General features: G+C 45.5%; 14 protein-coding genes, 1 long non-coding RNA gene and 2 other non-coding genes across 33 annotated transcripts; 10 read left to right on the top strand and 7 right to left on the bottom strand.

The window, feature by feature from the left end:
* The first annotated feature begins 2441 nt into the window (after nt 1-2441).
* On the top strand, nt 2442-11388 carry LOC119173963 (endothelin-converting enzyme 1). Its single transcript, XM_075894994.1, has 5 exons — nt 2442-4931; nt 6982-7094; nt 8757-9105; nt 10093-10477; nt 11275-11388. The coding sequence occupies exons 1-4, from the start codon at nt 2922-2924 to the stop codon at nt 10438-10440; spliced, it is 2820 nt and encodes a 939-aa protein (XP_075751109.1). The 5' UTR covers nt 2442-2921; the 3' UTR covers nt 10441-10477; nt 11275-11388.
* Nucleotides 7161-27227, bottom strand: LOC119173964 (uncharacterized). The gene is made up of 9 exons (XM_075894995.1): nt 26842-27227; nt 25879-26010; nt 18224-18395; nt 15796-15959; nt 14140-14740; nt 13403-13437; nt 11449-11559; nt 11209-11383; nt 7161-7291 (listed from the first exon to the last, which is right to left on the bottom strand). Coding segments are annotated over exons 1-9 (1620 nt in total). The 5' UTR covers nt 27071-27227; the 3' UTR covers nt 7161-7290.
* Nucleotides 27228-27383: 156 nt separating this feature from the next.
* Nucleotides 27384-44685, top strand: LOC119173965 (uncharacterized). Of its 3 annotated transcripts, XM_075894984.1 has the most exons (19): nt 27384-27535; nt 27624-27698; nt 29570-29812; nt 29954-30031; nt 30335-30392; nt 30471-30532; nt 30945-30995; nt 31128-31153; nt 31857-31896; nt 32777-32965; nt 33471-33536; nt 34172-34258; nt 34816-34881; nt 35257-35415; nt 36351-36779; nt 40316-40445; nt 41626-41801; nt 42828-42926; nt 43591-44685. In XM_075894984.1, exons 1-19 carry the CDS (start codon nt 27491-27493, stop codon nt 43711-43713), a joined length of 2202 nt encoding a protein of 733 aa, XP_075751099.1. In that variant the 5' UTR covers nt 27384-27490; the 3' UTR covers nt 43714-44685. The 3 variants fall into 3 exon arrangements, with proteins under 3 accessions (XP_075751099.1, XP_075751101.1, XP_075751100.1); XM_075894986.1 differs by lacking the exon at nt 36351-36779; XM_075894985.1 differs by lacking the exon at nt 27384-27535 and having other exon boundaries at nt 29513-29812.
* Nucleotides 44686-49297: 4612 nt separating this feature from the next.
* LOC119174887 (phosphatidylinositol-binding clathrin assembly protein lap) lies at nt 49298-73801 on the bottom strand. 9 transcript variants are annotated; one of them, XM_075894979.1, is made up of 20 exons: nt 73518-73801; nt 72222-72364; nt 72086-72161; nt 70538-70643; nt 70107-70146; nt 68927-68983; nt 68737-68848; nt 67575-67681; nt 66321-66362; nt 65993-66081; nt 63560-63722; nt 61424-61444; nt 61077-61335; nt 59827-59925; nt 57155-57862; nt 56779-56998; nt 56031-56166; nt 53937-54160; nt 53021-53036; nt 49298-50261 (listed from the first exon to the last, which is right to left on the bottom strand). In XM_075894979.1, exons 1-18 carry the CDS (start codon nt 73654-73656, stop codon nt 53945-53947), a joined length of 2733 nt encoding a protein of 910 aa, XP_075751094.1. In that variant the 5' UTR covers nt 73657-73801; the 3' UTR covers nt 49298-50261; nt 53021-53036; nt 53937-53944. The 9 variants fall into 9 exon arrangements, with proteins under 9 accessions (XP_075751094.1, XP_075751093.1, XP_075751096.1 ...); XM_075894978.1 differs by lacking the exon at nt 53021-53036; XM_075894981.1 differs by lacking the exon at nt 53021-53036 and having other exon boundaries at nt 49298-50431; nt 63560-63671.
* A 110-nt stretch (nt 73802-73911) lies between these two features.
* LOC142817687 (uncharacterized) lies at nt 73912-78200 on the top strand. The gene is made up of 2 exons (XR_012895307.1): nt 73912-74018; nt 78000-78200. It is a non-coding gene; the product is annotated as an uncharacterized LOC142817687 (long non-coding RNA).
* On the bottom strand, nt 75651-96675 carry ArgRS-m (arginyl-tRNA synthetase, mitochondrial). 3 transcript variants are annotated; one of them, XM_075894987.1, is made up of 17 exons: nt 96522-96675; nt 96380-96471; nt 96182-96287; nt 95525-95593; nt 94456-94675; nt 93667-93743; nt 91997-92081; nt 91852-91925; nt 91012-91118; nt 89185-89262; nt 86695-86755; nt 84854-85061; nt 84260-84443; nt 82332-82427; nt 79249-79323; nt 77736-77799; nt 75651-75773 (listed from the first exon to the last, which is right to left on the bottom strand). In XM_075894987.1, the coding sequence occupies exons 1-17, from the start codon at nt 96555-96557 to the stop codon at nt 75687-75689; spliced, it is 1719 nt and encodes a 572-aa protein (XP_075751102.1). In that variant the 5' UTR covers nt 96558-96675; the 3' UTR covers nt 75651-75686. The 3 variants fall into 3 exon arrangements, with proteins under 3 accessions (XP_075751102.1, XP_075751104.1, XP_075751103.1); XM_075894989.1 differs by having other exon boundaries at nt 94456-94663; XM_075894988.1 differs by having other exon boundaries at nt 96182-96281.
* Nucleotides 96676-97489: 814 nt separating this feature from the next.
* On the bottom strand, nt 97490-162678 carry LOC119174888 (transmembrane protein 39A-A). 2 transcript variants are annotated; one of them, XM_075894993.1, is made up of 5 exons: nt 162425-162678; nt 104291-104719; nt 103482-103644; nt 102406-102641; nt 97490-101304 (listed from the first exon to the last, which is right to left on the bottom strand). In XM_075894993.1, exons 1-5 carry the CDS (start codon nt 162652-162654, stop codon nt 100950-100952), a joined length of 1413 nt encoding a protein of 470 aa, XP_075751108.1. In that variant the 5' UTR covers nt 162655-162678; the 3' UTR covers nt 97490-100949. The 2 variants fall into 2 exon arrangements, with proteins under 2 accessions (XP_075751108.1, XP_037281909.2); XM_037426012.2 differs by lacking the exon at nt 162425-162678 and adding an exon at nt 105486-105862.
* LOC119173967 (kynureninase) lies at nt 109881-131865 on the top strand. 3 transcript variants are annotated; one of them, XM_075894990.1, is made up of 13 exons: nt 109881-110080; nt 116674-116861; nt 117576-117699; nt 118677-118759; nt 120264-120325; nt 120498-120569; nt 122699-122773; nt 123509-123655; nt 126553-126651; nt 128080-128212; nt 128970-129055; nt 130323-130562; nt 131637-131865. In XM_075894990.1, the coding sequence occupies exons 1-13, from the start codon at nt 110001-110003 to the stop codon at nt 131781-131783; spliced, it is 1536 nt and encodes a 511-aa protein (XP_075751105.1). In that variant the 5' UTR covers nt 109881-110000; the 3' UTR covers nt 131784-131865. The 3 variants fall into 3 exon arrangements, with proteins under 3 accessions (XP_075751105.1, XP_075751107.1, XP_075751106.1); XM_075894991.1 differs by lacking the exon at nt 109881-110080 and adding an exon at nt 113419-113554; XM_075894992.1 differs by lacking the exons at nt 116674-116861; nt 117576-117699 and having other exon boundaries at nt 109882-110080.
* Nucleotides 144032-144104, top strand: TRNAV-AAC (transfer RNA valine (anticodon AAC)). The gene has a single exon. It is a non-coding gene; the product is annotated as a tRNA-Val (tRNA).
* On the top strand, nt 145415-145487 carry TRNAV-AAC (transfer RNA valine (anticodon AAC)). Its single transcript has one exon. It is a non-coding gene; the product is annotated as a tRNA-Val (tRNA).
* Nucleotides 162679-162937: 259 nt separating the features above from the next.
* On the top strand, nt 162938-167034 carry LOC119174889 (tyrosyl-DNA phosphodiesterase 2). Its single transcript, XM_075894977.1, has 6 exons — nt 162938-163188; nt 163689-163783; nt 164088-164285; nt 164527-164737; nt 165010-165180; nt 166512-167034. The coding sequence occupies exons 1-6, from the start codon at nt 163051-163053 to the stop codon at nt 166794-166796; spliced, it is 1098 nt and encodes a 365-aa protein (XP_075751092.1). The 5' UTR covers nt 162938-163050; the 3' UTR covers nt 166797-167034.
* Nucleotides 167035-171511: 4477 nt separating this feature from the next.
* Nucleotides 171512-211905, bottom strand: pit (probable ATP-dependent RNA helicase pitchoune). 2 transcript variants are annotated; one of them, XM_075894998.1, is made up of 13 exons: nt 211728-211867; nt 211002-211055; nt 210356-210463; nt 201047-201097; nt 199140-199293; nt 198136-198436; nt 196214-196328; nt 194972-195111; nt 194369-194530; nt 193519-193671; nt 192447-192617; nt 173444-173621; nt 171512-171715 (listed from the first exon to the last, which is right to left on the bottom strand). In XM_075894998.1, the coding sequence occupies exons 3-13, from the start codon at nt 210417-210419 to the stop codon at nt 171564-171566; spliced, it is 1641 nt and encodes a 546-aa protein (XP_075751113.1). In that variant the 5' UTR covers nt 210420-210463; nt 211002-211055; nt 211728-211867; the 3' UTR covers nt 171512-171563. The 2 variants fall into 2 exon arrangements, with proteins under 2 accessions (XP_075751113.1, XP_037281911.2); XM_037426014.2 differs by lacking the exon at nt 211002-211055 and having other exon boundaries at nt 211728-211905.
* LOC142817688 (uncharacterized) lies at nt 189548-191299 on the top strand. The gene has a single exon (XM_075895000.1). The coding sequence runs from the start codon at nt 189691-189693 to the stop codon at nt 191278-191280; it is 1590 nt and encodes a 529-aa protein (XP_075751115.1). The 5' UTR covers nt 189548-189690; the 3' UTR covers nt 191281-191299.
* Nucleotides 211906-212012: 107 nt separating the features above from the next.
* Nucleotides 212013-214547, top strand: LOC119174891 (gamma-tubulin complex component 5). The gene has a single exon (XM_037426015.2). The coding sequence runs from the start codon at nt 212162-212164 to the stop codon at nt 214379-214381; it is 2220 nt and encodes a 739-aa protein (XP_037281912.2). The 5' UTR covers nt 212013-212161; the 3' UTR covers nt 214382-214547.
* A 2425-nt stretch (nt 214548-216972) lies between these two features.
* Nucleotides 216973-220127, bottom strand: RpS30 (ribosomal protein S30). The gene is made up of 4 exons (XM_037426017.2): nt 220029-220127; nt 219372-219454; nt 218593-218737; nt 216973-217211 (listed from the first exon to the last, which is right to left on the bottom strand). The coding sequence occupies exons 2-4, from the start codon at nt 219444-219446 to the stop codon at nt 217024-217026; spliced, it is 408 nt and encodes a 135-aa protein (XP_037281914.2). The 5' UTR covers nt 219447-219454; nt 220029-220127; the 3' UTR covers nt 216973-217023.
* Nucleotides 220128-220747: 620 nt separating this feature from the next.
* LOC119186525 (uncharacterized) lies at nt 220748-225876 on the top strand. The gene is made up of 5 exons (XM_075894976.1): nt 220748-220980; nt 221838-221985; nt 222242-222882; nt 223485-223560; nt 224761-225876. The coding sequence occupies exons 1-5, from the start codon at nt 220838-220840 to the stop codon at nt 225349-225351; spliced, it is 1599 nt and encodes a 532-aa protein (XP_075751091.1). The 5' UTR covers nt 220748-220837; the 3' UTR covers nt 225352-225876.
* A 379-nt stretch (nt 225877-226255) lies between these two features.
* On the bottom strand, nt 226256-231307 carry LOC119178186 (uncharacterized). Its single transcript, XM_037429375.2, has 4 exons — nt 231141-231307; nt 230546-230610; nt 229726-229836; nt 226256-228576 (listed from the first exon to the last, which is right to left on the bottom strand). Exons 3-4 carry the CDS (start codon nt 229815-229817, stop codon nt 227235-227237), a joined length of 1434 nt encoding a protein of 477 aa, XP_037285272.2. The 5' UTR covers nt 229818-229836; nt 230546-230610; nt 231141-231307; the 3' UTR covers nt 226256-227234.
* Between the last annotated feature and the right edge of the window lie 10741 nt (nt 231308-242048).

The raw sequence follows: 242048 nt of genomic DNA, 5'->3' as shown, positions 1-242048 counted from the left end.
TGAACGGGGCCTGTTCTGAAGCGCGGGCGGCGCGGGCCACGTCGGTGGCGGGGGCCAGGTGGCCGCGGACGACGAAGCGGCGACGAGCAGCAGCAGAGCCGCCTGCATGGACGGCGACGCACAACCCACTGGCCGGCCGTCGGCGCGCCGTTACGGTCCACGGCGCCCGCAGATGGATGGACGGCAACCGGAAACCAAAGCCGCTCCTCGGCAGCGCACCTTTTCACCGGCCGCCAGAGCGGACCGTTCTGGGGATGCGCGTTCATGGTTCGGCGATCCTGACTTGCATTCGCCGCGGCCTCGCGACGCGCCCGGTTCGGATTCTCCCGTTCTCTTTCCTCCCACCTGGGCGGGCGTAAAAATCAAGCCGCGCGTCGTTCCCCCCTCCCTCCGGCCGCTCCTACCCCATCGTATACACATTCGCCGTAAAGTCGGTGGCCCGTTGTAGGTGCATTTGGGCCTAATACCGCGCGCTGGAGCGCACGTCGAGGGGCTTTCAGACGCGCCTCGGTGTTAAGCACGTGGCACTTATTATAGTGCGAGGTTGCTTCTGACCTATCTTTATGGCGCCTTACAGAGTTTTGTAGTTTGGCTATTGGGCCGACGCTTTTACAGTCACCGCCTTGTCATGGAAGACGAACGCTTGCCGCGTGATTGCATTATCACCGCCCAGTTCGAGGAAACGCTTGCTCGAAAGCGCAGAGACTTGACTTTCCCGTGTAGAGCCTGACACGCAGTAATCCCACAGGCGGCTTTAAAAAGTCTGCGGTCGTGTAAGAAGGGCGTCAGGCAACGGCCGAAGAAGGGTGTGCGGCGCCCCTTCAAATCATACCGAGGTTCCTGAACTGCGACTTGTCTGTCTGGACTTCTGAGCCGCACAGGAGTACGAGGAGGGAGGAAAAAAACCTCTTAAAGCGCCGAACACTGATGACATCACGCTGTCCTCGTTTTCTGTTGCATTACGGTGGAATTCAGTGTTTGTTTTTTGTTCTCCATAATTGTACCTAAACGGTTCCACAACGAAGTCAAACCAGCCTTTCCATTTTACTGCGAATCGAGGGTCACCTTTGAAGCAACTAATCATGTCAAAAAACACAACTTGACCAAATTCGTTGCTGGGCAAGTTGGTTTTAAGGATAATACGCGCGGATTCAACACAGGACACAAGAGCTGGTGTCACCCGTCTTTATTGTGAGGTAAAGAAAAACAAATCCTCGGCTCACACCACTAACATATAGCAAGTACACCAATATTCCTTCGCTGCCGTTGGTTGAATCCGCGATGACTACTATTTCATATTAAGACGTCAACGAATGAGGCTTACGGATAACGCGCCGGCTGCTTCCAATGTAATTCGCCAATTCGCCGTTAAAATGACGCTTCAAGAAGGTTTTGCTCATATATATATATATATATATATATATATATATATATATATATATATATATATATATATATATATATATATATATATATATATAAATAAATAAATAAATAAATAAATAAATAAATAAATATATATATATATATATATATATATATATATATATATATATATATATATATATATATATATATATATATATATATATATATATATATATATATATATATATATATATATATATATATATATATATATATATAGTGGCTGTGCGCGGTACCCGTTTTGCCACCGTATATAACTTGTGTTCGTCGTATCTTCAGGGGCAAATGCGAGAATATATGTGCAATTTTATAAATACGTTTGTTGTAACATGCCTTAACAAGCTAATCAAGGCGCTTTCGACTGTAAAGGACGCGAAAGGAAACAAAGCGTGTCTGCAAATGTACACACAAATAATGTACTATATACAAGCACCCGGCAAAGCTCTGTGCAAGATGGACGTCGATGTGACGCAGAACACAACCTGCCGACAAAGCTTGCTCATGATTGCTTGCTCATGACGATTCGGATCGACAGCCTGAGTGTTTGTTTCAATAACAAAATACATGCAAATAAGTAAGACACATCTTCATTGATTATATATACTCTCAGAAGATGGCACATCACTATATAAAGATGCACTAAAGCTTTTTAGAAGTATTACCGTGAACGTATACACCAAAAGGAATAGGTCATTTGTTGAGCGTAACAATTAATCAGAACAGTAAGTTGGGCAAGGATGGTGTGCTTCTATCTTGAACGAATATTAGCGCGACAAAAACGAGGACGAGAATGGAATAGACAGACTACAGCGCTGTCTAATTGCAGAATATACAGACAGTCTACAGAATATACAGACTTTGTCTTTTGTATTGTCGTCCCCGTTTTTCCCGCGCTTATATTCGTTAAAGATGGAAACATAAGTATTCGTTATACTCTGCGCGCGTATCACTGCGCCGAGGTTGTTGTTGTTGTTCTCCTATTGTTAGTGGCGCATACCCACTGTGGGGGATCGGCCAAGAATCGAGTGGTTTCAACATTTACTGTTCATATTTGGAATGATGGAGGTTTAACAGAAAGATTACCGATAGCCTAGGAAAGTGTGGTGCTAAATGTAATGCATACAAATACTTACATAAACGAATGTATCAGCTACAAGGGCGGTGCCGAGGGCCACCCACCCCACTACGCCATAAAAAAATCTTGACACGGCAATCGCCGTGGAATCATCTCAAAACGTGCAATATTTTAGCCGACTCTTCACAGTGGGTGCATGCCACATTTCACTATGCAATTATCATCATCACCAGTGCGACGCAATTACTGTCCGTATAGGGCATACAACGCAGCGCGCCAGGCCCAACACGTCGAGGACTGCTAGTGCCCAGGTACGCCATGACTGAAAGCTGAGGGCTTGATTTGCGAAAGTGGAAAAGCACATGGCCTTACTCGCCGTAGACGAGGATGAAGTTGGCTGACGCCGCTAAGCGGGCAGATGCCATCTGCAGAGCCCAGACATGCCTCCGGCCGCAGTCCTCGCTCAAGCTTCGCCGGACGATCAACTTCCCTGGGCAAAAGTCAGCAGACATCTTCGTCGCAGAAGTCTCCCAAAGGTCGCGCGCATCGCTCCTTGCCACTGCCCGGAGGTCCGTCAAGCTCGAGCCCCGCTCCGGTCAAGCAGCCGCCGTGCCTGCGCCAATGCTGCGTCCCGAGCACGTCCAGGTGCCGCCGACCTCGCGATGACCCGCGGCAGGTCGACCGGTGGCCAGATGAGGCCACTCCTTCGGCGGCCACGGCAAATGGTGGAGGCATGTTCAGCGACAGCTCCCTCGTACGCAAAAGCGCCGGACCCAAGTTGGCCTCCACGTCGAAACGGCGCCAGTCCGAGCCCAGTCCCAGCAGACCGCCGCCGCCACCACCAGTACAGCAGCCCCGTCCCCAACGTCGCCAACAGCCCGCGGTACACCAACAGCCACCGCGGCATGTTCCGGCACCGCGACAAGCACCGCCTCCGCCGCCGACGGCTCAAACAATACAGCCTTCACCACATAGCCGGTCGGGCACCATATTCGGCTTCATCATCGCAGCTTTCGTGCTGCTCTGCAGCGGCGCCGTCAGCGTTTACTACGTGTGGTACAGCCACGGAGAGTTTGTCAGGCAGCGCACGACGGAACTCAACAGGTTCGACGCTCAAGGGCCGCGAACGGAGACGCCCGTGGAAGCGGAACCACCCTTTCTCGCAGGACTACCCGCGCGACCCAACGGCGAGCAGCCTCCGGCGTCCCAGCTGCACCCCGAGACGACCACCGCGACGTCGACGAAGCGCGAGATGTATTTCGGCACACCATTGGGTCGTCGGCGTGCTCTCAAGTTGCGCCCCGAAGATGACACGGCGTCGGAGTTGGCGAGCCGGCGCCATCGCTGTATGACGCGCTTCTGCCAGGAACGCACCGACGCGGTGCTCTCGGCACTCAACTGGACCATCGACCCGTGCACGGACTTTGAGGCGTTCACTTGTTCTAGATGGCAGGCGCCGGCGCCAGCCGAGGCCCTACTGGCCGAACAATTAGAACGCGAGCTGTACTTGTCGCTCTCGAGCAAACTGAAGCCGGAAGTGTGGCGCGTCGAAGGCCTGCTCGAAGAGTGCCTTCGCAGTCCTCTGCCGCAGGCGTCGCGGCTTCAGCTGAGATCTCTGTTGCGCGACATGGGTCTCTACGGCTGGCCCTTTCGCGCCGACGCCCACAGTCGTGGCGACGTGTGGAAGGCCGCTGCTCTGCTTTTCCGCCACCTGTCCCTGACGCCGTTGCTCGGACTCGCTGTGGCGCCGCACCCGCGCAACGCAACGCAGCCGCTCGTGACGCTAGACGAGCCGGACATGCTGACGGACCCAGCGCACGCGCTGGACACTGCTTTCAAACAATACACGCCGGGCCGCTACGTCGAGCTCGCCGAACGCGTCAGCGACTTCTCGTCGCGGCTGTCGCAGATCGTGACGGGACGGCGCGCGGCGCGCCTGAGCACGCTGCGGAGTCACGCGTCTTTCGCGCCTTTCCTGGCGCTCGCTCTGGGCGACTTGGTGAAGCTGCAGGAGCGCACACCGTTGCTGCTGCGTTGCGAGCGCTTCGTGCGAGCCCTGAAGGCGCTGCTGCACGCGACGCGCAACCGGGACCTGCTAAACTACCTGGGCTACCGGGCGCTCGTCTTCGTCTCGCCGTTGCTCGCCGAGGATTCGCGACCGCTGGCGTCGGCGCGAATGCTCCAGATCACGGGGCGTCGCCGCTACGCCTGGCCACGCTGGCGCCGCTGCGTGCGACTCGCCGAGCGCGCCGCGCCCGAGCTCATGGCGTACGCCCTGGCCCGAGCCATTCAGCTGGACCGAATAGCCGGCCTGCGGTTCGCCCGAGACCTGGCCGCGGCCGTGAACGAATCGCTGGGTGCCTTCGAATGGCTCGCGGAAGCTGACCGCCGCAACGCGCGGACTCTGCTCGGTGCACTGGATGTACAGGTATCGCATATACACCCGCCTAACGTTCTCTTTTAAGGTATACCAAGTTTCGGGAAACTTGGCGCGTGTGCTGCCGAATGTGCTGTGTATCTATCTTCCCTCTCTGCTTTATATCTTTCATCACCCCCATCTCCCTCCCATGCGCAGGGTAGCAAACCGGCTGCCTATAGACTGGTTAACCTCCCTGCCATTCTTTTCCTCCTATTTTTCTTCCTTCCTGGTAGGGTACAATGTTTTAGGAAATAGTGTTAAGCCAATGCAGCTGATAAACGAAAAGAATAGTTTGTGAACCGTGGCATCACGCTGACATTCATGTAAGATTCCGGCGCGAAATTCAAGAAATGAAACTATGACCTGCGTTTTCTATTCCAATAAAGGACCCGATCTCGTAATGAACGACAATAATGGGCCCAAATAATAGCGTATCGGTTCAAACTGTTTAATAGTGTCACTTTATTGTCGCTGTAAGTGACTAAACGCCGCAGCGATGTCACGCGCAGTATTTGGCCGCGACACGACCTTTGTCTAAGACATCACATGACGAAAATAGGACGAAGGTGCACGTGCCAAACAAGTTAGTTTATTACTCGCGAACACAATATCGTCATTGAAAAATCATGCCATCGAGTCGCCGAATAAGATGGCGAGTTCCACTTAAGCTGAAGTTCTCCGACTTCCCCAGTACCTCTGGTAATTGTTTTGCAAATGGCAACAGCAGCCATCCGAGACATCTGTAAACGGGACAAGGCTAATCATGTGCAGGTACCGCGTACACGCATATTTTAAATAAGATACGGAAGCAACCGAAAATTTGCTCTAAGAGGTCCTGCCATCAGTGACAACCAGTGAAAACGAAAGACAATTAAGCCAATGGGAGCGCGGGGACATTATTTTTTTATTTTTAACCGTATAATGTAATAATTGTGACATATATTCAATGGAAATAGTGGACGAAAAAGCGCACTATATTCGTCAGTAATTCCAAACCCTGTCTTTTATTCACGCCTTAGGTATATCATGCAAGGGTTTATTGGTCAGCTGCCAATCGTGCAAAGGTGGCGCACGCTGAATAGCACTCGCATGCATTAAACGACATAACATCCCCAAATAGGCGTGGACGAGGGAACACCATTTGTCGCAGCTCAAGAGCATCGGACGCATAAAGTCGAAAGTTGTCGGTTCAGATGCCACCGACGGAAAGAGTGCGTTTTTGATCGCTCTAATACCTTTCAACTCAGGTTACAATCATTACGACAAGGTTAAAAAAAACACGGTGTGTATATGATTCTTTTGGCTTATCTGTTGGTTTGATTGATTGTTTAAACAGAAAAAAAAAACTGGCCCCTCCAAAAATTCTCCTTTTTTTTGCACTTACTAGCAGAAAAAGACTACTCTGCAAGCGTGTCATGCGACTCAGAACACGACTAAGTCTTCATTTTTTCCCCCAAAACATGCTGACGTCCACCACACGAATGTCTGCACCGAGCCTTCGGTGATTGATTCATGGTGCAAGTTGAACTCCCCAGATGTTTCTCTCTTTGGTGCGAGTGCCTCACTGACGTATCTATATCTAATCTGAGTATCCCTTCAAGAACAATGTTTTTGGCCACTCTTTTTTTTCCGCGAGCCATACGCGCTTGGAATGCCCTGCACCCCACCGTCTTGACACAGCCGACAGTTGATGAATTTGTTAATCGAGCGAGTGAATGTGTGCTGTCTTTTATTTAGCCGTGATTTCCTGAATCGATGATGTCGCAAGTTTTAACTCTGTCTCAACAATTACGCTTTGTATTTGTTTTTTGCTTGCCCCAGCAATTCATCTGATGGTTATATTCATAAAGACTCTTTGCCTATCACTATATACGGCGAATTTTGCACTATATTTGAGATATTCGCTTCAAATTTCAAGTGCTTGCAACATGTATTTTTAGTCTGTGTATTGCTCGTTTTTACAACGCACAATGTGACACCACTCCTGTAATAATCCCATCACGGGATTGACAGTATTCTGAATAAAGCGTGCAGTGCCAGTCCGTTTTCGTTGGTGCAGGTCTTCTACCCGGCCTGGATGAGCAACACGACCTTACGCGAGGCCTACGACTCGATGTTTCCAGAGGTGACGCGAGGAAATGTGCTCCAGACCTACAGGGACTTCATGCGCAAGTACGGCTTTCGCAATTGAAGCTCACGGTGCAATATCGTGCCGCGATCAAACGAAACGCAGCGCTATTACGGCAACAAAAGTTTATTGCGACACGTACGCGCCGTATATGTAAATGGGCAGATATCAGCTTCGGCGTGCAGCGCCTCGAACGTCTCTTACCACCGAGATCCGTTGATCTTCGTAGGGTCTCGTTCTTCTGCAGAGAGAAAAAGAGAGAGAGATAGACATAATTAGACACGAGGAAATCCCAAATTCGTGTTGCAGAAAGCGCAAAAGATCAACTAGCAGAGGAAGGTGCCTTGACATTACTCGGCCTCGAAGACTGTCGGCAATGAATACCAACGTGCGGTGACAACATGTGGCGACTGTCAACTTTCTATGGGCAAAGAAGATGAAAAGCACCGCTACTTTCTGCAGCCCATAAGAAAGTAAGCCTCTATGTCCGGGGGAAAATAGAGTGAGGCACGCAGTTTCTCGCGCGAAGAAAGGTATCCAGTACAACGCCTCCCACATCGTATAGTTTCGATTTACCGACGCTGCCATCCTTGGCATGCTCACTTATCCCCCCCGCCTGGTTGATGCGTTTCTTACATGCGCCTGCACATGGAATTCGACGCCTAAAGTCATACGCGGCAGACAGAGAGCGGGCGATTTGGGACCTGGTCCGGCGTATACTGCGCGCCTATAGATGTCGCGACAACCGCCGCGGTGGTCTATAGTGGTTATAGTGCCCGACAACACTTCTAGTACGCTCTAGCTCGACTGCCGACTGAAAGGTAGCGGTACCGAATCCCGGTCGTGGCGGCCGCATTTCGATGGACGCTAGAGAACTGCGTGCTTAGATTGAAGTGCACGTTAAGGGACTCCCGGATGGTCGAAATTTCCGGAGCCTTCCACTATGGCATCCCTTATTACCGTGTCGGGGTTCGAGATGTCAAACACGCCAGTCGCAGCAAAAGATGTGAGGCAGACTTTTCTTATTCTTCTGGCGCACAACTTGGGACGAAATCTGGCAGTGAGGAACTGCTTAGAAGGAGAAAGAAGTAGTTCTATAAGATGGTGTGCAATTAAGCATGAATAAACCACTCCGCGTTTTAGGAGCGAAGCTCCTTAAGGCGTGGGCTGTGCGTCCCCTGTATGTAGCCACCTCTCGTTCAGTTCTAAGTATTACGCTAGCCACCGCCCGATCTAAAGGGTACAGCCATATCCATCCGTCCATCCGTCCGTCCGTCCGTCCGTCCGTCCGTCCATCCATCCATCCATCCATCCATCCATCCATCCATCCATCCATCCATCCATCCATCCATCCATCTGTCCGTCCGTCCGTCCGTCCAAAAGATGCAAGATGTTATAAACTAGACGGCGGTACGTGTAGTTGATTATGAAAGATGCGAGGTGTTATAAAATAGGAATGATGCCACATACGGCGCGTGTTATCGTTCGATATAGTGCGGCGACGTACGCTAGGGGGAGCGTTGCAATAAAATCGAGTGGGCAAAATGTACCGAGGATTCATGGTTTACCAGGTTTACCTCCGGAGCTTCGCCCACTCATCATCATTCACTTCGTGGATATGGCGGCATTTTTTTTCCTAAAGCGTGCTTCAGGTGTATCTAACGAGCAGGTCCGCACCACGCAAACGGCTGTTTCGCGCAACGCAGGTCGACGGAACGTCGGCTAGCGGCACAGCTGGGCGCCGGAGACGCCACCGACGGTTCCTCCGGAAAAAGCGGCGGCAACAGAGACGGAGCCGCTGCGCTGATAGACGCTCCGCTGAGCGCCCCGTGGCCCTGGTCGGCACTGGACGTGCGCGCAGGTCTGGACGCGGACGCGCTGAGGGTGTTCGTGCCGCCCGCCCTCGTCAACGGCAGCACGCACGGCGGAGATGCCTGGTTGGCGGCGCAGTTACCCGCGCAGGGTCCCAGGCTGGCACAGGCCCTACTGGAGGCCCTGCACGAACGGGCGCACCCTGCGGCGCGCTACCACTGGTCGCTCAACACCAGCGTCCAGGTCAGTAGATTGCACCAAGGCGAGTTGCAGGGTTCGTCCTTATGATCAAAAGCTAGTTTGTATCATCATGCATGGGTCGGGGAACTCGGACTCAGATCTCACTCGGACTCAGATCGAGGCGTGAGTCTGAGTGAGTAACATTTTCGTGAGCACGAGTACCAGTAAGTGCGGTTGAAGAAAACTTTCGTGAGTGCGAGTCCGAGTGAGTCCAAAGCTCAAAATATGTTTCATAAGTGAGTGCTCGACTGCACCTTAAATGTATGTTCGTGTGTGCCTTTGTATGTGAGCGTCTATATATGCAAAACTACAAATAATTGTGTACATGTTTTTTGCATGAATGCATACACATACAAAACTGATACCTTTCGAAGGAAATTGACCCCCCGACCCCCATCCGTCTTTCTGGATACGCCAGTGCAATATATAATGACATGTAGCTTGCCAAAAAAAATATATGAAACTGTATATTATAGATAATCAAATGAAATATAAATGATCAGTATCATTTTCATGTTATACTGTCATTGAGTTTTCTTTTTGTAATTGAATAATGCAATTCACTCTCGTTTACTATGCTATATTTAATGAAGACAGGAAATTCATTCTACAGATTCCTAGTCATCTGTGTTTATAACTATTGTATTATGCAAGTACTTCTGTTTTATTCGGGGCTACTTATCCGGGTTAATTTGATTGAAGCTACACGTTTTTTTCACATCTGTTATTCATCATATGATTTGTATACTGCTCACGTGACATTTAATTTGACATGAATTAAGAGTATTACGTATTGTCATTTGTGCCGCTGATGCTGAGTGCCAGCAGGAGCGGGAACCCTCTGTCAGGCGGCCCTTGTAGCCTTTTGCTCCTGCTCCTCGTTTCTGTAATGGAGGCAAAAATAAAACTTCCCGCTTCCGCTAGCAGTACGCCAAACCTCCCCGACAGAAATGACTTGACCGCTCATTTTCACAACGCGCGTCGTCTCAGGCGGCCCAGCTGGAGCGGTGCTTGCAGCCCGCCGGCGGCCTGGTGGCGCGACTGTCTCTGGAGCCCTCGCGCGCGCTGTTCACCCGCTACGTGTCCACGGTGCGCGCCCAGGGCATCCAGGACGCCGCCTTCCTGTCGCCGGGCAACGTCACCTCGGAGAGGCTGTTCTACGTGCTGTTCGCCATGGGCGGATGCGGAGACGCCACGGGCGACGCCAAGAAGGGACGCGTCAACGCGGCGCTGCGCGAGACGCCGCAGTTCGCGGCCGCCTGGGACTGCCGCGTGCGGAGCCCCATGGCACCCCGACAGCAGTGCCTGCCGCCCCGCGAGACGTCGTCTTCTCCGTGAACAGCAGCGCGACGTCGAAGAAGCACGCGAGCTGCAGGTTATACTGTGCATGACCCGTCGATACCACCATACATACCTTTCTTTCAACGCAATGGCCTTCGGATTGCTCGCCTTTCATTTTGTCGCCTGCCGACTGTTGGGACGTATACGACCAGGATACGCCAGTCTTTAGCAAGAGTCCCAAGGAAGAGTTTCATTTTTTTAGCAAGCGCTTTGCGTTCGACGCCGTTCATTCCAACACGGAAAAAAGATATATAAGCCTCCCTATACCGTCACCAACGTAGACAGGTTCATGTTTCATGCCGTTGTCATACATGCATCGGTTATAGACGTCAACTATGCCGCACGCAACGAAACTCGTATCAGAAACGTGTTGTGGACTTCGTCCCCGCGATACACTGATAGCCACATCTGGGGCGAGTCACTGCGTCGCTTCGGTCCCATTCCGTGCATGCAAGCGGCTTGAGCGGCAGCGTACGAGTCATTTATATGCAGTCGAGCGGTCACGACGCGAATCGCGAGTGATCCTGCTAAACAGACATGCGGATCCATCGTGAACTTACTTACAGCGCAACACCAGAAAAAATACAAGACAAGGAAGGAGCAAACGAGAAAGAAAAGACGGCGCTGGTGTTGCGCTGTAAGTAAGTTCACGATGGATCCTAACCAACTGGCCCAACTTACCGCCTTACTACAAGACATGCGGATGATAGATACAGAGCACGCGCTGCATTCAGAAAAAAACAACAAAAAAAACATCAGACATGCCATTGAGACAGCCTGGCCTCGAGCCACGCCGCTTGAGGAGCACCCACGCTGCTGCTGCTCTTGCAGGCGGCATCTTCGGGCCGGAAGCCGTGCAGTTGCCATATCCTGCGGGCAGCCTCGGTCTTTCCGGCGGCGACAAGCAGGAGGCTCAGGTTGTACGCTGCGTCGACGTTATCTGCCGAGAAAGAGAACTCGGATTACACATCGGGGCGCGCGTGCTGGCAACCACGGCCTCCTCACCGGGACAGATGGCCAGAGCTCGAGCCAGCTGCCGCCGCGACGTCTCCTCTTCGCGGGGAGCCCGGAGCACCGCGATGTTGACGAGCAACTGCGAACGCAACCAGTCGCCGCCTGCGGACGGGCCGCCTCACGGTTAATTGCGCTGGCCACACTGACACGCGCCAGTGAAAAACGGGAGCCACTTTTCTACACAACTGTGGAGACGAGCCCCTTCAGTGCCACCTTCGCTCACGTTGAGCGATCGTAAAGGAGTAAAAAAATAAAAAAATAAATTCTCAAACCATGCCACGTGTGCGCCTAATCTTTCAATGTGCTAACGCAAAGTGCAAAGTGTTGATGTGCTAGTACTTTTGAAGAATAAAACCATGACACAAACGAGAGATCAAACCTAAATGTTGTAGGCCCGTGTGCTCAGATCTGTGTGCACGTTAAAGAACCCCAGGTGGTCGAAATTTCCAGAGCCCTCCACTACGGCGTCTCTCATAATCATATGGTGGTTTTGGGACGTTAAACCCCACACATCAAGCCGAAACGGCACGCTGAAAGTAAAAGAGAGATACCGCGGTGTGCACGATAATATACATTTAGCAGATATGGCGCGGCGGTGATAACGGTCATGCGTGGTCGGCGGTTGCGAATTACGCGAATCCTTCACGCACATCCAGTGCCACGACCTCCCGTTGAATATTACCAACACCACGTTTTCCTGCCTGAGCCATTACAGTGAAACCGATATCTCAATTTTTACACACCCCTCGTGCATAATTTTAGATGGCACCCCTATTAACGCAGACAGTTATATAAAAGTACCCGCAACCATATGCGTAAGGACCCGGGGGGGGGGGGGGGGCAAGGGAAAAGGGGCTAGTCAACTACGAAGGAACGAGAGGGCAGTACAGTGAATCGGGGGAGGCGCAAAGACAGTCCCATGCATTCACATGAGAGAGAGGGGGCGCTGTGTGGCGAAGCTTTGCCCCCCCCTCCCCCGCTGTAGGGGAAACCTGCGCACGCTTATGCCCACCACGATGGTTCAGTGGTTATGCAGAGTGCTTGGCTACTGACCCTAAAGTCACAGCGGCCACGTTTCAGTGGAGGCGAAAAAGAACACCAGGTGGTCAAACGTTTCGGAGCTCTTTCACTACGGTGCCCCTCACAATCATATCTATAGTTTGGTGACGTAAAAACCCAAGTAAGCAAGCTTTTATAAAAGTAGAGAAAGCACTTGCACGCAATACACGCCGAGGTCAGAGATAAAAAAAAACAAGTAAACAAACTTGACTGGTTTCCAACGAAATGTCACTAGCCGCGGAGCACCCGTCAGAGCTTTAGTTCCATCCTTTCAAACTATACGCCATTTCATGTCGACGAAAGCATATATAAGGTCCGTTCGATTCACCTGCACCAGTCGGAATCAGTTCACGGCTGTGCACGCGAAGTTCAGAAATTGTGCAGCGCGAGTTCAGCGGTGCAGGCACAGCGCGACCCCCGAAACGAATGACGATGTGCCAACAAGGTGCAGGCCTTATTTCTGTTCGCTTAATTTACACCGTTCAGTGAACACTGAACGATGGCGAACCGCACATGTGGACAGTTCATGAGGCGCAAACATCTTGGCAAAACACACCGCGTTAGTAGAGGCGGGTACGGCGCCTACGTCTAAGTGCTGCGTCGTCTGCTCAGCTGCACGCGTGCCTGCACCAAGCCGGCACCGTCAGCGAAGGAGGTGCAGGAAAATTGTGAACCGGTGCTGCACCTCTTCTGCACCTTTCGAAACGAATGGCAGGGTTCAACGGTCGTCAATGCTGCACCGCTGAAACGAATGGCAAGGTGCAGCACCTCGTGAACTGGTTCACGTGGTGCAGGCGAATCGAACGGACCTATAGTGTGCTGTTCCTTTACCACAGGAGAGAACAATATGATTTTGGCGGCTCTGCAAAAAGGCACCTCCACTCACCTTCCTCGCCAGCAGCAGCAGCCAGGGCAAGGCCCCTGCGCAAAGGCAACGAGGGCACGGTGCTATCAAAACTTAGAGGAAGAAAAAAAAACGTCGTTGTGCACGCGAAAGCAATGCTATTTTGTTAATTTCTATCTAGCAACACATCGCACAATTCACACGTATTTTGCATGAATTCTAGCCTTTATCATTTTTTTCTTTTTTCTCTCGAACGCAATTGTGATGGATGTATTCACTTCGATAATTTGTCTTTCTCTGAAACCCCGTAGTCGAGAGACATGAAAGTACTTCCAGTCGGGGCGGCATGCACAGCGCGGCGCACCATGCAGCTATCGCTAATCAATGTCAGCATGGCATACCTCGATAGTATTACACGACATGCAGGAATCGCGCATGATATCCGTAGTAAAGGGGCAAAATAAAAAAAGAGAGAAAAGGGTGCACGATGTTCGCACGCAAGAACGAAAGGGTCGAGGCAGAAAGTTGGACTACGGCGAAAAGGAGACGCGGGGAAAAGAAGAAACACAGGGCTACACGCTAAACTTCACTAAACTTTATTACATACAATGCACGAGTATATATCGACACAGATTAGTGATTGCATGCGCGCTGGAGTCCCGTTAAACTAAGAGGCAGATTGCAATGCCTGCGCTATCGACTTGTTCTAAGAACGAAACTTTGCGCGCATGCGCACGGGGCGCGGTGAAAAACCGTAGATAACACGGTTATTCCCTCACCTTCGGAACTCCTGCAGCGCTGGCTCGACGTCTCCCAGCGCCGCCATCGCCGATCCCCTGCAGAAGGCGAGTCGGGGGTCATCCTCGTCCACACCGCCCGTCCCGACTGCCCCGCACGCTTGCAAACACGCTCGTGGCCGTCCCCCGCGCAGCAGACACAGCGCCCAGTCCACGCGCAGCGAGCGCCGCCCGCCATGGCAGCCGCGCTGTACCAGGCCGCCGTAGGCCCTGGCCGCTTCCGCGTTCATGTTAAGCCCATCCAAAGCCCGCGCCGCAGCCACAGCCAGTTGCGCGTCTCTGCCGGGCTCACCGCATCGGGATGCCAGGAGTTCCAGAGCGCGTCCCTGGGCCTCCCGCTGTCCCAGAGCGCCCAGACACGTCGCCAGGTTCCAGAGGGCCAGGCCCCGTTCTCCGTTCTGTTCGGAGCGCGCTGCATGGACGGACTCTTCTTCGAGTCGCAAGGCGCGCATGAACAGCTGCAGCGCGGAGCGCCAGCGCCCTCGCGACGCCAACCGGCAGCCGGCCAGCGTCCACAGCGGAGCGTCCCTCGGCCAGCGCTGCAGGGCAGTCCACAGTTGCCTCTCGTCGGTTACCGCCAACGCTGCGACGTTAGCCAGACGGCGGAAACATTGAATCTCACCCGGCAACGGAGCGTTTATATATTGCGGCGTGTTGACTGCATGATCTACCAATGATTCCAGACGTCATCTGCTCTTCAATGGCAACCATTTGAAACGATGACCGCAATTTGATAACGGCATTTACGCCAACCTCAAAAAATAACGTCCTCGCGCTTTATATATAGACGCATCGCAAAAACATCGCAAACGTATACTGCTTGCACTTTAGGCTTTGGAACGTAAGTTCCCGACAGAAACCAAATATGACACATCAATATTGATCATCCAGATCCGCGAATTTCGGTGTCATAAGAAGGCGCACGAAAAGATAGTAGAGAGATGAGAAAGGCTCTCACAACGGGAATTCCCACGAACGTCACCAGTGAGTGCACATGCAACCACAAAAACAAGTACCTAGAAACAAATACTTAAAAAAATAAGTACCTAAAAATATGCACCGCATGCAGTTAAATATATATTTTACCTCACTCAGTTACACCAAGAAAATTATGGTGACAGAGTAACGAGTCAACGGTATATAAACGCCGGCAAAAATTCCCATTTTTCGAACAAGGAATCTGTCTCTATTACACAGTTTGCACAACCCGACTCATATGAATATCCCCCAAACATAGGCTGCAGCACGCATGCAGAGAGTGAAGTAGTACGTATATACACAGCAGACAGGAATAAAGGTGCCGCTTCCGTTCCCGTACAGGTGCTATAGTTTGTGCTGGCCGTACGCTACGGAAACCAAAGCACACACTCGCTGAACAAGTTTGTAAAGCGTGTCATCTACATATGTGAAGAACGGTAGGTAATCCGTTTACATAGCCACGTGCTATATTTACAGGTTTTATCTAACGCACACGTGTACAGGGCTGTTAGAAGGTTGTCAGGCCGCAGTCCAACACATTCGAATGGCACCGTGCCTGGGCACTTCTGATAACTCGGGTACATCTGATACATGATCACAGACTATACCGCAGGCATGTAAATGGCTCACGCGCGAGATTTAAAGGGCGCTCAGGCTTACCTCTGAAGTAAGCTAGCCTCGGCCCCAGCATTGGGCAGCGCACCTGGTCAAGCAGCGCTGGGCAGCAGCTTCCCTTGAGCGTGTAGTCGGCCTGCGCCGCCAGCAGGTAGGCCAGCGAGCGCAAAGAGACGTGGTCACCAGCGCGCAGCCACCGGAGGCGACCGCTGCATGACCAAACGGTTGATGAGATTGATTGATTGATATGTGGGGTTTAACGTCCCAAAACCACCGTATGATTATGAGAGACGCCGTAGTGGAGGGCTCCGGAAATTTCGACCACCTGGGGTTGTTTTACGTGCACCCAAATCTGAGCACACGGGCCTACAATATTTCCGTCTTCATCAAAAATGCAGCCGGGATTCGATCCCGCGACCTGCGGGTTAGCAGCCGAGTACCTTAGCCACCAGACCACCGCGGCGGGGCACGGTTGATGAGAGGCGCCACTCGCACACAGGATTTCGGGACGTTAACCGACACGACTGCGAAATCAACCCTGTTCAAACCAAGGGAGCAGGCAGAATCTTTTTTTTTTTTTTGGTGGGGTGAGGGAGAAGGGAATACTTATTTGATCTGAAGTGGGGGCCGGGAGGTAATTGGTCATTTGACGCTCTGTATGCCATGACGAAGAAGAAAAAAATTCGGGGCCGGCACTGGCCCGGTGTGCCACCCCCTATAGCTAAGTCACTCATTCAAACCAAAACGCACCGTTTGCGTCTAAATCTAACAAAGTAGCGCAATTTCGTGGGGCTTCTGGAGCTCCACGGCAGTTTTGACAACAGTGGCTGCATGGTCCAAACACATAATGTTTGTTTGATAACAATGCGTTCGGCCGTAAGTTGCTGGTTCAGACCACGGAAGCGACAGTCGCCATCGTAACTTGGTTGTGCTACACAATAGAGAGTTATAGTATACCGGGGTTACCGGGTGTACCGTGATACCGGAATCGAAGTGCGCATGCGCAGATACCTACGTCACTCGTACAGCTTCCCGTACGCGCGGTATTTTTCAGATTTCACGTCACCGTGGTAGCGTTGGTGAACGTAGTGTACGTAAACATGGCGGTGCTCTCGGACGCCCTCTTCGAAGTGATTTTGGCGCAGTTGTTGAAAGATTCATTTTGTCCGCCGCAAACGACTGTTCAAAGTGGCTTCGCTTGCCTTCAGTCAGCTTCAATGACGGGATATTACGGATGAGTTGACGTTGTTTTTGAGATAGCTTCCCATTTCGAACGCGCTTAGGCCTAACTACAAGATCAATGTAAACAAATCGGCAACGTAGATGTTTTTGCGTTTGGTGCGTGGTTCATATTTATTTACTTTTATTATCACAAAAATAAACTTCTAACAATGCTTCGCGCGGTGGCATAGGCAAACATTCTCGTTTTCTTTTCATTTTTACTGTTTAGCTTATTAACCATCTAATAGGTGGCGCCACCATCTTAGCTGGGGCACGTAAACGCTATTCCGCTAAACTATAAGAAGCTGCCCATAACGAACGTTTGCTGCCCGGTAACGCCATTCCCTTAAACTACGCTATCGCGCTAACGCTAAACTATAACTGTCTAATATTTAAACTTCACGTGCGAAACGAAAAACGTCGTTGAATCAGGCTTCACCTCACATGAACTCTCAATGCGGGAAAGCGCACTTTAGCAAAACAAAATTGAACAGCCGAACGGACAACTATTCGGAGGAACCGAAAGGACGATATTCTACCGCCAACAATAGGCGTCATACGTTACTAATACATAACGAACATTACGGTCATATGTCACGTGAGCTTAGTATCGTGAGCATTTCAATATTTACTTTTTTCCCCTTTTGCTTTAGCGGACCTCAAGCTAGCGTTGTAACTTTTCACTCGAGGACGAGAACCTTGTCTGTTTCACTGGCATAAAAATTCATTCGTTCAAATGAATCATTTCTTCAATAGCTCATGAAACAACCATTTATTGAAATGAACACGTTGGCGTCGGACCCTAACGTAGTAGGGAAGCTGAGTAGGGCGGTGTATTGCGATTAATACGGGGGTGATTTTAATCATCTGGCACTTAATTGCGTGCGTCTGGAAGCGTTGTAGACGAACAATGTTGAACGTTGTACACATGCGTCTACCTATACTGTACTCAAACTTTTTTTCTTTGCATTGAAATGCATGTCAAATCGTTTACACGTGCACCTATCTCAACCTACATTTCGTGGGCTGCACCGGCTTTGTGCACTTATGCTATTCTCTGGTTGGCTACCCAGTGTAGGGTAGCCAACCGGATGTCTTTCTGGTTAACCTCCCTGCCTTCTCACTTTTGTTGCTTCCTCCCTGTTATGCTATTCTCTGCGACTGAATGTTTTCTTTTGTATAGTCTGCACGCCTTTAGAGTTTTTGTGCGTAAGCTGTGGCAGAACATTTGTAGCGAAAACCGCTCACGTACCCGGTCCAGTCGAGAGCCCGGTTTCCGGGACGGTGCAGCCAGCGCATCAGGGGTGCCAGCATCCGCTGACAGCCGCGCGGATCGCCTTCGGCCAGCAGCCGCTGCGCGAGCGAACAGCGAACGCGGCCCAGATCGGCTGCCAGCCATCCGGGACCCGACCGCATGCCAGCCACTGCGCATGACGATGGATATATTGTTACGCGACAACACAGCGGGAGTTCCGCAATATACGCCGTCATATCTAAACACAGTGGTGGCAGTGTTGAGCCACTGGCTGAGCAGAGGAGTAACTGACTAGTATAGTCGAACCAGACTATATCGAAGTCGGGCGAATCAAACTGTCCTTTATATCGAACTATATTCCACCACGGCATAGCTTTAAAGCGAATACACAAGACAACCAACGGCTACATCGAACAACAACAAAAAAAAAAAACACCGAAACACTTGATATATTGAACATCGAGGCAGCGGGAAACACCCCAAGAAGTTGGCTTTCTCTCACAAACTATTGCCTTTTCTTCTTCTTTTTTTTTTCTCACAAAAAGGCAACTTTCCCGCATGCGTTGGGGAGTCCGAGATCTGATTAGGAAGAAAATTGGTGGAACTACCACTTGCCATCACGTGCTTTGAGCCACCACGATCCCTCGTCGTTGAGCCACCGTTCCATCTAGCGGGATCACAGTTCCCATCTCACAACAACGGCATTTATCTAGTTCGTTAACGCGACAGATACCGTGCCACAGAAAAAAAAAAACCTGCTAGTCTCCGCAAAGCTGGCGATAATTATTACAGTCGAACGTGGTGCAACGACGTCGAATAGTGTGCACAGCTTCTCAAGAAGCCCTGCGCATTCCAGCGAAAGCGTCATCATATGATTATGAGGAAGCGAGGTGACGCAAACTTAAGCACCGAAATACGCACAGCGAATAAAATTGCAATAACCCTTCGACGGTCAAAGGCGTATATGCGTTCCAAACAGGCACAGCTGGGTCAAAGATGTACAGTGTCAATTTTCATGAAAGGAAACACGGTGACGCGTGGCCTGCGCGCTCCGGCGGCTGCTGGCAACGGATGGATGGATGGATGGATGGATGTGGCCGTACCCTTTAGATCGGGCGGCGGCTAACGCCACCTAGCCGTGATACTTAGTGAACTAACCATTACATTTATCTTTTTTTTCCTTTAAATAATGAAGTTGAGGATTCGTACTTCGCAGTGAAGGGTTTAATTTTCACTCGTGCCTTGACTTTAGCCACCAATCAGATAACCTCCTTCTAGTTAAGTCTACCCGCTTAAAGTCTATTTTGCCCTCGCTGTCCCTAAATCCCAGTGCTTTGAAAAACTCTGCGCCATCATCCTGAACTATAGGGTGAAGCCCTTTACAGAACATTATCAAGTGTTCGGCAGTTTCTTCTTCCTCTCCACACGCACTGCATACTGTGTCGACCCCTTCGTATTTGGCCCGATATGTCTTGGTTCGCAGTACTCCCGTCCTGGCCTCAAACAGTAGAGAACTACCCCGAGTATTATCATAGATCCTTTCCTTGGCAATTTCCTGCTTAAAAGTTCGATAGATCTCTAGTGCGGACTTCTTAATCATGCCCATTCTCCACATGTCAGTCTCCGTTTCCTTCACTTTTTTCTTAACCGATAGTTCCTTTTGGTTTGGCCACCTGCTGTTTTCTAAGTATTTACCAGTCAACTTCCTGGTTCGCTTCTTCCATTTTGTATTGACATTCTTCATGTACAAGTAGCTGAAAACCTTCCTAGCCCAACGCTCTTCCCCCATTTCTCTCAATCGCTTCTCAAATTTTATCTTGCTGCTAGCTTCCCTGCCCTCAAATGATGTCCATCCCATATCACCTTGTACTCCCTGATTTGGTGTATTCCCGTGAGATCCTAAAGCAAGCCTACCTATTCCACGTTGCTTAATTTCTAATCTTGCTTGAACTTCTGATCTCATGCACAATACCGCATTGCTGAACGTCAGCCCAGGAACCATGACCCCTTTCCATATTCCTCTCACAACATCATACCTATTGTAATTCCACAGTGCCCTATTTTTCATGACTGCTGCATTCCTGTTACCTTTAGTCGTCACGTATATTTCGTGTTCCCTCAGATACTCGGTCCCATTGCTTATCCATACGCCCAAATATTTGTATTTATCTGTTATCTCTAGCGTGACCTCCTGTATTCTAAGCTCACTACCTTCGTTGTCATTGAAAATCATGACTGCTGATTTTTCCCTACTGAATCTAAAATCTAACCTATCTCCCTCATTACCGCAGATGTCCACCAATCTCTGCAAATCTTCCTTGTTGTTGGCCATTAGCACTATATCATCTGCGTACATTAATGCTGGTAGTGCCTGATCAATAAGTTTTCCTTGTTTGACTAAAGAGAGGTTGAAGCCCAGTCCACTTCCCTCTAATTTTGCCTCTAATCCTTGTAGGTACATCATGAATAATAAAGGTGACAGGGGGCACCCCTGCCTAAGCCCCCGTTTTACCTCTGCAGGCTTGGATACCTGTTTTTCCCACTTTATAACTACCTTGTTACCTTTATAGACACCCTTTAAAAGATTAGTGACTACATGTTCCACGCCTAGTGTGTCCAGTATTCCCCACAATTCCTCTTGAACCACGCTATCATACGCTCCCTTGATATCCAAAAATGCTAGCCACAGGGGCCTGTGTTCTTTTTCTGCTATTTCGATGCACTGCGTCAGTGAGAACAGATTGTCTTCCAACCTCCTGTGTTTCCGAAACCCATTCTGCAGTTCCCCCAGCACCCCCTCATCCTCTATCCACGCCTGCAGTCTTTCCTTTATAACCACATTCTCTTCTCACGCCATCTCGCGGCGAGCAAAACAAGATGTCTGTGCTGATGTGGAACCGCTGGCAAGATTGCAACCCCCCCCCCCCTTCATGGCGATTACAGGCTCTCGCGTTATCGCCTTCAGGGGGGAGGGGGTTGCAATCTTGCCGCTGGTTTCATATCAGCAACGAATAGTTATTTTGCTCGCCGCGAGATGACGCGACAAGAGACTGTGGTTGCTCTCGCTCCCACTTGAATGCGCTGCCAGCAGCCGCCGAAGCGCGCAGGCCACGCGCTCCCGTGTTCCCTTTCATAAAATTAGACACTGCACAAGTACGTCATTGCATGCATGTTTAAAAGCCGCGCCTATGGCGATCATTCCTCTTGTTAGTATGCACTTCAACATTTCGAGAATACGTGATTTTTTTTTTCTTCATGCAGCGGTGTCTATCCGTTGTTTCTCCGTTTTCTTTCCACAGCGGCGCGCCGGTTTTCACTGGCGCATCCAAACGTGCGCGGTGCGGTTGGTTTCAATGTCGTTCTTTGAGCGGTTACCGCTTTTCGTGCCCGCAAGGCTGCATGAAGGCTGTCTGTTTTCTAATCCCTCAAAGGGTGACCGCTTATAACCCTCCCGCATACTGTTCGCCGGGGTAACGCAAACGATGCCGCCATAGTTGCCCTTCCTGTTTTGGTGACACGGAAACATTAAATCTGTCTCGTTGGAGATAAGACGAATGATTATTATAACTTTTTCACAAATTTTCCTTTTCGGACGGGAGCTCAACCATACGGCCTTCTTCCGCGCGCTCAGTCGAGCAGTTAGCTTACGTTATGGAATTTCGCGTCGGGTATTTTATAGAGACGTTGCAGCTCATCGATGCTACCATTGTGTGTGGAGCCAGCTTAAAAGACGGAAAAGTTTTTAGAGTTAGAGCAAGAACGTTTTTTTTTTACCGGAAAAGCACTTCATTTTTGTACGTTTGTAAGCGATGTTTATTATAACAGATAATGTTTATTTTTTAAAATATTACGAGCACTTTTTTTAAGTGTTTTGCTTGCTTTTACCCATGAATAAGGCATTGATATGTAATGACACAAATTATTTTTCTGTCAATTTATGATCACCCAAAACATTTCAGATAATCTTTTTCTTAGATTCATCTGAAGAAGCTAAATCAGCAATAAAATATACATTTTGGGACATATTTAACGAAAAAATAGATTGTCAAAGGGTTATGGATTGTACATCGAAATATCTTATTCCCGTTGTTTTCTTTCTTTTTTTTTCTAGGTTCGATATATGCGCGTTCGTCAGTAGACGTAAAAGGAACGATAACTCTGGAGCAGTAACTATTTGTGCCACTATGGCCAACCCATGTGTTTGTGCCACTATGGCCAACCACTGTTTTCATGTTACGGGATTCACCGCTAAAAAAATAATAAAGATAAGTATGATAAGTAGACACTTCTGTGGTGGTCAAAACAGCTTTCAGGCTCAGGTCTGTTGTACGAGGTAGCATGCATCTAGTGCAGTGGCATTAGTAACGCCTACTAGTTAATTACAGCACCATGCCTTTGGCAAATGTGCGGCACACCATGCCTTTGGAAAATGTGCGGCACACCATGCCATTGGCAAATGTGCGGCAGTGACGAAGGTGGAAATAATTTTCTGCAAGTGTTATAAGCCGCCTGTAGAGAAAATTAGAAGAACGTGAGCCTACGTCCAAACAATATCTGCCATTTTTAGGCTTTAGAAATCGCCAGTGGTTAAATCGTTACAATCACTGTAATGTCTACAAAAAAATATGAGCATAAAGGAAGGGGAGGGGGAAGAATGCATCGCCTAGCAGATTTCGGGGGGTTTTCTGACACCGAAGCACACATAGAACGATGTACTTCAATATATATGCAATCATATAATATATTGATACGATATACTGCGATATGATGCGCCGTGACATACTGTGATTATGCCTTGCAACTTTCTATCTACCAAACGAACAGTGAACCATTGGTCGGCATTGTCTGAGCAGGCCCTGAACGTCGACGCATTGCTGCAGGCAAAAATTGTAAAAGTGACCCTATAACACTTTTTCAGCATGGTCAAAAAACGCTGCCGATGGGTAGTCGAGGCTGCGGAGAACACACGAGTCAAACATTATAGCGCATCACAAGGCCTAAAATTTACAATCAATTTTCAAAGTGAACTATAGAAATCGCTTCTTCTTCTCTTTACAAATGATGATATATGTACCCAAATTACTGAGTCACGTACCCAATGGTCACGGCCGATCAACGTTTATAAAACTTGTTGCGGCCGATGACTGACCTGAGCATCATGAACATGACCTCCGAGATTGCGATAGCGCGCGCAATCTCGGAGGCCATGATTGTGGGTTGCATAGTTGCTAGGATCGCCACGGGATGCCGCCACTTGCCCGCGCATGCGCTCACACTGAAAGTAAGCCGCGCCTACGAAGAAGGATAGAAAAGAAAGTGCTCAAGGTCAGAGCGTGTTGGCTGACGAAGGGACGCATATTCGAGGCCCCTTGCCATTCCCCTTCCCTGCGTAGCTTTCAGCGCGCTCAATAACACGAAAAAAGAAAGAGAGCGTTTAAAGCGTGCGTTATATCCCTGCAAATTCGCTCGTACTTGACGGATTTTAAACATTTTTGCGGCACTCTTCTCCTGAGGCAGAAAGCTCTTGTAATAAAGTCATATTAGACGATTACTTGGGAAAGTGTTTCAAGGCCACCTAAGGGGGAATGCCTTTGATGACTCAGCGGACGAAAATGTGACCATCGGCGTCAACACGAGCAGTACCGAAGCTCACGTGACTACCTGGTTAAAGTGGCGTTTTGGTACACCTGATCAAATAACTGCAGCACTCGACCTGGAGCACACTTATGCAATCAAGGAAAAATTAGGGCTGCTACGCAATGCTGCTGTGCGAATACAGGAAATAGCGGAGCACTTCTCTCTTTCCGTACTTGTCCCCTCTCCAGGCAGAGTTATTGCATCCCCCCCCCCCACACACACACACACGCAAACCCTGGGAGCGAAGCAGAAAAGTACCAAGAGCTGTGCATGCTGGTGCATGATGCCAGCAATTTCTGTTTGTGAATAAAAGTGATTGTTTGCGCTTAAACGGATTCGCTGTTAAAAACAGATTGCGTGGGACGTGAGAAAATTTTGGAGATGAGCACATTTCTACTCTAGGGAAGGTTTGTGTAAGTGCTGCCCAGGGCCATAACTGGGGAGAGGGGGGGGGGAGTTTAGGGGTTCTGACATCCCCAAAATTTTTTTATGCTTTTACTTTTTGAATGATACTAAAGTATTTGCACGCCTTCACATCGACCACGAGTTGCCCAAGTTAGCCATCCTACACATTAACACCCCCCAAAAGATGTTATTGGGCATGGCCCTGGTGTTGCCCACATAACACTTTCCTGTTTAAGAGCTGGCATTTTTACACATGCACAAGGGGTGAGGTTCAGTGACGGATAGAATACATACATGTGCAAGTTAGAAATATAGGTTACTAGAAATCAGCGCTCGTGCGTATAGCTTTGTTTTATTCATGTCTGTTTTCTTTTTCCCCTGCACTGCAGTTTTGAAAAGATCTCGTGACCAAGCTAAAATCGTATTGTCGCAGTGAAACATAAACAAAAGATGGGAACACCTTGAGACAACGTAACAGCGTGTTCTAATCAGTTGAATAGAAAGAATGTTTTCCTCAAGCCTCGAATATCCGCAGGCCCACTACGTGATGTTCGTTAAATCCTCCCATCATCATCTTCATCGAACATATAGTATACACGCGTTAGTATGTAGAGATTAGCCGAAAGAATTAAGAATATGCAACAACATCACATGGCATCACAGACTGTCAAAATGTTTAGTGATGCCACGATGGAATCACATAAGTGCACCATGTACCAAATCACGGCCATTGGCTGAGTTACAAGGAATCTGATACTTCTTTTTTGATGACAATAAATGTTTTTTTTATGTATGATACAACAAAGGTTTATCCCTGAAAGAACAACCATCAACAAATAATGGAATGTCATTAACAAGCTCATTAGGTTCAGTCACAATTAAAAGTTGCTATACAGACTGATTGTGCAGGCAGTACCTCCTTTTCGTTGCGTCACTGGAAAGGACTCTCGAATAAGTGTGAATACACAGGAGTGGTCAAATTTCCCATGCTGTGCTGCTACAGGATTAGATGGTATAGCGGCTTGAAACTTTTGATTGCCCCTGTACATTTGTTAGGTGTGGCTCGAACGAGGAAGTTCAGACATATATCAAATTGGTTGCATGCCAATATTTATTAAGGCAAGTGTAACAGAGTTGGCTTAGATGTGCCAGGAACGTGCTGTACTTACTATTATAACAATTTATCACTTCAGGTGAAAACAAGCCTTAACACATTTCATACTGTATTTATTATCTTTGGCACAAATAGTCAGTATGAACGTCAAATTATAACTCAACTCTGCACTACTGTTCACAGTTGACAAGATTGCAAAACAACACATATAAACTTGGAATAGTGAATGATGAAAGTAGGTGCTGCTGAATGTGATCTCATTGCTCTACAAGTAGATGCTCTGTTATCCTTTTTTTTGCCTATGCTATTCTGCACTGTAGATGGGTTTTAAAATACATCACCCGCTCATTTGCCTAAGGAATTACTGTTCTCTACATAATTATGACAGGAAAGTTACTACAGGGACAGACATTTGTTGTACATTTCACAAATTTTTGTCCTCTAAACTGTCTGACATGATATGGACAATGTTACAACAGTCAGCACGGTGACTTGCCTTTTTCAAGCAGTACCCTGTGATGCGATAAAAGAACTGGTAGTCCCAGGCGAGTGCATTTTGAAGCATTGTGCAAAACAGCGCAGGCCAGGGATAGGTAGTTGCTCTCTGTAGGCAGCAGCATAGGGTCTCCTGAAGGACAAGAGTAAACAAAGTGATGACATAGAGCATACAGAAACCAATGTATTACAGTAGACTCCACAAGCAGAATGCTGAAGACACACATACTACAGTCGTCACACTATCAAATAATTATTAATATATGAGTGCAAAAGTGCTCCATGCAAGTTTGCTGATTGAATCGGAAGATGTAGCATGAACTGTAAGGCTCTTGTAAGTACAGGTTCCAGATTAACTATGGTTCAGATTCTTCAGTGCACATCCAAATCCTGGGGCATATCCATCTTTTATTTTGCCCTCCAACCAGGATATAGCCACAACCTTTGAGTTATTAAATACAATACAATGCTCCTGTTATTATAAGTAGATACTTACATTTCAAACACATTAATTGAAGGAAACACAATCAAAGTACAATAAAATGATTTGTTTGGGGGGGGGGGGCAATGCACACATTTTATAAAGCCCTCTGTGAGTTTTGATTATTTATTCCACGCCTAAAACGGCTATATTTTATGTTCTTTCAACGAAAACACCAGAAATACTTTACGGATAAAGTTAAAAAAAAAACATTGCGCTGCAGAAATACACTGCAGTGGTAAAGGTGCGGTAACGCGTACGTCAAAAATAAGCGCATTACCAAGATAAGCCATCTAGAGCCTAAAACGGTCTTGTAGTAGTAATTTGTTCCGCATAAATGTTGTTAGCAAGCCAGAATGTCACTGCAAACGTCGCCTGAGAGTAGTTGCAGCATGCAGTCGTGGAATGACGTGCTTGCCACGAAGTCAGAACTGCCCGGCCCGCTTCCTCATTTGCGCATTCAGTGAGAAAGAAAGTAATCACCTGTAAGTACATCCATCATGGCTTTGTACTCGTGCAACTCTTCCGCGGGATCGAGCTGTGCCTCTGGATTCTCTAGGGACTTCACTTCCGATTGGCACACGATGTTGTTGAGACGCCGCACCAAGCGTGCGAACGTCTCGTCCTCGCGATTACCGGACTCGTTCCCATCTGGATCTTCGTCTGGCCTTTTAGGGTCGAAAAGCTCACCAAATCCGAAGTGACCAGCCATTCTGTATTGGACAAGCTATTAAGCACTGCCATACACGCACGTAGACTGCGTCGACGCGAGGAATTCACGGGTAAACTACAGTGCACTGCAGAGTAAACAGAAACTCCAAATAACGCGCGTTGCGGCCTCGGTGGCTTTCGCGCGCTCCACGCAGCCCCGCATTCGCGCACTTTTTTCTGCGGTGGCACTACTGTGCGCTACATACGATTGCATGTTGCCAAGTTTGCTCCCTCTTTTGGAAATACAAATAAATTAACTGAGTTGATTGGCTGGTGTGACTACTGCAACTTGCTTTTCGTTTAATGAGGCCGTTGTTGGCCGAGTATTACGAATTGCGGCCAACGCTGGTTGCGACAGCTGCACCGCCCCGTGGTTCCCGTTTTCGTCTTCTGCTGGGTGGTTTATAGGTGCTTATAAGTGATGTTTAATATAAACAAACTGCTCACTAAGATTTCCGATGCGAAGGTAATTACACGCGTTCACTCGCCGCGTCTCAGTAATCTCTACCGCAATCGTCCCGGTGATGTGCATGTGCTTTTTTTTTTTCTTTCAGAATCAGAGTCCGACGAAACCGCCAAGCCCGTCGGAGACATCGGAATCTAATGGAGCTAACGAAGCAAGCGCCGAGGTAATTAATTGCGGTATCCGCCTCGCCATTAGTCTGGTCACACGGTCAACCGTCTCGATTCTGAGCTGTGTTGTTCCCATCGGCAGGATCGGTACACGCGCGGATCACGGCAGTTGCACGTCGGCATCTCAACAGGCCGCGCACGGAACATGTGCGTTCAAAATCAGTTTGTTATTACGGCCGAAGTCTGTGGAATGTTTCGGGGGCAGGGTTAGCCTCGTTTGCGCATGTCGGATCGGTTTTCCATGAATCGGAATGAGGCTCTGTCTCTGCGCGCTTAAAATGATCCCTGTTTCGATGCCACTAAATGGCTTCCTGTCGCTGATGCGCTCGTCATCGGCTCGTTACGATTATGACTTCCGATCGCGCCCGCTGCCTGAGGAGCCACAACCGCTGTTTGGTTTTTCTTGACGATGTATATTATTTACGATTAGACAACATAGGTATGTTTTCGATACACAGCTGTGTCTACAGTTAAGGCAGCTGCGGTTTCTGATCAATAATTAGTGTATGAGTACCCCCCCCCCCCCCTCCCAAACTACACTATAACGTGGTGTTATTTCGATGGGGAACTTGAAGTCTCCATGAATTTATGTGCGCTTTCTGTGATGTTCTGTGTGGTGTGTTTTGTTGTCTCTCTTCATATTTAGGTCGTTACTTATAGTAAAAAATCATCTAAATCAGTAATTGTTCTCTGAAGTCAAGTCTGAAAGCTGCCAAACGTTTCATATGCGAACAAATTGGACTTACATGCCTCTCTATAGAGCTAGATAAGCCAGTTTCTTCAATAAAGTTACGAATCGTTCGAGTGTCCTGCGTTTACTTTCTTGTGGCTGTCTAGGGTCACCACTAGCAGCCCGTGTACAGTATAGTATGCTGTGCAAGCAGCAAACAGAGTAGTGATTATTGAGTACCTTCTATTCTAGTATCATCCACCAAGACTGCTTAGCTGCACAGCATTTGTGTGAAAAACTAGCTTGTTTTATTTATAATATATAGTGCTGTAGTGCTTACATGGGGCTATAAAAAGTGAATAAATATTGAAATCTAGCAGAAAATAAATTTAACTTAATAAATATGCTAGTACTAGCACTGTCTGCTTCATGTTAGGTAGAAGCAAACTGAATTGAAAAAGAAGTGGCATAAATGGAATCTCACTGTGTGTTTTTGTTTACCTCTTTAAATATGGTTGCACTCAAATTTGACAAAAGTGCAATTTGTTCACTACTGGACATGCATCATTCATCTTGTGTGGTGAAAGCTGTGCTGTTAATCTACCAAATTAGGTGCAGACACGTGCACACGCAAGCTTTTAAACATGCATAGAAGAAAAGCAATCTGAACCATTTCAAGCACAACCCATGGAAATTTTCTTTAAAATGTGTTACGTTATTTCGAGCCGCTCATTATTCTGTTACAAAAATAAAATAATGCAATATGTTGATTCATGTGTGCTATAGAAAACTTTGAATGAATTGTAATTAATATCTGTTTATTCTAAATATATTCGTGTTCTGTTTTTGTGTAATTAAAATGAAATCTCAGGCTACAATTGTGCGATTTCGCTTTTGATTATATTCATTTCAAGCAAAGAAAAATACTTTTGGCATGGCTCGAGGAAAGCGACTTGTTGATTGACTCATTGAACATGGTGGTTCCTTCAGCAATCTAATCTTGTGCAACAGTACACTGCAAAGGAATATAATTGAAGGCATGCTTATTATGCAGGAGGTTAATTTAATCCGCACCTCACTGTATCTTTATCTTTTTTTAGTCCAAACACGGCGTAACTTGCGAAAACAAATTGTGTGCAGGGCTAAGAAAGCTGTGCACGTTACAAGATGTAACAAGTGGCGCATGTTGGGCTGCAGGGGTTCCTGTGCCCATCCTGCCTGCGGGCTTTCCCGTCGGCTGACGCACTGCAGGATCACTACGAAACGAGCCACGGTAGTGGTCTGGAGGTCGTGTGCCCAGCCTGTCGCATGCGGCTCGGCTCCGAGGTCGAGCTCGAGAGCCACCACGCCCGCCACCATGCGGCAGCACCGCCTGACACCGATTCGGCAGCCGTGGAGCAACTTCAGCGCGAACTGTCGGCACTGCACGCGTCCCTCCGTGTGAGAGTCCTCTCCGCAGCGCTGCCATTTACTCCTCACTCTTGCGAATCAATGCCCCAGCACTAGTGCTCTCGCATGACATTAGTATTCTGTCATTCAGATCCCCAAAGACCTTTACACTTTGAATATGTCTGCTGACAGGAGGAGCGTTCCTGTTCCGAGGAGCTGCGAACGGAGGTATCAAGGTTACACGGTGCCATTGTCAGTAAGGGAGACTCGGTAAGCCTTCTTCTTTCTTTTTCTGTCTCTCTCTCTTATTTGTTGGTTAAACCGGTACCACTACGCTTCTCTGCAAAACTTGGGCTGCAACTCTCTTAGCAAGTTTCATCTATACGCCTGCTCGTACACGAGAAAGGAAACAAAAGAGTGCTTAGCGCTTGCTAAAATAAAGTTGAAACGTGCTTCATTAAAACTGCAATTGATGGCAGTGGAAATTTCAAAATTTCTGACAGAGTGCATGCTCGAACTGGTGGGGAAGCTTGGCCTTGCTGTGACCGACGAAAGTTCACTCGTTTTTGACAGGTCGAAGCGGAGATGCTGAGGTCCCAAGTGCGAGCCCTGGAAGAGGGAAAGGCGCTCTGTGCGTAGTTTTGATGACTACTTGTATGACATCATGAAATGGCGATTATTTTACTTAACGTTCTTTCGTCGCGTGCAGTGACTTCAGAGTTGGTGCTAGCGAGGCAGCAGTTGGGGAATGACTTGCAGCAAGCACGTGGGGTGAGTACACACCAACACTGTGGAGCGGTTATTTGTGTTTGTGTTATTGATTGTGTTATTCGATTGCCTCTCGTATTTGAGAAAATTCCACAGCATACTCCACCCGACTCTCTTGTGATTTGGGAACAAAGAGCAGCGACTGGATGGTTATGAATAATAGATAATGCTAGGTATTGTTTGATAACGATGGGGCTAAGTGGTATTAACTAATAACTAATGTTGTTTGTTTGCTGTTTTCAATGTAAGATTTAATGAGGCCCCGATAGGAAAAGTTGTATGAAGTGCATATGTGCTTCTGGCATTTACATATACAGCACCCGAGCTGTTTCTATTAATTTTTTTTTTTTTTGCCTTTCTGCTGCACCCTAATATGCAGGGAGTGCTGCACTGTGGTGTTGTTTTTTTTTTATAGGAAGCTACCCAGCTGAGGGCACAGTTGGAACAGCTGCTACAGTCACAGCCGGTAAGCAAAATATTGAAGTAGTGCCATTAAGTGAAATCATATTCAACACTGAGTACTACACTGTCCACAGACACGTGCAGCTGCTTTCTACACTGCAAAGCCTTGTCTTAGAGTGAATTTTTTTTTTTTCAGCCACTTGTGGAGAAACTGTCACAATGGTATGTGCCCTGAACCTATTTCTTCTTTTTCCCATTGTTTTAATCTAAATTAGTGTCAGCGTAGCAGTAGTGTTACAGGGTAAGCCATCTGGCTGAGATTAATTGTGTGCGTTTCGTTTTTCTGTGAAGCAGTCATTTGTATGCTCAACTTATACATTCAAGTAGGAACGAGATAAAACTGGCATGCTCTGTTGCATTTGCAGCTTTGCCTGTACTTGTAACACTGGCTATGTTCTGAAATGCATTTTTTGGGAAAGCTTTACATTTTTAGGAACTGGTCATAGAAAGACTTTACATTGCATACCAATGTAAATTATACACAACAGGTGCTCTGAATAAGTTTTTTTCATGCTCACATTGATGGTACACCTTTGTGTAATTAATGAAACTGGCAAACCTTCTATTAGATTCTTAAAATGATTTTGCACATACTTGTGGCACAGTTGGCTGTCATTGCTTAGTGTTCTCTATCATGTAGCCATGTGACAGAATGATATCTTCAATATGAAATCGAGAGCAACAGGATTGCAAGGTGGAGTGAAAATTATCTTCAGGTGGAGAGCTTAGAGCTTTCTAATTTCATACAAAGAAACGCACGCATGGAAATGGCTACAGTAGGGAACTACTTGCGCATGCTGTTCAGCTGTGTTTTACCTAAAATGCACTTTCTCTCTCTATCTATTTTTTTTTCATTGTGCTGCAGCATACAGACCGAAGCTGAAAGTCCTCCAGAGCCAATACCTGTAAGCTCGCCTTCTTTTATTTCTCCTGGCTTATTTACGGTTCCTTGCGCTGTGTTATTACTTGGGTTTGGCAATCCAAAGATGGCCGAATATTACTGCTAATTTTCTCAGTGGCTCACATTGTATCTTCCTGAAACTTGGAGTTCCCTAAGAGTTACTGTACCTGCCACTGCAAGTTAGCCACTCTGGTGTTGCATTGCCAAGTGCTAGGATTTGGGTTCTACCATTGCCGTAGTGGTTGCGATTTGATTGGGGCAAAATGTGGATGGGGTCAAAATGCAAGAGTGCTTGTGTACTTAGAATTATATACGCATAAAGAACCCTAGCTAGTCAAAATTAACTTTACTACGGCATGTGTTGTGGTTCTGACAAGTAAAACCTCAAAATAAAATTTTTTTCATTGCAGGATCAGCATGCTGATGAAATAATAAAATGAATAAATTAAATTGCCCAGAAATTGTGCTAAATTTGACATTTAGGCTACTTTCGATCCCTAGGTTTGTTTTGTGCCTTATGGGTTTTTTTTCATTTAAGGAGGTAGGACCTAAACGGTAGGAAGGATTGGCAGAGCGCTTTCTAATTGCTGTTTTACACCTGTGTGCAATGTTATAATCTTGCCCCTCCTACTGAGGCCCTTAAATGAGCCTGCAGTATTTTGTAAATAAAAAAAAAAATAAATACTGAGCACTTCAATCTGTGCTTTGCCATGGAGAGAAGCAGATAAAGCAAAAACTATGGGATGGTGTGGTTACTCCCAGCTACAGTTGACTGAAAAAATTCTCAATATGAACATTTCAAAGAAGGTACTTAGCGAAGGGGTATCGTGAACTGCGCAGCTAGCCACGAAGAAGAAAGAGTAACAGTGATGTTCGTCGTGCAGGAGGTGTGCCGACGAGACGCCCAGGTGCAGGCATTCATTGCAGAAACCTCAGTCCCGACTGAGGTCAGCAAAGAGAATGACAGCCGTGCAGCAGCCCTGGCTGCTCTAACAGCTGAGAAGCAGACGCTTCAGCTGAAGCTGGAAGAAGCCGACAGGCGCCTTGCCGAAACTCGAGCACGTGCGGAAAAGGCATGTGTCCCGTATGTGTGTGCCCTCTGTGTGGTATATTTCACTGATAGGTCTTCATGTTTTCATCACCATGTTTTCATCAGCTATGTTTAGCGCTGCATTATAGTGGAGCTTTTAGGGTTTTAGCAGCGTTCTCTTTATCACATCTAGCACAGTGTTTATCGACCACCGTGTTATTTGATGAAGTTATTGTGTATCAGCCAGAACCACTCAATTTCTGTGAGCAAGTATTTGTCGTGTACTTGCAAAACTGGAAAGCATATATTGTGTATTTGAATAAAGAAGGCGCATAATGTATACACATAGGCAGGCACGTTTGTTATGGCTTTTTTGTCTGTGTCTGGTTCATACATTATAAATAAGCTTACTGAATGCAAGTGTTCGTGGTTGTTTGTCTGTTAAGCGAGAGTAGACTTGGATGTCACAAGGGTCTGTGAATTCGCCTCGTCGTGAGACGGGGCCAGTGCCCGTGACACAGGGGTGTGTGTGCAATGGGTCTGCGCAGAGGGAGATGCAACAGCGAGAGGCCCTGGAGAGGAGCGATGCTGAGCGGCAACGGCTGCTACAGGAGGTCAGTAGTGTGGCCAGGGCTACCACCCAATATGGTCCTTGGCACTAACACCTAAACAGCAGCATACACTTCCCTCAATAATGCTGCGCTTACTAAACATTGCTGAAGCCTGTATAAAAGTTCAGCCTGCCATGATGCGTTGGTTATCAACTGAACTGAGGCATGCAAAATATGGTTAGTAGCTTTTCATAGGGTGATAACACTATGTACTATGCAGCTACGATTTGAAAAGTTTTAGCTTGATGGACATGCACCAACACTACGTTCACTTTTCCAGCAATACACTGCAAGGTTCTGAAATTGTCTGTCCCTCTCAGAACTAGTAGTTCTGACTAACATTTTGAGGTTTAAATGAAGTATATGCCTGATAAAGTGGACAGGAAGGATGACCATCACTGTAGCTTATTTGGTAGAGCATTGTACACATTATTCAAAGGTTGCAGGTTCGGTCCGTGCCAGCAGCAAGTTATCTTCTGTCTACTTTACTTTATGTACGTTTATATCACAGTTACTACGCATAACATCTCCTATAGTTTCTTTGACACCATCGTCTGTTGCTTCTCATTAAGTTTGCATATTGAGGACTTGTGGGCTGCCCTAGTTTACCTCGTTTTTCAAAGGTGCTCTGTGTGTAGGTTGAAGCTGGTCGATCTGAGCGAGAATCACTGGCAACATCCCTGGAGGTGGCCAAGCAGGGCCTGGCTGCTGCATCGACACGTACTGTAAGTTATATTGCACAATTTTACGAGTGTTAGCTTATGCGTAAACTTTCTTGAGGGATGAATGGTTGCCCCTTTTGTTGCCTCGAGTATTCTCTTCAAAAAGCCAAGTTTAATGCAAAAGAATGGGTGCCGTTTCTCACCTTTGGTTATTGCTGGTTGTTACTTACGTTTGGTTATGACTGTATAATATGCTTTTTATTTGTTTATTCATTGTTCTTCAATGCTGTTGCGCACTTTCCAATCAATTTGTAGCTGCAGACTGGTCGTGCTACCTATTGCCAGCTTTTTTTCGTAGTTCTGCATCTGCGTATCTGCACCTAGCAGAAATAAATAAATATATATGTGTGTGTGTTTGTGTGTGTGTGTGTGCACTAACACATAAAATCGGCAACAAAAAAATAATAAAAAGATTGGCCACAGCTGATGCACCAAGAGAGCACAGATTTGGTCTGACAGAAGCTAAGGTGATGCCAAGTTCTCTGTTGTTTTGAGTTACCTGCCCCGTCAGGTTGTACTGGTGTGTGTGTGGATGCAGCCTACTTGTTGGGCATTTCCAGGAGGAATTGGAGTCTGAACTGGAGGTGGAGCGTCGGCGTGGGGATACCGAACTACAAGCCTGCCAGGTAATTTAGTGATATGCTCCGTACACATATCGCCTGGCCTCTCTTTGATTTCATACTACATAACAAAATTTCTTGCCCTGCATTTTCGTACAACCGTCGTTTTACTATAGGGAAACGCAGCAAAACTTCGCTTGAGATCAGCAGTGTAGGTGCAGAGACTGAACCTGCTGCTGTTCAAATTGAGTTTGCCTTCGGCGCATGTGAAAATGAAACTAACACTTGAAGCCAGTTCGACCAGCTGCTTTCGTAGGAGGTGACCTTTCAGTGGTTTGAGTCATTGCGTTAGCTTTCTTGTTAAAAAAAAAAAAATTTTGAACCTCGACAGTGTAGTGTCTCCGAAAAGCGCTTTCGTGGACTGTGCGTGTGGCTTTGTAGGCAGAGGTGGATGAACTGCGGACCCAGGTGACTCAACTGGCGGCAGTTGAGGCAGCTCTGCGTGACTCGGCCCAGGCAGCTCAAGCACAGCTTGCCGACTATCGCGCCCAAGCCGAGAGCAATGCAGAGCAGGCTGCACGGCTAGCTGCTCAGCTCAGAGTGAGTACTGGACCTCGGTGTGGTCATATTTGTACTGAACCTCATGGATGTGTGTGGAGAAAAGAGCTGCGAGATAAAAGTAGAAAAATTTACTATTTGAATTGCCCAATACAAGTAACATGTCTAAAGGTTTTAGTCATGAGTATATGCAGATGAAGGACAGAAGCTAGAAATATGCCAAGAGGTTTGTGTCTTTGTTTAGCCAGTGTCATGTTCATAGCTATAGTATTTCTGTTTATAGACGTATACATGTACAAACCTCTATATTCACTTGACGTTGGTGGCCCTATCACTGTAGCAGCTTTTAAGAGTGTGCAACGTAAATCTGCTAGTGTTCTTCATTCAATCAGCTTCAACTTCAATAGTTTAAATAGCTGAAACAAAGCCCTGAAGCTAGTTTCAGGTGTAATTGAAGATCTCCAATAGCTGTCTTTGCAGCATAGTTAATTCTTGTAGGCTAATAAAGGAAACCTGGTATGAATAATTAGTGACACCCTCGGAGGGGAGATGACTTGCTTCAGTTTCCTGAGGCCTCGTAATGGTTGAGCACCCAGCTGACGGATAACTGCCTGTCCCAATATGTATACTGGCTGGTTTCATGTCTTTCTAGTTGCCCTTTATGAGTGTAGGCAAAGAGCTGATGTTATCATTTGATGTTGAAGTACTGTGCGGGTGATGACTTGGAGCTCATCGAGACACTTAATTTATTTCTCTATGCAGAAGAGGTTCATTGGTGTAGTTTCTTGCCCTAGCCTTGCTGAAACACTTAGAAGGTGCAGGAACCGATTTGCACAATGCATTGTAGTCATTTTCACTTGGCAGATCAACAAAAAACTTACATATTTGTGGAGAAAGTTTCCGAAGTTTTCAGGGTATTCCAGGTGGCCCTTTAGTTCTCAAAGTGGTGTTTGGTCGGTTGGTTGACGCTGGCACAGGAGCGCGAGTCTGAGCTGGCGGCGTGTCGGGAACAGCTGGTCACCTGTCAGCGGGAGGCTCAGGCCAGCCACGAAGAACTCGTGGCCGGACGTGCCGAGAAGGTTGAGCTAGCGCAGGCCGTGCAGGCGCTGCACCAAGCCAAGAGTCACCTGGCCGACCAGCTGTCTGCGCTCGAGCTCGAGGTGGGAAATCTCCGCAACAACCAAGTGGCACTCGAGGCCGACAGGGCCGCGTTTGAAGCAGAGGTTGAAAACCTGCGCAAGACCCATGCAGAAGTGGAGGCCAGCCGTGCCGGGCTCGAGACCGTGGTAGCCGAGCTTAAACGGCAGCGCGACCAGCAGGTCGCCGAGCATCAGCAGGCGCTTCAGGGTATCCAGGCAGAGCTGGCACGGGCACAGAGCAAGGCGCAGCAGGCGTGCTCTGAACTGGTGGGTGCTGACGGTGTGGTGCCGAAGACACGGAATTGCATTTCGCCCACTTTGCTCTGTGCTATCCAACTCAAAGACGCTGATACGAATTTATTTACATGCCTTTCATACATCTGAAGCTGGCCAAGAAGGATAAACTTAGGTTTCATACAGTGTTCAAAAGCATGGTATGCTGTGTGATGTCAGGAGGCAGAGAAGTGTTTATTCACCAATTCAAAGAAAAAGTTGTGGCTAGTTCTTGGTGACAGCATGTGCGTGGCCTAGCAAATTTGAAACTTTAGAGCGATGCACTAATTTGGCGTTTGACGAGCTGATCAGCAGATACATGTGCCCAGTATGTGTGGAGCCTCATTCGCACAGACGTATTCTTCATTTTCTATATTGTTATTGTCATGGCTCTGGCTTATGTTTATGCAAAGGGTTTTTTTAGTAGAGCTGTGCGAATACTACCAGGAATTTGGGTGCGAAGCAAATTCATATATTGAAGTGTGAATGAAATTGAATATTGTTAGAATATTTCTTGAATATTCTTTGAACGTTTTTTGCATACTTCAAAGTGCAGTTGCAGAAAAAAGTTGTAGAAGATTTCTAAGCATGTTTTTAAGAGATAGCAACATAAAAGTGTTCCTTTTGGCTAGGTTGATAAAGCGCTGGTGGGGTGGCGTTTCGTAATTGTCTTGTAAATTATGAGGCAATGCCAAGGCCAAATTGTATTTATGTGCATGATTTGGTGCAACTAAAATGTCATCGACAACACAGTACACGTATTACACATAAAAGGCAAAGATGCTATTGAATTTCCTCAGCCTCTCAGCCGCTTTCAACTACTGTTGAAAGCCGACTGAATCTGGAGTTCCAAATCTGCCTTGTAGATGTCGGTATATTATTAGAACATCAAAAATTAAATCTTAAGAATGTTTTTTCAAATGTCCTGACGAAATTCCAGGTCCCAAACAGTGTTACTTGAGTTAAGCACCCCTTTCGCTCACATCTATCACCTCCATGTTGGGATTAGCATTTTGTTGAGTCAATAGATTTTCGACCGTTGCAGAGCCTGGAAAACCGCTTTGCCGCAATGTGTGATGGGGTGAAGCATATTAAAATTTTGAAGGTGCCATCGTTATTTGGACGTTGACTGTATTCGTGTTCGGGGAGTTCAAATAGTGAAATTCCCGTGTGAACTGAATTAAACAGCAAACACTGTTCAAAAAATATTCAGAAGTTCAAATATTTGCACACGCCTAGTTTTCAGACAAATTTCTCAGAAGGAAAATGAAAGTAAGGAAATTTTGGCTGCAACTGATATGTGCCGACAGTACATCTTTGTGTTGACTTGCCAATGAAGCCACAGAGTTGAAATTTCACCTACCTCAAATCATAGAAGTGGTGTCGAATGACACCCTGGTGCTGAAATTCCAAAGTTCTTGCACTTGCCAATGTGCATACCTGTTTTTCCTTGTTTTAGAAATGCACGTTCTAGCTCTTGTGCTTATTCAGACATATTTATTTTGTAAGAAGCAGCATCTTGGCACTTTAGCAAAACAAGCTGGAATCACGCTGCTATCACCTGTTTTTCGATTGATTCGATTTTTGTTTTAATATCGCTGTAACAAAACCTACCAGACAAGCATATGTTTCCCTTACCACTGCCTGGCGATTTGATACTGTCACATTGTCTTGAGTGGACGAAATGTGTGAAAAAAAACAAAACAAATTACGATCGCTGCTAAGAAAAAGCATGCCATCGCGGTCATTGGGATGTGTTGGTTGTCAACAAGATTTTGCCATGCAAGATGAAGGGAAGGACCTTGTTGTGTGTCTTTGTGTTGACTTGCCAACGAAGCCACAGAGTTGAAATTTCACCTACCTCAAATCATAGAAGTGGTGTCGAATGACACCCTGGTGCTAACATTCCAAAGTTCTTGCACTTGCCAATGTGCATACCTGTTTTTCCTTGTTTTAGAAATGCACGTTCTAGCTCTTGTGCTTATTCAGACATATTTATTTTGTAGGAAGCAGCATCTTGGCACTTTAGCAAAACAAGCTGGAATCACGCTGCTATCACCTGTTTTTCGATTGATTCGATTTTTGTTTGAATATCGCTGTGACAAAACCTACCAGACAAGCATATGTTTCCCTTACCACTGCCTGGCGATTTTATACTCTCACACTGTCTTGAGTGGACGAAATGTGTCAAAAAAACTAAACAAATTACGATCACTGCTAAGGGAAAGCCTGCCATCGTGGTCATTGGGATGTGTTAGTTGTCAACGAGATTTTGCCATGCAAGATGAAGGGAAGGACCCCGTTGTGTGTTGTCTGCTCAATACATTCAAACTGTCAACATATCTGCTTTCCATATGGCCTGATTGCACTTATGTGCAGAAGTTTGAATCTAACTGCGAGTTCCCTTTGGCTTTTTTTTTTGGTCCGGTCTATTCGCTTAGTGAAACTCTGTGACAGCCTGACTTTCCTTTCTTCTTCCTTCTCTAGACTCTTAATTGCTCAGACAGTGAGTGCATGCTGTGCCTATGAATATAAATTATCTAAACAATACCTCGTTGCATTTTTTAAAAGGCTGGCAACATCTCCAACTGTGCCCCTTTTTTACTGTGTTTTAGTTGCAACATTAGTTGCAAGTTAGCGCTGTGTGTGTGTGCATCTCTCCTTTGTATGTGTCCTTGTCGTGGTGCACTATACCACTGAAAATGATGAATCTCAACCAACTAGCCCGGCAACGTGCCTTAGTTTTCATAGCACTATCCAGAACGAGGCCACGATTCTGCCTTTGCATCGTAGCAAAACAATTTGTGCCTTTCTTTTTACAAATAGATAATCTCTTGCGCAAACTGTCCTCATCACGACAACACTGTTGGTATACCCAGTTGCACCTTATGAAAAAATGTCAGATCCACTCACAGCCAACACTTTCTCCCTCTCAGAATTTGCATAAATGCTCCATCAAAGAGCATGCGTAAATGCTCCATTTAATAACACTTATTCGTTTTCGTGATGTCATCGTACATTTCACATAGTTGACCTTCTCATACAGACAGGTGTTTGTGTCACTAGCTTTAGGTTGGGTACTTGCGTCTCCTGGTTAATTTAATTTTGTTGGGGATTCTAACATCACTGCTTAGCCAACTATAATGTTTTAGTTAATGGCAACGAACTTTCAACTCTTTTATACGTAGTATTTACATGAGCTGAGAAAAAGCACTGGCGGTTTGAGTGGAAGCCAGGTAGGATGACTATCTTTCGCAAGTGAAGGACAGGTATTCCGTGGTTCTGTGGCCAGAGCTGACATTTTTTGCTGGGTTGTAACAGAGTAGTGTAATAGATAAAAAATGGAAGTGAGTGAAGGAGAATAGCTGTAGAAAACGTTTAGAGTGTATTGTTTGTCTGTGTTTGTATGTCCTCAGCTGTGCCAGCTAAGAAGTGTGTGGAAGCATGCACTTACTGTGTGTGGACACTCAGTAAGCATAGGCCTTCACGAAATCATATTGCTAGTGTTTTTGAACGTAAATCCCTTGCAGGAAGTGGAGCAGCAGCGCAGTGCCCGACAAGAGGCAGCTCTGGAGGCCTTACGGGAGCAGCTAGCATCCGAGCAAGCCAGTCGTCAAACTGCCCAGACTCAGCTTGACTCAGCCCAAGGAGACAAGCTAGGTGTGTGTAGCGACACTTTGGCCACTTCGTGTAGAGGCTTTGTGGTTGAGCTGTTGCCGAAGGTAAACATTCGATTCTTGGCCATGGCAGCTGCATTTCAACGGGAGTGAAATACAAAAACACCTTTCTGCTTGTACACTCAAACCTCGATATAACAAAATATTGGTTATAATGGAGTAAATTAAAAAGTCTTTCTAGAGATGTAGTGCCACCGCGTGTAGAGGCTTAGTGGCTGAGCTGTTGCCGATCGTACACATACAATTCTCGGCCGCGGCGGCCGGATTTCAATAAGGTGAATTATAAAAATGCCTGTATGCTTCTACACTCAAACCTCGATATAATGAAATAATGGCTATAATGAAGTAAATGAAAAACAGTCTTGCATTAAATATAGTGTTAGGAATATACCTTTCTAAGGCATTTCTGATTATAACGAACTTATTTTTGTGCAAGATGCAACATTGTGATAAAGCGGTGTGAGTGTATTTAGGGGCACGTCGAAGAGCACCACACTCATTTTTATATATCAAGTTAAATACTATGAATGCTAACTAAACTTCTTGTAGATGTGTGCAAACGAAAAACTAGCTCAATAGATTTAACATCTGTGATGTGATTTTTTGTTTGTTTTTAGGCTGAGTGAAAAATGATGATGCTTTGTGCCCTAGAAACATAGAAGCACCGTCATTTATGCAGTTTTAAGTAGGTTGTTTTGGATTTCATAGCACCTCTTTTCGTTTTTGGATAATGGCCTCTGTGACTAGCTCTGGTAGCACAAAACTAGAGCCACTTTCAAAGGCCACATTTTCATTGATGAAATCTGAACGCGAGATGCGCAGAAGTACATATTTTTCTGGCCGAACTTCCTGCATACCTTCCACAGTGTTTTGCACCTGATGTAGGAAATGGGATATTGGTTGTCAGGGTAAATCTTGTACTACAGTATGCCTCACGATCATTCTGTGTTTTTGGCATGTGAAGTTCACTATTTCAGTTTTTTAATATTGTTTCCAGGCTTTTTACTGGCTATACCTAGTACTCATAAGTGTAATGGAATTCACTAAAAAACAGATAATGACAAGTTTGTTACTAAAAGTGGTAACTACAGTAGTGTATTAGGCATTCGTGTTTTTTTCCCTCAGTCCCATGCTCATGACCTTCTACTCATGTCACTGTGCAGAGCTAGAGGCAAAGTTGGAAAATGCACTGGATGAACGGAGGGCCCTGCTGGATCGATGTCTGCGTAGTGAGGGTGAAGCTGAAACGTTGAGAACCAATGCTGCAGACTTAAGACGTCGACTGGACGACTCTTTGGCCGCTTTGCACGAGCTGGGACGAGAGAACCAGCTGCTGCAGGTGCGTTGAAGCAGCCATGCTTTGACAGCAATCATCAGAGTTTCACTTGTTTCACTGCTTGACAAACTATTCATCCTAATCTGTTAATTTCATGTTAAGTAGTGCTAATTGTACTGCGGCGGCTGCATTTCCGATGGAGGCGGAAATGTCGAGGCCCGTGTGCTCAGATTTGGGTGCACGTTAAAGAACCCCAGGTGGTCAAAATTTCCGGAGCCCTCCACTACGGCGTCTCTCATAATCATATGGTGGTTTTGGGACGTTAAACCCCACAAATCAATCAATCAGTGCTAATTGTACCTATGCAGTACAACTTATTCTGCTTATACGAAACCAAGGTATATCATATCGTACATATATGTAAAAAAAGGCATAGCACCTCCTCGAAGTTCTCATGCAAAAGCATAGCATTGTGTTAAACATGTATTGCAAATCTTCATAGCCACTTTTGATACATCGAATGCCGTGTTGCAACTTTGTCAGTGCACAAGGTTGGTACTGTGATGACTTTGCATGTCTTTGGAAATGAGCTCGCCCATGAAACAACTATTTAAACAGATGCTGCAAAAGAAGCCATTAAATCTGAAGGGAATGATATCCACTGAAGTAAAAATGAACGAAGTGGTAGCCTCAAAATATGGATGGGTTGCGAGTGGAGGGTCTACGATGTCTGTTATAATTGGTTTGTTTTAATAGGCATCATTATACCCCTGTTACTTAACACTGTTTTTAGTGTACAGAGAGTTTTTTCGATGTACCGACATTAGTGTGCCATCACGGTCACAAAAAGTTGGGTCCAAATCCATTGGCACATATCGTGATTGTGTTTCTGGCAGCATGCTAAGATTGCTATCTCTGCAGGATGCCAGGGTATGCTGTCAGCTGTTCTGCGGCACATCTGTTGCCAAGTTGTATGAAATCTCGCGAATGTTGTAATGTCACTGCAAGTAGTTGTCTGAGAATACTGCCTAGATTGTCTTTATACTGAAAAGGCTTGTGTTGAACACACATCTGTTATGTCACTCTCAGATGGACAATGCCAAGCACCAAGGCAGGAAGTGGGCCGATGACTCGCAAGTTACTCACTGCACTGGGTGCGAGAAGCTGTTCACTGTCACTATTCGTAAGGTGTGTGGTTATTGATTACTACCTTGTTATGGTATTTGTTATGTCCCCTGGGAACAAATTATGAGGATGACACCAGATTTATATATGCATTCCCCAGAGTGTTAAATTAGATGCATTGGTTTTTCAGTTATACGTAGTTGGACTATCATGCATGAAATGACATGTCGATCAAAAAGTGCAAGAAATCAAGTTTTTTTCTATAGATTGACTTATCAAGTGATGGTAGTTTCAGAATTATGTCAAAGTGAATGCTCCTTGCAAAAATCACCAGCTCTTGTTAGTAAATTGCAATATGTATGTTGAAGTAATAGTTGAAAGCCTAATTAAGAAACCTTTGTTAGATAGTGCATTCAAAAGTGCTAGTAACATCCACTTTTACCAGTAATTCAATCTGTTAGTACATCTTGTTAGTAGTTTTTAACAAGAACTCTAGCTGTAGGCTAATAAAGCTTTGTTAATTAGTCAGTGCATATCAAAGTGCTAGTAATGTCCACTTTTTCAAGTAATGAGATTTACTAGTTATATGCTTGCGTGACTAACCTTTAACAAAAACACTAGCTATAGGCTAATAGGATTGCACTGCACTTGTTCGGTATTATAGACAGACAAGTGTACTGCGTCCCGATGACTGGTCACTGCATATCACGTGCTCTGTATCTTGCAGCACCACTGCCGAAACTGCGGCAACATTTTCTGCAACGAGTGCTCGGCAAAAAGTGCAGCCACCGCGTCGTCCAGGAAGCCCGTCAGAGTGTGTGATAACTGTTACAGCGAACTGACCAAATGAACGACGCCCACCGCAACCTTGAAAAAAACTTATTCGTCACTTGCGTGCCTGTCAAAGAGGTGTGGCAACAACGTGCTCGGGTTTACATGTAGTGCAATCTCTTTTGCGGCCAACTTCTGCGCAGCTGTGTTTCGTGGAACTGCTAAACATCCATGTACATCCACACTCGTCGTCGGGAACGCCATGCATAGTGTGTGCCTGTCAGTGCATTTCACATCAGGTGCCATCTTGAGTTCCGAGCTTGCCATCTTCTAATATGACGGGGACTTTGTGCGCGTAGAATCAAACCACGCTGCGATAGCCTGCTTGCAATAGGTTACGGGTGCAGTTTTACGAATCTTTTTCAGAGACAAATTATCTATTGAACCAAAATGTAGATAGTATCACATTTGTGCTTGTCTGTATGTACTTTGTTATATGATTTGTCGTAGTGAACATTTTTTTTTCTTTAGCCATAGAGCAAATGAGTAGTAAATAACCGTGGATGTTATGGAGTGTTTGAAAAATTTCAACACTGTAGGTAGTACGCATGCAAATTATTCACTTTTCTAGACTAACTGAAAAAGATTACTTCACCCTGTGGGCTCTTCAAGATAATTTGTATTGCCCAATTCTTTCTTAAAATTCCGAGTTGAAGCCTCCATCAGAAAATGAGCAGTCTATTTTGGGGATAATTTGTTGAGCATAAAAAATGCCAGGGAAATGTACAACTGTTGGCGATGCACGCCGTTCATTTTTATGCTCCAGTGTTATTTGTCACTGATGTAATCATCTCATTAAGGCAACTTGTGGACCTTTGTTAATTATGCTGATTTCAGTAGATTTACAGTGCTCTACAAAAGTGGAAACTGGAGGAGCGGTTCATGGCAAGAGGATAGTTAACTCATTGATCTGTGCCCAGCACTGAAAATAAAAAAAAATCTCATGCAAATTTTTTATTGATTACTCCAAATAAAATGTAACAAATTGAAAGTGTTGCTTTTACTTTCAATATTTAGGTGCATGTTAATGAATTTGCTTTAGCAAGGTACATATAACAAAGGAGCTTGCTAGTTTCACACTAGCATACCTCTGTAAGGGTCTTCCTTAGTGTGATGTTTCCATTGGAATTGAATCTGATATCTTTTGTTCAAGAGCATACAACCGGGTGGGTTAAAATGACCGCAAACGAAAGATAGTCAAATGTCTTCTATGAATAAAAAGTACTAGTGCCAGGACCACAAGTAAATCATATTAAGCATATCAAATCCAATTTTGTCTAGGACTGGGAGAATATTAAAGGGCCCTTCACTATACATTTTTATTCAACACTGCAAGTTGTGAGACACTGTTCTACTATGAAGGATCTCAAAGGATTTTTTTAAAATCAGTTTCATATTACAGCGGTGTGCTACAAATTTTGAATGTCTCCAAGATACTTTCTTGATGATTGACGATTGATTCGATTAATATGTGGGGTTCAACATCCCAAGAACACCATATGATTATGAGAAACGCTGTAGTGGAGGGCTCCGGAAATTTCAACCATCTGGGATTCTTTAATGTGCGTCCAAATCTAAGCCCACGGGCCTACAGCATTTCTGCCTCCATCTAAAATGCAGCCGCCACAGCCGGGATGCGATCCCGCGACCTGTCGGTCAGCAGCCGAGTACCTTAGGTACCAGACCACCGCAGCGGGGCCTGAGTTACTTTTTGGTGTAATACATTCATAGGTCGGCCAACTCACCAAGTCGACTCAGTCCGATTCGGATTGGGGCAGGAGTCCGGCCGAGTTATACTTAGGCAAGTACGAGCGAGTCTGCTTGAGGTAAGTTTTGGTGAGTCCGGGGCCAAGTGAGTCCGGCAGAGTTATACTTTGACGAGTGATTCTGAGTGGGGCCAGTGGACTTACACTTCGGTGATAGTCATAGTAAGTTCGCTTGAGAAAAATTTTGTTTGGCGAGTACGAGTCTGAGAGAGTCCGGTTGACGAAAATGTTTATAATTCCGAGTCCGAGCGAGTCCAGCCAAGTTATATCTTCACGAGTGCAAGTCCACGTGAGCCCGCTTGCAAAAAATTTTGGCGAGTGCATTTCCTAGCCATTCTGGTTGATGAAAGTATTCATGAATTTGAGTTAGAGCGAGTTTGCACCAGCAAAATTTCTGTTAGTCTAGGCTCTTGTGAGTACTAAGCGAAAAACAAATTTATTGAGCGAGTCTGTGTGGGCTCCATTTATTTTGCCGACCTACGATTACAAATATTTAAATTTAAAAAAATTACAAAAAGTGGGCTGTGCAGCATGTTTCGACACAGGCAAATTCCAGGCCACCTTTATTACGAGACATCTTGATCCACATTGAGTTTGATCTACAATTATGTACCTAATCAACGGAGAATGAGTGTAATTTTCTGGCTTCATCATTCATGTGGCTTCAAAGATGACAAAGAGCAGCACGATTCGCTTGCATAGAGCACCCCTTCCCTTTCTGCTGCATTGAATTGCTTATCCCTTCAGATACTGACTCAGTTTTTTCATGAATGAATGTGGCGATCAGGGATTTCATGAGCACCAAACATATTCACAAAAATGAGAGATACAGGACGGGCGCTTGTGAACTCTTTGCGAAGGCACTGAATTTCGCTCAAAGTTTCCAGATAGCTATGCACCATGTCATCAAATTTGAAGTTTGGTTAAAATGTAGCAATGACACAGACCATCGGCTTTTGTAATGTTATTCGCTACTAATTAAACAGTGGCTGCGTGATTTTGGCTGCCTTTAAAGTTGTCACGGCCAGATTTTAAAGGAATGGGGTAGAAACTTGCTGTTCATGCAAGATCAAATTTCCTCAAGCTGTAATGTGGTTGAAGAAATCTGTTACCCTTCGGCGATTCGAGGGACTTGCAAAATTTAATGACCTCCTCAAATTCGAGTCTTTCAAAATATTGCTGCCATATTTTCTAAACAGGCCTGCAGTTCAGTCATACCAACACAACACAGCAGCGCTCGTTTTTTTTTTTTAACTTTTCATTCCTTTTTAAACACCTTTCCATTCATAGTCATCTTCGAAGTACGGAAGGACTTTTGCTGGTCCCTCAGCCTTCATCGTGTTCGTCTAGTCCACACTGCAAAAAGCTTCATAGCATGGGCGTTTCCCACGCTCAAGTTTCTCGTAGGTAAGCTTTTGTGCTTTTTGTGCACCTCAAGAAATGCAGAGAGACCACAATCCAAAGCAACAAGCTTGACACTGCAGTGTCAGGATAGGTATGGTGCTCAAACCGCACGCAGCATTGTGCCATTGCGCTCCGTTAGCTGTACGATTGACAGAGGCGATTCTTGTGCTTCCGCTATCTTTCGTGGAAGTTGTTGCTTGCACAAAAAGCGGGGCAGTTGGTGCATGCAATCTGGCACACTATGTCCTATGCTTTGGGTTGATGCATGGCGTTGCGGCATCATTGGTGTCACGTCCTCCCCAGTCTTATCTCTTAAGGGTAGCTCTGCGAATGAACACCCTTTTATAGCTGTTGGTTCCAAAGTCACGGATTATATTCTCCCTTCCTTCCGCCACTGTGGTGATGATCGGTGGCTGAATGATTTTTTTTTTGGGGGTGGGGGTCTCTTTTTGCCAATTCTCTGTATTCTTGCCGAAGAAAGGTGATTTTGAACATTTTTGCTCATGGGAATGACTATGGATATGTACATACATATGGGGTTGCTTTTCAGGAGACACTTGCAGTAACCGATTTCAAAGGCTGGTGGGGTTTGCTGAAACTCGCCGCACACAGAGCTGCTGAGCACATCCTTCGGCCCCAATGGGGCATTGCTAAAGTAATTGCCACAACCCTTTCCTTTACAACCATCACCACCACTTCCAATCGTACATTACAACTCGCCCCTCTAACATCCGCTCTCGAAACATCACAAGGGACAACAGGTGCACAGTTATAAAGAGCCCCCCTTCTTGACACTCGTAGTTCCTTGGAGGGCACGGGTGGACTGGAGCGCTCCAAAATTCTCACCTTCCCTTCTTTTGCCCTCATCTCCCTCCAGAGCAAGCATAGTCAAATCACAACGCACAAGTTCTGTGCCTCCCAGACAAAACACAATTATCGGTGCCCACCCAGAAGAATAATCCAGCCGCCACCCGCGGAGGAGAATTAAAGAAGCACCAATGCAAAAATTTTTGCTTTTTTTGTTGCAACAGGTAGCTAATGACTCACTTTTTCTCTGATGAAGCAGAGCACAAAAGAACACAATCATGCCCACATAAAAAGAAACAAATACAACCACTCTACTGCGACAGATTTATTGTCGGAAGACCCTGCTTATGTAGGATAACGCACACACGTACAGACACCAGTGAATACAATAAAGACCAGTTTTTCTCGCTGCTTTTTGCAAGGAAACTTAACCTTTCAACTATGAATGACCCTTGCCCGACTCAAAACTCGAGACAGGTAATGGTCTTTTTAAAGAACGCGATGCTGCCAAGGCATAATTTTCAGCTTTTTTCGTCGACATTTATATTAGATTTATATTGCAACATTCCGGCTAACGACCGAAAGACAAGCATTGGTATGTATTGACCAGCACGGTGTCACCAAATTTCAAAATAGCACCAGTATTCACAGCAGCCAATTCACGTGGTCACCATTGTATTCAATGCTGTTATTGTGCACATACCTGTTGCAAAAATTGCATGTAATGTTTAATTTTTCTTTACTACCGATATTAAGATGCACGGCAAATAACTTTTTGTATGTTGAAATAAATCATTTTTTATATTGCTTGGCACTTTCAAATCTTACGCGTTATTCTTTATAAGCATTCTTTTATGGTGTTCCTTCGATGTTTAATTGTATGAGCCAGGCCAAATCGTGTATTGCCAATTTTCAGTCCGACTAAGTTCAGGTATTCAAGAAAACGTTTCGAGTGTCCCCGAGTTTGAGAGAGTCCACTTCATAAAAATTTTGGAGAATGAGAGTCTGGCAGTGTTGAATTTGTTATATACTCTAGAGTCTGAGCGCATCTGGCTGAGCAATATTTTGGGGAGTCCGAAAGAGTCCAACCAAGTTTTACTTTGGAAAGTCCAGAGTCCAAGCAAGTCCACTTGAACATTTTGGCGAGCCTGAGCGAGTTTCTTTGAGAAGTTTAGAGAGCAAGACTGAGCAAGTTTGGTCGGAGAGATTTCGCACGCGATTTCAAGAGAGTCTGCTTCAGCAAAGTTCTGGTTAGTTAGTCTGAGCGAATTCTATTCATTTTGCAGATGTAGGGGTACAGTACATGCTGCATTTATGCCCATAATGGAAACTGGGGCATGGAAGTCAAACCCACAACCTCCTGCTTACCAGAAAATTACACATGCACTGAGCTTCAGTGGCATAATGGAAACATTCTGGCGTGCACAGAACCAACAGCAAGGAATTCGCATATGATGAAAGTACGACACTACCACGTTTGCCATAGTAGTCCGCCCAGCCCAGTCTGTTAGAATAGGAAATACGTGGCCCTGACAACAGACATCATTAGATATTTGCCCAGGGTGGGATGTGTGGTGTAGCCAGTGTGATCAAAGCAAATGAATGAATTCACCTCTCGACACAGTATGATGTTCAACAGCTCGAGTCTTTATTAGGCACTCAAAAGTTCTAAGCTATTAACAAAACAGCTAGGCATAAATGCTGGCAGCCTGCCCACAACAATGCACAGTCTATCATTAAGGGGACACTATACGCAAACATTGAATCAATCTAGAATCAAACATCCTGAAAATTTCACGACAATTGTCTCAAGAGATTCACTCACACAAAAAATTGCGAACAAAGGAGTCACAGACAACTTTCACAATCGAACGAGTCATTCACAATTATAGTCCATGACAGAATGAATCGCTTGCATAGGCGCACTGGTGATTTCCATGGTCATTCGCTGCCCGGTACTCTTGCTGCGTTGAGTCATATGCACAGAGCATGCACCAAAAGAACAGTAAAAAAACAGCAGAAAAAATTTCTGTAAAATGTTCTAATTTATGTGGAAGAACTACATTTATTTGAAGTTTTAAAGACAATTTGCCATTTGTTCGCAGTGGTCGACTACAATTCATATATTGCAAAGAGGATGCGATTAAAGAATTTTGTGCTTCATGTCTGCAAAGGCAGCGCCAATGCTGTTCTTTGCTAGAGCCATTTTGTCACTTGTGAATGGTGTTTCCAGTAAGCGACGCCTTTGTGCACTTGGGAACTGTTATCACCTTAGCTTGACTCAATATTTGCCTTTGGTATCCCTTTAAAAAGACACTTGTGACCCTCTCGTGTGCTGTGAGAGGGGGCGGTGCAGACTGCGGAGGCAATTTTTTTTTTTTTCGTTTTTCCAGCGCACGTCACTGAGTGACTGCAACCAAGGAAGGATGAGCCTGGTGCTGTAATAAGGCAACAAATTTATTTTGGCATGCTCCACAAGTACATCACAGCAGGGGGGTGGCCTAGCTTGCTAAACAGCCGGAGGGGAGGACTCCTAAAGCCGGGCTGCTCCACGGGTCCAGGGAGAGCAACACTGTGGAATGTGTCATCTCTGGCCAGCACGGGGGGCATGTGCAGAAAAACAAAATGTACAGCATGCACAAACACTCCGCAGCCTCCTGCGCAAACACGCGCCCTCTCTCACACATAAATAACCTCTGGGGGAGGGAATACTGCGGGGACTAGCCGTCTGTCGCTCCTCTCGGGCCGGACGGTCCGCACCTGCACGCAAGGCAGCCCTCCATCAACTACCAAACGAAGAATTAATCTCTACGCAAGTTGAGAAGGTTAGGTTCTTGTTTAAAATGTTGCAGCTAAAGTGCCACCAACTTGAAGAACAAATGGTGCCATGCATGCCAAAATGAACAATTTAACGGCGAACTAGACTGTGCACGAGAATGATGGCAGTGATTGAAAGATTGAACTGAATGAAGGAGTTATTTTGGGAATGAGACACTAAATGATACAGGGAGGCTTCACCGTGCACTCGCTTAGTTGATGGATCAATAACTCAATCCTGCACTTAAAACCTGAAATATTGACAGAAATGTAACGCCAATTGATCATCGACGATGTTTCAGGGGTTTAAGTGGGCTTCAGTCATTGGCAGCAGCTCGGGGAGCAGGCATAATGCAGTTTTGGAGCAACTCTTTGGAGCAATGAAATTTAGTTTTTGAGCATATTTCTAGGGTGAGACCTCACTGTTAATTAAAATTTTTTCTTTCTGGTAAACACAAGATTTTAGTGGTTTTTTAAAACTGAACATTCAACGCTGATGAAGCGACAAGACTTACGGCGAAGTGTGTGTGTGCACGTGTGTGCATGCATGCGTAACGTTTACAACAACAAAACTGAAAGCACAGCAATTCAAAAAAAGAGAGAAGTGATGCTTTAGACTAGACCTCAGAAAAATAAAAACCTTAATGGTAAAATATTGCATCGTTAAAAATGTGACAAAAATGCCGTATCCAATATGAGCCGCAGCTCAAGACTAGAGATGAGCTAATAACATTTATCTTCATTTTGAACCCGATAAACCTAAAAAATAAATTTTAGATATAGAAACTCGAGTAGTTTTTGTCATTGAAGCACCAGAACAGACATGAGAATCGCAAGGAAGATTAGTTCGCGCTCGCTGCACCACTACTAGGCGATCGTGCGAAAAGCTTTTTTTAATAGACACTAGACAGGTTTTTAGCCATTGCCGCCATGTTCTGCGTAAACTCCGAGTTGGTAACATCCTCCGTTCGTCGTATGTTCTTGGCGGGTAAAATAGCGCAAGCAGGGGTGATGAGTTCTGCTCAGAGATTAAACGAAGCAGCCGATATCCACCACTCAAAAGGCACACACGATAGCATCCCACCACGTGTCAGTCTTGCTATCGAGTGATCAAGCAAAGAGAAAACACCACCAGTCTTGAATGAGCATAAAAAAATGCGAAGGGGGGGGGGGGGGGGAGAGGAGAGGAGAAGCAGGGGTCACTCGAGCAGCAGCTGTAAAAAGATTCCAAGGGTACAGTCGCGAGTGCTATCTCGGCAAACACTAGCGCATGGTTTTTACACCCTTCTACGTGGCGCGCTTTCAACGGAGAGATATTGTGCGATAACAGCATACACCATGCGTTTCCTTAAGTTACGCGATTCCAAAAGAGTTGGCCATCAGTTTTATTTCATGTTTTAACGATGTAGTGATGCTGATGAAGGCAGCAGTCACAGTTTTGATGACTGGACTGTTTTTTATCTGGGCGAACGTGAGCCTGGAAGTTGAAACGTCACTCTACAAGCAGGAAACAGAGTCGGCCGTCAATCGTCCAAGCAGTGAAGCGCATTGGCGCGCCATTGAAGATTGCAGCGTTATCGCTAGTGACCACGTCAAGTTCCAGAACGAACTAGTGTACACGTGCGTGTACTCAGACAGGAAGATTATCTAGATGGTTCCCAATCATTTCCACATGGTTTTGCGCTAGCCAGTGTTACACATATATTGGGGCAATAAAAATAGAAAGAAAGAAGCGTGTATGGCATTACCATTGCATCTATCACTTTGTCGGGGAAACAGTTTTATTTTTTTCAGTTTTTATGATTTGACGGTACAGGGAGTTTTTTGCAACACCACTGCTATCTAATAGCTTCGTTGTTAAAAGAAACTAGCATAATGAGGTCTGCACACAAACGCCACCTTAACAAGGTTCGTGCATTTCGTTCACGTGGCGCAAGATTCATGCGTAGTGTTAAGTTCACACATAGTGCGAGCATCATACATGAACCAAAATAAGATGCGACCGAACTACACGAAATATGGTTTCACCTGCATCCTTTGTGTATCTAACATGATTTGCTCGGTCAATCATAAGACTATGCTAAATTTGGCATCGCACACGCTAATTGCCGTTTAGGCCCAGCAGGTCAGCTTGGCACAGAATGGTGCAGGACTTCCACCCCTGCGTTTTAACACCCCAATGAGTGTTTACGCATGACAATTGAGGCATCTATGGACAGTGCATTGAGGAGCTTTGAATAACTGACGAGTAGGGACAGGAAACGAACCCATGGCATGGCTTCCATGGACAATATCAGTAAGCAATAACAAGTGCAAACTGAGTTGGTTTAGTTGCTGTGATTCATGGAACAAAACTTGTATACGAACATCTACAACAAGGAATATCACCTGTCCAACGAATGAGATAATGGCAACAGCAGATGCCCGCATCTAATGGGGAGATACCATAGCACAGTAAAAAAAAGCCTAACTTATTAGTAAAGCATTTTGGTTAGACAGCCTTACCATTGCTGCCTTGAAAATGTGGCTTACCAGTATGTTCTGTGATCTGCAAATGTTTTCAACAAAAAAGATGATCGGGTTTACATACACCATACTGCATCTCCAGCAAAATAGAACAATTTGAAGGAGTGCTGACAATATTTGCACCTTGTGCTTTCATAGACTAGCTTAGTAAAAGTGGTCTGAAGCCTCATTTCTGAATATTTAACAGGCTCTTTAATCCACATTTATACTGCTGGTTGTAGAAATTATCTCTGCTTGGCTGGGGGTATTATGTCTAATGTCTACAACTTTGGTGTTAGAATGCTATAGCATCTTGAAATAGAAGAGTTAAGATGCAGGTCACTGCAGAGGAAAGTAAGAAATGCACACAAAGAAAACTCTATACCCAAGTACAGCTCAAGAAAAAAAGCGGCCCGTCAAAGGATTCCCCGCACCAACCAACGGCGACGCTATGTCATTGTGGCCCCGTGCCAGACCGCTGCGCGGACTCTGCGTGTTAAAGCATGTTACATAGTGGACGCGACACCAATGCCTGTAGGCAGGTCCTTGAATGGCGAAAAGCACATATCTCTTGTTCTGTATCTTATCTGTTATCCTCTCTCCCTTGCCCCACGTGTAGGGTAGCCAACAAAGCCATAGCTTTGCTAACCTCCCCACCTTTTCCTTTGTTTTTCTTTCTAGTTATTATAAGGCTTTATTAAAATATATGCGACAGTGCTGATCAAAAGTGGAAAAAAAAAAGAAGGCATTCCATGTTTTAAACAGTGCAATACACTCTTCAGCAAAAAAAAAAAAAAAAGTGGGGGGAGGGTGTGCTATGCATGAAAGCTGAGGTAAACTGAATTTTAAAAGCCAGGAACACCACGGCTGGAACTTCCATGCAGCTGTGAGATGCTGACAGGTTCCGAGGAGACATCCGTCTGAACGACGTTCTGCCACATACCTGAAGCTTCAGAGGGCGCCAAAAGGGTCGTTGACAGCTGGCTGGCTGCTCGGTGCAGGTGCTGGGGCACCAAACATGCCAGGTGCCGCCGCAGCCATCATGGGGGGCTGTGCTCCCATCTGTGGTGGCCGGAATGGCACCAGAGGAGTGGACCCAAAAACGCCCCCCATGGGTCCCCACTGTGCACCTGCCACGGGGGCCGCCGGTACCGTAGGACCCACACACTACAAGGATAGGTCAGGAGGCTTGCAGTTACTGAAGGTGCTTCGTGAAGGGCCAGGGCACAGTTACAATTACCTATTGGGAAATTGCCTGGAACTGCATGATGCTGTATACATAGCAATACCGACTATGCTGACCTTGGATAGAAGTCTTTCTCGAAGAGCCAAAACAACCTTGTAGATGTGCTTGGCAAACAGTGTTTCATTTCTAATAAAACAGCACACAGTGTTCAAGTCCAACAAAGGAGCGCATATTTAGTTATGACGATTATCACTTGCATGCCCAACAAAAATAAACTAAAAAAGTGCGGCCAGCTCCACTTTCCTAACATTGTCGAAACAGCGAAGCTCACGTCCCCCTTCAACAGGCTCCCCCATACAGTAAAAGCTCATTAATTTGAACTTGAAGGGGACTAGAAAACTCTTCTAGTGGAGTTCGAATCAGCAGGCAGGCGTGAAAATGAATAGACATCGCACCACACTGCACGGGCCGAACCCAAAGAAGCCACCCCTGGAATCGCCAACTGTGCGATACTACATGCTCGTGGTAAGTGATTTCGTAGATTATGTTCATAGAGCTCTAATGGCGAACACAATTAGTGGTATGCCAGTAACAAGTACCAACACGCTTTCGTGTGACCTGCAAGCCTTTTAGTTTGAAATATATGACACTATTTATGCTCCAAAAGACATTCGGTCACATGGCAGGGTTAATGTAATGAAAACTAAATGTAATCAGTAATTTGCATTTGGTTGCATTTTTTTTCTGTTGTGACTCCATGAGCATCGTTTGCAGCTTGCTTAAGAACTCCAGTGTAGTGTCCAAATTCTCATCTACTGAGAAACGCTGCTATATCATTGTTTTGCCTTTAGTGAATTTGGTTCGGTTGGTTTCTGCAACAACTTGTGATCACCTCTCGTCAACTTCTGCGAGAGGCGATAAAAATCAGGGGCTCCCAGTTCAAGTTAATCATTGTGCATACTAACGCACTCAAATTAAAGGGAGTTCTCCCCCTAAGTGATAAAAAAATTCTCAAATTATCATACCCTATAGTCTTCTTCCGAGTAAAGATCAATACCACTTGCAGCTTCCTGGTATGTTTTGTTACAGCTCTAGCCTTTCCATGAGCAGACCATACGAATCGAACCACGCAGCATGATGTAACTTCAGAACTACTCAAGGTATCACAATGAAACTGCACATTTCCCTATTCAATACACTTACGAGTATGTATTGCCAAATTTCATTGCTCTAGGTCAACAAACAAAAAAGTTTTTTTCAACGCCACCTCCCCCCTTAGGAAGTAAACTACCAACAAGGCAAATGATGTGCACATGAAGCTTTTATTTCTATTGCTTAACACTCTTCTCCCCTAAATGCTCTCTATGGTTTCGCATTTGCAGCCCTTTCATGGTGGCTGCCACATCCCATTTCACTGCTGCAAGCAGCTGGTCTTCAGAAGTTCCTTGAACTAGTGGACTATGTTCAGCCTCAGAGTTTTGAACAGCCAATATTGACCAGTAACATGACTAATGATCTCAAACTGCACTCGAAAAAAAAAAGAAAAGAAAAACTTGGTCTAGTAGTGCTCATACAGGTACTAATTTTGAAAATAGGTATTGACAGGCACTTATCGAGACTTCTATGCATTTAGGCACAAATGCTGAAAATAGGCATTTATAGGCACTATAAAAACACTATAAAGGCCCTCCTGAACCTCTTATTCATGCTCATAACTCAAAATGGCACAATAATGCAACGAACAAAATAGGCATCTGCTCATAATCCAGTCTCTGCTAACAACCACTAGAGCTAAAACACTGGTTTTAACATTTTCTTTCCGAGCAAAGTATTTCTCAACAGTGGCCTCACCGGTTGTGGTTGTGGCTGGAAGAGGTGCTGCGGGGATCCACTACCAGCCCATGCTGCACCAACAGGAGTCCAGTTAGTGCCACCGGTCTTGCCAGCTGGCTTAGGTGACCCCCACTGGTGGCCTCCACCGGATGTCCTGCACGTGCATGGAAATTTAGTGCGCATGTCCCTACTATGATAGCGAATTCCGGAACTCCGGTGAACCCCTCAACACAATAGAGTGACATGATCAATACTGAAATTCTGTGCAGCATAAACTGTCTCAACGGCACTGTAGAGGAGCTCTAATGCGAAAAGCAGTTTTTGAGCCAAGAGTGATATGTTTGAAAGTTACTGCCCCAACGAATACAAGTTATTTTGCCGAAACGTTGGCCCCAGAGCCATTCCTTGTTTGTTGCCTTCTCATCTTTCGCTGAGGAGCACCAGAGATTTGCAAACCAGCAATCAGTTCAAAAAAGGTAACATCTCTTCAACATATTCGAGCCAGGCATTTAAAAAATGCATTTATGCGTCCACGTGCTTTGCCTCATTTTATTTTTTTTATGTAGCATTATTTAGCATAGCGAAGGTCTTTGGTAAGAAAGCACATTCTCATCTATGCAAAGCACTAGTGACAGCAAGGAACATTTAGCAAGGCAGACTAAGGCACAAAAGTTGTGAACACTATTGTAAAGAGATGTTGGGAATGGTCTTCTTACCAAAGCTGATTATTAAAAAATCAGAAGAGAAAGACCATCTACAGACTTACTTGCGTGCCACAGCCTGCTTGGGACCATTGATGTCTAGGTTTTGTGCAAGACTAGCTAGTGTAGCGTCTAAGTCTCCCTTCAGCAGGCCACCCCCCGTCGTAGCTGGAGGCTTTGAGGCGGTCAGTGGCGCTTCTGAAGCTGTGGGCACACTGGTTGCAGGGCTGGACAGTCCACTCATGAGTGGCCGAGGCTGCAGTACGTCTCCAAATGAGTCAAGACCTGCAGTCGGGAGCACAGGAAGAGCTGTCAAGGTGCCTACAAGCTTAATGTTTCAATACCGATTAACTTCACGTGCAAACTCAACAAAAGAGAACCAAAAGAAACGTAACCAAGGCTTTCATGCCAACGAAGGGTACAAGCGCAACACTGCGCCACCTGATGGAGCTGCACTGTGAGCAGGCGAAGGGACGCCGCCCATGGCTTGCTGAATGGCAAAGTTGAGGTCGTCCAGAGCCGAAGCTGGTCTGGCCGGTGGCTTGGACATGGCTGTGCCAGGTATGGGCGCACCCACTGCCGCAGAGGGCACCACTGGACTAGCCATTGCAGCCCCGGGCATCACCATAGAACTGGGAATCGCTGTGCCAGGCATCGCCACCGAACTGGGAATCGCCACACCAGGCATCGCTGCGCCAGGCATTGTCGAAGTGGCCATCGCCGTGCCAGGCATCACTGTACCGGGCATTGTCGAACTGGCCATCGCTGTGCCGGGCATCGCCGAAACGGGCATCGTTGCACCAGGCATCGCTGGTCCAGATACCACCGTCTTCGCCATCGCTGGCTTGGACACTGCGGTGGACGTGGTCTCCTGTGGCCGGCCCTGGTCGAAGCCCACCCAGCCAGACGAAGCAGCGCTGCTGGTCATCGCTCCAGTCTTAGCTGACTCGAAGGGCTCACTAGGCCAGGGCTCCTCCGAGGTGTCCAGATCGCCAAAGCCAGGCTCTGGCATATGCGCCAGGATGGGAGTGGTGCCGGCACCTCGCATCAACTCTGCCGTGGGTGATGGTGATGAGGAACGTGGTGGTGGAGGCTCAAGAGTGGGCAGCGTCAGCCCACCCGCAGCAGGGCGCACCTCCTCCTCCTCATCTGGAGAGATGAAGGCTCTAGCAAGGCCCTCAGCTCCCTAACTTCGCCATCTGAGAGCTAATGTCTGGTTTGAGCTGCTAGTGTCATTATTGGAGAGCATGCACTCAATACAGTGATACAAAGATGAATGAATGCAATGCAAGCATTTGTGCTGTGTTCTTTCCTGCACTACCATCATGAGCATGTTCTCTACAGTGATGATGAATCTGTACCAACATGGCTAGTTTTCTGTTTTGTTGCTGCAGTTAAACCTGGATATAACAAAAGTGACAAATTCTTGAAAAAATTAATTTTGAAGAGGATTTCGTTTTGTGCAGGTTTGGCACGAAAATTCGAACAAGAAACGCACAAACTAAACAAAAGGGAAACTGAAGGCAGAGCTGACCCAAAACACCTATTCAGCAGTAAAAGACTGCATTATTATTGTGTAGACACCTTCGGTGGGTTTTTGCCGCCGCTGCACGCCATGTTCCATAACAAGTACAAATTGATAACATGCCCCCACACACCGTAACTTTTACAAGCAGGTAAAAAGTGCGCCAGCGCTGCCAAAGCAGAGATCAAATGAGCCGTCCCATCTCTATCGCCTGGAGGGCGCATACGATAACATCCCCCCGCGTATTAAGACAGATGTTGAATGCTCAAACAGAAAGGAAACAGCGCCCCTTGAATGAGCATGAAAAAACGCAGGGGAGATGGGGGGGGGGGGGTCATTTGAGTAGCAAAAGGGCATGGTCGCGATCGCTGGCACACACTATCTTGGCAAGCATCAGTGCGCTTTCGAAGTGACTGTGTGAAAAGAGCACTTTCCCTGAGCGGCCGTATTCGCTTACACCAGCGTTTTGTTCGAGATCCGCGATATCCGATCCAAATGAGTTGGCTACCAGCGTTACTTCATATAACATTACAATTTGTTGCTATCGCATTTCTCGCATTGCATTTAAAGCACGGTCGTGTTGTTGCCAGAGCTAACTGGCTAATCGCGAAGACTACGTTCCCACGAACTCATGGCGCAAGACTGAAATGCACGACGCGTCAAGCTCCGAAGATCCGTTGTTGTCAACATTGCCTCTGAGAGTTTCCATGAGCGCCTAATCTGACATCACCTCAGTAGTGATGACTTGGCTGTTTGCAGCAAAAATGAACTTCGTCGGGGGCCACTCCATTTGCACACATTGAAACCATGCACACGTGCGCAGCGTCAAAAACGAAGAGCGGACACGGATACCGCTGAAAACTGTTCAGTAAAGCACCCTCCATATGCAGTGCACCCCCACATGTGGCGCTAACTAAAAGCACGGCACTGCCAATGCAAAATTAGTTTTCTTTTATGTTTTTGGTTTGGAGCAGGACACATCTGCACATGCGGTACCCATGAAAGACACATGCTTGTGCCAAAATGACAAAATCCAGGGCAAAATTTCAGATTGTCAGTGGCAAAAATTTGTTATATCAACGTTGTCTTCTGCTGTTACTTTGTTGCGTAGAGGTCACAAATACATGTGCTTCTACAGAGTAATGGCAGGGAATAGAAAAACTTTGTATCGAGAAATTCGTTGTATGGAGGTTCGTTATCAGCAGGTTTAACTGTATTATCAAACTGCCTGCTTGCAGACTTGAGTAAAATGTCGAGCAGTGCACATTTTTGCAAAATATGACTGCAAACTCACACCCATGCTGAATGGCCTCTAACTACCCAGAGCTAGTTACATAGTAACAACAGCTGTGTGCATGTCTGCAAACCAACATGACTGAATAAAAAATTGAAAAAAAATACATGATCATAATATCATAATAGCAAACCAACAGGTGTGACGGTTGACAACAAAACCACTGCTTGCTTATTTATTTATTTTTTTCCTCACTTCATCTGAAGTATGCACTTCAATTTTTAGGCATGCAAAAGGTTAATATTGCAGCTCCGTCAAAACTGACGTCCCAGAGTCTCTTACCAAAACTCTTACCAGAGGCAGCCGCAGGCGGGACTGAACCAAAGGCTGCGGCGAATGAGGCATCTGATGCAAAGGTGGTCGAGGGTGTAGAGACTGGTTGGGACATGAAACCTGCAAAAGAGAAGTTGAGAATCCAATTCAATTCAGCTTGTTTCATTCTGCAATGACATGAAAGGGCGAGAAAAATGCATCCACACTAGGCTGCTTGATAATCAGCTGTAAACAGGCCAATGGAAACCAAATAAAGAGAAAGCACGATATCTGACAAAAAGAAGTGCTGCCTTAGTACTCAATGGAAATCGCATTGCCACAAACGACCATAACTTTCAACTTTTTAAGCTATCACTATGGTACGACATGCATGAATCTAGATCATAGCACCATGGATGGAACTAAAGGTCTGACATTATAGATTATCCAATAGACATTAGAGAGCAGTTGCTCTTCCCTGGCATTAGGGAGAGGAGGGGAGGGGGAGCAAAGACTACCGAGCTCTGCTACACTGCTCAATAAGCAAGTGGTAATTCAAACATAGATTTACAATAGACTGGGACAGATGACAGAGTTGCCAGAGAACCCTTATGGGCGCGCTTCCTGTGTGCCTCATGGATTAATACAGGCCAATGTCTTAAAGCAACACAGGCTGTGGGGACGCTAACACCCCCTTGTAAAGTCATTTGCACCTTATGGCGCATGTGTCTCATACTTAGGCCGCATTTAGGGTTCACAACTATCGAGCGGTAGGTGGCAATGATGGTGGCAAGCATTTATCACCACCATCATCACGGTTAGCGTGATAGTGCAGGCTGTCATACGTGGCATCACACGAGAGATGAGTGGTCCTCTTTGGCGTGTGGAGCAAGCAGTCGTCTCTCGCAGTGGGCCCGTGAGGACGGCCCCGTGGGTTGTTGCTTGCGGGCCCTCGTGGAGAGGCGAGAGTCAGCGCCGCCGCCTAGCGTTATGTTGTTGAGTGTTTTGGAATATTGTGTACGGTTGCTTTAGAGTGTTGATGACAACTGATGTATTTTGATTTGACTGAAAATTTCACCGTTGGAAAAAGTAATTCAACAAATGTGTGTTTGGTTAGCTCCGACCGCGTCTACTGTGTCCATTCGCTCAGAGAAAGTTGTCTCATTTCGACATCCCACAAAGTGCAATGATAAGCTACAGCAGAGAATTCAAAGTTAATTTTGTCTAGCCCCCTTACCCCCCTTGTTCAATACTAAGGAAACATTCTCAGCAGATTACTTCGAATGACTAACCATTAGCAGTGAAATGTGCAAAGGCTAGTTGCTGCTGCTGTTGCTGCTGCTGTGGGCTCTGCACCGTAGGTGGTGGTGGCGCTGGGCTGGGCTCGGCAAACGGGTTCCCGAGGCAGAGCAGGTCATCACTGGCCGGGGCGGCAGAGAACAGGTCCAGCACAGGCTCGCCACTGCTGGCGGTAGCCGAAGCTGCAGGAGGCTCAGGCGACGCCGACAGGAACGGATTGGTGCTGGCCTCTGTCTCCTTCAAGTGCCGCTCCTGCAGTCGCACACACCATGCCCCCAGCTGCTAACACCAGCATGGAACCGTGACCGTGGCATGCACTCGACACAGCCATGCTTCTCACCTCAGCACTGCCCAAAGCTGGCTGAAACGAGACATGCACACGTCAGACACACACAAGTGTAGGCTGATGTGCCTCAGTTGACACTCCGTGCCGACGTGCTGCACGCTCTTTTTCCTCACGAGTGTTGTGTAACAGCCTATGTATGTGGAGATGTGTGCATTTGCTCTAACAGCACTTTTAGTCCATGCTGTGTACCCGATTCATGGGTAGAAACTGCATTTCACAGTCCATTTTGGCTCACACCACATTTAACGCAAGTGCTTGCGTTCGTAAACTTAACCTCAAACACCATTCGGATATGACAAATTTTTAGTACCAGCTGTCTTTGTAAGCAGCAATTTTCATGACATTTGCATTTCAATACTGCACGGCTATGAAGAAGTGTAGCCCACACTCTAGTCAGGTGTTCATGCTACCTATGCCGGCATGTTTACACACTGCATGTTCGTATGCTGCTTGGAACGAGAGTGGTTTCATTAATACCTAGCAGCGAGACACCGATGTTACGTAGTGATCAAATTCACGAAACCAGGAAAGCTTACTGCGACGGATAGTACTAGTTTTGCCTTGCATTCACATAATGCTCTTACAATAGATGTTCAGGCACACCTCGGAAATAAGTGCTAGCAAGTTTTTTCTTCATAAGTGCATTTGCAACGCTATAAAAACCGTAAATTGAAAAGGCATGTGGCAACAGTTAGATGAAAACTACATTTCCCAGACTTCGGCATGGCTTGTCCAGTGTGAACTAGTATTTTTACAGATTCATTATTATTGCAGATGATGGGGGCTGTAATGATAATAACATAACTTGCAAAATGCAAAATCAGTGTTCAACTCTGTGCCTGACATTCAGAACAATTAGCACTTAACTGATTAATTATTCAAACAACCTTATCTTGATGTTCATAGGGTTTGAAAAAAAAAACACACACTGAAACAACTTCACAGACTACTTTTTTAAACATGCAAGTTCCTCGACACTGTGTGATATAAAAATTTTGGCATGGTCCTAAAAAATTAATATATAACAGCTCTGACTACTGCTGACACCATAAGATGGCTGAATAATTAGAGCTGGGGCATGAGCAAATGACTAAGTGTCAAAACAATTTAGCTTTTGAGCTTTAGTAAGTACACTTGTGCATTGTTAGCAGACTGACAACAGCAATAATCAAAAGGATGTTTTAGGGAGTCTTCCGTGATAGGGTTTTATGCTTTTTCCAAGTATGAATCGATGGTAAAGCGTCCTTCACCTATCCAATTTTCTAATGTAGCTCGATCTATAGCGATAGAATGCTCAAGCCAGCATAGTGCATGCCATTCCAGACAAAGAGAAATAGATGCACATCTATGTCTGGCAGCATTATACTGATATGCCCCTCTGATAAGTACGCATCAGATAAGGAACAAAGAAGCAAAGCGTTCCTGTTTTATGCCGAAGATAAATCAATGTGTCAAGCACATTTCAGCAGCAACAATAGAAGTGCCCATTAGTTTTAAGTCGATGATAAAGGGTCCATTAAACATCTAAAATTTTTCAAATGGTATGCCACTGTTGCATGTTTCGAGATTTCTGCAAGCAGCATCCACATAATGACTTTACACTAAATGTCTTCATAATCGCAGGCAGTGGCACTAAACTGCATCCCAGACTACCCAAGTTAGCCATGCAAATCTCAGGAACACGTAATACACCCACTGGAACACCTAAATCAACAATAAAAGGGGCCCAGGACCACTTTTCTAGCATGGTCAGAAAATGCTGCGTATCGGCAGTAAAGGCTCCTGAGAACATGTGAGCCAAATAATACAGCCCATGGCCTGGAACTTATAGTTTGCTTAAAGTCTGCTGAAAACTGCACCCTCGTGGCTCTAGAAATTATGCCGTAAGCCCCAAGTACACGGTCATAAGATTTGAGAATCATGAGCAGAACAGTATAATGAGGCTACCACAGGATATCAGAACATGCTAATGTGCTTACATCACATTGAAAGTAAGCCACACGTTCGAAGAAAAAGAAAAACGAAGTACTCAAGGTTGTGAAGCGCACCAGCAAACAGATAAGCTTCTAGCCCCATTGTTCCGAATCCAACTAATCGAATAAGACGTGGCAAGCGAGACCGAGCACCAACCTTGAGCTGATTCATGGCTGCTGCTTCTTCCTCGAGGGCCCTGCGCACGCTGGCCTCGTCCACGCGCACACCGTTGATCTCGGCGCCTGTGCCTCCGGCCGAACCAAAGGCACTGCTCGTGCAAGAGAGCGCCGACACCGCACTCTGCACGTTGCTGCTCACCCTGTTCGATCCGCGTAGCGAGGGGGCAAGGGTGGAGGGAAGGAGGAGGAGAAGAGGCATGCATGCAGCCACGACAAAACACAAGCCATGCCGCGTGCACTGCGCTGGCAGCAGCATGCACTGCTGTTGCAGTAACCCCTTCAGCTGCTCATTACTTCCGAACACTAAAGTCTTGAAATTATTGTCTTCAATCACCATAAATGTGAAATTCGCGTAACACTACTGCACATAGGTGCTGCTGCATCTAAGTGTGCAAGTGTACTTTCAAGGACGTTTAAGAGGTTAAAGAACAACAGACAGTGCAGTCACCTTTTATGCACCATTTCACGCAGTGTTATGCCACCCATCCAACATAAAAACAACTTGCAAAGCATTTCAGTGTGAAAAACTAAAGCCACTGACAAGCTTTCTCATTTTTGAAATCGAGTGCACCGACAGATCATCTGGCGCAGGTCTGATCAGAAGACTTGACATGAATTCAAAACACTGACATTCTTCAAAAGTATAATTTTAAGGTTACTTTTCTTTGTGTAACTGCAGATGGCACCTGACAATGTTAAAAACTGGAATTTTAAGGTTGATTTCTTTTGTGTAACTGCAGATGGCACCTGAAGGGGCTTCAATGGGCCTTTGCAAAACAAGCAAAAATATAACCAGAGGCTCAGACTAACTCGCAACAGAAGGTCAAACAGGCAGACTTGCGGCAGTCCTTGAAACACCTATGGTGCACTTCTGACTAGTGGGCTAACAGAAGGCAAGATTTCCACGAGACGAAAATAAATCAGTGGTTCAAAAACCAGCAACAATGCGAAGGCGATACCGCTGCATAAATAAAGGAATGGGCATTCTCGTGCAGCTCTCAAAAATAAAAGTGCTCCATGTATCAAAATTTTGAACAAAAGGCAAAATATAAAGCAGCAAGACTGAAGGCCGTTACGGAGCTTTCAAAGGCTTGTTGCAGGTAAAACAAGAGGGTGAACAAAAACTGCACGACTGGTGGAGAGGGGAGTGTCACCCTAAGCCACAAGACTCCCGAGAGCAGAGGTTCCCAGAATTGAAGTGAGCGAACACTGCATTCTGCTGTGCTCGCACGAAGCTTATGTACGACACGAGTGATGAAAGCTCAGGGCACCTCAGTGCCATGCAACATTTACAAGCTGAGAGGTCACACTTATGCTGCTGAGGACGTACAATGCATTTACACTCAAACCACGGCATAACTACATATCAGTTATAACGAAGTAAATGACAGATAGTCTTGTAATAAATACAGCATTAGCATATACATTTATGAGAAACTTTTGCATATAAGGAACTTATTTTCGTGTAAGACGCAACTTTGTTTTGACAAGGTTTGAGTGTAGTTCATTCCTACAAAAAGCTGATATCTGGTTACAACTAAACTTGAGGCAAGTCTCAAGTATAATTGCACTTTGGCACAGCCAACGGACTTTCTGAAGCAACAAAGTATTCACCCTGACACTGTAGAACAGTGGCTAGTGCCACTTTGTTTAAGTGTCAAAATGATCAATGAGGTATGGGTATAATTTTCGAAGCGGAATTATGCAAGCCCAGTACTTAATCCCTCAACTTAAGCGCACGTCTATAGGCTCGCTGCCAAGTTGGCCGCACTATGCTCAGCGAGCATGGATGCAGAACCATTTTGCCACCTCCTCTCGGGAGGAAGTAATGAACAGCGGCGAGATATCCATTTTCCAGGCCGTGTCACTTTACTTTTGTTGTAGAAGACGAGGTAGTAAAGCTGGCTCAAGCACCTGACTACTTGGGCATGGGAACTCTTGCATATAGTGTAAACTTTGCCAACCTACCAAACACGGGTGAAGAAAAAAGGCAGAGATCAGGCACAAAGCGAAAAAAATGCTGCACAGTTCGAGCTAAGTGACAACCCTGATCCAATCATGTTTTGAAAGTTTGACAGACTGGCAGCGAACCATGCTTTAACATTTATCACTCCAGCACGAGCAGAGGTGAAAATGAGTGCAACAAGAACTAATTTTTTTTCTTGTTTGTCTGGCAAAGGAACTTTTTTGGTTTGATAAAAATTATGAAGATGAAAGAACACACCACGTGGTTCTTGTTGGTAGTACAATTTCCCAGAAGAGGGGTTGGACGATTCAAGACGGTGCACGCAACTATGCAAGCGCTAAACACAAAAGCACTGCTAATACGAAGCTGAAATGCCTAAAGAATTCATGTTGGGAATCCCTGCTCAAGTACTTAAGCAGAAAAAGGGCAGGTGCCATGACTGACCTGGTCGCAGAGGCGGCCGAAGTAGCTCCTTTACGCCCCTCCAAAGCAGCCAGGTGCTGCTCCAGGGCATCCAGCAAACTGCTTGGAGCCTGAAAGAAAATCAGAGACACGCCAAATAGAAAATCACGTGAACCAAAGCTCCGTGCAGAACAAAACGCGGGAACCCACAGCACACGGGAAAACAGCGTCCTTACTTTTTGCCCCTTACCTCTGACGTCCTATTGGCAAAGCTTATTAGGAACACTTCAAAGTACTGTAAAAAGAGCAGAGACGTGCCGCGGCCCGCGACCTGACCCCACTGTCTACTGAAGTCTTTGGGCATGCTTACCTTGGTGAGGTCGGGGATGTCACCTTTGTCAATACCAACCGTCTGAAAATAGTGAGGGGGGGGGGGGGGGGCGCGAGGAGAAAATTAGACAACCTTTCAATACACTGATCACTTTTAAGGGTGATAGTATTGACGGATTCTGCTTGGCTGAGCAACGGACAGATGCAGAAATGAAAGTACCCATACAAAAATGTATCATTGGAAAATGCATACAATATAGAATAAAATAGTGACAAATACAACAAAATAATAAAAACAGACATATGTATATTAGTACAGTTTTACGTCCCAAAACCACGATGATTATGAGACCGTAGTGGAGGACTCCGGAAATTTCAATCAACTGGGGTCCTTAACGTGCACTTAAATCTAAGCACATGGGCTTCGAGCGTATTGCTTCCATTTAAATCAATCGATCAAGAGAACTTTATTTTGCTATGAAATAAATAAAAGTACAAAGAATCTTTGGACCGATAGCCGTAAGTGGCTAGTGACCGGTTGAATACAATTTGTATAAAAAACGTACAGAACAGCTCTGAATAAAAAAAGAAAAAAGAAACAGCTGTGGCAGCCGAAATTCAATTGCACAACCTTCTGATCAGCAACCAGGCAGCATAACGACTAGACCACAGTGGCAGCTCAGTGCAGAGATGAACAAGCAGGTCTGGTAAACTGCAATGGTATATACGAACCAAACATACTGCAATTACGTACAGCTTAAGAAACTGGGGCAGGTACTTCCCTAATGAGTGAAAAGCGGCCACCGGTGGCATACATGACTGAAATACTCCAACTCTTACCCAATGCAATATTCTCCGAACAAGGGCGCCACTGACCATCTTGCTTATGACATCAGTCATACGACTATCAGTGCTTTCATTTGGAACGCACACACACAGACACACCCATAAACTCGCACTTATTGGTGCGTGCCTCCGAGCGGGAAATGCCGCAGGCTTGTCAATTTGCCCTACTGTAACTGTCTTGGGACATTAAAAAAGAGAAAATTAAGGTGCCATTCAACTGTGCATAAGCACAACACAGATTGCACATGATTTTCAACAGAGGTATGCACTCGTTGTTTGGAACTTGTGGGTGCATATGCACACTGCCAGCATCGGTTTCACATTGTGCGGTTCAGTGATTACAGGTCCAGTGGGGTCCTAAGGCACTGTGTCCTACGGATGGGTGTCCACGAATATGTATCATGCAAAACAAAAAATAGTTCTAGAGCCCAGACGAAGGGCAACTCACCTCGGCAACCTTGAGGAACTCCGCTACCCGATCCATACGGATGAGGAACTTTTTGTAGATGTCCAAGGCCTCGCGGCAGTGCTTCTTATTCATGTCGAAATATTTTTCTGCACAATTTTGACACAGCGTGCAACGAGCTTTAAAATAGATTCAGGGCAATGAAAGTTCATAGCATGCAGCAAGTATGCGTACGACTATCTCAAAACAGAGTGGGCTTTACCACCCCATTATCACTTCAGAATGTTTCGAATCTCTTGGCATGCAGAAATGACGAACAGTAAAGAAATCCGTAAGTGTTCCTATTAAAGACTCCGGCACTTAGGCTGACCTAAATGACACTAGGGCAACTTAAAATTGACAAAGTTTCCATACTTTCACACAAATCCAAACAGCAAAGGTGCACACAAATTTACGCAGAAGCAACCCTCAAGACATATACAACAAACAAAACGTCGCATGGCCAACTTGTAATGTGTAATGGAGATTATTCACCAATTTCGGTACAGGGGTTTAGGATCAATCTTTATGTGCTACCATAACGCCATATACTAGGAAAAAAAAAGAGACTTGAATTAACACTTTCTGCTTCTGTACTTGTGTTCCTATGCTAGTTCGCAAATTGTGAAGCCTTACCGTAAGTATCAGTTTCTAGCTTTCAAATTTCTGTGGTGTAATCCTGTTACGAGGCCATGCAGCAATTGAAAAGCCAGACTAGTCAGTAATCATTGCATCTAACAAGGACCGATAAACATACAGAAACAGGGACAGTTTTATTAACAATGCGTGCTATAGGGGGATTCTTTCTGCCTCTTTCAAGTGACGTGTCTTTGCATTAATATTCTAATGGCAGTACAGATGCAGCAGTAACCACTAAATTCTGCTATCATCCTTTAAAGTAAAGCTTCTACAAATTAGATTTCGGTGGCAGCGACGGCATAATTGGTAAAAAAAAAGACTGGTGCTGGCGAGTGTACTGGAATGTGGGTGTACACAAATAGTCCCTCGAAGTCGCGCTGTGCACATGTACATTTTGTATGTGCTGTGTTGCAAAAACTGATGCTCTCGCCATCTTAGGCTTTACCTTGATTCCTTGGGGTCATACAAAGCTGTGAACTGTGGTCACAAGCAATACAGTCAAAATGCAAAGTATACCCGCACACACCGAGCAGATTAATGATCCCGTCGTTGTAGCAGGCAAAAAGACGAATCAGGTCTCGAAACAGAAGCATGAAGGCAGAGCTGATCACCCCGTTGGTCAGATCGTTCGCTGTGCACTGAAAAAAAAAAAAAAGAACTTGCTCGGCTCCCTGTCGGCCCAACAATGCCTTCACCAGAAAGTTTAACGCACTCACATCAAACTCGAGCAGGGCATCCAGTTGACTTTGCAGCGCAGGCACTGTCTTCAGCAGCTGTGTGCAAGAGAACGAGAAATATAATGAACACTTCTCCAGGTATTTCCAAAGAAGGTATGCTAATGAGTTTGGTCATAAACGGTAATTTTTCGAAACCCTAAATATTCCTAGTCATGATGTTGAAAAGTATAGGTGCTGCAATCTGTTCACTATCAATACTAAGTTGAATTCAGTTTAGTTTTTATTTCTATGCACGCCTTTCTCGAAACCTTTGAAAAATCTCTCAAATTTCACTGAATAGGGTATCAACAAACACATCAATCTTACTGCTCTGAGTACCGTAAAGTAAGAGGTCAGCTTAAAAATTCTGCACAAGTTTGAAGGACAAGCTGCACAATGCACCTAAATAAAAATTAACCACACATTTAAAATAAGTACACAATTTAGACATGCTCACTAGTTTTCAGCCCCACACAGAAGATGAATAGTGACGTTTAAAAAAACTCTTGACCTAAGACACTTAACCTCTCTTTTAACATTAGCGTCCAGCCATATTTAATGAAACAATGTTTTGCAGTTGACACCATTTCGTTGCAACTAAAGCTGTTGTGGTAAGAATGCACACATTTCTGTCTGTCATTCAACGAAAGTTGTCTCGCTTGGTTAATCCAAACATTTTCCTGTTCCTTAATAGCCAAACTATATTTGGCTACAACTTTGCAAAGGAGCTGCATTTACTTCTCAAAGACTGATGAATGTGCGCCTTCACCTATGGGTGTGCACTCTAGACCAAGGTCACGAATCCAATGGTCGGTGAGTCAGTGGTCTGGCCGATGTACGAAGCTGTTCATTTTGTCAAAGAGGCAATTTGGTGGTCAATCGGGCGACGCCACGCATAAGTGAACAGGACAAGTGTTCCTTTTACACAATGCTAACTTAAAAATGCAATGCCATTAGGAAATTTTATCAAGAAAACAGTGACAGGTGCAATTTTTTTTTTTCCAGCTGGTACAACCAACTATAAGCATGACCATTCTCCCTACAATTAACCAAACATCAACCCCACTAATAAGCATACAGAGGTAAAAATTTTTTTTACCTAAGATACATTGTACAGTCGAGAGTTTTTTTACTTATCAGTAGTCCTTAATGAAGAGCTGGAAATGCAGCCCAAGCTCACCTTGTCAGTCGGCATGGTGCGCAGGGTTCCGTCTTCTTTGCTACAAAATAAAAGTTGCCAAGAATCATGCAAGAGGACGCTAGACAAATCTCTTTTCACCAGCTGTCAAGTTTTGTTTACTTGCCAAAACCACGAAATGGTTAAGAGGCACACAGAAGTGGCGGGGGGGGGCGGGGGGCTTCCAAAAGAAGCAGTTTAGTAAGTAAAAGTTGCTAGGATAAAAAATCGAGTCACGATGACATAGCTCTCCAGGCAGTTCCAAACAAAAGGTGACAGTGTTCTTAAAAATTCTAACTGTATATTGCTATGGAAACTGCCTAAAGTGCAACTACATGGGACTTTTATGTTTTTGTTTGAAATTACTCCACTGTTTCTCTTCCCATATACGAAAATAGAGGGCCAAGAAAAAAAAACTTGAACGGCTAACTCACCCCCTTTTCACCTTGCAGAAGTCAAACGCCACAGTGCGGTAGGAGACCGCCTTCTCTGTCAGGTACTTGGCATAGCGTCTGATGAATGTTGACATGTCAAAGCCAGCTGGGAACAGACAAATGGGTATAACACATATAAATGCAAAAGTTCATTCAGCACCCAGTTTTTAAAAATGTGTGAGAAATGTGTGCAACAACAAACCCATATCGCCAGATGCTGTAGGAAATGAAAGGAAAGCACACCGTTAGGCAAATGCGATGCCACTTAAAAAAGACTGGGCAACATTTGCGCCAACTTTGACGTTGGGCCTGTGCGTAACACTGGCAGTGTGACGCCCACTGCAAGGCATCAATACCTTACCGGGGTAAGAAGCTGGACCAATTGCTGCCAGAGAAGCAAGAGGTGATCTGTGATCAGGCCTCTTTTACTAAACACTGGTCATAGCAATCTACATGCACCGACAGTAAGCAATAGCAAAATTTCCAAGCAAGCTATAAACTCTGAGCAGTCTCCAATTTTCACTAAGAACATACAGGTAGTATCAGGCCATAAAGTGCAACAATGGCCTAGGCATCTGCCCACGACGACTGCGGCCACTAACAATGAGAGCATCGCTTAGATAAATCCTCTCCAGTGTTGCCAAAGGGTGCTGCGCAACGTTAACTTCCTGCGTGTCATGCTACTATGCCAAACCCCCAAGAAGAATAGCCAAATGGTTTTACGACTGCAGCTGCAGATGTTTGTTATTACTTCCTTCAGTGGAATAAACTCGCTCCTGCTACCTTTGTCCAATTTATTGTACTGTGCCAGTTACCAAAAGTATAGAGGTGAAAACTCATCCCATGGCATGACTAGGAGTTCAAGAATATAGTCAACATACTTAGCTATATCTACCAGAAATGCATAAACAGGCTACGCATCTATTTCATTGAATTCAGTGTGCTTCATGCGGCTCAAGCTGCACGATACACTACTAATACCAATAATGCAGAATCAGGAGTGAATTTCTCAAATCACAATTGGTTTCCTGCTGCAAGCGACAGAATGCAGGCAGCTACGACCAAGAAGTCAGATACGAATGTGGTGTGATTAACTATGTGATAAATAGAAGATGTACGGCTAGAAATACACTATCCAGGCAGAGTACATACGACAAGTTACATGTAACTTGGTAAGGGGCAGCTTTCAAACAATTACATGATGAAGTGTGAACCACTTCTCAGGAAGCTCCATCCAGTCAGTTGCACTTGTCGCTACAACAAGCTCACTATATGCAAATTGATTGATATGCGAGGTTTAACTACCCAAAACCACCATATGATTATGAGAGACACCATAATGAAGGGCTCCGGAAATTTCAACCAATTGGGGTTAACGTGCACCCAAATCCGAGCACACGGGCCTACAGATTTTTCGCCTCCATAGAAAATTCAGCCGCTGCAGCCGAGATTCGATCCCACGACCTGCGGGTCAGCATCCGAGTACCTTAGCCACTAGACCACCGCAGCAGGGCAACTACTATGTGCAATGCAGAGCAGAAAACTCACCCTGGACGCCAGTCTTGTCCACAAAGGTACCCAGCTGGAACGTACAGTTGCTCGATGCCAAGTATTGGGTGAACCTCTGCAAAGAAAGCAGCGATCAAGGCAAATTCCCACTAACATCAGCCCAGGCACAACGCACCTCGTTGCCATAACACATCAGGTGGTGCACAGTGACCAGGGATTTGAAGACAACAACCCAGTTGGTGTTCTGGGCACGTTCAATCAATAGGTTGGCCAGTTGGGGGATTGAGACATTGGGCTCGTTCGTGCAGTGTAGCAGGTCTGAAAACCATGAACAATGGATGACTTGTTACTCTACGTAGCACAGCAGAAATAAAGAAACTTCTCTACACTGAAACGAGAGCACAACAGTAATAGAATATTTAGAGTATAAAAACACCTCATAAGTAAAAGAGAATGTGCCTGCAACTACCCACTACCACTTTCCCACGTTGCACTACAAGCTACGAAAGGTTTACAGTGCAAAGTATTTGCAAAATATTTGAATACTCATGCAGTGGAGTACTTATGCTTGCTATCGGCGAGCGGTGTTGCTAACTGCTGCCACTGACTGCAAGAAAATTCAGGTTTTTCTCAAAATACCCACTATAAATTTCGATTCTATGTTAAAATAAATAGCATGAGATCTCACAAAAATGTGGACGAGAATTCTTTATCAGCTTCGTGATTAAACTTGAACTCTAATAAGAAATAAGCAAGAATATTTTGGCAAACTTTAAGAACCGCTGTTAAACTGCAGTTAGAATGAGAAGCCAGTGAGGTTGATGGTTTATGGCCAAGCTGAAGTCTGCTGCAGTCGGCCCAAGAGATTGCAACGTATGCCTGTGACCATTACAGAGCATGCCACTGTGCCTTGTGCGCTATCAACAATGCATGTTCGCATGCCAGGGAACCTAAGCAAGTCTGTCAGAAACGGAAACACTAAGAGTTATCACAGACACGGGCCACAGGGACTTTACAGCTGTCTGCCGGAGGAGCAGTTGAGCTTGTTGGAAATGGGGCGAAACTTGCGACCAGCAGGTAGCAAAAAGTGCATACAAAGCAATGGGATAACAGTGCAAGGGTGAAGGGGCCTTCCGAAAGCCGCTGCACAAGCGGGCGACGACCAGCGAGAGATTTTCGGGGGTGCTCAGGAGAAAACACCCTCTGCCGATGTGTACCGGCGGCGGCGGCGGAGGGAGGCGGTAGCGCACACGCGACATTTGAGCCTGCAGTGGCAGGCTGCAAGCAGGAGGGTGTCATGCAGCAGTACGCAGCTGGGACCGGGAGCCGAGTAACGGGGGCGGTGACAGCGCGGCGGTGGCCCCTCGGCGGAGCGCACTGTTAGGCTTACAGCTCGGGGCCCACGTTTGGGCGAGCGCCGACCGGCCAACAAGCGTGAGCGACAGGCAGAGGTGCAAGGCGGCCCACTTACAGTCGAGGTGTTTCTTCTTGGGACCGATCACTTCCTCGGTGGTCGCTTTGCAGACCACCCGGGCGAGGCCTTGACCCGCTATGGTGTGCCGGGCTGCCATCAGCCGATCGTTGAGGCTCTGGCCGGACATCTTCGACATCGGCGCTGGCGAACCGGGCTACGGAGACGGACCCGCAAGACAGCCCTGCGACACAAGAGTGTTGCCCCTGCTGCTGGCACAGCTCTCCTCCTAGGTCCCAAACACACTCACGCACACACACACACCAAGCGGTGGGCAACGAGAGAAAAACCGTTCACGTCACCACATGACGTCACTACAGCCTCATGGTCTGCGCTGACCAATGGTGGTGTTCACAGTCGCCTGTGCAACGTTTTGCTTGCTCAGGCCGCAAGTCGCAAACACGGCGAACAACACAAAACAAGAGTGCTTACCGAAGTATCTGGCCACCAACTCCACGCCGCAATAAATGCACAAGTGCGATGAGGTTTGAGGCGCACCAGGTAAGTGCGAGCTGAAGCACAAAGTACCGCAACTCACCGACAGAAAGGGCGCCACAATTTGAAAACCAAAACAAGGCGACCAGGTTCTGGCTTCGCGGATGTCAACCGCACATACGCGCTCAGCGAAATTATTTCAACAACTGTTATGCTCGTCGGCTACGTGGCTCGGGGAAAGCAAATATGATCTCGAGAAACGGTTGTTGCTTCGGCCAGAAGCGCGCCCGATGCCCGCACGAAATTTTTAGCTTCGATCAATACATCCACAAAGCATCTGCGGAGCTGCACACAAGCGATACGCGTTCTTTCGCAGGCTTTTGCTTGTTGTGTTGTTTGTCTGGCGCAAGGGGCGCTGCGGTGGCGCGCGGTGGACCACGCGCTACATGTTAAGCTTGTGCACCGGGTACTACGAAGGATCGCTACAACATATTCCTCGTGATTCGACATCTTGAACTTGTCCTTGCCGGCGTCCCGCCCTGTAAAGGTCATTTGCGAACAGGATTCCCGATTTTTGACAGAATGCTTACGCAATCAGCAATTAGGACGCAACAGTTAGGGCACACCAAATTGCTTGTACAATTAAGGCTGCCAAAAATAAATTTCTGCCTATTAATTTTCGCCCCGTCATTTCGACTTTTGCAGTAAATAGTGTATACGATGCATAACTAATATACCTCTGGTTAAGACCAATTGATGCTTCATGCATTCGATTTTCGGGGCTGGATAGCACAATCCATGAATTCATACATTCTAGTCAAAAATATTAAGAATCAGAAAATGTCTTTGATGACCGCTCTCCAACTTTTTGTCAAAACTGTCCGCGAAGGTGTGTACACAGAATGAGGGGGGGGGGGGGCGAAGCCAGCCCCGTACATTAACATTATAGAGAGGGGGTTTAAAGTCGGCCCAATACGTTATGATAGGAAGAGGTGGTGCTGGGACGAACCTTTGCCCCCCCCCCCCCCTCCTAAGGAGAACCCCCGAGTACACTCATGGGTGTCCATTTTGCATAGCTGCAGTTTGTTGCATCTCATGAATTATAACAGTAATATTTTTGTTGAAAAATTATGGCACTTGCTCTGCATATTAATACTATGAAAGCTTGTTAGCTTTAATGAAGCTGTGCTTTAACAATACTCTAAAAGTGCTAATTGCTTTGTAAGTGTTTATTTTTAGGATTTCTTCATGTGTCCCAAGCACACTGCACAGCACTTACATCACTAAAACTGTCTAAAACTATGCATAGTGTGACTTGTCATCCAGTTGCTGTCCTAGCACATTAGCCAAGCATGCCAGATTTCACAGCAGGGGCAGCCCAGCGGGGGTTTGGAGGTGCAGTAGCCCCTCTCCAACTCTCCCCAAATTCTCTCCCACCTATTCTTTGCGCCCCGCCAAGATGAAACGTAAAACACAATGGATAAGTTCCCCGCCCCTTTCATCAAATTATCTTTTTCACAGAGACAAAAAAGTGTGCTGTAAAAGCTGCGGTAGTCTTCTAACACACGAGCATCCTCGGTGGTTGTTTTAGACATAACAAAAATTCACATGCGTTAGATTCTTTTCATGTTTATGGGAATTTTGTACGTTTCTTTTCGCAATATACACCACAATGAAGTCTCAAAAGTCACACCGAGCTGCCGTGAGTTGAACATGTGAACTTTATTAAAATATCTACATGGCTTTTAGTGGCTCAACACCTAGAAGCCGCATCCCTTGTGCAAGTGTCACTCTTGCAGCGTGGAAAAGTAGAAGCCTCGCCTGCAAGAGAAGTCTGCTATAACCAAGAAGGTGCAAGCACACAATTATTCATATTCCAATATAACAGTGCACTAGACGAGCAGACTGATAGGAAAAGAAATGGCACACACAACTTTTGATATTCAATATTCAATAATGAAGAAGCAGCATGCTTTTTGAGTAGGCAAGTGTATGGTTGATTCCTCTAAAACAGGCTATTTTTACTCCATATCGAAACTACACTCAGACCTCATTATAACAAAGCTGCACCTTACAGCAAAGTAAGTTTGTCACATACAAAAATTCGTTATAAAGATAGACTCCTAGCACTATATTTATTGCAAGACTATTCTTAAATTATTTCAATATAACCAATATTTCGTTACATCCAGCTTCATTATATTGAGCTTTGAGTGCACCTCTGTCGTGCAAATGAATAAACTGTTGTGATTAGTTACTTGTGCAAATATCTAAATGAATAGTGCAGTATTCACTTTGACTCGACTTTAAATTATTTCAATTATGAGGTATTCAAAATGAATGAATAAGTGTATATAATCCGCATGGGACCCATTGTAAAGGTGGTTTCACTGCAGTAGAGCAGCTACGCCGTGAAAGCACCTATCCAAAAGAAGCCCACACTGCCTTAAAGGCCAACTTCTAAGTTGAATGAACATAGTCCCCTCACATCGATTCATCATTTTTCAAGTTTAAAAGCCTGTTATACTGGCGCATATTCTCCAAGTAAACTTTAAAACATACGGTAAATTTTAAAACAACATATTTTGAAGGTTATCACTCACATTTTACCAAAAGTCAGATCTTGCTTCATCGTTTCCACTTCCTTAGTACTATTGAAAACTGGACAAGTTGGTAATAATTCATAGCTGGTCGAGGTAAACAGCGCAAAAGAAAAAGAAGACAGAGCGCTCATCTTGTGTCCTTCCTTTACCCTGTCTTTATTTTTTGCACTGTTTACCTCGACCAGCTATGAATTCCCCTTCTTTTTGAACAACAAAAAGAAGTTTGCACTAATATTAATTTTTAAAATATATTGTTCAGGCTAGATGGGTTAAAAATGCGATATATATACCACTCTACTCAAAATTATTTGAACCAAATCACTATTCACTTTGAATTCGCTTAGAACCTAAACTTCACTATTCACACAAGTCTAGTAATTAGTCATGACAAGAACAACATTTACGTCATCATGTATTTAATTCGACATGCAAAACAGTTTAATATGCCAGTTACGTTGTGATGATACAAATTTGTTAAAATGCAAAAACACAAGGAAGAGTGAAAAATCATCAAACTTTTGGCTGAAAGCAAAAGTGAGAACATCACTATACAGAGTTGGCAGTCATCGAAATTAACCGATACCCTAAGTCCATTCATTACTTACACATGCCACATCATACATTCCTAAGTAAACACCAGTACTCATTATGTTTAAGATAGTATGTAACTATCTGCATAATGTGTGCAATCTGACTAGACACTTCTGACTTGCTAATGGAATTGGGATCCTGTTCAGGAATTTAGACATACAGGACATGCAAGTTGCATCCAAGTGACGGCGTCACAACGGGAACAATTAGGTGAAAGAGACGTGCAAGAAAAGGTGAAACAATGAGGAGTGGCAATACTATAGCAATGCAGGCATTGTGGGGATGCCACTGGGCCTTCCCAAACCACTGCAAAGCAGTCCAACTTTTTGCAAACTGTGTTCTAATATACAGTGTTTGCTTAAACTTTAGCACAGAATACTTTTTCTTTTACCTAATCAGCACGAAAAGTATGATAAGCTTGTGACCCTTTTTACAAAACTGGTAATTTTGTCATGTACACATGCGAGGAAGCCAAGGTTCGTGATGTGCTACTGCAGCTCCATGCTGATTCTAAAACGACAATTCTGTTGTTACAAGCTCTTATTCTGGATACATGAAAGTGCTGTCTAACAGTTGATAGGTGCATCACCTGTGCCAAAGGCAATACTTGATTCTTGACAGGAAGCTCCTTGGCGGCTCGTCCAATGGCATGACTGCACAATAGCAAGAAGGCAACAATAGTTTTTGACGAGGGTCTATGGCTTAGCGCATAAAGAAAATGAACATTACATTTGCATGTAAGTTTGAAAGCCCCACCACAGTGGTACATTGTAGCTGAAAAGAGAGGACAAAGCCTTTCGTGCACCTGTATATACACCATCCTTACTCAAATATAATGCGACTTTTCTTCCAGATTTTTGCAGCCTAAAGTTGACTCTGGCATTACAATCAAATACTAAAATACTGTAGTGGACTGCCACCCATGGAGATGCCGTGCGGCAGGCACGCAGAGAGCCATGTGTGCGGTGAAAGGCAACACTGTGACTGTGCGCGCGGACACAAGCGTGTATCATTTCATGGCCAGCACTTTGCTGGAATAAATGGTTTGAAGTTATGTTGGCTCCTTGTCTCACATCGTGTAGCAATGCTCGGCTATGACAAATACTATTTTTTCTTCCTGGATGCAATGAAAGGTCGCCCGCAACGTTACAATTGTAGTCGCGTTACGATCAAGTGAATACGGTAGTGGAAGAGGTGTAATGTATAAGCACACACGCGACACAGACCTTTTCTGTTATCACAGCAAGTACAAATAAAGAATGTAGGCTCATTCTTCTGTCCTTAGTATGGTCTTAGCGGCCATTAACAAACAAAGGTGAACGAATCAATTTTTTCGCTAGACATGACTATGCGAAGCCAAGGAAAGCATAGGGGGCGTAACTTGTAGTTTTTAGCTGGAGCGTAGCCATCACAAGATAATCAATGGGCATGGAAAAAAAGGACGTGAATGCTGGTGGTGTTCAAGCCCACAACCACTGAATTCGTGATTTGGAATTCCTATATCTAGTAGTTCTCATAAAATTGACAAAAAAAAAAAATAGCCCTGTAACAAAAGCGCTGACTTTGGCCTTCATTTAAGCTGCATCAGAAAAGGTACAGTAGCCCTGTGCTGTAATTGCTACAAATGCAAAAAATAAAAATAAGAAAAAGATCATTGATGTAAAAGATATTATATATGCCTCATCTAAATTATTTTTGCCCGAAATTATACTCAGCTGGGCAATGCAAATCCGTGAAAAGTTATATTTACTACATTAATATAATACAGAGAGATCAAACTTACAAGAATGGCCTGTCAAATTTTTAAAGTGTGTTTTAATGAGGCTCCATTGCAAATATAGTGGATTGTATTCAGACAGCAAAATGTCTAAGCCAGGCAACAATTATTTCCGATATGATTGAAATTGCTGACTGAACTGAAATGCATGCTGCAAACAGACATGGCTGATACCATTAGCTGGAAGAGCTGCAAAATCTAAGTGTTCCTTTGAACTTGCACTGTTGCCCTTAATTTGAGACGTGACAGTTGACTTAGTTCATCCGATGTCATGTTCATCCGCAAAAGAACATTAAGAGACAAAAATACAGAATGGAATACCGACCTAAGGACAAACAGGTACTGCGTCACAATGCAGGGCTCCAGCTGGTGAACTGCACTGCACACCACTTCTTCAAACCTGCAGAAAAGTCATGAGATATTAGAGCTGTGCACGAGTTCAATTATAGAGTCCCAGCCTTCCTGGCCTGCTGACTGCGCCGAAGGTCCACCCAGGCTAGCCCAACGTACAAAAACAAAAGGATGAGCCTGGCACGGTCAGGCCTGACATTATGAACCTTTACTGCAGAGACAAGATGCCGTTTTTTGATAATGGGGCTTATTCAACATATCAAAGTGATACATAAGTAAATGACACATGCCGGTCACTATATGCAACGATTAGAAGTTGTGTCTAGCGATTTCAAGAGAAGTGAAGTACAGCACTCCTGCATTACACGTCTCGCCCAACCGAAGGCCCATTCGCTACTTGCACTGGTTGCTGGAATGACCAACATCTTTTTTGACAGCATAACAAGCTTGCAATATTTAAGCTGTTTGTTATTCGAGAAGTTCAGAACCTCAGAGGTAGAAGAGGGAATTACTCTGAGCATAGATAATCTCAAAGCTCATCTTGTCTGACTTCACCCATTTTCCCCTCACCTTTAAAGCGGCTAAAGAGGTGGGCAGCGGTCGCAGAGAAGGTGCCATGCAGTGAGAAAGAGTTCCGGCACGTATATTTTTCAGGCTTGATTCGGGCTTTTCATCTGGCCCAGCCTGCCCGACGGAAAAGAATGTAGCTGCAGCTCGAGATTAGAAGACGTCGGCCCACCTTAGTCCGGCCTGTGGGCCGGGCTTGGCTCAAAGTTTCAAACTACCCAAAGCTCCTGCCCACTTTTATCAGGTATTTCCAATTAGAACAGTGGTGATGGTGGTGGTACAAGAACCCTACACAATTCTCCAGAATTTTATCACAACGTTAAATGCAACATTGGGTCCCACCCACACAGAGCACTTTTATGGCGCTTTGTGGTATTGCCTTCCTTTGAACCACTCGGCACCAACACTCGTTGTCAATGATGTGATGAAACGGTGAGCTTTGGACATTCCAGAGAACCACGGCACCGCTGAAAGTAGCTGGATTAGCGAGTATACCAATCAACATGCTGCTCTCAGTGATTTTCGCAAGCACATTGCTGTTCGCCTCGAATCTATTAAGACATTGTTAAGCACAGCATGGTCCACAAATTCTTAATTTACACCGATGTTTGCTTTAAATTTGTGACTGGGCACTTTGACAGCAAAGTACTTGTGACCATTTTTCACTGTTTTTGAGAACCATTCTCAAGTTTTTTACAATTTAGACTTAGCAAGAGTGGCTGCATTAGCTGCATGTAACGTCAGAATATGTTACAGTGGTAAGTGCAGCAGGCAATGTGTCCTGCTAGAATTTTAGCGGCCACAGATTACTAATTAGCTGGTTCTTTTTAATTTGCACAGATAATACCAGAAGTGAAAGAAATATACGCTGATCAGGTCTTTTGCAGTACCTTGAATATCTTATCCACCGAAGAAGAAATAAGGCACAAAAGTTATACAAACAGTAGAGCTGTCTGAATAGCAAAACTTTAGATGCGACGTGAATTCGAATATTGAAATGTGAGTGCAAATTTAATTGAATATTTTATGAATATTCCTTCAATACTTCTCGAATGTTTTTCTAATACTTTGAAGCGATATTGCAGAAAAAAATGAAAGTTCGACAAGATTCTTAAGCATATTCTTATGAGATAGCAACATGACAGTGTTTCTTTTGGCTAGGTTGATTTAAGCGATGGTGGGTTGGCGTTACATAGTTGTCTTATCAAGAATGAGGCAATGCAGAAGCCGAATTGTACTGATGTACGTGATTTGGTGAAATCAAAGTGTTGGCCACATTAAAGATTTAAAACAGCATTAATTTAGCTTCCACCTCTGCCAAATCTATCATCTCCATGTTAGAACCAGCATTTTCTCAGTCAATACATTTGAGACCATAGCAGAACCTGGAAGGCAGCTTTGCCACAATATTTGAAGGGGCAAAACTGAAGGGGCTACTGCCAATTGGCGTTGACTGTATGTGTCTTTGGGAAGTTCGAGTGGTTTGAATAATAAAAACTCCAGTGTGAATCGAATCGAATAGCAAAAACTATTTAAAAAATATTCGAAATTTTTAATATTTGTACACCTCTAATAAACAATAATACATCTTATTGCTCTACAGATTCATATTACACACAGCTTTAGAAGGTTTCAGGTTTAATCTATCTGGTCACGTTGTGCGACCCAGGGCAGATGCTGGTCTGAGCACTTCTAGTGCGGTTAGTAGCCCTTTTGGGTCACCTTTGTGTCATGATGCCGCGAGATGCCGGTAAAAGCACTCCATATGGGTCAGGCTTTAGATGCACCTGACGTACAGTCACTATCAGGCTTGCATATACACAGAAGATGCATTTCTAACAGGCTCCATTCAGATATCTGCAGCTGGAAGACTACAGTGAGCAAAGAAGGCACTCTTGTAATCATCTCAAAGATATCTATTGCTAAGCATAATGTGATGTGCACGTGACATTACGAATATATATTTTGGCCACATTGGTTCAACAAACTTTCCTGCAACTTGATTTGCAAAGTCTCTGGTCCCTTCAAAGGACAATGTACTTTGTATTAATCGATTAGGAACTAAGTAGGCACTGAAATTAGTAGATGCCGTCAAAAGCTGTAACATCAAGGCGATTAGTGCCAAAACTTCAAGGTGGCATCACCATCTAAATTTTCCTTTCGCATGTGTTTTTTGCTGACCGAGTGTCTTTTTGCGACAAGCGTTATAATTTTGGTAGTGTAAAAGAGTAATATTTTAATAGGAGAAACACGGTTTTTCTCTTGAGCGTCCCTTTAAAATATTTTCTATGTCACACACCAAAGAAGAAGTTCACCGTCAATATACCAGGTGAACTGCAGGTACCTCGCTACAAGCTGATGCCTTATGTGTAGTAGGCATTGCAGAAAGCACTCTTGTAATGTTTCAACATAGTATGGCCCAAGAAGCTAATGTCTAAAGCATGTATTGCAACCTTGACAAATTCATGGATGAAGAGGTGCAGACCTTACCTGGCTACTTGGACAGCCAGAGCAAGTGCGCAAGGCTCTTGCAAGAGATCCACTGCAACTTCCCTCTCCACGGACAAACCAGCTTTCTCCTCGAGGCTGGAAAAATGGGCGTATTTGTCAGGTTGCTACAGTTGTATAGTACAGCACTTCATGGACTCCATTGAATGTACAGATATATTGCGAAATAATTGGATAGCTTTTAGCTGCTATTACTGCTAATATTACTGCTGATAGCTGCTGCACTTGCATAACGATGCATTGTCACTTTGATTAGACATGTATTAAGTTCAGAAAGGTAACATGCCTTCTCTAATGATGGTTTCCAGCTTTTAAGAGGAAACAAATGTATGGTTTATCAGTAGGGTAGTGCAGATGTTCCACGAATCACATTACAAAGGACCCGGTCTGGCTGCGTAAACTTCCAGGAAGCATACCGTGTGAATTTACAGCCCTTGTGTCAGTCAAATGTGCACACTATCAAACAAGATGCACAGAACTTGCCGGCCCAGCGGATGCTGTGCTACACTGCAAAGAAGCCTTTCACTCAGAATATGGCATCAATCAGCTACCTCATTGTGGGCAGCTTGAGCTATACAAGGGAGAAAGAGAGAGAGAGAAAGGTTATAGTATACCGTAATTACATGGGTACAAGGAGCGAACAATCGACAATGCGCTGACTAGCATAGCATGAACAGTGACTTTTCTCAGCCCAGGAAATTAAACAAGACATTATGATTATTTTTACAATTGCAGAAGTGAATATGGCCCAGTACAGCATGATGTGTGGCTAGGAAGCAGGGCTGTATGCAGAAATTATTTTGAAGAGTGGATGGGGGCTGGGGGCACCTTCTTGATCTAAAGTGGGGGCCAGACAGGCAAATGATAATTTTGCGCTATGTATGCATGCCGAGAAAACTTCGAATGGAGGGGGAAGGGGGGGGCACAGGCCTGGTGTGCCACCCCATTGCTATGCCACTGGCTAGAAAGCTAGGTGTGTCAGTGAGAATCGGCCGGTGCATTCGCTTGGGCATTTGTAATGATAACAAATAGTCTGCTAATGCATTGCTTTTTTTTGTTACCGTATTTATTCAAATGAAATAAAAGAAAGAGGTTTAGTCCCCTGCAATGGTAACAGCAACTACTTTTCATATGAAAGTGATAACAAGAATAGTACAATAAAAGAACAATTTTAACAGGTCGGCAAAATCTAAAGCACTGTTAAAAGAGTAAATGAAGTCTGCAAATATGTAGTCCAAGAGAGATTGAAGCATTTAGCAAAAAAAGTCACAGCACTGCCACAAAGGCGAAGCAATGAACGCGACAGCAACAAATTGGAAGGTCACGTGCAAAATCGAAAGCAGATGAAAACGTGCCCCACATTTCTCACGCACGAAACGTACTCACAGGTACGGATGCACGCGAATGAGCGTCTCAGTTGTTACTTCGCTGTGTCTGAAAAGCACGTGCTTTTCGCAAACGGAGACTGCAATGATTGCAGTGACCTTTGTGCGCCCGATAACAAGAGAATTGTTCCAAAAATGAAGCGGCTTCCCCGCAGCACCTAGCTGCTCAGCAGCTAAGCTTGCAGCATGTTAAAATGCAAAATTGAGAAAATTTCGCTTTTAGGGTTGAGATATCCCCTTTTAAGATTTTCAGTTTGTTTGTATCTACACCTACAAATATATGCATGCACGCGCATAAAGAAGGTTCAGACAGCCCAGTGATAAGGTACTGGCTACACCCTGTAACATGACGAATGCAAGGCAGAAGGCCTGGTGTAAATGGCAATTGAACTACAGTAAATAAAAAGGAAGTAAAACTTGCATAAGCTAGCAGCAACTAGTGAAGACAATGGTTTTGACTTAGGCCTGACATTCCGCAGACGTTCTTCCAGGTTGTAACATGTACTAAACTGTAACATGTCTTACCTGCACAGCCTGGCATGTGCATACTGAAGCGAGATGCCCGAATCGCCGGCTACGTGCAGCGCCTGATGCCAGTCAAAAGTGATGTCCCGGTTTCGCCGACCACGAAGAAAGTTTACCACAACGGCTGCCAGCCCAAGCTGCTCAGCCACAAGTTGGGCAGATGTCTCGTCTTGCACTCGTGTTGCTGCGCAAAACACCATAACGAACCTTTCACTTTGACTTGGCAGTGATTGCCAATCTGCCAAGTGGTTCATGTTGCGGTAAAAAGAAGCACACAATTCTAAAGTGCAAAGGCACAACATTGTATGGCTGTTTCTTGAGCTCTGTTGTTTTGCTCAAACAATCACCTCTTTATTGGAAGCATGAATATATACGAAATCCGGTGTTATTAAGATAAAAATTTTGACAATGCAGTCAGCATTTCGCACATAGAATATGAAGAAAACGAAGGCAAACAGTTTGGTTCAGTAATAATTTAAGCTCACTGGACAGAACTTCATCAAGTGTTATCATTATGTCTCGCAGCAATGCTAACCACAACCTTGCACATAACTGGGCCCCCGTGCCGACTGATCATTTGAAAAAGCTACCTACTGGGTGCCTGATCCATGGAATGACGTGCACGATGCACAGCTTCATTCAGCAAGTCGTCCAGCAACATTCCCTCACCAACCCCTTTGCGACTGCTGACGCCCCGTATGCGACCAAAAGACACATGCTGCACTCGGTCAGACCACTCTACACCCAGCTGCTTCAGCACAAGTGCCAGCCGTCGGAAGTGCTCTGCCTGCGAGCGATCCACCTGCACACACAATCCATCATGAGGACACACACTAGCAACCAATTACATGAAATCTTCGCAAGCTTCAAAAGGCAGTTATTTTACAATAGAAGCTGTTATGAGATTACAACAGTTAATTTTGGTGAATTAGTCGTCTGCCATCACTGCCGGTGTCCCTAACTGCTACTGTGCGCAATGAGAAAAAAAAAATCCTCGATAAAGCAAAGCTTGAACCTGGGCACTCCCTATGGCAGTCGAGTATTCTGCCATAGATTCATGCCAATACTAGAAACTCTTTTGCAAAAAGACCTCACGCACGCATCATGTCGAATTCAGTGTCACATTAGCAGATATAATACTTTGCAGTAGAGGAGTAAAATATCACCAGGTGTCACACAATCCGAATTGCGTAACGAGTTGGTGGCTTAAAGCCGTCATCCACTTCACGAAATCCTTCATCGTCATCACCGATAGTGTCAAAGAGTATCAAGCAATTGCAGATAATGCCTTAGAGGATGCATCGCTTCTTCACAGAATGATGATCAATGGCATTGTGGGTGTTCCCTTACTTTAAAAAATTATGATAACTTACGATGTGTTGGGTACTGTAACTCATAACTGTTTTTGATGTAGCCACCTCAAGAAAGTTCACAAGAGGCTCTAGAAAGGCCACTTCTCCAGCCTTCGCTATAACTGTGCTGGGTGCTCCACGCAAGTCTGGGATTTTCAGAAGTTCGTGGATCCGTTGTGTCTATGGCTAAGTTTAAATTCAGCAAGCCTGGATTCCCAGCCTGTAAATCGAGCAGCAGTCTCCACTAAAGTGTACAGCTACAATACTACGTCCGAGGCATAACGAGGACATATTAATCTTGAGTTGTATATAACAACATTGGTCTTTTATTGAGACAAGCATTTGTACTAACAGGGCAGCCACCTTCGTGCTATCAGCACCACTGGTGTTGTCAAGCTGTGTCACCGATAGCCTATGCACAGCTCACAGATGTAGTGTTAAAGACAGTGCTCTGTCTACTGCCGTCAAAACGAGAGTTGCACGTGCATAATGTAAACACAGTTGCTTTCCTGCTGAGCTCCTGTGAGTATTAGCTCGTCTAAGCAGTACATGCCAAGTTTATGTAATGTAATATGTAACTGATTACTGACTGACGAGTTACTTTTGTTAACCTATTATGTTCTACCTACCCTGCATGGACTTCATGGCGTCCGCAGTATGTATTAAATAAAACAAATTTTTCTTCAGTCTCATTTCACCCACAATTGATGTTTCACATCTGCAGGGCCACTGGCAGTGTCACACAAATGGTGGTAGCTGCAAGGGCACAGCTCTTCTAGTCCAGCGAGAATCGCCTTGAGTGAAGTGGCACAATATAGCTTTTTTAACACTAAACAAAGCATTCAATGTACGAAACAATGACTTACAAGCCAAAGCTGCCAACCACATTTAGTGCTCCTATCACACTGCCACACCAGTTTTTCAACACATACTGAAACCTTTACTCATATTGCGTACACCATCAGGTGTAGGTTTAGAAGTAAATTGCGAATGTCCTACTGCTTGGTGTTGCTCACAGTCCACCGAACACTGAGCCCATATGGTATGCATACAAGAATCCTCACAGCATTCCCAGGTACTTACCACATAATAAGCCCAGTCAAAGTTGTACCTCTCCTTTCTTTCTAAGGCAGCCACCACATCCCTGGATAAAAAAAATACAAGCACTGTATGATGCTATCTCATGACTAATGGAAGAAGTACATGCAAGAATTTTCAAGAATGCTTGAAAAATGCTTGAGACTGCATTTATGAATCCCTGTACCACAAAAGTGTGGAAGAAGCAGAAGCAACAGCGCAATTAAAGTTAAGATAAAAACAAGCAGTACAGTAGTTATACAATTTTATTGCCATACTAAACCATGGCATGTCTCAATAGAACCTTCTTTTTTTTTCTTTTATTTATGATATGATATAGTATAATGATCCAAAGCAACGTCCATGCTGTAAGAAACCGGGGTTCTATTTTAACACAACTCAACTCGGTTTCTGTAATGCCCACTTAGATCCAAGTACACGTGCATTCTTGCATTTCAGTTCCACTAAAGGATTTCAAAGACGGCTTTACTGAGCCGCAGCCTCTAAAAACATTTCGACACTACATTCTTCGAGTGGCATTTAAATAAAGGCAGCAACTATTTAGCGACAGAATGCCGTGGCCCTCAACACTCGCGGACCTTGACTGCCTTCTTTCTATCAAGACTTGTGTAAGAGACTGCAGATGCTTTACGCTCAAGGAAAAATGTCTGAAAAGAATGGATGCTAAAGGTGGGCCACTGGTTACAAGAAGGGTGCAGAATTTTAGCTTTTTAGATGCGGAGCATCTTATACTCGCGCCTTGTAGTGCGCCGTCCGCACCGCTTCTCAAACATTCGACAGCTGACGCGCGCGCATGCGCCGTCGCGCCGTCGCCCACTCTTCCACCATCTGTGCATCCCTTCCTCCTCTACACACCGCGCGCGCTTCACTCCTCCACCATCTGTGCACCCTTCCTCCTCTACACACCGCGTTCGACATCTACGATTCTCCTGATTCTCCAGTGGACGCGCATGTGGCGTCGCGCTTCGAGAACATTCAACAGCTGACAGTGCATGCGCCGTCGTGCTGTATATATACTCAAGGTCGGCGCTCGCTCGCTCAGTTGCCGCTCGTCGGTTGGTTTGTACGGCGCGTCGACGTCCAAGGTCGCGGTGAAATGAATTCCAACGAATCCACGAACACAATGATCGACGTCCCTTCGACCAGCGCCGCCCTTTCGCATACGTGTGTACGTGTTCACTCATTTAACACCCCCTCCTACAACCACGTTAACCAATTTAGCCATCGACCCAAGTAAGTCGCAATTTAACACCCCATTTCACAACCACGTTAACCAATTTAGCCATCGACCCAAGTAAGTCGCACTTTAACACCCCGTTAACCAATTATATGGTCCGCATCCTCCTCAGTGTTCCCCCGAGGGAAGCTGCGGACAATTTTTTTTTTATTGTAGGTTCCCCGAAACAATCATTATGCATTGTTTTGATGTAACACCATGTTGTAAAAGATCATGCAAAATTCATCGGAAATTCAATGTCCAGGACTGCCGTGCATTAACTGATCACAGAAGCCACAATAAGTACTGCTGTTCCTGACATCAACTGGGTTCATGCTTTCCCTCACAATCTAACTTACTCATCTGTTTCTACTCTTACCTGCCCACAGTGCAGTCCTTTGAAATAGTCTCTGCTGATGTTTATATGCAGAACACAACTTTAAAGCTGTTATAAAAGGGTTTGTTATAAATAATTTCATAATGCTGAGGTTGCTAAGCGCTACAGGAGGTTTATTTTACATATTTTCAGCTGGGTTAGGGAGCTGAGGGTCTTTTGTCCTTCGTTGTGCGAATGGCTCTTGTCTCTGCTCAGGCGCCGAGTGTCCTGCGCCGGTCATTTTTTCGACCTCTCTCGTTCTTGTTAACTACACTGCTTGAGTGAGCAAGGGGCAGTACGAGCCTGTCCATCATCTCGTTTCCAGAACATACACACAGGTATTTTAACCACCAAACTTTTTCTGGGGGGAACGCAAGTGTCGGCCAGAGACCCCACAACAGTTCGGGTGAGAGAAAAGACATAATAACTTGACTGCGATGTTGCACAGCATGAATAACAAAGGCTAATGCATAACTCTAACAATATTCATAAGACAACATTAGGTTACATCGCTGTTACAAGACCATACATGCTTACTATACTGATGTGAACAGCTTTTAACTTCTAACATGTTTTGCAAGTACAATAAAGATTGTCGTAGCAAAGCCTTGTTAGAACATAAAGTATAGAAAGAACAAGCAAGTGTTTACCTGCTTATGTGCACTGAATGAGCAAGTGCTTTGTAAAAGGCCAACGCAGAAAATGAGAGAGGATATTTTAATGTGGTCATTTTCTCGCACAACATCAAGTATGCTTTCAACTACTATAGTTTTGACAGTGAGATTGAATTGAAACAGAGTTTGGCAGATATGTGGCAATGAATATGAAGTAAAAACCTATTCAAGCACCAAACCCTCAAAGGCAATGATCAATTATCACACACCTGGTCAGATAAAGGCTCGCTCCAGAACTCTTTGCAAGCGGGACAAACTCGTCACAACCAATGCCCAGGACGCCATCTCTGCAAGTTGCATTAAGAGCAGCTGATGACAAAAAGTTGGGTTTAAGCGCTGTGTCACACGCTCCCCCTATTATAACATCGTAACTCTGGCATTAGCTCCACGCTACTAATCGTAATGCCAGCAAAGCGGCTGCTGCCGATACGATATGCAAATATTATTATATGCACGTAAAGTAACTAGCCAAATCACAATGCATCGGACATCACTACAGAGGCTTTCGCTATGAACAATGAGAGTTCGCAGGACATAAACGCATAAAAAGTGCAGACAACATGAAAGCAGATTAAAATTTGGATGCATGCTGTTGCAGTTTTTGTCTCCAAAAAAAAAAAAGACACAATCTTTTTATGAAGGCAAAAGTGCTGTGGGCCCCTGTGCTCAGAATTGGGTGCACGTTAAAGAACCCCCAGGAGATCGACATTTCCGAAGCCTTCCACTACGGCGTCTATCATAATCCTATGGTGTTTCGGGATGTCAAAGCCCACATATCAATCAAATCAAGAAGACAAAAACTTCACAAGTATGCCTCTTGATTAAGTCTCTAACAAAGACAATTACATAATGAAAGAGTGTACAGCAAGGCTGCACAAGTAGCCAGCATCATGTCATTCATTGTAGCGTTGCCTTTTGTCACATGCGTGCCCCGCCACGGTGGCCTAGTGGCTAAGGTACTCGGATGCTGACCCGCAGGTCGCGGGTTCGAATCCTGGCTGCGGCGGCTGCATTTTCGATGGAGGCAAAAATGTTATAAACCCGTGTGCTCAAACTTGGGTGCACGTAAATCCCAGGTGGTCAAAATTTCTGGATCCCTCCACTACGGCGTCTCTCATAGGTATATAGTGGTTTTGGGGTTAAACAATATATCAACCAATCATTTTGACACATGCACGAATACTTTATAATTATATACCTTGGAGAATTCTTATTCCGTAACTTTGATTCGTTACTATTGAAGCAGTAAATTATCTCACACGACATAATCAATCTCAAGCTGTTTTTACTTCTCATGAGACCAAGTATAAGTTGTTAAGAATGGTTCCTGGTAAGAACAGCCAAAGAATGAGCTGTAGGTTCAACAACAGTGCCCATTTTTTTTTTTTTCGGTACCATTACACGAGCTGATTCTGACCGACTGCTTCATCTAGCTCGAGAATGAAAGGATATTGTCGGAGCTCATTTCTTTGTTTTGGTACAGCCTTGGGGTTTTCATTGAACTTGTTTGATGTTCATTAAGGATGTATCTTCTAACTTACTGTAGATAGTGGCACACATTTCACAAACAGTAGGCAGCTTTAATTTAGTTGGATACATCGCAGAGGAGAAAAGCAGTGATCAATTGAGTGACTCGAACATAAATTATTCAGCTTGTCAAGTGAAGAAGACAACGAGCCTCCTTATGGACTCAGTTTGTCACTGAAAAGTGAGGAGAAAGCTAACAGTGGCACACCTAGTGACTTCAATGCCAAAAGGTTGTACTAATCAGAAGTTGAAGTGAGGGAAGTGAGGTGGGCAAGAAGCAACATGTATGTCTACGTTAATTATCATTTTAGCATCTTTTGGCATAAACATGGTCATCTTGGGACAAAGTTCTGCATAACAGCTTCTTAGCATGGAGGGAGTTGACAAACAATACATCCACTGCGAAATATGTAAGTCATAAAGACAGCGTAGTAAAAGTAATAGGCACATCACTATTTCCCACTCATCTATATTATGGATACTTAAATATAATTAACAGATGAACAAACCCTCGAGAAGCGAGCCTGTTTTCTGAGTGCAGCCTGTCCAATAGTTGAAGAGCAGCATGGCTATGCCTGGATTCTGAATCCAGCACATCGAAGGAGACACCCAAGCGCTGCATTGTGATATCATAGAAAGTACAATCAAGGAAAATCATGGTGAGATGAAAACAGTGAAATGTGCTTGCAAGTAACCACATTTTACATGCATACAACCGTTTTTAATCAGTAGCAATATAATAGAACTATAGCCAGTTTACCAGCTAAGAGCAAACTGCTCAAATCAAACTACACTTGCCTGCACTCTGTCTCCACTTAAAGAAAAAGGTACCTGCTGATATGCTTCCAGAAAGGGAGATAGTGGAACACTTCACTCTGTAAAGGGGCCACAAACTTTTCTGCTGATGATTGTTATGCCAGAAATGCTTTGAACACGTGGCTTTCACTACAGTTAAAATAATTTTATCTACTTCCTTGCAAGCTATCATCACATGAGCCAACAAATAATTCACGTAACTAAATATCAACTTAATCGGTCACTATTTGATAAACATGCATTCCTCCTTTCACAAAAAGTGTACAGAAACAAAGGATTGCAAGATAGAACTGATTTTTTTTGTCACTGCATACACATGTAATTTAAAATTAAAAACAGGCTGTTCATACCTGGTACTGCATACTTTTCGCCACACATGTAAATTTCAGTTTGTATACCAAATAAACTCAATCTCTTCGATGATGTTGTCATTCGTATATTGTTGTATAAACATGTTCAGCTGCTCATAACAAAATTACAATGTTTCACGGCTCCTCTGCACCAGAATCTGACCACAGCAAACACCTCTTCACCTTGTACTGCTGGTCATAGCTGTCCAAGCTAAGCTGTCGCCATTTCTGCCACTGATCAAGCACCTCAGGTTGACCTGCAGATCACGCATCACAAAAGGTTAACGAGCCTTTGGTCCTCACTGTTATGAACTCTGGAAACACATACCAGCTTCAAGGTTGGCAAAATGCTCAAGAGCTTCAGCACGAAATCCAGGGTTCTTCTCTGCTTCTGCATTGGCAGCAACATAGACCTAGTCAGCCATGAAATAAAATAAATTCAGCCAGTACCGACTCAGACTGTCATTTGAATGTATGAGAAATCGTCACTGAATGAAGACTGAATAAAAGCCGTGATAACATTACTTAACACTAGTTGTAATTTAGCCAAGCTAGTGCAACATTTGCTGACATGCACAATTACTGAGCAACCACCAGTGATTATATAGTCATAGTTAGTTAAAAGAACACACAATTAGCTCATTCTAACCAGTTCCAGTAGTTTCTTAGTAACTATGTAGGAGAGAAAACAACTACACACGGTTGACAAATCCTGGGAGGATACGCTAAGATATTCTCTTGCATATGAAAACTCATATTTTCGAATGTATGGCAAACCCAATTTGAAAGCTAGAATCTTCAGGCTAGTAACATCACTTTCTGTACTTCCAACGGTTTATACTGCATTAAGCTAATGACTCAATCATCATTTGTAGGTTTGCCTATATTTTTGTACTGATTAGATAAAAACCAGCTGTGGTATAGTCATATAAACTTCAAAGAAATAATTTGAAATGAATTTCATCACAATCAAGCTAGTAGTTTGCTGAAAAAAGCTCGTGAGAGTGTTTTCAAAAAGGTGGAAAAATACTGTCCCATTGTCTCATGAAGGCACCACCTCGCGATTGCATTAACAGCTATTTGGAATAAAGTGGCCTAAGAAGGTGTCACTGCTGAGTATGACTTCTCAAGATGTGAGAAGGAAAGTTGTGTGGACGTCATTTCAGCAGATCACCCGTACTTGCGTCTCTCGTGAGCCTTCATAGCACTGTGGTCGATTCCTGCAAAGCTAACTTACCCGCATGCACAAACCATTTTTGTTCATATTTCTGTCCTTGTTTTTGTCGTCTTAACTTGCTAGTACACCAGCTGTCCCTGAATATGTGCAAACTTTTCAAGAGGTGCACGATATAAAGAAAAAAATTCCACGCACCAACATGCGCAAGGGCCCTCAGAGATGAGCGGGGAAACTTGGCAGTTCCAATGCATTCATCAGTCAAGTTATTGTGCAAGTTTACGAAAACACGTGATGACTGAAAACTAAAGTCTCCTCTTTAAAAAATAAAAAAAGGAAATTCTACGGCATTTTGATTGGTAAGTTCTACGAATCTGAACAAGAGGAAAATTCAGAATCTAAAAATATTTACCGAAATCCAACACCATTATAACACTACATTCACCCTTTGAAAATATGGTAAAAGAATTTTCCTTGAGATTACTAAGACTTCGGCAAGATATGAGTAACTTAGTGTTGCGGTATAACTAAAACAGCTGATGTGGGTGAAAAGTTTTTCTGCACATGGAAAAGTGGGACTAATATGTACTGTTGCACAAAGGCTCGTATCTGAGACTGTAAACATTAGTAGCTCATTCAAATGCATACCATGTCCAGAACTATTTTCTGCTAACAAAACAGAACAGGACAAGACTCTACATCCCAATCCTGCTCTTTTGGACAAATTCACAACCACAGTAATAACAATCAAACCTTGTAAATGCAAATACTGTTCGGGATATGTAGACACAAAGCAAAAAATGACCTTTCCAGAGAACACTTACTGAAAGAAGGTGTTTGAGTGGATCCTTAACGAGCTCCTCATTACTGCCATATTTGCTGAAACCGGCTATTAGAAGACCTGCAAAAGTGGGAACAGGACAGGGCTAGGAAACATGTAGTATACCCAGGACTCGCACAGATAAACCTGGTCTTCATATAGATTACTGACTGCTACAACACTTGTGTCCTGTGTCACAATACTGTTTTCTTGAGCTAAAGCAACACATCAAAAGGGTAGAAGTATTACTTATGCATGAAAAAAAGGCATTCCTTGAAAGTACCCCAGAAAGAAGAATGTGACCGAGTGAATACAGTCATGTCAAGAAAGCAAACTGAGGGCACAACACATCCCACAGACTACATACCTTTATGTCCACAAAATTATGGCCTTTACTCGTTTAAGTGACCTCCCCTTTTCTGAGCTAGCCAGTAACATTGCATACTTTGTAATTTTATCGCACTACCTATTCAGCTGCAATCTGCAATTTCAATAACGTTCCCTTAGCACATACAGTATTTCGACATTTTAACAGACCACTAGTTACCTGCACTATGATCATCCCCAGCCCACTTTTTTTCTTAATACTAATTAGCCCATTATGCACCCATGTTTCCTCCGATGTTCATAATTCCAGTCATAACATTACAGTCCTTTCAATCCCTTGTTTCACGATTCTCTCATCCTTACCAAGTTTCTTCGTTTTGTTCACCAGGTTTCATTCTTATGATACAACACTTGTAGAACTGTCTTTGTAACGTTTCATCCCGCACCGAAATCGAACAGCACACACCGCACTGGGTGCCCCAGTCTCCGAGGTAGTTGAGACGAGTGACATGGTGCCCAGCAAAGCTCAAAAGGTTGCAGAGACTGTGGCCAAGCACAGTGGAGCGCAAGTGGCCGACGTGGAATGGCTTGGCCACATTGGGAGAGCTGAAGTCCACCACAAAGCACAGAGAAGGCACGAGGCACGGTGGGCAGCCAGCTTTGGAGAGAGATTCCTGCACCGTAAGCTGCAGGTTCACATCGCACGAAGATGAGCATGCCATATCGTGCTTGGACATCAAAACTATGCAAATGGAGCTGACAATATAAAGAGACAGGGCAACTGAAAACTCACCACTACATTCGTTCAACAAGTATGTGGCACACCTGGAGATGAACATAATGCTTGAGAATGTCTAAAATGTCAATATCGTTGTACACACCAAGACTTTAGTAACAGAGAAATTAAGGTAATAAATGTATGAGAAGATTTGTGTTACCAGTGGGACATTCCAGAACACGAGCCCTGTGATGTAATAGAGCCTCAGTAGAATTAACCACAAGTACTGAAACTACCATGACAAAAACAAATATCTCATTGCATATGCATTAAACCAAAAATTTAAATGTGATCCATGCAAAAAAAAAAAGAACTCGACAGTACCCTTGAGAACGACACCAGTTCCGTAATTGCCATGCTTTATCCTACTAAATAACCTTGCACCGAAGCATTGGCAATCAGGCAGTGCAGGCGTGGCATATACTACATCAAAAAGCCACTCTCACAAACAGGCAGTTTGAATTGCGATGCCGGTATGGGGAAAAATAAAACATTATTTTATTTCAAGCTAAGCATTCTCAGGCATGAAAAATGCACTACATTGTTTCTGAAATTTTTTTTTTTCAACAATCCACATTGCTTTAATATTTGCCTTTAGTGTCTCTTTAAATGCCACAGTATTTGCCTACCAAAGTAGTTAACTATCAGCTCTTATGAAGTTCACAAATACGGATACAAACACATAAGCAGTAGGGGGGTTTCTCAGCAGCAATACGTTGCCGAGGGGTCTGCAATATGTGGGTAAGTGCCCACTCACCTGGAGAAAGGTGGCACGGTCAAGGTGCAGGGACAGCTCTCCTGCCTCAGACACAAAAGCCTTGGATAGCTGCCAAAAAAAAAAAAACCACGCGAATATATATTTCAAGCCGAGATAGCCACACGGGCTGTCTTTCTCAATTCTAGTGGCTTCAATTCACATTGGGTATGCCTCACGCTCGGACTCGAATAGCCAGTGGACAACATGGTAACTGGAGTCCTGACTACATCATTTGCTGGTCATCTGCTTCGAGTTCATGAAAGCTGCAAACGGGCCCCATATGATAGCCTCCAAGTCAAGGTAGCAGAGTTATTCCTTTGCGTATGTGTGAAAATGTGAACATTCATGTCTCGTGGTTTCGAAAACTCTTCGAACACTCATCATAGTCATATCAAAATAACTGTGATGACCCGTTGATTGCGTCAACTACTTGTCTAGTAGAGACCGTTCGCTTCGCAAAAGATGTGTGAATTTAGAGGACCATTAGCCTTTTTTTTTTTTTTCTTATGACAGCCACCGCGACTAGCTTTTGCGAACAGCAATTTTGGTACTCGTATCTTATATCCGAAACTAGTGTGTTCGCTTAAACGCGTATATTCGGTTAAGACAATGTCAGCAACACAGCAGCGAACTAGTCGAATGCAAGCACAGGCTTACCACATTTTCCAAGTCTGTTTTAAGTGATCCTCTAAGCTCTTCTGCGCCGATTCCAAGCGCCCCGCCAAGTTCCGATTCAGAAATGGCCAGGAACGGCGCGCTGCAGCTTCAATTAAACAGATAGTCGCATATTAGAAAAAAAAAACAATATCAACTTGATCTACTATTCCAGCTAACTACTGCACGTTGGACGCCTACCTCTTGTCCGTCTTCAATTTCACGAGCGGCAGGAAGCGATGGGCGGAGGGCTCATCGCGACACCTCGCCAGGCGTGTCGCCGTCTGGCATATCTGCGAGATTGCGTTAGCAGACGACCTCGGAACAACTGCGCCATAAATACCTGTTCTACAATCTTGCGCCGAAGGGCCGACACCATATTTGCACCTAAGTGAAAAGTAGGCGATCACAACACAAGTTTCGCGTGTTTACATCGCGATCTCGCCAGAAAAAAGCACATGGCTTGATGACAATGCCGATGATGTCCGATGCGGCTACTGCGCGTTAACATGGCACGTAGACAAACCAGAACCCGTTGTAACATATACCCACCAGCAGCTTTTGCGAGACAAATTCAACAAGTAACTTGCAATATTAAAAAGAATTATCTTGAACGTGCGCTTACCTCCATAATCTTGAATCACGTCGCGACTTCTGTGCTCTGCTTCGAAATGCACTTTGGCTTCAGAGATCGGTAAGAGTTTGAAAAGCGAAACCGTTTGTTTGCTTCGGCATGATTGGCAAGAATCGCGCTTTCCTGTGCAATGAAGCCTTCTCCTAATCTTCTCTGTGAATAAGCATATTTCTCCACGTCTGATCCAACACTTTTTGGTGAATCCGGTGCTGTAACTCAAAAGCTTTCCTTAATATTATGTAAAACGTCCACCTGCGCTTATCTAGAGTTGGCTAAATGACCGCACACCGTGTCCTGTGCCTTCGAATCAAACATTCGCTTTACAATTGGCGCCTCAACACAGGTTAGTCTTCAAATTTAAGTACTTATAAAATATTTTATAGCAATAATATTTTTCAGGCACCATTCTACTTATATCCAAATCGATCTCAATAAATTAATTTACATTTTACACACGCCTACGGTAGTGTCATATGAGCAAAATTACTCCGAGAATATACAAAATATATACACGAGTAAATGTTTCTTACGCACTTAAAAAAAAAAGTGCACTCATTATACTAAGGGCCCACAAAATGTGAGCCCTAGAAGAAAGTAAATTTTGAAGATGCAGATAACTGAATTATATTTGACATAAGCTACAGCAATCCCAGTACATATGTGACACAGAGAAAGGATTCTTCCAAAAACATACTTTATTGTTGTGTTCAACAGCTCCAGTAATAAATACATCAACGTCAATAAACTGCATAATTCAGACAAATTTAGGGCTGGGGTGTCCGTCTTTTTGACATTGAACTGCTACTCAACAATACAAGACCAAGGTTACAAGCTGCCTAATTAACTATTAGACGTCATTGGTTTCATTTCTTAAGCATAAAGCTGCAGCAAGCAATTCAATAACTGAAAACATTTGGAGGAAGAAGACTACGCATGTCTAGTGCAACGTGCTCTGCAGAGGTCTTTTTTTAAACATAAGCGCATGTGACCATGAGAATACAATGGCGACTTTTTTGAAAGGGCAGTATAATAGAAACCACACAGCAAGTGGCCAACAAATGTAATGAAACCTTTCTTGTGTGTGTGAGCTTGTCTAAACATGTGACAGAGGTGTGACCTATGCCCCGATACATTAGCAAGTATACGAAAAGTAACTGACATGCAGCCCTGCAGGACACAGCATTCGTGTACGACTTATTGCAAATTAAAACTTCCGGTTCGTCTGTAAAAACGCTGCAGAAGTGCATGGTTCAATCCTCCCTCGTTTTTGTTGCCATCAGCATTTTCACTCTAGGAATTTCAGCACATCTTGTGAATACACAACTCTGTTTTCATACATACTTGGTAATCAAATTGCATCTTTTAGTTTGAACAATTTCAGAAAACATTTATCATCACTGACAGCAAGGCTTATCCAGACATTTTTAATTGAGCATAAAAACTGTATAGTCGAGCGTTCCAATCTGACTGCAGCCCCATAACACAGAGCTTAGCGGATCAAAAAAGCCACATTGAGACGGGGTTAACAAAAATGAAATGCGATGCGCGCGTTCCGTGCCCTGCATCACAGGGCGGATTGTGGCTGGGATACACGGGGGACCCGTCTATTTTCTGCATGCCCCTAACAGCCAATGTCAGCGACTCTGAGATGGGGCAGTGTGAGCAACGTAGCTCCTTCTGGTCAGTGGATGGTGCCTATTGAAACAGCTGGTGTAGTCAAGTAACTTGCTTCATCAAAGACAATTTTCAGACATTGGTTTTTAATCTTTTTGCATGCGAACCAAATAAGTAAATACATCTGAGGGTTTTACAGATCGACGTGCACTGCTAGAACATCCAAGCAGTATCGAATAACCTGCCTAACAAGAAAGCATGGGTCGCCATATAAGCTAACTAGTACATACACATTTACTAGTACATTTATTTTGCTGCGGTAATCTCATCGATCATGCACAGCAGTTAACAGCAAAGTTCTTGAATCCTACAAGTTGCCAGAGTCCCCACAGGCTCCACGTATAACAATCTCAACACATTATTAGTTGGAATTGTGGAGGTTTGCCGATTATGGTGCCATCTGTAGACATTAAAACAATAAAGCGCACTTTTGTGTGTTCGAGTGCTCAAGCCCTAAAGTGATACCCCGATAATGAAACGAGCAGCGTGGCTATGCTTGTGGCTCATGTTTTGAAGACAATACTGCAGCCACATAACTCTTCAACCTTTATTATTAGAGCTACTAATTCTTGCAGAAGCTACCCGCACAATGACAGTGAAGAGTGCAGCGATCATGGCAACGTGGTGTGGTTTTTGTTTTTTGCTCCTGGGTGGCATGTCTATTTGCTATCCTCTACGAATTCGTCTATAGGTGGACCTATATTTCGGAGCAGAGTTTCACAAGTGGTACGATTGAAAAACACTTCAACAGCTGATTACAGAACATTTTTTTTTTAACTCGATTTTAGAAATGTGGAATCACTTTGGGCATTACCTTTCGTTCGGTGTCTGAAATATTGAATATTGATGGTGTAACATAAAGTGTTTGCAGAAAATTTTTTCTTAATTCGTGGGTCATTTCAAAGCCATAAAGTATGCCAAGTACTCCTAAATTTCCTTTAATACTTATTCAAGATCACTGGTCCAGTTTCTTATTGTGAATAATGCACGTTTTTACAATAACAATGTCACCACCACTGTTTGGATTTTTCTTTAGTAATAGGTTTTTGCGCCCGTGTCAACGACATCGCTTTACACCACAGTATTCCACCACATTGTCAAATAATAAAATTTTATTTCCTAGTTTGCACAAGAAGTCAAGAAAGGTATCTATGCAATGATTGTGCATGTCCTAAACAATGAAGAATGAAATGAAACCAGATGATAAGTATATGATTTGGTTTCTACAAAAAAAAAACATAAGGAAAGAGGCGACAGGAAAGGGAAGTGAAAAAAAAATATAATCAACATGTAACAAAATTGGCCGAATTGTGCTTTTTAACGCACTAAAACAGTAAGTAACGTTGTTGCTGTAAGTGATTGCGATTTCTCAGTGATAAATGACTTAACGTAACTGGTACGTTTTACACCTTGAGAGCCGGTACTACCACATTTTCAACACGGCAAGGGCAAGCCTGCCCCGAGTTAGTCTTTTTTTTCTCCCATACAAAAGCCTAATTCCCAACGAACGTCTTCCTCTGAATAGTGCGGAACGGTAAACTGTGACAGTTTAGCTTGACTTAATATGTACTTTTACGTAAAATTCGAACAGAAAGCTCGCACATATTGCCTTTTATCCAATTGAGGAAACGGCAGTTTGCGAGTTTGCACTACACTCCATACTTGGATAGAACAACACTTCATGAATGTCCACATAAGTAAACCTAGGCCTAATATCCCTGCACGTCCTTCCAGACGTAGGAACTTTTTATCATTGACTGGCCACCCTTTCATTATTTCGGTTTAATTTCGCTGCTCGATAGGTCCCCATTTTTGTGAAATACCCATGTTCGTGAACTGCTATTGAAGACATGTTCTAGTCTCTGTTATTTTTAGCAGCGCACGATAGTATGGGGTCTTGAAAAGATAAAAGTAGTAACAGCAGATTCTTGATACACAGCTTCGTGGGCACTTAAAAGTGCGTTTTCATGCCGCAATATGCGCTAGGATGACTACATGCTTGAGCCCCAGTGAAACTATAAGCAGAAAAGACATGGCACAATGTGGCATCAAGTACAACATGCGACATATCTGAAGTTCCAGCTTTTCCGACCATTGGAAAAATATGCTAGGGAAGCTTTACACACATTTAATAAAATTGGTAACACATTAGATTGTACATCATATTGTACCCAGAATGTTCCGGTTCACAAGGCGACCATATTAATATTGCCGTGTCTTCATGTGGCATTGTCCAAAAGCATTTCATGCTCATAAAAACTTTCAACTTTAACTTGCTCCAGAGCTTGTGCAAGAGCATAATATTTACATCCTCTTATCGTGAACACACTATGGGACTTTCTTGTTGTGGATTCTCACGATTCTGTGCACTTGTGGGCCAAACCGAGTAAGAGGTGACAAGCTTGGGTCATGGTGCAGTAGAAGCACATGTGGCCTGCAAGACTAGCTGATCATGGGACAAACTCAGGAGGCAAGCCGCTCGTGCAGCAAGCGTTCTGCATGATACACTTTGTCAAGGACTAGATATTGACGTGCCAGTTTGAAGAGGGTCAGCGAGTTGAGCAAAACTAGAAGGCTGGCAGTGAGAAGCCGATGCCATTCTGAGGAACTGGCCAGAACGTAGAGTAGAAACAGCAGCTGAGCTGCCTGTAGCGCGAGCGCTCCTCCAACCACCAAGGCAGGGCTGCGGAACAGACCGTAGAAACGGCCATGCCATGGGTGGCCTGGCTCTGCAGCATTGCTGACCCCCTCTGCACGGAAGAACTCTCGGCTGTGCTTCACCAGGTTGTTTTGGGGCCATAGAACAGTGTCAGACCACCTGTAGTGCAAAATTAATGCCTGTTGATTGAATGACTCATTAAATGGCAGACTTCAACATAATGCAACATGAAGCCTAAAAGAGATGCTGCAGTGTAGAGTTTTGGAATAATTTTGACTTATACTTAGGCATATCCAATGTTGAAAGTGTTGTCGGATTTCACCCAGATCAGAATGCAGTTGCTGAGGTTTGGCACTGAACCCATAACAAGAACGACAGCAGAACATTACAACTACAGATGCGTCCGGTCAATTGCCCAGGTAAAAAAAACATGAAATTTATTTACATATTAAGCTGCAACAGCTCGCTAGCACTCATGCTTACAGCAAAAAGGATAAAGTACAAGAAAAACGTACACTACCTTTATTTGAAGATAAATGAAAAAGTAGGTAAATAAATTCACAACAAAGAAACTCATGCAGATCCAGGCACTGTGGCCATCAATGCAAGCAAAGCTTTGTTGAGCTGGCAAGCCAGAACCTTGCAGGCTATAAAATTCATTTTTGTCCTTGTCGCTCACTGAGTTTAAACACAAGCAAAATGTGCATTGATCCTGCTGTTAATGTGGTATCCAGATGAAAGTGTATGCAGTGGTGCAATACAATTGTGAAGTCACCCATAAAATGAAGTGATACAGCAGGATTGAAGTCGTCGTAATCAGCTTTTGTACATTGTTATGTGAATGCTAGCATTGGGGAAGTGCTCAGGACAGTATGAAATATGTCTTACGTCGTTTGACATGCTTGTTGACGATATGTCCTTCGTGTGGAGAAAACCATAATGCCCTCAGTTTGCGGCGATGAACATTGAAAAGCTAGAAGACACTTTTACTTCATGCAGCTTTAAAATGAGTAAGAGATGATCTGAGCCCATAATCCTTGTGCTTACATGGTGGACCATGTTACTGTCTAATCTGTGAGACCACAAGTGCCAGTTTTGGGGGGGGGGGGGGGGGGGGGGAAATGCTAAGATAGCTTCGCTATAATATTCGTGGGGATGTGCCTTTAAAACCACTATAAGAAAGGCATCGCCAGGAACCTCTCAAGCACAAATTTAGACAGATAGCGAATGCCGAAATTTGGCACTCGAACGTTCACTCACAGGTGATGTGGGGCATGGACGTGACGGGCTTCTAGCCTTCGCCATCGTCCCAGGTGCAGCGCTGCCCTGTGCAGTGAATCCAGGTAACGTGGAGGGAACAACCGTGAAGCGTGCAGTGTCAAGGCAGCCAGCCAAGCCAGCAGACCATGCTGGGCGAGTGCCCAGGGCTCCAGATGCAAAGATGGCGGTACAAAGCAGCAAGGTTGCAGGGCCGCATAGTACGTCACGAGCAGAGCCTGCAGTAGCGAACAATGTTAACTAGCACTCGTCTGCGCAAGCGGTAACAATCTTCTTAACTTAAGAGAATGCTACTACAATAATGTGACATTGCGAGAGACCAAGATAGTCCAACATAAAGTTTGTGAGCCACATTCGCTAGCAGCTTGGCAAGAAAAACACTTTTTTTATTTTGCTTTTGAGATGCAGAGAATCTGCTTAAAGATATTTTTTTTTCATTCTGGAAATCAGTATCGATGTCTTTCTAAAAACCTGCATGCTCAAAGGTGATAATTTGTCAAACGAACCTCCCACCCAACTCCAACAATTTTCCCTGTCCCTGACCAGGTGGGAATAAACTTTGTGACTGCAACCCGGTAGCTGAGGCGAGTTTGAGACCCCAGTGATAGACAATAATGTGGCAACATGACTCCACTGAGTAGACAGCCAAATTAGTGAACCTTTACTAAATACACACCTCAGGAATACGCACATGGCACATGCGAGTCTAGCATACAGAGACTATTCCAGTGGCTGAAGAAGCAACAATGAGAAGTAACCAACCGGCTTGGTAATAAAATTTAGTTTTACAAAAACCATTTTATATGCAGTACAACCTCAGTGAAAAGTTTCTCGCTACACTAGTTTCCAAGTTACAGCATTGAAGCCTAGACGTTCTGTTGCCTACAGCAAATTTGGTACATGTGCAGTAAATGTACTTTGGCCTTTGATGTTAGCACATTTCCACAATGATCATACCAGAGAGGTCATGCAGTAAATATAAAATTTTACTGATCAATACTATGGATCTATTTTGCAATCATAACAAATTATAACTTATGGGCTCTTGGTAAACATACCTGGAAAAGGCAGCGCTTGATTCGCTCATTGAAGTCATGCTTATGGCGTTCTACCTCTGCCCTGACCTCAGCTGGCACTGAGGAACATACATGTGCCACAGGTGTAGGCCACTCACGTATTAGTCCTGGCCGGGGCCCGAATAGCACTACGTGAATGACCCCCCTGCACCATGTAAACACAAAAGCAAAGAAACAAACAGTCACACTTTTCAGTTATATCGACAGCTTAGTGGCTGGCCACAGTGAAAAGTCAGGAAAAAATGAACCAATCCAGCAGAGGGTGATGTAAAACTAGAACATATCCATAGAGATCAATATGTACTACATGCAACGCGACTTCAACTATGCGGCTCCGATAAATGCACAGATTCATTAGTAATCACTGCATCCGTGCTTCATTAACATTTACACTATGCTAAACAGTTATGAAACATTGAAACAGAGCAATGTCTTTAGTATGGCAATTGAACCTACCGTACACATGCCAGGTTTTGGCATAAGAAAACAGAATCACATAACTAAAGTTAATATGTAGAGGATTTAAGGCAATTTAGAGCTCCCATTATATCATTTGCAAAACAGTTGTGTGGAATCCCACAAAACTGGCAGTAGTGTTAAGAAAAGGAAATGGACAAGCACCCGTTTGTAGAAGGAAGTTACCAAGAAAATCCATATGAATTTCCTTGCGGCTTCGTGGCACAAACGGATAGCAGTCGATTTCCCTTTATCATTACACAATTTACACGAAACATTGGTTCCTCGAAGAATCGAGCACACAACGGACACCAGGAAGACAAGACACTACTAACGGGTAGGCAAGGCACAGGACGCTGAAAGCACCATGCTTGCAACACACATGGAACGCGGCCCAAGCCACAAGTCCAGCCGTAGCTATCAACGTAGCCCCTTGGCACACAGCCGTGGCACGTGCCTCCCAGCTGCTGGGCAACAGTGCGGCCAGAACTCGCTTGGCCAAGGCCGCTGGCAGAGGGTGGCACATGATTGCGAGACTTAGAGCAGCCGCATGTGGTTCCACCAGTTCGTAGTGCAACGCCTGGTCTTGATGTGCATGTGGAAGCCACCAGGCCGCCCTGTGCAGCTGCAACTGTTGGCACACCAGTAACACTACAGCAAAGAGTGCAGCTTGTGCCTCAAACGCGAGATCCCCATCCACGGGTAGCTCGGGCAGCTGGATGTGCCTCGCTAGGCTTGACGGTCCCTCCTGGTTCAGTCCTGCCCTGCACGTCGGGAATAATAGAGCGCATGAGTAAATTAAGATTGGATGGTCCAGCAAGCAAGGATGCTACAATCAAGACCAAATGTGCACCTTTCGGGAACATGGCAATACACCATGTTATGGAACTAGCTAAACACCACTTGGTATATTGCATTAAGTGGTAAACATTAATGCTCAACTGCACAAAAGCAAACATGTCTTAACCCACCCCTACCCCCCTTGTGCATTAAAAAAGTGATCCATCCTTTTTGTGTTTGCTCAAAAGAGAAAAGGCATACAATTTTTTTAACTACAGCAATGTTGCTTTCTTGGCATCCAACAGGTCGTTTACAGCCTCATGATGCCCGAAAATAACTAACAGAAATTTTAAGGGCTTTCCAGGCCGGTGTAAATAAATGTCCAACACAGCTAGAGCAGGTCAGTCAAAAAACGAGTCCCATAACCACGTTATCTTATTACTTTCACGTTCTGCAAACTTATGATCTTCTCCTGGAAATTCTAACCTCTCGAACACCTGGGTTCTCAGCTCAAGCAGAAATCCCTAAAAACGTGGACGTCAGATTGTGAAAGCTGTGAACCTCGGAAAGGGTATGAAGAATATGAACGGCTTAAAAACGAACATCTGATGTGCCTTTCAATATGCTCCATGCACGATTTCATCCACGAATATGCGCGCGTAGCGGCGCAAAGAAAAAGCACGTGTACTCATTCGGCGGAGCCACGCACAGAGAGAAATGGACTAATGAATAAAAGAGTAACTGAGCCACCTGTCATCCGTCGGTATCACAGCTTTACTTGCACCGGACTTGGCGAAGTTGCGGCGGGAATTCGTGACCCGCGTCATTATCAAGCCAGCGATTGCAACTATCACAAAGCTGGTCCGTCAAAGCAGTTCTTCCGTCGCGGCCTTCAGTAACCGTCGTTGACACGGCGAGCGTCTCGATAAACCGATCGGGTCCATCACAAGTTTTCTTTGTGACCAGTTGAAGTACCAACCACGGGCCTCACCGACAACGCATGGACCGCAACATGGCAACAACTAAACACGAAACACTTTCACAGAACACTTTGACTGAACACAAGGCGTCGATTTGTCAACTTCTACTGTCAACCATGCTTTTTAGCGGCATTGTGAACATAAAGGAGAAACGAACATGTGGCGCTGCGGTCAATGTTAGGAAGTTTCAGTTTCGTTATCGAGGTGCGACGTTGGTTGGTTGAAAACTTCATTGGGAACATGGTGCTATCCTTTGTTCGCTTCAGTATTACATGGTGGGGCACAGAACACCTACGTGGGTGTCTGTCTTTCAAAGTGCTTGGTGTTATCATTGCTGGGCAGGGTATGGCCGTCGTGGCCTGGCAAGATGGCACTGATGAGTGGATCTTCCAATATCCAGTGTACCATGGTACATACAATCCACTGGGTAGTTTCCTCCATGTCTTGCTGTTTTTACTTGGTGGCGCAGCGACGTTGGGCTCTGTTTTATCATTTATGAAAGCAATTATCAAATTGGGTATTCCCAGATCAAGAATATGTTACATTGGTTGCTGGGGCAGTATGTGTGTGTTCTGTGGCTGGGGCTTGGTATTAAGTCGCCTGCATCTCGTGAAGCACTAGAATATAGCAGTGAAACTTCGCGTGTTTGTAAAATTCCAAGTGTGACCTAGCAGATGCGGGTTAATCTTGGTGGAGAAGCATTGCGTTTCGTAGCGCCTTTTTTTTTTATTTGAGCATCGTGAGCTCCGTAGTCATTGTGGCCGCTATGGGATGGCGCCATGTAACTAAAGGAGCAGTGACATCAGCTTGACGCATGTCGCGTTTTTTGTTTGTTTGTTTTGCGTCAATGCGTAGTTATAGATCCCCTAGTAACGATTCGGTACTAGAATGCAACAGAGGGGTGAATTAACATACGCAATATCGATTGGTATGACGAGTATCGAACCGAATACGAAACGGGGGCAAAGCACACCAATTTTCAGCGCTACCAAGCGGTCGCCTCTAGGGAGCCTTCATACACACGCGCGCACGCAATGTATGAAGGCTCCCCTTGGATGACGTGTGTTTGTCTGTCTCTCGTCTTTATATCGCGCTAAAGCTACCGTAAGAATGAACCAACTCACCCAACTAGTCACTCTACTGAAGAATAGCTTCTACGCAACGGACGCCATTCACACTTCGCTGAAAAGCTCATGCATAACAAGCAATCGAATGGACGCCACATTTCGAGTTTGCAATTTGGTGTCACTGCTCCTCTAAGTAAGCCGCGTGTTCCAAGAAAAAAGAAAAGAAAATCCCCCTGTGTGGGTATAAGCCACATTTAAGGCGTCAACATCACCATAATGGCGCACGCTGACGAAGGGACGCATCTTCTTGGCTCCTTTATAATCCCTCCCCCCCCCCCCTCCTGCTAAGCTTTCAGCGCGCTCGCTGGCACGAAATAAGAGAGAAAGCGCTTAAAGCGTGCGACAAATCTTTGTAACTCTGCTCGCGCTTGACGTATTCAAGAAAATTTCGCAGCCTCCCATTTGCAAAGCGTCACGCGCTAATAGTGAGACTATATCACTACAACCTATTAATGTGTTCTGGGGCCCTCTTTACATTGTTTTTTTCGCTTCCGAGCTTTTGATTAAAATTTTCGCATCAGCCCTTTGTACCGGGAAGGTCGTCACTGGATTTACTTGGTGTATCCTCCACCCAAGTGGCTGTGAATAAATTGCGGTCGTGCTATAGGGAGCCTTAGAATAGCGTACACAAGGCTTAGCATTAGCGTTTGACGCCACTGCGCATGCTCCGTACGCTATCTTTTTGCGGGCCCCCGTGATGAAAATAGCGAACGCTATCTTTGCACATACGACATTCTTAAACTGCCTATTAGCGCGGGTATTACCGTAGCTTATCGTTCACGCTTGTTACTCGTTCGCTCAACGCTGCAGTTCGTCATGCTTATCTCGCCGCGTAGTATAAATGCAATAATATGCAAAATCGGTGTTCTGGTGTACTCTTATACTTCGTCGAGAAAGATATGCGAGCAAACAATAAAGACAGTGACATGCGCGGTCACTGTCCACCTGCTGCTGAAGCGACAAGAACAATGCAAAAAAAATATATTGTACGTACCAAATCTATCTAAATGGTATACAACGCGAGACAATGTAACGCATGAAAAAAAAAAAAACTTAATAACGGCGGCGCACGAAGAAACTGTTATTAACTTGCCGCTGTGATAAAGTATATTACTGAGATAGCAATTATGTGGGCACTCTCGGCAGATTCGCTGCGTTACTGGATCATAATGCAACTTAACTGCGACCACCAGGCTGATCAGCCCGTGTCCGAACATCGCTGCCTCCGATTTCCAGAACGTCTGAGCTCGGAGGAGTTGTTTGAACACAAGCCGTGAGGTATATAACTGGTCATGTCTATCGCGCTGCGCTCGTTGTTATGTCTTGACTCTGTAAGGCCGACGTCCAGTCGAGACGTTCACCTATAAACCAGTCAATTGTTGGTACATACATACATACATACATACATACATACATACATACATACATACATACATACATACATACATACATACATACATACATACATACATACATACATACATACAGCCCCGCCGCGGTGGTCAAGTGGCTAAGGTACTCGGCAGCTGACCCGCAGATCGCGGGTTCGAATCCCGGCTGCAGCGGCTGCATTTCCGATGGAGGCGGAAATGTCGTAGGCCCGTGTGCTCAGATTTGGACGCACGTTAAAGAACCCCAGGTGGTCGAAATTTCCGGAGCCCTCCACCACGACGTCTCTCTAATCATATGGTGGTTTGGGGACGTTCAACCCCACATATCAATCAATACATACATACATTTATACATACATCAGATGCATCTTCGTGCGCCATCAGTATGGTATGCGATTGTAAGCCGTTTTTAAATCAAGCCTCGTGCGAAGTTTCTGTGGCCCTTCTCTGAATCTCTTTGCATGTTCAGTACTGCACTATCTCCCCAGCAAATTTGCTTGCTCTTTTCCCCTTTTTTGCTTTTGTTAGTCTTTTCTTATGTCACTGATCACTCCTATCTATTCCACCTCAGCATATAACTGTCAGCCTTATGTCAGCTCGTGTTTGTACTCGAGTGTACTCACAGTACTTCAGAGCACTAGCATTCATATACCACCACCTCAATGTTCATCAATCCGATGCGTGAGTTTTGACCTCCCCGCATTACCCCTCAAACTTTGACACGGGAAGTTCTTGACCAGAATATCTCGCGTGAGTCATGTCTTTCAATAATTACGTCCTTACTGGATCGCAACTACTGGTAACGCGTATTTGCAGGTACGAGATCAAAAGACGCCAATTAGAGCATTGATTATACGAAATACTGAAGTTAAGGAGCACTAACATCATGGTTAAAGATGCTAATTATACGCAAATGGGCTCGTGATGACTCACTCGGACTCAGATCGAGCCGTGAGTGAATCTGAGAGAGTAATATTTTGGTGAGTTTGAGCGAGTTCGGTTGGGTGAGTGAAACAACTTTGTTTGGTCCACTATAGACGTGATTGAAAAAAAGAAAGGTTGGTGAGCCTGGGTCAGAGTCAGTCCATCCGACGAGAATTTAGGTGAGTTTTAATCCGAGCGAGCACAGAGGGCAAAATATAGATCATATGAGCGAGCCTGAGTGAGCTCCTCATTTTTGTCGACCTATGGTTTATACGCACACGCGCGTTTTTCACGACTTAGGCAAACAGTGTTTGCGTTATGAAATAAGAAACAAATAAGCGAGAAAGCAAATGGCATGCTAAAGAGATTAGACAATGTGTCATTGAACCGTTGTAGAGGACAATGAGCGACATGTTATGCGGCTGACAGTGGTGGTTTGAGATTAGGAAAGACGCTGATATCCGGACACGACACCATATAAATTCGCAGTGGATAGTGTCGTCTGGAGGAAGGGAAAGGGTAGTGAGAAATGGGAGAGAGAGAGGGAGAGACCGCCTCATCGATATGAGCGCCACCAGACGCCACGTGGCGAACTTCTTATCCCGTCAGACAAATACCGGTGGGTGTTCGGCGACAATGGGAGTCGAACCCAGCACTTATCGCGTTGAAGGCGAACGCCACACCAATTTACCACCGCTACGTGGCTCGCGCTCGGCAAAGCGAGGGGGGGGGCGGGGGGGAGAACAGTGATACGGAGCTCACGTAGTCGGCAGCGTTCAAGGTGAATTTCGTGAAGCCTCTTGTAAGGTGTCCACACCGAGGCTCCACGAGGCGACTGAGCCAATGCAGTGCAACGGGAATATAAACGTCGCACGGGAAGGAAAAGTCGAAAAACCCGCTGGTCCACCTGGCCGACACAATGGGTAAGCACGGTTCACTGCGGGGACTCGTTTATGGTATGCCCGCGTGGGTGGTCTATATGTCGTGTTTATAGACGTTACGTTGCGTTTATAGTCATTGATGTCGAAGAAAGTGTACGGACAGCCGGCATGCATTTATGCGCAAAAAGTGCATACGATCTTCTACGGGATCGGAGCAGCCGCGAAATCGATTCTATGTTACCTCGAAAACATTATATCGGACACTCCGGCGTGGATGGTCTATGTGTCAGGTTTATAGACGTTACGTTGCGTTTATAGCTCACTGTCATTTAATGTCGAAGAAAGTGTACGGGCAGCCGGCATGCATTCATGCGTAAAAAGTGCATGCGATCGTCTGCGCGATCGGAGCAGCCGCGAAATCGATTCTATGTTACCTCGAAAACATTATATCGGACACTCCGTATTTTTAGATAACTTTCCCAAAATTTGATAAAACATGTAGCAGGACTGATAGTTGGGCTAGTTGGTGATACATTATGAGCAGTATACACCAGCGCACAAACTCACGGGACGAAGAGAAGAGACACAAACAGCGCTTGTTTGTGTCTCTTCTCTTCGTCCCGTGAGTTTGTGCTCTGGCACTGCCCATAGTAAAACATGTGTTGTGGAGTCCCTCGTGCACGAGTCATTGGCGGGTCCAGAGGGGGGGGAGGGGGTACGGGCGATCGCCCCCCCCCAAAAAAAAATTATTTGTCAGTGCCCCTCCCCCTCAATTCAGTGCTCGTAGTCCACCTCCTATCACCAATTAGGACAAATGAGTGAAACCACTCTGAGCGCACATTAACAGTACTTGTGCTATGAAGGCGTTTTTCTGCTAGTAAAACAGTCATGACCACGCCCCCCTCTCCGCTGTGACTTTAGCTGACCCCCTCCCCCCCCCGCCTAAAATGAGTGGCTTGATTCGCACTTGGCACGAGCGAACATTATTCACTGATTAGCCTGGTATATGGATCCAAAGGCGTAGTAGCCCCAAAATGTTCTTCGGGCTGGAGAGGGGGAGCGAGGTGTAGCAAAGCTTCATGCACGTATGCACATATGTTCGTGCATGTGCCTGTGTGTGTGTTTGCGTGTACATATATGGATGCAAAATTGAAAATTTTGGGGGCGGGGGGGACGGGGGAAGAAGAGTTGAATCTCCGATCCGCCTCTCTGTAGCCTCCCGATCATGCCAATGGGAGCATTGTATATTGCAAAACCTTGGATAAATTGTAAAATGTGCAAATAGCTAGGTGCGCTTTTGTTGGTTCCTGCTGCTTTGCATTGGGTCCCTTGTTTCTTGATCGGTAAAGACACATAGATGATTGCACAATGGTGGCATTAATTTTCGTTAACTATATTTAAAATATTAATACGCCATAGCTTTAGAGCACTGAATATTTCCTTACATATCCCCTTTCCTTTTATGCGCTCTTCATCGCGTTCTCGTAAAGTGCTACATATAGCAAGGAAAGCAGACCAAATGGTCACTGATTAACCTGGCATATGGAACCAAAGGCGTAGTAGCACCCATTTTTTTTTTTTGCTGGGGGAGGGGGAGCGAAGTGTTGCAAAGCTTCATGCACGTATGCCCGTATGTTCGTGCATGCGCGTGTGTGTGTGTGTGTGTGTGTGTGTGTGTGTGTGTGTGTGTGTGTGTGTGTTTGTGTGTGTGTGTGTGTGTGTGTGTGTGTGTGTGTGTGTGTGTGTGTGTGTGTGTGTGTGTGTGTGTGTGTGTGTGTGTGTGTGTGTGTGTGTGTGTGTGTGTGTGTGTGTGTGTGTGTGTGTGTGTGTGTGTGTGTGTGTGTGTGTGTGTGTGTGTGTGTGTGTGTGTGTGTGTGTGTGTGTGTGTGTGTGTGTGTGTGTGTGTGTGTGTGTGTCTACATATATGGATTCAAAATCGAAATTTGGGGGGGGGGGAAGATTTGAATCTCCAATCCGCCTTTCGATAGCCTCCCGATCATGCCAATGGGAGCATTGTATATTGCAAAACCTTGGATAAATTGTAAAATGTGCAAATAGCTAGGTGCGCTTTTGTTGGTTCCTGCTGCTTTGCATTGGGTCCCTTGTTTCTTGATCGGTAAAGACACATAGATGATTGCACAATGGTGGCATTAATTTTCGTTAACTATATTTAAAATATTAATACGCCATAGCTTTAGAGCACTGAATATTTCCTTACATATCCCCTTTCCTTTTATGCGCTCTTCATCGCGTCCTCGTAAAGTGCTAGATATAGCCAGGAAAGCAGACCAAATGGTCTGGCTTCCTGGCTCATATCTAGCAATTTATGCGGGACTTGATTATTAGTGTACTCGTGTAGTTCGAGTCTAAATTGGAGAATCACCCGAATTGCATGGCGTACTATTTCATTTTATAATCATGCAGATTACCTGGTTACCTAATGCCTAGTCAATACGGGACCGACACATTTTATTTAGCATTCTAGTATAGGTGTTGCTATTGAGATAACCATCCCCGAATCACGAAAAATATTTGAGTTAAGATTGTCCTGAACTGATAACCGAAGACTTCGGTGTGGTTAATCAATGTATATCAACTTTTCGAACAATGGAAACGTCTGAAAGGGCTAGTTTTTTTTTTTTAAGGAAGGCTGAGGAAATGTACGAGATAAGGAACGCATAGTATTCTGTGGCCAGCTGATATTCACCTTTTCATGATAGTCACGATCATCTCCATGATAATCATCATCGCTGCATTACCTTAATATTCGACACGTTTACTCGGAGCGAGAAACTTACCGACTCGGCAAATTATCGAGCCGAATCTATGGTATAACGCTTCTGTTTCACTGTCAATAATGGCGGTAAATATGTTTTCACGCAGTGCCTATTATGCAGATTGCACGAATCTGATGGTGTGTGGAAAGGCATAAACAGGAAGAGCTGCGAGACATCGACGAAAGTGACAATCCGTGACAATCATACAGTCAGCTCAGATTGATCTCGCCGATTCTAATTAGCTCGAATGATTGCTACAAACTCTGATAGAAATGTGGGGTTTAACGTCCCAAAAGCACCATATGATTATGAGAGACGCCGTTTGGGATGCTAAACCCCACATATCAATCAAATCAGAACAGTAACTCTACTCAACGTAGCTAAATCCATAGACGCATGCCACTCTCGCACTCCTTTTTATCGAATGTACGCACGGCCACTTTCATCCACGAAAAAAAAAAAAAAACAACGGTGAAGCACGTCTCTGCAATGAGGCAAGAATAGAAAACGCCCCACTGTAAGTATAATACACCTCGGCGTGAACATTTTGTCTCACTTCAGTTTCTGCTTGCAGCGTTCCGGGGCATACAAAAAAAGCCGGCCGTTCGAAAAATAGCCCCCCACACGATAAGATTAAAGCGCAGCATATGCTGTGTGAACAATGCGTCGGATAAGAAGAAAATTCACCAGAAAATAACATAAGACAAGGCATGCCGGACGTAAGCTGGACAACGGCTCAGTAAGTCCAAGGATGAGCTGCAACATACATTCATGCGTAAACTGTTTTTTTCCCTCTTTGTGTTTGTATGTGCGTTCACATATCCATGCACGTCTTTCATGTGTCTGTGCGTGCTACTTGGAGGACACGACCTAAATATTTTTGTCCTGGCCCGGACCCACAGCGGTGGCGTCACCATCTGTCGCGTTCTGCAGACCAACCTAGCGGGTACAATTCCTCTCAGGTACATTGCGTTGCAACGTTTTTCGGCGTGCACTGTTTCCCCATCTAATACGCATTGCATCCAAGTGGAGGAGTACACTTACGCAATCAGCCTAATAACACTATCTGGGGTTTCATGAGCAAAAAAAAAAAAAAACTACGATATAAAGCACGCCATGTTCCGGAAATTTTTAACATCGCACAGTCCATGGCCCAACGCATTTCGTGACGGCCGGAATCGAACGACACAACAGTCCTCGCGTAACAACCTTTACGCAAGGTGACACCTCGCGAGTTATTTGCAGGTGTCGCGAGATTTTGCCTTATCCTGCAAGTATGCAGCCTCATATTTGTGTTTGCCAATTCGAAGTACATAGTTGTTGTCTTCGGGAATCCCACCAGTGGCGGAATGGTTAAGAAATAGATATTAGCAACCGCCATTTCGTAGCGTCGAAGCTACATGAAAACCCGCACGGATTAGAAAAAAAGCTTCTGTAATTGCCGAAATTTTTTTCTTTTAGGTCAGTACGTGGATCTAACTTGTACGGTCGCTCAAGCAGTTTAGCTAGCGTTATGCATCTAGCAAGTGGAAGCTTGAGGGCGGATCAATCGACAATTCGATGAGTAATGCATTCCTAAAGATGTATTATATATCATGGGCCAAAATTCAACGGGCTAAGTGTAGCATGCATTGCCCCACCGCGGTGGTCTAGTGGCTAAGGTATTCGGCTGCTGACCCGCAGGTCGCGGGTTCGAATCCCGGCTGCGGCGGCTGCATTTCCGATGGAGGCGGAAATGTCTGCCCATATGCTCAGATTTGGGTGCACGTTAAAGAACCCCAGGTGGTCGAAATTTCCGAAGCTCTCCACTACGGCGTCTCTCATAATCATATGGTGGTTTTGGGACGTTAAACCCCACATATCAATCAATCAATCAATGTGAAGCATGCAAAATAATAAAGTCAAAACAAATTAGGAATCTCATTCATGGTTTTGATATGAATGCGAATCACTCGGGTTTTCGAAAATGGTCAACCGTTATTTATTTTTTGTAAACTAAGCCTTACTTTAATGTGGGCCGCACGCATCTATGCTACAATTTCGTGGATCCAGGACTTTCTGGGCACGACAACCTGGTCACGCTGATTAAAGCCTGACAGGTTGGTCAGCACGATAGTGATAGCGCGAGAACAAAACGACGACAAAGAGACAAGAAGGACATGAAAGACAAGGTCTCTTTGTTGTCGTTCTGTTCTCGCGCTATAACTATTGTGATGTCATACCAACTAGCCCAAACTTCCGCACTTCTAAGTTGGTCAGGTTCGTAAAAGTGCGCTTTTTTTCTTTTCTCTAGCTTCTTCGGACATCATTTCTGTCTACGAATGCGATATTATCTGCTCGGTAATATCAATGATATTTCTCGATAGTTCAAAGAATATTTAGTACTTGGATCATACGAGCGTGATGCGTGAGATCGTTGTGATTTGTGATAGTAAATATTCTCGTGTGTTTCAAAATAAACATGGTTTAATGTCGGCGCTCATGCTGTCTTGCATCCTTGCATCCGTGTTTTTTTACAAGTTATTATTTGCGAAGTTACGATTGCGAAGTTATATGATTCAAGTCTGAAGTTCGAGTGGCGCAAGCAGCACACAGCTGCGTGGAGGCGCGAGTTAATTTTTTGCTGTTACTGTTATTGTTAAAGTTCAATAAAGAATAGTAGCGATACGTAGAAAATCGGCGTCCAACACTCGATCACACCGTCAACCAGCACTCTCGCTAAACGATTTGACTATAGGGACGCGGGGGCAAGACCAGCAAGACAGGTATCGCAATGTTTCCTGTATTCGGTTGACTACCACCGAAGACAGACTTTTCATATTATACTTTACGAATAGGAAAAAGGTTGATTGATTGATTTGTGGGGTTTAACGTCCCAAAACCAACATATGATTATGAGAGACGCCGTAGTGGAGGGCTCCGGAAATTTTGACCGCCTGGCGTTCTTTAACGTGCACCCAAATCTGAGTACACGGGCCTACGACATTTCCGCCTCCATCGGAAATGCAGCCGCCGCAGCCGGGATTTGAACCCGCGACCTGCGGGTCAGCAGCCGAGTACCTTAGCCACTAGACCACCGCGGCGGGGCGAATAGGAAAAAGGTGTATACCTCTTTGATCAAGACTGTTGGTGACGATCGGTCTCCGATTGAAACGTCAAAAAAACCGTTTTTTTTTTTTAGAAGCGTACACCTTCTTCCTATGGATGGATAGTGGAACTTTATTTTATAGAGTCCTGCGACTAGCGCGCCCTGGGCTTCTCCCACGTTGGGACCAGCAGGTTAAGCCTGACTGCCACATCGTATATACGTTCTCTGGACAGCCCAAAAGTTTATCCCCCTGGTTGGGGCTTCTGGTGGCGAAGTGCTACTTGGCAGGGCTGGCTTGATTCCTGCCCAGTAATGAGGGGCATCGCCAGAGCATATGTTCTATATTTTCTGGTAGGTATGGGCATTAGGGAGCCTCAAGTTTTTTTATTTAACAGGGGGGGGGGGGTAAAAAATAAATGCTTGAATGTTCGTGCGTGCGCCTGTATATGCATAAATGCAAAATAAAGAGATTCGGTGAGTGAGTTGGGGGGGGGGGGGCGTCGACTTCTTATCCCAGCAGCTCAGGCTACGTCAATGACGGGTATGAAAACATAAGATATCTAAAATATGCGTTATCTGCTTTTCTTATAGCGCCACGTGGTGAATGTCAATGACTTCAATATCCCCTGTACCTTATCTCCCTCACTAAGGTAGCAAGAGCCCAGCAAACATCAAAAGAGAGCGCGTATATAAAGAGCGCTTCTATACATTCGCCCCGGGCGCGCTGATAGGCAGATGTACCGATAACTCAGACTCTTTCACCTGCACAGTCACGAAGACGGCACGCAAACGGTCGCCAACGCGAGCACAACGCCCAGGCGGGAGCTGTTATCACTGGCCGAGACGTGGGGCTTGGGACACACCACCGTCGATTTCGCCCGGCGGCTCGACCGTGAGGACCCGCTGAAGAAATTTCGCAAACGCTTCGTCATCCCCAAAATGGTGGACTTGACGGGAGGTACGCATAGCACGTTTCACTTCACTGCGCAATGCGTAAGACGCGCTCGTATCCATGGCAACCAAGAGGAAAAGGATAAAACCCATAAAAAGTGCGTCGTGCAATTCTGCTACGAAGCCACACACACTAATAATGATTATCACGTTTCTTTACTCAACACAACTCGACGACCAATGTAAATTATGATATCGGCCAGGCATTCTGACCCATTTTATGAGAGCATGCCGGCCGCACAAAATCCAACACCCAATTTCCTGAGCAGTGGCCGTACCGGTACACCTTTCTATCCCAAGATGAGCTCAGGCTTTCCTTTCCCTTTTCCCTTAATGTAGGATGGCAATTCCGAAAAACCTTCTTGCCTTTTTAATCTTCCATATCTATCTATCTATCTATCTATCTATCTATCTATCTATCTATCTATCTATCTATCTATCTATCTATCTATCTATCTATCTGTCTATCTGTCTGTCTGTCTGTCTGTCTGTCTGTCTGTCTGTCTGTCTGCCTGTGTCCTGCTAGATGAGAAAGAATAACCAACAAGGCTAACAGAAATTACTACCACCCTATACACTCAATGAACGTGTTTTCTCTCATCCCACGATCTTCAACCATAAAGAATTAGCTGTCAGCATTTACTAATTGCATTGTGTTTTGTAGTGCTGCGGCGTATAACTGTATAACTTCGCTGCCTTAATGTCTTGTTCCTCGCTCCAGTGGATGCCGAGTTCATTAAGTGCTTGGATCAAGAATGCATCTACATGGGCGGTCACCTGTTAGGCGCCAAGCCGAGAGCTCTAGATGATGAGGTTCAAAAAGTTCTGGACGACTGGGGGAAAAGGTGAGCGGAGACAACGTGGCTTGTGGTTATACTTAATAATAATAACTGCTGGCTTTTGACGTGCCACAACCACGATATGATGATATGAGCAGAAACAGCGCACAAACTCACGGGACGAAGAGAAGAGACACAAACAAGCGCTGTATCACCAACTAGCCCAACTTTCAGTATTGATGATATGATTATGAAATCCGCCGATGTGGACGGATCTGGAAACCCCCAAGAAGTGGAGGGCTCTGGAACTCAGCAAGATGTTCCAGAGCCTACCACTTCTTGGGTTCACTTGGGTTTCCACTACTTGGGGTTCATTAACGTGCAGCTATATCTTAGCACACGGTCATCTAGTTTCTGCCTCCATGAAAAATTCGTCCACCATGTCCCGGATTGTGTGCACACTTGTAGGCAGCAAGTCATTTTTATGTCCACCAACGTTCAGGGACCACCCCCGCCCAGCTTCACCCTGCCCTTCCCCAGATGAGGCCCACTAACGATATTTCTCATCGCAATAAACAAGAAGGTCGTGCCCGTGGTAATAGCGCTTGATTTCAAGTTCGAAGGTCGCAGGAACGAATCCTGTCTTCGGCGGCCCCATTTAGATGGAAGCGAAATGCCATGAAATGCAAGAGGCACGTTAGGTGTACGTTAAATAATAACCCTATAGGCGGTACAAATTTCCGTAGCCTTGCTCAACTGCGTCTCTCATAATCGTATCATGGTTTTTGGGACGTAAAACTTTCACAATCATTATTATTCAATACTTATCCTATATTGAAAGTATATCCATTAATCATCAGACTGCTGATGTCCACTAACAAAATACGTTCTAATCGATAGAGTCTCTTGGAGAACCGAACACCTTCACGAGATTGCAATTTCTTTTCTACTTGCACACTATACACGTGCGCTCAGCTTCGACTGAGCCTTTCATTCCTGATATGGCTTGGAAACCTTCGACAGCGACTGTCCATGTTCGGCAGGGGTACACAGTGCTTGCGGCAGGGATACTTGCCCACTTCGACGGCTGATCTCTACCCAAAGCAGCGCATGGCTGAACTCGTAGGTGAGCTCATGTGATTTTAGCACCTCTACGCAACTATCTGCTGGATTAAATTGACGCTAGTCAAGATAAAAGTTGATTTCATCGTCACGAAAAACGGTATAACATGACAGCGAACCATGTCATCGCAGGAGTGCACATGGTTGACTTTTAGTTGTACATGAATGTATGAAAGCTCGCACAATGAATACTGGTGTTACGCACTGTTAAACGTGGATGCACCCACGTTGATGCCTAGTGACACATCCCCATGTCGACGACTAACGTCCATGATCTAGACTTCTAAGATTTCTCACCACTTAAGTAGTTCACATAAACCTGGACTAAGCATAGGTTGAATCCTGCTCAAAAATAATGAACACTGGTACTCGAAATTCACTTATTCAAAGCGTCGTCATCTGTCACAAACGAGCGCTCAACAAAGCGCGCGCCTCCGAATCCTAACCACTACGCGATGATCGAGGCGCCGGACAGACGCGACAAAAGACGGCGCAAAGAAGAAATAAGCATCAAAAGACGCGACGCGCGCGCCCTCTTTGCCCCTCGAAAGCACCGCCGCCACTCCGACCAACCTTCTCGCATCTACCGCTCAACGATATCTAGAAGCATCTCGAAGGAAAGGGACGTGGTGATGCAGAGTTGCGTCACGTTACGAGAAAGGTTTCACCCTTTCCACGGCCTTGGCTGTGCGGCGCGCCGACGAAATGCCTAGAAATTTCGGGAACCCAGCGGCTAGTGCACACAAGCCAGCAGCTGGGGGAGTCGCATCTGAGAAGATGAGAGTTTTCTACCCGCGGGTGAAGGCTTGTCTTACAAGCAGGAGATGAGAGTGGGCTTACCTGGTGGTTTCACGTTACCGCCAGTGGGCGAAGACGTGTTCTGCACTCGCAGCGCATGAGTGGCCGACGTGTTACCGGCGAAAAGTTTTGTTGTTTGAGTGCGGTCAGTTGACGACGTGAGAGTTTCCTAGAAAAGACACCTCAGACGCAGCGGGACGACAACCGGTGATGGACTTTGAGTGAGTGTTTCTTTGAAGAGAAGCATTCAAGCTTTGTTTCAAGAACTTTAGACTGAATACGTTTGAGGGAAAATTTAGTCCATAAGTGAGCTTTGATAGTTAATAGATGAGATTGCAGTGTAGTGCGTGTTGACTCTGCCTCGTTCTTTGGACCACAGCCGGCGTTCACTGGCACATCAAAAGGACCAACTTCAAATTGGCCGCGCTTTCGTGGTGCATTTCCGTGGGCCTATGCGTCAGCCCTCGGAAATAGCCCATCGATTGTCTCCCTATTAACGAAATTAGTGACATCATCAATCCACTTTGTTAGAGGATCACTAAAACAATGAATTGGTATATTTGTTTCACATAACCACTTGTACTATAAGTCCAGTGAATAGTAATTCTAACCAAACAGCTTGTGTAGCAATAGAATATTGCTGCAGAATGTATGCCATAAGAAATTAAATCATTGCGGAACCCCCCCCCCCTTTTTTTTTTGCCATGCAGGAGCCGATCGTGATGAGATCGTCTTCATGAACGGCCTCACCGTCAACCTACACTTGCTCATGGTAAGGGATAAAAAGTAACACATAAAGGTACATTTAAATCAGTTCACGTTCTTCTCGAACGCATGCGTTAACAAAAATGTGTATAAATAACCTTATTCCGTTGTTCATTTGAGAAACTCCCATGTAACAATAAATCACAATTTAAACAGTGTTACTTTTTTCTCGTTGCCAGATGACGTACTACAGACCAGAAGGGAAGAGAACCAAGGTGGCCGTGGAAGCCGACGCGTTCTCATCAGACTTGGTTAGTATTTATAGGGCTGTGGGATACTTTTATGAGTTATAATGTAAAAGTCTTACTATTAGCGCATGGCGCTTCATGAATTACATGCCTGCAAAATATTTTAGATTCCGTCCGGTACGAGCGGAAATGTTTGTCGCACGCTTCAAGCGTTTTCTCTTTCCTCTCGTGCCAGCGAGCTCGTTGAAAGCTACACAAGGAAGGGGGGGGGGGGCAAGAAGATGCATCCTTTTGCTTACCGTTTATTTTCTTCCTGTTCCTTTTTTCCTCTTGTTGCTTTCCCTCAAACGCGTGGCTTACTTTTAGTGTGATTGCAATCGTGTGTGTGGGCACGTGCTGCCATCCCGCGGCGGCTACGGGAACTATGCAGTTCACGATGCTCAATTCAACCAACCGCCGCGAACATAGCTACACGGAGCTGACAGAAATTTGGGTGTATAGCCTCATGTGTCGAGAAAAAAAGGGAGATACTGCTAGCTGAATTCGAGAATTAGTTGTAAATTCTAGGCCGCGCATGCTGCAGTATAAAGTTTGGCTCGCGTGTTCCCGGGAGCCTTTGGCTCCCGACCGGCAGCGTTTTCTGACCGTGCTCTAAAAGTGTAACAGGGCCCGATAATTCTGAGAGTAATGAAACAAAACAAGGCGTAAAACTCAATCCATCATTGTGTTCATAGCGAATGAAGACGAAGTAGCATTTGCGTCACGCCTTCACCGTATACGCTTGACAGCATTTCTCACGGTCATATGACAACAAGCTAAACCACCTTTGGTCCTTGTCGTGGACCTTGAAGTACAATCTTCTAAAGTTAACTTCACTTCCGGTTTAAGCTTTCTATCTTCAGTTTTGCTTGCGGCTGTGACTTTCGGTCTCTGGTATATATACTCTCGTTAAGAACTGCCTGCCAAATTTCACTCAGTATACGCTTGACAGCATTTCTCACGGTCATATGACAACAAGCTAAACCACCTTTGGTCCTTGTCGTGGACCTTGAAGTACAATGTTCTAAAGTTAACTTCACTTCTGGTTTAAGCTTTCTGTCTTCAGTTTTGCTTGCGGCTGTGACTTTCGGTCTCTGGTATATATACTCTCGTTCAGAACTGCCTGCCAAATTTCACTCAGTATACGCTTGACAGCATTTCTCACGGTCATATGACAACAAGCTAAACCACCTTTGGTCCTTGTCGTGGACCTTGAAGCACAATCTTCTAAAGTTAACTTCACTTCCGGTTTAAGCTTTCTGTCTTCAGTTTTGCTTGCGGCTGTGACTTTCGGTCTCTGGTATATATACTCTCGTTAAGAACTGCCTGCCAAATTTCACTCAGTATACGCTTGACAGCATTTCTCACGGTCATATGACAACAAGCTAAACCACCTTTGGTCCTTGTCGTGGACCTTGAAGCACAATCTTCTAAAGTTAACTTCACTTCCGGTTTAAGCTTTCTGTCTTCAGTTTTGCTTGCGGCTGTGACTTTCGGTCTCTGGTATATATACTCTCGTTAAGAACTGCCTGCCAAATTTCACTCAGTATACGCTTGACAGCATTTCTCACGGTCATATGACAACAAGCTAAACCACCTTTGGTCCTTGTCGTGGACCTTGAAGTACAATCTTCTAAAGTTAACTTCACTTCCGGTTTAAGCTTTCTGCCTTCAGTTTTGCTTGCGGCTGTGACTTTCGGTCTCTGGTATATATACTCTCGTTAAGAACTGCCTGCCAAATTTCACTCAGTTCCGGCGTTCACCACTTCCAGTTAGAATCTACCTAGAATGTCTTCGCTTTAGACATGTAGAATTTGGGAAGAGATTATCGTTGCCATTAGAGCGTGAAGTCACCGTGTACGCCCTTACAGAAAGTCGGTAGTGAAAGCAATAGTAAAATGAAGGAAGGCAGAGTAGTTAGCCGCCATTTGGTTCGCTACCACGCATTGGGGAAAGCCGAAGGTGGAATAGAAAAGGTCGAGGAAGGCAATGTCGTAAATTTTTTTTTAAATACGCGCGTGTAATGCGCACGCACATAAAATGGCTGGCACGCGCAGAATGACCATAAAATTTTGTTCAACAGAAAGGGGAAAAAAAGAGTGAATGACGACTGGCATTAGCTATAGGCACCTGACTAAAACGAATCTTTCCAGTATGCTGCGCAGTCGCAGGTTAGCCACCATGGCCTCGACGTGGCGTCCAACCTGATCCTTCTGAGCTCCAGAGAGGTAACGACAATCATATTTGATTGCAGTTCTCCGAGTGCTATGTCGCAAACACGACGTTTTTTTGTTTTTTTTTTCTTTGCGTACTTGTGTTGTTTTTAAAGGTAAAAAAACCCAAAAGTAGCCGCTCATTGCTTGCCTTTTTTCATACAATATAGGGTAATTTTTAGTTGATAAAGGTTCACATCCCGATATGCTGCCAAAAATGTTCAAATCGTCGTTACCTGTACGGTGCCGAAATGTATCAGTATACCGGCCAGATGCTTGTTTTGGCGTTTCCTTTATTTTATTAGCAATGTTGCGCTAACAGCAAAAACTTACTTGTGGTTTTTCATATGGACCTTTTCACGGGAGAGAAAAAACGCCGTTATGCTAGGCTGCGTTTAGTAGTGCAAAGGCTGACGTCACAGTTTCGGCAGTACATTTTTGGATAACGACGGCCCCCAGGGAGCCGTCAGAGAAAAGGTCTATAAGTCGGTAAAAGTGCAGTAGTTAGAATTTTTCAGTTCTCCTTCCAGAGCTACTTTTGATAACTACAATTTTGAATTTCTCGCGACACGACACATTGTCTCATCTTGTAATGATCATAACTTTTCGAAGACACGCACTCTGAGCATGATGCACGTGAAATGGAATATACAATATTGCACACGGATGAAAAGTTGCCGCGTGGCAAGAACGTCAGTATCGCAGCTCAGCCAAAATAATTATGCTTCCACTTGGTTTTGGGGGTAAAAGGGCGAAGAGCTGCTAAGAGAAGAGGATATCTATGACGTCATCGACAAGGAGGGCGACACCATCGCAATACTGCTCTTGTGCGGAGTACAGTACCAGACGGGCCAGGCTCTGGACATCCGGGGAATCACAAGTGCTGCTCGCAAAAAGGTACAGTAAACACGGCTGCGAAAGTAACAAAGTCTTGGCCAGTTTTGACTCCCACAATATAGACACAATAACTGAATTGTACATATACTAATTATAGTATATGTATTCATCCCGGTGATGTCACCAAAGATATTTAATAATTATCAATGCCACAATATGTATGACACAGATCGACGTCTTGTGTATTATGTATGCACATTATGATACATGTAAGAAAAAAGCTTGCTGCAACTCATCCGCGGTGTACTATCGGTACGAACGGCTTCGCAGCGCAGTTTACCTTAAAAGCGCATCACGTCAGTGACTAGTTAGACGACCATCGGAACTCGTAAATTCGATTACTTCAATATCCTTCTTCAATATCGGTTGCCCCTGCTTGTACACTGCTTTCTGCGGACGTGTTTTTGTTACCGTTACGTTCTCGACAAGTGCGTATAAATGTCCCGGTAGCACACGTTCAGTCTTTATGCTGTTCTCACCGTGTAACGTATAACGAGTGCTATTGCGATCGTCTTCTTCGTTGGCTTTCTGGTGCACTCTTGCTCCTGCCATGACACGATGTGATCACGCGAAACGGGCTTTCCCTCACGTTGACTCTTACTGCGGAAAAACCAGCTTTGCCTAAATATTTTTGCGAGGGTTTTTAACGTTGTCTCTTGCACGAGCTATTGCGTGTCGGATGCTGAAAGGGACACTAAAGGCAAAGAGCAATTTGTGTCATAGTGGAAGCTCAATGTATGATAACGTCTACAACAGTAATATTATAAACAGCAGTGCCTTACTTACCAAGAAATTAAACTAGATGTATATCACGCAAAGTGCGCGCGCCCGAGTGGGGCATTTACGAAATGATCCCGATGATGTGAGAGTGACCGCCTACAATTAATCACTAGTAATCAAACTAGCTACAATAAAAAAGAACGTTCCGCGCATCGAAAGGCATGATATAATGCTGCCTGTTCGTTTCTGTTTGATTGATCGACAAGTAAACCGCTATGGCGTGAGTAGTTTAAAAGTTCAGTTTTTGGCTTGTTAGGCGGCGTAGGTGCAGCCATCTAGCGGGGCCGAGTTGACACAATCAAGCAGAATCATGGCCTCTGAGACCGCAGAAAAATGTTCAATGCCTGTTGTTGCTACTGCGGCTCCCACTACTTTAGGTCCGCTGCTACTGGTGTCGACGGTCGCGTAGTAAAAGCGGGCAACGTTGGACACGGTAACAGTGACGTCTAAGAGTCCGTTTCACGCGCGGGTGATTTGAAGAGCGCTAACGCGGGCCATTAAAACGTGATTTTAATTTCAAAACAAGCACTTACTTGGCACAAAACTAGCACTACGAGGTTCTCTGAACCACTATTTCAACAACCAACGTCGACTTAATGTGTCCCTAAGCAACCACGAAAGCTTACCCTTAGTAAAGTTCATGGAGTGTGTGGCGATAGTGTTTGTAGTGCTGCCACACTCTCAGACCCAAGTCCGGCGCATGTGAACGTGTGCGTGTGGCAGGGGGGAGCTGTGACGAACCCCCCCCCCCCCCCCCTAAGTGGAATCCCAGTGCACGTCTGTGCTGAGACTAGCTGGGGGCTTCTCACTCGGTGCTGCGCGTTATATGATTCCCTATTCGTCAGGCATGACATCGCCGCGCCTTTTCATCGCAGAACTATACGCGCCTATAGGGATGCATGTTCGTTCAGGACACGCAAAACGACCATACAGATTTTCGTGTTGGCTGTAGAAGCCGTGCCAGTGCAGCGATAACCCACTAATCAGCACAAGGCAATCGTTTTGCTAACGCTGTATCTTGTTAGGTTAAGCTACCTCAATTAATACTGCACCGAAACGAAAGGCGAAACGAAGAAATTAAGACGAACGCCGTCACCACTTAGTTCCGCCAGTTTCATCTCTTGTGGCAGCCATTTATACTGGTGATGGTGACATCTGGCTCAAAAATCGATATGTGAAAGGAATAGTCATACGTAAGATATCTGCACAAACCAGAAGTTTACGGGGACGTGAAGACTTGGAACCAAAAGTTGCCGAACAGTAAACGCTGGCTCCAGTTTCGTTCCCAGACCTAAGACTCGTAATGCATAGAGTAAGAAAGAACAGTAGCTTATCAGTTAATAACAGTTGCGAAAAGCGCCAAGAAAGGATACATGCATCCATTATTTCGTTGAATAAAGTATCAAGTCATATAGAAGCGCATATTCGTGGCGATCTATGCGAGACCACCCTGTATATATCGTATTCCACCCTTAGACTCTGCTAACTGCCACATCTTATATGTATAGATAGTGCTTCCCTTTACTTATAGTTTTTTTACCTTTATTCGTTCTGGCTTTTCTTGGTTTTGTATGTCTGTTCAATACTGCTATGATGTTGGTGGGATCACTGGCTCTAATGGAGTCTAACTACCCACGTTTTTTTTTGTATATAAATAAAAAAGTGGAAACGATTAGCAGCGAGGGGGGGGGGGGGCGCCATTAGAAACAAAAACGAAAACAAAAATATCACCATATGCACGAGGTGAATGATGACGGGTGGGGCGAAGCGGACCGACGGACGGACTGACGGACGCTTCACCCCAATCACCATCATTCACTCCATGGATAATGCTGTGACACCTTTTTATTGACATGCAATGCAATCCAGCTGGCTACTACGACGACACATGACGTACGACCCACGACGTAAGGAGCTTCGCCACTAAAAGCTCTTCGCCACTAAAAGCTCGAGTCCTGCCGTGCGCATACGTAGAGCTCCATGAGGTAATATTGGAGTTACGCGCACAAGTAGCGAGAACAGGCTTCACCAGAATGCGTGCCCGCGCGCAATGTCACGGCAGACGTTTACAGATTGTTTCGGGGTATTCACTGATATCGTCGGCTGCCGCTTTCCAGGGTTGCATCGTGCTGTGGGATTTGGCTCACGCCGTCTGCAACGTGGAGCTGAGGTTGAACGAATGGGAAATAGACCTGGCCGCCTGGTGCACGTACAAGGTGAGCCTGCGTCCCCTTGCCCGAAATCCGAGCGACACGAAGCAATTGTTGAGCCGGTATGTTGTACCAGCTACTAGAAATGGCAAGGGCAATAGTGCATGTACTGAGGTATCACTACAACGTGAAGAAGAAAGATAAGGAAAAATGTAGTCCAGTATAGCGCGAGCGCATTTTTTTTTTCATTCAGAAAAAGAGTGATTAGCCAGCCTATATATTCATTTATTTGCCTCACAGCAGAGAACGGGATGACGCGTAAAATCCTATAAGAATGTGAACATGTGAAGTTCAGTAACGCTATTTGATAACAGACGTCATTAAAATGACGCTAACGACAAAAACAAAAAATGTTTTTGGAATAATTAAGCGCTATTTCACGATACCAGAAACGCCACGCAGGTACACACTCGGCAAGCCATAAAATAGGCAAAACGAAAATGCAGGTGGCGACGTAACCGTGAAGTTTGCGCACCAGTCACCGTGACGTCACAGGGTCCGACGGGGACTACTCGAGGCTCACGCAATTCTACATTAGCAAAAAGGAAGCGCACATTCTCTTTCGATGGAGTCATATATACCTAACATACCAAGGTCAAGAAATTCTATCGAGCCGATGTGGCCAAAATAGAAAAGACCGTTTTGAAATCAGACGACGTCCCATTCAGAGATTTCTACGGAAATTTTGAAAGTGAAGCGTTTGGCATTGATTTTCTCATTTTTAACAATAAACCTATGGTGTTGAAATAAATGACACTAGATTTTTCACAGTGTACATTGTTCTTCTAAAATGCATTGTCTCACCTTAGCCTCATTTTAAATTGCAAGCTGAAGCGCCCGCCCTCTTGACTCTGATCTGGCCCCTTCTTTCTTGGCGCCTAAAATCAAAATGTGTTCAAATATTCCCCAACTGCGACAAGCAACAATTTCTCATAGAGCTGAAGTCAGCACGACAGTCATTGCCGAAGCCACACTGTTCGTGTAATCTGAATGATAAGTTGTCGAAACGTCCGTTGCGACGGTCTTGACGTGGTTTTGGCTGCCATCGCAATTGAAGCAGGCGCTCACAGAACCCAAAAGCACAGCCATTAAAATCATTGGCTCTGTCTCAGAGGCAAGAATTGCTGTCACGCTATTTTTGACACCACCTATATAGTTAAATTTAGGCATCGCAGCTAATCTTTCTGTAACGTCATAACGCTATGGAACGTCATAACAGTTAGTATGCGATGAATTATCATTAGTCAGTTGCCAGCTCATAATATCACTTGTTACGTGACGCCAGCAGGCAGGAAAATAGTCCTTAGAATTTATTTTCTTACGTTCGCCCCAGAATAAGATGTTGTATGCGCCAAATACGCACATTCTTGGCGATGATGTAGTTGCTGAATGGCGAACTTTTCCTCCTCGCCTGCTCGTTTGGGGCGTGCACAGTACATGAACTGCGGTCCTGGCTGCACTGCGGTGGCGTACGTGAGCCACAAGTTCCGCAAAAGCCGTGATCGGCTGCCGGAGCTGAGAGGCTGGTGGGGCAACGAAGCAAAAACCCGGCTACTGATGCGACGGGGTGAGTGCCCGGTGTTTATATTCTGGTAACGCTGCTATATCGGCTGCGAGACCCCAAAAGGAAGACTCGCATGCTGTGTAGCAAAAACCATACTGCACCTTTACCTATACACAAAGGTTAGAGAAACACAACATATTAGAGAGAGAGAGAGAGAGAGAGAGAGAGAGAGAGAGATGATAGATAGATAGATAGATAGATAGATAGATAGATAGATAGATAGATAGATAGATAGATAGATAGATAGATAGATAGATAGATAGATAGATAGATAGATAGATAGATAGATAGATAGATAGATAGATAGATAGATAGATAGATAGGTAGATAGATAGATAGATTAGATGTGCTGCTGTGACTCTAGACTGCCACTCAGCACTGGAGGAAAAGCCTTAGAAAACTGGAGATCCGGTAAAAGAAATTAACGTAATATGACGAAAAGGATTATTACGATGATAGCAGCTCTGCGGTTGTTCCTGTTCCCATCATTTCCTCCAACAAAAACTGTAGCTGCTTTAGGCGCGGTTTCCCTTTATTTTAGCGGCGCTCGACCGATGAATACATGTGCTAGTGTATCGCGATACTTTGAATAACATTACAACCAACCTGAAGGGAAAAAGATGAGGTTGATGAGCTCCGACAAACTCTATTATACTCGACTTAACCAACGCGGACAACGCTTTGCTTTTTCGTTTTCTTTTTCTAAAACGACGCATTGCTGCAATACATTAAACTGCTTCAATGTACCTGAACTATGCAGAATTCGAACCTTCCCCGTCGGCCGATATGTTCAAGGTCTCCGTCGGCAGCGCGGTCCTGATCTCGGCGATTGTGACAAGCCTACAGGTAATCTTGAAAAGCGAAAATCAGCTCTGTATTGTTTGTTGTTTACAGAATAGGATGACAGATAGAACAAGACCGGTGTTTCGGGGATAACGAAAACGGAAGAAATGATTTGCTCACGTGACTGGTGCACATAGAAAATTCAGTAGGGGGGGGGGGGGGGTCTCAGTGTAAGTGTCCGACGCACCCATGCATTGTGACTAGACAAGTGAGTGGATGGAAGCACCTCTTCGAGAGTCAAGAAGGCGCGCAACGACTTGCAAAGCAGTTAAACGGTTGTGGTAAAATCTACATCAAGTGAATATGATTCGCTGATTGATTGATCTGTGGGGTTTAACGTCCCAAAACCACCATATGATTATGAGAGACACTGTAGTGAAGGGCTCCAGAAATTTCGACCCCCTGGGGTTCTCTAACGTGCACCCAAATCTGAGCACACGGGCCTACAGCACTTTTGCCTTCATCAAAAATGCAGCCGCTGCAGTCGGGATTCGATCGCGCGACCTGCGGGTCAACAGCCGGGTACCTTAGTCACTCGACCACCGCGGCGGGGCTGGATATGATTCGCATAGATTTGGCGACCACCAAAGTATACACACGCCTAGCACGCGACCAAAGGAGCGGAAAACGAAGAGAGAGCGGAAAAAGTGGAAGGGCAGGGAAATGAATTGAAAGAAAGTGCCCAAGGGTATGCGTGCCACTTGTTGAACAGAAAAGAGGGAAGTTGAAAGGCACGAGAGTAAAGAGACTGAGGAAGAAGAAGCTGCACATCATCTAAGTCAGTCACAATACTGCTACTGACTTACGGCGCAGCATCACTTCCCTCTCAACTGACGTATATTAACTGTTATATGTGAACACTATATAAAGAAACGCTGAACTTAACGCGTATCAAGTGGGGGTTATTTGGTTCGGTGAGTGCTGAAACCGAAACCATGGAATTTCGAAAGTTGTGGATTCAGATATACTATACTGAGGGAATGGGTTATTTTTCGTCCATTTTGATTCCTTTCAATTTATTTTAAGTTCATTACAATACAGTTAAAGAACAACTAATGTCGTCTATGCTTTTCTTTAGCCTAAATCTTGTTGGTTTCATTAGTTCGGTATGTTACTGTTTATGTTACTACGAATAATAATAATAATAATAATAATAATAATAATAATAATAATAATAATAATAATAATAATAATAATAATAATAATAATAATAATAATAATAATAATAACTATTCCTTGGGTGGTTCGTTCCCCACACCACGTGGGCCAGATATTCAGCGAGGTTGGCGAGCCGAATCGGCTGCGCAAGCAGTTCCTGATGACCGGTTACATGGAGCTCCTGTTGACGGACCTGCTTGGTGCCCGCCACGACTACAAAGACACTACGCACCCGTTCCGCCTGCTCACGCCTTCCGACGTCCGACGCAGAGGAAGCCAGCTCAGCCTGCGCCTGGCCGCACCTTACGAGGCCCGACAAGTTCTTCAAGAACTCCTGCGACGAGGCATCGTCGTGAGTTATTGCCGAACTATTCCGTGTTTGTGAGCAGCGGCAGGCGCCGTCGACATGCCGAGGTGCCTGTAGCAACACTGACTCCCGTATTCTAGAACCTCCCTTCACTCAGCGCTTCGCCTTCACTTGAGAAAACCGATGGGAGCGCCATCTCTAGGCACGGCAAGTCACTGCAGATCAGCAATAGTCTGCTGCGATTCTTCAGCAGCGCAGCGTCATTTTTAGCCGAGTGGTGGCGCAGTGCTCAACTCTGTCAAGTGAAGGGTGAAAGTTGAGTCGAGGAGCGTTTGTGAATACAGGGGTGAGGCTCAGCCCAGCCCAAAGCTCGCCACCACCCTCTATGATGAAGTGACAACTGGCACAGCAGCTGCCTCCGAGCACGGTGAATCGGCACACAGCAGCTGCAAACCTGCTTCCGAGCGCATCGCCACCGACACGATTTGCTGGGCTCGGAGGCAGCTGTTGTGCCAGTAGTCACATGATCATACACTGCAATGGCGATCTTTGGGCTTGGCGGAGCTTACGCGCCGCGACGTCGCCACAAGCGCCTCAGTAATGTCGACGGCGCCTACCGCTGTTTTAAAACATGGAATAGGTCTGTAGCGAGGATGTTTTTGTAAGAGAAATCCCGGTAAATCCCAACGACGTGTGAAATTTAATCTGCATCTCCAATGCAAATATGCAAGCCTTGAACAAGTATGCTCGCGTGAATATGTCCTTGAAAACTCCAACAAATTACTTGCAGCCATCCCACGAAGAGGGGAACATATTCACCTCCGCCGCATCGCAAAAATGTAATGCGGTAAAACATAAAAAGTTCAGAACAGGTCGTTGTCGCACGACAGCCTAAAAAAAAAAAAAAGACGTGTTTTGTTTTTGTTTTTTAGTATCTGTTTTGCAGACGCCCAGAAATAGCTTCACGGACGTCCTGGTGTTTGCAGAGCTCCCCCTTTTAAGGACCACAGACTTAGCAGACACAGATTTAAAGTGCATATACATTGCTACCTTGCTGTAGTCAGTAATTCCTCTCTCTGCAAACAACTAACGCCATGTCGTTGTGTTGACCCATTTCAGGGAGACCTTCTACCGCCATCGGTGCTCCGATTCACACCGATCCCTTTGTACAACACCTACGAAGATGCGTACAACTGTGTACAAGCGCTCAAGGAGATATGCGACCGGCTCACCACGGAGTGCACGTCCTGCACTAATGGCCACTAAAGGCTGCTCACACACATGCGCGCTAGCGTCGTTACATTCGGCACAGCTTTTCGATGATTAAAGAGGCTGCGTCAGAAATCCATGACGCTTACTTGTGCAAACATGAGAAACCAAGAAGCCTAATTTTTTTTTTATCACGAAAGTGTTTTATGCCGGGGTCCACCGCGGCTCCGCCGACGTACTTCCATCACGAAAGTGACGTTGAAAAATATATACTAAGAGATTACACAGAAAAAACCCCACAGGACAAGCATCTGTCACGCCGAAGCGAACCATCGACCTCTCGATACTCAGCGCTGTGCTAACCACTACGCCACATTATACGTTGTCTGGGATGCTAACGGCAAGCCATTTATACACACCACACACCGTTTGGCAGATTTCAGAGCTTCGAAACTTTAGCGAGTTTTCGTTATCAGTGACGAGATGGCACGACAGGCTCGCGTTGGGCGTGCTCTAAAGGTTGTCGCCTCCACGAAGCGCCGCCTCCGCGGAGCGTGGTCTCTCCTGCGCGCGTGCTTCTCCGACTCGTAGAGAGGACGAAGGTCATTTCGCACGCTGCCACGGCCGCGTTTACGAAAAGAGCGCGCTGCTGACACACGACGCAGGAAAAATTTCGACAGTTGTGCACGCTTGTCCGCGTCTTTCTTTCTGCGACAGTTGTTGGTACGCTCTCGTCTTGTGTACGCTATTTTCGTGCGTGCTTTCTGCTTACAGCTGCTTGCAGTTCATAACATGATTCTGCAATTTGTTGCTGTTGGTAAAGCAATGCACCATAAACGCTCAACTATACCTCTGTAAAGACGCCACTTTCGTGTTACAATGATTCATATATATATATATATATATATATATATATATATATATATATATATATATATATATATATATATATATATATATATATATATATATATATGTGTGTGTGTGTGTGTGTGTGTGTGTGTGTGTTCCTAACACTGTTAATTCAGTTGTTAAAGATGCAAAACGCAAAGTTTAACAGGCCAACATGGCGGCGCTCATACCCCTCTTTAAAACCCTCAAGTGAGATTGGAAAGGAAAAAAAAAAAAGAAGCGAAGGAGGCACCACGATAGGCTGCACAATTGGAACGTCAGCGTGTTTTCCCGTCAACGCGAGTAGAGTAGAACAAGAAAGTAAGTGAGGGTCAACAGGATGAGGGTGAAAAGTAGGAGGAGAATAAAGCGTAGCATGGCCATGTATGGCGTCATACAGGCAAAATTATGTACAATAGCCCATTAAGACGAAAAAGTTGACTGCGGGCGTATGTGCCACTGAAAGAGGGAAAACCCCCCACTATCAGCGTGCTCGCCTCTCTCTCTTGTTTCTTGCGCCTTTCAGAATATTTATCCTTACATCTTGCAAACAATTTGCTCCCCAGCGGCATATGAAAGTCTACTCATCAAATGTGCATCTGGCTGCTCCGTTTAAATTTAGCGGGTTCAGACGCGCGTGAACACCAGCGCCATCTGTAGATAGTCGCGGCGCTAGTCTTATTTCCTTCCTAGCGGGGTCTCCAAGACTAACGACTGGAATGCATCATCGGGTCGTTAGTCTTGAAGGCTACGCGCCAATAGCTGGGTCACGCAAAGCACCTGTAGATATGTTATTGCAACAGTGCTTTCGATTCTGATGTGGCACTGAATCGTGCCTTTGAGTTACGTATCAAGACGCACTTGCTTAGTGACATTTTTTTCCAAGTGGTATGTGAAATTATACTTGCTGAAGTGCGAATAGTTACGAAACATTCTGAATGGCATCACATCCTTTGCGTGCGTTCATTATGAACACGTGTAAGGGTGTTTTCATAAGCAGAAACAAAAAAAAAAGAAAGAAACAACTGCTTTGAGAGTTTACCGGACTTTCGTATAGTGACTTATAAACGTATACGTTCAGCGTACGAGTAACGTACGAATTACCCGGAATTCTATGATCCGTTATGCTGCACCGCTCGGCAACCAGAAATTGTGTGGAGAGCTGTGGTGACCATTTTTTATATGCCGATCTTTTACAACTGTACTAAGGTGCGTGGTATCGCTGCCCGAAACCTGAGCATAAAATAAATGCGATGGAGCAGCATCATTGAGCGAACGTATCACTTGATATGCAGTGTCATTATTATTATTATTATTATTATTATTATTATTATTATTATTATTATTATTATTATTATTATTATTATTATTATTATTATTTCATTAGTATTATTGTTGTTGTATTTTGTTGCAAATGTCTTTTTGCACCTATTGCATTGTCTCGGTTTATCAATAATCGTTTGTTTAGTTATATTTGCCTGTATTTTTTAAGGCGTCGCAGGCGTGTTGCAGCATCAGACCTTACGCTTGTTCCTGGGTGCGTTAAATAAGTTCACCATTATTTATAGTTGTTGAAACTACTAAACGACCAATACAAAAAGAATCGGTTTATTGGGACTGCTGCTGCGGATTCTATACGTCCTTTTTTTTTTTTTGCAGTTAGTACTGCGTCAACTTTGGTAAATTAACGACATGTCATGCATTGATTTTCCTTTGTGTCAACAACTTTAATAGCCTACTTTTTTTATGGTTTTTTTAACTGTCATTACCCGAAGGACGAACTATCGACAGCGATGGTAAAACATCATACCTTTGCAAGTGACATGTTCACACAGCGCAAATTAAACAAAGACAAATGAGAGGACACTACACAGCCCTCGTTGCGTCATGCAAACATGTCGATGCTGAATAATCAAGTTAGCACGAGCTACAGTTCTATCAATAGGGAATAGAACTGGTCAGATGGCGTTCAAAATGCACGCTCAATTTTCATGAATTAAATAGCGTTGCGACGTAACAAAGTGAACGGAAGCTTGTGAGAAAACGCTATAATAAAGAAAAATCACCCTCTTCATCAACTCGCTACGATCGCTAAGAATCATTCATTAGTGGAAGAGGGGAGTTTTGCGATGCTGGGGAGAGACGGATCGCAACCGGTGGATTCTGCAAAAAAAAAAAAAAAAAGGTGACCCGAAGGAGAGAAAGAAAGGGGCATGAACTCCTCGGAGCACCAGCACACTCTTTCCCCACCGGGGTATGGCACGGCGGGGTGGAAGAGCAGCGGCGGGTGCGCCTGTGACCCCGGCCGCGCTCCCGGGGCCGGCAGGGGTCTTTGACCTCGGCGAGGGCGTCTGGCCGCCCCGGCGAAGGCTGCGTCCCGACCGGGGTCATCGACCCCCGGCCCGGGAGCCGTCGACCCCGACCGAGCCCCGGGTCGACCTGGTTCCGCTTCCGTCCTCCCCGTCGACGACCACTTTTATCCCCGACGACCCGACCGAGCCGTGGAGAGGAGGCGCGGAGAGGATGTTGCAGCGGCAGGGCAGGTGTGTCGACCTCCTCGCCCTTTCGTCAACCGCCGTCCTCGTTGGCCCCCGGGTCGCCGCCGAGGAGGGAGGGGCGGTGACCGGACCAGACAACGCCGCCAAAACAACACTACGAGGGCGTCCTGCCCCGCGAACTGTGATGCAATGACCGGGCGCCGATATCCCTTTTACTGCTTCTTTCTCCCTCCATCTTTGCCCCGCGCCTACCGGACAGAGTGCGTTGCACCTCGCAGTTTCTCGCGTGCCCCTAGAGTGACGACAGCAGCTCACACGACCCGACCCTACCTCCGGACACTCTTGGTCGATGCCCGTTCCGCATCCAGCCTCCCCCACGAGTGTCGAAATGGGACCGAGCTGATAGCGGTATCAGCAGCGAGTGTTTCAAAGCCGGGCGAATGGCCTTTCATGGTTTCAACAGTTATTGTTGCTTTGTCTTTTTTTTTTTCTTTTGAACTTGGGCTGTAAACTTTCCCATCCCCGGCCAAACTGCTTTTATCAGAAAAATTTGTTAGCGATGGCAGGCAACATGACCATGGGTAAATTATACCACCCGTCAATTTCTTATGATAGATACACACTGCGGGTGTTGACGTAGTCGAGGGCTTTAATTTTTGTTTTTACCACCTTGATTTCATTAACGGGCAACCAGAGCACAGTTCACGATCATTTTTTTTTTTTTTAGTATCCAGACCCAATTGAAATAGGCCACCGCGAATGGGGATAAAACACGGTACCTGTTGCTCTGACGCACATCGACAGTGTAATTTTTCATAAGATCAAAGGAGCAGGATTGCAGTTTATTTCTTCCTCTTGTTTGCTTGTTTGTTTGTTTTAGTATGGGTAGATGCTACACCAAAAAAGCTAAAATTTCACATTTCAAATGTATGTTGACAAAAATAAAATAAAGAAGCTTTTTGTATTTCTTCCTTTAGAAAGAGAGAGAGAGATGGTAGTGTTATTCAAAGTGAAAGAATAAAAGCGGTCATAGCAAGAGAAGTCGCATCTGTCACCCACATTTTCGCGTTCATCTGATAGGCGACATAATAAGAATTTTTGTCCCTCTCAATTAAGGCGATTTTAACAGTGCGCACAATGAATGAATGAGACATTGGTTGCGCAAATTGTAACGCCTACTACGGTTACTGCTAGAGAGGATCGGGCGGCTCGGATTGAGCTACAGCCCGCGTCCGCTCCACGTGGCTGCATTGACCCTCGAGAGCTAAAAGCGAGAGAGTCTCTCATTCAGACGATGCTTTCCACTGGCTCTTGATGCCCTGCACTTGTCATTTTTTAGGATTTGTAGAATAGGAAAAGGTACTACGACCACTCCGCGTACCCTACCTTCTCCGCCAAGCGAGCGCACACTGTTCTTACACGCTCCGCACCTAGGCCCGCAGTTGAATGAACATCGCAACGGCAGCAGAGCCCCTGTACCTCCGGCTTCTCCGGCGGGCAGGTATGACTGGCTCTCCCGTGGAGGCAGGATGAGAGGAGGAGCGCGAGGAGAAAGCGAAAGTGCTCTCCGGGAAGAAGTAGAAGAAGAGGGGGCGAAACCCCGCATCCGGACGCTCCCGCTTCCTGGAAGGAGCGCGAGGCAGCTCGCATCCGGGAAAGAGAGCGAGGACGGCAGCCTCCTCTCCCGTCCTTCCTCACCGCACCTCTCTCTTTTCCAGGGTGCCGAGAAAGAAGGCGGCAAGAAAGGTCGGCCGCCAATCGGCGGGTCGTTCCCGCACCGCACACTCGGCGGATGGGGGGAGGTCTGACCCTGCGCAGCATCCAACCCGGCTCGGGGGATGCTACGAAGGAGACCCCGTCTACCCCCTCTGCTTATTTCCCGGGGAATTGGACTCGCCCGCGGCAGGAGTTTGGTTTGCGTCCCTTCCCACCCTCGTTGTCAAGTATCGAGAGTGAAATAAAAAGGGAAAAAGAAAAATCGCAATATAAACGGGGCCAACCTCCCTGTATCGGAGAAGGGCACCGTCGGTGCGATGTGCTTTCTTCCGGCGAAGATGAGGAGGTTGTTGAGGAGGTTTGTCTCGTCGAGATAGGCAGCCTTTGTTCCTTCTTTTCGTACAGTACGCACTCGACTTCTGGAGGCGATGCTCTGACGACCTTGTGGCCGTTGCTGGCTCTTTCTTAGCGCAGGTGCCCATCACAATGTGCGTAGTAAGGATGTGCGCTCTTAATAAAAGAAGGATGATGGTTGAAGGACTGTTCGAAGGCATATGGCTCTGAGCTGGGAACATCTTTTTTGTATGTCGTCATGGTGACGATGAGATCTTTCTTTTTATTGTTGTTGTACTAGCGTATGTTCACTGTATCAGCTTTCACAAGAGAATTTTGTGGACTAAACTGTTCCGCAAATGATTAAGCAGATTATACAAATGAACGGATGAAGCGGGCCGCCTCACACCTTACAATCGACGACAAGATTGGTGAGTAAATGGTGACGACGGAGTATCGAGGGTTCCATTACGAGCTGTGTGCCGAAATAAAAATCGCTCATAAGAAGCGGTGTCGCAGAGAGAGATCCAAGCTATGTGTGGCCGCACATACAGAATCAGTGCTACTTGACGGCGGAAATTGCCATTATTTTGTTTTTGCCTCATTTTCCTGCACCTTCTAGAAATAATAGTCAGATCATAGTGATCGTGAAAAAAGAAAGAAAGTAAAAGAGGGTGCATGAAGAGGCTATCACTCATATGTTTTTTTTTTACTATATTATATTCTTATAGCTCGCTCTCTCACATCATTCCGATAGCACCTCCGCCACTTTCACCGAGCCGTCGCAACCTCCCCTTCCAGTGCAGTACTGCAACACCCGTGGTGTACAGCAGGGGCTTCGCTCTGGGCGATCTCATTCGAGCGTGCAGGGGGGGGGGTCACCGGTTTCGGGGAGGTTGACGCGCGCGCGTTCGAAGGTGGGGGGAGGGGTGCGGGAGGACTGCGAGTCGGGGTTTTCGGGCCACCGGCGGTTCGGGCCGACCGGGAAGCCTTTCCGTTCGTCACTGGGCCAGCGGGCGCTGGAAAGCGGTCAAACGGTACCACGGCGCGGCCCGCTCATGCCAAGTAGCGCGGTCAAGTCCCCAAAAAGAATACGACCGCGATACGACGCCCCGAAATGGAAACACGGCCACCGCTCTAATTTTTGTTCTTTCTTACTCCCGTTTACACGACCTCTCTTTCAACTGTAGTGACGCGCAGCTGCTGCTGCGCGCGCGTCTTTTGTTCGCGGTTCACCGCTGACGCCCGGCGGCCTCCTTTCCTATATAGCCCTGCCCTCCCGCGGTTCGCCGGTCACCCAGAAACAAACGAGGACTGTCGCTTTTATTTTCAAAACTGGGGCGGATGTAGGATGCGCGACGGGGAGGTGGGCACCTATGCGTAGACCACGCCGAAGGGACGGGAAGGTGCACGATACACACAGGGATAACCAAGCGATGTATGTCTGCGCTGGCTCACGCCAAACGCAATTCCGAAACTATGCGTCTTCGGTATTCTTCGTTGGTTAACTGCTTTCGCGCCCTCTTCGCACAGGAACAATGAGAACATATAGATAAATGCGTAAGATGTAGAACGTGTAAGTAAAAAATAGGCGTGTACCAGGGAGGGAAGTGTGGAGGCCTCAGCGCTGTCCCATGCAATAGGTTCCATTCTCGATCGTACTTCGCTTCTCTCTGGTGGCGGTTACAGGCAGCGCAGTGTAACATCTGTCGTTTGGAATGTCACATCGTAGGCTACAGCCTGGCGGGTCTGTGAGCGGAGAAGGCGTTCCGAGCACTATTCCAGCGTTTAGCATAGTCTCGAAAGTACGCAGCTAAACGATACAATGTGTTTACACACACACGGACGCAGACCGCTGTTGTCGTCGACATCGTTTACTCACAACGCTCGACAGGATTGGATTGGATTGGATAAACTTTTATTTGGTCGACAGGAGCTAAACATCGTTTACTCACAACGCCTTTCCGCGCAAGGGAGCGCGCGTGCTGGAATGCCACCCCGTGCGGGCCGGGTTCAAGCGAGAGTGTCCTCGTTGGAGAGAGCTGCTGACGTCACGGTGGAGCCCCGCGGGATCAAGAACCTCGGCCACAGGGGTCGCTGCACTCATCGCGAACGAAAGCGAAAGCGCCCTCCCCGCCCTCTGCCGGCAGCCTCGTTCTCGCCGAGTTCAATGTCGAACCGCCGCTTGCTGGAATGTGGGACGCTTCCTGAACTGACCGCACGGGAGAGGAGGAAAGAGTTGAGAAAGCGGGCGCTGCCTTCCGGCAGCTGCCGTCGCGGCGCGGCTTGGAAATTGGGGTGAAAGCACTTCGTCGCTCCGGGTCCATGCTCCGGTCACGTGGTCTTGGGACGGTACAGTTCGTTGAACCTGACGGAGGTGTTGCCGCGCATTAGTGCAATCCTCTGCCGGGCCATAACTTAGAAGTGTGGCAGCTTGGGCTAGTTGGTATGTCATTACGATAGTTATAGCGCGAGAACAAAACGACGACACACAGACAAGAAGGACTTTCGCGTCTTTCGTGTCCTTCTTGTCTCTCTGTCGTCGTTTTGTTCTCGCGCTATAACTATCGTCGTTACTTATAACGTTCTTAGGTCCGAACAGGTGGGCAGTTTCAATCGTGGTAAATACAGGTGACGTGAAAATTGCACACCACACCTATTCGCACCACTTGCACGGCGCGCTTATGCAGATATGTTTCCGTATTTCTTACTAAAAAATGGATCAGCGTTCCGTCGACAAATTTATCGCAGGCGAGACAAAATCCGCGCATACTTCGCGTGCATTTGCAGGCGATCATTCAAAGATCTCTCTTTTTCTACCTCACTGTCTCGCTCTTTTTCTCGTGTCAATAGTTCTTTATTTATTTTGAGAACCAAAAATCACTGAAAAAGGGCAGACACATTCACAAACATATGTACGCGGTTCTTGAATAAACCCCTCCTCTCATCGAAAAAGATTTCTTGCTGCGTACTAACGCTGTTAAGCAGCAGCGATAGCATACCCGGAAATGTTAATCGAGAACACGGACGTGTAGGTGTCTTACCGAATAGAGAAACGTCGCCTAATATTCAAACAAACAAAGGTACGAAATGAGCATGCTTTCACATGGCTCTCGACAAATTCATGACGGGTTCTGCCGGGTATCGTGTTCCCTTCGATGTTTTCTGGACCACTTCGGCTCACTCATCAGAAAAACAAACGCAATCAAATCATTGACAAATAAATTGACTGACATAAGCAATTCGATATCACCACTTGCTGCTTGCTGTCCAGGGGCATCCTTTACCATAGCAGAGACTGAGCTTATACGCACTACGAGAATCCGTGGGGACATGTCGCTCAAGCTTATAGCGACAAAAGCATACTTCGCGGCTTCGGCGCCTTCCATCCAAGGACCGAACTTCCGAATGGGGGGCCCACTCCCCCGAAATGCCGTTAAAAGTGCTTCGGCGGTTTCCACCCGACCGACGTGTCTGAGGAGGACGTCTTCGAGGCCAAACCGACCGAAAGGTCAAGGCGGTTCTGAGACGGGTCGAGTACGCTACCGACGTCCAAGGGGTCCCGATGTGGGGCGTCCCTTCGAGGGGTCCGGTCCGCCCAAGGTCACCGGGGCAAGTGGGACTCGCGGGGTGACCCCGGCCGCCGATGTCAAGGAGACCCGGCGACGTCTCGAGGTCATCGCGTGCTCCCTTTCGCACCTCCCGGGTCGCTGCTCGGGGTCGAGGTCACCAAGGCAGCGTGTCGCCGTGCGAACCTTTCTCGGACAGCCTTGAGCACGTACAGGTGCCATCATGGGCATGCGAAGGGTTCCCCTTCAGTGGGGGCGAACCCTCCCTCTCCTATGAAGCCAATGTAAAGGTCGCGCTCCCCCTCCTCTACCCCACCTATACCCCAGGTTTGTGGGTTCCCCGAACAGGTCCCGGGTGTGAAGTCTGAAGAGCCGGTTTTGTAAAAGCGTGAGAAAGTGGAGAATTCTGACGCTGTCATTGGCTTCGAAATATATCTCCTTTGTGCATCTTTTTTTTAAGCGCCACAGCTCAAGCATCTCAGTGGACAAGTTGTCACTTTATCTTGCCCTCTTTAGCAATCATTCATCTATGTAGGTGCTTTTTCTATCACTCTTTTTTTTTCATTTATGATTACACATTTGCACAGGGGTTCATCAAGAATTTCCTTTCTTTTTTGGAGGGGGGTATCAGAACATGGGGTGGTGGGGGTGGAAAGAAGCTATTGGGGTCTTTCTGGGGTGTGTAAAATCCGAGGGAGCGGAGACGGGCTACAAATATATGCATGTGTGGAGTACATGTGTAGTATATGTATAAAGCCGTAGCTAGCCATGCCTTAGATATAATACTTATCCAACATTTCCTGTCGCACACGAAGTTTGTTCCTGGTTTACAAATTTCGAGGGCACCCAGCATCCCTTGTGTTGTTTGTCGTGTTCATTGACACACCACTACACCTGCTCTTAGACCATGTTATCGGTAGAAATTCAACGGTTGAAACAGAAAGGGGTGTGCGACTAGGAATGGATACGTTTAGGGCGGCTACGCACACAGATAAATTTCTCAGTAACCAAGAGCCTGAATATTTTATGTGGCCAAAGTACTCCAGTTTTCTACTAAAAGGTCAAGGCGCTTCAAGCAACGTTGTGTGCACTTCTTTTTCTCTCCTCTTTCTGTGAGAATGAGTAAGGGCAACTCGTGCAAAAAGGAGAGAGAAAGAGAGAGAACATCTCGTCACCGTTGCATTCGTTAAAAGTTCCTCCTCTCTTCCGAAACACCCATTTGCCTGCTTTCTGCAGCGACCTCGCGGACTTGTAGAGGGTGTGACGGCATGAACTCAGTGTCTCGCCGTGTACTACCCTCCGACAACGGGTCGCGAAGGACGGGGGGGTGGCTCGGAATCAGAGCAGACGTCGGAAGCGAAGTGGCGTCGAGAAGCTCGGAGCGACCGACGGCGCGACCTGGTAACCGAATCAAGGCCTCCCAGCGAGCATTGTGGCCCGCGCGGGCGAATCTGGATCAGGCCGGCCGAGCAGCGGTCGCCGTCCAAGGCTGCTCGCCGGTCGCCGGGGTGCATTTCGGGGTCACCCGCGGGCCGCAGGTGCCGAGACGCCACCCCAGAGGCGGCCGAGTACCGCTTCGTGCCTCATTGTGTGTCGGCCTCGAAACCGAGAGCCCCCCCCCCCCCCCCTCACCGCGCCCGACGTCACGAATGCAAAGTCGGGTCGAATTTCCCAAGGCAACTTTGCACAAAGGGGATCATTGGGGCACGTGCAGTTCCTTCGAGGAGCCAGTCGAGCCCCTGACGGTGAAAGGGAGGGGGGGGGGGGGGTGTACTGAAAAAAACACTGTGTGATGGTGCCTCCGGGCGCCTTCCGTGGCACTGAGAGTACTAATCCTTTGTTGTGTGAGGCAAAAACCCGCCTGAAGGTATGCTTATCCTTACAACGACCTAAATGATTTTAAAAGTTGTTAATAAACGTTAGTACACTTATTTATAAAAAATCATTTTGGTCAGTCTCCGGATCATTTCTTTTAATAAATTGACAGCTACGCTGTCACTTTCTCATTGTTAGTAATATCACTTGCTGGCAGGACGCAGCCAGGCTTTTTTTTTATTTTTCTTGTTTTGCTGGCTTGGTATTCAACGACGACTTTCTGGATTGGTTGAGAATGAGGGCGGTGGCGTAGCATGGGAGAGACACACCAGGACCATCCCGTGCTATCCCCCCTCCCCCACTCTAAATTTGTTTTTTTTTTGTTTTTGTTTTCCATCGCACACAGAGCCCGAAATGAAATGAAGCTCGACCACATCTGCCGGACCAGCCACCACTTCAGATCAAAAAACGGCAGTCAAAATTTTCGTATGATGACCCCCTCATGGCGTCGTCATACGTTGCTGGAAGGTACCAGCTACAAAAAAAAAAGAACATGGACACACAAACACACACACACAAAGGAATGATGAAGCAATGGTGTTACCTTGTTGCACTGCGCTTGCATAAGAAAATTTAAGAACAAAATCAACTACGTAGCATCGATATTAGCGCTTGATCTATCTACGGCATCAGTTTTTATTTATCAATCAATTTATTGAACTAGTTACGAAAACACCACCTTTGCTAAGCTTTTCCTTTCTTTTGTAGCGTACCTTACATGCTGGCAGTATACGCGATCAATGAACATACGTCGACTTCCTTAAGTTGAATACGTGCCAGCTCGCCCCTGCAACAAATTTCACAAAAAAATGCATTTTTTTCTTTATCTGTATAATTAAATAGTTTATATAATATTTCACTTTCTCCTCAGTTTTTGCTTACGACACGCGCCTTGCTCTGTTCAGTGACGTTTAGTTATGTTCACAGTTTTTTTTTTCACATAAAAAGAAAATAGACATCAAAGCAGCAGTTTCGATTATGCTTTTTTTTTTTTTGCAAAAAATCATTCCGCGATTGTGGCTCTACAAGCTCTATAGCATTTATGACTACATTTGATTTGTTTTTTTTTATTTCTGTGTACCAAAAAAACTTTTTCGCTGTTGTAAAGTTAATACGCAATCCACATCGAGCTTATAAAGGCGGGGAAAACTATATCATGGAGGCCACGTGAAACAGAAATCCATGCAGCTTATTTTGTCGCATTCAAAATTACCGCCTAATAACGCTTCAAAAAGCTGACACTAGATGGCGCAACCATCACAAACAAGCCAGCTTTTTTTTTACTGTAAAAATTGCAAACGCCGATAAGTCAGCAACGCATTCTCGTCGGAAAACAAGCACAGAAATCATATGTTCCCAAAACAAAAAAAAGCAGGAAAATAATGTGCCTTTATGTTACATCTTTGAATCGCCCAAGCCAGCTGTTCTTGTGGTGTAGTGGTTATCACATCCGCCTAACACGCGGAAGGTCCCAGGTTCGATCCCTGGCAGGAACACATTTTTTTTTTTTGTAAGCAAGCGTAAAATTAATGCGTATCGGTATCATACGGTAAGCCTTTTATAAATAAACATACTCATGGAGCGCGATTAAATGTCGGCAAGTATACCTGGTTCTAAATGCTAAGAATTACACCCCAAGATTTTATCCTTTTAATTTCGCAGTTAGCATGTTGGATTAACGACTAGAACGTTCTGACGAATATATTTATTATTCATCAATTACATTTATGCCAAACATCGAGATGGAAAGTTATTCAGCAAAATGCTCAAGCACTCACCAGTGACACCGATGTGGTTGAGTCAAAATATTTGACTTTATCAGATTGTTAAGCATCCCTGCGAATTGGATATTATGGGAACGTACCATGAATTCTTTTAGCGGGACGGCTCAGTGCTCTCCCATAGTTGAGTACGAAGTACTCGAAATCGTTAAACATTTTTGCTAAACACATTAGCTGCGGCTTCATTAATTGAGAGGCCCAAGGGACGGCTTTCAGCTCTCCCATAGCAGAGTACCAAGTACGCTAAATCGTTAACAACTTCCTCTAAACACACAGACCTCAATGGAAATAACCAATCAATCAATGGAAATGGTTAACCGCGACAGCTTGTGGCTCTACTATAGTAGTGTGGCAGTTTCGGCTAGTTGGTATGACACGACGATAGTTATAGCGCGAGAACAGAACGACGACAAAAGGACAAGATGTGAGAGGGAAAGGGCAGTCCTGACTTTTTTTTTTGTTTCCAGTAATAATTACTATCATTACAAGAGGCCCGTCTCAGCATATGTTCTGTTAACTTGCGCTCAAAGTGGTGCCCCTCATTTGTCTCAACAGGAGATAGGAGTTGGATTACATGCACTTAATGGTGCGGGTGGGAGTGCTGACAAGCTTCAAGGCGCGGGGGGGGAGGGGGGGGACATTGCCGCTACTACTCCTCTTTATGGATCCGCCACTGGGATGGCTTAGCGCTCTGCGCCAATAAACCCCATAGTGCCTTTTTCCCACATGGGTTGGGGGATGGGGGTGGCACCTACCCAAGACGTGGCGGGGGGGGGGGGGGACGAGCGCAAAGCTTGCCCATCATTGACTTATTAGGGGAGGACTCTGCGATGACATTTGCCCCCCTCCCCCGAAGGAGAACCTTGTGCACGCTTATGTATGTATTTAAAATCAGAGCACATTGCTCTAAAGAGGGTGGCCCTAAGCTTGAACGCCACGTCGATAGATTAGTCCTCTATCGTTTTTGGATATTCGAGAGAGCTGCAGCTCACAACACATCTGTTGCGAGTGCCCTCACCCTCAACGTGCTTGTGGTGTAGTGGTTATCACATCCGCCTAACACGCGGAAGGTCCCAGGTTCGATCCCTGGCAGGCACATCTTTTTTTTTTGCATCAATTTTTTTTATCAGCGGAGATATATACTACCATTTCAATTCTCGCGACGAGTACACCATGAAAAGAAATCAAAGAGAGAACATACAAGTCAATTATCGATTTGAGATTGAATACAATTTTACGTTTCAAAACGTTTTAAATATTCCTGGTCGCGTCATATTTGTTACTTTTGCATTTATTTATTGTTCATTAAAATGTGCCAGCATTTATATTCCTTACTAATAATTCATATTGCGATATTTTATCTCTGTATATCTTGTTTATTTGCCCTTGTTTCGTTTGGTTTTCTTGGTTTTTTTTTCTTCTTCTTCTTTTTGCTGTTAATTTCGCCCACAAACTGTACCCTGAAATCGCACACGTACGCGAGGCGTACCAAAGAACCACGGGACCTATAGATTACGAATAAAAAATGCATTCGATACGGCACTCCGCCGTTTCTCATCGCTCAACACAGGTCACACCTATTCTCGACGCAATCGCAAAGCGCGGAATGAACATTCATGCCGAGTCCGCTTTGGTGGAACAGTATTGTTACGGTGCTCGGCTGCTGATGCGACGGTCATAGAGTTTCTCAAAATTAACTAGAGGGCACTCTGGCGCTGCGATCGTTCAGCGACCATGGGAATGATGGGTAGTACACACATTTGTCCAGTCTTCGTATTTGCGGGCGGCGAATCGTACTTGCGGCTTCGTTTATTGCTGGTTACGGTTCGTTTTGAAAGAAAGATTCAACCCTTTTCAACTTTGTGACCCGATTTGGAAAGGTAAGTTTAAAAGAATAAAATGGTGAAGCGCAACCGCTGAAAATTTGCTGATTTTTGTTTCGTGAGAAAACAGCTTCAAGCCACACGAACACACACGGAGCCAGAAGCAGGCCAGAAGTACGAAGGTTATACAAATGTGTGTACTACCCATCATTCCCATGCTCGCTGAAGCGCCGTGTGTTGCAGCTCCCATAGACACTAGCGCCAGAGTTCCCTCTAGTGTATATCAAGGAACTCTATATGCCGACGGTTACGGGTTCGATTCCAGCCGCGTGGCTCAGAATGGCGGGGACCTGTGTACTCTGCGGTGTAAGGCCACGTTGAAAGACACCGTATGCTTGACACTTCCGGAGCCCTCCAAAGTGCCGCCCCTCGTAATTATGTCGCGATTATGGGACGTAACATCTGCCATGTTATCGTTGCTGTTATTAACGTTTACGCCGACACACAAAGAACAAGCAATGATTTGCTCTAGCTGTCAGACAGCTTACATGACGATTGTTACGGCAGCTCAACAAATTGCGCACATAAAAAAAAAAGAAGCTGGCCGAAGTGAGCTCTCAAATAATGGGTTGCTAAGACGCGCCAATTTAATAGAAAGTTTTAAGGATATATATGTTGTGCTACACACTGTACACCTAAGCTTATAATTTTCTTATGACGGTTTTCCGTCCTTACTTTTTTTTTTTATCGTGAACTAACTTTGGTGATCGATTATATGCGATGCAAGAAGTCGGCTTCGTCTACACCGTTTGAAACCGCAATCTCGAGCTCAAATTATCTGGGGTATCTGTAAATTCTTTTAAAATTAGGCAAGCTTTCTGAAAACGAAGTGCGCAAATGGTAACAGACCTATTCGAGCATAGACTGTACCGGTCATACTAAAATAAAAAAAAAATTAAAATAAATGGCAGAGATATACGTGTAGTTGTCCTGCCGACAAAAGACCCACACAAATAAAAACTTATCCACATAGGGAAGAAAACAGAAAAAAAATATCAGTAACAGCAGCAGCAACAACAACGGCAATTAATCGATCACTTCATAGTAATAACAATAGGTGACAATAAATTTGTCTTTATATGTCCGACACATCAACAGAAAAAAATGACCCGATTTTAGAAGCTACGAAAGTGTAGCTTGAATGCACCTGAGGTCCAACATATGCGTGCTACGCACGTCGCGGAGAAACAATAATGCAGTCAACAATCAAAATGAGACCACATCACTGCCACTGCTCCTTGCACTCTCCGTTAATATATATATATATATATATATATATATATATATATATATATATATATATATATATATAAATATAAAGGAAAGAAATGTATACCTAAGGGCTCGTTTTTCCGTGTTTTTAACACAATATTAATGAGATATAACAGACAGTAATGCCAAGGAATGTACAGAAGAAGTTATGCTCACAGTTGGTAATTTTTTCATCCACTTTTCTTTCTTCTTATTTATATTCCATTGATTTTAATAACTTCCCCTGTACATTCCTTGGCATTACTGACTGTTATATCTCATATATATATATATATATATATATATATATATATATATATATATATATATATATATATATATATATATATATATATATATATATATATATATATATATATATATATATATATATATATATATATATATACAAGGCCAACTATATTCGAGATAATCGCAGCAGAGTCCCCCCTTAAAAGGAGAACACTTCCAGGAGAAGAAAGAGTCATTGGAGCGCTGACAACTTCGTGCCCTTCAATAGCGCAGGCGTACGTCGTGTCCAAGTTCCAACACCGGTAAAGCGCCCGGCAACGAGGTGTTCCCCAGCAGCAGGAGAAAGAGGGAGGTTGACGCGGAGAGAGGGGAGTCCTCGAGATCCCGGTCAAGGTTCCCGCAGCGCGGAAGCGCGAAAGGCTCGTTCCGGCGGGCCCGGAAACTGGCGCGTGCTTGCCCCGTTCAGGGTCGCCCGCGCTCGGAAAGGCTCTGCGGGCCGAGGTCAAGGTCTGCGAGACACCTGCGAATCACCCCTCTCGGCACGACGCGGCACCCTTCACCAGCCAGCTTCTCCCCCACTTTCACTCGCACCCCACCCCCTGCGCACTTGGCGACACCCCCACCGTTGAGAGTGGACTCGTCCGGTGTTCCCTCGTGTGACGCCTCCTCCGACCGTCAGGGAGGGAAATTAAGGGGCGGCGAGGTTTTTTTCTGGGGGGGGGGGGGGGGTGGCCTCCCCATAAAGGGCAATTTTCACTCTCTGGAGCTATGGTGTTTATTTTGCTTTCGTGCCTGCTCCCAGGCGAAGCGTACATCTCAGAAGCGCCTCTGCACCCTCTCTTACTATCTCTCCACATTTGAACATTGACAAAAGTTAGTGTTATGCAGCATAGCAAATAAGCAAGAACTGGGGGCGTGAGTAGCGGTTCCAATTCCATTGGGCCTGTTCGTGCTTACTTTTGAGTGCGTCCACGTATTCCTTTCGAGAGAAGTCATAACATTTAGACCCCCCCCCCCCCCCCCCTGCTTATTAACAAATGCGACTGTGTTGTATTGAAGGTTAGATGACTTACTTGGAAGGTACCCCTCTCGATAGGAAGCATTACCACTTAGCACAGTGCACAACCAATTCGTTAATTATGATGAAGACTTAAAACTTTTCAAGATTAACTAACTAAAAGGCTGAAATAAGTGGAGCACTAGCCGCCGACTTTGTTTCATATACATGGTCATGCATTGCCGGCGAATGTTGTAATGCTTGGGTTTCATTTTGAGGCACGACCACTCAAAGGTAGATATGGCTGAGTGATTTCACCATAAAATCGCAACAATTAACTTGCGAAACACGAGCTGATTATACATAATTTACGGTAACCGAAATGCATCAGTTAATGATCTCCGGTGTCACGTATGAGCATGTTTGGCTCGTAGCAAAGCACGTGGGACCAGTTTCCTGTTTTAATTGCCTCAATTAATTAGACGCTAAGCCATTTTCATTTTCGGCATCAACCACTGCGTGCGATTCATAAGAGAACGCAATTGTAATGGCATATATATTATTTCGGTGAACGTGTTCAGTGTGTTATCAACGCGTTTTAAATTGCTGGCGTGGCATTCGCATTGCGACCGATTGCCTATCACGAGGTGCTCTCTAGCAAAAAAAAAAAAAAAAAGCCACCTTCTTGAGTCGACGTGGTGTTTATTTGCATTGTTGCTTCACAATGCATCACAGTGGTCGAGTTGCACGTTCGACAAGGAAGCCAGAGACGCTCTCACACAAAACGCCACTGAGGCGATACCTTTTGTCAAAGTGCCCTTACCACGGCCGTCTGCGGCCAGCGAGTACGTTGCCTCGTTCGGTAGTTCAACCAATCTCCGCTTCGGGTTGTACGTTCTGCGGATAAACGTACACGCTGACGTGCCCAAGGACTCGTTGGGTTCATTTTTTTTTTTTTCGAATACAGAACACAAAGCTATAGGAGCCTCACAACTGGTCACACGTTCGGTTCCTTCCCCGCGAGCACTAACGCATCGAACTCCGGGAGCATCCTTAACGCGGGAGCGCCGAGAGCGGTGTCAGTGTTTTGCGGAGCAACCACCAGGGCGGCGCAGGCGGCGCGTTTCTATGGAAACTGTTCCTTTCCAGCTGGAAAGGATGATGCAGCCAGTCGCCACGTGCCGGTGGGCCACTCCCCCCGCCAGCAGAGCCGGCGGTACCGCTCAGCATCGGCCGCACGAGTCGGTGACCTACTACTCCTGGCGCGGTCTTGTTCGAACGCGATTTTTTTCCACCGGCGCGTTACGATTGGCGGCCGACAGTTGGCTGTGTGTTCCTTTTTTTTTTTCCGCAAAGGGGAGAGTGAGCAGCGGGGGGGAGTTTGCGCGGCCGCTAAAGCAGCTAAAATGCGTGGACTCGTCCGAATCACCGTGTTCACCCCTTGGAAGAGGACGAGTCTATGTTGCGTGCTGGTTTGTGTGTACAACGAGAGGAGGAAACGAATGGCAGGGAGGATGTACCTTGAAAACGGGGGACGTCGGCCGAGTGGCGACTATTATTATTACTTGTTTAGACGGTCGACCTCCAGATGGACGTTTCCTGCTTGTTTATTATTCCCAGCTCAAGGTGACTATGGGCAGCGCTCGACGAATCGAGATTGATGGCGAGCGTGGTTTCGATCGCGGAGCTTTTCCCAGAATAAAGCGATATTTCCGGACACGCTGCCTGCACTTGACCTTTCTTCCCAGTCTAGATGAAGGCCGGCGCGCAAGCTGTCTGAGATCGCTCCGTCGGTGACATTATTTTTATTTTGTACTGAACACGACGAGAACAGACGTGGGTAAGATGATGGCATTGACGTTACATAAGATGAAAATGTTCTTCAAGCAGCAGTTTTTTTCCTTGTGAAAGCACAACGCCATCATTACTGTGTTAGTACACCAGCCAGCCTAGCAACAGTGATATCATGGTGATGGCGAATATTTTTTTTTTTTTCAGATAAATGGCACGTTATCGAATACATGTAAACCAAATATAAACTTCACGCATTTTCAGGAACCAAGAGGTAACCTTCACAAGTAAAGAAAGCTTTCTCCCGTACAAGGCCACCGCATGCCACGACGAACGCTTCAGCCTTGTACGATGGCTGCCAAGTGGGCGCCGATCGAGGAGCATTGGCTGTGGCCGTCACAAAGCCCAGCCTGACCTTGCTTACCAAGCGCACGTTCTGCGCGCATACAAAGACGACAAAAGAGTCGCTCGGTCAAGGTTTGCCCTCGTACACTGCGCATCGCATACGACTCGTTCAAAAAGAGAAAAAAATCACGCAAAGTATGGCGGCATAAAGCACATATGTACAGGTAGGGCACCCTAGTACAGGTGCCAACTGCCGCAGAAGTCGACGAGGTGACGTCGTCGTCTCGCACTTTTTTTGACGTTGAGCGCGTGCTGATGACGACAGAGGCCTCCCTGAGAAGGGAGGGGAGGGGCGGCCTTGGTCGGCCTTGGCAACGCTCATCGCCAAAGGCCAAGGGGAGCGGAGAAGAATAAAATAAGAACAAAAGAAGCGCGGATGGAGAGGGCAAAGCGAGGACTTTCTCTGCCAAGGCCATCGGCCTCTCCGCGCCCAGCGGAGAGAGGAAGCAAGGAAGAGCACGCACGGAAACCTGACATCGACTTTCTCCTCCTGAAGCGCGCGCGGCGCAACAAGTCGACACCACGCGCGCGGGAGCAGCAAAACACAAAAATGACAACAGCCACCTTGACACTGGACGCGGCGTGAAAGTGGGCCAAGTTCACGTCGCACGCATCGGAAAGGAGGCCAGTGCGAATCTGCAAGGAACGCTCCGCCCTGCACAGCCTGTGCTCTCACCGTTTAGCAGCGAGGGAGGGCAGGGAGAGATGTTTCCGGGGCAAGGACAGGGACACAGCTGTTTCTTTCCTCTTATCATTTTTTTCTTTCCACACACGTGCTCCCCCCCCCCCCGCGGCTGCTGCTACGACGTCAGCCAGCTACGTCACTCGACAGCGGGAGAGTCCATTCTCGGGGTTGTAGGAGGGTGGGTATGGGGCATACACGGGGCAAAAAAAAAGCGGGGGCGTGTTTGGTGGTGATGAAAGGGGGTTGTTACGGGTTGCTCGTAGCTGGTTTCGTCACCAGTTGCTGCCCCGAGGCGGGGGAGTGTTTCGCTGGGAGAGCCTGCGTGGCCGGTGTTGGTGCCGGGGAAGAACTGGGGAACGGGTAAGGCACGGCTGGAGCGAACCCCGTTACCGGCGCGACCCAGATTCGGGCGGCCCAAGGTCGGCGAGAGGGAGTTCAAGGGCGCTCGGCTCGCTTCAGGGCTGCGGCGCGCAGCGGTCGAGGTCAGCACGGTCGATAGCGCTTCTCCCGACTCCCGGAGTTGCTCAAGGCTGCCTCAGCTGCTGCCGCCTCGTGCAGCCCACAACCCTCGAGCTGGGGGCCTCTCTCACGGGTGTGGGATAGGAGAGAGGAGGCTCACCTCTCTGCGGTCTGAGCATCTCAGGTTAGGAAACGCGGAGTGCATCTTTTGTGCTCCGGACGAGGCAGGGATTTGAGATTTGTTATTTTGAGAAGAAAATTTGATAAATTGCCTCATCACAGTTTCCCTATGCGCGCGAGTGCGTGAAATCGAATCAAAATGGCTGTGTTTAACTTTACGAAACATGCAGCAAAACGTCTTCAGGGTCAGTGACTGCTCAAGTGTGAGCACGTGTGTAACATTGTAATATGTGTGTACTTGCGTGCGTTTAGCCGGGTTTTTGTAGGAGTACACATTACGGGAAGGGGCGGGGGCAATGCGTTAACATAAGGGGAGGGGTTCCTCCTGGATGAGTTTGCGGTGTAAAAAAGAACTGCCTCATGTGTATGGGCGAGGGGGGTGGAGGTTGACACTGCGAATCGGCTGGGAATCGAACCCGTGGGAATTCTGTTCACTGGGTGGAGCCACAGTGTGTGTGTGTGTGTGTGTGTGTGTGTGTGTGTGTGTGTGTGTGTGTGTGTGTGTGTGTGTGTGTGTGTGTGTGTGTGTGGCGAATCAGTGAGTGTGCACGCGCAGAATAATACACTAGACAGAGAATAGGCGTGGGAAGAAGCCGGCCTGGAGAGCATGGCATTCTATTCTACAGGTGACTAAATAATGCTGCCATGACAGCATAAACTGTTCTGCCAGCAATACTGTTCAAACGGGCAAGCTCCACGAGTTAACTTCGAATGTCTTCTGCAAAATGTGACCGATTTCTGAGATGATTGCACCTATTCGGTAATCTATAAACTCTCACGTATAGAAGCCCCGCTTCGTGTATAGGCCGCTTAATTATCTAGCTGTGACGTACGAGATTGTGAGTGTAGCAGGAACGGCGGCAGGACCTTGTCTCGAGGGGTGCAAACCCGTGTTGCATCGCTGCTGTGGGAGAGGGAGACTGCTGGTGTAGTTTGTTGGGGACAATGGTTGGAGTGACATGAGAGGGGCAATTGCTCCCTTTGCCGACGCCTATTGTGTGTAGTCGATCAGTTATAAGAGCAGCATTCCCGGATGCTTACATACTTACGCGATAAGCCCTGTTTTTAGGGGCGAAGCTCCTTATAGCGGCACCCGTTCGTCCCCCGTAGTATGTAACCAGTATAACATTTTGACCTCCAAGGTGGTGCCGGTGAGAGACTTCTTCTGTGCGTTGTTGAGCAATAAAAAATAGTGCTCAATGTACATGTCAATGGCTGCTAATGGGGAATGAGAGACAGGAGGATTCGGCTTTTAGTTAACGCGCAGGCTGCGATCACCATTAGCAGCCATTGGCATGTACATTGAGCACTATCTGACAAGAAAGGGTTGCTACGTTATACTCGCTGGGTGTAACTTCTTCAGCTTTAAAAAGGTTTAGCGAGCGTTGAGCCGCAGTGCCATGAATACAATGAACTTGTATATACCTTGAATGAACTCGAGGTGGTTAAAAATGGGAAGTAGATACGAAGCGCAAGCCGTAAGAAAGTGTGCGTGTGCCACCTCTCGTTTAGTCCTTGGAATGTCCGCTGGATGGCGGTGCTTCTATATGGGGAATATATGATGAAAAGATGCGAGGTGGTGGTACTTGGAGTGTTCAATAGATGGACGAACGGACACACAGACAGATGCATGGACGGACGCATGAACAGACGCAGGGGCGGCTGCATGGACGAACGCAGGGACGGACGCACGAACAGACGCACGCACGGACGGGCTGATGGACGCATGGACGGTCACACTGACGGACGCATGGACGGACGGAAGCAAGAACGAATGAACGGACGAATTCTTCGCCCCACTCTCCATCATTCATTCCGTGGATATGCTGCCATTTTTTTTTGTCTGTTTTTATATAAAATACAGATTAAAATGAAAATTCTATGATAGTCGGGCACTAGCCGTCTTCGCAAACGAATTCTACACCTATAGGGGGAATAACTGTGCCGCACCTAGAGTTGCATTCAATTAAGTAATTCACAAAATTTCGTTAACTGTTCAATTATTATTACCTTAAGGGCCGTTGCTTGTACGGAAGAGTTGTGGGACGTGACAATTTATGACACGTTCATTTCTTAAAGATCGTGAAAGACTTCAAACCGAAACTGAGCGCACCAGGCCCGCAGGAAGTCTGTCATCCCGGTGATGTCAAACAGGAAGCTCACGTGACCACCTTGAAAAATAAAGGCGCGGTGCGGACAGCAGAACATGGGCACATGTTGTCTGAAATTGGCCGGAAAAACGGCAAGTCACCCATTTATTATATGCACTTCTTATTCTTTACGTCTAGTGTGTAATGCTTATTTGTTTCTTTCGCACTGTGCCCAAGGAAACCGCCCTTTCCACCTTCACGGTACAGCTTGGCGGACGCTACTTCTCGCGGACAAGCGAACGAGCTCTTTGCACAAGCACGGCCGCTCAATAGGCACAAGTTTAACAAATAATTGATTGATTGATATGTGGGGTTTGACGGCCCCAAGGCTACCATATGATTATGAGAGACGCCGTAGTATAGAGGGCTCCGGAAATTTCGACCACCTCCATGGGGTACTTTATAACGTGCACCCAAATACGAACGCACGGGCGTATCTGCAGTATTTTCGCCTCCATCGAAAATGCAGCCGCCGCAGCAGGGATTCGATCCCGCGACCTGTGGGTCAGCAGCCGAGTGCCTTAGCCACTATAGATGCTATAGACGATATAGACAACCGTGGCGGGGCTTCGTCAAATGAACGGATAGGCACTACACACTAAAAGCAAAGAACAAGCTCCACGGCGGTCGCCGGGCGCGAATCCACCTTCTTGCGTATACGCCTCGACTGTCCGACAAATATCCCGGTAACTCACTTTCTCACTCTCTTGTAGTAGATAATCTAGGTATTGTTGGCTGTCTAGGTGTGTTGGTGTATATGCATTGTTGGCTGTCGAGGTGCGTCGGTGTATAGGTATTGTTGGCTACCTGGTTGTGTTGGTGTATAGGCATTGTTGGCTCAGGCACATAACCCCTGTCCACGAATTCGTCTTTGTATACAAAAGTTACTTATAGCAACTCTCGTAGAAGTAACTTCATCAGCCCAGAAGGCTTTGAAAGCTTTGCTGCGCCCTTTGCGGACAACTGGCCTCAGAGACAGACTTTAGTGTCTTATACTCTTTGATGTTGCCTTTCCTCTGTCACTATTTTTTTGTAATTTCGCTCTCTATCTCTCTTCGCAACATTTCTTTTTATCATCTTTTATTCCCCTCATCCCTTTCCCGAGCACAGGGTAGCCAGCCGGTCTAAGAACTGGCTAACCTCCCTGTCCTTCCGCTTAAACTTTCCTCCTCCTCTTCCTCCTTCGTTATGACAACTTTACAGGTTAACGTTCAGCTTTCGTTTTTCATTGTCATTGCGAATAGAACCATTTGAAATTTTGCAGTGCATCCACACGGAGGTAACGCGTGACTAAAAAGGATATCTGTGGCAACTGTTTGTTTGTGTGTCATAACAAATTTTGGCATGAATTAGTTTACCAAGCACCGAATGAGGCTATTACACTTCGCTCCCGCGAAGTGGTAAATCAATGTTGGGAAGCTTAGCTATCCCTACCTGCAAAGAGATATGCCGAAATTTCCATGGAGAGAGAGAGAAGATTTTGAGAAATACTCAAAAACAATTATTGGTGGGTTTGAAAATGTTACACATCATGGACCCTGACCTATACCCAAGTAATCTTTGTCCACATTGTGGGGAAATAGCTTCATTAGAACACATGCTCTGGCAGTGCACCAAATTCACTCATATATCGAACATCACCTCTGCCAGATGGGAGGCGGCAATCCGCAGCTCATCCTTGGCAGATCAGCTCTGGGCTGTCCACCAAGCCCGCGAGGCGGCTGAGGAGCTTGGCATCTCAGCCCCCACATGGGAGCTGCCCGCAACACAGTGATCTGTGTTTTGGAGGACCAAATAAAAGTTTATCCAATCCAATCCAATGGGAGAGGCTGTCATTTTTAATGTGTTCAACGTATCTCGCTTGTGAAACAACATATATGCAAGCGGGAAATATTGAAAGCTGTTATCTCAAAGCTCGTCATAACGGAAGCGCATTTGACAAAAAAAAAAAATACTATTACATACGAAATTTGTTATAAGCGTAAATTTGTAATCCAGCATTTATTGCAGCATAATAAATAAAAAAGGCGTGCGATATTGACACGACTCTTCTTCTTTTGCCTCGTTATGAACGATGATTCGCTGCATCCGTTCACATTGCATACAGGCATGAGTGCAGTTATAATTTGAGCGCGCACAAATTTTCCCAGAATATGCGAACACAGGTGTGATGGATCCGGCAAAAACCAAGTTTAGGCGAAAGAAATAAAGAAAAAAAAAAACTCTGCAGGTCTTGCGTACCACGGCAATCGATGTTACGCGAAGCATGCCGAAAAAAAAAAATCTGACGTGGCGTTTTTTTTTTTTTGAGAGAACATTACGAAATGACATTAAGAATATGTTGTACGCACAAATATTAATGCGATCTAACAGACATTAATGCCAAGGAAAGTATAGGGGATGTTATATGAGGCAATATTAATGAAAACGTGAAGAAAGAAAATCGCATGAAGAAATGGCTTGCCGTGGGCATGATCCAAACCTGTGACCTTCGAATAACGCGTCCAATGCTCTACTAACTGAGCTACCACGGCGGCTATCCCCACATCCGCTTTATTGGGTACATATGTGAATTAAGCATTGGAAGCGTCAACCACTGCTGCCTGTAGCCATGACGGCGAGTGTGCAACACTCTTCATGCCTGTTGGCGTCACGTAACACGTAATCTTATTACTAGCTCGCAGCTAACCAATAATTCCTCGTATACTACCTGAAGGCAACCAGTTTGCCAGAGCAAGACCTTCAAAAAAAAAAAAAAATCGGCAGATCCCAAGTACTTCGGGAATCGACGTCATGAGAAGCATGCGGGGAAAAGTGACCGCGTAGTAATTTTTTTTATTGAGAGACACGTTATAAAATGACGCAAAATATATGTACAATTGTTGCACGCCTATAGAAAAAAAATAGCGAGCACTACAACTACAACTGACCAACAATATGCCTGCATAGGTTTATTTTACAAAGCAGTTTATGAGAGACCTGGCGAACCCCGCCGTGGTGGTGTATATAGTGGTCACCTTGCTATATTGGTTAAGGTACTCGGCTGCTGACCCGCAGGTCGCGGGATCATATCCCGGCTGAGGTGGCTGCATTTTCGGAAGAGGCGAAAAGGCTGTAGGCCCATGTGCTCAGATTTGGGTGCACGTCAAAGAACCCCAGATGGTCCAACTTTCCGGAGCCCTCCACTATATATACGGCGTCTCTCATAATCGTATGGTGGTTTTGGGACGTTAAACACCACATGTCAATCAATCATGAGACATGGCGTACGTGGCTCTATGGTAGAAAACTTGACCGCCACGCAGAATACTTGGGTTAGATTCCTGCCGAGAACATGACATTTATTCTTTGCATTCGCCATATCACCGCTCCCAATGTAAGTTTTTATTACCATTCTTGTAATAAATTACCAACGTCTGTTCTCGCCGTTCCTCCATCGGTATAGATTGTTGTGACCAACGCCAGAGCTGACGAGGGAGCGGCGCTCTTTGAATCCTCAATTTAATTTTATCCGACCGGCCGGCTGCCTATGACCGCCAGGTATTTGTCCCTCCTAGCCGGAGGGTGAGACGTCGTGTCGCCATGACGCCGTAAGCCGTTCGAGAGAGGACAACAAGTGCAGCATCTTCCTTGGAAGAGACCGCGGCGGCCGCCGCAAATCGCCCCGCTAATTAAGCGAGCAGTTCGGCGCACCCTTTGATGTAGGCTGTCATGGGCTTGGGACCCCTCGACTAGCGGCATACACACGACGAAGGAGAGCCCCGCTGGCGCCGCCTTGGAGTGCAGTGATCACGACTCATTGGAAGTTCACGTAGGCCGTGCATAATCGTGCCCCTCGCAAGTTGTGTGTGATCTGTGATTGGACAGTACCATCTGCACGTGTTCCCTGATCTAGGGATCTGGGGAGAACTTACCCTTTATAATGAGCCACCCGGCTCATTCAGAGGAGTGCCATGTAGAGGAACAAGATTCGAGAGTTCGCCATGTAAGAAAGAGCTCGTCATGTACAAGAGCTCGCCATGTACATAATGTAAATAAACCCTCTTCAAGTCTCTATTCCTCCTGTCTCGACAACTTCATCCCGGACCTCTGGTGCCTGCAAAGCCCGGTCGCAACAGGATATAAACTCAATAGCTTGTGTGGCATAGCCGTATTCAAAGACCCGTAGTAAACGGGAACGTGTGTCACACGTGTCTGGAGGAAAGGGTATGACGACATACACGACGGAATTTTCACGTCGCTCATGTTGTGACCAGCCAGACATATATGTCCAACCATTTTATTTTCCTACATACTAATTTTGGCCAACCCCAAGTTAGGGAGGCGATAACGAGAGCATCCAGACGTAGGCGCCGAGATAGATGTGTCCAGTCCGCTAAGGAATGCTTCGTATGTAAAATGATTCATAAAGTTTGCACTGAATCGCTCACAGCTTGGCACAGAGAAGCAGGCGTGCCCATCGCTACCCGTCTTCTCTGTCGACGACACGTCGATGCTCGGTTTCCTCCTCGGGAATGCGCACTTTCTTGAAAGCAATGCTGTAAATCATGGTGGGGTTAGGGGGGGGGGTTCTGCCCCCCCCCCCCTTGTGCTCAGAATGGGAGGGGGACACTCCTTGCAAACGTCACCCTTGGAAATTTCTCTTTTAGACTTCTTGACAGTTACATATATTGCGAGTACTTTTTTTAATGCCCGCTTTACTTCATTTATTCATTATTTTTTTAGTTATTACTGCCGCTCGTTTCAGAAAATACCTAACAGAATAATGCAAATACGCCAGCTAAAAAAACACATATTCATTTTTTTCTTTCAGGTGACTTTATATTTTTATACATGTAAAAGTAAGACCTACAACATTCATGGAAACGACATGGCCACCACAGAGAGGTGTGTGTGTTCCTCCTTGTAATTTTTCTAGATTCACGCCACAGTGTAGGACGTTCCATGACTGTCTCGGCACGATCGGACGCAGTCAGGCTAGAGCGAAAGAAGCGCGCAATGTTTCCCTCGGTGCGTGGGCGTCGGTAGGGTGGGGTGGGGGGGTCAAAAGAGGCACTTGCCCCCCTCAAGCCCCACCAAAATTTTCCCGCACCCAAGTTACACCAGTGCAATAGCCTTCTCCCCCAGCCGCGATGCAACACTGGTTTGCACCCGCCAAGAGAAAATCCTGCCAACGACCAATGCTCTGCAGGCGTGGCTTATCTACTGCGCGTGCGCGGCTTGGTCAGGTGGTGCGGTACACCCTAGCGGTATCTGGCCGTCATGCTCGCTTCCACTTTTTTTTTGCTTCTATTTTATCTTCTCTCAGTTTGCGACCATTACACGCGACGCCATGCGAAACGTCTCTATCGTTACTTTAGAGTAATGGGTTATAATAGATATGAGGTCTCTGTGGTAGACCGTGGTTGGTTTCGCGACTAATATCAGCAAGACGAACTTCTTGTTCCTTTCGTCGAGCATCGTATTCGCGCTGTTCTTCTGGTGTCTCATTTCTATGGTGTACCCACGGCAGTCATAGAACGAACTTAAAATATATATATATATATATATATATATATATATATATATATATATATATATATATATATATATATATATATATATATATATATATATATATATATATATATATATGTATATATATATATATATATATATATATATATATATATATATATATATATATATATATATATATATATATATATATATATATATATATATCAAAGTGCGGGTTATACATGAAGGGAGAAGGAAGGTCAATAAAGCTTCATTTGGGCCTAGTTAGTACAGATCTCTGAATTGTCATTGTGTGTGTGTGTGTGTCGTTTCTTCCCTTTGTGGGGCCTGTTCTGTCCATGGTAGCGCTGTTATAATTTACCAATGTGTGTTTCGTTTCTTTTATCTGTGGGGAGTATTCTGTACGTGCGCTGTTATTTATAATTCAGAAAAGGAAGGGCTGATTGGCGCCATTCGAAGCCCTCGTGTGAAGTGCAAAGCAGATGCAACCTATACATCTCTATCAGGAACGCGTGGGAAGGTGTTCCCATTGTGCACAGTCGCCTGATCATCCATCATGTGGTTGGGGTGCTTGTTTTGTGGTTCTCTTTAATGAAACGAATGCTCAGCTGTATGCTGAATGCAAAGAATGATACGTTGCCTGCTTTCAATTGTTAAATGGTCCCTACACCACCCGGCGGTCGAAACAATGAGCTGTGGCGTTGGAGTTGGGGCGCACCAAGGAGGTTATACTAAATGTAACCTCCTTGGGGCGCACGAGTCTATAGAGCGAACGCGTTCATCGACTCGTCTGTCCACCTTTCCGAATGCCCGTCCTCATCGTCCGAGGTGAAAACGCGAGGAGCACGTGTGCTAGCAGAGAAGCACGCGAACGTTTGCTGGTGGTTTAGGCGCCCTTTAGGGCCTACACGCGCTTCCCGCACAGCCGCAACGCACGTGCCGGGACCCCTACCGCACGCAAACTGGGGAAAAGTAAGCCAATTGGCGACGCTCTTTCACCCTCCGCAGCGTCGCCAATTGGCTTATTTGTCTCCCGCTTGCGTACGGTAGGGGTCCCGGCACGTGCGTTGCGGCTGTGCGGGAAGCGCGTGGAAAGGCCCTTAACCTGGCGTGTTGTGTTAAAATACATGAGGCACACTACGCGATATGAGGGTTTTGTGCTTCCAAGAAATTTTTCGACGAAAAAAAATATATACATAATTGATATAAAATAAATACAGCACCTGCACTGCAAAACGCGTCTGTCATCGAAGGCCAGCACACCATTCTTCGTCAGATTGTGCTTATCTCGTCCGTAATAGGAGCGTTAGGTCGGCTTCATGCATTATTTAACGATGCACGTACTGTGGCGATGCTAAGAGTATATGTCAACGTTCGGCTGCAGTCAACGCCCTTTATTCGTCAAAAGTATAGGTTCTAACCGCTGCCAGTGAAGCGTCAGTGTGTGCATATGGGCACGCGCCACAGACCGCCTATCCACACAAACGCAGCGAAGGCGCTGCCGCGGCATGTAGTTCGACCTTGCAGCGAATGCTTAAATGCCAAGCTATTCAAATATGCGACTTTTGAAAGATAAATGTCAAGGAAGGACACTTGCGAGGGATGCCCCCCCCCCCCCGGCCTGGACATACAGAGGGTGACCCCCCCCCCCCACCGGACTGCCCTCCCGTGCTTAACTCCAGTGTAACAATGAAAATTACGCAAGCTTTGATGACTTGTGCTTTTAAGTTTTCGAAGCCCCCCCCCCCCCCCCCCCACCCCGCCCTAGGATTAGCGTCATCAAAACTAAAAAAAGAAATGTTGCACCATTTATAGAAACTATGTTGTCCCCAAACGATAATTTAGCCATCGGTCTTGCGCGCCTTCCGCAACGCTGCGCACTAATGCATGTAGTCCACAACGAAACGTGTGCCGTATAGCATTCCTGCGAGGAAATTTAAGTAGCGACTACCAAACTTTCAAGCAAAAAGCGCAACAGGCACGACTGATAACGATAAGTTGCGGACAGCGGCGTAGCTACATTTGTTTTTTAGTTGAAGAAAAATAAAAAAGGGGGGAGGGGGGTTCAACAACCCTTGATGCATGTTCCTGCGTGTGTTCCCACTAGTTTACACATATTGGAAAGCTTCGGAGAATTTCATCCCCCCCCCCCCCCCCAGGGCTACGCCACCGTTTGCGGATGATACAACACAATTGGATCAAACTATAATAATAGTCTGGTAGAAGGCCCCGGGCTTAACAAGGAAGTGTACTATATTATACTGGGGAATAAGAGGGAGGGAGAGGGAGGAACTGACGTTTTGCACCTGCCACTCCCAGCTGCGTCCGTGCGTGCATGCCGTAAAATGATCACGGAGAGGGCGTCATTTCCCACTCGTTCCGTTTTCCTGGCTACTACTCCAAAGGCATTAAGCAATCCACAAATTGTGCCGAAACAGCGGAACACTGAAGATGAGACAAACCTGCCTGAAACGGTAGCGCCTCCAGAGAAGATGTCACGACGCGGCGTTCGTACCTTGCACGGTGGTACCAGAGTACTCTGGTGGTACCAGTGGTACTCTGGTGGTACCTTGGTCAACGGAGATGGCCAATGTGAGGACGTCCCCTCCGCACGCTGGTTGAAATCTTCTAGCTGCTCTCGCTTCGATTCTTGTACTACATTCCTACTGCCTTTTCTATGATGTTGACCCATGCTTCCTGCAAGCTTCAGAAAGCTAAACCATTTTTTTTTTTTGTTGCCCTGCCTGGAAACACGAACTTTCAAGTTGTACCGCTCTGAGTGTGCTGTCACATTCCGTAGACCACGGTTTCGGTTCGTCTTGGATAACTCACTTCACTGCAGTGTTCAAAAAACAAAAAAAAGTTACTAAATAATCTTAGTTGTTCAATAAATACTTTCTTGTTTGACAATTATTAAACGAAGTACTGCTCAAGTATGGTACGCATACGCAGCCAAGCCAAAGCAATCCAAAGATCTTTGCTTTTGTGTTTGCGATGTTTGTTACTTGTATCAAAAAGCGCGGCATGAGCCTTTGCACGTCCCTCTTGTGAATTTGCTTGCAAACCTCGCCCCTCTCGTACATTTACTATGAGCAGCTCTGACACCGATGATGACATACCTGACGGCAAGGTCTGCCAGCAGTTATGCGAAGAATTTGCGGCTATAACACAGACTGACACGGCCTGCGCGCAGTTTTATCTCCAAGACAGGTCCTGGAACCTTGAGGTGAACTGTGTTTCTACTCTTATTTCTTCGTTACAGCTTTGCAGAAAAACGACTATCTAGAAATGATATGTTAAAAAAAAAAAAAAAAAAAACGTCGTTTGCATCTGTGGCTGTGGCAAGTCAGCTCGGTTATGATTTTCTAGTGTGTTGTTTTGAGGTCGAAATATTGATCTCATACTTTGCTAGCTCAAGGCAGGGCTCGAATCATGGCAATCTTCAGTTAAATTTGTGCCACACACATTTGCGACACTCTGCGCAGGTGTCTTACATTGCTCAAGTATCGCCGAATACTTCGTACTTTCGTTGCCGCCAAAGGGTACTTCAGAACGACTTAGTTGTCGTTTACAGAGTTCAAGAAAGTTTCTGATTACACATTTTGATTTGCATCGTTACGATCTCACATATATTTAACGCTAGCGGCTGTTGCGTTTGCATGCCGCCGTTGGAGGCCCATGTCAAATCTCAAGCGACCCTCGCTGACGCATATTTTCTCTTTGCAGCGGTCCGTTAACGACTTCTTCGAAGACCGCAAGAACAAAGGTGCTGTCAGGGTATCTGGTGACGACAACCGCGCAGACGTAGTCCTTGTTGTGGAGTAAGTGTGCCTTGCAACATTGAGTGTTATGTTTTGTGCGTGCTGTTCCTCCTTTCATCCTGCTCCTTATTCCGTCGTTCAACGCAGTTCAATGCGTCGTTCAGCAACAACGCATAGCAGGAAAATGTGAATACAATTTTCATATCAGCTAAGGAGCTCAGACCTACTTCATTGACCGTGGAGTTGGTCATGGTCCAGGCATTCTATATAATGAGATAGTGCTAGGCGAAATTGTTAACTGCATGCATGTGTTCACTCTGTCACTGTCGCCACGTCTTGTTTTTTTTTTTTTTTTTTGCTTCAGCGGCAGCCGTCCAAGTCTCGCAGCTGCCGCAACTGCCATATTTGCTGAGGCAGCCACGAGCAACAGGAGTGGGACAAGGGTTTCAAGTGCCACTGCAGATCAGCCCAGCACTTTGAAGCTTATCTCGTGGAACACCGATGGTATCGATGATAAGAACCTGGTGCTCCGGGCAAAGGCAGTCTGTTCCACGATTGAAAGGTAATTTGTCTGTGATTGTTATGGCGAATCTGTGTATTCTGGAATGGTAAGCATCACTTATAGAGCATAGCTGCTTGGTGAAAAGTAATCTAATCACGTGTAAAACTGATGCCCAAGATAGGGCAGGAACAGAGCTAATCCTTTTTACAATCAGATTTTCTTCTACATATTACTTAAAAAATACCCATGGTAGTAGTTGGGAAAAGGATTCTTTACGAAAACATTTTTTTTTCCCCTTTAGTGCTGGCATAGATGTTGCATTTCTTCAAGAAGTGGTACCTGCCTCAGCCGACATCTTCAAGACTCTCCTTCCTGGATACAAGCGCATCGTGGGGAACACCATCGAGTATTTCACAGTCACTCTGCTCAGGAAGGCGACCATTGACTATGAAAGCCATGTCATCTACCCGTTTTCTAACACTGCCATGGGCCGAAATGTGACTTACATTAAGGTGAGGACTGCAGTCTTTAAATTAATCTTATGTTCCTAGTGTTCAGGTGAGGCATTCTTGTAAACCATGGCTGGGATTACGTGATTTCTTTGTCACTGCAATATAAGCAACAACTGAAGATCACTGTTATCTGTAACTATATATTACAAGCATGTAACAAATGCATGCTTATAATGAGTATTGCTGTAACAGATGTTTCAGTATTGATTATGACTTTGCTGTAATTGTTTTTGACTGGACTTCGGTTTCTTGTGTATTCAAACTTGCCTTAGGCATCGTTTGGGGGCTTTCCTATCACACTGATGAACACCCACTTGGAGAGCACTGCCGACTTTGCTGAGCAGCGAACAGTGCAGTTCTACAAATGCCTGAAAAAGTGCATCAAGGAACCTGACGAGAGGACGGTCATCTTTGGTGGCGACCTCAACCTGCGAGACAGTGAGGTATGTCATTTGCTCTGTAGGATGGCGCAGACGACAAACTTTCTCACTGGCTGTATTCTTGAAGTCGCTGTGGTTTTGTGTCATTCACGTGGAGAGGCATTGCACGGTGCACTGCTGCTTGCCATTAAGCTCAATCTGGATCAAATTTCTCAACTGCGATAGGGTGCATTCTGTACTTTACGTTATGGAACCTATCACGACATAAAAATTTGACCCGGTTTATGCCAGAATCACTAAAAAAAAGCGAATTTTAAGGCCTTGTTTGTCTTTGTTACAAGCATTGCGCACTTAACTTGATGGTCCCTGCCGGGGGCATGTTTTCTTTTCGTCCACTTTGCGTTCACCACATTTACATCACAATACCTACAAATAACATTCCCACTACATTGCTTAGCTTTCTCGTCTGTTATAATTAATACAAGTATGAGTCAGTGATTATTTGCCTTGATGTTGCTGTGTCTGTTTCATGGCTTGTGATGCAATCACTTTAGTCTCAGCTGAATCATGTTAAAGGTTGACGTTTGGTGCAGCCAGCTAGCACGTGTGCTTGTGCCTGTTTGATGCGTTTGCTAAGAAATATGAAATAGTTGAAATTAATATGGAGTGACCCAACCTATAAAAAAAAAAATGTCCCACAGCACTCACTGTCCTTATTCAGAAAATTTGCACAATTACTCCGTCCAGTAGCGTCTACCCATTTTCGCGACTTTAACCACTTCCTGCTATTTAGATGGTTCACTTTTTCATACAAACACGTTTGTATTGTTTTTTGGCAAAATACTTGAACGTCCTCGTAAAGTTCTTCATGGATTCCAACGTCGCTGCTCAGCTAAATGTAACTTTTTAGGTAGTAGTAAGGATGAACCTTTTTTCTCTTGAATATATCTACATTAGCCTGCATAAAGTAGTTGCAGTTCATGTACAAAATGGCTAGTGCGACTCATTCACATGTGAACGGCAGGCGTGCCAAAGTTCTGTGGGCGCCCTGCCGCGGTGGTCTAGTGGCTAAGGTACTCGGCTGCTGCACCCGCAGGTCGCGGGATCGAATCTCGGACACGGCTGCTGCATTTCCGATGGAGGCGGAAATGTTGTAGGCCTGTGTGCTCAGATTTGGGTGCACGTTAAAGAACCCGAGGTGGTCGAATTATTCGGAGCCCTCCACTATGACGTCTCTCATAATCGTATGGTGGTTTTGGGATGTTAAACCCCACATATCTATTAGGTTCTGTGGCCGTTCTTTTTTTTTTTTATAAAAAGGTTTTTTAATTGAGTATACATCGTGCCTATGGCAGTTTCAAAATTCAAAATTTTATAAATATGTTCACTTTCAGGTTGAAGACATAGGCGGCCTGCCACAAGGTGTGAAGGACGTCTGGGAATCCTGCGGGCAGCGCAAGGAGGTGCGTTATACGTGGGACATGACGCGCAATGACAACGTTACCTGGAACGGCCGCTTCAAGCCTCGGTGTCGCTTCGACCGTGTGTACATAAGAGCTGCTAAACCTCCTACCATGAAACCAGCATTCTTCGGTATGGTTGGGCTGGAAAGGCTGAAGCCCCACAGATGCTTCCCCAGTGACCACTGGGGTCTACTGTGCCACTTCAAGCTTCTCTAGTCGGGCTGGCATCACATTGCACTTCACCGTGTTCAGTTCGTATGAAAAGGAGGACCCCAACAGTGATGCATCGAGTGCTTTCTTAAAATTTTATTCCTCCTTTCGCTGTTGTCAACTCAGGGCCACAAGATGCATGCCAGTGAGCATGCGAATTCGTCATTGTGCTATGCAAGGCGTGCTTTATCTGCTGTATATAAAAAATTCCGTTTCTAAAATAAAATGTGTGCCTGCCGTTGAATTATGTAGCACTGTGTACAGGTTGCTTCTGTAGCTTGCGAAAGCAAATGTGAACCACTATGAAAAAATTTGAGGTTGAGCTTCAGTGTATAAAAAACAGTCATTTCCTACCTACAGCACGAAACCATTGCATAACAAATGCAGTTTCACAATCGGTGTTACATTCATTAATGCCGCATCTGTTAACCAAGCAAGTGGCATTGCATTCGTTAACCAGTTTAATCAATGAAGCACCACTGAACGATTTCAAGTTCCGCATTGCGCAGGGTGCTGTGGCTGCTATGTGCCAGCGCTGCACGTGCCTAAACCAGCGGCCAATATGCAGCTGGAAAAGATGCTCAAAGCCGTGATGCATGGCGATTTAACTTTAGGGTGGCACACTGTCCCCTTGCCTTCCATTTGAACTTTCTGGACACCGCCTATTAAAAACTGCCAGTAAATGTGTCGAATTGATGTTATTTCAAGGCACTCAATATTTTATTGCAGAAAATACAATGTCATAATATGTTAACTTATGCACGAAAAAAAAAACTTTTTACGTGGCTTGGAGGAAGCGGCACGTCAAACAGAGTAGTGTTTTTAGAAAGGTGATCATACCCGACAGTACACTACAAAACAAAGCCAAATAAAGACAAACTTACCCTGTAGGAGGTTCAATTAATCCAAAGCTCAATATATCTCGCTCTTGCTTAGCCCCTAGTTAATACAAATAACAAAAACAATTGTGTGCATAGCATCTCAAAGGGTTAAAGGAGTGCTTTTATGGCACTTTTCTGGTCTCTTCATTGCATTAAAATGAAGATTTGAAATCTCTAAATCTTGAAGCATTACCAAGCTCCAAAATGCACCAAATAGGTTATTATAATTGTTTACACGAGCTGGTTACAGTATCCAGAAGTGAATACACGGTAATCTTCACTGTGAGCGGCTTCTCTGCTACGATTTCTATGAATGCCATCAGCAGCTACAGCCAGAAATATTGCTCTTCTTGCATAGCAGTACTTGCCTAGTGTAATCCTTTCATGTAAAAAAAAAAAACCAAAAAATGGTCTTTGAGGCATGCAGGTAACATTTAATCAATGCCAAGATAGTGGTGCATGTCACAAATCATGAAACAATGTAACAGCGAACTCGGAAGGGTGTGTCTACCGCATTATGCAAAACTGTGGATGAAAGGTAAGGGGCAAAAAGCACGAATGTTTTGCGTTTCACTTGCTTAAACACATATCAAATTGAAGGGCACCCATTAGCAGGAAAACACATCGCTACTGTATAGCATAGTTCTATCCATGAATACTAGTCCACTTCACATCATGCAATGACCACACCAAGATGCTCCCCATGTGGGATTGAACTGGGTGCACAACACCAATGTGTTCAACAAGACCTAATAAAGTTGTTTTCATTGGAATTAAAATTCATGGAAGGAGGTACAAACTTCCTTGGCACGGTTGCTCATAAAATTTCCATTCTCAGCGAAAAAAAGACTCCTATGGTTTGTTGTGCCTATAGATGTAAGAAGAACGGACTGTAAAATAATATTTCATTGCAAAATGAATTCTACAAATTGCAGGCTATAACTATTTTATTACGGCGAGAAAATGGCTATTTTTCATATGTTGTGGAAAGAAAACGTTTGCCAGTTTGAAAAGTATTTCAGCACATGCTGCAGCATACCAAATCACTAGTAATGAAATTAAAAAAATAAAAGTTTTAGAACAACAAAAATATTCTGGAATGTGTAAAAATTTGAAAAGTGCGTAATTCTTGCTTGCCAGCTGATAAACAGCACAATAAAGAAAACACATATGCAAAAACACTCAAAGAAAAACCGAAAGGCACATAGTATTTGACATATGGTAGACTGTTAGTAAACGAAACCTGAAGGACCAGGAAAATATGTTCCATGTAACAGGAGTTCTGTTTACTGAGAAGTGAACATGGGTGGAGAATACAAGCCTGAAATGAAGTATTGCAGAGGCAGTAGTTCTGTTTAACAGATATCCGTTTATTAAGAGTCTACTGTAAGTGACCCAGAAATAGTATGAAAAATTTTATATATTCTACACAATGTTAATAACGTAGACAAAAACAACCTAAACCAAAGTGTAGCTTCATTGGTCGTGCCATGTGGTGAAGCATTTCCAGTTTTGATGCGAGACACAGGTGCATTTGCGCACTTTTCACATAAAAGTATTAGTTTTTGTAGAAGAAAAGCTTGCAGGTGTTTCTATGTACATGGATGCCCGCGATGTGAAAAATGCTTATAATCTAGATGTCCAATGAACTTGGCCAGTTCATCTAGCGTCGCCTCTTTCCGTGAGCTGCCTCTGTGCACATAGGATGGCGTTGAAAAATACGCAGCCAAGCATCTGTATTTTTGCGTATAGTATTGAAAAACAAAGAATGAAATCGCATCATAACGATCAATTGGGTGAGTTGGTGTGCTTTCATTTTGAGCAAGACATTGAAAATGAAATCGCGTGCAGCCCTAGAACCTCTTGCGCTGCTCCGTAGTGCGGGGCCGCCATGTTCTCCGGCAGCCTTCGTGATGTGAGGAGTAGCTCTGCCGCCGGCGCCAGCCCATCGCGCCTCAGCGGCGCATGAACCTCGCACGTAACCACAGCAGCTCTAACATAGCGCACAAAGGTCAGCAGCTACGCACTAGAGGAAACCACTAGAGGCCGTGAACGAAATCAACTTCTTAACGGCTGTAGATGTCCTAGGCTGACGCAAAACATTGTCGCAATCGGAGATTGAACCTGGGGTGCTGTCATCTTTAGATTCAAAGCTTGTCTTCCCTCAATTGAGGCGCAGTTGCAAAACAGTTTCAAGTGGCGAGCGTTTCTCGTGGTGCAGTTGCACATCCATGCGTGCGTCACGCCGCCACCACAAGAGCGACGAGCGACACTGTGTGGCCCCCTGTCTGATACATTAACAAGAGAAACGAAACCGGAGCTGCTCAAAACTGGCTGAAAAAAACATCCCGACACTTTATACATGTGGTAGACCTTCGCAAATAATTTTTTTAAAATAAATCTCCTGTGACTCCAAAGAACAGTTCTCTAGTGAATAGCCGGCATATATTTCAGGCAATCATTACAGCTCAACACTGTCAGATTGCGAAGCTGACACCATAGTTTAATATTTAACTTGCAGGGGTTTTTTTAATTGCAGAACTTTTATGTTACTGAAGCATAACTACGAGCAGCACACATTTTTCCCAAGCTCATCACGCAAGCCTATTTTCCCAATACATGCACATTGGTTCGCACAAATGTCGGTTAAATATGACCATCTTGCCAAAAGGACCAAATCCAAACTGATCTTAAAGGTTCAGTTGCTGAAATACTAGGAACTGCTAGACACACGAGCAATTCTTAGCAGAACATGCAAAAATAGATGATTCAAACCATCAATAACTGGTGATCGATTTGAATAGGCATGGTAACGAAAAAGATAAACTCCGTGCGTTGCCGGCCACCACCACTTTGCCATGGCTGTGTGACGTAACGTACATCATGAAGTGGAGCTGTCGTCTTCTGCCCAATGTTCAAACACTGCGAATCAGGCAGTTTTCAATTCCAAGCTGAAGAAAGCTGAAACAGCTCCATTGTACGTTTAGCTGACCACAAAACATCGTTGGCTGGAATACAGATGCTTACAAAGCAAATAGCTTGTGATGTCATGACTTGTAACTGCATCGGTGTAGTCAGACACTTTGGCTGCTTGTGTGTTTCTAAAAAATGAATTTATAAATGATGTACTTGACCAAATACACTGAAACATAGCTAGCTTGTTTGTGACCAATTAAAAATTAATCTGAATAACACAGATTTTGAGCGAAAATTAGGTGTCATGGCCCCTTTACTTGGTTAGAACATTCTGGCACAAATTACAACACAGGCATTATAAGAAGCAAATTGATGCCACATCAATTACATACACACAAAAAAAGTGCTGTTCCTGTTTACATTACCGTACTTACACGACTGTAAGTCAACTCGAATGTAGGTCGGGGAGAAAAAATAAAGGAGCACGAGCACATTTCTTTATATATATATATATATATATATATATATATATATATATATATATATATATATATATATATATATATATATATATATATATATATATATATATATATATATATATATATATATATGAAGTCTATGAAAAAAAAAAAATCAAATTTCAGTGTGCCAAGGTGGATTCACGGCTGTGCAAGAAAGCTAGCTTCGCGAAATTACACGGAAATTATTTTTCAGAGACTAGACAACCGAAACTAATTTTTGTTTTTAGGTCGACCCTCACTTTCAAATTTCAAATTAAGACAAAATCATTAAGATGAAATGGGTCAAGCCACAAACGTGTAACTATGGTTCACACAGGGCTTTACAGAGGTGGAATAATGAGGGAAAAACATGCGTCTTCGCCCCTTGCGTCCCCTTCATAGAAATAAGTTTTAACCATCATAAGCGGCACCGATTTTAATGAATGAGCTGTACAACAATCGAGCGCTAGTGGTCACCGGGAGAACTGCCTTTTTCTGTTGTCTGTTCCAACAGGAATAGGCTTGTAGATGACGGCCTTCTCACGCTTCTTCGGCGGCGCTCCTTCGTAGCCGTAGTTTGCAGCTCGGCCCTTCTTTCTGGGCCGAGCCTTGTTGCTGCCGACATCTGGGACCGAGTTGAGGAGGCTTATATCTTTTTCAAAAATGCTTTAACCTCACGAAAAAACCACCAGTACGCCACCAGTAGCGATTAATTCCTTAAAAATGTACCTAAAGGTTTGTATACAGATCACATTGAAGATACCATAAAGTGTTTACAATGCACGATTTCTTCGTAGCTCTTACTTGAACATGCTCGAAAATATGGTCTATACACTTATTCTGAAACCATACTGCTACTAATTGACTAAAAAAGAAATCGGCACTTATTACTCGATAAGAACACAACACTGGAGGCTTCTTGATAATGTTGCTAACATTGGCGTCGCAACAGCAGTGGGAGCGGGAAGGAGGGTTCATTCCCCACACCCTGAAAATTTTCACTTTTGCATGTTCATGCATACACATTCAAACCTCAATATAAAAAACGAATGTAATGAAATATCGGTTATAATGAAGTAAATAAAAAGAAAACATGGTTGATCCATCCGTCATGAAGTCAGTAAAACACGAAAGTAAAATGCGTCTTTAGAGAAGTAGTATAACGTTTACTGTACATTGTACGGTGGCGCAGCGGATAGCGTGCCCGGCATCTGTTGTTGCAGAACCAGGGGCCACGGGTTCGAATCCCATTGACGAAACTTTTTTTCTTTGTCTTCTGATCGTGCATATTTTTTCGACGTCATTTCCATTACGGAAATACGTTACTAAAATCTTGGTTGACCCCGGAATAAAACACTTTTGGTTAAAATAGTCTTGAAATAGATAAGATTGTAAGAAACAACCATTATAACGAATATTTGGATATAATAAACTTACTATCCAGCAAGATGCGACTGTTATAACGAGGCTAAGTGTACACACACCTACACGCAGAAACATACATGAAGCAAGATTGAAACCCCCCATCTCCAACCCCCGCAAACTTTCTGGCTATGCCCCTGGTTACTAACACAATTTATTCAGAGCTAGCCCTAGATCTGCTGGGACAGTAAGTATACAAAGCACTCACGGATTGAAATGAGTCGAAGTGTTTAGTTTAGTCGAGCCCTTTATAAGTGACATGCACTGGAAAGAAATTCTTGTCTTTTACATAAAATGTCTCTCATAAGTAGGGCACCATGTTTGCATTTTCTTATCAACCCTTATTTAATGTAGACCCACTGGTGTGTGTTATGACGATTTGTCCCTTAAAATAGTGTCTCCTATAGAAAGGTTCAACTGCATGATGTCTGCTATGAGCAACTGCTCGTGATAACTATGTCACATAATTTCAAATCCAGCCACTAAAGGTAATGTTGGCCTATATGAAAGTGTCTGAGTCAGCAACATGCCGATATGACACTGGACGTGAAAGTATGAGAATTACTTAGCCCTGAATTTCCACACTTCAATGAGTACAGTAGACACAGCGAAATTCTATCATCATGAATTACTCTGAACCTCTGAAACGCCTACTCTGTTATACACATTACATTATAAAAAGTCATGCAGCGTAAACCTTGCATAGTAGCCAATATGCGAGAAATTCTTCGCGACACAAGCCACTTATAGATTCATTCAATTGAAGACTAATTTTTCTCCTTTTCATAATGTAGTGTGGGCACCTCTTGGTCCACTTAAGCTGTATGTATATAATTGGCAATCTGCCCAATGTGATGTTTTGGCACCTCTCAGTGCAATGTGTCCCCACTTTTGTATCACAACCACTTAGCCTTTGAGAGCAAAAGGATACTCAAGTCAACGTTCGGAGGCACCACGAAGCCAAATGACTTGGCCACTTGTATCAGGTCCAGTGTGTTGACGTCAAAAATCGATTTTAGGTGATGCGAGTCATAGGCTCGCACATATGCCTTGTACGCCTCCTTGGCTGACATGTGCAGGTAGTAGTTCTTCGATATAAGCTTCTCCAACTGCACATACGAATAGAAGGATAAACGCACAAAAACAATGCATGCGGAGAGTGTTTCAATTCCAGCAACATTTGGCCAAGTTGAGGACATTCAAATACACTAGACTCATGATAATTCAAACTCTGATAATTCAAACTTTTGGTCAATTTAAACAAAATTCAATTTTTAGTTGGCCCTCTGTACTTTCAGTGTATTTAAAGGCCTCTTATTTTAAACTCATCATTTGGTTAATTCATACATTTTGCGGTTCCATACTGATAAATATCTGCTGCTTTCCCACTACTATTTAAAACTCGCATGCTTATATAATCTTAACAGTGTAAAAATGACAAATAAGTGCCTTAGCCCTTCGAGGAAACAGGCTTTGCTAGTAAACAAATGTTCTAAATGAAGCACATGCATGGTAACCGTGATGCTTCTCAACTGGTATATAGAGGTTTGTGCTGAAGGCACTTATAGCAAAGCAACAAATGACGATTCACAATTTCTTTAAAAGGCCTGATCAGCAGTAAATGTACAATAAACTTGTGAATCTCACACATCTGCTTTTTGTCTGTTGGGTGCAGTTAGGGTTTAAAACGCTTTAAAAAAATTTTAAATGCAATAAATTGAATGCCTAATCATGGTGTTTGCTGTTACCTAGCCCAGATTCATATATCTCAGAACTTCTGAAAATTCAAACTTCTTGATAATTCAAAAAAATAATTCAAAGGTCCCTTTGAATTCGAATTAAGGGGGCAGATTGGTCTTGAATATTTTGCTTATTTCTTCCAGTGATCTTGATTAAAGTGCAAAGGATTATGCAGTTTTTCTGCTGATTTCAAATATTTAATTAGTTTTCCTGTAACTCGTGTTGTTCTTGAGATAACGTAAGTTAACCGTTTAAGGCCGCCATAGAAAAAAATGTGCGTAATTAAAAGTGATATTTAAGATATGCCAACATATACTGACTACAGAGTGAATTGATTGATTGATTTGTGCGGTTTAACGTCCCAAAACCACTTTTTGATTATGAGAGACGCCGTAGTGGGGGGCTCCGGAAATTTTGACCACGACTATAGAGTGAAAGTATGCAACAATATGACTATAGAGTGAAAGTATGCAAGAGTTTTTTTGTTGTTTTTAGGCCTTTCTTGGTTATTTCACAGCAAAATGACCTATCCATTTTCAAAAGTAGCTGGAATCGTATAACAATTTTAATGAGTAATTAATTAAAAAGGCTTGTGCTCTAAATTATGCTCCCATACTTGCATTCTACACACATACAGCTTTCCATTGCAAAAAGAATTATAGTACCTGCCCTAGCTGCAGAGATATTAAGGCCTCAAATTGAACTTGGTAAATTTAGTTTTTTGAGAAAACTGAAAACATACAGCCTCTAAAAAAAAAAAAGAAACAATCATGGTGCGCATGTTTTGCAATCCTCATAAAGATGCTCACAAATTAGTAGCAGAGCTTCTAACACAGGTGCCGGCCAATTATAAAGAAGCCTCGAAGTCGGTTCCCCATTTTTTTTGCAGGTTCTGCACGTTACCGTATTTACTCGAATGTAACGCGAGTTTTTTTCAAAATTTCTCTAAAGTGATTTTGGGGGTCCGCGTTATAATCGAAGCACCTTAAATCATGCCTTGGCGGTGCCGCCCCACTGGTTCCTTAAAATGGCTACGACAAACCTAGCGATTTTTCAACTTTGTGCTGGCAACATATGCACGCTAGCAAAATCGAATCGAATCCAATCCTATTGTTTGCGACGTGTTTTGCAGATGGTTTATTTCCTTTTTGCTTTCGCGACTTCGGCTCGAGCAAATTGCAGCGCGATAAGTTCAGTACAAAGCCCGCTTTAAGAGAAGTGCAATACTGATGGCTGAGGAAATCGGGAACTCGGCCGCGGCTCGACAGCTAGATGTGGCGGAATCTACTATCCGTGGGTGGAGGCTCCAGCGTGAAGCGCTCTTCAAGAGTGAGCCTGTCTGAAAAGGCTTTCCATAGAGTTCGTTGTGGCCGTCACACAAAACTCGAAAAAAAAGTTGCGGAGTTTGTGACTAAGCAGCGAAATCGCCTATCGGGGGTCAACGTTAAGGTGATTCAGTGGAAAGCCCGAGACGTAGCTGGAGAGATGGGAATTTCAAGAGAGAACTTTAAGGCTTCACGTGGATAGGCACAACAGTTCATGCGAAAAAATGGATTTTCCCTCCAGCAAACAATGTCGTTAAGGCAGAAGCTACAAGCAGATTGCGAAGCGAGGCTAGTGGAGTTTCAGCGCCTTGTGCTCGACCTGCGCCGCTCGTGGCAAATGCTGTTGGGGCACATTGGCATCGCGGACCAGACTCCCGCTTTCTTGGACATGCCTACGTCAAAGACTGTCAGCGAAACAGATGCCCCCCAAGTTCGCATAAGGACAACAAGCAACGAGAAGACACGGCTAACCGTGATGCTAGCCTGTTTGGTGGATGGGCGCAAGTTGCCGCCACACATAATTTTCCAGCGCAAAACCATCCCGAAGGAGCTCTTCCCCAGGGATGTGATTGTCCGCTGCCAAGAAAAAGATTGGATGGACACTCCGCTTATGCTTGACTGGGTCAAGACTGTGTGGTGCCGACGGCCATGTGCGCTCCTCCACTCCGCTTCCATCCTAGTTCTCGACTCATTTCAAGGTCACCTGGTGCCCAACCTGAAGAAGCTGATGCGGGAAATTCAGACGCAGCTCGCCGTTATTCCCGGAGGTATGACGTCCGTACTGCAGCCATTAGACGTCTGCCTGAACAATCCATTTAAAGATAGAATGCGGCATCTGTACAAAGAATACTTGCAGAAACCAAATATGTCAATTTTAAAAAATGAATTTTTTTTGTCACTTTCTGGTCCCAAAGACAACTCTGCCCCCTTAAGGGGAGATGCGAGTCGAAAAATTGCGTTTTTAGTGAAATTTCTCGTATTTCTGATTTTTATTGCATTGTAATCTTCAAACCTTCTTCTTTCATCTGTGAAAATTTCAAAACTAAATTCGAACCGCAAAATGCAAAAAAATGTGTATGAAGGCATCGCAGTGGCTCAAAATTTCGTGAATTTGCGCCGATATTGGCCATCTTTGACTGCGCGCTGCTCCCCGTCGCAGTGCCGCCTGCCATCGCGATCGATTAGGAAAGTTGCGTCCGGCCTTCTTCTTACAGCTCCGATGACCGCCAGTTTCGTACGTGGGCAAAAAAAAAAAAGAAATAAAAACGAGGCCTTTTTATCACGTGGTTTGAGCGGTTTGAAACGCGCGGCACCCTAAGCTGCATCGCCATTGGCTACCGAGTCATTGTCAGCTGTGTTGGTGGCGGCCATCAGCATTTGGTCCGTCTGCTTTTCCGCGTGTCTACGCATATTTCCGCGATGACAAGCCCGAAAAAGTGCAACATGAGACCGCAGAGGTTTCGAACGAAGCACAAGTTCAAGGGAAGGCGGTGCAAAGCGCCTCGAACGACGGCGACGAACGAGAACGCGCCTACGTGTGCTAGGCCTGACGGGCGGCATCGACGAGTGCGCGAGGGACAGTGGCTGCGATGAAGGGATTGACGCTGCGCTTTCTTTCATCAGTGCTTCGGAAAAGAAGCTCGGCTTCTTCGAAAAAGACGAAAGACAGCGCAATGAGGTTTGTGCAACGACAGTTTTGTGCGACATCCTCTTGCTGACGGCACTTGTGGCAGGTGCGGCATGCCCTGCTTGCGGTATTCAAAAACTTGCCGTTCGGAAACCGGCAGAAAAGCGCAAGGGACTTTCGTCGCTCCTCGAACTTCATTGCGAAAACAGCGAATGCTCAGCGACTGTTCTTTCGTGCTCCTATACGTCACTGCGTGTTACGGCGGACGGCGGACTGTTCTTTCGTGCTCCTATACGTCACTGCGTGTTACGGCGGACGGCAGCAGCCGAGTGAGCCAACGGTATGACAGTGGGAGCTCCCGAGATAGTTTCGCTGTAAATGTGAAGGCGGTGGTGGCTGCACGCGCTGTCGGCATTGGGCATGAGCAATTGTCGAGATTTTGCTACATTATTGGACTCCCAAAGCTAATGCACCACCGAGGATTTTTTTCGATAGCAAAGAAGGTGCACACCGCTGCCATGGCAGCTGTGAGTGAAAACTTGCGTCGATCCAGAGAGTTGACGAAAGAAGTAGCAGGCGAAACTGATGTGGCTGTTATGTTCGACGGCACTTGGCAGAAGAGGGGCCACAAAAGCCACAACGGGATTGGCGCAGTTATCTCCTTAGATACTGGCCTCTGCTTAGACTTCGAGGTCATATCAAATTACTGCCTGACATGCAGTAGGCACAAGGATATGGGCCCAGACGAGGAAGTGTGGCAGGCATTCCATGGCCCAGTCTGTGAAAAAAATGCAGACTGTTCCTCCCATGCCATGGAAACGGAGGCTGCAATGCGCATTTGGCAGAGAACATTGACTTATGACACCCCACTGCATTTCATGACATTCTTGAGTGACGGTGACAGCAAAGCATATAGTGCAGTTGCAGAGTCAAAAGTCTATGGTGCTGTCAATATAGAAAAAGAAGACTGCACTAATCATGTGGCCAAGAGACTTGGCACCGCGCTACGGAAGCTGCATGTGCCATTACCACGAGGGCAGAAAATGAAAGAGCCAGCCATTCAGAAGCTCCAAACATACTATCAGATTGCCATAACAAGCAACAGGGGGAGTGTACGGGATATGTACACTGCAGTATGGGCTTCGTACTTCCACTCATGCTCTACTGACAATGCTGGCAGCCATAAGTTTTGCCCTGCAGGAACAGTCGTGGTGCAAACATCAACGCGCTGAAGCACTTGGTGAACCTGCACCACGCCACACACCTCTCCTGACAAAAGCACAGGAATTGGCTGTTTTGCCCATTTATAAGCGGCTAACGGATGAGAAGCTCCTTGCTCGATGCATCAAAGGGAAAACCCAGAACACATCGGAATCCCTGAACAGCAAAATTTGGCTACTTTGCCCCAAGACTAAGTTTGTCTCCCGAACGGTTGTCGAGACTGCCGCAGCTATGGCAATCCTGTGGTTCAACAAGGGTCATGCTACTTTCGAGCACATCCTGGAAGAGCTCAACATACTGCCATCTAGAGATCTAGTTACTTTCAGTGATTCCCGCGACGCGAGGCGCATCAAGAGAATGTCCGAGAGTCTGACAGCAGAAGCAAGGGCCCACCGTCGTCGTGGAGTGAAAAGGGCACGGCTAGAAGAGAGTGCTCGCAAGGACCGTGAGGGCACAACCTATGCTGCAGGACAGTTCTAGTAACTTGCAGTGCTTTTCAAAGTTCTGTTAAACATTATTGCCAAAGATTATGCATTTCTAACAACTCTGTGATAAAAAAAAAAAGGCTTCAGACTTTCAAATGCGTTTTTCTCCTTTTGCAGTTTTGTGTAATCTGTGCTTCTTATACACGCTAGTTCGTATACTTAGAATTGTCATACCTCTATGAAATTTTGCACATAGCATGATGAAGGCCCATAGAGTGCAAGTATCTATTCAGATTGTCAGTGCTGCTTGATTATGTTTTTCAAAAATTACATAACATTGAAAGCCCTTGGCAACTAGAGCCATAGTAAATTTTTCTATTTTATTATTGTATTTCACCTTTTTACACACAAAATTTATATAGTTTTTTGCACTCTACAATTCCAAAGGATCATAGTCAGCTATATCTGCATGCTTTATCTCAAATTTTTATAGGTCAGAATTGTTGCATAACAATGGCCATAATTTTGCAGTATCTGACCTGCAGAAAGAAAACCAAGCAATCTACATGAAAATAAATGACATATTTGAAAAGAGCAGAAAAACTCTATTAGCATGCCAATTTGTGTTAAATTCAGACTCTTATTAAAGAAAATCGTTTTTCGAGTAGCATCTCCCCTTAAGGCGCAGGAAGCTTTTGCCAGGGTGAAAAACTGTCTAGTGCAGGCGTCGGCGTTGCAGGCACCAGACCCGGGGAAAGAATTTATCCTTGCCACAGATGCATCCGATTACGCCGTGGGTGCATGCCTGGCACAGCAGGATCTGGTGGGCAAGGAGCGCCCTATCGCTTTTCTGAGCAAGAAGCTTAGCCCGGCTCAGACCCGATGGGCCACAATAGAAAAGGAAGCTTATGCAATCATTTGGGCACTGGGGAAGTTGGATGCTTGGCTATTTGGCGCTAAAATCAAGGTGATTACCGATCATAACCCACTCAAATTTCTGACTCTAACCACTCCGCAGAGCGCTAGGCTGACATGCTGGGCGTTGGCACTACAGAAGTATAACCTGGAAATTGAACACAAAAAGGGGTGTCTAAACGCTAATGCCAACGCAATGTCGCGGTTAGTGACTCCTAACGATGACGCATAACAGGGACGGCGAGTTAAGGGGGGTGTATGCTTTGTTAGCGCGTGCGCGCGACGGAGTCAACGAGGTACGAGTGGCAGTTGGTGCCTCACGTGTCGAGCCAGTGAACAAGTGTGCATATGTGGTTGTGTTTGTGTCACATGTCATAGATACAGTGCAACACAGTTGGAGGGGAGGTGTTCGGCTCGAACTTCGTGCGTTCCCCGAATACCTTATGTTACCCACCCCGTGGCCGGCGACCCCTCGCCAACAAGGAAGCAGGGCCACCGGAATGCGGGACGATGACTGTCTGCTGGCCACAAAGGACGCGACAACTCCCGTGCCACTGTCGGGCTCAATTATGGCGCCTTACAGGAGACCAAGCCAGGCTGCAGGTGGCCGGTACACGTGGAAGGTACACGTACGCGTCCGCCGGACAACCAGAATCAGCGGAGGCGACGGCATTGGCGCAGGGGCCAATTGTATTGATGGCCTGTCGGCCCGGCATCGCCGGAACTTATGCGGAGGCGCTTTTCCACGACCTGGCAACACCCGTCGTCGACCATTCCGGGAACCGGTGTGAAAGAAACCTGAGCGACGGCGGAGAACCGATGAGTGGGCAAGAGGCGGTGGGTCTTCGAGGTTGTGGCGAGGAGAGACACATCTGTGCATTCCGATTGGACTGTAAGAGTGGTGCGTTATGATTGGACTGTAAGAGTGGTTGAATGGGGAGACAGGGGATAAAACCAGGGGTGCAAGGACGGTGAAGGGGAGAAGAGAAACGAATAAACGTCTCTATATCCAGATGATGTCGCAGCGGTCATTTCCTCAAGGTGCCAGCAGATGAAAAGTTCTTGTCTTCGGCTTCCTTAGCGGCAGCAGCAAATGTCGCTCAACAAGCGAGAGGCGAGTGGAAAGAACCAAACGGAACGTAACTTTAACAAGAGTCATCAATGGAATCATGATAAAGAGGAATCCTTTACAGTGAAACTTCTGCCTAAATGGGACATCACTTCATGGTAGGTTAGCTCTATATTCAAGCAATGCTAAAGAAATATTTGTTAAACGGCAGATTATTACAGCCCAACCCACTAATAAAAATTCCAGATATAGTGAGCTATTGGTTATAACGACCATATTTTGGTGCACAAATGATTTTCCTACGCTGCTCTTTGAAACTGAGTCCACACACAGCAAATATTATTTAAAGCCTTCTACTTCTAGAACGAACATTTCCGACATGGTTGCGGTGAAAATATTGATACGTGTATGGAACTGTCGCACCGACACAGCTGAATTGGCACCCAAATGACGAAGACGACAACGAGGTTGTAGTGGGTTGGACTCTGAAGCTTCTCCCGTTGGCCTGCTTGACTGTGCGCTCTCTAAGCCGTTAGCAAGACCAGCTCTCGGTGAATAAATCTTTCCCGTAACATCTTTTGGTGGAGGTGCTGGGTCTTCACACAACCCGGCTCTGGAACTCCGCAGTGGCCGCCAGCTTTGTCCAGCCACGATGCCTGAAACTGGCACTCAGGCCTCGCCATCCGCGCCGGCTCCATTGCCTGTGATTCCCCCCCATCTTCTCGACCCTGGCACGTTTTCCGGGACGGACAGCACGGACGTCGAAGAATGGCTCGCATTATTCGAGCGCGTCAGCAAGCACTACAGGTGGGACGAAACGCTTATGCTGGCAAATATTCTATTCTACCTACGTGGTACGGCACGCGCCTGGTATGAGACGCATGAAGAAGAATTAACCAGCTGGGACACATGCAAGCAAAAACTTCGCGATTTGTTCGGTCGGTCAGTTGCTCGTCAGATGGCAGCCAGGCAGGAACTCGCGTCGCGTGTTCAATCATCGACGGAGTCGTACGTCACGTACATCCAAGACGTACTGGCACTGTGCCGGAAGACGGACAAAAACATGTCCGAGGCGGACAAGATCAGCAACGTGTTGAAAGGCATTGCTGATGATGCTTTCAACATACTAATGTGCAAGAACTGCACCACTGTCGACTCCATCATATCTGAATGCCAGCGATTTGAGCAAGCTAAAAGCAGGCGAATCACCCACCAAATCGCGAGATTACCAAACACTGCTGCGACTTCGTCTTGCGAGGATTCTGCAGCGCCCCGTTCACTCGCCCCTCCTGCCAATATCGCAAGGATTGTTCGCCAGGAGCTGGAAGCCATGGCACCCGCTTCCTATCAGCCCCCTGCACAAGACAAGTGGGCAACAGTCTCGCTTATTCAAGCCGTCGTACGTCAGGAGTTTGCTAACCTGGGCGTCCAGGTTCCCCAGCCCGCCAGACTTATGCCGCAGCCCATGAGCACTCCCGTCCACAACGCTGACCACCACTCTGCTCCACTTGTCGCTGCGGCAGCTTCGGCTCCTCGGTTTCCACAACGCTACCGAAATCCATCTGAGTGGCGCACGCATGATGATCGACCAATCTGCTTTTCTTGCTCTCGAGTTGGGCACATCTCCCGCCATTGCCGCAACAGGTCGTATTTCCGGCCAAGCTTTCGTAATGTAGATCGCCGTCAGGACCGCGGACACTATTCGCAACCCGGTTTTCCGGATGACCATACTCTGGACCCTTCAGCTCGCCGTTCATTTCCACGCTCCGAACCATCCTACGCTGACGTCGTCGCCCAGAGAAACTGGTCCAGCCGCTCGCCGTCACCTCAGGGTCGGCCGTCACGCTCCCCTCAACGCCGCCGCTCTCCGTCACCGGCTTTTCTGCCCATTCCCCGGGAAACTGACGAGTGCAGCTCCTGGAGGTGGCGCTGCGTTGACGACTCGGAACGAAAACCCTCAACCGGCTACAAATTCAAGACGCAATTTACTTCGGGTGTTCGTTGATGGCCACGCCGTTACTGCTCTAATTGACACTGGTGCCCAAGTATCTGTTATGAGTTCTACACTTCGATCTCGCCTGAAAAAGGTTCTCACACCAGCTATGTTCTCTACTGTTCGAGTTGCCAACGGAAGTCGAACATCGGTGCTTGGTATGTGCACTGCCCGCGTTACTGTTGCTGGCCACCACACTTCCGTTCTCTTCGCAGTCCTCGATGCTTGCCCACACGACGTCATCCTTGGAATTGACTTCTTAACCGCCCACTCCGCCCTCATCGATTGTTCTACCGGTATCTTACGGCTCGAATTACCTTTGTGCTCCGATTTCACTCCTCCAAGTCGCACTCGGCTACGATCCGTGGAGTCTCTACGGCTACCGCCCCAGGCTGCTATGTACATTCCTCTGTCGCCCTTCCCGTCCGTTCCTGATGGAGACTATCTGGTAGCTCCCCTCATTGATTTGACTCTTACGCACCACATCGCACTACCACATACTATAGTGGTTGTTTCTAACAACACGGTGCTACTTCCAGTTCTGAACTTCTCTACGTCGACCCAAGTGCTTCCCCAAGGCATCACTTTAGCCGATCTTTCCACCCTTGATGAATGTTCGATTTGTTCTTTCACACCTGACACTAAGACCATGACGAAACCTGTCATCACGTCGCAAAATAAGGTGTTCCTCGACAAAATGATATCCAGTGACCTCTTACCTTCCCAAGTTGCGGCGCTCCGGGGTGTTCTATTTTCTTACCTGGATATCTTTGACGTTGACGACCGTCCCCTGGGCCGCACAAGTGCCGTAACCCACCGCATCGACACCGGCGACGCCAGTCCACTTCACAAACGCCCTTATCGCGTGTCACGTGCTGAGCGCCAAGTAATACAGACGGAGGTCGAGAAAATGCTCAGTAAAGACGTCATTGAGCCGTCATCGAGTCCTTGGGCCTCCCCTGTGGTCTTAGTTAAAAAGAAGGACAACACTTGGCGTTTTTGCGTCGACTATCGCCACCTGAATCGGATCACCAAGAAGGACGTTTATCCTTTACCTCGAATCGATGATGCGCTCGACTGCCTCTACGGCGCCAACTATTTCTCGTCCCTTGACCTTCGATCCGGATACTGGCAAATTTCGGTCGACGACCGTGACCGCGAGAAGACGGCATTCATCACACCCGACGGCCTTTACCAATTCAAGGTCATGCCTTTTGGTTTGTGCAATGCCCCGGCTACTTTTGAACGTATGATGGACTCTCTTCTTCGCGGTTTCAAATGGTCGACCTGCCTCTGCTATCTGGATGATGTAATAGTTTTCTCGCCCTCCTTCGAAAGCCACCTGTCTCGCCTCTCGGCAATTCTTGACGTTTTTCGTTGCGCTGGTCTCCAACTCAATTCGTCGAAATGCTCATTTGGACGTCGGCAGATTAAACTACTCGGCCACCTTGTTGACGCCACTGGTGTTCAACCCGACCCTGACAAAGTCCGTGCAGTCCGAGAATTCCCGGTACCGCGTTCCACACAAGAAGTTCGCAGTTTTATTGGGCTCTGCTCATACTTCCGCCGCTTTGTCTTCAATTTCGCGGATATTGCTAGGCCCCTCACGGATCTCCTCAAAAAGAATGTGGCATTTTCTTGGGGAAGCGACCAAGAACATTCCTTCGCGTCGCTAATTACCGCCCTCACATCACCACCTGTGTTGGCTCATTTTGATCCAGCGGCTCGAACAGAGCTTCGCACCGATGCAAGCGGCCATGGCATTGGTGCTATACTCGCTCAGATACAGAATGGCACCAACCGTGTGATAGCCTACGCTAGCCGTCTTTTGTCGCAAGCGGAACAAAATTATTCCATCACTGAGCGGGAATGCTTAGCCCTCGTTTGGGCTATTGCGAAATTCCGTCCGTACTTATACGGACGTCCGTTCGCAGTCATCACGGACCATCATGCGCTTTGCTGGCTATCGACGCTTAAGGACCCTACAGGAAGACTCGGCCGATGGGCACTTCGATTACAGGAGTACACGTTCTCGGTTGTTTACAAATCTGGAAAGCTGCACAGCGATGCTGACTGCTTATCCCGGCACCCTGTCGATCCACCTAGCTCCACTGATTTGGAATCCGATGCCTGCGTTTTAGCCATCACTGACTTTCTGAACGTGGCTGACGAACAGCGCCAAGATCCATCGCTGCTCACCATCATTGACCGCCTTCAATCGCGTTATGCTGACCCTTCTCTTAGCAGATACCTGCTTCAAGACAACGTTTTGTACCGCCGCAACTTACACCCCGACGGCGCCGAACTTTTACTCATCGTACCGCATCACCTGCGAAAGGATGTTCTGCGACAATTCCACGACGCTCCAACTTCTGGACATCTAGGAGTCTCCAGAACTTACGACCGCATTCGACGACGAGTATTCTGGAAGGGTCTGTACCGCTCTGTTCGCCGTTACGTCACATCTTGTGACCTCTGCCAGCGCCGAAAGAAGCCTACGACTCCCCCTGCCGGTCTACTTCAACCTATTGAAGTTCCAGCCGAGCCATTTTATCGAGTGGGGTTGGACTTGCTAGGCCCTTTTCCTACTTCTACAACTGGAAATAAATGGATTGCAGTGGCCACAGACTATGCCACTCGGTATGCAATCACTCGAGCGCTACCAACCAGCTGCGCAACCGACGTTGCCGACTTCCTGCTGTACGACATTATTCTCCAGCACGGCGCTCCGACTCACCTGCTCACAGACCGTGGTCGCTACTTTCTATCTCGTGTGGTTGATGATCTACTCCGATCTTGTGCTACCCGTCACAACTTCACCACATCTTACCACCCTCAGACTAACGGCCTTACGGAGCGACTAAACCGCACATTGACGGACATGCTTTCCATGTACGTATCTACCGACCACACTGATTGGGACATAGCTCTTCCGTTCGTAACCTTCGCCTATAACTCGTCGCGTCATGAAACAGCGGGCTACTCCCCTTTTTATCTACTCTACGGACGTCATCCCTTACTGCCCTTCGACACACTGCTTTCATCAGACCACCCATCCTCCACCTCGTACGCTCAGGATGCAATCACCCGTGCCCTCACGGCACGTGCGGTAGCGCGTGCTCGGTTATCGTCGTCGCAGACAGCACAGAAGTCTCTTTATGACCGTCGACATAGAGATGCCGTTTTTTCTGCGGGATCTCTTGTTCTCCTGTGGCTCCCATCTCGACGTGTTGGCCTCTGCGAGAAACTCCTATCGCGATACGCTGGGCCCTACCGAGTCATTCGTCAGGTCACACCTGTGACCTACGAGATTGTCGCTACCACAAACTCATCAGCTGCTGCTCCCAGAACGGAAGTGGTCCACGTTTCTCGTCTCAAGCCCTACAACGCCGACTCGCTCATTTAACATGCACCGAGACGGTGCCTTACGGGCCGGGGTGATGATACGTGTATGGAACTGTCGCACCGACACAGCTGAATTGGCACCCAAATGACGAAGACGACAACGAGGTTGTAGTGGGTTGGACTCTGAAGCTTCTCCCGTTGGCCTGCTTGACTGTGCGCTCTCTAAGCCGTTAGCAAGACCAGCTCTCGGTGAATAAATCTTTCCCGTAACAATATGATGTGTAGGAAGCGAAAATAGTGTTAAAACAGGCATTCTTAGCATGAGCTAGGCGCTCACTCGCGTGTGCCCTGCTGCGAGCACCACAAGCAGACTTAGAACTCTGCGAACTAGGTTCCTCACTTTCCAGATAGTTTTTTTTTACCGGCAAAACGGAAGTTAGGAAAAAAAAAATGAAAGGAAAATAGGAGGCAGCATAAAGATTTGCGATCAGCTTTCGCACAGCAAACGTTTCTGACAACGTTCTCGGCATCTAGGACCGCCGACAATTAACCAACAATGCCTTCGAACCCAAGAAGCCATAAATGTGAGAAACCATAACTTTCACTGCGACACTGCTCTTTGACACCACAATGTGGCGCGGAAGATTTCGACAACGGTAGAATTCGGTCGATAATAACGACTTCCGTGCGGTTGTGGCGGTGCCCAAACAGATAAGCATAAGAAAAGAGTGATGACGCGGTAGCCGGTGGCGATGAACGTGCCATTTTGACTCATTGCCGGCAACCTTACCTCATTTATCTGCGGATAGCCGCTCGGCGGTACAAGTGCGTCATGCTACCGTTCGCAAGTTCGTCGCCGTTGCGCCATGTGAGGCTGCTTGCACACGTTGCTCGCAAAATTCTTTGTAGAGTTAAATGAACAGGCTACTCACCGCACCAGAGCGCAATCACAAGTGAAGCATGCACGAAGAAAGAATACGCGCACATACATTGGACTGCAAGCGAACTGGCATGCGACGACGAGAGCTGATGAGGCGACGTGCTGCACGCAACTAACCAGGTACCGTATAAACCGGACTATAGGTCGAGTGGGAATATAGGTCGACCCCCCAAGTTCAGGTTACCGAAAAATAAAAAAAGGAAAACAACCCAAAACTGCCGAACCACATTTATTTGCAAATTGGGCGCACCCCATCCCGATCATCGGAGCTCCCCTCTACCACCATCGCAACTGTCGCACCATCGCATTGTCTTGTGTTTGAAAATGACGAAGGGCGGAAGTTTTCTACCATCTGCCGTGCATGCCAGCATGACGGTGAAGCGCGAGTGCTCGTTGCCAGTGGACAGCAGCTTCACATCCTTGGCGCCGTGCTGCATGATCGTGGTCGACGAAGGCATGTCAAACCACACGGGGGTCTCATCCGCGTTGCCAATCTGCCCCATCATGTAGTCGTTCTGCTCCCGAAGCCGGTTTATGAAGCGCTGAAAGTTTATGAGCTTGTCCTCGAACTCCTCCGGCAACTTTTGACAGATGGATGTGCGCCGCTGGAGAGAAAATCCTTTGCGTCGCATGAATCGACGCACCCAAGAGTTCGGCGCACGAAACTCTTCTCTCCTGAGCCCAGCTTCGCGAGCGAGTTCCACGGCTTTCTTGCGAATGGTATCTACGGTCACTGGCAGCGAGCGTGCACGAACTTCCCGCACAAAGTCCGCTAGCTTATCCTGCAGCTGCGGATGAATGACACTTTGTCCACGAAACGACATTTTTCGAGGATTGCACATCTCCAGCTTCCCTTTCTGCGCCCTCCAATAGCGCACGCTTTTTGCTGATACACCAAAGCGGCGCTGAGCAGCCATAATCCCGTTCGCTTCTGCGAACTTAACAACATCTAGTTTAAACGCAGCTGAGTACTGCCTCCTCGCACCGCTAGACGTATTCAGTGAACGAAAAAAAAAAAAAAGGCCACTAAAAATGCAGCGCAATGTCAAGCGGAGCGAAAACTCGGAACATATCGGAAGCAAATCACCAACACAAAGAAAACAGACTGCGATCGAATGTGGATATGGCCACGTCTGGCTTAACAAGCACATGCAAGCCATATGTTGCCAGACAGCATCGCGGCTAGACACCGCTATATAAGACGAGAGGCGACCTTAGCTTATTATTTTATTGAAAAAATCTCGACCTAGATTCCGGTGTATACGGTATGACTGGCTCGATGTGGCGGTACCACGCTTAAGTGGAACAGCGTGAGTTAATTGCAAACGTGGTTGAATTCACTCAGGAGAAAACGAGCGTCATTTAACACGTGAAAAGCCTCAACCTGTCAGCGGAGGGGTTATCGCACTTTTTTGAATAAAAATTCAAAAGGAAAAAAAAATGGTTTGACAACTAAGTGAATGTTTTTATGGGTGGGTCCATATACAACAAACTATTGATATAACGACGATTTTTCGAGGCGCTTTCGAGTTCCTTATAAGTGCGTTCGACTGTGTAGGATTCATCTCGTAAATGATAAATGAGTTTTGTAATTCTGCCTGCACCACCATGGCCAAGAATCAAGCTTGCAGCATTTTTCCGAGCACCAAAATTTCCGAACAATACCGCGGGTACAGTTAACCACAATGGTTTGTGAACCATGCGGGCAAATGGCCAAGAGCAGTTTTGCAGCATATCTGCAACATCGGTGGCAACCGACAGCAGCCCTGCACCTGACACTTTCCCTCCCTTAAGGGGAGACGCGGGTCGAAAAGTCGCGGTTTTCCGGAAAATTTTCGCTTTTTTTTTTTTCCGGCTGTATTGGCATCCTTGGACTATAATCTATTACTTCTGAAAATATCAAGCTGAAATTCGCACGAGAAATTATCAAAAAATGCTTCCAAGTGGGCAGCGGTGACGCGAGAAATGCGCGAAAGTCGCGAAAAACGGCGAAGTTCGCGTCGTCCTGTCGCGAAAACGACGCGTTGGCCGCCATTTGCAATCGTGCACGCATGCTGCGAAGGCCGTATCCTTCATAATCCACTAGTAGCCAGTCTCGTGCCTTCACGCAGAATAAACAAAAAACGAGAAAAACAACGCGTACGTCACGCGTTTTGAATATCGCGGCACACAGCGCGAGGCCGCCATTGGACGGCGGTGCGCTCGACGCTCCTCCCCCTCCTATCTCTCCGGCAAAAGAGCGAAGCCTCGGACGTCGCGATCGAGTTTTTCTGCGTTTCTCTGCATTTTTGCGTCATGGCAAGCCCGAAGAAGTGCAGTTCAGATAATCGAAAGTTCAGAACTCGCCACAAGTATCGAGGGAAACGGCGTCGGACGCTTCGCAAAGCGACAGCGAACGACGATGTCGCCCCCGACCAACGCCCCCGACTCTCCGACTTCGGATAGGCCTAACACCGTCACCGAACCCTGCGACAGTGGTTGTGAAATAGCCGCTGCCGTGGAATTCGTCAGTGCATCCCAAAGGAAGATTGGATTCTTCGAGAGTGAACGTAGACCGGTAGATGCTGCTACTGCGAACATGCTGCTTTGCGAAATCGATGCGCTGACGGCACTTGTGGCGGGTGCGCAATGCCCAACCTGCCGCGAACGGAAGCTCGGCGTGCGAGAGGCAGCTGGAAAGTGCAAAGGACTTTCGGCATTCCTCGAACTGTGCTGTCAAAATTCTGATTGCCCTGAATCTGCACTTTCGTTCACGCACACGTCGAGACGTACTGCTTCGGCCGGGGACCAAGGAACGAGCGCTCGTTTTGACAGCGGCAGCTCGCGTGACAGCTTTGCTGTAAACGTGAAGGCAGTTCTGGCAGCACGCGCTATAGGCGCAGGCCACCACCAACTTTCACGATTGTGTGCGATTCTCGGTCTTCCGAGCCCGATGCATCACAAGACATTCAACGGCATTTGCAAGAAGCTCCATGGTGCGGCGATGACGGCAGTGAGCAAAAACTTGCACCAGGCACGAAACATCACGAAGGACGCAGTTGGCGGCAGAGATGTGCCAGTCATGTTTGATGGCACCTGGCAGAAAAGAGGTCATAAAAGCCACAATGGAGTGGGCACAGTCGTGTCCCTGGACACGGGGCTCTGCCTCGATTTTGAAGTTCTTTCGAACTACTGCCATGCTTGCAGTATACACAGGGACCTTGGGGAGGATGAAGAGATATGGCGAGCTTTTCATCTTCCAGTTTGCCAAAAAAACACTGACTGCTCATCCCATGCAATGGAACCTGCGGCAGCTGTCAATATATGGCAGAGGACCTTGTCTTATGAAACTACACTGCGATTCACCAGCTTCCTAAGTGATGGTGACAGCAAGGCCTACACTGCAGTCTGCGAGGCAAATGTATACTGTGACACCCCCATTGACAAAGAAGAGTGCACGAACCACGTTGCAAAGCACTTGGGAACTGCCCTACGGAAATTGGCAACGCCACTGCCACGAGGCGAAAAACTGAAAGATGCGACAATAATAAAACTACAAACATATTACAAGATCGCCATCACGAGCAACAAGGACAGTGTCCGAAATATGTACACTGCCATATGGGCATCGTATTTTCATTGCTGCTCCAGTGATGGCGCCAGTAGCCACAACCTTTGCCCCACGGGACCAAATTCCTGGTGCAAGCACAAGCGTGCGGAAGCACTGGGGGAGCCTGCACCACGCCACACCCCACTGTTGACGAAGGCTCAAGGATTGGCAATTATGCCTATCTACAAGCGCCTTACAGAGGAGAAACTCCTTATTCGGTGCCTTCATGGCAAGACACAGAATGCAGCCGAATCGCTGAACAGCAAGATATGGCTGCTATGTCCAAAAACAAAGTTCGCCTCCAGAACAACTGTGGAGACAGCCACCGCTCTTGCTGTACTCTGGTACAACAAAGGCCACAGGGGCTTTGAAGAAGTGCTCGAAGGCATTGGAATTCTCCCCTCACAAGATCTGGCCACACATGGTGACCACTGTGACGTCATGCGCATCAGGAAGATGAACCTGAAGCAAACTGCAGAAGCGAGGGCACACCGTCGCAACACAGCGAAGAGAGCTCGTGTTGAGGACACTGACCGCAAGAGCCGTGAAGGACCAAGCTATGGTGCAGGGGACTTCTAGACACTTGCAGTGCATTCAAGGCAAGGTACTTTTCATTGTGCCCCAATTTGATGCAAACAGAATGATTTCCTAATAAATGCCAACTTTGCGAACTTTCAAACTTGTTTTTCTCATTTTCATTTTTTCTGACAGTTTCACGTTTTCCGGGCAGCCTTTTAGAAGCTTATATTCATTGTATAGTAACGAAACTTGGCACACATATTCTTCAACACATGCAGAATGCAAATATCTACTCTAAATTGCAGTGCCTACCAGCATTAGTTGTGAAAATATTAGCTTATTGTTTCAAGGGAGATTGAAAATAATAAGTCATTCAATACAATTTTTTTTTCTTGGTTCCAATATTTCTGTGACATATCTATATAGATATTTGCACTTTTCAACCTACCAAGAGTCAAATAAGATCAGACACAGTGCTTTTACTGAAAGTTTAGTACATAAAAGAGTGCCCGCAAAAAATGTAACTTTTTGCTATTGTTTATGGCATAACTCAATAATTATAGCAGCTACACAAAAAATGATTGCATATTTGAAATCTGCATGAAAAACTATACTAATAACAAACTTTTCAAGTCTCTATTACTAGAAATAAAAAAAAAACTTTTTCGAGGAGCGTCTCCCCTTAATCGATGTCTCAGCCAAGTTCTCAGTGGGCACCAATATTTTCCATGTTTCTCTTTTAATGGGATCTGCTCTTCAGTAGCCGTGGCTACATGCTTTCGTCTTGAGAGCAGCCTATTGGCATAACACTTATCAATATTGCGATCTTCCTCACCAAGTTGATATCTATGCAACGGCACAAGTTCAAGGCACACTGTGATCACTATGATTCTGCTGTTAAAGTAGATGTGTGAAGGCCATACTGCAGATATCTGCTTTGTGTGAAAGCAGCAAACCAACATTGTGCTGCATGGCAGCAGAGAATGGATATGACATAGAACAACAAGAGGGCCTATTTTCGGCCTAGAGCTGCGGCTGACGATAGGCGAAACACCACTAGGCAGCACGTGCAAAAAGTTTATCGTGCGCTCGCGTGGTCCGTAGACTTTTGTTGTCGACAGCACTTCATTCTTACACTCGAGCAGTCACTGCGATGAAAGTGCTCCTGTTGCTGTTGAAGTAAAACGCCCAAACACTGCGCTGCAACAAACCGATATCCCACTCACCTGGGGCTGAATGTTCGCAATCTTTGCCCACGAGAACTCGAACTCCTGCAGAGGCACCTTGGCCACCTTGAGGTATCGCAGAAATCCAACCTCCTCGGGTCTCAAGATAAGGAGCGCATGCCCACGGCCACCCTCGCCTCTCGCTGTACGACCCACCCGGTGGATGTACTCCTGTATCGATCAGACCATATACATGGAGTTAATTACACCAACTACTCATCTGTTGTGCTTTTGTTACAAGTATTATTGACAGCGTCAACCTCACAAGTTGCTCATCGAACTGTGTACACTTCATCTTCTTTTATGCCAAAAGGTCTGTGGTCAATAGGAGATGGCAGCCAAACAACAGCGAATTTTTCGCGTGTGAATGAAGACGAGCACTCACGTTGAAACATTGGTTCCAGATCAAGCTTCCTCTTAGTATACTGATCAACAGTGACCCAAGTCACTGTTGATCAGTATAGATCAGTATACTACTTTTTTTTATTTTCCTTGGTTTCACTCAATCTCTCTCAATTTATCAAGCAATCAATAAAAGTCGCTCTAGGGAGTAAAGCCATAGAACTGAGAAGACAGGGAACAAGGAAGAGGACAGAGCGCGAGCTCCTCACACTCATTAAGGCAGCACACATCCTGTCCTCTTTTTTTGGCGCGAGTCTTCAGTGGTATGGCTTCACCGAACGTAACAAAGCAAATAAGCTATAAGTCTGTTCTCTTGCTTTATGCGGCATGATAGAGTCTGAAGGCTCTTACATTTTGTACCACACAACATTCACAGCACTAATATGCACATCAGGTTGTAATCACCAGCGCACAGAGAGTACGGTGTATTCACAAACTTATGTTTGGCAACTGCATACGTTTAGCAACTCAATTTTTGAAAGTCTGGCTTCTTGTAGCAGTTCCGAACTACGCACATTATGATCTTTTTTTTCTACTTTTCACGGTAAGCGCTGGGATAGTGAACTACGAGCATTATGAACACGTTTTGCAAAACTAGCAATACCACTTCGCTCTATAACTTGCCTTGCCAGTAAAAAGAAGGTGCTGAAACAAAACCATATCTACAGACCTTGGGGTCATCAGGTGGATCATACTGCACGATCCAGTCAACCTCCGGAATGTCGAGGCCTCTCGCTGCTACGTCTGTGCAAAGCAGAATTCCAGATTCCGCATTGCAGAACTGAAAGAACGTCGTGGTCCGTTTGGCTTGCTTCTGCTTTCCCTGAGAAATTAACACGAAATTGCAACCATTAGATAGCATAAAGCTCTATTTATGACACTTCAATTTATAAAAACAGGCTAGCTCAAGCTTGTGAGAACAATATATAGTACAATAATCAAGAATCATCTACATTCCAGCGAGGTGCATGCAAGACAGTAGGTGGTTGCACGTAGAACGGGTTGGTTACATGAAAGTGGAAAAAGAAGTACACATGATGATATGAGTACAAGGTATGTAATAGTTGGGAGCAACGGATGAGCAATTTTAAACAAATACATAAGTCCACGGATTTTTTTCGCTTTTGTTTCCATCACAATGAAATCATTATGACCAGAAATAAAATCGTAAGTTTTCAAGCTTAACAGTGTAACATGTTAACTGGCAAGTTATTACTGCGAGTTAAGGAGCACGCTACCATCAATCAAGGCCCACTGAAGAAGACACAGCAGATAGAAGGTAGTATACTGCATCTGCACACGTAGAGGCAACTTGATTCACTGAATGAGTGAGGCCAGCATACTTTGAAGCTCAACAAGATACAATTAGAGCAATTTAATACATCCCTCCTTTTATGGATGCTTCTTCTGTTTGCCGAGTGTCACTTGTTATCAGTTCGAACTTAAAAGCATTGGTAGATCAAAACATGCACATTACGGGGCAACTCTGAACTCTGTAGAGTGAACTCAGATGAGCTTACATGAATGCTCATGACAGGCAAGTCGATGTAATTCAGCAGTTCATGATGGTACTTCACGGAGAGGCACGAGCTGAAGAACACCATCACTTTCTTTTTACGGTTTTTCTTCAGGAAGGTGAAGAGCAGCAAGAACCGCTTGTCTGAAGGGCAAACCACATACCCCTACGCAAAGAAACAAGTAAACGTTGGTACACGAGAGAACATTGCCGGTAACAAAGTGATTGCTAGCGCTGGGGTCATGTCATAGTTTAATGATACCAAGCTTAATACCAAACTCTCCAACAGCACTGACACACTACTTTTTACTGTTTTCCATAGGAAAAAGCTCATTATAAACCTTCCGGAGAGTCGAACAGCATAAAAGTACATACTACTCATAAGCAACTTTGATAACTTCACGTTCGTAAAACTCTTTTGCCATAATTCTCTCTTCCCCAAAAGCGAAAGAGAGGAAAAAATATGGGCACCTGAGTGCATTGTATTGAACACTCTACACAGCTTAGACAGAGAACATCGACAAACGGGGCAATCACATACCACCTTGCTTTTTAATAATGGAAAATGTGATCGTCAGACAAGACTAGAACCAATCAATCGTCATACCTGCTCAAGGCCATCCACTGTAGCCTGCTCCTTGTGCTCATCCAGGCCAATGTAAAGGGGCTCACTCTTGAGGGCAACCTTCACAAGGTCCTCAGTCTTCTTGGTCAGCGTAGCACTGAACAGCATGGTCTGTCTTCGCTCTGTCAACATCAAGAAAACAAAAGTTTAGAACTGTGGTTGCAGAATTCCGATCCTCAATCACATCGATGCATTTGCTTAAGACCACTTCAAAGGCTGCTACAATAAGGAAATGTAGAAAAATAAGTGTGTTCAATTTCCATATGACAGTAGGACTTCAATAAAATAATAAATACTAGTGAATAACCATGGATATCAGGCACATATTTGTTTGTTTGTTTGTTTTTTTTGGGCGTAAGAGTAAATGTTAAATAAAGCTGTGTGTTCCGTGAGCACCAGTTTTTTCTGTCTATTGACAATTTCATTTCACCACATTTACTGCATCTTAAGAATCGTTAGAAGCATACTGTGGCAGAACAGGTAAAGAACTTTCATATATGCAATAAGTTTTGTTACATTTACCAATATGGACTCCATGCGCAGACTCTGAACATTGCACCTGAGAACGCCAACTACAACGCCGAGTGCAACGATCTAACAGAACTGCAATGTAGACGTGTCCTGTAGTGTTACACATTGTGTTTGTGTGATACAACACTCGAGAAGTAGCTTTCTAAATTTCTTTTTTTCTTGTATTAACATATTTTCTAGCTTTCAGACTGTCAAGGCATCAGTTTCAAGAAAAGCCATGTACTTGTACCACACTAAGCATACACCTATGGTGGTAGCCAAGTAAGATGTCATGCCATATTTATGCCATGACAGCATGCTAAAGAATGAGCTTACTACAATGTAGACGTGTCCTGTAGTGTTACACATTGTGTTTGTGTGATACAACACTCGAGAAGTAGCTTCCTAAATTTCTTTTTTTCTTGTATTAACATATTTTCTAGCTTTCAGACTGTCAAGGCATCAGTTTCAAGAAAAGCCATGTACTTGTACCACACTAAGCATACGCCTATGGTGGTAGCCAAGTAAGATGCATTGCCATATTTATGCCATGACAGCATGCTAAAGAATGAGCCTACTACAGCCACAGATTTTGCGAAGCTTTCCCCCACCCCCACTCTTTCTCATCATTTAACAATAAAAGCTCTGGCGCTGATAAAGGAGCTACAATGAATCCCAAACGACAAAAAGGATTTGAAAGGTAAGAACACTTACTCGGCAAAATTCTGAGGATTTGCTTCACCTCTTCTTCGAAACCAATGTCAAGTATTCGATCAGCCTCATCGATTATAAGGCATTGTAAATTTTTGTACACGAATTCCGAGGTATTCTGAAACAAGACATACAGAGCCAAAAGTTAATCATTACTGAAAGAGCCCGATGACCGTAATACAAAATATTGGGTTCTTAATAAATTACAATAAAACAATCCTCAAATGTTCAAATGTTGATACTATTCACGGTGATGATTATTTGAAAAGATTAGTGCCTCGTTAATTGTCATAAAGATTAGTGCCTCATTAAAGCCCGGTAAAGCCTCGTTAATTCGAACCGATTTAATTCAAACTTTCAGTTATTTCAGACCGATACTCTGGTCGTGCCAGAGCCTTGTGTAGTATTTCTATGGTAGAAAACTCCCGATTACACTAAACCTCATCATAAACAAGTTGCATCTTACACGAAAATAAGTTTGTTATATATGAAACTTCGTTATAAAACAGGGTTCATAGCACCTGAGTGAAACGAAATTCAAAATTTTTCAAGGACTTTCAAGGACCTAGCAAGTATTTTTCAAGGACATAAAATAACACTTAAAACAGTAGAAAATGACAAAGCCACTTCTTACAGCATAAAGATTTGTACTTTATTTTGTATGGTTTACACCATGGATTGTAGTCACTTTTGTGTTCTCAATGTGTTTCGTACTCTTCATGTGACATTTAAGGGCAGACTTCCCCATAGATGACACATCGAAGCTCTTTCCACGTGGGAAAACTTTGCCTGTTACGAGTTTGACGTATCAGGCGCAATCTACTCCCTATGAGCGGCAATGCATAACCAAAACGGCTGGAATTCGCATTTGCCCGGCATAGTTCCACCACAAGTGACGCGACTGCGAATATTCGCACAGTCTCCACAAAAAAGCCAGGCTTATCTCCGTCGTTGCTGCTGTAACCACGCAAGTGCTACCACAAATACAGTGTACTAGAAGAGTACACTGTACTACAACACTGCAATATAGATAGAGAAACGGACTGGATTAGATGGTTTGCACAGTTGCTAGGCAAACAAAAACATCCACCAGATTATGGCTGAACGAATTTTGATGAAATTCAAGGACTTTTAAGGACCTCAAACAAATTTAAGGATTTTCAAGGCCTTGAAAATGCCAGTTTGAAATTCAAGGGTTTTCAATGGTTTCAAGGACTGCTATGAACCCTGTAAAAGGTATATTCCTAACACTGCACCAAATGCAAGACTGTTTTTTATTTACATTATTATAACTGATATTTCGTTATATCTATGTTTGTTATATCGAAGTTTGAGTGTATTCGAACACGTCGGATTTCACAACAGTTAATCTGAACTTCGAACAGCCCATTTTCATTGCTCCTTGCAGAAGTTAGCCCACAGTGATCATAATGTGTTGCGAAACCAAACAACCAAACCTAATTAACTAGTGATGCAAAACAACGAAATTTCTGCATTTCTCAGCGGATGGGAAGTCGGACACTGAGCTGGAGCTTTTGGATAAGCTGCAAGATGCTCTGGGGTCGCAATGGAAGAAACGCAAACAAATGAAAACTGCTGATGATGGCATGGGGTGCAAAAAAAAAAAGGTGTGGAAAGACATTAACAATAAAAGATACATTCTAAAAAATGTAGCAGAAGTCATCATATGCAATATCAAGCTTTGTTGTTCTTGTTTACGTGGTAAACAATGATTGCTATCTACAAAGACTGGCATTAGGTCAACACCGTGCAAAGGATGGTCGAGGGGCACTTGACTACGAGATGAGAACGAAAACGTCGACAAGAGAAGTTTGCGGGGAGTGAGCTCAAAGCCCTTTAGCTCGCTCCCCGCTTTCATTATTCTTGAACGGTCATCAATGATGTGCAAAGATGAGCCGACGGACCTGCAAGTGGTCGAGCAGTCGTCCCGGGGTAGCAACGAGAAAGTTGACACCCTTGGCCAACTTGCTGGCTTCGGACTGCCGGTTGGTGCCTCCCATGATAAGGCCCAGTGTCTGGTTCTGGCCCGATAGGAGCTCCTGGAGCACACCAAATGTCTGCATGGCCAACTCGCGAGTCGGTGCGATCACCAGGGCCCCCGTGCCATTGCGGGGCATGAACTTCAGCTTGTAGAGCAGTTCCACGGCGGGGATCAAGAACGCCAGCGTCTTGCCACTGCCTGTTTTAGCGGCAGCCACCACGTCCCTGCAAACAAATCGACATTGAAAGAGGGGGATATTTCTTAGGGAAAGGCAGACAGGTAGGCCCGAGTCACTGTATAGCTTGCTCTGGTCTGCACTGAAGAATCAGGACAGAAAAGAAAAGGTGTGATGACAGAACAAGAGGCGGAGATGCACACTATACATTGCCGTGTTGTATGTAAGGCTATGCGGTATGTCTAGTCGAGAGGCCATGACAGATCAGTTAGCACGATTGTGCTATGTATTTGTTATACGTGGAGCACCTTGAAGAAAGTAATCTCATCAAAGGGAGCATATTTTTTTTTTTGCACCTGTGCACAGTTGCAGTGAAATGCCCACATTGAGGTTAAATACATATTCTACGAATGTGCCATCCACACTAAACAAAAGAAAAAAACAATATGACGAAGGATAAAACCAGGTGACAAAAAAAAAAAAAAAGAAGCATGTGGTCGAGAAGACAGTCATTTATATGCACAGGTGGCACCAGTACAGCGAAACCTCGATGAACATGAACTGCTACCTAAACAAAAGTACCTTTTCTTTGGTTGGTATTGAATATGGGTTGTGTCCTCCCTAGAGTGAATGCTTCTCAGTAAATAAAAGTTCCATTAAAAAGAAGCGTAATTCTCCAATCATTTTGGGTTTCAATTAAAAAGATTCTGCCGTAGCTGTGACAATATATAACCTGCACTTTGCCAACTCACTTTCCCTCCAGCAAATGTGGAATGCTCTTGGCCTGAATCTCAGTCATCCTTTTGAATCCCATACCATCGATGGCCTTCAGTGTGGCGTCAGAGACCTTCCCATGCAGGGAGCTGAACTGTGTGTCCGACAAAACTCCGAAGCTTGTGCCTGGTACTGTAGTAGAAGAAAGGCAGAGAGGCAGTGAAAGTGCGATTTTACTCAGCGACATAAGCTAAGCGACTATTTCCAGCATATGAAAACAAGTCATACTTGGGCGATGGTCTAGAGTTAAAGCTACTAATACGCTCTCGTCAAAGAGGCAATTTTAGTCATACCTCTAGTGTACTAATATTGTGGCCTCCACAATATTGTGGCCTCCACAAGCAGTTTACTTAGGCTGTTAACACAAAGCAACGAAAGAAATCTGGGAGATATAAGTACGTGATTTTATAGTACTTGATGTTGGGTGTGCAATCTCATTAAAAATACAACACAGCTAAAAATTGCGCACATAACAAAGCATGGCAATGTTTTATGCATGGTCATTAAATTTTTGAACTACAATAAAACCTCGTTAATTTGAAGTCACTGGAAACATAAGAAATCTTCGAATTACAAGGGTTTTCAAATGAACAGAATATAGAAAAAGTGGGATGCAAGGATGCAAGTAATTCGGGATCGTCGTTTGCGGTCTTAATTTTGCCGCGAACGCGGGAGAAAAGCGGGCTTCGCTGCCGCCACTGAGCAGCATGTCGCCTGTTCCTCGCTGCGTCGGCACGTCATGATGCAACCATTTGCCCGTTCTTTCTGGTAAAATAAGAAATTTAATAATGGCCAGTGTGACGAAATTTGCTACATGTTTTGGCTAGAAAAAATGATCACTGAAACTTTAGAGCTTAGTTTTTGAAGTAGGCGTTGTAGGCAAAAACTACGCAAGCAGTTAACGGGCGTGAATTGCTGGAGCAACCAGCAATCGGAGGTTCGCATATATTGCTAATTCCATCAAACTGTCCTTTATTAACCTTAGAATATCAAAAAGAATGGTAAATCATGACCCAGTGACGTTGCGAGAAACGTGCGATATTCTGCCTGCACGTCCCTGCTGTGTTGCAGTGAAGCACGTCTTGTTTTCCGCAGGCACACATTTTGGTTAACCACAAGACCGTTCCCCACCCCCATCCGCTGGAAGCAGCGAGGCTGGGATGCTTAAGCTGCCACTCATTAGTATCGCCAGGTCCCATTGCCATGTGGCTCTTAAGTGCAGTCGTTTCCGCGGATTTGTGGCAAAATCGTGATCGGGAATTGGCACATGGCAGCCAAAGTTTTCGAATGAACCAAACTCGTGCTGACCGGCGCTTCAAACTATTTGCTCAGTCTTACATTGTAGAATACGGGACAGTGGAAATATTTTGAATCAAGCCACATTTCGAAATATCCAAAGTTCGAATTAATAACGTTTTACTGTAGATTTACAGCATTTCACTCAGTGGCCATCTTCTTAGATCCAGCACCAATTATTTGTTGTGATAATCTTGTCAACTGATACGAGACTTAAGAGAGCTGTTGCTCGCTTGGCTGTTTATTTTGCCATCTAAAGTGACACTATAATACAGTGTTTGAGAGCGCGGATCAGTGCAGCGAGTGTCACTTTGGCAGCTCACATGCTAAGGATTTGGTAAACAAGTTCCATTTAGAATTTGTAGAAGTATCTATGCACAAATCACTTAGCACACAGCCCATGTACGTTTTACTTCTGGTAATATATGAAATTTTACAAAATGATTAATTATATTGATAAGTGAACACGAGATGGTGTCAACCCCAACAATATACTGCACATATTCACCTTGAAAATGTGCTTGATCGCACAAAGACACAACGAGGCGTGACAACTGTCTGCAAATGCTTTTAAAAAAAGCAAGCTTACGAGGTTCTGGCTCTGGTTCAACTTCTTCAGCCTTGTCAGTCTCTGCCTCTCCTTGATAAAAAAAAAAAAAGAATTAAATTCTGAGGTTTTACATGCGAAAACCATGGTGAGGTTATAAGGCACACTGTAGCAGGTACACCTCACAAATCCCAACGATCAGAAATTCTTTAATGGGCACCTGAATTCATACGCGAGTGTCACTCCATTGTGCCCTAATCGAAATGTGGCCGCTGTGGCCAGGAATTGGGCGTTCCCTGCACCCTTCTTTTGCTCAAAACAAAAATATTCACGTGTAGTAGGGCTGTATTAAAAAAAAGTAGGAGCAAAAGTTTGGCTGGTTGGCTACTCGGTGCTTTAAGAAGACAAGCAGATTGAGCAAGTCAGTGAGGTTACATGATACCAGCGTGAAGTCGCAGGTTCTATGCCTGTGACCCTCTTGCTTGTGTTCAGTATATTCTTCGTGCTTTCAATACCTTGTACTAGTTGGTAAGTGGTGCTTGTCTGTGCCCCTTTTATTTTTCTCTGTCTTTGCTGTCTCACACTGTACCAAACATTCTATTACTAAGCCCAAGACATGGCAGCCAACAGATCACCAGAACAAGAATAACATTAACAATTTCTTCATTTTTCTTTAGGAAAGTAGTATATGCTAATCATAGAAATAAAGTATGCGTGCACGTCGGCCATCTTGCCAAGCAATTTTCAACCTCTCTTCCCTCTTTTATTTATGAATTAGAGGTTAATTAAGTAAAAGGGCAACATATTTTCAAGCATCGCTTTCTGCACAAATGAGTAGTACCACCAGGCTTTTGAAAATGAAGATAGTCGCAGATAACCAATTTCTAAATTTTACAAAAAGGCTGCTGCTACCTTGCATATCGACATGCTGATGCTGTTTAAACAATCTTCAGCAGTTATAACTACTGCATTCTGTATTCATGTGACGGATTCGGGTAGCTGCAAATGATGAACCGAGACAGGAACACCACATTTAATGAACACATGCACGGTACTCGTGTACAAACAAATGCCACTAACCACCAAAATGAAACCAAAGCTATCTATAAAGCGGACTACAAACTGAACTATCCTAAACAGCGTCGGGCAACTCTAGCTTCCCAATTCGTGCCGACCTCTCTTGACCCAGGCGATTCGCGGCTTTTCAATGTACCGGCTCGGTTATGCTGCATCACTGTGGGGATTCTCGATGCTCTCGACAAACGCCGCTGTCCCTGCCGCTGCCGAAGTGGCTGCCCATCATCGTCCCTCGATGTCAGTGATGTGGCGTATGCCTCGGTGGTTGGGCCTGGCAGTGTTCGGGGTCACCCGGTACTGGGAGCAGACGCAGCCCACCGGAGATTGTCTTCGTCGGTTTGTTTCAAAGGGGGCTTGCTCCAGAAATGTCGGCATTTGCTGTGTGCACCTGCTGCATCCCAAGCAGACTCCCTCAAAGCATGTCGAGCTCTCTGTCTACCGGTTTACTTCTCGGGACGCCCGCGCCAAAGGTTGCCGAGTCAATGTCCTGCCGCTCCCGTCGCCAGTGCGCTTGCCGGTGATGCGACTTTCTCCTTGCAAGCCCACATAGACAACGACAGCGAATCGTTTGCTCGCTTACCGCGCAGAGCTTGGGTCACCCGCACCGTGCTTCACTTTATGATGCGCGTGCTCACACAGTACCGAACGTTGTCTGAACATTGTTGTCCTTTTTCTTCTCAAGGGCTCTTGCTTATGACATACGCCCCCTTTTCCAAGAGTTTTGTCATTAAAAGGTGCTTTTCGCCATTATCACGCTGTTGCCATAATCTTGGTCCTTAATTTATTGCATTCTCTTGTCTGGTGTTCACTTATACTTGCACTGACCACTGGTCAACACGAATCACTTTTGGGAACACATCAACCACTACACTGCACGTTTGGAAAGGTCTGCGAGTTCATTGTCCTTAGCACTTTTTTGCTACACTCAGAAATTTAACTATAATAAGATTGCAACCCTTACAGTTCCCAAATGTGCACAACTTCATTGTGTACGGAACTGAACTTCTAATAAACCCATCTATAGACCTACTTCCGACAAAGCCCACCAGGCAATTTTTTTTCCTTTAGAGCAACCACCAGTTTGAGATAACACACTTCAATTGGTGCTTTTAGACCCTCCGCGTCTTTTTTAGTTTCTTTCTACGTCTACTCGCGACCCACCATCTAAGACGCTTGATACAGCTGATGCCTCTGCTTTTTTTGTCCTCCAACGCCCCTTCGCATCATCTTTCACAGCCCGTGTCCCACCTCAATATGTAATGCTGGTCTTTTGCCCCGCACTCTCCGCATCCTCACAGTTTGAACAAACAATAGGCATTGTCGCCTCAATCTTTCCCCTTGCCTTAGGTCTACCATTCACAATGGGCAGCCTTTCTTGCATCCTGATAGTTGCTACTAGTTCTTGGCAAGTTTGAATATCTCTTTTCCATTACTCTAGGGTATTTAACATCATGCGTCTCCGGCACTCTATTTTGTTACCCTCTAGTACTATATCTTACGAGCACTGAACCCTGGTTTCTTCTGCAGACATGCTAATCAATAAATAGCTATGCTCTGTTTCTTTGTCGTATCTAAGCGTCGTGTTCTCATGCTGCATCTTTTTCCCAAAACTGGCAGTGTTTGTAAAATTTGAGCCGTTTTCATTAGGCTGACTACATAAGAATGTGCTCTCATTTGCACATTTAGCACACTCTATAACGCTTCGCTAAGCTGCAACAAAACACTGAACAACAGGTGCACAAACTCCTTGAACAAAAATCTTTGTCAACATCATTTAATCTGGTGTAATTCCCCTTTTAGCTAGCACCAATGGCAGTTCGCACTCGAGCTCCTACTTTTATAGTGTTAAAATAGAGGTATTGTACGTCGAGAAAGGTTCAGACGTAGCTTGGCAAAATGTCCTTTATCAGGCAGGTCCGGCGAAAGGCAAGCGGCGTGCGCGAGCTACTACTGCAGCCACCGATCATCATCGTCGTCTTCATTACCAGCAGAGCGTCCGTTATTCAGATTCATTACAATTACTCCCCGCGAAATAAGGAGCCATCCTGGCGACCTATGGACAAGTAAACACGGGAGGGTCGTAGCAGGGCTTAAGTCTCGAGACGTGGACAATTTCCTGGCCACGACGACGTTGGTCAGAAGATGGTTCCAGTGGCTCGATGAGGTAATTCACCGGTGACGTTTTTTGTAGCACACGATATGGGCCGTGATACTTGGGGACCAACTTGGTAGAAAGGCCAGGTGTAGCAGAAGGGACATGCCGCCAGACGAGTGAACCTGTATCGTAGGAAGTAGTGTTATTTGATGCAACATGGTGGTGCTTTTAGCATCCTTGGTCTTGGGTTGTGAATGATCTTGCCAGTTGGCGGCATTCTTCAGCGTATGTAGTGGCTTGAGACAAAGTCGTGGCCTCTGAGGAGTCAGGTTTGTACGAAAGAATGGTGTCCATAGTGCAAGAAGGTTCGCGTCCGTAAAGGAGGAAAAAAGGAGAGAACCCAGTAGTGCTTTGAATGGCGGTATTATAAGCGAACGTGATAAACGGGAGCACTCGGTCCCAATTGGAGTGGTCTGACGAGATATACATAGACAGCATGTCACCAAGGGTGTGGTTGAAGCGCTCTGTCATTCCATTGGTCTGGGGATGATAGGCGCTTGTAGTGCAATGAACGACGTGGCACTCACGCAGCAATGCTGTGATGACGTCTGACAAGAATACGCGACCACGATCGCTCAGTAACTCCCGAGGTGCTCCATGACCTAATACGATGTTGTGAAGAACGAAAGTCGCAACGTCTTTTGCTGTAGACGAGGAAAGGGATGAAGTTTCGGCATACCGCGTGAGATGGTCGACGGCAACTATGATCCAGCGGTTACCGTCAGCAGTGTTGGGAAGGGGACCATAGATATCGATGCCGACGCGGTCGAATGGTCGGGATGGGCATGGTAAGGGTAGCAAGGTACCGCTAGCGTGATAAGGGGGAGTTTTTCGTCTCTGGCACGTCAAGCAGGCCCGAAAGTATTGTCGTATAAAACGGTACATGCCACGCCAGTAATATCGGAGACGTATGCGAGAATAAGTCTTCAGGAAACCTGCGTGGCCACATTGAGGGTCGTCATGAAACGTGGAACAAATTTCGGATCGCAGATGTCGTGGAATTACGAGTAGCCACTGACGTTCACCGGGTGCGTAGTTGCGTCGGTACAGCTTGTCGTCGCGAGTGGCGAAGTGCTCGACTTGCCGACGCAACATGCGAGAAGGGGGGGGGGGGGGGGGGGAAGCCGTCCGCCCAGCCAGGATGTCGAGAATCGAAGCAACCCAAGGGTCCTTGCATTGCTCAGATGGCATGTCGGCGATGGTGACGGCAGTGGCATCATCACAGGTTAGACTTTCGCAGCAGTCCGGGTCAGGGGGTAGAGGCGAACGTGATAGGGCGTCTGCGTCCGAATGTTTCCGGCCGGAGCGATAGACCACGCAAATATTATATTCTTGGAGGCGTAATGTCCATCGGGCGAGGCGACCGCTTGGATCCTTCAGTGACGACAACCAGCAGAGGGCGTGGTGGTCAGTCACGACGTCAAAAGGGCGCCCGTACACGTAAGGTCGAAATTTCTCTATCGCCCAAATAATGGCGAGGCATTCCTTTTCAGTGACAGAATAGTTGGTTTCGGCTTTGCTAAGAGTTCGGCTTGCGTAGGCAACCACGTACTCTTGGAAGCCGTCTTTCTTCTGTGCAAGAATAGCGCCTAGCCCGACACCACTAGCGTCGGTGTGGATCTCTGTGGGTGCCGATGGGTCATACAGCCGCAGAATAGGCGGCGACGTGAGGAGGCGGCGCAGTTCATTGAAAGAGTCGTCACAGGTGGCAGACGAGGCTGAAAGGTCTCTAGAGCCAGCGAGGAGCTTGGTCAAAGGAGCGATGATCGTCGCGAAATTGCGGACGAAGCGCCGGAAAGGCCTATGAAGCTTCGGAGCTCTTTCATGGTGGTTGGTTTGAGAAACGCTGAAACGGCTGTAAGTTTGGCAGGGTCAGGAAGAATACCGTCTTTTGAAACCACGTGGCCAAGGATCGTAAGCTTTCAAGCGGCGAAATTGCACTTCTTCAGATTCAGTTGCAGCCCCGCGGCAGAAATACACGCGAGGACTTTCTCGAGGCGGGTTAAATGGGTTGCGAAATCAGTTGAAAAGACGACAATATCATCTAAATAACAAAGGCAAACGTTCCATTTGAGGCCTCGAAGGATAGAGTCCATCATCCGCTCGAAAGTAGCTGGCGCGTTGCAGAGGCCGAAGGGCATGACTGTGAATTCGTAAAGCCCGTCGGGCGTGATGAAAGCAGTTTTTTCACTATCGGCCTCTGACATGGGTACCTGCCAGTATCCAGAGCGCAGATCTAAAGAAGAGAAAAATTCGGCTCCCTGTAGGCAGTCCAAGGCATCGTCAATGCGTGGCAGCGGATAGACATCCTTGCGCGTGATTCGGTTGAGACGCCGGTAGTCCACGCAAAACCTGATGGATCCGTCCTTCTTCTTCACCAACACAACTGGAGAGGGCCAGGGACTGCTTGACGGTTCGATTATGCCACGTGTCAGCATGTCGTCAACCTGTTCATTGATGGCACGACTTTCGGTAGTTGACACACGATATGGACGCTGCCGTAATGGCGTCTCTTGACCGGTATCTATACGGTGAACAACAGATGACGCTCGACCTATGGAAGGCTGATTGTGGTCAAACGAGGCTTGAAAACGCTGTAGGAGCTTGATCAGCTGTTTCTGCTGCCCAGGCGTGAGGTTACAATCAATGGACTTGCGGAATACATCTATAGGTTCATTGGCGTCAGTTGCGGGTGTAATGGCAGAAGTCGGTAAAAATGGCTTGTCTGGATAGATCGGGTCTTCGAAAATACAATTTAAGGTCTCGAGGCTTCCCAGACACTCACCGCGTAGCAGGATGTACAGACAAGCAGAAACGTTGCACGCATAAAGTACCGCCGAACCATTGGAAAAGTTGATGACGGCAAACGGGAGGACGATGGTTCGGTGTTGCGCACTAGCTATAGTTGGTTGGAACAGGAGCGTCGAGTTAGTGGCAGCAGGGGAAAACACAGGCACTAGGACGGCGGACAACGGCGCGATGCGGACGTCAGCTGCGGCAAACACTTTCAAGGGACTGTGGTGATCGATATCAAGGCACGGATTCGTCAACGTGAGTTCAGCACGAGCGCAGTTGACGAGGGCCTGATGGGTAGAAAGGAAATCCCATCCTAGTATGACGTCGTACGATGAACGTGGGAGAACAACAAAGTTGACGGCGTACCAAACATCTTGAATAAGAACGCGTGCTGTGCACTGAGCTGTCGGCGCGATGAAATGGGAGGTGGCTGTACGCAGAGCAAGATTCGTAAGCGGCGTTGTAACTTTTCTCAAATCGCGACACAGTTTTTCACTAATTACAGAAGCAACGGCGCCTGTGTCGACAAGTGCACGTACAGCAACACCTTCTACTAGCACATCAATTTCGTTGGTCGGACAAAGAGGAGGTCTTAGAATGTTCGACGACGACGCAGTTCTTGCCTCCGGAACTGCGGATGTCAGTTTTCCTCTCGAGCGGGGCTCGTGCGCCGAAGCATCGGGGAGACAGATCGGCGACGGGGTGGTAATGACCGGCGAGAATCGACTGGGCGTCGTGGGGACAATGAGTCGGTGATAGGAGAAGATGGTCGCTGGGGATTCTGGGCAGCCTGGTAATTTGCAGAATTCCCATGGTCTGGAGGCTGGAAGTTGCGATGGCGACAGTAGCGTGCTATATGTCCCACGAAACCGCATGCGAAACAGATGGGTCGATTATCCAAGGTGCGCCATGGGTTAACGACAGAAGGTGCAGGGGGCGAAACGGGATGGGGTGCCGTGTATGTAGGCAGCGTCGTAGGGTAGGAGGACCCGGTGCCCCGGTATGCGCCAGAGATAGGTGGGGCTGGGGGTCTAGCAACGACGGCAGCGTAGGTCAGCGGCGTAGGGACAGATGGCGATGGAGGCAGTGCCTGCGTGACCTGTGTCTCGATGACCTGGCGTAGACGTGGGTCTAACGAGGTCACTGGCGCGGATGCTTCGGCCACAATAGAAAGCTGACGCGCAACTTCCTCACGAATGAATTGTTTGATTTGGGCAGTAAGACGGTGTTATCAGCAGCGACGTCGTGTACGAGGGCGGAAACTTCAGCCGTATCTTCTGCGGCCCTGCGCGTCGAGACACGCTGCTTACGCAACTCGTCGTACTCCTGACAGAGCTGGACAACATCGGTGATGGTCTGTGGATTTCTAGCGACGAGCATCTGGAAGGTGTCGTCGTCAACTCCTTTGATGATGTGCTTGATTTTGTCGCGTTCGGTGAGAGATTCATCGACGCGCTTGCAAAGAGACAAGACATCTTCAATGTAACTTGTAAAGGTCTCGTCCCTGCGCTGGACTCAACTACGGAGACGCTGTTCCGCGCGAAGCCGGCGCACGGCGGGACGACCGAAGACCGCGGCGATGGTGGTCTTGAAGGCAGACCAGTTGGTAATTTCGCCTTCGTGGTTTTTGAACCAGAGGCTGGCCACATCAGCGAGGTAAAAGCGCACGTTTGTGAGCTGGTCGCAGGCGTTCCACTTGTTGGAAGCGCTTACGATTTCGTACTCGACGAGCCAGTCCTCGACGTCTTGTTCGTCATTGCCGCGAAAAATTGGTGGGTCGCGTTGCCGAGGCGCGCCAGCACAGTAGACTGTCGTTGGTAAGGCAGCTTGAGAAGGGCCAGGAGCAGTCATGGTGAACGGTGAGGGTAGCGTCCGATTGCGAAGTTCCAGGTTGATGGGAACCCCGGCTCCTCCACCACTTAAAATAGAGGTGTTGTACGTCGAGAAAGGTTCAGACGTAGCTTGGCAAAATGTCCTTTATCAGGCAGGTCCGGCTAAAGGCGAGCGGCGTGCGCGAGCTACTACTGCAGCCACCGATCATCATCGTCTCCTTCATTACCAGCAGAGCGTCCGTTATTCAGATTCATTACAGTGTATAAGCTTCTAGCACTAGGGCAGATTCTGCCTAGAGTTCGGCACGTTCCGCCTCTAACTCTTGTTAACGGCGCTCCCTCTCTTCTTCGCATGCCCTTTTCTTTATTGAGTTTCTGCTCCTGAATGACCATTAAGATCTTGTCCCAATCCATCTCTACAACAACCGCGAATCAGTGACTAAGCCAGATAAAATCCTGGCACGTTCGCCAACTGCCACGGATTCGGGTGGCTGCGGATGAACTGAGACAGGACTCTCTCAAGGGCACACCACATTTAATGAACACACGCATGGTACTCTAAAAAGTATAGAAAAATGTACAAACAAATGCCACTAACCACAAAATGAACAAAAACTATCTACAAAGCCGACTACAAACTGAACTGTCCAGAACAACGTCGGGCAACTCTAGCTTCACAATTCGCACAAACCTTAGTTGATCCAACTGATTCGCGGTTTATCAATGCCCGAGATTGGTCACGCTGCATCACTGTCGGGATTCTCGACGCTCTTGACAAACGTCGTCGCCCCTGACGCTGCCGACAAGGTCATCCGTTGTCGTCGTCGCCTGATGTTGGTGACGTGGCATATGCCTGAGTGGTTGGGCCTGGCGGCGTTCGGGGACACCCTGTACTACGAGCTGACGTAGCCCACCGAGGAGTGTTTTCGTCCGCTTGCTTCAAAGGAGGCTTGCACCAGGAACGTCCACGCTTGCTGTACGTAGCTGCTGCAGCCGGGGCGACCTCCCTCAAAGCAGGTTGAGGTCTCTGTCTAGTTCTCGGACACCCACGTCACAGGTTGCAGAGTCGATGTCGTGCTGCTCCCTTCGCCAGTGCGCTTGCTGGTGATGCGATCTTCTCCTTTGAAGCCCACCGATAATTTCAGTGCATCATTGCTCGTGTGCCGATCAGAGCTCGGGTCCTGCGCCCGTGCTTCACCTTATGATGTGCACATTCATGCAGCACCGAATGTTGTCTGTACTTCGTTGTCCTCTTTCTCCTTTCTTTTCTGAAGAGCTCTTGCTCATGAGAATTCAATTTATGATATTGCAGACACTGAACACAAATTATTCTCCCACATTGTGAACAAGTGCTCACAACGTACTGCATTGCCACCTACTAAAAGGTCATGATGATACTGATCAACAGATGTGATCATTTTACATTTGTGCAAACTCTGTGAGGAACGCAATAAAAAGAAACAGTTTAAGGCTGTGCATCAGTGCCCTTACCACCTTCTCCATGTTCTTCAGCACACTCTTCTTGAGGCTGGTCCTCATGCTCCTCCTCGACCATTTTCGTTTCTTCTTCTTCCTCCTTTTCTAGCTTGATTTTCTTTTCTATAAATTAAAATTGAACGAAAAACAATCTGTCATCTCATTGCAATAACGAGCTTTCTTACTGATTGGCCAACACAGAAAAATATCTTGCATGGCGGCCTCAAAATTTTAAGAATAAAAAGAGGAAGATATGACATGAATGTATTAAACATAATCAAATCTGTAGGCTCAGCAATTCAACAATGAGAAACTAAAGATGTACACCATACAAAGAAAGTCTTGCTCAGAATTGTGATACAATTACAAAAGAGTATAAGCACTTTATAATATTTTGTATTAAAAATAATCAAATCTGTAGGCTCAGCAATTCAACAAAGAGAAACTAAATATGTACACCATACAAAGAAAGTCTTGCTCAGATTTGTGATACAATTACAAAAGAGTATAAGCACTTTATCATATTTTGTATTAAAAATAATCAAATCTGTAGGCTCAGCAATTCAACAAAGAGAAACTAAATATGTACACCATACAAAGAAAGAAAGTCTTGCTCATATTTGTGATACAATTACAAAAGAGTATAAGCACTTTATCATACTTTGCTTTCAGTGTACCCACTCCAGCAATATCTTGCTATGCAAGATGCCAATATCTGTAAATAAATAAATAACTTAAGTTTAAAGCCAGTGCTCGAAAGAAATCTTCACTGACCTTTCGAAACAGTGATATGGTACTATAATTGATAGGCATCGAGGGGGAAAGCCCAGGGCGCTCATGCAAAAGTTATGAGCTGGTATGCAACGCTTCTCTCCTTATTGTCACGTACCACGTACACAGAAGACAAACAAATGGATGCGATTTGTTGAGAACAAATCTAAGGCCAGCATCGGTAATAAACTGCGCCAAAGGTTGTAAGGCGACATTTCGTTTCCTACTGTGATCTACTGCATGTTTGTCAAACTTTCCGTCCTCAATCGCTATCTGACCATAACCTAACATTATGACATACCTTACTAATTGCAGACACGTGTAGGTTCAAATGTCTAAAATGCAGAAACATGTGTCAAACGCGAACACATGTAGGCCTGCGTGTAGACACACGTAGGGAGCCGAGAGTGTATGTACTACTTCACGAACTGTATGACATAGCGTACGGTTCACAGATCAGTCAAAATATGAGCCTCGTTAACGCCAATACTTGACCTTTTCGACATCTTTATTACACATTTACAGGCTGCATTTTGCGAACTTCGAAGCGACACGGACAAGCACCAAATTGCATGACGTATTGCGCGAGACCAACATTACCAGACTTCCAGCTTACCTTGTCCACTTTCGCAGTCCAGCTTCTTCACAGCCCGTAACTTTTTTCTGTTCTTCTGCCGCTTCTTGATCTTCCGCATGACCACCTGATCAGGGATTGCCATTGCTGAGAACAACGGCTTACGAGCGCGTACGCACCGCACCACGCTACCGAAAGTGCAAAGAAGGAGCCTTTTCTCGACTTGCCTAATGTTGGCCAGTGTCAGCTATGAGAACTCTTCCAAGCCAAACTACCGACTGAAGCGCAAGGCAGTAATCCAGTGCAGGCGAGCCGATATGAGACACATTGAAGAAAGCGCGCAGGCGCAGCCGTTCTTTTGCGCGGTTGTCCTGTTGTAACGGGTGTGCTGAACGGTTGAAGTGGTAGGTGTTCTCTAACGGTAGTAACTAGTAACCGCGCAAATTGTTAGCGTTGCGGCCGCTGCCAAAGGCAGCATGCGAACGTTGCATTTAGGATCGGCATTTAGGATGACACTTGACAACGTCTTGCAGCCGTACTGGGACTGGAGTCAGTATCATCCTGCCGAGGCTCCTGCGTGCTCTACAATTTCTGCGAACTTATCCAAAGAATGGGAAAAGTACCTGAACAGCTGCGGTGTTTTGACGCCGCTCGGCGAGCACAGAATACTGTCCGAGCGGCTCTTGCTTCGGGAGGTGCTGTGGATGTTGCGCGGTACGAAAGAACTGTTCGCCTTTTCCTGGAATGGGACAGAGTTTGTCGTCAACGACAATTTCAAGTTGACGCACCTTACCCAAGCAGCAGTGAAGAACTCGCTGGAGGAAGTGTGCCGCTGTGCGTCCTACGTAGCTCATTTGCAGGACTTCATTTCAGCGACTGCGGGTGTCGGAGAGGAGACGTCTGTGGTGACGCTTACTTACCAAGCCTTTGCGAACTCTATTTCGGAGCAACTGGCGCCATACAACAAACGCCTTGCGGAGATTGAAAAATTGCTCATAGAGCAGGATGAAACGTTTACGCTTCTGATGCTGTTTAGGGACATGCATTCTTATTTTGAGCGTGTGAGGCATATGCATGACATTTACAGCTGCATTCTGCCGACTGATTCTACAACCAGCCCCGTGCAGAGCACAGTCAAGCTGCTCTGTGTTCTCGAGCGGGCCTTAGAAAGTGCCACAGTTCTAAGTCAACACAGGTCGCAAACGGTCAGCTTGTACTTGGATACATTGAAACCCTTCATTGACTTTGTCGATGAGCTGAGCAGCACTGGAAAGCTAACTGATCCGTATCAAGAGTTCCCTATCAGACGCGCTCGTGATGTTACGTTTGAAGACCCGACATACTGGAAGACATCTCTCTATGTATGCAATTCATACTACTTGAATACTATCATGGGATCGCACTTACTGCCACTCACATCAGCAGGCAAATCGATTGAGCACCTGATGCATGCAATGCAGAGCAAGAACGTTGTACAGAAGAGTATTCTGGGGACGCTATACACGTCCATTATCAGCAACATACCTTGCTCTGCAAGCAAAGTTGAAAATGAGGCAAACCAAGCCGCAACTTTGACAAACGTTTCAGAGCTATTTGAGAAAATAAATCAATGGACTAAGCAGATTGGTTTCTTTGACCTGACTCACGTGGCCTCCGAGAACATGTTGGTGAAGACGGGTAGCGTAACATGCAATTTGACCTGCACACTGTATCAAATTCAGCAAGCTGTCACAACTGCGGTGACGGAAAGGTGCCGTCAGAACAGTGCCAAGTTCCTGCGTTACCTCCAATCTGATTGCGAGCTTCCCAAACAGATTGACACCGTTCATAGTCATTTCCTTATGTTTGCCGGTGAAGTCATGCACATGTTCACCTTTGAGGTGTTCATGAAGCTTTTGTCAGACACTCCAGAGACCTGGCAGAGCTTGTCATTCTTGAACTTTGCCCTCCAGGAAGCACTGTCTTGTCACTCCCGACCTGTTTCTTTCTTAAAGAAGTTGAACATAAGACTGAGAGGGAGCTTTGCCAAAGCACCCCTGGAAGGTTTTGACAATGTTGTCCTTCGCTATGATGTGGCCTGGCCAATGTCGATTGTGTTGACTGAAACCACCCTCGATTTGTACAACCGTATCTTCGTCTTCCTCTGCAAGGTGAAATGTGCCAAGTTTGCTCTTGAAGAACTGCATTTCCAGGAGCTCTGCAAGAGTTGTGTCAAGGAGACAATGGCCACGATGCGGGTTGCTTACTTTCTCCAGTTTCTGAGATTTCAAGCACTAACCTTCCTCAACTCCTTCCATGCATGTCTTATGCAAGAAGTCCTGCATAGCAGTAAATTAGCCTTTGACAAGGAACTAGACAGTGCTGCAGATCTAGATACAGTCATCAAGTGCCACGAAGGCTTCGTTGCCAAAGTGTTTCGTCAGTGTCTGCTGAGCGACCAATTCAATCAGCTACGAGAACCATTGCTCTCTTTTCTAAAGCTTTGCATCAAGTTTCATGTCCTCTGGAACAGAGGTGTTGAGAATATACGTTTGTCTGAAGTCAAAAGCATTCACAACGGCTTCATATGCCATCATGCTGATTTCAAGGCCACAGCGATAGCATATGTGAGGCAAGGGTATGCAGACTCGTCGCCGTTGTTAACATTCTGTCTTGATACACCCTATTTACGCGTTCTATCAATCGACGGTTCCTAACCTTGTTGACATTCTCTGCTTCCTATAAAATAATTGAAATGTTCTATGTATTCGACTGTCTTCCTACATATTGTACAGGCATTTAATCCTGTCTTTAATGAAAACAACCTTCAACTTTCCCATTTTCTAGTAATATAATAAATGTATCTGGGATGTTCTCATGCCACATCGTTGAAGTCCATCTCTCTCTCTCTCCTTTTTTGAGTACCAAGCATTGGTGCACGAAAAATGTGGAGTTGCAAGAGTCAGTAAAGGTGCGTATTGCATTGATTTATGTGGTTCAATTGGGATTCAGATGTTGCAGCATAAAGCAGCAACACAGAATTCGGAGCTCTATAATGGCAAGCACCCAACCTCAACTGCTTGATTCACGGATGTTAGCACCTATCATTATTAGACTTTACATACCTTATTAGACTTTACATAAGTTAAAGTTGCGTGTGTATTTTGGACACCCTATGCTTGAGGGCAAGCTTTAAAAAAAAGACAAAAGCAAGCAAGACTAGCATCCACAAAGTGCAGAATAGTTCTGCCAACAATAATGTCCTGTGGTATTTTACCACTGTCAGTAAAGCCAAATTATTGCACTTCTCCCTCGCACCAATTTGTGCAAATTGCATGAAATTTAGATTTGACACGGTACAGAATAGTTTTAATGAAATAAATTGGCTCAGATGTTTCCAAGTATCAGCGTACTGTTCCCTAAACAACTGGTCATGTAAACAGAACAAATAGAGCTATTCCCAACTCATGTGGCGCATTAGAGTGCGCCCCCTTTATGTCTGGAGTTCCAAATCTGCTTGTAGATGCCAATATGTTAGAAAATCTGAAATTTTTTATGCTAAAATTTTTGCCGTCGGGTTTTTCGGACTTCCTAGAGCAATTTCAGGACCAGAACAGCACTAATGGAGCCACCCACCTGCACCACATCTATCATCTCCATGTTGGAACCAGCATTTTGTTGAGAATACATTTGCAACCGTAGCAGAGCCTGAAGGGCAGCTTTGCTACAATAAGAGTGCCAGATGAAATAGAAGTATAATAAAAATCTGGAGGGATCACTCTCAACTCAATTCAACATGACTGTGTCTTTACAAAGTTCATATAAAAAATTCCCTGTGCAAATTGAATAGCAAGCACTATTTTAAAAATATTCAAAATTTCAAATATTCACCCACCTCTAATGAAAACTTAAAATATGGCTAAGGAGTGCCATTCAGCACAGCTTCATTATCCTCATCGCTACAGCGATGCCGAGGTGTAAGACGACGATGGAAAGGTGAACAGTTCAGTGGGATGTTTTCTCAGACCTTGGTGGCAGTAAAAAGATGCTCGAGTTGTCCTTGATTGCATCATGAGTGTCTCTAGTGGCTTTAAATTACCATCGCGAGCACTACAGCATCTAAAGGAATGCAAAACAGCAGAGGGCAGAGATTCTGCACTTTTCGAATTTCTTTCCATCACCCCTGTAGTACATGTTTTGCATCTAGAGTACATTTCCCAGATGCGATCAAGCACGCTTTCTTGAACTGATAATGCTGCAGTTTTGCATCTCTATCAAGTAACCAAACAGTAGTGCTACGGTGAACTCGCACGCCCGGAAATGCTTGGGCCGATACATTGGAACATTTCATGACCATTTCACATTTCAACATAGAAAACTGCAAAACAATCCCTTACTAGTCCAAGATGGCAGCACGCATGAATAAAAAAAAATTGTGAATATATCAACATAGAAATATATTCTTATTAAAGGGGCCCTGCCACACTTTTTGAGCAGGTTCAGAAAACGCTACCAATTGGTAGTCAAGGCTCCAGAGAACATGCGAGCCAAATAATGTAGCGCAGCACGTGGCCTGCAATTCACAATAAATTTTTTGTCAGCTAAAAATTGGTTTCACTTCTCTCGACAAATGACAAAAGCTCAAAAATCACATGTAACAGCAGTTTTTGTCAGCCATAGGTCGACTTCAGCATGGCACGCTCGGTCGTAACAGGAACCATCGCAGGAGGCCGCTACTTGTCTACGCTTGCGCCTGTGATCCCACTGAAAAGCTGCATATTCGAAGTAAAAACTGCTCAATGTCACGAGGCACGGGTCATTTTTTCTTTCTCCGTGCCATAGCTCCCTCCTTAGCTCCCAATGCTCTTGTCGGGATAAGAGAATGCAATCGCAGCATGCTACAAACCTTTGTAGCTCCACTCGTGCTGGACGAATTCTAAATATTTTTGCAGCATTGAATTTGTGATGCATTAAGCTCCCTTAGTAAATCTTTGCCATTGCTACTTGAAAAAGTGTTGCACAGCCCCCTTATGGATAAGAAATGCACATGCATAATACTTGGCTAAAGAGCAATTCCAAGTGTTGTGAACAATTGCGCAATGGCATATGATGCACAATACGGTGCAAAAGCAGGGGCCTCAAAAACTGCAGGGTTTCCCGATGTACCTTGTTTATGGCCGCACTGTCCACAGACTGTTTTTTGTATCGTGTTGAAAATCTGGGTCAGCTCTGCGTACCACTGAAACTCAGCATAAAAGAGTAACACCGTTAAGCCACAACGGCAGCAGAATATGAACTCGAGGACAAATTTTAGTAAGAACACTTTTTTTAATTTTAGAGCTTTGGTGCTCCACATAGTCTATGAAGCCTGGTTGGCGTTGGGTCCCCTCCTGCGTCCAAAGGTGGCCACAGCGTTCACAAAGCGCCTGTTGTATTGAATGCGCCTCTTGGCTCGGCCAGTCTTCTTCTTTTTCTTCTCCTGCTTCTCCACCTTTGGCGTCTGTCCCTTGACCTTTCCAGCACGAGCCAGGGAGCCGTGGACTTTGCCTGCAGGAGAACACAAATACTCAAAAAATTGATTCCCCTGTTTCCACATACATCTTCAGAAAAATGAGTTGCAACTAAGGCAGTTGTGTGCTCCAGGTGAAAGGAACCTTATTGTCATATGCCTCACCCACATGCGGCTTTTAAGCAAAGAAAACAAAGCGCATAATTTAAAGGAGTGCTGGCACGAATTTTAAATATTTTCGGATAGTCACACCGCTGTCGAGAACCCTAAAGATAGAACTGTGGTGCCTGGAAATGCACCAATATATTTGTAATACCGATATAAAAAAAACCTTTCTGTCTTGATGTCTAGGGGAAGGAGTGTCAGTGATGAGTCACGGCAGCGAGACCGTTACTAGAGGGGGAGATATGGGGAGACCGTTACTAGAGGCTGATCTGTCGTCTGCTTGTGATGTGAATGAATACATTGATGTTCCGCGACCCTGCCAGCGGTTTTCACGGCTTAGGCTGTGTGCACAACACAGAGTCCACAAACTTAGTGATACAGTGACTGCGATGAGGCTTGCTTGCTAACGCTACACAAAGAAAACTTTACAAAATATCTTATGCGTTGTCCAACAAGTAAGCTGCGTTAACGCTGCATACTAAGAAAACGAAAAACATCCACTTTAAAATGTTTCAAAAATCGTGCCAGTGAACCTTTATTTAACACTAACAGGAAAGCGAACTAGTGATGGCGAACTAGTGATGTACTAGCTTTACATCGGCGTAAGCATCTCACTTGAACTCACCAAGAAAGTGCGACACATCGCAAGCATTGTTTTGCTCCTCAAACAGGCCACCTTTCTAAACGCCAGGCATGTGAGGTAGCGTTGATATCATTGACAAGCGCAGATCAAATGCTGGCACGAGCGCGATACCTGCCACCCAAGAGATCACACGGCTACCTCCAGCAAACATCACGAAAGATGCTACTTTGGGTGACCTCCAATATCTGTGTAAAATTGCACTTGGACTTATTTCTCTTGCAACATAACAACGCTGCCAAGTGGCAGCTTTTCATGGTCACACATTGCTGGACGTTTCCACTAGCACGGCCTCAGCTTAAAAGAGATATTTCTTTCTTCGTTCCTCGATAATTCGTTCTTTTAATTTCGTGACTATTCAGTGGAATATGTTTGTACAGTATACATTGTATTGACTTGCGCTATTTACGGCCTGCGTGCCGAACTGTCGTAGGAGCAGAAGCCTTGGTCAGGCCTCATGGCCTTTAGCCTCTGCTTCCTTTCTGTTATAAACAGAAGAAATATAGTCAATTCAATCTGAAGATACAGCCACGAGATCGCTTCGTTGAATGTGGCCGAGCGGACGAGCTTGTTCACTGGCTTCAACACATAGATGTGCGAGAAGTTAAGCTTACCTCCAACCAGGGGCACAACGGCGTTGACGAGTGCGCCATCGGTCAAGCAGGCGGACAACAGGTCCCCATCGTTCAGTGGCTTGCCTCCTTCAGCGTATAGCCGCTGGTCCTCTGGCACAATACCCTCAGCTGTGTGGAGGTAGTTCTGCAGAGAGAGAAAAAAAAAAACTGGCTTCAAAGGACTGACCATCATAAAAATCAGCAGGTAACCAGAGGAAAAAGTGGTGATAGCCACCTACAGCACACTACATGTCCATTTAATGCAATGTGAAGTTTCATGCTTGGCACATTTAATATTTTCTCAACATTTACAACTTCCTTGATTTAATCAAAGGTCTACTTCAACGGTCAGTTTAGCTATCAGCTCAACCCTACCCACCATGTTCCTTCAACAAACACATAATTGTTACAATTTAGAGCTACCTATGAAGCAACAATTACATTTTGTTGCTTTCACACGTGCCACCTTCACCATTTCGGGATTCTTTTTTTCTAACGCCGAAGACTTTTAGTGGGCATTCAGAAGTACTACAGTCTGCCGTGTTTCATGCTATCTTTTTAAATGGATAACGCATAGTACACACCCCAACGTTTTCATCGCGCTAGCTAACTTCTCGAGTATGATCTACTAGCCACTACCACGCGATAGAAGCCACAGTTAGAGTAGAGCGGTTGGTTACTGCACAAGCAGGTATGTTGTCTTACGAAACGCAATAAGCCCGCGTTTTCTACACAAGTTTATACGACCACGATCAAACGCAAGAAGCAGTTTTTCTTACCTTGAGAAAGGAAACTGTCTCCTCGCCGGTTACCTCAACGGCGTGACTCTCCTGGCATTGGATGATTATCTTCATTTTGATATCTGCACAGCAAAAATGCGCACACAATGAACAACGCCGATCACTTGCTATCAGTTTTAAACTCGCCGGCGCATTAGTGAAGTTTAGCGCAACGTTCCACAGTACAGTGGTCGAACTCTGAGAAAACTAACTCGTTATCAGCAGTGAAGGTAGCAAGCGAATGAAGAGAAAACCGAAAAATCTGCATAACATGATTCGTCACAGGCCGCATTCCTACGCGCTCATGTGATAGCGGCTAATGGGCAGCGGGAGGTTTGGCAATCGGAACACCCACCACACAGGCCGCGAAGAGATGCGAACGGTAATGACTGGTTAAGATGCAAACCCTAAGTGTCCCTGGCCTCAACAAAAAGCGCGTGCATCGGTGATTATCGAGAAGCGACACCAAGAAACCAGACGATGCGCTCACATACCATGCCGCTCCGCGGTAAGCCTAACAAACCAACCTCAACATGAGCGAAATTGACGCACATACGGCAGTGTGATGTTGTTGACATGGCCGTGACGTGTTATAACGCATTTCGCCGACTCTTTCAATTATTCAGGACATTGTGGGAGCATTTAATCGCAACATACCTGGTGCTCGCGACGAAGACCGTCAGATCGCCAGCATGAATGAAGCGTAAAAGGTGGCGCCACGTGTTTGCAGAGCGCACTACAATCGCAGTTTGCACTCTTACGTTTTCGTCAAATTTAGCGAAACACTACTTATTACGTATCACAAATTATTAATAGTCATATATAAAATTTTTACACTTGCACTATTTCCGAAATAACTCTTCAAACAATTTTGAATAGTTCAACATAGCTTTTGAAACTGCAACACTGTATGCAAAGTACCAGTCTCGGAGGTTATGCATTTGGCCTTCAGAAGTGCTTAGACACGCAAGCTCGTATGTGCCTCTGCTTGAGTACCTTTGCTGTTCATAAACTGTTAATGTGCTAATAAACGACAAAAAAATTTTAAAATAAATGGTTGTGACACAAATTTCTATAGACACCCTTTACAAGTATGCCAAATTAATTTGAGCGTTTTTTGTTCGTTTCCGTAAATAGCACGAGGTGAAAAATTTTCTTTGTAGCGGTGAAAACAACATTTTCGAATTTTCCTTTGTGTAATTTGCTGTGATCAACATTCTTCTTTAAGAAATCAGCAGGTGAGTGTAACCAATAAGTTACACTCTGTGGCGCAAACTCGGCGCTTTTAACAGCATTTTGTTAATACGACAATAGACCGATCCCACAGGCCAGTTTCGCGACGCCACCGCTGCCGCGGCAGCCGCGGTGCATGCCGGTACTTGTAGTCGTCCGGGTGCACCAGCCAGCCGAAGTGCCTGAGCGTTCCCTTTTCGATAGATTTTTCGGTCGTGTGGAGCCGTCTTACGATGGGAGGATTTACGTGCTGTGTTCCTGGATGCTACAACAACAGCACAAGGGATAAAGGCTTGGGTTTCTACGTCTTTCCTAAAGAGCAAAAGCTTCGGGAGACGTGGATTCAGCGTATCAACAGGGCTGGACGGGGCGGCAGGTAAGACATCTTATTAAATGTATAGTGCCGCTTTGAAACTAAATAAGCGTATTGCGGTGGTTTTTTTTATGTGAATGTTTAATCATGAAGCTTAGCATACCAAAGAATATGATCTTTGCTCACTCTGCCTGCGTATACTCTTACCGGATAGCTCAGCCGCGGTTCGCGGTTGTGCATGCCGGTCATTTTTTAGCGCATCTTCCTTATTCTAGCGTTTTTTGTTACCGCTGCGTACTAATATTATTATTATTACGAGTTGTAGTGCTGAGGTCTTTTAGTTTTCCATGTTGCGCAAGTGCAGCACCGCGTACGCGGCTTGCGTTTTTTTTTTTTTTTTTACAACGCAAGTGGCAAGCATGCAGGCATAAGGGGAAGGCAAGCTCATTGACGAGGCTCTCCTAATAGCTCTACCGTACATCGAGACCTTACTTTTTAGAAACGACGTAACGTACTTCACGGCACGCTTGCAACAACTTACCCAGAACTCGTTGTGCCAAACGGCGATTAGCTTTCGCGGATCACCCTCGATGCAAACGGTGCCTCTGTAATCTCGTCCTTTCCGTAAAATAGTTATCTGGTGCATGCACGCGGCCGATTTCGCTGCACCTATGCAGATGAGTGGCACAAACAGCTGTATAATTTACCTGTGTGTGGCGTTGTCGAGTGAGGCTGAAAATTAAAATTACATTTGTCATTTGCCCTTGACTGATATGGAACTTTTTGTACATTAATCAAGAGAAAGTGATACTGTTGTCTTGCAGTGGTAGCATGCAGACTGGACATTTAAAAGGAACCTGAAAACGCAGTAGGTGATGTTCAGTGTCATATGAAATAATGCTGGAACTTTTTGTGCTCAGGTTCTCCAAGTTTACGCCTACCACGGGACACCGAGTATGCGGTGCCCACTTCGAAGGAGGAAAAAAGACTTACATGAACAGAGTGCCCACAATCTTCCCGCTGAGACCGCAAAAGGTGGAAAGGAGGCGACCACTCATAAGGACACAGGTAATTTGAGCGCAAGCAATGCAGAGAAATAGCATTACGTTGTTGCATATGCACCACTGAATATTTTGTTATGGCTTAATGCAGGCAATGGCTACTTAAGGGTTGCGCTACTGCGTAAAAAAAGCACTGATGCCGAGTAAACTTAAACTCGTGTGAAGGTATAAAATGCAGTATTGGAAATCTCACCTGCAGCTGCACAGTGTGTTGTAAAAATCACTGAAACACATGGCTTTCTTTTTTCATTTTCCCCTGACAGCCGGAACTTCCCAACAGTCCAACTGTGGCACCCCAGCACGACCCAGAAGTCTCAGGCTCTGCCATAACTAGTAGCAGCAGCGACAGTGAAGACACCGCACAGCAAAGCACTCTACTCATGGACCATGCCTACAGCAGCCAAGAGTCAAGCTATGACCAGCTTGCCAAGAAAGTTGCTTGCCAAAATAATATAATAACTGAGCTAGCAGAAAAGGCTGAAGCTGCTTACGCGCATGTTGAAGAGCTCAACCGCCAGCTAAAACGCTCTCAACAGGACCACGCTGAAGCAAAAAAGCTATGTGACCGCCTTCAGCAGAAGAATAGGTGCTTGCGGCTTGAGCTATCCTGTATGCAGAAGAAAGTCAAGAGGTGCAAGGCTGAAGCTACACAAAAGATTGACATCACGTATGAAGCCCTTGTAGAAGATGAAAAGAAGCTGCGGTACTACACTGGCTTTACATCCAGAAAGTCCTTCGACAGTTTTTGGTCCCTACTTGAACCAGATGCGAAAAAGCTGCGGTTCTGGCAGATGAAGGAAACGGAGAACGAGGACCGGAACTTCATCCTGCCTTTGAAGACACAGCTTGTGCTCGTCCTGATGAGGCTACGGCTGGGCCTTGACGGCCTTGACCTTGCGTACAGGTACGCTGCCAACGTTGAAGTGTTTTTTTTTTTGCATCAGTACTCATTTTTGCCTTTGCATAAGGTCCAAGTGGAGTGACTAATGAAACTCTGTTACCATGCCAATACATTTACGCGGGCATACTGTGTATAATGTTATTTATGAATATGCTGTGAGGGAAACAAGCATAACCCAATCAGCCCGAAAGGGGCCATGAAGACAAAATACGAGTTTGCTTTATTCAAAAGATTTGGTATTTTGTAATACCCTTAGTGCTTGTCCGGGAGCAAACGAACTTTCATTCACTGAGAAATTCAAGTTTAAGCCAAATTTCAGTGTTCCTGCCGAGCGTAGCTGGTTTTGTTAGTTACTTTGTGCATAGGGGGAATGCAGCATGCTGTGTATTCGTACGTTCCTCAAAATATCAGCAATGGTATGCAGCACTTTTTCACTTATCGTTTATAATGAAAATGACTGGAAGTAACAAGGTGCTTACACAAAAGGAATTCAGTACCGTTTAAGCATCTTCTGCAATGACATCTTCATTGCAACCATAGGTTCTTTTGTTTGTGCTGCAGAAAATTACTGATGCGCATTTTTTGCAAATTTGTTTTTCGTACAGGTTTGGCGTTTCTACGTCAACCGTTTCGAGGATCTGGGTAACATGGCTGGATTTTTTGGACAACAGGCTTCGCCAGGTATGTCAGCACCAGTTATCTTTTTTTATTGCCTTTTGTTTGTGGTCTCTGTGATGGCCGCGACAAATTGCAACATTTATGGGAAGGGAGAAAGGGGACTGGATGGAATTTTAGGTATAAAAGGCCAACTGTACACTGATCAGTCGCGTAGCCAGGGTTCTATTTCAAGGGGTGTTTGTCAGCCTTCCCCTCATGGCCAGATATATTAGCCCCCACTACTGCCTTTCTGTCTGTCAAGATACCTGCTAAGAACGTACAGGTAATTTAATTCCCCGAAGCATGCTTTTTTAAGCTTACTGCAAGATTGCTCAGCTTGAACACCTTGTGTTTGCATTCTAAGATGGATCGATTGAATTAAAGTAAATTTCAGTAAAACTACTCGTTAGGCAGTTGGTGCACGCTTGTAAAACCCAGAGCGCAAAAATACAACACAGGCGAAGCACAATGGGACAAGCACTCACTCTCAGCTAAAAATTATTGGAAGCAACGTCACATGTCACCTCACCTTAAATGTACTCATTTCACTTTTTTTATTCTGCGGGTTGCTACATGGCTCAGTGCCCGCGGCGTTGTGCTGCCCAAGGATGCGGGTTCGATTCTCGGCCGTGGCTTCCGCTTTTCTTACGCAGGAAAAAAGCGAAAATGCTCGCATGTTCGAGATTAAGGTGCTCGGTAAAGGTTCCCATCTGATCAAATTAAACTGAAGCCCTCCACTACAGTGCACCTTATAACTTATGTAGTGCCTGTGCATTATAACTCAATAAATCAATCGATGAACCTTCTGGGTCTTACAGCACATGCCCAATGCAGTAAATGATTTTATTTATATGTAACGATGCTTCCAAAAAAGTTTTGTTGAGAGAATGCTTATCCCAGCATGCTTCTCGTGTGCCCGTGTCTTTTTTGCTAATTTTTAGAGCATTTGTAGATTCATTTGACAGTGTTACAAGCTGTGATGACTCATCTTGCGGTCTCTACTGCAGAGCAGTGCCAGTACTTGTGGCAAAAATCAAAGGTGGAGAAGGTGACTTTTTAAATCGTACATTAAGAGCAATGGGGAGATTCATGTGCATTGAGAATGCAGTCTTAGATCCTTCGCATAGATCCACCACTCTAAGACCACTCTCCCCGCCCGTTCCTAAGCCACTGATGATATTAATGTAAAAAATATGAAAACCCACTTTTCCTTCTTTTTTTCAGGTCCCAACTTGGATGCCTCCCCACCTGTGCGACAAGTACAGGCCACAAGCTTTCACTGACAAGGGCTACACCACTGTTGACGGCATCCTCGACTGCACCGAAATTTTCATCGAAACCCCCTCGTCATTCCGTGTACAGAGTGAGACCTATTCCTCGTACAAAAAGCACAATACTGCAAAAGGGTTAGTTGTGTGCAGCCCGAACGGCTTTGTTATGTTCGTGTCCGATCTTTCTCCTGGGAGGCTGTCTGACAAGGCCCTAACAAAGGCTTCCGGTGTGTTGGAAAAGTTCTCACCAGGGCGAAGTTTGATGGCTGATAGGGGGTTCACCATCGAAGAAGAGTGCAAGGAACTTTCACTGCACTTGAACATTCCGCCATTCATGGAAGGACGGCCTCAACTGTCTGAAGCAGATGAAACTGAGACAAGGCTTATTGCCAGTGTGCGCATACATGTGGAAAGGGTCATTCGGAGGATAAAGACCTACAGAATACTCTCACAGGTGTTTCCAAACAGCATGTCTGGACAACTGAACAAGGTGTGGCATGTTTGCGCACGCTTGACAAACTTTGTGGGTGAGCCATTGCTGTGAGCAGATGTGAGTGAAGTCTGCATGTCTGCTGATAGGCTGCGCCAGTTCGCTTGCACTACATTTGACTACTTTTTTGGCCATGCAACACAGCCAGAAATGGGAAGGATATAGGCCATTGTGCCTGTTCTAGGAACTGCTCACCGTCTCTCCAAGCTTTTTTATTCACCTTAGCCCAAAACAAGGAACAACCCAATCCCTTCAGGAGGGCACGTACGAAGAGCCGTATCCTTCCCGTGCACATTCAAGCATCATAAGAAATGTCCCTGCCTAGGTTTTGTATTCAGTTTATTTGCTTTGTTTACTTGGTCATTCCCTTATTCTCTAAATTTCTTGAGAACTACGTTTACTTGCACGAAAAGATGTGTTGTCTGCATTGACCCCCCTTTTCTTTTTTGTTGTCATAACGCATTGCTACCTGTACTGTCATGAACGTGCATTATGCAATAGCCATACTCTCTTCATCTCTGTCACCATTTCAAACAGCGGCACGTTTTGATGCTTTCCATTAAAATCGAAGTGAACCCATGCCTGGCGGTGTCAATGAATAGGTACATACATTTATTTCGATAGGGTAAAAGCTCGTGATCGTGGCCATAGCTGCCCATTGAGAAGCATACTTGTATGGGCTATCACCATATTGTCCCCTTGTGTCCAGCCATCCAGTCTGCTGTGGTTTAACATAAACATGAAAGGTTAATTAACAGGCTGACGTAGCCTTTTAATGCGTGACAGCATTCATTGATAAACTGAAGGTATGTTGAGTGTATCATTTCCTGCATAGAAACCAGCTGCAGGAGGATAATGGAGCTGTGAAGAAACGGCGTTACACAGTGCTCGAGTAAATTTCAAGAAGCCTGCAACCGCCTGTTTTGCAAGAAACAGTTGTCTAAAAATATTTTCCACATAGGGCTCCAGTACAGTGGTTTATTTGACATTGTTTTCGTGCTTCCCGTAAACTGTGTAGGGCCTTCAGGAAAACAAAAAAAAAACAGGCCAGAAGGCACATGATAGTACAGGCCTACACACTAGCAGTGGTGGGTAAAAAGTAGGGCCATAAAAGAAGCGGGTCACAACACATCATAGCACAGGCCTACACATTAGCAGTGGTGGGATAAAAGTTCGAATAGCTCATGCCAAGTGACACGTGAGCAGGTGCCTCGCTGTCCCACAAAACACTGATTCATGGAAAGCTGTGGCATGTGTTACCGGTCTGCTTGTTTAATTCACCTTGAATTAATTCAAAATGAAGGCGAAAAGAGAAGTACAGACAATGCAGCAGTAAAAGAGCCCGTCAATGTAACATTACATTGAACAAAGTGGCAATGAAGACAGACACAAATAACACAAATACCCTATCAGTAAAGAAGCAGTTAATAAGTATCACCAGGCTTTTTACCTCCACAGTACGTAAGCAAGCTTAGGTGCCCCGAGAATTTTTTTAAATTCCACATAAGTTGCTGTTTTGGAGCAAGGCCGGCCCTTACAGTAGCACGCAAGCCATAATGGTGTGAATATTAGTAGCAACAATAACGCCAGTGGTGCAGTTTCGTGTGCTTCATGGCATAAATAAGCAAGCCTATGCCTCCGCGAAATTAGCATGAAGCACACAGACGCTTCACACTGGAGGGCCTCACGCTCATTTGTACTATTTTTCCCCAGCGTGGTCAAGTTATGCACGTGAATGATGTACAAAGAAAGAGGGTAGACTGTTCTTGTTAACGCAGAACAAAAATGCACAAACCTCATACATAAACATCTTTGTTGTAGAAAAGGCAATTTACAGGCACAGAAGCAAAACTCTGGTGGGCTACTTCTACTGGCTTGAAGTATTTATGGTATGACAGAACACACGCACAAGCTTGAAAACATTTTCTAGCTTTACTTTACCAGTTACTGGAAATGTAGGGAAGCAAGTAGCTGGAAGTAAAAAATTTGCAACGTTCTATGAATTCCGTGAAGAAACTCTGGTCAAATGGCACGGAGATTTGTCGGCACTCTTCCTTGCTGTAAACAAACAGCACGCAGGTGTTCAGACCAGTCACACCCATCTGCACTTGCACCTGAGTATAATAGCCACTACTTTTTTTTAGTTCCCCAGCACGCAACTGCCTTTTGGCAAAATCTTGAATTTTTAGGGGCACTTTGATCTCAAGCAGCCGTGGTGCGCAACATTTACACTTCACGAGCCCATCTGGGCTTGCACCTAGAAAAGCGTGATGACGAGAGAGGAAGAGGCCAGTTTCAGTCACCTCAAGCTCCACGTGGCTGTCATTTTTGTCCTGAAAGGCTTTCCTGGCTTCACGCTCACACATCAGGCCTCTCTTCATGGCAAATGTTGCCCTGCCTTTCTTTTTCCCAACCACTGCTGCGATGAGACGTCGGGGATCATGCGGCCCCATTTTGGTTTGGCACGTCCTGACCCATGTGTAAACTCTATGCGCTACAGATGCAGTGATCAGACCCTCCCTATACATATGCCAAAGGAGGCAAGCACTTTGCAGTCGTGTGGCTGCCTCTACGGCTGTAACATCTTCGTCTGTGTATGACAGCAAAGCATTCCCCTGTTTGGCTCGCTCCAGCCACCTTAAAGGTAGCCCAGCCACATCTTCGGTAGCGGGGCTCTCAACTTTTCTTTGTTTTTCGGGAAGAAAGTCATTTGCTTCAAGTACGTCTGCGAAGCAATCGAGCCCACATTCTTTGAAGTTTCCATGCAAGTTTATGAGGCTCAGTGTTGACAGATTCGAGTCTTGTGTTCTCAAGCATGAGTAGGCTGCTCGTTTTTTGTGAAGCCTTGGTGCATCACTGATTTTTTCAGTGGTGTCCTTGGAGAATACAATCTGTTGAAATTGCTCAGTCACTTTTTTTGGATCCCGCGGGTTGTACCACTGCCGTTCACCTTCAGTGCATGCAATGGCATTTGGTACTTCAGTGAGATCATGTTGCGCAATGTGCATCAGCCCGTACAAAACGCAGCAAACATGTTTGCAGACACCACCTTTCCCAGCAACACATGAGCAGCTGCCACTGACAAGCTCCCCATCACACTTAAGCAACTTCACCCCAACACTGTACACTGTCCGTGTTGCCATGGATGCCAGAACTTGTGCCTTCACCACGGTCTCTGCGGTGTCTTCAGTTGAAAACACCAACTTTTGCAGGTGGCCTGATGTGAAAAGCCGCAGGCCAGCATCTCGATGTTTTCTAGCGCCTTTACTTTCAGTGTACCTGCATGAAGAATAAACGTTCACGTTTACATGCTGTGCAGGACTTTTTCCTTCCAGAATATACATTTACACATTCCACCCTTTAGTTAACTGTTGCATAATAAAAATAATCCCACTTTCAGGCCTGCAGAAACAGCTGAAGAAATTTTTGTAATTGTACTTGGCTAGAACAGTTGGCATGAGTACATTCCTGTGCATAAACACCTTTTCATTCCCTACACAAATTTGCACACTCCCACTTTTTGTCCATTGTGCAAGTTCTGAAGATATAGAACTAAAACTAAATTTAAGAAGACTGTCTACTGCAATCAGATATGTAAAAAACTTCATTTTAAAGTGACCTCAAATTGTAACAGCAAAATGGTTGGGAGCTGCGCTAGTTGGCACGTATTCGGATGGGAATCAGTGGAACTTTGTCGGAAACACACGGCACACTGTTGACTTTGTGATTGGGAGCGACGGAAGTAATAGCCGGCGAGAACAAACTTTCAGGAAGATGGGGACGATCGAGTAAAGTCGGGCTCGACTCGATCTGGGCGCTTTGTTACGTGGTCTGAAACTTCACGAAATAATGTGAGGGGAATGGAGGAGAGAAATGCCAGCTTTAATTATTCATTTCTCAGCAATCAAGAGTTGTTGGTCATTGAATAAAAGCTGAGAAAGCTACAAATTGCGTTATTTTCCAGCTAAACACAAAGTTACTCAGACCCGCCGCGGTTGCTCAGTGCCTAAGGCGTTGTGCTGCCGAGGGAGAGAATGCAGGTTCGATTCTCGGCCGCGGCGGCCGCTTTTCTGATGGAGGTGAAAAGCAATAACGCCTGTGTTTTCAATATTCCGGCGCACGACAAAATCCCCAGGTGGTCAAAATTAATACGGAGCCCTCCACTACGGCGCGCCTCATGCCTGCATTGCATCGGCGGATTAAACCACACAATCAACAAAGTTACTGAGCCTGTAGCGTACCACTTTAATAAAGAGAAGAATTTTTGCATACTACAGAGCCTACAAGATGGGTAGAGCTTTGTGGCACTAGGAATAGTTCAAGAAACGTTACACTTTCTGAAACATTTGGGTGTCAGCATGCTCTTTTTTTCCCAAATAGCACTCATCAGTTTTAGAGAATCATGACTGCCGAGTTAAGTTTGCATACCTGACAATGTGCTCCTTTCCAAAGTATGGGTTCAGGGAGCTTGTTTTGCAGGTCCACCCTTGACTGTTGTGGTTCTGTAATACAGATGCCATGGCACAGCATTACACGGAGCTGCAAAAAAAAAAAAAAAAAACAGAGCCTGAAGGTTAGTTTAATCTGAACATAGCCAGCTAAACTTTCTGCTAAGCCAATACACTTTCTTAGATTACATATTTTTATCAGGGCGTTACCCTCTATTGGTGGAACATACAAACATCTGCATGCTGCGTACTCTATAAAAGAACCCCGGGCAGTGTCAGACAGTCGGTGCCCGTTGTCCACGCAGAAGCCAGGCCAATGAACCAGCTGAACGTATTAATAACATAATATGCCTCCACTGCATGATACTCGTACCCGATGAGTAGTAGTAACGACGTGTGGACTATTTGGTGTGGTAGCATCATGCAAAAAAGCACAAAAAACACTGAAACGCAGCAGTAGTTCTCATGAGAAGAAAAGAGAAGAAATCGCTCGCCCTGTTTTCAGGACCTTACCAGTACCAAATCTTTAGTCACATGATAGTAATCCCATGACAGGGACTGCACTTTACTAGTGCTGAGATAATCTTCACTGTTGCACATACTGCACACAGTAAATACTCTTAAGAGAAAAAAGCTTAGCGAAGTAGAAATTACAAAGACCATAAACAACAGGGCTATAACAACGAAAAAAAAAATAACTGCAATGAAATAACGCAGGACCACGACAAAAGCCATAATAAAAACGCAATCCATGAAAAGAATATTGATTATTTAAAAATGCAGCCAATGCATTACTGTACCGCAAGAATGCAGTTTTCTAGGCGATGCCGTCCTCCAACCACACGAACCTGCAGCTCTCTGGTAACTGCATGTACAGAGGTAAATACTGTTAACAACGCACGAACGCGTGGGTTTCGATACGTGCAGCACAGCCTGCTGATAGCCACTGGCGTAACCAGCGATATTAGGTGACGGCGCTGCGGCGGCTTGGCATGCGAAAGCTATTGCCCATGCTTCCTTTTTTTTTGGGGGGGGGAGGAAGGCAGGGAGAGATTCGACACCAGAAGTCCCTCACCAAATGCTGTATGTTGAACGCGACACTCGTGCACGTAAGTGCCGTAAGACACGAAAGGTTCGGCGCCGCATATAAAGCCTGTCCCCAACAGCACGTCACTGTGCAAACAAACGTTGCAATCCCCGAGATGCACATGCGAAAAAAACAGTCGCGCAGAACAACCGCTTACATACATCACTCAAATGAAAACGGTACTCAACAGGCAATGAACGGGTGGCTGTCCTAAGTCCCGCCGAAACGAAGGAGTAGCAGGCACTTATGACCGAAATTCGCGCCGCCTGCTCCCATTAACAGACAATGTAGGTATTGAAAATACTCACATGACGACTTTTTCTTGCTGGTGAAATTGGAGAGACGTCCGCGAAGCTCCGGCGCAGTACTGAAAAAGCGGCGGCCACTGCGTAGTCGCTGTAGTCTGGTTGACCGATTGACTACAACTAAGATGGCGGCGGGGCAACTCCGGAAAACCGGCGCATGCGCTGATCGGCTGGTGGGATCGGTCTATTTCCTACATGTTGTCCCTTCTACATTTGTCCCACAATTTAAAAAAAAAAAAAAGGGGCACCCTGACTTGGCAGTTTTTGTTAACAAGTTCTTGTCGGAATTTCGGAAGCACAGCATCTGGGTTGAGCCTATATATATATATATATATATATATATATATATATATATATATATATATATATATATATATATATATATATATATATATATATATAAATATATATATATATATATATATATATATATATATATATATATATATATATATATATATATATATATATATATATATATATATATATATATATATATATATATATATATATATAAGGGAAAGAAGTGTATACCTAAGGGCTCGTTTTTCCGTGTTTTAACACAATATTAATGAGATATACCATTATATTATTATATATATTATTATAGTTATTATTATATGATATAATATAATTATTATATAATTATATTATATTATAATTATTATTATTATAATATTATTATATGATATAATATAATTATTATATAATTATATTGTATTATAATAATTATTATTATAATATTATATATATATATATATATATATATATATATATATATATATATACAGTGCTAACCTCGAGAATATATTCTAAGCGCCCTTTCCCGCTATTCGTATTAACTAATGCACACTTCGCAAATTTACCATCTTGTCCAAACTTTGTTCTCAACGTCTCTTCGTAGATGAGACTACTCCACCAAAAATAAAAATGGAGCTGCGAAATTTCAAACCGCAGGCAAAACACAACGCTCGCTCCAAATTTGGCAAAAAAAACACAAAAAACATCGTCATATTAAAGATATAACTCGGGATCCAATCGTCAGACTACTGAAAAGCTTCGCCAACATAACATATCGCTTCATAACTATTTTGAATAACATTTTACCTATAAGGTGACAACAAAGATTTTGTTACCGAGTGGTCTTGCCACAAAATGATTAATTTTGATTCGTCTAACGTTCGAAATCCCATGGTGAGCTTTCAGCTACAATAATTGCAATCTCGTTCACATACTGCAATCAATGAACTCATAACCGATGTAAGTGTGGCAGGAAAAATCTGGAGTGCGTGTGTCCTCACTAGTACCACAAAGTGATAGACGGGCTAAGACTGAAGCCTGCTGGTTAACCTTTTCTTTCCGTGGCGGTACGCAAAGAAACACGTGACATTGGGGAACGAATCATGACATTTTGATTTTTGTGTATTTTAGTGAGAACTGTACGCATAAGTTGCAATAACCTCAGTCGCGAACATAAATGAGAGTGACATAATTGCGGGCAATGCAAAATATTTAAAGGCTGCTCGAAAAAACCCGATGAGTAGGAATTAGGCTGCCATTCACAAGTTTCTTCCCCTTTCCCCCCTTTTTTTTGTAATATGGGATCCCCGAAGCACGAAACAGCAACATTCAAGCTTAATAAGCAAAAAAAAAAAAAAAACATTGCACAAGGGTTCAACCATAAGCAGACATTGGTCGCTAATAAACGTGAGGAAATATTCAACACTTACCTGTGGAGGCTGTCAAGATGTCTAGTAACGTTGGCCACGATTTTTCAGCTTCTTGAAGGACAAGAATCAGCGGCTATGTATGTCAGCGTGCTACTGTGGTGTTCCTGCAGTGGTTCGCATTTTTAATTCCATCGGTGACCAGCAGAACGGGGACAGGAGGTTGACACGTGTACTTTCCCCCAGCAGCATGTGACTCACTATACTGACAGAACCTTTCGCATATGTAGTGATAGTTGAGGAAGAATGAGGCACTCATTTCTGTCTCTCAGGATGGAGACACGGCCCGTGCCTATATATGGAGGATACGCACAATGAACGATTTCCACGAACGGTAATGCATAGAGAGGAAAAAAAAAAAAACAGAACGAGGGAAAGAAAAGCATACTGCCAAGTCACCTTGAACAAAGACTGGATGATGAAACTGTCTGGGTTTGAAAAGGAACGGGGGAAGGGGTTTAGGTTGATGGTCAGGAAAAGACGACAGGGAGAACTATTACTTTGTCTGTGAACTTGCTCTATCTTCGCTTTTGCCTAACAAGGAACGCGAGGGGGCACAGGCATGGAAGCGTTGACTGCTGGGCCACTTGGTGCACCATTGTGAAATACTTCAGCTACACAAAACATGACTGATGTGTCGTGTTTAACGCCCCAAAACCACCATATGATTATGAGAGACGCCGTAGTGGAGGGCTCCGGAGATTTCGACCAGCCGGGGTTCTTTAAAGTGCACCCAAATCGGAGCACAAGGACAGCATCTTCGCCTCCATCGAAAATGCAGACGAGATTCGATGCCGCGACCTGTGGGTCAGCAGCAGAGTACCTTAGCCAGGCCACAGCGGCGGCGGCTACACAAAACACAGACTCCGGAGCACTCCACTACGGCGTCTCTCATAATCATACGGTGGTTTTGGGACCTTAAACCCCACTTATCAATCAATGAATTACACAAAACACAGAACGGGGAGAAACATTGGACACGATAGCATGTTTTTTTTTCCGAGCACGTGACGTCACAGATAGATTCCCTGCGCTGAGAACGTCAACACAAAAAAAAAAAAGAAAGTTCAGAGGGGGTCGGGCCCCGTGTGCCACTCCCTGGTTTCGCCACTGCTTCAACATGGCGGCCACCACGACTTTTCGTCAGTGCTGCGGTGGGCATGCAGTCGTGTTCGACACGCGCGCTAGGGTGGCTAAGGGTTAACACTAAGGAACGCGAGGGGGAGACCGGTACTAATCAGATGTCACCGTTTCTTGCTGAACGCGTTCGGCTTTGCGCAGCATTTCGACCCACCATTATACTCCAAGATGGCGACCACGGTGACGTCAATGAAAAGTGTGCGCTCTGCTCACAATGTTTCATCCTGTTCTAGCTATGCTGCTATGCTTTGTGTCTCGCAAGGATTGCCCAAACCAGACGCTGCACCGTGCTACTTCAAAAAATAAAGATAACCATCACAGATGTTTTCGCACTTGTGCCACGAGCGTGCACACCGCGGGACAAGGCCTAAGGAGCTTCGCGCCTAAAAAGAGGTGTTATTTCTTTCCTGTGAAAAAGGTCTATACGTACAAAACCCGACAAGAGCTTCCTTTGCAGTGTCGGGATGACATTCGCGCGGTAAGCCTAATGATACGGCAATTTCTCGGAAGCGTATGTGGTAAAAGAATTTGGTCGTGGCATTGAGGAATGAAACACTCGAAAGGAGTGTCACGCAACAATTTTGAAGTGCAGCAATAATGACAAAAAAAAAAGGAAGAAAATGGATTTGGTCAAGCAATTTTACTGCGGGTGCCGTGGGGTTTTCGGCCTGCGTGTAAACCGAAACAACAGGTTCAAAAAGCCGTTTTACTACATCTTCTTTTTTTTAATTAGCTGGAATTCATGTCTTTTAGCATTAAAGACTGAGAGACCAGAAAAGAGATGTGCTGGAAGTCAGAGAACTGGCAAACGTTTCGTCAATGTCTCGTTTATCAGCGTACATATTGAAAAATAAAAGGGGGGAGTGGACAGGAGGTTGCTACGTGCCAGTGCATGGAGATGAAGAAGACAAAGCACATAGACTGGCGCGAGCTAATCTCTGTGGCTGGTGCTGCTCGGTTGGCTGTAAGTACATCTGTGACTACCCCTCCGAGTCGGTCTCCTTCACGTAACGTATTTGGTGAAGGTGCGGGGTAGTCACAGATGTATTTACAGCCGGGTATTGTATTTAAGCCTCGTGCAGTCACGTATACTCCAGAATAACTTCTGGAGCTTCGCGCTTGACAACGACTTGAAGATAAGGCACACCGCGGAGGAGCTGCTACCAAAAGTTTCGATCACATTTCATTCTTTGTCGGTCAAATTGCGAGCAGAGTGACCGGGATCGAACGCTCGTCTATCGGGTCAGAATAAGAGTAGCTTGCCACAGCTGTATACGTGGATATGTGAAATGTGTGTTAATTTCTTCAAACGAGCTGCTCCTTTCACTTTTTTTTTAGGGACGAAGCTCCTAAAGCAGTGGGTCTGTCCATCCCTTGGTTTCGTTTTGGTACGTGACCGCTTAGTTTTATGACTCACTAAGCAGGTGCGGATGGACATACAGACAGACAGATGGAAGATTCACGGTTCACCGATAAAACCCTCCGAAGCTTCGCGCCACTCATCACCATTCACCCCGTGGATACGCTGCGATTGTTTGTTCTGGTATACCGTAATTGCACGTGTTTTCCAAGATTCGCGGTGGTAAGCTGTTGGCACATATTTTGAAAGAACGACGAACCCAGCCTTGGAGTTGTGGACACAACAGGAGAAAATTTCACAAACAGGCAAACTGCGACTACATACAAGCAGTTTAATAAGACACCACGGCGCAGGGAAAACCAAGACTCACATGCACCGTACATGATGCCGTACAGATAAAAGCGCTGCGCACGAGACAATCTAGTAGTAATTACTAAAACACCCAAGCGCCATAAAAACGCATATAGATAAAAGCGCAGCGTACAATACCTTCTAACTACATTTCTCTATGAAGGTTCTACTTGGTTTTGTGATAACGATATGGAAGGTACAAGATCATGGCAATGTTTTTTTTTTTGGGGGGGCATTCAATATCAGTTCCCTCTCGCATTTGGTGACTGGGTAACACCAAAAAGTAGTGAGCTACCACACACTGCACGAGCTTCCCCTGATGTAACGGCCGTTTCATGCCCCGCCGCGGTGGTCTAGTGACTAATTTGGTGCTTTACTATGCACACTATATGTATATACTACAAGTGAATAGTATGCGATCATAAGCGTGAGCAGGATTCCCCTTCAGAAGGCGGTTGGGGTGGGGGGCAAAGAATTCATCGCAACACCTCCACTATTAAGCAATGTAGGGCAGACTCTGCGCTCCCCTGGATTTACTGGAAAGTTACTTTTTGCGTGTCAGGAGGGATTTTTCTGTTTTTCTTGAGAAGCAGAGAACCTGCTTACGGAGTCTAATGCATTTTATTTCGTAACCTATGTATGCCATATAGAGCATTTTTTTTTCATTCGGCAGTTCTCTAAATTATTCAATTAATCCTACTACGGTGATATATGGCAAAAAAAAAGCCCCGCTATGCTAAATGCAGCTTATTCTCTATGTACAATGAAGTGAAATGTGGCGCTTATCATATTCGAAATTCAAGTTATCTACAGCATGCTGAAAGGGGGTCGATCGATCTCTATAAACCGTAGGCTAAAGGTGAAACACATTAGTCGTTCACGTCACACGTTCACAAGGACCTTTCGTGCATGATGGGAAGATATCAGGAGGAGAGGAGAGGTGGTCGTTACGAGCGCTTGACGATAATCACGATGATCTTTAAGAAGAGACCAACGAAAAACACAAAGACATCGAAGGAACCAGATAGGACAAGAACTAGACAAACAACTCAATGTTTACAGAAAGGTATCTCGCATACACATGAACCAACAGCGCATGTGTAGGTGGGCTATCTAAGTCGTGTTCGAAGGTGGAGGAAGCAGTCGATTTCCACTAAAACACCAAAATACCAATGCCACGCAGTGCACCGTTATCTAAAACCGCGAAATATTTATCCGTGAGGAAAACTGAGGGATCATTCGCACATGGTAAATCATCCCGATTTTATTTATTCATTTATTTCGAAAGTTTCACGAGTTTCGATCACGTTCAACCTTATTTCTTTCTTTGGCAACGTCACCCACTGATACGAAATCACTCACTTATATAACAAAAACGAGAAGTTATACACTTTCCAGATGCTTGAGACGCGGAATGATGTGATGGAAGTTTTGAAACCGGACCTGCCAGGGCATTCAAACACCAACGGACTTTCCCCAATTAAGCTCTGCACTGCAGCGGCCAATTAAACAAAGAAATAAAGTGGGTAAAATAACCGTTTGCAACCCCAGAATTCATATATTACAAGTAAATCTTGTTGATACGATCCAGCTCAACGGGACCACAACACCCAATTTTCGATCATATATAGTTAATGGCAAAAATGGCGATCACTGATTAGCGGGATTTACAGCCGGCAGTTTTTAGGGCCTGTTTTGCACTGAAATATTCTTTCATGTACCACTTTTCATATCTGTATAAATACAGACCATCTACTTCTAGTTTTTGCTGAAAACTACCAATTATTGGGTGACCATGTCATGGCCCTCGCGTTGGTACACTTGGCGGTATAATCTTTCTTTTTTTTTTGTTTCGTTCACCGCTGACGCGCCATAATGGTAAATGCATTGCTCGCGCAGCTATAGCGCGATCGTATTTAGGCTTGGGATCGAATTACACGATCACGAAAACGCCTGAAAGCCTCGCATACGGCTTCAAGTTTCGCGCCAAAGAGTGCTACGCCCGCGAAGCACTGGCCCATCGAGGCTCCTCCTCCCAGAGCATCGAATAAACGGGAGATCACACCGTCTGCCACTAACAGCTGGCTATGCACTTCACCAGACGGTTTATTCGTATGTTTTGCGTGACAATACTATATATAGGTCGGCGAATTCACTCATGAGTTGAATCATTCAGACTCACTCAGATTCAGCCGTGAGTGCACGTGAGCCTGCAGTGAACACGTGTTTCGTCCTTGTCGCAGGTGAGGAGTTCATGGATGAAACTGTGCTCGTTTCTACGAGTTCCAAAAAACTTCCTTCGGGACATCGAAAAACAAAATTCAGACCAAAGTGGCGTAGTATATTAATATATATTTTTTGGCATTTAGGCAAGTCCTAGTGTCATGTGCGCATACTCTTTGTGATCTTCTGGGCCCCGTTTTGGATAATGCGATGTTCGGGTAATAACATTTGTATTTGTAATGCCCTCGTATCAACAAGACTCCACTGTATGAGACTGTAGGCGTTCAAACACGGGCACAAAAGAGAGAAGTCTTGACTTCTCCCTTGTGCCCCTATCGCACCCGTATCATCGCAAATCACGAATCTCTGCACCAACTGGCTCAGCTCACCCTACATTGTAACCCCAGAACTTTCATGCATTTTAAAGGCGCCCGCCCAAAACATTAAGAGGTATGGTCGATCGCGTCCCCCACCTGGTGATATTAGGTCCGTTCAATTGACCTGCACCAATCGGAACCGGTTCACGGCTGTGTACACGAAGTTCAGAAATTGTGTAGCACGAGTTCAGCAGTGCAGGTACTGCGCGACACCCAAAACGAATGACTATGTGCCGACAAGGTACAGGCCTTACTTCTGTTCGCTAAATTTACACCGTTCAACTAACACTGACCGATGGCAAACCGCACATGCGGACAGTTTATGAGGCGCAAACATCTTGGCAAAACACACCGCGTTAGTAGAGGCGGGTACGGCCTAATCGTCTGCTCAGCTGCGCGCGCGTCTGCATTAAGCCGGTACCGTCAGCGTAGAAGGTGCAGAAAAATTGCGAACCTGTGCTGCACCTCTTCTGCACCTTTTGAAACGAATGACAAGGTGCCGCACTTCGAGAACTGGTTCACGGGGTGCAGGCGAATCGAACGGACCTAATGATCATGATCATGATTATCATCAAAATCATCATCATCATCAACAACAACAACGACGAGGAGAATGGAACGGTTTTGAAAGACAAGCTTTGGCGCATAAGTTCGCACTTTCGAGGAGCCTTCTAAACGTTGCCTTCCGCTGTATCATGTACGGACGCGGAAGCAACGGCAACCGCGGAAATAAAATGTCTAAGCATCAAAAGCCAGTGACAAAACCTCGTCTCTTCCGTTCGGTTCTTCTTCTCGTTTCCTTTCTCTCTTTTCTTACATTCACAACACCGATCATCTGGACCTCTGAAACGATGGACGTGCCATATATCTACTCGCATAACGAGCTGAACGACAGCGAAATGCTGAAGAACGGGGACAAGCGTCGTCTCTTCTTCTTCGGCATGCACTTAACAGTTTTCTTTGTGGCCTTAGGCTCTGCTTGAAGGACGGCGTCTGGGAAGTGGGAACTCGTTAGGGCCATTCACTTTATGGGACCACCTGCAATGAAAATCCGTGCGCCTGTATACATGCGCCTTTAGCCGCGCGACCTAGCTCTTCGCGGCGTTTACTGTTTTTCGGTGTCTTCAGCGTCAGCACTCTTTGAAACCGACACTCTCATTTCACGCGCAATATTTCTTCGAGTTCCCTTTGTGTGCCAGAGAAGTTGGTACAGGCGCTCCTCTAGACACTTGCTTATTTATTTTCCCGCCGGGGTCATATATATATATTTTTTTATTACTCGCCATCTCGCTGCTTCGAGAACAAAACACGCCTCGGAGGCATTCCAGAGGCGCTTCTCCTTGTTTATAGTGCGACAAAACATTACCGCCCCCCACCACACACACACTATTTTTCTCTCTAGTACCGAGCTTTGCTATTTAACTAAATTTATTTTCGTCTTCATTCATTCTCACCTTCTTGGTGCGTCGATGTAACGTGTAAAAACAAAATAACAGCAATAAAACTACCACAGCCACGTGCAGGCCCACCCTGGTTTACGCAAACCATCATTAACCCGTTCAACCCAAACCCACAATCGGCATTGAAGCAAACGTATACATTAGCCGTACGTATATTTTGAAACACCGTTCACTGGTCTCCGAGTTCTTTGCCAGAAAAAAAAAAGCCTTTCTTGAATATTATTTGTTTGGTACGAGGTGCACAATTAAGCGCCACGACAGATGATGGCTTAATTTTTTTTTTCCTCGCACCGTTTGCCCTCTATTTCTTTACGCAACTCCTTCGCTTGGGCGTAACACTGCTCGCCCCGTATTTAACACCATTTGGAGAGTAATGAATACTCCCCCATTTTCAACCAGCAGGATTTGCACACTTCCAAATGGGCACAATCGCGTGAATCTACCCAACGAGTGAGTGCATTCACAGAATTGTAAATACACTCGCACGTAAGGAGTGCACTTACGTACGTTTGTAAATGAATACTCTCAACTTGCATGCAAGCGCTGAAAAACTAGTGAAATACGCTTTTTTTATTTTCTTAAAGAAAAGAGCAACCAGCACCAGAAGTGTAGCCAGAAACTTTCTCGGGGGTTTCAACAACCCTTTGTGCAGGTGTTTGTATGTGTGCGCGCAAATAACATACAAAATTCAAAAAATTAAAAGAGAAGGGGGGAGTGGCAGTTCGAACCTCATCTTCGGTTACCCCGATGATCATCACCTCTTTCATCTTAGAGTGCACAGATGCTGCGTAATAGTTCCTGCTTGTCAACTGCAAGTTTAATTTTGTAAAGTATAAGTAAATCACAGATGCCACCACATGCAAGACCTCTGTTTTTCTGAGATCTTCTAATGCAACCTAAGCCGCATGGCAGACTATTCCTTATATTAAAAAAAAAGAAAGAGAGAAATAGATGAAAAGAAAATATTCCTTGTATATTACGCATAAACCATTGTTACCTGCTATGCCAACTTGAGTATTCGTTATTTGGACGAGGTTGAAAGTGTGTACACAATAATGCGACGCAGGGGCTCCTTGTTTTACTGACGCATATTCCTCGCTTTATCGTTACCGATACCGCCCATCACACTGAAACTCCACAATGGCGCCCGTGTATGTTGTCACCTTATTTGCATTGCCGTATTTCTGATGTTATCTTTGTACAGCCCGGTTCACAGCGAAAGAGAGCACAGCATCTGGTTTCCGCCGTCGATTGTTGCTGAGGCATGCTGCAATGACATGTGAAGACAAATAGATCATGGTATAGCGTTATCTTTTCAGTGACAGGGATACAAAAATTGTGTTGCTTCTTAACAGGGGATCAGCCTAAGCATATATATTATTTCGACATACTGTGATGGACGACGGACGACCAAGTACCAGTGAGTTGCGCTAAGATTAGATAGATAGATAGATAGATAGATAGATAGATAGATAGATAGATAGATAGATAGATAGATAGATAGATAGATAGATAGATAGATAGATAGATAGATATATAGATAGATAGATAGATAGAGTTTGTATTTCTTCTGCATGCCCTCAAAGTTACAATTGCTTTCACCGTTATCATTTCTATCTTCCTTTTCAGGCCCCGTTTTTTTTCCCTTGCAAGCCTCATCTTCAGCGCACTATCACTATGGGATGAATATTCTGTAACACAAGGGTTATATAGAGTGCTGAAAATACACTGTGCACTACAGATGCACAGCAAATGAATGTGTAACTCCTTTTCCGGTGAGATGGAGATGGTACATATCTTCCGCTCTGCCGGAACGAGCAAAAAATGGTAGTACAAATAAAACGTATTGCAGCGTATATTTAAACGTGGCACAGGAGCGGCATTCATTCACTCATACGCCTCGAAATGATGTCACAATACCGCATTTTGACAAATTTCGGTTAATAGTTTTTGTGGCTTTCCCTTAGACGATTGATGCATGCAAATATATACCGCAGTGCTCCCCCTGCATGCATTCACTACGTACGCACTCGCCGAGAAGATATTTTTGGTTCATTGGAACGGTCGACCTCGAGTGGGGAGTGGTATTCGCGGAGTTGTTCGGAACAGTGCTTCTGAAGCGCGAGAAAATGAAGTGTCGCGCCACTCATCGGGGAGGCTACCCGCAAATTGCTTTCTTCCACAAACCGAAATAGCTACCGCACTCCAAAACGCTTCCTGACTGTGCCGCTTCTGTAAGAGAGCTTTCAGCCAGTTCTCTCTTGGAATAACCG

The sequence above is a fragment of the Rhipicephalus microplus genome, chromosome 5, assembly GCF_043290135.1.
Source record: "Rhipicephalus microplus isolate Deutch F79 chromosome 5, USDA_Rmic, whole genome shotgun sequence".
In the NCBI taxonomy this organism is placed as follows: Eukaryota; Metazoa; Arthropoda; class Arachnida; order Ixodida; family Ixodidae; genus Rhipicephalus; species Rhipicephalus microplus.
The sequence above is the reverse complement of the archived record's forward strand: the minus strand, read 5'-3'. Positions and strand labels throughout refer to the sequence as shown.

What these genes read in the sequence shown, in the direction of transcription:
- LOC119173963 (XM_075894994.1), top strand. Translation starts at nt 2,922, where the DNA reads ATGCCATCTGCAGAGCCCAGACATGCCTCCGGCCGCAGTCCTCGCTCA. An exon ending in TACAGGGACTTCATGCGCAA is followed by an intron (nt 7,095 to 8,756) that starts GTACGGCTTTCG and finishes CGCGCAACGCAG; the next exon opens with GTCGACGGAACGTCGGCTAG. An exon ending in CGCTCAACACCAGCGTCCAG is followed by an intron (nt 9,106 to 10,092) that starts GTCAGTAGATTG and finishes GCGTCGTCTCAG; the next exon opens with GCGGCCCAGCTGGAGCGGTG.
- LOC119173964 (XM_075894995.1), bottom strand. Translation starts at nt 27,070, where the DNA reads ATGGCTGGTCACTTCGGATTTGGTGAGCTTTTCGACCCTAAAAGGCCA. An exon ending in GAGGCTAGCTTACTTCAGAG is followed by an intron (nt 14,741 to 15,795) that starts GTAAGCCTGAGC and finishes CTAACGTCGCAG; the next exon opens with CGTTGGCGGTAACCGACGAG. An exon ending in TGCTGCTGCTGGCGAGGAAG is followed by an intron (nt 11,560 to 13,402) that starts GTGAGTGGAGGT and finishes GCCCGTCCGCAG; the next exon opens with GCGGCGACTGGTTGCGTTCG.
- LOC119173965 (XM_075894984.1), top strand. Translation starts at nt 27,491, where the DNA reads ATGTTTAATATAAACAAACTGCTCACTAAGATTTCCGATGCGAAG. An exon ending in CCGAACTACAAGCCTGCCAG is followed by an intron (nt 34,882 to 35,256) that starts GTAATTTAGTGA and finishes GTGGCTTTGTAG; the next exon opens with GCAGAGGTGGATGAACTGCG. An exon ending in AGCAGGCGTGCTCTGAACTG is followed by an intron (nt 36,780 to 40,315) that starts GTGGGTGCTGAC and finishes AATCCCTTGCAG; the next exon opens with GAAGTGGAGCAGCAGCGCAG.
- LOC119174887 (XM_075894979.1), bottom strand. Translation starts at nt 73,656, where the DNA reads ATGTCGAAGATGTCCGGCCAGAGCCTCAACGATCGGCTGATGGCAGCC. An exon ending in CAGCTTTGGGCAGTGCTGAG is followed by an intron (nt 61,336 to 61,423) that starts GTGAGAAGCATG and finishes GTGCGACTGCAG; the next exon opens with GAGCGGCACTTGAAGGAGAC. An exon ending in TGCACATTTCACTGCTAATG is followed by an intron (nt 59,926 to 61,076) that starts GTTAGTCATTCG and finishes TCTCTTTTGCAG; the next exon opens with GTTTCATGTCCCAACCAGTC.
- ArgRS-m (XM_075894987.1), bottom strand. Translation starts at nt 96,557, where the DNA reads ATGGTGTCGGCCCTTCGGCGCAAGATTGTAGAACAG. An exon ending in TTGACTGGGCTTATTATGTG is followed by an intron (nt 85,062 to 86,694) that starts GTAAGTACCTGG and finishes TTGTGTGTGCAG; the next exon opens with GTGGATCGCTCGCAGGCAGA. An exon ending in CAGTACCTGTTTGTCCTTAG is followed by an intron (nt 77,800 to 79,248) that starts GTCGGTATTCCA and finishes GCTATTGTGCAG; the next exon opens with TCATGCCATTGGACGAGCCG.
- LOC119173967 (XM_075894990.1), top strand. Translation starts at nt 110,001, where the DNA reads ATGCAGTGCAACGGGAATATAAACGTCGCACGGGAAGGAAAAGTCGAA. An exon ending in CCACCTGGCCGACACAATGG is followed by an intron (nt 110,081 to 116,673) that starts GTAAGCACGGTT and finishes TCACCTGCACAG; the next exon opens with TCACGAAGACGGCACGCAAA. An exon ending in TCAACCTACACTTGCTCATG is followed by an intron (nt 120,326 to 120,497) that starts GTAAGGGATAAA and finishes TCTCGTTGCCAG; the next exon opens with ATGACGTACTACAGACCAGA.
- LOC119174888 (XM_075894993.1), bottom strand. Translation starts at nt 162,654, where the DNA reads ATGGGTCAACATCATAGAAAAGGCAGTAGGAATGTAGTACAAGAATCG. An exon ending in GTCCTGTGCCTTGCCTACCC is followed by an intron (nt 103,645 to 104,290) that starts GTTAGTAGTGTC and finishes TACATGGTGCAG; the next exon opens with GGGGGTCATTCACGTAGTGC. An exon ending in TCAAGCGCTGCCTTTTCCAG is followed by an intron (nt 102,642 to 103,481) that starts GTATGTTTACCA and finishes TCGCTACTGCAG; the next exon opens with GCTCTGCTCGTGACGTACTA.
- LOC119174889 (XM_075894977.1), top strand. Translation starts at nt 163,051, where the DNA reads ATGAGCAGCTCTGACACCGATGATGACATACCTGACGGCAAGGTCTGC. An exon ending in GTCTGTTCCACGATTGAAAG is followed by an intron (nt 164,286 to 164,526) that starts GTAATTTGTCTG and finishes TTTCCCCTTTAG; the next exon opens with TGCTGGCATAGATGTTGCAT. An exon ending in GAAATGTGACTTACATTAAG is followed by an intron (nt 164,738 to 165,009) that starts GTGAGGACTGCA and finishes AACTTGCCTTAG; the next exon opens with GCATCGTTTGGGGGCTTTCC.
- LOC142817688 (XM_075895000.1), top strand. Translation starts at nt 189,691, where the DNA reads ATGCTGCTTTGCGAAATCGATGCGCTGACGGCACTTGTGGCGGGTGCG.
- pit (XM_037426014.2), bottom strand. Translation starts at nt 211,830, where the DNA reads ATGGCAATCCCTGATCAGGTGGTCATGCGGAAGATCAAGAAGCGGCAG. An exon ending in TGAAGAACATGGAGAAGGTG is followed by an intron (nt 201,098 to 210,355) that starts GTAAGGGCACTG and finishes TTTTTTATCAAG; the next exon opens with GAGAGGCAGAGACTGACAAG. An exon ending in ATCCACCTGATGACCCCAAG is followed by an intron (nt 192,618 to 193,518) that starts GTCTGTAGATAT and finishes TGATCGATACAG; the next exon opens with GAGTACATCCACCGGGTGGG.
- LOC119174891 (XM_037426015.2), top strand. Translation starts at nt 212,162, where the DNA reads ATGCGAACGTTGCATTTAGGATCGGCATTTAGGATGACACTTGACAAC.
- RpS30 (XM_037426017.2), bottom strand. Translation starts at nt 219,446, where the DNA reads ATGAAGATAATCATCCAATGCCAGGAGAGTCACGCCGTTGAGGTAACC. An exon ending in AGACAGTTTCCTTTCTCAAG is followed by an intron (nt 218,738 to 219,371) that starts GTAAGAAAAACT and finishes CTCTCTCTGCAG; the next exon opens with AACTACCTCCACACAGCTGA. An exon ending in CGTTGTGCCCCTGGTTGGAG is followed by an intron (nt 217,212 to 218,592) that starts GTAAGCTTAACT and finishes GTTCTCCTGCAG; the next exon opens with GCAAAGTCCACGGCTCCCTG.
- LOC119186525 (XM_075894976.1), top strand. Translation starts at nt 220,838, where the DNA reads ATGGGAGGATTTACGTGCTGTGTTCCTGGATGCTACAACAACAGCACA. An exon ending in GACCACTCATAAGGACACAG is followed by an intron (nt 221,986 to 222,241) that starts GTAATTTGAGCG and finishes TTCCCCTGACAG; the next exon opens with CCGGAACTTCCCAACAGTCC. An exon ending in TGGACAACAGGCTTCGCCAG is followed by an intron (nt 223,561 to 224,760) that starts GTATGTCAGCAC and finishes TCTTTTTTTCAG; the next exon opens with GTCCCAACTTGGATGCCTCC.
- LOC119178186 (XM_037429375.2), bottom strand. Translation starts at nt 229,817, where the DNA reads ATGGCATCTGTATTACAGAACCACAACAGTCAAGGGTGGACCTGCAAA. An exon ending in GGAAAGGAGCACATTGTCAG is followed by an intron (nt 228,577 to 229,725) that starts GTATGCAAACTT and finishes TTCTTCATGCAG; the next exon opens with GTACACTGAAAGTAAAGGCG.